Genomic DNA, 288,358 nt, shown 5'->3' with positions numbered 1-288,358 from the left:
CGTTGAGGTGTATAAGATTAAGCAAGGCATGGACGGAGTAGATAGGAAGCGGCTATTCCCCTTAGTTGAAAGGTCAATAACAAGGGGGTATTATTTTAAGGTGAAGGGAAGGAGATTCAGAGGGTATTTGAGGCATTTGCTTTTTTTACCCAGCCTGTGATGGGGGTCTGGATTGCATTGCCCAGGAGGCCAATCGAGTCGGAAAACCTGATAATCTTTGCACTGTACTCAGATGGGCACTTGAAGTGTCTTAATCATCAGGGCTCTGGGCCAAGCGCTGGAAAGGGAGACTGGTGATGTCAGGTCAGCACAGACTAGATGGACCGAACAGCCTCTTCTGTGCTGTATGGCTCTGTGACTCTATGGTGTGGTTATTTTACAGGAACAGGAGAGGCCAAGGGCAGATGTTTTGCAATATGGAAATAGCTGTAAACAACAGTGTGACTGCAGACAAGACAGTACAGACAGTTAAAGATGACTGGCTGTAATGTTTTTAAATCAGATAGTGAAACAAGAAATGGCAAAGTTATTGTGTTAATCAGAAATAACATAATGACAATCATAAGAACTAACATAGGAAGGGAAAGAAAGGTAGGATTCGATATTGAAGAATGGGAAGAATGTAATATAAACACTGGCATAGATTTGTTGAGCTGAAAAGTCTGTTTCTGTGCTGTAAATTCTCCATAATCTCCTCTCTTTCATCTGGAGGTAATATGTAATTCTATCTAATGGGCATCTTAAAGTGATAGCAATTTCCTTCCATCTCCTGGCAATTGTTTCGTGAGTTAAGATCTGTGTGCAATGCATTGTGATATTTAACTTTAGTGAAAATCCTGAGATGTTTTTCATTCTGGGCTGCATACATTTGCATTACACTGACAAGCGTTGACTGCATTCTTTACAGGCTGTTTGTTCCTACATTGGTTCAATCCCCTCACTCTCAAAATTAGTGACTGCCTTGAAACCTCTGATTTATTAATGGTTATGCTACATTGGCGGGACAGCTTGAACCCCAGAGTAAACCTGCTTGGAGTAATTCCTATTATGAGCTTTGCCTAACAAAAGTGCCCAAAGTCAACCTGTCCTGGCAGGCTATCTCCTGTATGTGACACATTACTGCTTAGTTTGAATTTGAAATGTATCACCCAGGTATCAGTTAATGCACAGAGAATGCGTGACACGTACTGGAGCACGAAAACTGTCCAATTATCTAAAACCATGTCTGATGGACCCAGACAGTTGGCAGACCTCACTGATAGATCATTTATCTGAACTGACAATGTAATAAAGGAGTTTAGATCAGCAATGTCCTGCCTATAATAATGATGGACAGGGGAGCCATCTCTGTTACAGCTGTTAGGTCAACTGAAGGTCTGAGAAGCTAAATACACCACAGATGGTGAATAAATGTGAACACCCAGCTGAATTAATTGTCAGACTGCTACATGCCTGCTAATTGCTTCAAAGATGGTCATTACTTGTAGCTTGTATTGGTTTTTGTTTTGTTGTAACTGTCTCTGAATGCTTGTTGATCTGTCTGTCTCATCATTGTTGGACATTGGTAGAAGCCCACATGTGATTGGGTTTAAAGTGGGAAGTTTGCGTGCGGCGTATTGCTGGGTCGAGTGGTCAGATATTGTTATTGAGGTGAACCACGATGACTGGGAACTCATCCTCCTTCCCAGCTGGTGAAACATAGATCCTTCTCCCACTTATTCTGGCACTGGAGATTTCTTAACCACACTTTGTCCGGCACCTCCCCATAACCTCGTTGCCATGGGCAACCCTAGTAGGAGCAAGAAGCTCCCAATGATATTAACAAAGGGATCATCAGAATGCACAAGTCTGACCATTGCATCTCGGTGAACATCAATGTGTCTATTCGCAACCACCCCCTCACCCCCCTGCCCATGTACCCATCCATCTATCCATGTATCAGCCATCAAGACACTTGTCTATTTATCCATCCACACTCACATAACCATTTATGCACCCATCCATCTACCCAGCCCCATACTCACTCATCTAACAACTGATTTCTGCACACACTCATCCATTAATCTGCCTGTCCATGAACTCGTTCTTTGACAGACATTCAAGAACATATTTTTTACTTTATTTATTCAGGTATCGCTGGTTAAACCAATATTTATTGCCCATCCATAATTGCCCAGTGTCGATGTATACTTTGTTTCACAAATCCAGACAGCATAAGTTTTCTGTACAACAGCAGTCAGTAACTTTATTATCGAACAGCCGGCGAGAGATTCAAAGCTTCCCTAAAGTAGCCAAGTATCTACTTGTAGTAACTCTTCTTCACGAATCTCTGCCTTACACACAGAGACAGTATATTTTATAGGAATTAGACAAAGGCATATCAGTCACATGGGCGATTGTCATTACATTGTAATTACATAAGTAGGTAATTATGGATTTACAAAGCATGATGAATGTTGATGTCCTGTGATAACGTGTGAATGGATTACAGAAACTGATTATTGTATTGTTCATGATTATGTGTTGATGGGAAGTGATTAAGGAAGAAGGGTTCTTCCTTCAGTAAATGGGGGACTCACATACCTATGTTAATATGGAGGGGAAGTAAGACAATGGGAGCAGGAGGCATTTTAACAGGGTTGTGGCCAGGGCTATCAGCCTTGTCTGGGAGGGACAATTTTTTTTATTTCAAAAATATACTTTATTCATAAAATAATTTGATGGTCTGTACAGTTGGTCATGCCATACATATGTAAACATGTACATACAGAGATCAGAATTTATCATTTTTATAGAGGTCTGTACATTTTTTTGATCATATGCCCATATAATTAGCTGAGGCGTCAGCAGAGCCCAAATGACGACATGGGCCCCCTGTTCTTCGTTAGGCAGGCAGACTTTACACAAGTGGTCTTTCCCCACCGCGCCTTGGCGGCAGCCTCCCCAAATTTCAGCGTGTCCCTCAACACGTAGTCCTGGACCATGGAATGTGCCAGTCTGCAACACTCAGTCGGGGTCAACTCCTTCAGCTGGAAGATCAGCAGGTTTCGGACCACCCAGAGAGCGTCCTTCACCGAGTTGATGATCCTCCAGGCACAGTTGATGTTCGTCTCGGTGTGCGTCCCGGGGAACAGACCGTAAAGCACGGAGTCCCGCGTCACGGCGCTGCTCGGGACGAACCTCGACAAACACCACTGCATTCCTCTCCAGACTTCCTCTGCATAGGCACATTCCAGAAGGAGGTGTGTGACAGTCTCGTCCCCCCCGCAGCTGCTTCGAGGGCAGCATACGGTGCGGCTGAGAGTCCGGGCGTGCATAAAGGATCTCACAGGCAGAGCCCTTCTCACCACCAGCCAAGCCATGTCTTGGTGCTTGTTGGAAAGTTCTGGCGATGAGGCATTCTGCCAAATGGCTTTGACAGTCTGCTCAGGGAACCGCTCGATAGGATCCGCCCTCTCCTTTTCCCGAAGGGTCTCAAGGACACTACGTGCTGACCACTTCCTAATGGACTTGTGGTCAAAGGTGTTTTCCTTCATAAATTTCTCCATGAAGGACAGGTGATACGGAACGGTCCAACTACACAGAGCGTTCCGCGGCAGCGAGGCCAGGCCCATCCTTCGCAACACCGGGGACAGGTAGAACCTCAGTACGTAGTGACACTTGGTGTTTGCGTACCGGGGATCCACGCACAGCTTGATGCAGCCACACACAAAGGTGGCCATCAGGGTGAGGGTGGCATTGGGTGTATTTTTTCCCCCGTTGCCCAGATCTTTATACAGTGAGTCCCTTCGGACCCGGTCCATCTTTGACCTCCATATAAACTGGAAGATGGCCCGGGTGACTGCAGCGGCACAGGTTCTGGGAATAGGCCAGACCTGTGCAACGTATAATAGCAATGACAGTGCCTCACACCTGATGACCAGGTTTTTTCCCACGATGGAGAGCGACTGTAGCTTCCATCTGCCCAGTTTCTGCCTCACTTTGCTGATACACTCCTCCCAAGACTTGGCGCACGCCCCAGCCCCTCCGAACCAAATACCCAGCACCTTCAGGTGGTCGGTCCTGACGGTGAAGGGGATCGAGGATTGGTCGGCCCAGTTCCCGAAGAGCATGGCCTCACTCTTGCCTCGGTTTACCTTGGCTCCCGAGGCCCGTTCGAATTGGTCACAAATGCACATGAGTCTGCGCACGGACAGCGGATCTGAGCAGAAAACAGCGACGTCATCCATGTACAGGGAGGCCTTAACCTGCAGGCCCCCGCTGCCAGGAATAGTCACCCCTCTCAGGCTCGCATCCTTCCTGATGGACTCGGCAAATGGCTCTATGCAGCACACAAACAAGGCAGGAGAGAGGGGGCAGCCCTGCCTGACTCCAGATCTGACTGGGAAGCTATCTGATTCCCACCCGTTGATTGAGACTGCACTGACAATGTTGGTGTAGAGCAGTCTGATCCAATTGCAGATTCCCTCCCCAAAGCCCATTTTGGAGAGAACATCTCTCATATACCTGTGTGATATCCTGTCAAAGGCTTTCTCCTGGTCCAGGCTGATCAGGCAGGTGTCCAACCCTCTGTCCTGCACATAGGCGATCGTATCCCTGAGGAGTGCGAGACTCTCAGCGATCTTCCTGCCCGGTACAGCACAGGTTTGGTCAGGGTGAATCACCGACCCAGGGCGGAAGGACAAATACTTCTGTCTACGGGGGGGGGGGGGGGGGGAATCCACATGTGTGGCTTCAATAGGTTCTATTTCAAAGATACAGTCAGCCTCCCCACTACTGAGGTTTTCTGTCTGTATTGTAAGAGTATAGGCCTTCAGTTGAGACTGCAGTGAATCCTTTGGCAGGGGAATGTTTAACATTTGAGTACCCAAAGTGTCCTGAAAGAGAAGCAAAATATAGAACTGGCCCCTCTGTGGCAATTTAACTTCCTCACCAGAAGACAGTTAAGAGCCAATCACTGGGCTTTGGGTCTGAACCAGACCAGACCAGGTCTGCAGTTTCATTCACTAAAGACATTAGATCAACAATGCTTACATGGTGAACATTGGGCTAGCTTTATTTTTTAATAACCGAGAAATCAGTGAAGTGGTCACCACAGTTGGGGATGTCATAAAAACCTATAAAATTCTAAGAGGATTAGACAGGGTAATTCCAGAGTATCTTGGCATTTTGGATCCAAAATTGGCGTAGTGACAGAAGACAGAGGATGGTGATAGAAGGCTGTTTGCGTGACCAGAGACTGGTGACCAGCAGTGTATCACAGAGATCAGTGCTGGTTCCCTTATGGTTTGAGATATATATAAATGATATAGATGAGAATGTAGAGGGGAATGATAAGTAAGCTTGTGGATAATGCAAAGATTGATTTGATTGGGTGATTGACTGTGAAGAAGAAGGTCTTAGCTTAAGGAAAGATATGTTGTGGAGGTGCTGGTGTTGGACTGGGGTGGACAAGGTCAGCAGTCACACAATGCCAAGTTATAGTTTATTCAAAATTGCGAGCTTTTGAGGCACTGCTCCTTCGTCAGGTGAACTGAAAGTCTATATGGTTTGGTCAGATGGGAAGATCAGTGGCAGATGAAAATTAATCCTGAAAAGTGTGAGGTGATGCACTTTGGAAAGAAGACATAAGGGATGCTTATTTACATTAGACATGGCATAGATTATAAGAGCAGAGAAGTTATGCTGGAGTTCTATAGGACTTTGGTGAGGCTGGAATACTGTGTGCAGTTCTGGTCACTGCATTATAGATAGGATGTGACTGCACTGGAGGAGGTGCAGAGGGGGTTCACATGGATGTTGCTTGGGATGGAGAATTTTAACCATGAAAAGAGGCTGGATAGGCTCTTTCTTTAGAGCAGACAAGTTTGAGAGGGAACCTAATTAAGGTAATGAGGGGCATGGACAGAATGGATAAGAAGCAGTTGTTTCCCTTAGTTGAAGGGTCAACAGTAAGGTGACATAATGAAAGGGCAGGACATTTAGAGGGGACTTGAGAAAAGATGTTTTCACCTATGGGGTGAAAATTCCTTGAAAAGCTAGAACTTTCTCAATGATTCAATTGTCTTTCAAAGAATAGATTAAGGTATTTTTTTTTGTTGATTGGAACTGAAATAATCTGTTTGCTAGTTTCCACATGTGGCCCATTAGATAAGACATAGGTCTATTAGAACATAGAACATAGAACATAGAAGAATACAGCGCAGTACAGGCCCTTGGGCCCTCGATGTTGCGCCGATCCAAGCCCACCTAAACTACACTAACCCACTATCCTCCATATACCTATCCAATGCCCTCTTAAATGCCCATAAAGAGGGAGAGTCCACCACTGTTACTGGCAGGGCATTCCATGAACTAACGACTCGCTGAGTGAAGAACCTACCCCTAACATCAGTCCTATATCTACCCCCCCTTAATTTAAAGCTATGCCCCCTTGTAATACCCGACTCAATACGCGGGAAAAGGTTCATACTGTCGACCCTATCTAACCCCCTAATCATCTTGTACACCTCAATCAAGTCACCCCTAAACCTTCTTTTCTCTAGTGAAAACAGCCCCAAGTGCCTCAGTCTTTCCTCATACGATTTTCCTTCCATACCAGGCAACATCCTGGTAAACCTCCTCTGCACCCGTTCCAATGCCTCCACATCCTTCCTATAGTATGGCGACCAAAACTGCACACAATATTCCAGATGCGGCCGTACCAGAGTCTTATACAACTGCAACATGACCTCAGGACTCCGGAACTCAATTCCTCTACCAATAAAAGCCAGTACGCCATATGCCTTCCTCACCGCACTATTTACCTGGGTGGCAACTTTCAGAGATCTGTGTACATGGACACCAAGATCCCTCTGCTCATCCACACTACCAAGTATCCGACCATTAGCCCAGTACCCCATCTTTTTGTTATTCTTCCCAAAGTGAATCACCTCGCACTTAGCTACATTGAATTCCATCTGCCACCTTTCTGCCCAGCTCTGCAGCTTCTCTATATCCTGCTGTAACCTGCCACATGCTTCCTCACTGTCAACAACTCCTCCGACTTTCGTATCATCCGCAAACTTGCTCACCCAACCTTCTAACCCCTCTTCCAGGTCATTTATAAAAATGACAAACAGCAATGGTCCCAAAACAGATCCTTGTGGAACACCGCTAGTGACGGCACTCCATGAAGAAACTTTGCCATCAACTACTACCCTCTGTCTTCTTCCATCCAGCCAATTCCTAATCCAAACCTCCAACTCACCCTCAATGCCATATCTCCGTATTTTCTGCAGTAGCCTACCATGGGGAACCTTATCAAACGCCTTACTAAAATCCATATATACCACATCTACCGCTTTCCCCTCATCAACCTCCTTCGTCACCTTTTCAAAGAATTCAATAAGGTTTGTGAGGCACGACTTGCCCTTCACAAAACCATGCTGACTATCCTTGATCACCTTATTCCTATCTAGATGTGCATAAATCCTATCCCTTATAATTCTCTCTAAGACTTTGCCCACAACAGAAGTGAGACTCACCGGCCTATAGTTACTAGGGCTATCCCTACTCCCCTTTTTGAACAAGGGAACCACATTTGCTATCCTCCAGTCTTCTGGGACTACTCCTGTAGACAAAGAGGACATAAAAATCAAGGCCAATGGCTCTGCAATCTCCTCCCTTGCTTCCCAGAGAATCCTAGGATAAATGCCATCAGGCCCAGGGGACTTATCTATTTTCACCTTTTCCAGGATTTCCAACACCTCTTCTCTACATACCTCAAAGCCATCCATTCTACTTATTTGTGCCTCAATATTCTCATCGACAACAATGCCCTGTTCCTGAGTGAATACTGAAGAAAAGTATTCATTCAGTGTCTCCCCAATCTCTTCCGCCTCCACACGCAACTTCCCCCTACTATCCTTGACTGGACCTATTCCTACCCTAGTCATTCTTTTATTCCTAACATACCTATAGAAAGCCTTAGGGTTTTCCCTAATCCTATCTACTAAGGACCTTTCATGTCCCCTCCTTGCTGCTTTTAGCTCTCTCTTCAGGTCCTTCCTGGCTACCCTATAACTCTCAATCGCCCCAATTGAACCTTCACGTCTCATCTTGAGATAGGCCGCCCTCTTCCATTTAACAAGGGATTCCAATTCCTTATTAAACCACGGCTCCCTCGCACGACCCTTTCCTTCCTGCCTGACAGGTACATAATTATCAAGGACACTCAATAGTTGCTCCTTGAACAAGTTCCACATATTGTGGGATATGTTCTCACTTCTCATATACTCCAAGGGATATGATGATATATTGCATGTAGAATAAATTAAAAATAAAATTGTGTTCCATGGACCATTGGGAAGACAAGGGATCCTGACAGAGATTTTGAGCAGGAAGGATTTGGAAGGAGATAGGCCAAATGCTGGCAAATGGGACTAGATTAATTTATAATATCTGGTTAGCATGGACGAGTTGGACTGAAGGGTCTGTTTCTGTGTTTTATGACTCTATGATTTTATAACTATGAGGCTATGAGTAATGGTGCCAATTTCCAGTGAAATATGGTATTTCCTGTTGCCATCTAATGATAGATCTCTAATAATGAGATTTTAAGACTGACGGACAATAGAACATAGAACAATACAGCACAGAACAGGCCCTTCGGCCCTCGATGTTGCTCCGACCTGTGGACTATTCTCAGCTCGTCCCCCTACACTATCCCATGAGCTTATCTAAGGATTGTTTAAATCTCCCTAATGTGGCTGAGTTGACTACCTTAACAGGTAGGGCATTCCTCGCCCTTACCACTCTCTGCGTAAAGAGTGCTAATGAATGCTTTTCATGCCTCACAGTTGTTGCTCCTGAAGTAGGATTCTTTACTGAAGAACTCAGATTCCATTTTCTCCTGTTGTAACCTGAGAGAGATGTAAAAGGTGAGACTTTGAGAAATAGTAAAGAAATTACACAGAGTGTATTTAAAATTCACTCGCTGTGAAAAGGAAGCCTGTGACTTGTTTACAGATAAAGAAGTGGTAAGGCCTAAGATGATAAGAACATCATGGGCAGAGCACTTAGACAATGCTTAATTCTTGTAGCTCCTTCAGACAACTCTGCACTCCTTCTCTCTACCTTCTTATGCAAACTGATTTTGTAGGGTTTGATGTAACTGAATCGGCCATTTCAGAGGGCAATTAACATAGAAAGATAGAAGTAGGCCATTCAGCCCCTTGAGACTGCCCTGTCATTCCAGATCATGGCTGATCATTAACTTCAATGCCAGGGAAGGAGATAAGACCTTAAAAATTGGAACAGGAGGAGACCATTCAGCCCCTTGACAGAGCTCCATCATTCATAAGGGCCATGGCTGATCTCACATTCCTCACATCTAATTTCCTGTGTTTTCCCTGAAACCCTTGATTCCACAACTGGTCAAGGGTGGTTAGGGATGGGCAATAAATTCTGGCCTAGTCTGCATCATATGGCTGAATAAGAAAAAAGGATTTTCAACTTTTTGAAAGCTTTCCAATGTGGAATGGGCCCAATTTGGGAATGAGAAAGTGTTAGGCTACAGTGGGCACCGTACAGACATGGTACATGAAATAAGGCGACTGCGGGAGGTTAGCATGAGACACCTTTCCATGGCTCATGGAGAGGAACCTGACTTGGGACAACTGACACTAAGCCACGTTGTGGTAAAATTCAGTCCCAGTTACAAAACCAGAGATTGCTGAACAAGCTCAGCAGACCTGGCAGCATATGAGACGAGAAATGAGAGTTAACATTTTGGGTCCAATGACCCTTCCTCAGAACGGCCTAGACTTTCAGCCCTAGACATTTGTCAATCTTTTTCTTGAACTCACCTAATGAGTGAGCTCCCACAACCCTCTGGCACAGAGAATTCAATTAAGAATCAACCAATTTGCTTTTACATGTGTATTTTGCTCTGACACCAGCAGATGATACTGTGACAGGCCTTTCCCAGTTTCATGCAGAAGGAAACCATTGCGGGTGATATTGGTTTTGCAACAGAAATGCAAAATTACGGTTAAAGTGTTACTGTTGCTGTGTGAGCATTAGCAGCTAGTTTTTGAACTTTTATAATTAGAATAGCTAAACTTGAGAAATTGCTAAGTTTACAAAAACTGAAGGGAAGATATTACTTGACGTGCAGTGTGTTATCACAATTTATTTTGTGATGATTGCAAGCAAGAAACTGTCTTCAATCTTACCCTGCCATTCCTTCTGATTTTCGGTAGAGATTGCTTTCTGGTATTTATTTATCTAATTGGCAGCATTTATCCTGATTTAATTCTTTGAGATAAAATCAGGAAAAAAAAAGCAGCTGTACTTCTGTTTGAGGACAGACTAATTAATATTACTTACTGCAGTGGCCAAGGATTACACGGTTTCTTTAATCTTCACTATCCATTTCCTTGTACAATAGCAACACTGGGATGTGTTTACGTTCAAACTTGGCGCGTGTTTCTATCCATAATTGGGAATTGTTCATTTTGAACAAACTGTGAACTAATACTTGGAGCCAGGCAAATCCTAATGAATTCAGGCCAAATGTCAAAGCACTGTTAGATTTACGGGAAGTACTTTCACAACTTTCAACAGAATAGTTGAATTGTTTTCAAGCCCTTTCAGTTAGTTAAGATATGTTGTAAAAACGACCACAGAAAAGCTTGTGTTTTGATTTATTTTGTGGGACTTCTCTCTCTTTCCACTGCTGTACTTTGGTTGAACTCAGTAAGTTGAGCAATGATGATCCCCTACTCGTCTCCAACAATTCCTGAGAATCATTCACTGTTATTAAAAGTATTTGATTATAAGCTAATGATTTCAACACACGGTTGGACTGACATATGGTAAATCCTGCTGTATAGCAGCAATAAAACCAATTCAGATATAATACATTAATAGCACTTTATCATACTCATTCTTGGTTTTATGTTGCCACAGAGTGTCCCGAGGGAATGAAGTGCCTAATCTAATAGTTTCAATTTAAGTAACCAGCTTTACAGCTTACAAAACCATTGACCTTTCTTGAAAGATGTATGCGTCAATGAGGAAAGCCTGGAGCTGCGTTACAATAGCTTCCTCCAATAGTCAAATCATCTGCTAACATGCGAGCAACACATTGCACGTCAAGTTCCCCTCCAAGCCACTCACCATCCTGATTTGGAAATATATCGCCGTTAGTATCGCTTGGTCAAAATCTTGCTAATAACATTGTGAGTATGCCGACAACAGATGATCTGCAGAGGTTCAAGAAGACACATTCCTCCCACTTTCTCAAAGCTGGTTAAAGTGGGCAGTAAATGCTGCTCCAGCCAGCGACACCCACAGAGAGTCATAGTGTCATAGAAATGTGCAGCATGGAAACAGACTCTTCAGTTCATCCCGTCCATGCTGACCAGATATCCCAACCCAATCTAGTCCCACCTGCCAGCACCAGCCCATATCCCTCCAAACCCTTCCTATTCATATACCCATCCAGATGCCTTTTAAATGTTGCAATTGTACCAGCCTCCACCACATCCTCTGGCAGCTCATTCCATACACGTACCACCCTCTGTGTGAAAAAGTTGCCCCTTATGTCTCTTTTATATCTTTCCCCTCTCACCCTAAACCTATGCCCTCTAGTTCTGGACTCCCCGACCCCAGGGAAAAGACTTTGCCTATTTACCCTATCCATGCCCCTCATAATTGTGTAAACCTCTATAAGGTCACTCCTCAGCCTCTGACGCTCCAGGGAAAACAGCCCCCGCCTGTTCAGCCTCTCCCTATAGCTCAAATCCTCCAACCCTGACAACGTCCTTGTAAATATTTTCTGAACCCTTTTAAGTGTCACAACACCTTTGCGATAGGAAGGAGACCAGAATTGTATGCAATATTCCAACAGTGGCCTAACCAATGTCCTGTACAGCCGCAGCATGACCTCCCAACTCCTGCACTCAATGCTCTGACCAATAAAGGAAAGCATACCAAATGTCTTCTTTGCTATCTTATCTACCTATGACTCCACTTTCAAGGAGCTATGAGCCTGCACCCCAAGATCTCTTTGTTCAGCAACACTCCTCGGACCTTACCATTAAGTGTATAAGTCCTGCTAAGATTTGCTTTCCCAAAATGCAGCAGATGAAAGAATGAATAAAAAGTAATTAAGAGCAAACGTAGGCTTTTAGCCCTTTGAGATTGTTTTGCTATTTAATAAGATCACTGCTGCTTTGTCTGTGTTCTGAATTCAAATTCCTATATACCCTTCGCCATTCATGTTTGATTCCATTGCCCAGCTTAAATCAGTCAACCAAGATGAAGATACTGCGAATGCTGTAGATCGATATGAAAACAGAGGGTGCTAGAGAAACTCAGCAGGTCTGGCAGTATCTGTGGAGAGCAAAACAGAGTTAATGTTTCAAGTTCGATATAGCTCTTCTTCAGAAGTGAAGAATTAATCTTAAAAATATTCAGTGACCCCACGACTCCACCATCTTCAGACATTCCAAAGTCGCACAAATCTCTGAGAGAAAATAAGGTTTTCCCATCTCTTTCAATACACATTGTTTTGGCCATGGGTTAGAAGGACAAATGGCTCTGCAATTGTCAGACCACAACCACACACATCTGCTACAAGAAATGCTTCAATTTTAAAATTCTCTTCCTTGTTTTCAAATTCTTTCCTAACTTAACCCCTCTCTGTCTGTGTAACAGAGGTTTACTAGATTGCTAACTGGGATGAGTGGGTTGTCTTATGAAGATTGGTGGGACAGGCTAAGCTTATGTTCACAGGAGGTTAGCGGAGTGAGAGGTGACTGGATAAGTTCCTGAACTTTCTTGACAAATTGGATGCAGAAAGGCCATTACATCTTGAAGCTGTGTACAGAACTAGGGACACGGTCTTAAATTTGGGGGTTTCCCTTTCGGACAGAGACAAGGGGTAAGTTTTTCTTTCAGAGGGTCACATGATTTCAAAAGGTGATGGAGGCAGATCATTGGATACTGTTAAGGCGGTGGTAGATAGATCCTTGTTAGGTAAAGAAATCACAGATTATCAAGGGTAGCGGGAAATGTGGAATTCTAAACACAAAAGGACCATGAATGCATTGATTGACAATGTGGGCGGGGTGAATGTTCTACTCTGCCCCTATTTTGTATTTTTGTTTATGCATATTTGTATAAGCATCCAAGATATCTACACTCCTCCAATGATAGCTGCTTGGGCATCCCCAATTTATTCACTCCGCCACTGATGGTCATCCCTTCAGCTGCCTGGGCCTCAAGTAAAGAATTCCCTCCTAAACCTTGTGATCTTCTTTCAGATGCTCCTTCAAGTATAACTCACATCAACATTTTATGCCATATATCTCAATACCTCCTTAGTGTAGCAAATTGAGGCTTACATTTATCTGAGTGTACATGAGCAAACTACAGAAGGTTGTGTGCACAGCCTGGACCATCACGGAAGCCAACCTGCCATCCATGGACTCCAACTACACTTCTTGTTGCCATGGAAAGGCTGCCAACATCATCAAAGACCCCTCCCCCCCCCCCCCAGTAATGCTCACCTACAACCTCTTCCATCTGGCAGAAGATGCAAAAGCTTGAACTCCCTGAGCCGCTGTCTGGTCCAGTCTGTGAGATGTTAGTCGTGTATACATTTCCATTTCTGATGAAGGATTTCAGCCCCATCTTTTTCTGTACATGATTGATCTGCCAAACATTTCCTCTGCTTCTAAATTGGTTAACTTCAATTACAATGCAGTTTAGATTAGATTACCTACAGTGCGGAAACAGGCCCTTCAGCCCAGCCATTCCACACTGACCCTCCAAAGAGTAACCCAATCAGACCCACCTATCACTAACCTCTGACTAACGCACCTATCACTATGGCCAATTCACCTGACCTCCACATCTTTGGACTGTGGGAGGAAACCAGAGCACCCAGAGAAAACCCACGCAGACACAGGGAGAATGTGCAAACTCCACACAGACAGTTGCCCGAGGCTGGAATCAGACCTGGGACCCTGGTGCTGTGATGCAGCGGTGCTGTGAGGCAGCAGTGCTAACCACTGAGCCACTGTGCTGCCAATGCCGTTATGGCTTTATTGTTGGTTCTCATTTGCAACATTATTTTTACATTATTTATACATCCACGTGCAAATTCAGGTTACGGAGATGGGTAAGAGCATTGTTATGACTGAAAATTTAAAAGTATGGGAACAACTGAAAGCAGGTTTTAAAGGGACAAACTACTAACATTTAGGGAGCATTAAAAGACATCTCCATATTCCTGAAGTGACAGGCCGACATGAATTGAAAAGGATCTGCTCATGTAGTGTCTCTTCCCTGCACATGTGAGAATGTAGGGAAACTGGAGAATTGTGTCCTGTTCTGGTCCCTGCACTTTAGCAAGGCATTAGAGAGAGTTTGCAGAGAAGATGTCCAGGTATTCAGCAGATCGTTTAGGGGAACAGGGGTTATTTTCCATAGAGAAGGTTGAGAGTAGATTTGATACCTGAGTTCAAATTCAGTAGATCTGACAGAGTAAATAGGGAGAAATGGTTCCTATTGGTATTCACATTGAGAACAAGAGAACAGTGAGTTAGGGTAAATGGCAAAAGAAGCAGTGATGACATTAGGAAAATCCTCTTTGTTCATTGAGCAGCTAGGATATGAATTGTGGAGCCTCAGAGTCTGGCAGAGACAGACGAATCATAGCTTTCACAAGGAAATGGGATAATTATCAGAAGAGAGGAATTTTGCAGGAGTTCGGGGAAAGGGCAGGCATGTGGGACTGGCTGAATTTATCTTCCATGGAGTCCACATGGACAGGAGTGAGCAACCGACCATCACCTGAATGCTAGCCATTCAGAGATTCTCTGGGCAGTTTGGAGTTAAATTGTTCAATTCGGTCACCCTTAGGCTTCATTGTTGAGCCCAACATTCACATTAAAACTGTGGGATATAAATGAATTAATGTTATTTCTGCAAGTATAAATTCTGATACAGAATAGGAATGAGAAAATACATATTCAGCAAAAAGAAAGGATATGTGAGCATGAGACATGAATACAGAACAATGGTGGATATATGGGCAAACAGGAAAGCATCTGTTTCCCCCTTACTCGGAGACACAGGAACAAACCCTAATTAGAGAGGTCAAAGTGGCCTCTGGATGGAAATAGATGCTGATAGAAGAAAAGATATGCCTAATCAATAATCTATAATAGACTGACGTCAAACACCCTTATGGGAGTCAGAGATAAGAGTTTGTCACGGACAAAACAGGATAAACAGAAGTTGTGGGATCAGTCTTAAGGAAATGAGTGACGTAAGCGAAGCAGGGAACAAACAATGGAATAAGGAAAAATATGGGGATTCAAACTGTATAAATTTCGAGAGTTTGTTGGATATAGTGTGCATTCTGTAATTACCATACCTGGTAATTAGACAAGGCATCCACCTATAGGTGTATAAATAAAAAAGAAGCTGTTATTCAGATATTTGTCTCGGACTGAAATTATTAAAGTGAGTGAGCTTTTGTTTCTCACAATTGGGGGCTCGTCCGGGATTTTCTTCCATCACCGGGGGGAGTGGCTGGCCTTGGACACTGGGAAGACGCGTCCCGTTCCCCATTGAGGAGCGGTCTCGTGTCCCGGTTTGGTCTGCTCCCTTGGGTGACTGGTGTGAATCCTATAAGAGAGACATCTGAATCAGACAGTGATACGAGCTCGATAGAAAATACGGTGACAAAAGGGGCCAGGCAACTCTGTGCACAGACCAAGGTAAGAAAATTGACTTTTAAGTATTGCCTTGGTGGCCGGGATTGAGTTTTAGTAGTTAATAAGGGACTAACGAAGGAACTCAATATGGCTTGCGCTTTGGGTTAGGAAAAAGCCTCCGGGGAAACAAAGTAAGGAAAAGGCAATGGAAATGGAGGCGGGGTCCCTTACAACATTCCTCCGGAAAGTCCTTTGGGCAGGATGTTGTGGAAATTGGCAAAATAATACTTGTACAAGGGAGAAAGATGATTAAATATTGTTGCTTTGTATGGACTAAGGACTCCATTCTTCGTCCCGCTGTCTTCTGGCCAAAGTACAGATCGGACGAAGACTGGGTTTGTGAATATCTGAGTTTATATGTCAATGTGCGAGAGAGAGAGAGAGAGAGAGAGAATGTAAAGAGCTGTACAGCTGGTAGGAAGTTTAACCCTTTGTGATTTGGTTTGAGTGAACATTTGTTTGTTGGTGATTGAATGTTTGTGTTTTATTCCCTGGAGCTTGAGTTCCAGGACTGTTTTGAATCTGATTTTGTTATGGAAACTTAACATGATTTCTTTTAAGGTTAAGGATTCTATTGTGATTATGAAAAAAAAAAAGGAATGATAACTCCTGTTCTTTTTACAGATCATGACTGCCTTACTATCAGTTTCTAACTAATCTCTTATCTTTACATAAAAGCGATTTATGGAGGACAGTTGAAGTTTCAGTTCAACATTAGATTGTAGTAAAAGCAAAATTCTATGGTTAATATTTGTGACCTTGGATTCAGCCATTGTTCATGCATTAGAAGTTGTTTTTTAAAAAAAACTTGAGTAGACAAATTCTTTTAAGGCAAGTTCTGATTATTTTACGACCTATAGTATTGTAATTGAGCAATGATTGGTCAGGACTATTTAAGAAAACTAATTCTGGATCTAAATTAAAGGACTAAAACTGGGTAATTACAGTGAATTGCAAAATTGGGAACTGTATGCATTTTGCATTTTAACTATTAAATACTGAAGAAATGAACGTAAATATATATAAATATATTTATAAGTTAGGAACAGGCTTTGAAGGTTAGTCAAGCAGTAATTGATGAATTGGTGTTTGAAGTTATGGGGAGCTAGAAATATTGCAATATTTCTTTAAAAAAAAAGAAAAAGGGGAAAAACGTAACGACTTATCCCCTTCGGGAGGTACCTATAGGGGACAAAGAGATTGGGTTTGTAAGTGCCCCCCTCACCAGTGGGGAGGTCAGAACATTTAAAAAGGAAATGGAGGTCCTGGTTGAGGATCCGGTGGGGTTGTCTGAACAAATTGTTCAATTTTTGGGGCCCAGTCTGTATACCTGGGCTGAATTAATGTCTATTTTGAATATATTATTTACTGGGGAGGAAAGGGGACTTGTACGAGGAACTGCCATGAAAATATGGGACAGGGAACACCCGATTGGAGATGGGGATGCTGGATAGGGAGAGATGAAGTTTCCCCTCAGAGACACCCAGTGGGAAAACCAAAACCCGGAGCATAGAGAAGAAATGAGGGAATTGAAAGACCTGATTCTAAAAGGAATAAGAGAGGCAGTTCCGAAGTCACAGAATTTGATTAAAGCCTTTGAAATTAGACAGGAGAAAGATGAGACTCCCTCAGCTTTCTTGCAAAGATTAAGGGACTCAATGCGGAAATACTCTGGAATGAACCCTGAGGACCCAGTGGCACAGGGTCTTTTGAAAGTACATTTTGTGACAAGAGCATGGCCAGACATACAGAGAAAGATACAGAAGATAGAAGGATGGAGTGAAAAACCATTAGATGAATTGTTGAGAGAGGCACAGAAAGTGTTTGTAAAGAGGGAGAGGACAAGGGGGAACATTTGATAGAGGGTTTGAGCGACGGGGGCAGAGATGGAAGTCGCTACAGGCAGGATGCTATTATTGCGGAAAGATAGGGCATTTTAAGCGGGAGTGTCCTGATCTACAAAGGGAAGAAAAGGCAATTCCGCTTATGAATTATGATGAAGAATAGGGGTGTCAGGGGTTCCTGCCCTCGGGGGCCCACCAGGAACCCTTGATAAACTTGAAGGTGGGACCCTGTAGGGAAGAGGTAGTCTTCCTAGTAGATACGGGGCAGCACGGTCATCGTTGAATTTTAAACCAAAGAAAGTAGAAATGTTTACACGGTCAATTACTGTTTCGGGGGTGAAAGGGGAAGGATTTACTGTTCCAGTATTTGAACCTATGATGATAGAAGGTCCTAAGGATAGGATCACAGGGGAACTGCTGTATATCCCTGATATAGGAAGTAACTTACTGGGGAGAGATTTAATTATCCTTATAGGACTGGAGATTGAAATTCAGGAAAAAGAATTAGTTGTACAACTGGCAATATTGACAGAGGATGCAGAGAGAGAGATAGACCCTATTGTATGGGCTAGAGAAGGGAATCGTGGAAAACTACAGATCCCTCCCCTTACAATAAATTTAAAACGGAAAGGGGACGTTGTCTGTGAGCGACAATATCCTATTTCAATAGAAGGTAAACGGGGACTGCAGCCAGTAATTGAGGGACTGATTAGAGATGGACTGTTGGAACCATGTATGTCTCCTTATAATACCCCAATTCTACCAGTACGGAAATCTGATGGAACTTATCGATTGGTGCAAGATTTGAGAACATTAAATCGGATAGTGCAGGTCAGGCACCCAGTAGTGCCAAACCCCTATATGTTATTAAGTAAGATCCCTCATGATCACAAATGGTTTAGTGTGATAGATTTAAAGGATGCCTTTTGGGCTTGTCCCTTGGCGGAGGAAAGATTTGGGACTATCCCCCTATGAAATCTTATTTGAATTACCTTATCTGGGAACACAGGGAGAATTGCCAATTCCCGAAACTAAAGATTTGTTTTTAAAGAAGTATATACTGGGCTTGTCCTCCTCTTTATCTTTCCTCAGAAAACAGGGTCTATTGGCAGAGACTCCGCCCCTTGAATTTGCTGTTCATCCCATCCGGCCAGGAGATTGGGTCTTAATAAAATCATGGACAGAGACTAAGCTGCAGCCAGACTGGGAAGGGCCGTACCAGGCTCTTTTGACTACCGAAACGGCAATAAGGACGGCGGAAAAAGGCTGGACTCATTATACTCGGATCAAAGGGCCAGTGGACCCTCCAGTTGAGGAAGAAGTCTGGACAGCCGAATCAACGCAAGACCCGCTGAAACTCAGACTAAAGAGACTTTGAGTAATTGACTATACAGTGGCGACGCGAGCGCGGGATTATTTCTGTAAGATTGTATATTAAGCCTTTTTGTGTTCTAGCATAATGATCAGAATACTGGGAATGCTTAGAGTTATGATGCTAGCCCTCTTGGTATTAGGATTTTGTCACATATCATTTTCATATGTATTATTAATGGTTCCTGAGTCTGATAATCCACAAGTAATAGACACTGATATATGTAGCTTAGTAAATTGTGGGAATGTAGCTAATCAGAGACAATACCGCAACTCAGAGATACATCTTAAGTCCTATGGGGATGGCCTTGGGGATGGTACCTGGTATAATGGTCTTGTCACAATACACCGGGCCCCCTTTCGACCAGCACCGATTGTCCCGATAAAAAGTGTAACCCCATATATTTAACGATAAGAAAAACCACATGGCACGGAGCGGTTTTGGGAGGTGGCACTTATGAGGTACAATTAAATGAAACATTTGGGATTGAAATGAAAGCAAATAGGAAGGAGTTTGTGGGCTGTTGTTTTCGAATTAGCATAGGACAGGGAAAAATGGGTAGAATTACTGGGTAATGAGATACAACCTTTCACCCCTCCCAATGATCCTACAGTAGTAAAAATTATAGAGGTAAAGGATTTGAAACAGACCATCGAGATAGAGACTGCGTACGGGGATGCAAATGCCTGGGTTGAATGGGTAAAGTATACTGTAAAAAGTCTGAACAAAAGCAATTGCTATGCATGTGCCTCCGGTAGGTCAGTGGCCCAGGTGGTTCCCTTTCCGCTTGGGTGGAAGCGAGACAGGAAGGGCATGAAATGTATGATAGCCCTGTATCAGGATGAGACTGCATGGAATGATAGGAATTGTACCTCCCTATCTCTGATGTTCCCTCCCTTGGAGGAGAAAGATGCAAAAGTTCCCCCCACATTTTCCGCCGTAGTTGGAAATCACACGTCATGTGTGCACAAGCGAGGTACGAGTCGGTCGAGAGATTTGGGGGAGCTGAAATTATGTACAGAGATTAAGAATGTTACCGAAACGGAGAAGGGAGGGAACTACTCAGCATTAAAGGTTCCCCGAGCGGATCTGTGGTGGTACTGTGGAGGAAAAATATTGAGACCCACACTACCTCCGGATTGGAAAGGGATATGCGCAATTGTACAATTGGCAATTCCATTTACCCAGGCATTTGAGAAGGAAAAGATAGTAGGGAAAAAGGGAAGGGGTAAGAGATTACTGTTAGATAATTCTTTTGATGACGGGATTTATCTCAATTCGGTAGGAGTCCCTGGGGGGGGGGGGTACCTGATGAATTCAAGGCTCATAACCAGATTGCAGCAGGCTTTGAGTCAGCTCTCTTTTGGTGGGCAACAATTAATAAAAATGTAGACTGGATAAATTACATTTTTTTTATAATCAACAGCGATTTATAAATTATACAACAGAGGCGGTTAAAGGAATATCAGAACAGCTTGATGCGACAAGTAGGATGGCATGGGAAAACACAATAGCCCTTGATATGATTTTAGCAGAGAAAGGGGGTGGTGGTTTTTATCCTTACTTCCCTGATAATAGTAGTCGGGGTATTGGTGGCCATTGGCTGTTGTGTCATACCCTGTATACGAGGGCTCACCCAGAGGCTGATTGAAACAGCCTTGATGAAACGAATGCCCCTGAGGGGAATCAGACAGAGCAACTTTATCAACTAAATAATAAGGAGATGAGTGAGACTAAGTTGGATGAAATCTCTGAAATGATGCTTGCGAATTTTGGGAACAATGTTTAAAAAAAAAAAGAGACAAAAATGCAGAAGATAACAGATAGTAATGAAAAGAAAAAGGGGAAATTGTGGGATATAAATGAATTAATGTTATTTCTGCAAGTATAAATTCTGATACAGAATAGGAATGAGAAAATACATATTCAGCAAAAAGAAAGGATATGTGAGCATGAGACATGAATACAGAACAATGGTGGATATATGGGCAAACAGGAAAGCATCTGTTTCCCCCTTACTCGGAGACACAGGAACAAACCCTAATTAGAGAGGTCAAAGTGGCCTCTGGATGGAAATAGATGCTGATAGAAGAAAAGATATGCCTAATCAATAATCTATAATAGACTGACGTCAAACACCCTTATGGGAGTCAGAGATAAGAGTTTGTCACGGACAAAACAGGATAAACAGAAGTTGTGGGATCAGTCTTAAGGAAATGAGTGACGTAAGCGAAGCAGGGAACAAACAATGGAATAAGGAAAAATATGGGGATTCAAACTGTATAAATTTCGAGAGTTTGTTGGATATAGTGTGCATTCTGTAATTACCATACCTGGTAATTAGACAAGGCATCCACCTATAGGTGTATAAATAAAAAAGAAGCTGTTATTCAGATATTTGTCTCGGACTGAAATTATTAAAGTGAGTGAGCTTTTGTTTCTCACAAAACAAACGTCAAGATGACTGCATTCTTTATAGAGCAGTCGGAAATAATTCAGAGCTATATTAATTTGCAAAAAAGATTTGCATTTATGCAGTGTCTTTCACAGATTCAGTAATGCCCGAAAGCACTTTACAGCAAATGAAGCAGTTTTAAGAATAATTGTTGTTGCAATACAAGGAATTTATAAATGTTGAGTTCATTTTAGTGAATGTCCCCCCTCTGTGCTCTCTCTCCCTCTATAATTGCATGATTCTAACTTCATGCTCTTGGCACGAGGCAAGGTTGCAAGCAGGTCTAATAGAGAACAGATCAGCAACACTGTCAATCAGCCAGCCACGGCTTCCTCCAAATGTCAGGCAAAACACAGTCAGGAAGGACACGACCCATTGACAGTGAGGCGAGTGACTGCCAGAGCACCGGCTTAATCAAATTCACGGGCTCCCTGGATACTCCCGAATGATAACAGAATTCCGGAGCCATCAGAAGCAGAAAATGCTGGAAATGGATTGTGGCATTAGAAACAAATAAAAGTGAACTTCCCTCATATTGATTCAGGCATTGCAGCTGTCAGATAGTCAGCCTGAAGGAAAGGAATTAGGTGACTGAGGAAGTCTGAAGTCAGGATTTCTTTGACCTGCTGGATTTCCCCTCCCTTCTTACTGCCTTTCCTTATCAGAGGGATGGATAATTTTCCAGCCTGAAGTTGCGACGAATATTTCCAAATATTTTATTTTTACTCTTTCCTGGGATGTGGGTATTGCTTGTAAGGCCATCATTTATTGTCCTTCTTCATTTGGCCATTCCTGAAGAAGGGCTCACGCCCGAAACATCCATTCTCCTGCTCCTTGGATGCTGCCTGACCTGCTGCGCTTTTCCAGCAACACATTTTCAGCTCTTCTTAATTTGCCCTTGCAAGGGGTGAGCTGCCTTCTTGAACCACTGCAGTCCTTGTCCTGATGGGAAAGCCACAGGGATATTAGGGAGAGAACGCCAGGTATTGTTTCGGTGACACTGAAGGCACGGTGAGAAATGCCCGACTGAGGTTGGTGAGTGGAACTTGCAGGTGGGCAGTGTTTGCAGGTCTCTTGTCCTACTGCTGAGAGAGGTTGTGGGGTTTTGAAGATGCTTTCAAAGGAACCTCGGTGAGTTAATGCAGTGCATCTTAAGTACTGTACACACTGATGCCACTGTGTGTCAGTGGTGTGGTGGGGGTGTGTGTGTGAATATTTAAGGTGATGGATGGGGTACCAATCAAATGCGCTACCTCGTCCTGGATGGTGTCAAGCGTCATGTGTGTTGTTGAAGCTGCAAATGGGGAGTGTTCCATCACACTCCTGACTTGTGCCCTTTAGGAGGATTGGAGGTGAGTTCCTTCTCATTGAATTCCCAGCCTCTGACCTGCTTTTATTGCATTGATATTTATCTGGCTGTTCAAGTTTAGTTTCCGGTTAATAGTAACCCCCCCCAATGACATGAAATCAATTCTGATTTAAACACTCTGATGATCTCAGTGGAGGCCAATAAGCTAAAAGAACTGAAATTATTCATGATGCCAATGAGAAACACTAAATGACAGAATTTGAATTTTATATGTTTTACTTCAATAACCAAAGCAACATCAACATAGATTAAACATACATTAGCCGGAAAATTGCACTCAATAAAATGTGTAAATTATATATTAAATTGGTAATAAAGCATAGGAGCTTCTGTGAAGATATGAACAAGGAACAGGAGTAGTGTGCTCAGTTCCTGAGACCTGCTCTCCTTTTCAATTAAAATCACTGCTGATCTGATTGCCTCACATTGCTTCTGACTACAATCATCTTTCTTCACCTCCTTGCTTTTCAAGAATCTATCTACTAAAAATATTCAGAGTGCCTTCTTCCAACACCTTTAGAAGAAAAGAATCCCAAAGACTCACATGCACTTGGACAACTTTCCAGAGACATGTCCAGATGTGAGGCTCACTTGAACCCCTGGGAGTCCTTGTGTCCATTTTTCCTGCTGCTTTTTTTTTGCGATAAGGCGTCCATCCTTCAATTAGCTTTAGAAACATTGCACCATAGAAAAAGGAGCAAAGTATACTATTTGTCTCTTTGAACCTACTCTGACATTCGATATGATCATGGCCGATCACTTTCTTGATCCCACTATTTCCTCCTACCCTTTGGTCCCTTCAGCCTTAAGAAACGTGTCTGACTTCTTCCTGAAAACACCCTCAATGACTTCCTGTGGCAGAAAATTCCACAGGCTCACCACTCTCTGGATGAAGAAAATTCTCTTCTGCTCAATCCTTAGCAGCCTGCTCCATTTCCTTAAACAATGACCTGAGACTGGTTCTGGACTCCCTGATCAATGAAAACATCCTTCTTGCATTTTCTGTGTCTAGTTCTGCTGGAGTTTTATAGATTTCACTGCAAATCACCTCTCATGGTTTTGGAATCTAGTGAATATAGTTCTAACCAATCTAGTCTGTCTTTATATGTTAGTCCTGCCATCCTGTTTACCCAAGTAGATGGAATAACAGGAAATCAATGACATCCAGTGGCTAACGTCAGAGGGCACAGCCTGGGATTGTAGGCCGAACTCGGACAAGACAGAAAGCTGACCTGGGCAGAATCGTGTGCCCTCCTTGTCGAGGCAGTCCAGAGAATATTAAAGAGGCTGACCCCAGGAATGGAAAGACTATGTTATGAGGATAGGTTGAGAAGATGGAGGTTTATACATTGGCATTTTGAAGAATGAGAGGTGACTTTAAATTGGGGATTTGGCAGGCTTGATGTAAAAAGGTTGATTTCCCCTTGTGGGAAAGTTTAGGACCAACTGTTTCAAATGGGGAAACCTCTTATTCTAAGATCAAAGTGGAGATGACCAATAATTTATTTTCTCAGAGGTAGAATTCTTTACCTCAGCTGTTGAGGCTTAGTTATTAAGTATATTCAAGGATGAGGTAGTCGGCATTTTAATTGTTAGGGCAGGAAAGGTTGTGAGAAAGGACAGGAAAATGGAGTTGAAGATGATCAGATTAGCCATCACCTTATTGAATGGCGGACCAGACTCAATGGGCTGAATGGCCCACGTCTGCTCTTATGTTAAACATTCACTCCCCCCCACCCCCATCCCCCCACCACCACCGCCAGTGCACCACAGCTGCACCATGTCCCAATTGTGAGATTGACTGCAGTAACTCTAAGAGACCTTGATCAGTTTGGTTAATGGTTTGAAGAGTGGCAAATGGAGTTTAATTTGGATAAATGCAAGATATTGCATTTTAGTAAAATAAACGAAGACAAGACTTATATGATTAAAAGTAGGACCTTGGACAGTGTTGTAGAACAGAGAGACCTTGGGGTTCTGGTACATAATTCCTTGATATTTGCATTACATATCGATAAGGTGGTTAAGGTGGCATTTAGCATGCTTGCTCAGACCATTGCTCAGACCATTGAGTATAGGAATTGGGATGCCATGTTGAAGATGTACAGGATGTTGGTGAGGCCTCTTCTGGAATACTGTATCCAGTTCTGGTCACCCTCTAATAGGAAAGATATTATTAAGCAGGAGAGAGTTCAGAAGAGATTTACCAGGGTGTTGCCAGGAATGAAGAGTTTGAATTAGAAAGAGAGGCTGGATTGGCTGGGACTTTTTCACTGGAGCTTAGGAGGTTGAGCGGTGATCTTATAGAGGTTTTAGAAATAATCTCAGTGTGGAAGCAGGATATTCAGTCCACACTAACCCTCCGAAGAGCATGCCACCCAGATCCATTCCCCTACAATCTCACATTTCCCATGGCTAATCTAACCAGCCTGCATGCTATGGGCAATTTAGCATGGCCAATCCACCTAAACTGCAGTTCTTAGGACTGCAGGAGGAAACATGAACACCCAGAGAAAATCCACACAGAGACACAGGAAGAATGTTCAAACTCCACACAGACATCACCAGAGGGTGGAATCAAATGCAGATCCCTAGCACTGTGAGGCAGTAGTGCTAACCATTGAGCCACCATGCCACCTGATGAAGGTCTTTTCCCTCGGCTGCAAGACTCGGGGACTAATTTAAGGTGCGAAGAGAAAGGTTTTAAAAAGATATGAGGAGCAATGTTTTTACACAGAGAGTGGTTCATGGGTAAAATGAACTTCCAGAGGACATTGTGGATGTCAGTACAGTAACAGCATTTAAAAGGCATTTAGATTAGTTCATGAATAAGAAATGTTTGGAGGGATATAGGCCAAGTGCAAGCAAGTGGGACTAGTTTAGTTTGGGATGTCTGGCTAGTATGGACTGTTTAGACCGAAGGGTCTGTTTCCATTCTGTATGACCCTATGACTACAACTCTAGAAGGAACACTACAAACTGCAAGTTGCCCTCCAGTGCTGAGACTTAGAAAGTGGAGTGAATTACAGCCAATGCTGGAATCTGTACTGGAAATAAAACATGCTGGAAATCAGTGGGCTCCGACAGAGTCATCGAGACTTGAAATATCTCCATGTATGCTGCCTGACCCGCTGTGATCTCTAGCATTTTTTTGTTGACTTAGAAAAACTTCGCTCCTTCACTTTCACTGGGTCAAAATGAAGGTGTCCCTGTGTCAATGAAATAAAGACTGCTGATGCTGGAGATCTGAAACAGAACACCTCTGATGAAGAGTCACTGGACTCGAAATGTTAACTATGCTTTCTTCCCAAAGATGCTGCCAGACCTGCCGAGTTTTGCCAGTGATTTCTGTTTGTGTCGCCGAATCATTTGGATGGTGGTTCTTCACCAGTACCTCCTGAGGACAAATCAGGGATGAGCTACAAATGTTGACATTAGTGGCACTCATGTCACATGAGAAAATGATCACAAAAAAAGAAGCTGCAGTCTGTAGTGAGCTGACAAGGGTGATCCTGAGTTGGCTTTGTTCAGTTCTTCTTGACCTCTCCGCCTCCATCCTACTCCGACCTATCACCCTCACCTTGACCTCTTTCCACCTATCACATTTCCAACGCCCCTCCTCCAAGTCCCTCCTCCCTACCTTTTATCTTCTCCTGCTGAACACTCTCTGCTCATTCCTGAAGAAGGGCCTGTGCCCGAAACGTCGAATCTCCTGTTCCCTGGATGCTGCCTGACCTGCTGTGCTGTTCCAGCAATAAAGTTTCAACTTTGTTCAGTTCATCACACCTGAGTAAATCTCTCCTTCACAAATTGACAGCTCTTGAAGATGCGGACATTTTCTGGGATTTAGTTGCAATCTGCCAGTGCAACTGATCATCAATCAGACCCCTACATTTGCAAACAAGTACTTAGTGTTCTTTGTCGTAGAAAATGCGTCAGTCCACTTATTGGTGTCACTCAGCAAGCCCATGGATGACTGTTTTGTTTTATGTCTGACATAATGTCGCCAGAAAGCTAATCAGCTCCTCCACGTACCCAGGGGCAATTTCTCGTCCTGCTTTTCACTTCATTACAGTCTGTGTCATTTGCTTAATGCTTGTCACCTTCCTGCCTGAGAATTCTGTTTGACGAGTGAAACCTACGTCATCTTCCTGCCACTGCATGATGTCATCGCCTCGATCTTAGTAATTGGTTGCTGCTCCTGCTTGTGATTCCTCCTGCCGGTGGGGGTGGGCTGTCACACAAGGCGATAGCCTAGTGGTATTATCACTGGACTGTTAATCCAGAGAGGTAAAAACAATGACTGCAAATGCTGGAAACCAGAGTCTAGATTAGAGTGGTGCTGGAAAAGCACAGCAGTTCAGGCAGCATCCGAGGAGCAGGAAAATCAACGTTTTGGGCAAAAGCCCTTCATCAGGAATCAGGATCCAGGTGATGTTCTGGGGACCTGGGCTCAAATCCTACCACAGCAGATGGTGGAATTTGAATACCAAAGAAAAAAATCTGGAATTAAGAATCTAATGATGACCGTGAATCCAATGTTGATTACCGGAGAAAAACCTATCTCATTCACTAATGCCCTTTAGGAAAGGAACGTGTCATCCTTGGAGGTCATGAGAGCTGCAGATGCTGGAGAGTCGGAGTAGAGCTGGGCAAAGCTCAGCCGGTCAAGTAGCATCAGAGGAGAAGGGGGTGGGGGGGGATGCGGGTTGACATTTCAGGTTGGAACCTTTAGTCAGAACTGGGGAAGGGGAAGGGGCTGTAAAGAAGATAGCTGGAGGCGGTGGGGGAAAGGTGGGTGGGATAGCAATAGGTGGAAGCAGGTAGGAGGTGGCTGTGATTGGGAGCAGTGGAATGGATAGGTGGGAAGGAAGATAGACAGGTAGGGTCAGGCTAAGGGGATGGAGTGGAGAGGGAGGGCTGGGTCTGAGACGCTGGGGAGGGGGGGATGGTTGGGAGAATTGGAAGCTGGTGAATTCTATGTTCAGGCTGTAAGCTCCTGAGGGAGAAGATAAAGGTGTTCTTCCTCAAGTTTGCATGTGGCCTTGTGTTTAGATTTAGATTAGATTCCCCACAGTGTGGAAACAGGCCCTTCGTCCCAACCAGTCCACACTGACCCTCCGAAGAGTAACCCACCCAGACCTATTTCCCTCTGAATGATGCACCTATCGCTATGGGCAATTTAGCATGGCCAATTCACCTGACCTGCACATCTTTGTGACTGTGGGAGGAAACTGGAGCACCTGGAGGAAACCCACGCAAACATGGGGAGAATGTGCAAACTCCACACAGTCCGAGGCTGGAATTGAACCTGAGACCCTTGTTGATAGTGGAGAAGGCCCAGGATGTCCATATCATCAGGCGAATGGGAGTGGGAGTTGAAATGGCTGGCAACCTGAAGGTGGAATCCTTACCTGGTCTGGCCTAGAAGTGACTCCTGACCCACAGCAATGTGGTTGACTCTTAACTGCCCACAGACCAATTAGGGATGGACAATAAATACTGGCTTAGCCAGTGATGCCCACATCCTATGCTGAATAAATGGTAAGTCATGCTCATCTACCACCAAGATGGTGGTGGAGTAACAATACAAATGGAGCTCATCTGCTTTTCCCTTTCATTTCAACTTTCTCTGCTTGTTTTATTACTCCAACTGTCTTGAGGAGAACTCTGATGGCAGGATTTGTTCCCGGTAATCATGGAAGGCAGTGGGTTTGGGCCCAGTGTCCAATGCAATGCAGGACTGGGCAGCTCCAGTTCGGTCTCATGGCAGTGGCATTGTGGATAAGATGGCACTGAAGAATGGTAACATGGTTCTGTGATGGGGCAGTGAGGGGTCGTGAGGCTGGCCAAATGCTTTGTGCTAAATTTAATTAAACCCACTCCAGGCTGATAGCTAAGCACATGAGAAGGCCGGCAAGGCTGAACTTTTAACTGCATTTATTTTTTTTTCCACCTTCATACTCCATCTCGGGTTCGGTGTTTTGAGATGGGTCTGGAGAGCGGTGAAATTATAAACCACTTTTTATCGTAGTTTGTAACAAATACATGTGACAATCAATAAATACAACATCTTTATACATCTGCTGTAGCCCATCTGTGATATCCACTGCAGCTTTTCTGGTCAAATGGAAAAAAAGTTGACATTTCCTTTTCTGGATGTCATATTTTAGAGTTCCCTTCACTCTTACAACTTCAACCACCTCTTCATTTGTCTTAAAATCTAGAATTTTTAACATTTTTCGAAGCCGTATATTTTCTGATTGTCAGGGTTTTGGGGCAGAAGGAAAGTGGATGGAATGTAACGTTTTATAAATTATCCCTTGTTCCAAATGTTAGGGCACAGCAGTGAACCCCTCTGCTAATTAAACCAAACACCCAGAAAAGCTCACCTCGCCTCATAATCTGTTAAAGTATGAGAACTCAAAAATTCCACCATATGAAGAAAAAATATTAAGTTGTTCTTTAACTCTAAAAGTGAACATTAAACAATAACTATTTACAACTCTAAGCCCTCCTTTCTCTTAAAGGTTTGTTATCTGCCTCCAACTCTATCACAATCTACCGTTCCAATAACCACCCGTATTAAAATTACATCAACGTAATCTTCAAACACAGACAGTGGCAGTCATCTCCGGTGTCCTCCTCCCTTGGCTGTTGATCTCCCTGGGTCGGTCTTCGGTCTTTTGCTGCCAAGCTGTTGCATATGAAGAAGGTACCTTTAATAGAGAGTGTTTTGGTCACAGTTACTCTGTCAATGGCAGTTGGTCCCTCTCTCTGGCTAACTCTCAAAATGCCTACTTCTTTATAGCCCAAATATCGAATCATCTTATTGGTTCTTTTTAGATTACTTACAGTGTGGAAATAGGCCCTTTGGCCCAACAAGTCCGCACCAACCCTCTGACGAGCAACCTACCCATTCTCCTACATTTACCCTTTCACCTGACACTATGGGCAATTTAACATGGACAATTCACCCAACCTGCACATCTTTGGACTGTGGGAGGAAACCGGAGCACCTGGAGGCAGGAATTGAAACCGGGTCTCTGGTGCTGTGAGGCAGCAGTGCTAACCACTGTGCCACCGTGCCACCCACTTGGCAAAACGGTAAAATTGAAATTTGATTGGGTTTTAGTATCTTGGGGCATCATTTAAATTGATTGGTTAAATTTAAACTGTTGTGAAAACATAGCAACCAAAACACAAGTATTTGTTTCACAGCCAAATGTTACATTTTTTTCAATTTTCTAGTACGCTCTGAGACTGCTAGTCAGTCACATGACAGGCGCCTGCAAGCTCTCAGTGCAAAACAGTCTTCAATCTCTCTTAAAAGGTACACGACACACCTTCAACTTCATAACACAAGCTTGAGTTTTGTTTTTACAAAATTTCACAAAATTCCTCTGGCCATTGAAATAATTCCGCAAAGTTTGGTATCCTGTCACCAAATCAACCCTTTTGTCTACACATGGAGTGTCCTTGACACTGATCCAGCTCCCTCAGAGCCAGCTCTCAGAATGAACAGAACCTCTGACAGCCCTGTTATACCTGTCTGCCAGGGGTCCCTGATTGGACCAGATTAGTAGCCCAATCAGCGAACTCACTCTCTGAGGTCTACCTGGCTGACCGCATTACAATCACTACAGTGGGATTAAAGTTACAAATTACACAACACCAGGTTATAGTCCAACAGGTTTAATTGGAAGCACAATTAAACCTGTTGGACTATACAGGTTTATACGGAGTGTTGCTCCTTCATCAGGTGATAGCCTGGTGTTGTGTGATTTTTAACTTTGTACACCCCAGTCCAACACCAGCATCTCCAAATCATGACTACAGTGGGAATGTTTGGGAAGCTGCTTCAAGCAAGGTAGAATGAGGATGGTGGAAAGTTGCCGATCCCAAGAGAATAACCGAACATTATGCTGTAGTGTCTAGTCCATTGATCAACTGAAAACTTCTGTATCAAACCTGTCATCTTCCACTTTCATTTGCCCTAAGTAGGCAAATGTATCTATCATCTTTCCGGTGTTTCAATCTGCACTCCAGTTTTTTCAAGTGTACTCCTCTATCTCCCATTGTTTCTGTCTTTTTGGCATATGTACACGATCCATGTTCTGAATGTAAATTCATTCATCAATCTAAGATATAAAGCAAGTCTCACTGATGATGACCATGAAAGTCTCACCAATTGTTAGAAAACTCCCTGGATCTATGACTCTAATACCCTATCTGTTTCATTAATGTCCTTCAGGGAAGGAAATCTGCCATCTTTACCTGGTCTGGCCTACATGTGACTCCATATTGGTGACTCTTAGCTGACCTGAAATGGCCAAGCGAGACACTCAGTTCAAGAGCAATTAGGAATAGGCAACATATGTTCATGTTGTTGGTGATAATCAGCTCCCATGGAAAAATAACAAAAAAACAACTTCTGTTTTACTTGAGAGATGTTACTTGTTTTAGCTTCTGTGTGAACTGGCCGAGGGTTCACGGCACACAGTTCCTGCCAAACTGTTAAATGTAAATTTTTAATGTTTCACACGGGCATTTCCCAACAAAATTCAACTGATCCTGTCTGCATTTCACTTCCAGTATCTTTACCTTTGACAAACTCAGATTAGAAAAATAAACCCAAGTAAGAATTGTGGAAGTGTTGTAAAGGAATGATATAGCCAATATTTGTACAGTCAGCCCCCATGTGATGTGCGTACTGATCTTAAATGGGGCATAAATACTGACCAGAGTTCTGCCCTTCTTCAAAATAATTACAGGGAGCCTTTTGCATCCATTGGAGAGGGCACCCTCCCTCCTTCATTGAGCATCTCCTCCATGAGTTAGCTCATTAAACAAAGTGTTGTGTTGGAAATCATAGGCCTCCCCGGCCCACACCACCCCCGCCATGATGCTGCTGTTTCCAACAGTACAGTAAGAACTCTCAATGGAATGCCAACCCAGCCATTTCTGGGAGGTTCCATGAGTTTCTGACCTTGGGATGGATGTGCTGCCAACTGAGTCTCACCAGGCACTGAGAGTTAGAGCCATAGAGTCATACAGCATGGAAACAGACCCTTAGGCCCAACTAGTCCATGCCAACCATAATGCCAAACTAAACTAGTCCCACCTGCCTGGCCCATATCCCTCCAAACCTTTCTCATTCAAGAACTTATCCAAATGTCTTTTAAATGTTGTAACTGTATCTGTACCCATCACTTTCTCTGGCAGTTCATTCCACACATGAACCATTCTCCATGTAAAAACAAAGTGTCCTGCATAACCTTTTAAAATCTTTCATCTTAAAAATATGCTCCCTATTTTTGAACTCCTCCACCCTAGGGAAAAGACCTTATTTACCAACGTAGTATACAAAATCCCATGCAAGGACTGCACAAAACACTACATAGGACAAACAGGAAGACAGCTAACGATCCGTATCCATGAATACCAACTAGCCACGAAATGACATGACCAGCTATCCTTAGTAGCCACACATGCAGATGACAAGCAACATGAGTTTGACTGGGACAACACTACTATTATAGGACAAGCCAAATGGAACAGCCAGGGAATTCCTAGAGGCATGGCACTCATCCACAGATTCTATCAACAAACACATCGACCTGGACCCAATATACCGGCCACTGCAGCGGACAGCTGGAACTGACAACTGGAAGCGGCAGGTACAAATCACTATAAATGCCGGAGGAAACATCACAGAAGCGCTTCACAGGAGGCTCCCAAGCACTGCGGATGTCACCTAGACAGGGGACGAAACGTCTGCAACACAAATTCCCAGCTCGGCGAACACAACCACAGCAACGAGCACCACAGCTACACATCTTCTCACAAACTTTGATCACCTTATTTATGCCCTCATAATTTTACAAACCACAATAAAGGTCACCCCTTTCTTTCACTGGAGCGTAAGAGAGTAAGTCACAGACTTTCCAATCTATTTTGATATCTGTGTTATGGACTAAGCCAGACCACTCAAAACATTCTTAATCAGGCAAACCCAGACCATAATTGTACAATTTATGTTGGTAAATTACCGAGAGTAACATAGCTAGGTTGACTAACAGATTTTAAAGCAGACATTTATTCACAAAATTACACAAGGAAATGGAAAGAACAGGATAAAGAATCCCAACAGAACTCAGTCTATCCAAACTAGACTTAATTATGCTCTTCTGATATGCACAGCAGTCCCGATAAACAGACAGTAAAATGGAACCAGGTTGAAGTTAGAAGGGCAGAGGAGAGAGAGAGATCGAGAGCTAGTTTCCACACAGCTGAACACCTAACCAGTTCTGGGCTGAACTGCTCAGCTGGAGAACTGACCACTCCCCTTTCATTCTACAGGTCACTCCTAAAACATGGCCACTTCGGCCTGAAGTCTCATCTGTTCACAAATAAACAAAAATGCCTCTCAGTGTTCTTTCATCTCTGTACCAAACCAGTCTAATCGGAACCAGGAGCTGTTTATAACCCCTCTGACAAAAAAACCAAGGACACAGTATCCTTCAGAAAAAGGATAGCTTTTAGAGAAAAAAAAAAGGACCAGCTTTGTGACAATCTGAAACCTTCCATTCCAGGCAACATCATGGTAAATCTTTCCTCAACTCTCTTCAGTTTAATAGGACCCTACTGTGTCATTCAATATGATCATGGCTGATCTTCCCAACAAATACCCCATTCCTGAATTATAGTATGGAATGACAAACATTTCAATTCGTGGAATGAAGCAGACAGCATCTTGCTTCACTAAATTAAAGTGAGCCAAGTTTATTTACACCAGTGCATGCTCTTTCTCTCCAATATTCAAATAGAGATGACAATTCTTGTACATGCTATGCAAAAGGAATTTATGAGGAAGTCTGTGCTGGACTGTGCACCTAGACCAGTGCAGACACATTTGGTAACACTCCAGGAAAAGCTACTTTAGACAAAGACTTCCAGCAATAGGAGCAAAGTACCATGGAAGCTGCAGATCCAAAAATAAAAACAGAACACAATGGAGAAATTTAGCATCTGTGGAGAAAAGAATATGGTTAAAGTCCTGCTTCAAAATAATATTGGACATGAAATGTTAACTGTTTCCCGTCCAGGTGGTGGGGAGCCTCTGGAATTCTCTGCCACAGAAAGCATGGAATGTTTTAACAAGGAGTTAGATATATTTCTTAGGGCTAGAGGCAGCAAAATGTATGGGGAGAAAATGGCCAGAGGTGTGATGATGCTCAGGCTTTAAGTAGTATGTTTCTTTCCTGGTTTCTTTTAGAGAAAGACGGGGGGGGGGGGGGGGGGGGGGGAGCAGGTTAGGAGCAATCTTCGAGAAGATCAACAATTTGAAAGGTCTTGGTGTTTGTTTTTAAAGTTGGAACAATAGAAGCAGCCTGAGTGGGTGTGATCAAGCTCTCTCAGACCAGGATTTCTAGCTTTGCACTCTTTAGCTTTGAGCTTCAGCAGCAATTGCTGTTGGAGTCTCAAGAGGGCTGACAGCTACAGTAAGTGTCTCCTGACTGTCATTGAATTTTTGCTTGATTTTCATTCTCTCCCTGCTGCTGGTTTGCAGGTGAGGTAAATCTGTTTCTGACTTTGCCTTTTAGCCAAGGGCTGTGTTTATGGGATATTTATGGGTGTTCCTGGGATGTTACTACATTGAAACAGTTGATTTAGAATAGTTACTGGATCTATTATTCTGTTAAGTTATTGAGAGTTCTTTCCTTTGTTGCTTTTCAACGATAGTGTTTAAATAAATTATGATTTGTTTGATCGATTGAATTGCATTTGGATCAGACATGTTACATTTGCCTTTAAACAAGAAAATGTTAGGGTCTAGACTACCTTAAAATCTTTTGAGGACATCTGTTCTGGTCCATAACAGAGGATACTGAGTTGGATGGTCAGCAGTGATCATATTAAATGGAGGAACAGGCTTAAAGGGCTGAATGGCCTTCACCTCCTATTTTCTAAGTTTCTACGTTTAACTGCCCAGAAAGAGTGTGATCATTATTTTGGGGATTACAAATAAAATGAAGATATTCACAAGTCAGGGACGTTGAAAATTGTGAAGAGACCTTGGAGGGCACACTAACTGATGCCTGAAGGCAGCAGGCCCAGTAGATAAGGTGGTTAAGAAGGCTCACAATGGAAACATTCTGTTATTTGCTGAACTGCAGAGTAAAACAGTGGGAAGATTATGCTGGAAATGTACAAATTGCTTTTAGACCCCTGTGAAAGTATAACATGTGGTTATGTTCTCCCCATTACAGGCAGCATTTGACCGTACTCAGAGGAGATTTACAAAGTTGTTGCCTGGACTCAGATGTGAGGACTGCATAGGCTGGGTTTAATTTTATATTGGAACAGACACACTGAGCAGAGATTTGACTGAGGGGAGGAAGGAGCTATTTCTGTTAGCAGAGAGACCAATTATCCTTTCCATACCTAAGTTCCGAACAATGTAATCTGAGTCATGCTGAATATTTTATTCTGGATCAGCGAGACTTGATTCTTTAGATGTGAACATTGGGAAACAGGAGCAGAAACGGGTCATTAGACTCCTCAAATCTACTCTGCTGTTCAACTGGCTCATGGCTGATTTTCACCTCAGTACCATTTTTCCTGTGTCTAAGCTGATGTTTAAAACGCCCAGCAGGTGTCATTTCACCCACTAAACTCTGGTTAGAAGCTTACAACCTCCATAGGTTTTTTCCAGTTTGCCTGTGCCTGAGGTGCCCGGGTCTGGCTGCTGTGAGACATGTGGAACGTCTCGGTCACGCTGGAGAAAGTGAGGACTGCAGATGCTGGCAGAGTCGTGAGTGTGGTGCTGGAAAAGCGCAGCAGGTCAGGCAGCATCTGAGGAGCAGGAAAATCAACGTTTCGGGTCATGAAGGGCTCTTGCCCGAAATGTCGATTCTGCTGCCCCTTGAATGCTGCCTGACCTGCCGTGTTTGCACTACATGGACCTCAGGTCACAGTCCTCCATCCACAACACTGTACAACATCTGTGATTTATAAATATCAACTGACTACAGATATTTACGATCATTTATTTGAACAATGCAAGGAGAGCTTTACCTTTGTTATTTGACCAAAGCAACATCCTCTTGAATCTTTTCTGCACCCTTTCAAATTTAACATCTTTCCTGTCGTGGGGAGACCAGAATTAGAATCTAAACCACAAAGTTCACTCCATACAAAATTGAACCAGCCTTCCAATTCTAATTGGGAAGTATCATTTAACGCTTACTGTCTAAAAACCTAAACTTTTCTTAACCATCCTCAGGGAAGTCATTCTTCTTAACCTTATACCCACCATCAAAGCCAATGGAGATCAGCTTATCCAAGTATAAGCACAAACCTGACTTAACCCATTCAATTACCATAGAGCTACACACTCATTGCTGTCTTCCCAGTCAAAGTCAGGGTCCATTGATCTCTTAAGCTGCTATTAGTGCAACTGTAACAATATGAAAAGGCTTGTTTTACACTGTAGGCATGTCATCTCCTTGATGGACTAATCATTTCTGTCAGAGTTTCCAGACAGCCAATCTGTGTTGTCATGGGAATGTAGCTGCTTTTAATTGCTGTCCTGTTGATAATGCTGTTCTTTGAATATAATTTAATGACTTCAATTTTAATTGTACTATTTCTTTAATCCCATTGTTCTACAATTAAACTCACCCATAAAACAGACAGGCAAAACAGACTCTGAACTCAATATCAAGGTGAAGCAATGTGTATAATTGTTTTTGTGATTACTGGTTACCTGCATCCTAACAGTACACCCATCAGTCCTTGTGAAGTTATTTAACTAACCATTTCTTCAGTTCACAGATTGATAGACTGGTGTGGCACTGACGAAGGTAATTCAGCTAATCAAGCCTGCCTCTCGCCTTGGAAAAAGTCCAACTAATTCTACTCTTGTCTTTTTGAATTCAATAAAAAAAATCTGCAATTATGAATCTCAGGGTAACCTGCACAAGAGTAGGAGGGTCAGAGGCGTACAGCATGAAAACAGGCACTTCAGCCCAACTCGCCCATGACACTCAGTTTTAAACAAGTCCCATTTGCAATGTCCTTTGGGAAGGAAATCAGCCATCCTTAGCTGGCCTGGACTATACCTAACTCCAAATCAACAACAATGTGATTGTCCCTTCACTGCCCTCTGGACAATTGGGGATGGGCAATACATTTTGGAGTTGTTGTGGGTATTTTCACTGAGCAGGGATGTTGGTTTGCAGATGTTTCGCCCCCTTTCTAAGTGAAACGTCTGCAAACCAACTTCCCAGCTCGGCTGATGTACCCACAACAACTGCAACCAACACCCAAGCTACCAACCTTAAGCAAACTTTGAATAAATGTTGGCCTAGCCAGTGATACCCAGATTCTGTGATTGAATATAAATTCTCACCTTGTCTAGCAGTTTCTTCCATTTTAATCAGATACGGCACAGGAAGGAGCATGGTTAGCTTAGTTGGCTGGACAGCTGGTTTCTGGTTCAAAGTGAGACCAACAGCATGAACTGAATTCCTGCATCAGCTGTGGTTACCATGAAGGTCCCACCTTCTCAACCTAGTCCCTTGCCTGAGATATGGTAACCCTCAGGTTAAAGTTACCACCAGTCATCACTCCCTCTAGTAAGAGAGCAGTCTGTGGTCCGCTCAGATTATGGTGACTTTTACAGTAAGCCCGCATTTAACATTGATCCACTTAACATTGTTTCATAAAGTGAAACCCTGACCATGTGACCATTCAACTTGAGTGAAGTCTGACACAAAGCTTGTGATTTCAAATAAATCTGTTGGACTATAATCTGGTGTCATGTGACTCCTGTACTTGTCCACCCCAGTCCAACACCGGCATCGCCACATCCTTATAAAAAAAAGGAATCAAACAGCCAGAGTTAGCGCGGGCTTCGGAGAGAAGGAGGTGGCTCGGGAAATAACAATGGGAAGCCAGGAAATGACAGAGGAGTTGAATAAATCCATTGCCTCAATCTTCACAGTAGAAGACAGAAATCGCAATCCAAACTTAATAAATAGTCAAGGGGCAAAAGGAGGAGAGGAAATACAGCCAATAACTATCACTACAGAAAAGGTACGAGGGAAACGAATGAAATTAAAAGTTCATGAATCCCCTGACATCTATCCCCATGCATCCTCGGATATTAAAGGAAGTAGCTACAGAAATAGTGGACGGACTGGTAGAAATCTTCCAGGAATTCTTGGATTCTGGAAATTCTAGAGGATTAGAAAAATGCCAATGTAATACCACTCTTGAAAAAGGGAAGACAACAAAAAAAAGGTTTCTATAGGCCAGTTACGTAACATCTATTCTTGGGAAAATGTTAGGGTCTATTCCAAAGGGTGCAGGAGCAGTGAATTTAGAAATACAATCAAGGGAGTCAGAACTGTTTCATGAAGGGAAAATCATGCCTGACAAATATATTGGAATTCTTTGAAGTGGTAACTAGCAGGGCAGATAAAAGAGGAAATTGTGGGTATAATATATTTGGATTTTCAGCAAGTGTTGGATGTAATATATTAGCATGGATAGAGGTTTGTCTAACTGATATAAAGATAGAGAGTTGTGAAAAGTAGGACATTTTCAGGTTGATAACCTGTAACTAGTGGAGTGCTGGGGAGTGGGGTTGGGGGGGCAATTATTTACAATAATATTTATGATTTACACTCAAACACTCAGATGTACAGCACAGAAACGGATCCTTCAGTCCAAGCGTACCCTGCCAACAGATATCTGAAATTAAGCTGGCCCCATTTGCTAGCATTTGTCCAATATCCCTCCAAACCTTTCCTATTTATATACTCATCCAGATTCCTGTTCAATGTTGTATTATATCAGCTTCCACCTCTTCCTCTGGCAGTTCATTCCATAAATGTATCACCCTCCATAGTGAAAAAGTTGCCCTTATGTCACTTTTAAATCTTTCCCCTCTCACCTTAAATATATGCCCTCTAGTTTTGGTCTCTCCTAACCTGAGAAAAAAAGACCTTGACTATTCACCTTATTCATGCCTCTCATGATTTTATAAACCTCTATAAGGTCATCCCTCAGCCTCCAATGCTCCAGGGAAAACAGCCCCAGCCTATTCAGCCTCTCCTATAGGTCAACCCCTCCAAACCTGGCAATATCCTTGTAAATATTCTCTAAACTCCTTCAAGTTTCACAACATCCTTCCTATGGCAGGGCGACAAGAATTGAACTCAGTAATCCAAAAGTGGCCTAACCAATGTCCTGTACAGCTGCAACAGACCTTCCAACTCCGACAATCAATGCACTGACCAATAAAGGCAAGCATATCAAACGCCTTCACTACCCTGTCTACCTGCAACTCCACTTTCAAGGAGCTATGAACCTGCACTCCAAGATCTCTTTGTTAGGTAACATTCCCCAGGAATTTACTATTAAGTGCATAAGCCTACCCTGATTTGCCTTTCCAAAATGCATTACATTACATTTATCTAAATTAAACTAGATCTGCCACTCCTCAGCCCATTGGCTCACCTGATCAAGATCCAGTTGTATTCTGAGTAACCCTTAATGAGGTTAGTGTACAACTACAGCACCAATTTTAGCGTCATCTGCAAACTTACTAAACATAGTTCCTATGTTCACACCCTTTACATAAATGACAAAAAGCAGTAAAGCCAGCACCGATCATTGTAGCTCACCACTGGTCACATTTGGATGGGGAAAATTAATTTACTGTAGCTAAGGTTGTGGATGACACAAAATAGGTTGGAAAGCAAGTGGAGATGATGACACAAAAAGTCTAAAGAGGACCGTAGACTATAGGTTAAGCAAACGGGCAAAAAAACTTGTGGATGGAATATAATGTGAGAAAATAGAAGATTTTGCATTTTGGCAAGAAGAATAAAGGAACTGAATATTATTGAAGTGGAGAAACATTGCAGAAAGCTACAGCTCAGAGAGATTTAGGACTCTTGTGCATAAATCACAAATAAGCTAGCATACAAGTGCATTCAGTGCGAGGGAAGGCAAATGGAATATTAGCCTTTATTTCAAAGGGAATGTAGAATAAAAATGGGGAAGTTTTGTGAAAACTAGGAAAGCCACTTGCCAGACCACAGCTGGAGTACACTCGAGACAGGAAGCGTATAAGGTTCTTAGGAGACTTGACAGGCTAAGGGAAAGATTGTTTCCTCTTTTGGGAGAGCCTAGGAACAGAAGGCATCATCTCAGACTAAGGGGTTGCCCAGTTAAGATAAAGATATGGACTTTTTTTTCCGCTCAGAATCTGTGGAGTTCTTTACTCCAGAAGGCTGGGTCATTAAGTCATAGAAATATACAGCATGGAAACGTACTCTTCGGTCCAACTCATCCATGCCGACCAGATATCGTGTATATTCAAGCAGAGGCAGATTTATAATCAGCAAGGGAATCAAAGGTTATAAAGAAAAGGCAGGAAAGTAGAGTTGAAGATTATCAAATCAGCTATGATTTCATTGAACGGCAGAGCAGACTAAATGAGCTGAATTCTGGATTAGTGGTGCTGGAAGAGCACAACAGTTCAGGCAGCATCCAAGGAGCTTCGGAATCGACGTTTCGGGCAAAAGCCCTTCATTAGGAATAAAGGCAGTGAGCCTGAAGCATGGAGAGATAAGCTAGAGGAGGGTGGGGGTGGGGAGAAAGTAGCATAGAGTACAATGGGTGAGTGGGGGAGGGGATGAAGGTGATAGGTCAGGGAGGAGAGGGTGGAGTGGATCAGTGGATCGCTGGAAAAGGAGATAGGCAGGTAGGACAAGTCCGGACAAGTCAATGGGACAGTGCTGAGCTGCACATTGATGCCCTGGGGTTGAAGTGTTTCAGGCATCAATGTGGACTTCAACAGTTTCCTCATTTCCCCTTCCCCCACCTCACCCTGGTTTCAAACTTCCAGCTCAGCACTGTCCCCATGACTTGTCCGGACTTGTCCTACCTGCCTATCTCCTTTTCCACCTATCCACTCCACCCTCTCCTCCCTGACCTATCACCTTCATCCCCTCCCCCACTCACCCATTGTACTCTATGCTACTTTCTCCCCACCCCACCCTCCTCTAGTTTATCTCTCCACGCTCCAGGCTCACTGCCTTTATTCCTGATGAAGGGCTTTTGCCCGAAACGTCGATTTCGAAGCTCCTTGGATGCTGCCTGAACTGCTGTGCTCTTCCAGCACCACTAATCCAGAATCTGGTTTCCAGCATCTGCAGTCATTGTTTTTACCTAAATGAGCTGAATTGTCTATTTCTGCTTCTGTGGTCTTACCATATAGTCTCATGTCCATAATGTTGGTGATTCTGATCATTTCACAGCTTTTCTTCCGCTGCAACCTAATTCATCACTTTATCACTGTTTCAACTGTCTGCGTTCTTCCATTGTCAGCTGTCTCTCAACTTCAACTCACTCTAATCTCTGATGCATGCAGATGTGACTGAATCTTATCCTTTCACGCATCCTGCTCGCCCAATCTCTGTTCTTGATGACTGGCTTTATCTCCCTGTTGTTCAATGTTTGAAATGCAAAATTTCCATTCTTGCGTATATTTCTCTGTGATATTTCTCCTGCTTCTTGTTCTGATGCTATAAGTCCTATTCATATTCCAAACACGATGATTAGTTTATACTGCTCCCATTGATATCCCTCCTTAACAGTGGAATGCCACACTTTAGGTTTTTCATAACCTCTTGACCTCACCACTGTCTTCGCCTGTTTAAAATCTATCACTCTGACCAAATTGCTATTATGCACTGCCTTGGTTCAGTATCCAATATCTTCTTTACACTTCAATAATGCAGCTGCAGTATTTTATTATGTTTAAACCTTCTATGTATGAGTGCAAGATGCTGACTTTCTTACTTTCCTTGCCTGGCAGCTTCAATATGCTGTTTTAAACATCCCTCAGACATATACGCCAGGGGCTAAAATATTAGAGGTCCAGCAACATTCATCTTCATCTGATAGACAAAGGATTCAAGGGCATTGAGGACCAGATAAGGAAATGGATAGGAGACTATAACTGGAACAACCATGATCTTATCAAATGGCAGAGCAAACTTGAGAGCTCACTGCTTCTCCTGTGTCCTACATTCCAATGTTCAGATCAATAACTATTTCCTGTTCGATTATCTTACAGCTGCTTCTATCTGTTGAACAGAGGATCTAGAGACCCTCATGAAAAAGAGAGCCCTAATAATCTCTTGCTACTCTTTGACTTTTTAACCTGACTTTTATTCTCTGTATCAGCAAAGTAATATCCACTCAGTACAATGGACAGTTTCATAATAGTTGTTTGATTTCCTAGAAAGAGAAACAGCAATATGAGAAAGACTGTTGTTGGAGAACTAGGTGAAATGCCAGAACACTCTGTAAGTTTCACAATAAGGACATTTCTCGACTTTGCTTGGTAGCTGAACAAAAGTAACGTGCAGCTTTGACACTTCACTTTATCCAGTGAATACATCCTTGAGAAAGAAATTAAGTCTCTGTTATGTTTAATCCTTCTGTGGATAACACTGATAACTTCTGGGGCATAAAATGCCCATTTACTCACATCTGATATATGCCACCTCAGCTGTAAGAGTAATACATGCACTCCAAATCCAGCCGATCGAAATGACAGCTATTCCTCCTTCACTGGTGATGATTGTCACTCATCTACTCCAGCTAAAGTAGATGGATCATCTATGGATATAAGAGCAAGCCAATCAGTGCCTTGAACTATGCAGTTAGACCATGACTCAAAAAGTACTTCAACTCCCTTGACATTTGGAACCCTGGTTCCAAATGCTTTATTACTCAGATTGGGTGATCGCTTCACAGAACACCTATGTTCTGCTCACTAAAAAGACCCGGAGCTTCCAATTGCCTGCCACTTTAACACCACCCTGTTCCACGGTCCGCATCTGTCTCAGGCTTGCTGCAGTGCTCCAGTGAAGCTCAGTGCAAACTGGATGAACAACATCTCATTTTCCGCTTGGGGATCATGCAGTCTTCAGGACTCAATATTGAGATCAGTAACTTTAGGGCTTGTGCTGTCCCATGTCCTTAACCCAACTCCCACACATCAGGCCTTGTTATCATACACAACTCATTGTTCGCTACTAATAGTCTCCATTAACAGCTGTTCACCTTCTTGGTCAGATCATTGTCCACTCCTTTGTCCAACTGCTGTTCCTCTCTTTGGGCTCTATCCCCACCTATTGTTTACTCCATACCCCCTCCCCACACATCCTCTGCATATAAACCAACATTTTCCTAGCTACCATCAGTTCTGAGGAAGGGTCACTAGATCCAAAACGTTAACTCTGATTTTCTCTCCACAGATGTTGCCTCATCTGCTGAGCTTTTCCAACAATTTTGTTTTTGCTTTATTAATCTTACCTAACAATTTATCTGAGTTTTGAAATTTCTAATCACCCCCATGGTCCAATCCTCCTTTCACTCCTCATCCTCCCCCAGCCTGCACCCTAATCTCACCAGTGTCATAAGGACAGGGGGGGTTTCAGATTTCTTTGCATGAAGTATTGCCTTTAAGTGACCATTAAGTAGTTCCCCTGCTGCTGGTTATCTGTTTGCACACTGTATTGTGTTACTGCATCAACCTTGAAGTTATGTAAAAGAGAAAAAGGCTTCTTCAGTAGAAGCCAGCACTTTGCATAACCATTGGATTCATGAGGCCAGGTTATGTATGAAATGACAGGAGTGAATTGCAATCAATCACCCCAGGGTGTACTCGGCAAATAGATAATCTCAAAACCACTCAGAGATACACAGCATTTCAAATTTCATTCCTGCTCAATGCTATTGACTTCAGAGATTCCCTGCAAGTTCATGAGGGGTTCAAAACCCCAATTTAAATTCTTATAAGTTATTTTTCTTGATGTATGTAGCAAGTGCCTCAGTTCATATCAATCAAAAGTTGGAAACTATATGGGTCAGAGACGAGAGGGAACCGATTCCCTGATGTGGGACCAAGACAGCTCCCATCAGATGAATCATTGACAGAAGTCACTGCTCATGGGAGTGGTGAAAGTGCAGATAGATCTTGGAACAACACAGCACAGAACAGGCCCTTCGGCCCTCAATGTTGTGCTAACCTGTGAACTATTCTCAGTTCATCCCATCATCATCCATGTGCTTATCCAAGGATTGTTTAAATCTCCCTAATGTGGCTGAGTTAACTACATTGGCAAGTAGGGTATTCCTCGCCCTTACCACTCTCTGAGTAAAGAACCTGACTGACATCTGTCCTAAATGTATCAACCCTCAATTTGTAGTTATGCCTCCTCATACAAACTGAGGTCATCATCCTAGGAAACAGACTCTCACTGTCTACCCTATCTGATCATCTTGTATGTCTCTATCAAATGCCCTCTTAGCCTTCTTATTTCCAATGCAAGTCTCTCAGCCTTTCCTCATAAGACCTTCCGTCCAGATGAGGTAACATTCTGGTAAATCTCCTCTGCATCTTTTCCAATGCTTCCACATCCTTCCCAAAATATGATGACCAGAACTGTACATAATATTCCAAGTGCAGCCACACTAGTGTTTTGTATAGTTGCAGCATAATATTGCAGCTCCGGAACTAAATCCCTCTACGAATGAAATCTAACACACCGTATGCCTTCTTAACAGCACTATCAACTTGGGTGGCAACTTTCAGAGGCCTATGTACATGGACACCAAGATCCCTCTGCACATCCACACTACCAAGAATCTTTCCATTGACCCAGTGCTCTGCCCTCCTGTTATTCTTCCCAAAGTGAATCACCTCACAGTTAGCTGCATTGAACTCCATTTGCCACCTCTCAGCCCAATTCTGCAGTTTATCCAAGTCCCCCTGAAACCTGTAACATTCTTCCAAACTGTACATTACTCCACTGACTTTAATGTCATCTACAAATTTACTAATCCATTCACCTATGCCTGCATCTAAGTCATTTATAAAAATGACAAACAGTAATGATCCCAAAACAGATCCTTGTGGCACACCACTAGTAACTGGACTCCAGGTTGAATATTTTCCATCAACCACCACTCGCTGCCTTCTTTCAGAAAGCTGGTTTCTAATCCAAACTGCGAAATCACCCTCAATCCCATGCTCTGCATTTTCTCCATCAGCCTACCATGTGGAACCTTATCAAAGGCTTTACTGAAGTCCATGTATACCACGTCAACTGCCCCACCCTCATCTACATGCTTGGTCACCTTCTCAAAAAACTCAATTAGGTTTGTGAGACATGACCTGCCCTTGACGAAACCATGTTGACTATCTGAAATCAAATTGTTGCTTGCTAGATGATTCTAAATTTTCTCTTATAATCTTTTCCAAAACCTTTCCTACAACAGAAGTAAGGCTCACTGGTCTATAATTTCCTGGGTCATCTCTATTGCCCTTCTTGAAAAGGGCACATCATTTGCAATCCTCCAGTCCTCTGGTACTAAACCTGTAGACAATGAAGACTCAAATAATCAAAGCCAAAGACTCTGCTATCTCCTCCCTAGTTTCCCAGAGAATCTTCGGATAAATCCCATCCGGCCCAGGGGGCTTGTCTACTTTCACTCCCAGAATTGATAATACCTCTTCGTAACTAACCTCGATCCTTTCTAGTCTAATATCTTGTATCGCATTCTTGTCCTCTACAATATTTTCCTTTTCCTGAGTGAAAACCAATGAGAAATATTCATTTAGCATCTCTCCAATCTCCACAGGGTCCACACTCAACTTCTCATTCTGTATTTGACTGGCCCTATTCTTCACATACCTATAGAAAGCTTTAGAGTTCTCCTTTATTCTACTTGCTAAAGACTGCTTGTGTCCTCTCTTTGCTCTTAACTCTCTCTTTAAATCCTTCCTGGCTGATTGGTAACTCTCCATCGCCTCATCTGAACCATCTTGTCTTATTAACACATAAGCCTCCTTCTTCCACTTAACAAGAGACGCAATTTCTGTTGTAAACCACGGTTTCCTTACCTTATAACTTCCTCCCTGCCTGATAGGGACATACCTATCAAGGTCATGTGAAAACTATTCCAATAATCAATGATTTTGAAAATAAATTGGATGGGCATTTAAGAGAAATGATATTGCAGGGAATTAGAGAGGGGACAAGGGAATGAAATAGATTGGATTCTTACAGAAGCCTTACCAGGCATGACAGTGTGAATATAGACACAATGTTTGCCCTGTCTGGTGATTCTCAAAAGTGGACACGTAATCTCAGGATAAGCAACAGGTTATTTAAGACTGAAATGAGGAGGAACTTCTGTATTTAGATGTCAGAAAATCTTTCAACTTCTCTACCCTGAAGCTCAATCAGAGAATATTTAAGATGGATATTGATAGCATTCTGGAGATTACTGACATTAAGGAATATTGAGGTAATGCTGGAAAATGGCATTGAGATGATCCGGCCATCATCTAGAATGGTAGACAGTCTCCATGGGCTGAATGGCCACTTTCTGAGCCTTAATGACTATGTCGATCTGCTGATGTGTTTCCTGAGCTCAGATCTGCTGGGTAGAATTTAGAAAAGGGAACTTGGATATGTTTCTGAGTGTGACGGCATTTAGAAGTTAAGTGGGGACATTGACAGTGTGACATTGTTTCCAAGACACCTTATTTGATGGCCCTTCATAGTCAGGATAGAATGTGCCAACACCTTGACTGAAACGGACCCATTCGAGGCTCTTTCTGAAATCCACCTGTTGACCCTTGTTGATGGCTGCCATTTAGAACATAGAACATAACAGCGCAGTACAGGCCCTTAGCCCTTGATGTTGTGCCTAACTGTGGAACCAATCTGAAGCCTATCTGCCCTACATAATTCCAATCTCACCCACATTTTTATCCAATGATCATTTAAATGCCCTTAAAGTTGGCAGGTCTACTATTGTTGAAGGCAATTCATTCCACATCCTTACTACCCTGAGTAAAGAAACTATCTCTGACATCTGTCCTATATCTATTACCGCTCAATTTAAAGCTATGTTCCCTCATGCTAACCATCACCATCCGAAGAAAAGGGCTCTCACTGTCCAACTTATCTAACCCTCTGATTATCTCATAGGTCTTAATTAAGTCACCTCTCAACCTTCTTCTCTCTAACAAAAACAGCCTCAAGTCCCTCAGCCTTTCCTCATAAGACCTTCCTTCCATACCAGGCAACATCCTAGTAAATCTCCTCTGAGTCCTTTCCAAAGCTTCCATATCCTTCTTATAATGCGGTGACCAGAACTGTACACAATACTCCAAATGCGGCTGCACCAGAGTTTTGTACAACCACAGCATGGCCTCGGGTTTCCAAAACTGAATCCCTCTACCAATAAAGGCTAACACACCGTATGCTTTCTTAACAACTCAATCAACCTGGGTGGCAACTTTCAGGGATCATGGATGCTTGGTTGCCATGAAGGAATGGGAAGACTTTTAACAATTCTGGCAAGGTGAGACCAGAACAGTGATCCAGCCGCCAAGTGGAACTTGAGATCCCAGTGATGGTCCTCCTAAAATTGACTGGCAAAAGAAATTACATTCATACTTCAGCTTGGTGTCTTTTGCTGAGCTCGCCCCTCACAAGTCAAACATGGAGTTGGTTCTCACTAGGTAGTGTTCATTTAGCTTTCACACCAACAGAGAGGCTAGAGAGTGACCTATTGCTTTGCCTCCTGTACTGTGAAACAAGACAAAGATAGAAATGTGGATATGACGGAAGGGGTTTCACATATCCCGCTTGGAACAGGGAAGGCTAAAAGAAGATTTGATGGTTCATTCAAAAATCACAAAGGGTTTAGACAGAGAAATAAAGTATAATATTTGCAAAGATCTTGAATTTAAGGTGATGGATTTAAGGTGACTAGATAGGCTGGTGTTATTTTCCTTACAGCAGAGGGTGCTGAGGGAGAGTCTGATTCAGGTGCCAAGGGGCTTTGGGAGGGAGAGTGGTAGGAAGAGGTGCTTCCCTTTAGTAAAGGGGTCAATAACCAGGAGGCACAGTTTTAAGCTAAGGAGAAGGAGGTTTAGAGGGGATTTGAGGAATATCTTTTTCATTCAGAGGATGGTAGGCATCTGGCTGAGTGAAAGAGGCAGGACCGGTCAAGACATTTAAAAAGTATTTAGGTGAACACTTCAAATGCCAGATTACACACAGCTCCAGAAAATGTCTGAAAAAGGGATTGGAATAGATGGGCAAGTATACAATGGGCCAAAGAGTCTCAATCTGTACTGTAAAAACCTTATGACTCTAAAATAGAGACATGAAGAGCAGTGTTAGCATTTGGAATGCAACTCCCTGACCAACCGATTCAATAGTACATATCAAATGGGACCTGGAAAAGTACTTGAAGGGAAAAGAATTGCAGTGTTGTAGAGCAAGAATAGAAGGATGGACTGATGGGCTTAGTCTTTGAAAGAGCCAGCATAGACACTCAGTGTTAACAATTCTGATTCCCTTCTTTAAACTGGAAATGTTGCATTCTGTATTCCCCACTCACTTTGCGCTGTCACACAATTCCCTGTGGATATGAAAATGCACAGTGCACTGCCCTGACTGGGATGAGCTTCCATTCTGCTACTGCATTGCTGATTATCGTGAATCCACTTCTCCCCAGTATCCTGGCAACGGGGTTCTTATTGCCGAGGTCTGAGCTCATTCTGTGCCGTTCCTTTGAGGGCTCAACACTTAAGCAGACAAGACAAGAGCTCTGAGCACCTTCTCCTCCTGCTCATTTCTCCTTGCTGTCATTTACTATTGATCTGTACCAGCCCTAAACACAGAGGTTCAAAGTTAAAAGAAAATCCCATTTACGAGTGCTGTGGTTTATTCAGCTTGATAGGCATTAAAACGGAGATGTATTGATTGGAAAAATAACAGTGAACCAGCAATTCTTTTTCAACTTTAACTTAGTTGGAAACAAATACCACTGAACATAGCTCCTCGGATATCAATGTCAAGATTTTGTACTTTAAATTATCATCTTATCAGTCAGGACTGTGACAAACTATCAAACTTAGACTCTCTTTTCATTAAGTTTAGTTTGTAAATTGGTTAACCATTGAGAAACAGGAAAGAACCAAAAGAAATGCCAAAGAATATTTTATTTATGTAAGTGCCCTCTTTACACGTATTGTCTGTCTTCAGCTGAGTCAGCTCAATAAAAAGCAGATGAAGTCCAGGCATTTTGCAAAGACTTAAACCATTATATAAAGAAACTCTCCAGAATTATAGAATATTCAGTGGACCATTCTGCCCATCCACCCTGTGCTGGGTCTTTGAAAGGGTATTCATCCTTATCTTTCCAGAAAGATCTTCAAATATTTGTTCCCTTGAAATTACATTTGATTCTTTTTTGCTGGTTGTGATTGAATGTGTTTCTAACATTCTTTATCACAACAACCCATCTTGTGAACAGTATTTTTGTCATCCTGTTCTTGGTCAAATCAGTGTTGCCTGGTGACCGAATTGCCTATGGACTGACAAGTTCTTAGCTACTCACTCTACAAAAACCTTTAATGATTAATCAGTTGCTTGAGATTAGTTTAAAGTTGACTGAGATTCTGGGCTTTGTGATGGTTTGATGAAGGGCTGAAGGTTTTCAATGTAGCTGATGTGTTGTGGCGGTCCACCATGGCCTGGGATGAATGTTGTCACATGGTAAGGGAAAGTGCCTTTATCGTCTCTCTGCTACCTCATACCCAGGGACCAGCACTCACTCACTCTACCACTGCATATGCATCTCACCAAGGTTCAGAGATTACACCTCTTAGTGCTAAGTGCAGGGTTATGGGGAAAAGGCCGGAACCTCACTAAGTAACATGCTCAGAGACCTAGTACAGACACAATGGGCTGAATGGTCTCTTTCAGCACCGTAACAATTCTGGGTGATTCTCTGATTATGTAATTATTGGCTACCAATAACACCTACTTTTAGGCCATAAGACCCTAAGAAATAGGAGCAGAATTAGGTCATTTGGCCAATTGGGTCTGCTCTACTATTCAAGCAGACCATGGCTGATCTGAAAACTTTTGACTTTACTTTCCTGTATTTCCGCATAATCCTGGATTCCTTTACCAATTAAAAATCTGTCCATCTTGGCTTTGAATATACTTAATGACCTCGCTTCTACAGCTCTCTTCGGTAGAGAATTCTTCAGATTCACAGAAGAAATTCTTCCTTACCTAAGTCTTAACTGGGTGACCTGTTATCCTGAGATTATTCCTCTGGTCCCAGATTCTGCCAGAAGGGGAGAACAATCTTTCTACCCTGTCAAGTCCTATAACAAGCAATTTCAGGAAGGTCACCTCTCTTAGTTGGTGTGAGCCTACAGAGGATAAAATCACTGGTTCCTTCTGGGGAGATGGGATGGGTAACATTGTTAGCTCATGCCTCACTCTCATACTGCGGGTGAAAGCTTGTCTCTACACAATGGTGTGAAGCTTAAGGCACTTAACTGTGCGATAGGACTTCGATCAGGAGGTGGTTAATTGTAAAATCACAAGAAACCAGGTTGCTTTTCTCTGGAGGAAAGAAGGCTGAAGCATGACTTAACAGAGCTCTGAAGCGCAATAAAACACTGGACAGCCACATACATCAATGAATATATAAAATGGAAATCGACATAGCATTACTGGATTCATGATGTCCTCACGCCAAGATGCAGGAAGTGGTGAACAGGCCATTCCCAGTAAATGCCAAAACATTCTAGTTAATCATAGAATCCCTACAGTATGGAAACAGGCCCTTCAGCCCAACAAGGTCACACTGACCCTCTGAAGATTAAGCCACCCAGACCCACTCCACTATTCGTCTACACTTTACCCCTAACTAATACACCTGATCTACACATCCCTGAACACTATGGGCAATTTAGCGTGGCCAATTCACCTGACCTGCACACTTTTGGACTTTGGGAGGAAACCGGAGCACCCGGAGGAAACCCATGCAGACTTGGGGAGAATATACAAACTCCACACAGTCGCCCAAGGCTGAAATCGAACCCAGGTGCCTGGCAGTGGGAGGCAACAATGCGAACCACTGAGCCACCATAAGATGGGAGTCTCTTCTTTCTGAACTACGGGGAGACTCAACAGTTGCAAAATGTTCTGAGGGCCTGCCCTCCACTGTAGTGAGCTCAGTTCTGAATTAAGTAGGTGAACATTAGAGGTAAAAACAATGACTGCAGATGCTGGAAACCAGATTCTGGATCAGTGGTGCTGGGAGAGCACAGCAATTCAGGCAGCATCCGACGAGCAGCACAGAGTCATGGAGTTGTACAGCATGGAAACAGACTTTTCGGCCTAACTTGTCCATGCTGACCTAATATCCTAAATTAATCTACTCCCATTTGTCAGCCTTTGGCCCATATCCCTCTAAACCCTTCCTATTCATATACCCACCCAGATGTCTTTTAAATGTTGTAATTGTACCAACTTCCACTGCGTCCTCTGGCAGCTCATTCCATACATGCACCATACTCTACATGAAAGAATTGCCCCTTCGGTCCCTTTTAAATCTTTCCCCTCTCACCGTAAACCTATGCCTTCCAGTTTTGGACTCCCTGACCTGAGGAAAAGACCTTGGCTTTTCACACTATCCATGCCCCTCATGATTTTATGAACTTCTGTACAGTCACCCTCAACCTCCGATGCTCCAGGGAACAGCCCCAGCCTATTTAGCCTCTCCCTATACCTTCAACCCTCCAACCCTGGCAATATCCTTGACAGTTTTTTCTGAACCATTTCAAGTTTCACAACATCCTTTAGTAGACGGTTAACAGAGGACACCTTCAGGTTCTCTTGATGTATTAATGAGATAACTCCGAATGAACATGCTCAGTAGCTAAGCTTGGAGTACAAGGTCGGTGGAGTTGTGGATAGTGACGAAGGATGTTGTAGGTTACAGAGAGACATAGATAAGCTGCAGAGCTGGGCTGAGAGGTGGAAAATGGAGTTTAATGCGGACAAGTGTGAGATGATTCACTTTGGTCGGAGTAACCAGAATGCAAAGTACTGGGCTAATGGTAAGATTCTTGGTAGTGTAGATGAGCAGAGAGATCTCGGTGTCTAGGTACACAGATCCTTGAAAGTTGCCACCCAGGTTGACAGAGTTGTTAAGAAGGCATACAGTGTTTTAGCTTTTATTAATAGAGGGATCAAGTTCTGGAACCATGAGGTTATGCTGCAGCTGTACAAAACTCTGGTGCGGCCGCACTTGGAGTATTGTGTACAGTTCTGGTCACCGTATTATAAGAAGGATGTGGAAGATTTGGACAGGGTGCAGAGGAGATTTATGAGGATGTGGCCTGGTATGGAGGGAAGGTCTAACAAGGAAAGGCTGAGGGACCTTGAGGCTGTTTTTGTTAGAGAGAAGAAGGTTGAGAGGTGACTTACTACAGACGTATAAGATAATCAGAGGGTTAGATATGGTGGACAGGGAGAGCGTTTTTTCAAGTATGGGGACGGCAAGTACGAGGGGGCATAGCTTTAAATTGATAAATATAGGTCAGATGTCAGAGGTAGTTTCTTTACTCAGAGTAGTAAGGGTATGGAATGCTTTGCCTGCAACGGTAGTAGATTCGCCAACTTTAAGTACACTTAAGTCATCATTGGACAAGCATTTGGACGTACATGGAATAGTGTAGGTTAGATGAGCTTCAGATTGGTATGGCAGGTCGAGGGCTGAAGGGCCTGTACTGCACTGTAATGTTCTATGTACAGATAACTCTATCAGCTCTCAGTCTTGTGATGGGTAAGGAGTATAGTATGTTGGGCTAACGGAGGTGGACCTGACAGGATTTAAAAGGGCAATACTAGCCTACTAGGTAAATGTCTTCCTATGTTGCTGCTGGAGAAATGGGGCAGGACCAGAAGTGACCCTTTGCTTCCTGGGGAGTTTTGGTGACTTGAACAGGCCATTCAAATGAGGCTTCGATCAGAGTCCTTCCTCCAGCTGCTGCCTTGTATCCCTCCCACCCCATCCTGATTTTTCAAGTCTCAAAGCTTTATAGGAGCCTTGGGTTTCCAATAGGAAGGATGGAAAATATTGTACATCTGGGCTAACCTTTTAATTTAAGCATCCTGCAATGATGGTCAGGTGTTCGCACAAAATATAATTCTCATAATGTACTCTGCTTATAGCATTCATTAAAAATTAATTTGGTAAAAATTAAGCTATTGATTTACTGCAGTAACAGAAGATTAGTTTAATGTTGGACTATATTTGGTTTTGTTCCAATGCAGCTATTAGTCTGATTACTTGGGTGCTAATTAGTCGGTTGTGCTGGGATTTAGAAAGTTTATACTTTGCTCTCTTTAATGGGACTTAGTCCCAGTAATCAGAATATAATGGAGCCTGGTGTCACCTTCATCAAATATGAATGGTAATGGGACTCACGCACAGGCCCATTAGTTGCCAGAAGAAATCTCTTTTCTCCCTGGTATTGCTCGTCATCTCAAGGTTATCTTTATGATTTGGTCGAAATGCAATAAAGTGTTATACAAGCGTTTCTCTGAGCATGGAGACTTGTGAAAGAAACCACCACGTTCGTTACCAGATAGCCCACGGATTGAAATGGATAAAGTACGTTCACAGACTCACATTGATCAGGAGGAAACCATTCGGCCCACCCTTTGTGCACTGGGTCTGTGAAACAGTGAATCAAGGGGAAGGGATGGCCTAGTGGCATTGTCACTGGACCGTTAATCTAGAGAGCCAGGTAATGTCTTGGGGACCCAGGTCTGAATCCTGCCATGCAGATGGTGGAATTTCAATTCGATGGAAAAAATTGGGGTTAACAGTCTAATGGGCTGACCACAAATCCATTGTCAATTGCTTAGGGGAAAAGAAAACCCACCTGCCCTTTAGGGAAGGAAACTGCCATCTTGCTCTGGTCTGGTCTACATGTGACTCCAGACTCACAACAATGAGGTTGACTCTTATCTGGCCTCTGGACAATGAGGGATGGGTAACAAAAACCGACCCAACCAGCAATATCCTCATTTTTTTGCATTCATTCACAGGATGAAGACATTGCTGGCTAGGCCAGCATTTATTGCCCGAGGGTTGTTGAGAGTCAACCCATATTGCTGAGGGTCTGGAGTCATTTGTTGGCCACACTAGGTAGGGAGGCAGTTTCCTTCCCTGAAGGATATTAGTGAACCAGATGAATGTTTCCAACAATCAATTCATGGTCATCGTTAGTCACTTAATTCCAAATTTTTTTAAACTGAAGTCAAATTTCATCATCTGCCATGGCAGGATTTGAACCCAGCTCCCCAGAACATTACCTGAGTCTCTGAATTAAAAGTCCAGCAATAATACCCACTCGACAATCACCTTCTCCATTCTGTGTACGAATAAAAAAATGAATCACTTACCATGCCCTCGCTTTTTACCTGCAGCTCTGTCATCCTTTCCTTTTAACGTACGTAGCCACTTCCCTTTTCAAAGGTTAATTTTCAGATTTCTAGTATCTGCTGTTTTTTGATTTTATTTAACATCAGTTGCTTCAGCACATCGGAGCAGGAGCTCAAATGAATGTTTTTCTTATCTCATCTCCATGTATCTATTTTGTATCCATAACACTTCATCAATTTAAAATAGAATCAATCAGCTCAGCTCACTGGACAGCTGGTTTTTAACACCAATAGTATGGGTTCATTTCCTGTATTAGGAGAGGGACTGTGATGGACTCTTTTTCCTGACCTGTCCCTTAGATTAGATTAGATTTCCTACAATATGGAAACAGGCCCTTCAGCCCACTAACCCTCTGAAGAGTAACCCAGCCAGACCCATTCCCCTACCCTATATTTACCCTGACTAATGCACCTAACACTATGGGCAATTTAGCATGGCCAATTCACCTGACCAGGACATATTTTGGATTGTGGAAGGAAACTCACACAGACACAGGAATGTGCAAACTCCACACAGACAGTCACCCAAGGCAGGAATCAAACCCAGTTCCTTGGCACTGTGAGACAGCAGTGCTAACCACTGAGCTGCCCAGAAATTCAGGCTCCCCTGGAATTTGAACCCAGGATCTCTTGCAAGTTGGCGTAGTAGAAAATGCTAAACGAGAATCATACTACTAGACCAACGAGCCACAGGCCAGGGTGCCTAACAGTTAGATTTGGTGGCCCTCAGATTAAACCACCCATCGGTAAATCCACTCCACTGAGAGGGCTATGATAACTTTACCTCACATCACAGACAGACAGACAGACAGACATGTTGCTGAAGCTTTCCAACTTGCACTCATCAGGATCAATGCAAGAATACTAAATTTCAAACATGGATGATATTTTATACAACAGAAGAAGGGCTGCTGATTGATTGACAAGTTGGCTGTGATTGGCTGAGACATTAATGAGGAGAGAGCAATGGGAAACTATTAGCTGCCCAAATTCTTTGCCCATGACTGAGTAGCACAAGACTCCAATATATTGCCTGTGTTCACAGAGATCTCTGTTAAAAATTAGACAGACGTATGTTCATGTAACACCTTGTACAAGCTCAGGACATCCCATAATAATTTGCAGCTAACAAAATACTTCTGAAGCAGTCATGTGAAAAAAGAACAGCAGCCAATTTGTGCCCAATAAAATCCCTCAAACAGCAATATCGTAATAATTAGTTAGTCTGTTTGAGGGAGAAATATTGGCAATGGAATGCTCTAATATTGTACAAAAATGAACTCTGTATGCTCTATATATAAGTAACTAAATACTGCTTGCAGTACCCAATAATGCTCAGTTTGAAAGCGTGATTATCAAAATATGCAAAAATCCGATAGCTCCCGTTTTAAAGAACCGCTTTGTAGATTATTCACTGCAAGTTGTTGTCAGTTAATTCTACAAGAAGAATTTCCAGAACTCTTATTGTTACGCAAGTGTTTGTAGGATTGAACTAATTATCTTCAGGGTGGTTGTACATCATGTTTAGGCTGAACAATACCGCAGTGTGTTCATATCTGCTGACACTGCAGACTGGCGAATATTTTCCAACAGTGCATTGACACTTAACTTGACAGGAAGAGAAAGTGGAAACAGCACTTCTGTAGCATGTGGGATTCTGGTAAAACAGGGAGCCAAAATTCTGTTGTAACTTCACAAAAATCAGGAGGATGTGAGAGAAGCAACTCAGTCAGTATCTGAGAGAGGAAGATAGATCTCCAGTTGAAGCATGCACCGATGTTTCTTGTTTCAAGTGTTGACTGATTCATTTTATATTTTGCATGGTCTGTGGATTGCTTTCAGTTCATATCCCCAGCATCCGTCTTGATTTGTTCTTGTCACTTTTGGAGTCTTTTTTCTGCTGCCTTGGGTTGTCAAGCCTCCATGATTTTTTTTCTGAAATCCCTCAGCAATTCACAGGGTCAGATTTTAAAGAAACTGGAGTAATAGGGATCCACAGCACAGCTCATCAAGCCTACACCAGTCAGAAATTGCCACCGAACTATTCTGATCTCATTTTCCTAAATTTAGCCCATAAACATCAGAGACCTTGGCATCACAGGTGTACATCTAAATATTCCTTCGAGGTTATGAGGGGTTCTGCTTCTTCCACCCTTACAGGCAGTGAATTCCAAATTCTCACTACACCCTGGTTGAGAAAGATGTTCCCCGCACCTCCTCTCAGCCCCCTGTCCCTTAACTATAACCTCGGTCAATGCTCCCTCCCTCAATGGGAAAGGTTTCTTCCTTTCTATTGGTTTTAATACCCCTGATAATTTTATACATCTCAATCATGTCCATCTCAATCTCCTCTGCTCCAAGGAAAATGACCCCAGTTGGTCCAACCACTCTTCATAAATAAAATTCTCCAGCCCAGGCCACATCCTGGTAAATATTGTCTGCCCCCTCTTCAGTGCTATCATACATCTTATATAATCTGGATTCCAGAACTGCAAACAATATTCTTTAAAAAGTTCTCAGATAACCTCCCTGCTCTAAAACTTTATACCTCAACTAATACGGACAAATGTACCATCTGCCTTCTTTGCCACTTTATACAACACTCCTGACATCTTAAGGGGAATGGAGGACATGAACACCAAGGCCCTCTGATCCTTGGAACTTTCCAGACTCCAACCTTTCATCCTGTATTCCTTTATCTTGTTTGCCCTGCCCAAGTTATATTTATCTGGATTGAATTCCATTTGTCACTGATCAGCACATCTGACCAGTCTGTCATATCCTCCTGCAATCTAAGGCTATCCTCCCCAATGTTTACCACCCCACCAATTTCTGTATTGTCTGCGAATTTATTGAACAAAATTCAAGTCTACATCATTTATATAAACCACAAACAGTTAAGCCCCCATACTGACATCTGTGGAGAGGGGGGCACTGGATACAGACCCCCAGTTGGAACAATGCATCTCAAACATCACCCTCTGCTTCTAGCCATCAGCCAACTATGGAACTAATTTACCAAATTTCTTTGGATCCCATGGACTCTTACCTTTCCTATCAGTCTCCCATGTGGGACCTAGTGAAAAGCCTTGCTGAAGCCATCAAAAGTATTGGCCTCATCTACACACAAAATGGTGCTTTCTATCTTTAATGTCCTTTGAATATATTTGTTTATTCATGACATGAAAAGAAATTGATGATGAGGAGAAAAATGTTGGGCGAACAATGCTGAGCATAATGACGGTGGTGGACTGGTTGGTAATGGGAGCTCATGGTGTGAAATCCCTAGAAATTTTTCCAGGCAGCATTGATAATCCTAGTACTCTATAAGATCTGGATATACAGGACATAACTCTCAGCAATTGTGATATAATTTGAATATCGTGTCTCATGCTAACACACATTTCCTGAATCTTCTGAAAGGTGGTCAGATTTAGCACAGCAGTCTGAGCTAGTTGGACATTTGTTGTCAAACTTACGACAGAACAATATTAGAAAATTTAACCTTGGACCCATTAAAGGGATTAACAAAATGCCCTGATTGACCCATTTACTGGATTAAGCAACCCTTTTTCCTTAATTGTCTTCATTGCTGAAATCACTCTGACAGGTTCATTGGACTTTGTTGGTTGTAAATTGTGTATTGACCTACCTCCTTCAGCGGAATTGTCCAAATTGGCCTCTCACATCCGAGATTTCGCTCTAAATTTTTTCCTCCTGTGTTAGTAACTACTTTCCTGCCAGGAGATTTGACTACCACCATCCTGAGAATATTATTCCAAATAAATAATCCTGTGCTGCGATTCCAATAATGACTCATTGTTTAGATAGCTTCAGTTTGGTTCATGTCAAAAGCCAAAGGAGAGGAGGAGCATTTGACCCAACATCACTGTCTGTTCTCTGTAAGGATTATCCCTTTGGCTTCACTATGCTGTTCCTTCCCAAAGCCCTGATATACATCTCCCCATTAAGAATTTATTTAATTTCCTCTTGAAGTTTGCTACTGAATCCACTTCTATTTCCTTTTCAGACAATGCATTCCAGGTTATGACAATAAGCCAAATTACACATCTCATCAATGGCTTGTTTCCCAATTACCTTCTACCTGTGTCCTTTGGTTACCCACCCTTCTGCCATTGGAAACAGTTTTCTTTCCTTTAACGAGCTAGATGAGAACATGAAAGCAAGTAAAGTATCATTGAGTCATACAATGTGTGCAGGACAGAAGGAGGCCATTTGGCCCATAAAGCGAAAGTTGAAGCATTCGCAGCAATCTGCAGCCAGAGTTTTGATTAGATTAGACTCCCATACAGTGTGGAAACAGGCCCTTCAGCCCAACAAGTTCACACCAACCCTCTGAAGAGTAACCCACACCCCTCTGACTAATGCACCTAACACTATTCAGCATGGCCAATTCACCTGACCTGCATATCTTTTGGATTGTGGGAGGAAACCCACACAGACACATGGAGAATGTGCAAACTCCTCACAGACAGTCACCCAATGCTGGAATCGAACCCTGGACCCTGGTGCTGTGAAGTAGCAGTGCTAACCACTGAGCCTCCATGCCATCCCTGCATTCTGAGCAGATGATTTATCTCAACCTCCTCTGGAGGTCCCCACCATGACAGACCTTAGCAATCTTTGATTCACCCTTCATAATATCAAACCACAGCTATGGGCACTAAATACTGCAAAAGGTATGGGCACATAAACAGCGATGTGACAGTGACCAGAGAATCTGATTTACCACACATTGTGGAACTTGAACACCACCACCTCCAAGCCACTCACCATCTCGACTTGGAAATACATCATTGTTCTTTTTGGTGTTGCTGGGTCAAGATTCTGGATGCCCCTCCCTAAGGGCATTGTGGGTCTACCTACAGCATATGGACTGCAGTGGTTCAAGAAGGCAGCTCACCCGCCACTTTCTCAAGGGGCAACTAGGGTACTAGACCAGCCAGTGACACACATCCCATGAATGGAAAAAGAAGATTAATTTTAGGGTAAAATTTTGCTGTTGCAAGTAGCCTCCTTACTCTTGTCTGAAATAGTGCCATGGGATCTTCTACCTAAAGCAGACCGATGTAGTTGAGGTTTAAGTAAGAGTTGGTTGAACATCTCATATGAAAGTACCACATTGTCTCAATTCTCCATTAGAATGCTGTCATTGATTTCTATGCTCAAGCCTTGGAATGGCTTTTTTAAAAAGTCATAATTATAGAGTCACACAGGCCAGAAACAGACTGTTTTGTCCAACACATCTGCACCAACCAGACCTTGTCTCATTTGCCAGCATTTGGCCCATATCCCTCCAAATCCTTCCTATTCATATACCCATCCAGATGCCTTTTAAATGTTGTAATTGTACTAGCCTCACCACTTCCTCTGGCAGTTCATTCCATGCATACACCACCCTCTTCATGAAATAGGACCCTCAGGTCCTTTTTAAATCTCTCCCCTCTCATCTTAAAACTATATCTTCTAGTTTTGGGCTCCTCTGCCCTAGGAAAAAGATCGTGTGTATTTACACTATCCATAAAATCCTCATGATTTTATAAACCTCTATAAGGTCACCTCTCAGCCTCTGATGCTCCAGCCTTTCCCTATAGCTCAAACCCTCCAACCCTGGCAGCATACTTGTAAGTCTTTTCTGCACCCTCTCAAGTTTAACAAAATCCTTCTTATAGAAGAGCGACCAGAATTGTATGCAGTATTCTAAAAGTGGCTTAACCAATGTCCTATACAGCCTCAACATGGCGTCCCAATTCCAATATGCAAAATTCTGACCAATGAAGGCAAGCATACCAAATGTCTTCTTTACCATCTTGTCTACCTGTGACTCCACTTTCAAGGAACTATGCACCTGTGCCTATCGGTCTCTTTGGTCTTATGCTCCAGAAGCAGAAAAACTGAATCCAAGCTATTCCAGTTCAGCTACAGCTGACCCAAAAGTGTGGAAAATTGCCCAGCTATGTCCTGCATGCAAAAAAAAACAGGTCAAATCCAACCTGGCTACTTACCACCCCATCAGTCTCCTCTCAAGAGATGGAAGTGGCCATTAATACCGTGATCAAGAAGCAACCAGGTTACTGATGCTCAGTTTGAGTTTTGTCAAGGCCACTCAACTCCTGACTCCATTGCAGCTCCTTTACAGCAAATCCTAAACCCATGACCACCAGTGCCTAGAAGGGGATGAGGAGCATCACCCAGCAAGTACTGTGGGATAGTCACTCTTCCCAATATTGTCATGGACAGATCTATTTGTTACAGGTAAATTTGTGAGGGTCAAGTAAATTAGTTCTTGTCAGTTTCCTTGTTTCAATGCCATGAGACTTTACAATCTCCTAGGGTTTCTGGATAGCTCCCTTCTCATTGCATATAACTGTGCCACCACCTACATACAGTCTGTGCTGTTGGTTGGACAGTGAAGATAATAGTGGTGATTGAAACATTGACTGTAAAGCATGAAACCATGAATATGACTATGTCAGGCTGCTTCCTGCCTAGTTTGTGAGACCGCTCTTCCAATTTTAGTGGAACTCCAGGTTAATAAGGAAGACTTTGCCATGTTGGATTGATGCAGGGTGTCTTGTCAAGTGCCTAGCTCAATGCTGAATGTCTTTCCAGTAGCAGGCTGCACTAAGTAAATTACTTGTGGAAGCATTTAAAAGTCAATCACATTGCTTGGAGTTGTATATTGGCAGCACAGCGTACAGATGGCACATTTCCTCCCTGAAGGATATTGGTGAACCAAAATAGTTTTTTTATAGCAATCAGCAACACTGGTAGCTGGCAGTGACTGTAGTGGGATGACGCAGGGATCAGTGCTTGGCCCCAGCTATTTAGGATATATACATGACTGGGTGAGGGAACCAATGCAGCAAATCCAAGTTTGTTGACAATACAAGATTAGGTGGGATTGTGAGTTGTAAGGAGGATCCAAGGTGCTTTAGACAAGCTGAGCAAATAGATAAACACAAGGCCAGTGCAGTACGGTGTGGATAAACACACTTCAGTGGGAAAAACAGAGAAGCAGAGTATTATTTAAATGGTGATATATTGGGATGTGTGGATGTACAAAAGGATCTGGGTATTCCCGTATACCAATCAATGGAAGTAAATAGACAGATGCAGCAAGCCATTAGGAAGCCAAATGGTGTGTTGATCTTCATTGCAAGAGGACTGGAGTTCAGGTGTAGAGATCTCGTACTGCAGTTAGTAATGCCCTGAGTAAGACTGCACTTGGAGTGTTTTGTGCAGTTTTGCTTGCCATTGAAGGAGGTTCGATGGGCTGACACTGGTGAATGCCCTAACTTCTACATGTCTATGATGGTCACAATTACTGATATGAAGGACGTGGAAGCATTGGGAAGGGTGCAGAGATTTACTAGGATGTTGCCTGGTTTGGAGGGAAGGCCTTATCAGGAAAGTCTGAAGGATTTGAGGCTGTTTTTGTTCAAGAGAAGGAAGTTGAGAGGTGACTTAATGGAAAAATACAAGATGATCAGAGGATTAGATAGGGTGGACAGTGAAAGCCTTTTACCTCGGATGGTGAAGGCTGGAACAAGTGGAAATAGCTTTAAACTGAGGGGTGATACATATAAGACAATGTCAGAGGTAGGTTCTTACTCAGAGAGTAGTAGGGTGTGGAATGCACTGCCCGCAATAATAGTAGACTAGCCAACTTTGAGGGCATTTAAATGGTCATTGGATAAGCATATGAATGATAATAGAATAGGGTAGGTTAGATGGGCTTAAGATTGGTTTCACAGGTCAGCACAACATCGAGGGCCAAAGGGCCTGTACGGTGTTCTACGTTCTAAATTGCTGATTTATTCATCAATTGAATTTAAACTCTACTCTGAGGCAAGGTTGGACCTTACATCTCAGATATTGCACCTTTGCGTTACTAACCCCAGAAATGTTCTCATGATGCCACCATTCCCATGCTTTGCTCAGTTGGCCAAATGATTGGGTTGTGATGCCAACAATATGGGTTCCCATCACCGGCTGAGGTGACTATGAAGGCCTCTCCTTCTCAACCTCTCCCCTTGCCTGAGGCATGGTGACCCGCAGGTCTGTCTTCATGACAGAGCAGCTCTACACTCTGGTAAAATGACAGTGGCTCCCATATAATCTGACAGTTGATATTTTGTGACAAAGATATCTTTTCTTGCAGTGATTTGGAATTTGATCAAGATTCTCATTCTCTGCTCCAAATGGAGCATGAGTGTGGCCAAGCGCTCAGAGCTGCCAGAGACAGCATTGATTTCTGTTGAAAGTGAGTCCATTATAAACACTCCTGATAAAATCAGTGTGGGCTCAGTAATTAGCCATCACTGGAGAAAACTTTAAGCATGCCATGCAGCAACCTATCACTTTATTAACAGGAGCGAAATTGGAAGAATGAAATGCTTGTGGCTCAGTTCCAAACAGAATTAGCAACAATAACAGCATCTGGTCATATATTTTGACAATTCATAAACAAAAAGACGGAAAGACATGCAGTTTTATTACAATTTGGATGTCTCAATGTTCTTTAGAGCCAAGGAATTATAATCAAAGTCTAGACACTGTTGAGATGTGGGAAAGACTGCAAGTCCAACAAACAGCAATGTGACAACATCCATAAACTCTAATTTTCTTCATGATGTCAAACTTCAACACTATCATCTGCAATTCCCACCCACATCACTCACCATCCTGTCTTGAAAATATGTCGCCATTCCTTCAACGTCGCTGGGTCAGAATCCAGGAATTCGCTCCCTAAGGGCATTGTGGGTCTACCTATAGCACATGGACGGCAGCAGTTCAAGAAGGCAGCTCACCACCACCTTCTCAAGGGGTAATTAGTGTCGGCCATTAAATGCTGGTCCAGCCAGCAACGCCCAGGTCCCATGAGTGAATTAAAATGGTTGATGCCAGACCTGCTGAGTTTCTCCAGCAATCTTTGTGCTTGTTTCAGATTTAGCTGAATGATGCGGCATTTAGCGTTTTTGAGAAGATATGATGATGGGGTAAAAATTGGTTAGGGCACTGAAGATAACTCCCTTTTATCTTCCTGCAGTATTTTCATAGGATCTTATACAATCCCTCAAGCAGACAGGTGAGGTTTGAGTTACAATAAGGGCCAGTTTAATGACTCATCTGTAAAGGCCACATTCTCTAAGGAGACTAGTGGAGCTCCAACACTGGACAGGCTTGTCTCTGTCAACTATTCTAAATCTATGGTGTTTGGTTAGCAGCCCTTCTGCCCATCTCTGCAGCTCAGAACCCCGAACTGAGCCAAATCCGGGTCAAGATGCTACCACATCTAATCCACAGCTGATAATCCGAGCTCATGGTCGAGAGTGTGGTGCTGGAAAATCACAGCCGGTCAGGCAGCATCCGAAGAGCAGGACAATTGGCGTTTTGGGCACAAGCCCTTCATCAGGCATGAGGCTTGTGGGTTGGGGGGGCTGAGAGATAAATGGGACAGGATGTGGCTGAGGGGAAGGTAGCTGAGAGTGCAATGGGTGGATGAAGGTGGGGGTAATGGTGACTGGAATAAAGTAGAGGGAGGGGAAATGAGGAAATGATGAAATTCACATTAATCCAAGGCGGAAGATGAGGCGTTCTTCCTCCAGTGTGGTTAGGGTTTGGCGATGGAGGAGGCCCAGGATCTTCATGTCCTTGGTGGAGTGAGAAGGGGAGTTGAAGTGTTCAGCCACTGAGCGGTGGGGTTGGTTGATGTGGGTGTCCCAGAGATGTTCTCTGAAATGATCTGCAATTTGGCGTCCTGTCTCCCCAGTGTAGAGAATACCACATCGGGTGCAACGGATACAGTAGATGACAGTTGTGGAAGTACAGGTGAATTTCTGTCGGATGTAAAGGGATCCTTTGGGGTCTTGGATAGGGGTGACAGGGGATGTCTATGCGTAGATTTTGCATTTCCTGCGATGGCAGGGGAATGTGCCGGGAGTGGGGTGTGGGCTGGTGGGGGGGCATGGATCTGACAAGGGAGTTGCAGAGGGAATGGTCCCTCCAAGATGCTGCTAGGGTTGGGGAGGGAAACATATTCCTCGTGGTGGGGTCTGTTTTACAGGTGGCGGAAGTGGCGGAGGATGATGCGATGGACACGGAGGTTGGTGGGGTGGAAGGTGAGGACCAGGGGGCTCTGTCCTTGTTGCGTTGGGAAGAGTGGCTTTCAAGGGTAGAGGTGTGGGAAGTGGAGGAGATGTGCTAGACGGCATCGTCGACCACGTGGGAGGGGAAATTGCAGTCTTTGAAGAAGGAGGCCATCTGGGATTTTCTATGGTGAAACTGGTCATCCTGGGAACAGATACAGCAGAGGCGGAGGAATTGGGAATACGGGATGGCATTTTTACAGGAGGCAGGGTGGGAAGAGGTATAGTCCAGGTAGCTGTGAGAGTCAGTGGGTTTGTAGTAGATGTCTGTGGTTAGTCAGTTGCCAGAGTTGGAAATGGAGAGGTCCAGGAAGGGGAGGGGGTATCTGAGATGGTCCAGGAGAATTTGAGGTTGGGGTGGAAGGTGTTAGGGAGCTTGATGAACTGTTCAACCTCCTCATGGTAGCATTGATATAGTAGAGGAACAGGTGGGGAATGGTGCCAGTGTAACTGTGGAAGATGGACTGTTCCATGTACCCGATGAAAAAGCAGGCATAGATGGGGCCCATGCGGGTGCCCATGGCTACCCTTTTGGTCTGGAGGAAGTGGGAGAATTGAAAGGAGAAGTTGTTAAGGTTAAGAACCTGTTCAGCCAGACTTATGCCAGAAAAGTTGAATCTCCTGCTCCTCGGATGCTGTCTGATCTGCTGTGCTTTTCCAGCACCACAGTCTCGACTCTGATCTCCAGCGTGTACAGTCCTCAATTTCTCCTAGTTGATTTCAATCCCACCTTGTGGCCTGACTCACTGGAGAATTAGAAGGAATCAAAGAAGAAAAGATTTCTTCAGCAGCATTTCAAAGTGCTGGAAATTTCCTCCAAAAGTTCAATTCTCTACCTCTCTCTCTCTCTCTCTCTCTCCTTCTTTCTATCTCCCCTTCCCTAAGACACTTACCTCAGTCAACGATTTCATTCCAAGTCAGGATGGTGCCCATGGATTGGAGGTGGAGGGGGATCTTGATGTTGGTGGTGCTCCCATGCATCTGTTGCTCTTGTCCTTCGATTTGGTAGAAGCTGTGGGTTTGGATGGTGCTGTCAAAGGAACGTTAATAAGTTGCTGCAGTGCACTGTCCTTAGACGAAATGCACCACTGTCACTGTGTGCTGGCAGGGAAGTAAGGTTATAGGTGGTGGATGGGTTGTTGATCAAGAAGAGCTGCTTTGTCCTTAAGCTTCTGGGGTGTTGATGGAGCTGCACCCATCCAGACAAGTGGGAAGTATTCCATCACACTCCTGACTTATAGATGGTGGGACAGGCTTTGGGGCGTGACCGAGAGTCATGGAGTCATACAATACAGAAACAGACCCTTTGATCCAACTTGTCCGTACCCACCAGGCTGCCCAAGCTAAACTAGTCCCATTTGCCTGTATTTGGCCCATAACCCTCTCAACCTTTCCTGTTCATGTACCTGTCCAAATGTTTTTTAAATGTTATAACTGTATCCAGCAGCAGCTCAAGAAGGCAGCTCACAACCACCTCCCCAAGGGCAACTACGCTTGAGGAATAAATGCTGGCCCAGTCAGTGAATAAAACAAAACCTATACCATTTCCTCTGGCAGCTCATTCCATACATGCACCACCCTCTGTGTGAAAAGGTTGCCCCTCAGATCTTTTTCACATCTTTCCTCTCTCACCTTAAAAATATGCCCTCTCGTTTTGAACTCCCCTACCCAACTGAAAAGACCTTGGCTATTCACCTTATCTATGCCTGTCATGATTTTATAAACCTGTATAGGTTCATCCCTCAGAGCTGAAAATGTGTTGCTGGAAAAGGGCAGCAGGTCAGGCAGCATCCAAGGAGCAGGAGAATCGACGTTTCGGGCATGAGCCCTTCTTCAGGAATGAGGAAAGTGTGTCCAGCAGGCTAAGATAAAAGGTAGGGAGGAGGGACTTGGGGGAGGGGCGTTGGAAATGCGATAGGTGGAAGGAGGTCAAGGTGAGGGTGATAGGCCGGGGTGGGGTGGGGCAGAGAGGCCAGGAAGGCGGTGCTGAGTTCGAGGGATTTTACTGAGACAAGGTGGGGGGAGGGGAAATGAGGAAACTGGAGAAATCTGAGTTCATCCCTTGTGGTTGGAGGGTTCCTAGGCGGAAGATGAAGCGCTCTTCCTCCAGCCGTCGTGTTGCTGTGGTCTGGCGATGGAGGAGTCCAAGGACCTGCATCTCCTTGGTGGAGTGGGAGGGGGAGTTGAAGTGTTGAGCCACAGGGTTGGTTAGTTCGGGTGTCCAAGAGGTGTTCTCTGAAACGTTCCGCAAGTAGGTGGCCTGTCTCCCCAATATAGAGGAGGCCACATCGAGTGCAGTGGATGCAGTAAATGATGTGTGTGGAGGTGCAGGTGAATTTGTGGTGGATATGGAAGGATCCCTTGGGGCCTTGGAGGGAAGTAAAGGGGGAGGTGTGGGCACAAGTTTTGCATTTCTTGCGGTTGCAGGGGAAGGTGCCGGGAGTGAAGGTTGGGTTGGTGGGGGGTGTGGACCTGACGAGGGAGTCACGGAGGGAGTGGTCTTTTCGGAACGCTGATAGGGGAGGGGAGGGAAATATATCCCTGGTGGTGGGGTCCGTTTGGAGGTGGCGGAAATGACGACGGATGATACGATGTATATGGAGGTTGGTGGGGTGGTAGGTGAGGACCAGTGGGGTTCTGTCCTGGTGATGGTTGGAGGGGCGGGGCTCAAGGGCGGAGGAGCGGGAAATGGAGGAGATGTGGTGGAGAGCATCGTCGATCACGTCTGGGGGGAAATTGCGGTCTTTGAAGAAGGAGGCCATCTGGGTTGTTCGGTATTGGAACTGGTCCTCCTGGGAGCAGATGCAGCAGAGATGAAGGAATTGGGAATATGGGATGGCATTTTTACAGGGGGCAGGGTGGGAGGAGGTGTAGTCTAGGTAGCTGTGGGAGTCGGTCGGTTTATAGTAAATGTCCGCGTTGATTTGGTCGCCCGAGATAGAAATGGAGAGGTCGAGGAAGTGGAGGGAGGAGTCTGAGATGGTCCAGGTAAATTTGAGGTCGGGGTGGAAGGTGTTGGTAAAGTGGATGAACTGTTCAACTTCCTTGTGGGAGCACGAGGCAGCACCGATACAGCCATCGATGTAGCGGAGGAAAAGGTGGGGGGTGGTGCCAGTGTAGCTGCGGAAGATGGACTGTTCCACATATCCTACAAAGAGGCAGGCATAGCCAGGGCCCAAAGGCTACTCCTTTGGTATGGAGGAAGTGGGAGGATTGGAAAGAGAAGACCAGTTCAGTCAGTCGAAGGAGGGTGTCAGTGGAAGGATACTGGTTGGTACGGCGGGAAAGGAAGAAGCGGAGGGCTTTGAGTCCTTCGTGATGGGGGATGGAGGTGTACAGGGACTGGATGTCCATGGTGAAGATAAGGCGTTGGGGACCGGGGAAGCGAAAATCATGGAGGAGGTGGAGGGCGTGGGTGGTGTCCCGAACGTAGGTGGGGAGTTCTTGGACTAAGGGGGACAGGACCGTGTCGAGGTATGCAGAGATGAGTTCGATGGGGCAGGAGCAGGCTGAGACAATGGGTCGGCCGGGGCAGTCAGGTTTGTGGATTTTGGGCAGGAGGTAGAAGCGGGCGGTGCGGGGTTGTGGGACTATGAGGTTGGATGCGGTGGATGGGAGATCCCCTGAGGTGATGAGGTTATGGATGGTCTGAGAGATGATGGTTTGGTGGTGGGAGGTGGGGTCATGGTCAAGGGGACAGTAGGAGGAGGTGTCCGCGAGCTGGCGTTTAGCCTCAGCGGTGTAAAGATCGGTGCGGCAAACTACCACCGCGCCTCCCATGTCTGCCAGTTTGATAGTGAGGTTGGGTTTGGAACGGAGGGAGTGGAGGGCTGCACGTTCCGAGGGTGAGAGGTTGGAGTGGGTGAGAGGGGTGGAGAGGTTGAGGCGGTTAATGTCACGGCGACAGTTGGCTATGAAGAGATCGAGGGCAGGTAAGAGGCCAGCACGGGGTGTCCAGGTGGATGGGGTGTGTTGGAGGCGGGAGAAGGGGTCGTCAGAGGGTGGGCGAGAGTCTTGGTTGAAGAAGCAGGCGCGGAGGCGAAGGCGGCGGAAGAATTGTTCGATGTCTTGCCGCGGATTGAACTCGTTAATCCGGGAGCGTAGGGGAATGAAGGTGAGGCTTCTGCCGAGGACTGATCTTTCATCCTCAGAGAGGGGTAGTTCTGGAGGGATGGTGAAAACACGGCAGGGCTGGGAGCCAGGACCTGGTGTGGGGCTAGAGCTGGGAGTGGGGGCGGTGTTAGGCGTGGGGGCAGGAATCGGGGCAGGGATGGAGATCGGGGCAGGGGCGGGGTTAGGCGTGGGGGCGGGGTTAGGCGTCATGACGGAGATCGGCGTGCGGGCGGAGACACATGCGGCGTGGTCATTGTGCAAGTGAGTGATTTCACTGTGGACGGAAGTGGCTGTGGCGACGGCAGAAACGGTGTAGTTCCCGGTGGCCGTGGACCCCGTGGAGGCCGCGAATCTGTCAGCGATGGTCTTCCTGGCGATCGTGGAAGCGGTTGTCTGGGCGGCGATTGCGGAGGCTGCAAGGTCGTTGGGGTGGAAGTGACGTCATGGTTCGCAGTGGCGGTTGCTGCAGCGGCCGCATGGTTAATGGCGCCCGAGTGATTTGGGAGGCCGATGGAAGATTCTCGAACAGTTGAGGAACCCAGAGTGTGGGGGTAAGTACGTGAAAGTTTTTGGTACTTACTGTCTTTAATTTCCGATATGGCCAGGAAGAACTGTTTGTTTAGAGTATGGATTCTTCTGTGGATGAAGAACAGTCGAGGTCCTTTGCAGGTCTGTGAGAGTGTTGTCCTGAGCTGGGGTAGGGCTAATTGTATGGAATATAGATAGTGGCGCATGGCTGCAAGCGTGGAGCGAAGGATCCAGAGGGAGGTCTGTTGCTGGAGGCTTCGGATTTGTTGTAGGTACTGGTTGTCCTGGTTGGGTCCAAATTTTGTTGGTCTGAACGTAGTCAGGAGTCCATGCGGGGTCAGTCAGCTGAGGAAGGAGATGTGGCTGTGGTAGCGAGTCATCCCTCAGTCTCCTACGCTCCAGGGAAAAACATCCTATCCAGCCTCTCCTTATATCTCAAACCATCCAGTCCCAGTAAAATCCTTGTCAATTCTTTCTGCATCTTTTCCAGTTTAATAATGTCCTTCCTATCGCAGAACTGTGCACAGTAATTTAAAGTCCTGTACTACCTCAACATGTGGTCCCAACTCCTATAGCCAATGGTCTGAGCCATGAAGGTCTTTGATGCTTAAAAATCAATCAGGATCAGGTTAAACGTTATTAATTGCCATGGCAGTTAGGTCACAAAATCCTCAGGTAAGTTTAAGCAGTTCCTTTTTGAAGGAGCCTCCTGTTTGATGTCACATGGAACTCTGGGCCCACTAGACTCATTTGAGCTGGTATTATTCTGTTGGGGAATGGGCTGAAGCTCTCCAACTTCATGTGGAATTATCAAAACAACACAATCAGACAAAATTACTCTCTTTTTCTTCATTGCATAATGTCCACTTTTGGAAGGGCTTTGATACAACAAAAGGGTGAGAAACTGTTTCCACAGGCAAAAGTGATGATAACCAGATAAGTTAGACATAAAATATCAAAAAAAATCCAAAAGTGAGATTGAGAGATTATTGTTCTTTCACTTTATTTTAACACTCACATGGGATGTAGACGCTGCTAGGTATTACCTATCCTTAGTTGCCCCTTGAGAAGGTGGTGGTGAGCTGCCTTCATAAATCACTGTAGTCCGCCTGCTGTAGGTTGACCCAACTTTGCCCTTAGGGATGGAGTTCCCAGATTTTGACCCAGCAACACTGAAGGAATGGCGATATATTTCCAAGTCAGGATGGTGAGAGACTTGGAGGGCTATTTGCAGGTGATGGTGTTCCCACATATCTGCTGCCCTTTTCCTTCTAGATGGAAGTGGTCGTGATTGTGGGTTTGGAATGTGCTGTCAAAGGATCTTTGGCGAGTTGCTGCAGTGCATCTTGTAGATAGTACACACTGATGCTACTGAGCATCGGTGGTGGAGGGAGTGGATGTTTGTGGATGTGGTGCTAGTCAAGTGTGTTCTGATCTGGAATGGAGAAAAAAGATGGAAAATTATAGGTCAATTAGCCTAACCTCGGTTGTAGGTAAAATTCTAGACTCAATCGTCAAGAATGAAATTTCTAAATTCTTGGAAGTTCAGAGTTAGAATTAGTGCAGATTGGAACAAATCAGTGTGGATTTAGTAAGGGGAGGCCGTGCCTGACAAACCTGTTAGAATTCTTTGAAGAGGTAACAAGTAAGTTAGACCAGGGAAACCCAGTGGATGTCATCTATCTACACTTCCAAAAGGCCTTTGATAAGGTGAGTCACAGGAAGCTGCTGAGTTAGGTGAGGGCCTAGGGTGTTCGAGGTGGGCTACTGGCATGGATTGAGAATTGGCTGTCTGACAGAAGGCAGAGAGTTGGGGTAAAAGGTTCTTTTTTGGAATGGCAGCTGGTGACAAGTGGGGTCCTGCAGGGTTCAGTGCTGGCATCACTTTATATCTTAAAGATCTGGATGAAGGGACTGGGGGCATTCTGGAGAAGTTTGGTGATGGTATGAAGCTGGGTGGACAGGCAGGTAGTTCTGAGGAGATGGTGGCGTGGGGGGGGGGGGGGGTTGGGGGCTGAAGAAAGATTTAGACAGTTTAGGAGAGTGGTCCAGGAAATGGCTGATGAAATTCAAGTGAGCAAGTATGAGGTCTTGCACTTTCATGGAGGGCTCGTCTAGGATTCTCTAAAGGTTGATTTGCAGGTTGAGTCCATGATTAAGAAAGCAAATGTAATGTTGTCACTTATCTCAAGAGAGTTGGAATATAAAAGCAGCGATGTGCTTCTGAGACTTTATAAAGCTCTAGTTAGACCACATCTAGAATACTGTGTCCAATGTTTGGGCCCCACACCTCAGGAAGGACATACTGACACTGGAGCGTGTCCAGCGGAGATTCACACAGATGATCCCTGGAATGGTAGGCCTAACATATGATGATCTGCTGAGGATCCTGTGATTGTATTCATTAGAGTTTAGAAGGTTGAGGGGAGATCTAATAGAAGCTTACAAGAAAGGGTGGATGCGGGGAATTTGTTTCCATTAGGCAGGAGATTAGGACCCGTGGGCATAGCCTTAAAATTAGAGGGGGTCAATTTAGAACGGAAGTGAGGAGACATTTGTTCAGCCAGACAGAGATGGGCCTGTGGAATTCATTGCCACGGAGCACAGTGGAGGCCTGGATGTTGGGTGTCTTCAAGGCTGAGATTGATAAATTCTTGACCTCACAAGGAACTAAGGGCTATGGGGAGAGTGCGAGTTAAGTGGAATTGACACACACATCAGTCATGATTAAAAGGCAGAGTGGACTCGAAGGGCCGAATGGCCTTGCTTCCACTCCTATGTCTTATGATCTTATGGTCTTAAGATACCTGGCTCAACGAGAACCTGGATTTTGTGGTGTACATTAGATACATTTAGGACGCGCTCAGACATAACATACTGTGCAAAGGTTTTGCCCCGAGGAGTTGACATTGGAACAGCAAATGGGTACTGAAGGCTGAAAAGGGGACAGCAGCAATTATTTTCCTAACAGTCCAACCATAAGACCAAGAGAACACACTGAATAGGAGAAGGCCATTTGGTCCTTCAAGCCTCTCTCAGCAACCAATAAGATCCTGGCTGAATAAAAACTGAAAGAACAGTGGATGCTGTAAATCAGAAACAAAACCAGAAGTTTGTTGGAAAAGCTCAGCAGATCTGGCCACATTTGTGGCAAGAAATGATGGCAAGAGTTAATGTTTTGGGTTGAGTGACCCTTCCTCAGTTCTGACCAAAATATTAACTCCAAGATCCTGGCTAATTTGTCCACATTTTGAATTCCATTTTCCCATCTACCCTCAATAATCTTTCATTTCTTTGCCTGACACAAATCTATCTTCTTCCAACATAAAAATACTCATTGACTCCACCCCAGCACCTTCTGATGCAGAGTGCTCCACACGCCCCTCTGAAAAAGAAAAAAAAATTCTCTTCATCTCTGTCCAAAAAGGGTGATTTCTAACTTCCCTATTTCTGGACTCATCCACAAAATGAAACACAATTTCTACACCCACCTACTCAAGACCATGCAGGATCTTGTATACTTTAATCAAGTCACCCCTCTCTTCTGATTGAAAACAACCCAATTTGTCCAATCTTTCCTCATAAGACAACTCACTCGTTCCAGTTATCGGTCTCGTCAACCTCCTCTGAACCATCTCCAATGAATTTTACATCCTTTGTTAAATAAGGAGATTGAAACTGCACTCAGTATTCAAGAGATCATCTCACTAATGCCTTTTATAGCTGAAGCATAACTGCCTTCCTTTCACGTTCAAATCCTCTTGTAATAAAAAAAACATTCCATTAATCTTCTTAATTACTTGTCATACTGCATCCTAATGTTATATAATGCATGCACTAGAATATCTTATTCTTCCTGCTAAAGCGAACAACTTCACATTTTCCTACCTTATATTCCATCTGCCAGATTTTTGTCCACTCACTCAGCATATCTAGGACAGTCCGCGAGCTCCTTATCTCCTCTTCACAGCATACTTACCTACTTCTTGTCATTTAAACATTTAGCTGCACTCCCCTCATTTAACTCACAGATATCCCACAGAACTGACAAACACCAGTCACACAGAGTGCTGCCTTATTGTCAATGTCATAGACTCATCAATCACCATGTCTGGTTTTGTCTAGATAACAACCAGAGGCTGCATGGTCTACAGTAGGAAAGAGAGGGTCTGGGGTCCTCAACGTTGAATCTGTACCCCATGAGGTGTCATAGCATCAGTTCAATGATAGGCAACAAGCTCTCTGTTGCTCACAACCTTCTAACCCCTTCCTTTCCTCCAAATTGACACCACTTGGAATAAGGACTGAGGGTAACAGAATGTTCTCTGGGTCGGACATCTATTCTAAGACTGACAACCGCCATGTGCATTCACTGAAGAAGCAAATCTCTCAGACAAAAGAAGGTTGGTGATAAAATCATACAATGTAGGATTTGCAGTGGGCCATTCAGCCCATTGAGTCCCCTCCACCATTCAATGAGCTCATAGCTGATCTGATGCTCCTCAATTCCATTTTCCTGTCTTTCCTTTTCAACTTTTGATTAAAAATCTATCTTTATGTTTTAGTTGCTCATGGAATGTGGCCAGTCCAGTATTTATTGCTCATTCTTAATTGCCCATGCTAAGAGGCAACCACATTGCTGTGGGACTGGAGTCATCTGTAGGCCAGACCAGTAAGGATTCCTTCCCAAAAGGATATTAGTGAACCAAATGGGATTTTCCTGACATTGACAATGGTTTCATGGTTGTTATTAGATTCTTAACTCTAGATTATTATTGAATTCAAACACCACCATAAACTGTGAAACAGGGTCACCAGAACTTTATCTAGATTACTGGATTAATCATCCATCATAATACCACTAGATCACTTAGCCTTGAATAAACTTAATGACCCAACCTCAACAGCCTTCTGCAGTAAAGAATTCCAAAGTTCACCATTTTCAGGAGAAGAAATTCTTCCTTATCTCTGTCTTCAATAGGTGAGCTTTAACCTGAGATTATTCCCACTGTTCCTACAAGGAGAAACTGCCTCCCCACATCTCCCTTGTCCAGTGCCTAAGCATTCTGTATTTTTCAATACGATCTCCTCTCATTCTGCTAAATTCCAATGAGTACAGGCTCAACCTGCTCAACCTCTCCTTATAAGACAGTTTCTCCATCCCTGGTTTCCACCTAGTGAACTTTTTCTGGATTGCCTCCAATGTCAATATATCTTTCCTTAAATAAGGAAACTGTTCACAGTTTTCCAGCTGTAGTCTGACTTGTTCCCTGTATAGCTTTGAGAAGACTTCTCTGCTTTCCTAGTCCATCCTCTTCGAAATAAAGGCCAACATTCCATTTGCCTTCCCTCTTGGATGTTAGCTTTTTATGACTTTGTGCGGACTTCCAAATCCCTCTGTTCTGTAGCTTTCTGCAGTATTTCTGTACTTGAATAACATTCAGTTCCTCTACTCTTTATGCAAAATGCATATCTTCACATTGTATCACATTGTATTCCATCTGCTAAGATGTTTTTTCCCCACTCACTTAAACTGTCTAGTTCCCTCTGGAAGAGGAGACTGGCACCTTATTGAAGCCTGTGGATTGGAGTGATTGAACAATGTCCTTCCACTCCTCTGTGTCTGCCTATATTTGCTGGTCAGGATGGAAGAAGTGGTCACCCTCCTAGCCAATCCTTGTCTTGCCTACTGCTCTTCTCTGTCTTTGGGATCTATCCCCACCTATTGTATATTCCTTCCGCCCCTTCCCCCATCCTATCTTTTGCATAGAAACCAATATTTTCCTCACCGCCATCAGTTCGGAGGAAGGGTCACCGAACCCAAAACACTAACTCTGATTTCTCTCCACCGATGCTGCCAGACCTGTCGAGCTTTTCCAGTAATTTCTATTTTTGTCTTTGTTTAAGAAGGGGTAGTGGTTAAATTAAAGAGTTATAAATTAATAACTTACATTTTGCTTTCCTGTAGTTAGAACTGATTTATTTGTTATAAACATCCGTTTCTTGTTAAGTACCGAAGACTTTGCAAGAGACCTTGGAGTGCAGGTTTGTAATTCCTGGAAAGTAAAGTTCCTGGAAGACAGGGTGGTGAAGAAGGGCATTTGGTATACTTGCCCTTATTGGTCAATGCATTGAGTATAGGAGTTGGGAGGTTATGTTGCAGGATTTTGATTAGGCTACTTTTGAAAGACTGTGTTCAATTCTGGTTTCCCTGCAGTAGGGAAGATGTTGTGAAAGTTGAAAGGGTTCAGAAAAGACTTACAAAGATGTTGCCAGGGTTGGAGGAGTTGACCTATAGGGAGAGGCTGAATGGACTGGGGCGATTTTCCCTGGAGTGTTGGAAGCTGAGGGGTGATCTTAAAGAAGTTCATAAAATCATGAGACGCATGGATAGGATGAATAGCCAAGGTCTTTTCCGCACGATAAGGGAGTTCAAAACTAGAAGGTATAGGTTTAAGGTGAGAGGGGAAAGATTTAAAAAGGACCTAAGGTGCAACCTTTTCATACGTGTATGGAATGAGCTGCCAGAGGAAGTGGTGGAGGCTGGTACAATTATGACAGTTAAAAGTTATCCAGATGGTATCTGAATAGAATAAATTTAGAGGGACATGGGCCAAATGCTGACAAATGGGACCACATTAATTTAGGATATTTGGTTGGCATGGATGAGTTGAACTGAAGGGTCTGTTTCCATTCTGTACAGCTCTATGACTATGATTATGAATTCTGTTAGCCTGAGGTTTTCAGGAAGGTACACTGGCAAGTTTGAGTGACTAGATTAAACCGTTAGCATTCTTTTTGAAATTGGGAGGAGCAGAGCTTGAATAGCAGTGGGCTGTGACCTTGGAAAGATGATGGCTGAGGGGAGATTTGACACATAGATTCATACAGCACTGAAACAGACCCTTTGGTCCAACCAGTCCATGCCGAACATCATTCCAAACTAATCTAGTCCCACCTGCCTGTTCCTGGCTCATATCCCTCCAAACCGTTCCCATTCATGTACTTATCCAAATGTCTTTTAACCATTGTAATTGTACCCACATCCATCACTTTCTCAGGAAGTCCATTCCACAAACTATCCTCTGTGTAAAAAAAAGCCTCATTTTTAAAAATAATCTTTCTCCTCTCACCTTAAAAATTTGCCCTTAGTCTTGAAATTTCCCATCTGAGGGAAAAGACACATTTCCACAATGATGAGGGGGCTGGACAGAGTGCTTATGCTCATAAAAGGGTGGGGAACCAGAGGACGATGTTTTAAAGTGTTTTGCGAAGGAAACAAAGGTGAGGTGAGGAGAAAGCTTCTCACACAGGGAAGTGTCCCATGTGGGGAATGCACTGCCCAGAAATGAGGTGGAGTCAGGTTCAACTGAAATATTCATGAGAATGCATGGTTATTTAGATAGAACCAACATGCATTGGCATTGAGTCAAAATGCTCACATAGCTGCTGCAAGGATGATAGATTCATGACCTTCTCCTGCACTCCAGTAATTCTGTAAATTGGTAATGTCTGGCATTCCTGATAACCAGAGAAAAAGGCAATTTTGCAGAGATATGGTAAATAATATGGGAGATAGTCATGGATGAAATATGAAATAGATTAGGTTCCCTACAGTGTGGAAACAGGCCCTTCGGCCTAACAAGTCCACACCGACCTGCCACCCACCCAGACTCATTCCCCTACATTTACCCCTTCACCTAACACTACGGGCAATTCACCTAACCTGCACATTTTTGGATTGTGGGAGGAAATCGGAGCAAACCCATGCAGACACGGGGAAAATGTGCAAACTCCACACAGAGTCACCTGAGGTGGGGATTGTACGCGGGTCTCTGACGCTGTGAGGCAGTAGTGCTAACCACTGTGCCACCGTGCCACCCAAATAGAGAGGCCTGTATCCCATCACCAAGTCCCCCTTTAGTTACACATGGAGAGATCTTGACACTGATCCAGCTCCCTTTGAACCAGCTTTCAGAGTGAGCAGAACGTCTGACCTTCTTGTTTATATCTATCAGCCAGAGCTCCCTGATTAACAGCCCCAATCAGAGAATTCATATTCCATGAGGTCCACCTGGCTGACCTCATTACAATCACTGCAATGGGAATGTTCGGAAAGCTGTTTCAAACAAGGTCGAGTGAGGATGCTGGGAAATTGCTGCTCCCAAGAGAAAGAATGAACATTATTTGTAGGGTTTAGACCACAGACCAGCTGGGTTTGAAAGCACTCATGAAGAAAAATGGGGTGACATTACAGACGGAAGTGGGGAAAGGGAAATAAATGTCCCTTTGTGCAACTCAGCATTACAAAGAACAACATAACAATCTCAAAAATAAAGAAGAAATCCAATTTTGTGGTATTTGTCAAGAAAGAAAAATTAAACTGTTGCAACAATGTATAAGCTTTTCCAATAAAGGTACCTGGAAGCAAAAATCAATAAATATTGAAAGGCAGCATTATGCGGCAGAAACAGTTTTATAGCACAGTGCAATAACAGTGGCACCTAAATCCATGAAAATACAATTTGAAAGGATACTTTGACAAATTACTTATAAATTGCTTTGGCCAAATGCTCATCAGTATTCATCAGTATTCACTGTCAGGACAGGAGACAGCGGAAGGCAGCCATGTTGGTTGAAGCTTGAGTGCTCTGTCAAACATCACAACGGGAACTGAGAATTGATTCTGTGGATTAATATTGAACAAAGATTGCTGCAGGATGAAAGACAGTCAACAGCTTTGACAGCAACCCCTCAATCACAAACTCTGACAAGATTTGAAAGGTGACTATTGCTACAAAGCAGAGGCTGATCTCTGAAGTACCTTGCCCTATAATCTGTAGCACGAGTGTGAAAAGTGGTGTAACCTACTTTTCAGCAACTTCTAGTCATCAAATAAAATAAGTCCCTGACACTTGGTTTAAAATAAACAAGTAATATCAGTGAACAAATTAACTAAACTATTAACAAACTGAATAATTCCCTTCTAACTACTAAGATTCCAATGGTGTGCTGTTCCAATAAATATAAGGCCTCCTCATATAATAAAAAAAGTCTCTCAAAATTACATCTGTCTTCCGGAATGTTCTTCTCAATTGATTCTTCTATCAAGAATGCTTTCTTCATTGCATTTTCTGTCATTAGATGGCGCTTTCTCTAATACATAGATGACTGTGAGAGTCAGTCTATCTCTCTTGAGCTGAGGGCATAAGTTCAGATGGATGGCAGCTTGTTCTGTGTTCTTTGTACAACTGCCCCCTTCTTTTATACCTGTGATGACCCCTATCAATATTTCTTAGAGTAGGATTGGTCCTATGTTGTCAAAACCAGCAGATTTAAATTGGGTGGCACAGTGGCACAATGGTTAGCACTGCTGCCTCACAGTGCCAGAGACCCGGGTTCAATTCCCACCTTAAGCGACTAGCTATCTGTGTGGAGTTAGCACATTCTCCCTGTGTCTGTGTGGGTTTCCTCCAGGTTAGGTGAATTGGCCATGCTAAATTGCCCATAGTGTTGGGTAAATGTAGGGGAATGGGTCTGGGTTGGTGTGGACTTGTTGGGCTGAAGGGTCTGTTTCCACACTGTAAGTAATCTTATCTTAGTGCCTGGTTCAAATTAATTGGCTAAATTCAAAAGCCTGCTATCTTGGTTAAAAAAAAACTTCTGCTTGGTTAGCGAGTTTTGAGGATATTTGGAGCTCAGGTTGAAGTTCTGGTTCTAGGTTTGCTCAGTGAGAACTTCTGCTTGACCTGCTAACTGTATGGCCTTTTGATATAAATGTTTCAGTCTGAGTGCTGTCTGTATACCTGCAAACATTCAAACTGCTGCTCACAGACAGACATTTAAATATTTAAGCATCAAAACAAAAAAAATCCACCATCTTTTAAAGGGACCGTGCAATGCATTCCCCCTTCCACCCCCACCGCATTTTAGAATTGTTACAAACACCAACTTCGCAACACTACCAACTGACAGCTTCTGTGCCTGGCTACCATTTTCGTGCTAGTTGGTAGTGAGACACACGTACAGCGAGAGACCGGATTGAAATCAGAATCCCACTGTGTCGTTAAACACAATTGTGCAATTTAGGGCTGTGGGAACAGACAATTTGATCCCTCCAGCCCTTTCCACAACTTGACCAAATAATGGTTGCTCTGATTATGAATGCAACTCTATTTTCCTATGTACCTGGCCTCTCCATACAGATTGACTCCCTGTTCAATCAATGTGGGAGTCTGGACTAAATTTCACAAGAACCACCAGGAGCTTCCCAAAGTTTGGGAAATGTGGCCATGAAAGCAAGGAGCTGTTGCCTCCAGAGGTATTTTGCATCATGTCTTGTGGGTCAAGGAGTACCAGATGTGTTTTCCGCCCTCACCAGTCTCTGCTCCCAGCCTCCTCAAATTCATCAAACAAGTCTTCAGTGTCCATTCTGCTGTTTATGGCTTCTCTCTCTCTTTATAACCTTCCATGGGAAGTAGGCATTATTGGTATAGCCTGTACCTATTACCAATCCCAAATTGCACCAGGACAGTTAACAGTCAACCACTGTGGGCTGTGAGTCACATGACTGGGTAAATATGGCAGGTTTCCTTACCTAAAAGGACACTAGTGAACCAGATGGGTTCTCATTGACTCCCGATAGTGTAGGAGAAAGTGAGATCTGCAGATGCTGGAGATCAGAGCTGGAAATGTGTTGCTGGAAAAGCGCAGCAGGTCAGGCAGCATCCAGGGAACAGGAGAATCGACGTTTCGGGCATAAGCCCTTCTTCAGGATTCCTGAAGAAGGGCTTATGCCCGAAACGTCGATTCTCCTGTTCCCTGGATGCTGCCTGACCTGCTGCGCTTTTCCAGCAACACATTTCCAGCTCCCGATAGTGTTGGAACAGACCATTTGACCCAACAGGTCCACACCGACACTCCAAATAGCATCCCACCCAGACCCATTCTCCTACTCTATTATTCTATATTTCCCCTGACTAATGCACCCAGCCTACCCATCCCAGAACACTATGGGCAATTTAGCATGGCCAATTCACCTAACCTGCATATCTTTGGACAATGGGAGGAAATTGGAGCACCCGGAGGAAACTCACACAGACACAAGGAGAATGTGCAAACCCCACACAGACAGTCACTCGAGGGTGAAATTGAACCTGGGATCCTGGCGTTGTGCTAACCACCGAGTCACCGTGCCAGTCACAGTTGATAATAGTCACACTCTCACTATCAGGCGAGCTTTCTCTAGCCTAGAGTTTTATTGAGTTAACATTTCACCATCTGCCATGGAGGGATTTGAATCCATGTCCTCAGAGCATTAGCCTGGGGTTTTTGATTACTAGCTTAGAGACATTGCCACCACCACTTTCTCCCTATCCTCCCCCAACTCCCCACCCTATCTATTTTTCAGTCTCCGTTGTATCCCTCACACCCCCCCTCCCCTAATCTGCTGGTTTCCCTCCAAGCTGACCCTCCTCCAATTTGGCCAGAGGCCTGACGAGACATGGAAGAGGAGGAACCTCCATCACGTCTTAATCATTAAATCTCTCCAGATCTCCACAACCCTGATCATATCAGGTTTCCATCCTCCTGCACTCAATGACTGAGGATGAGGAGAAACATCTTCCTCCAAACTGCAGTGAATCTTTGGAAATCTCTCCCACCGGAATGCTGTAGTTGCTCCAATGTTGAAGGCTGAGGCAGGCTTTCGATCTCTTAGTATGAAAAGGTATGGGAATTGGTGGGGAAGGTAGCTTGCAGAATACAATTAGATCAGTCATGGGCTTGTGGAATGGCGGAGCTGTGGTATAGTCAACTCCTGTTAACTGGAGAACTATGAAAGAGCAATAGGGGCAACACGGTGGCTCAGTGGTTAGTACTGCTGCCTCACAGCACCAGGGACCTTGGTATGATTCTAAACACTGGCAACTGTCTGTGTGGAGTTTGTATGTTCTCCCCATGTCTGCGTGGGTTTCCTTCCACAGTCCGAAGTGCAGGTTAGGTGCATTGGCCATGCTCAATTATCCCATAGAGTCCAGAGGTGAGCAGCCCAGGTGGATGAGCCATGGGAAATGCAGCATTATAGGATAGGGCGTGGGTCTGAGTGGGATGCTCTTTGGTGGGGCATTGTGGACAAGATGGCCAAATGGCCTGTTTCCACACTGTAGGGATTCTATGAATCATACTAAAGAAAATTGCAGAGACAGTGAGAGGATAAAAGTGCAGAGACAGTGACGGGACAAAAGGGGTAAGCTCAAGGGCAAGATGATTTCAAGGTACAAAGCAGAAAAGATGCGACATAACAACAGAAAATATTGGAAATATTCAGCATAAGAGCAGCGGTTGTGCAGAGAGAGACAAATAATGGGATAGATTTATGTTATCCCTACCAATCTGAAAGCCAATTGCCCCTGCTGTTGTAGTATCCAGGTCCAGCAATTCATTGGATCAGAGTGTTTTCTCACCTCCCCATCAGGGAGGTCTCTCTCCCCAGTTGCTACGCAACCCATTATATATTTCCTACATTTTTGGTTTCTCCTTTTTCAGATTCCCATCATCTGCATTTTCATTCCTTCCTTTGGGAAACGAAGCTTTGACCCAGAGGAGGGGGTTGAGGTTTTACACAAAATGCAAGAGAATGGCAGAGAGTGGCTGGGCTGGGCTTGGTACTGTCGCCTAAGGGTCTCAGAAATGCAAGCTGCTAATGTTGCGAATGTTGCTCACTCTTGCAGCAATTGTCAGGTTTGCTTTAAGATGGTTTTGAGTGATTACGAAATGATGACAAGTTTAACAAAGCATTAAAGCAGTAATTTAGCTGAATTTTAAGAAGAGAGGAAATATAATTTAATATTAGACAAGCTGCAAATGCCAAATCATTAGGGGTGGATTTATAACTCGGGCTCGGTCTTAAATTATACCAGATAACACCCAGCAAAATGACTGAATGTTTTTGTCTATATCCTCCAGAATGTATGAATTAAAATGAGCGTGTATACCAGGCTGATGTATGGGGAGACATCAGCAATGATAAATGATGAGAACCTTATTTGGATTGGAGAATGTGTTCAGCAGCAAATGTCAGCATTCTTTCTGCTAATGATTCAGATGTCTCTTGTACCTCATCACTGTCCTGCACCAACTAGGTTTATAACCCTGGCCAGATCATCAGTCTACTATTGAGATCTTTGATCCATTAATCTGCCCTCGACAGTCGTAAATGTCTGAGAGGTAAAAGAATAATTTATGCGGTGTTCAAGGGTAGTCTCAATCAGAGCTAGCTGTTGCTCAGTGAGTCACACTCTTGTCCCAAAGGCTGTGGGTTTTAAACCTTGCCTCAGACATTCCAATGCAACATCAAAACTGACTTGCCCTGCCTCATAGTCATAGAGTCGTACAACACGGAAAAAGACACATCTGTCCAACTAGTCCAAGTTGACCATAGTCCCAAATGAAACTAGTGAGGAATCCTGCATTATTATAGCTGTTGAAGTGATGCTAAATGGAGATTGTTCTATTCGACCATAAGAACATAAGGAACAGAAATAGGCCATTCGGCCCCTTGAGCCTGCTCTATTATTCGATAGTATCATGACTGATCTGACATTCTGCATGTATCCTTTCCTGCATTCTTCTCCTAACTCTCGACTTCCCCAACTGATCAAGAATCTATCTGTCTCAGCCTTGAACATACACTAGAGCTCTGCCCCACTGCTGTCTGTGGCAAGGCATCCAAATTCTCTGAGAGGAGTAGTTCCTCCTCATCTTAGTCTTACATTGACACCCCTTTATTCTGAGACTATGCCCCCAGACCTTCCCATCAGGGGAAACATCATCTCAGTATTTACCCTGTCAAGTCCCTGAAGATCCGATACGTTTCAATGAGGTCACCTCTCATCCTTCTAAGTCTTGAAGAGTAGTGTCCCACCCTGTTTGATCCTTGTGCATAAGACAATCCCGCCATACCAGGAGTCATCCTGATGAACCTTCTCTGAACCTCCAATGAAATGATATATTTCCCTAAATAAGAGAACCAAAACTGCTCACAATACTCCAGATGTGGTCTGACCAGCACCTTACACAGTTGCAGCAAGACTTCCCTACGCTTATACTCCAACACAATTAAAATAACCCAATTCCATTAGCCTAACTGTGCTAGTATTCTATGTTGAGTACATGTAACAGACACCAAGAGGAAGAAGAAGATAGATCTCCCTTCATATCTTGAGATTGTTTATTCATTACTCATTCACAGGATTATAGTATCATTGGCAAGGCCAATCAGACATCAAAAATATTTGTTGACCATCCCTTACCGTTACCCAACTGAGTGGCTTACTTGGAAATTGTAGAAAGCAAAGTCTGGAGGCCTGTGACCAGTGGTGTGTCACAAGGATCGGTGTTGGGTCCAGTACTTCTTGTCATTTATATAAATGATTTTGCTGTATACATAGGAGATATAGTTAGTAAGTTTGCAGATGACACCAAAATTGGAGGTGTAGTGGACAGTGAAGAAGGTTACCTCAGATTACAACAGAATCTTGATCAGATGGGCCAATGGGCTGAGAAGTGGCAGATGGAGTTTAACTTAGATAAATGCGAGGTGCTGCATTTTGGAAAAGCAAATCAAACCAGGACTTATACACTAAATGGTAAGGTCCTAGGGAGTGCTGCTGAACAAAGAGACCTTGGAATGAAGGTTTATAGCTCCTTGAAAGTGGAGTCACAGGTTGATAGGATAGTGAAGAAGGGCATTTGGTATGCTATCCTTTATTGGTCAGAGCATTGTGTTTAGGAATTGGGAGGTCATGCTGTGACTGTACAGGACATTGGTTAGGCTACTGTTGGAATATTGTGTGCAATTCTGGTCTCCTTCCTATCGGAAAGATGTTGTGAAACTTGAAAGGGTTCAGAAAAGATTTACAAGGATGTTGCCAGGGTTGGAGGATTTGAGCTATAGGGAGAGGCTGAACAGGCTGGAGCATTGGCAGCTGAGGGTGACCTTGTAGAGGTTTAAAAAATCATGAAGGGCATTAATAGGATAAATAAACAAGGTCTTTTCCCTGGGGTGGGTGAGTCTAGAACCAAAGGGCATAGATGTAAGGTGAGAGGGGAAAGATAAAAAAGGGTCCTAAGGGGCAACTTTTTCACACAGAGGGTGGTACATGTATGGAATGAGCTGCCAGAGGAAGTGGTGGAGGCTGGTACAATTACAACATTTAAAAGGCATTTGGATGGGTATATGAATAGGAAGGGTTTAGAGGGATATGGGCCAAGTGCTTGCAAATGGGACTAGATTAGGTTAGGATATCTAGTTGGCATGGACAAGTTGGACCAATAGTCTGTTTCCACACTGTATATCTCTATGATTCTATGATTCTAAAGTTGAAAATTGTGGCACTAGAACATTCGAGGAGCAGGAAAATCGACATTTCGGCAGAAGCCCTTCATAAGGAACCTGCTGTCCTCACCTTCTCTTAATATTAGAAAGCAGTTTATAATCAACCACATTGCTGGTAGTTGTAAGTTCAATGGAGGCTAGACCAGGTCAGGATGGCAGATTTTGTTCAAGAACGTTTGTGTTACCAGATAGGTGTTTACAACAATTGATATTGTGTGGATTGTCACTATTAAACAAATTGTTAATTCCAGATTTCTGAATTAAAATTTCACCACCTATAATGGAGAGATTTGAACCCATGTCCTGAGAGTTTTAGCTTGCTTCTTTCCATTGTTACTTTACAATACCATCTCCCTCAAACAACAGCCAAACAAAGTGTGTTCATAATATGGCCGAACAAGGTCAGCATCCAATTGTAAAATCTTTCCAACATGAGCAAGTTGTGAGATTCCTGCTCAACCCTGTGTTGGGAAAAATGTTGGAACCTCACCCATCAGCATCCACACCTTTAGGCTTTACCACGTGTGTAAAAAGGGCATGTAACCATGGCAACCTGGACTCCTTGAGTGAATTGAATCACACCATCAACACCGATCAGCATCAAAAAAGAGTTACTGGTCATTACATTGTTGCTGTTTGATGTACAAATTTAAATTGTCCAGTTAAATCACACATTTTGTCACACACACACATACACAGAATATGTATTTGCAGACACATTCTATCTTGTCCAAAAAGCACACAATCTGTAGGCAGGCAATCCATGTGACATTTTATCAATTCCAACTTTGGAAATATAACCAACCTGACTCAAGTCTGGGATATAGGCAGACTCTAATCTCATACCTTTACTGCATTGCCTGAGCTGAGATATCACTTTTTTTATACAGATAAATCCTTTAGTTATTTCGGCACTGTGATTTAGTCATAGAGTCATAGAGATGTACAGCATGGAAACAGACCCTTCGGTCCAACTTGTCCATGCTGACCAGATATCCCAACCCAATCTAGTCCCACCTTCCAGCACCCAGCCCATATCCCTCTAAATATTTCCTATTCATATACCTATTCAGATGCCTTTTAAGTGTTACAATTGTATTAGCCTCCACCACTTCCTCTGGCAGCTTATTCCATACACGTACCACCCTTTGTGTGGAAATGTTGCCTCTGAGGTCTCTTTTATATCTTTCCCCTCTTACCCTAAACCTATGCCCTCTAGCTCTGGACTCCCCCACACCAGGAAAAAAACCTTGTCTATTAAACATTTCCATGCATCTCATGATTTAATAAATCTCTATAAGGTCACCCCTCAGCCTTCGATGTACCAGGGTAAACAGCCCCAGCCTATTCAACCTGGCCCTATAGATCAAATCCTCCAACCCTGGCAACATCCTTGTAAATCTTTTCTGAACCCTTTCAAGTTTCACAACATACTTCCTATAGGAAGGAGACCAGAATTGTATGCAATATTCCAAAAGTGGCCTAACCAATGTCCTGTACAGCCATAAGATGACCTCCCAACTCCTGTACTCAATAAAGGATAGCATACCAAACGCCGCCTTCACTATCCTATCTACCTGCGACTCTACTTTCAAGGAGCTATGAACCTGCACTCCAAGGTCTCTTTGTTCAGCAACACTCCCTAGGACCTTACCATTAAGTGTATAAGTCCTGCTAAGATTTGCGTTCCCACAATGCAACACCTCGCATTTATCTAAATTATACTCCATCTGCCACTTCTCAGCCCATTGGCCCATCTGTTCAAGATCCTGTTGTAATCTGAGGTAACCTTCTTGGCTGCCTACTACACCTCCAATTTTGGTGTCATTTTAGTGTTAGCAAGCAAACTTACTAATTATACCTCCTGTGTTCACATCCAAATCATTTACGTAAATATGAAAAAGTAGTAGACTCAGCACCGATCCTTCTGGCACTCCACTAGTCACAGTCTCCAGTCTTAAAAACAATCCTCCACCACCACCCTCTGTCTTCTACCTTTGAGCCAGTTTTGTATCCAAATGGCTAGTTCTCCCTGGATTCCATGAGATTTGACCTTGCTAACCAGTCTCCCATGGAAAACCTTGTTGAACACCTTACTGAAATCCAGATAGATCTTGTCCACTGCTTTGCCCTCATCAATCTTTGTTACTTCTTCAAAAAACTCAATCAAGCTCGTGAGACATGATTTCCCATGCACAAAACCATGTTGACTATCCCTTACCAGTCCTTGCCTTTCCAAATATGTGTAATCCTGTCCCTTAGAATTCCCTCCAACAACTTGCTCACTACCAATGTCAAACTCACCAGTCTATAGTTCCATGGCCTGTCTTTACCACCTTTCTTAAATAGTGGCACCACGTTTGCCAACCTCCAGTCTTCTGGCAACACAGGGAGGTAGTCACTCCTCAGGTAAAGAAGAAGGTGGATGGGTTACAGTTAGGGGACAGAAAGGGAATTGGCAAGCAGTGCAGGCATCCCCTGTGGCCGTTCACTTCAACAACAAGTATATCATTTTGGATACTGTTGGGGGAGGATGACTTACCAGGGATAAGCAATGGGGCACAGGTCTCTGGCACAGAATCTGTCACTATTGCTCGGAAGGGAAGGGGAATGTGAAGCAGAGCATTAGTCATTGGGGACTCCATAGTTAGGGGGACAAACAGGAGAGTCTGTGGGAACTGGAGAGACTCACAGTTGGTGGGTTGCCTCCCAGGTGTCAAGGTTCGTGACGTCTCTGATCATGCTTTCAGGATCATTAAGGGGGAAAGCCCCAAGTCGTGGTCCACATATGCACCAATGACACAGGTAGGAAGAGAAATGGGGATTTACGACAGAAATTCAGAGAGCTAGGATGGAAGTTAGAGCTAGAACAAACAGAGTTGTTATCTCTGGTGTGTTGCCTGTGCCACTTGCAAGCAAGGTGAGGAATAGGGAGAGAGAGGGGTTGAACACATGGCTACAGGGATGGTGCAGGAGGGAGGGTTTTGGATTCCTGGATAACTGGGGCTGTTTCTGGGAGAAGTGGGGCCTCTACCAATAGGACAGTCTTCATCTGAGCCAGAGGGGGACAAATACCCTGGGGGGAAATTGCTAATACTCTTCAGGTGGATTGAAACTAATTCAGCAGGGGGATGGGAATGCAAATTGTAGTTCAAGTATACAGGAGGTTGAGATTAGTGAGGTCATAACTAAGATTTCAAGGTCACAAAAAGGCACTGGCAGGTAAGAAGTTGGTTTGAAGTGTGTCTGCTTCAACACCAGGAGCATCTAGAATAAGGTGGGTGAGCTTGCAGCATGGGTTGGTACCTGGGACTTTGATGTTGCGGCCATTTCGGAGACATGGATAGAGCAGGGACAGGAATGGTTGTTGCAGGTTCCGGGATTTAGAATGTTCAGTAAGAACAGGGAAGGTGGTAAAAGAGGGGGAGGTGTAGCATTGTTAGTCAAGGACAGTATTACGGTGGCAGAAAGAATGTTTGAGGACTCCTCTACTGAGGTAGTATGGGCTGAGGTTAGAAATAGGAAAGGAGAGGTCACCCTGTTGGGAGTTTTCTATAGGCTTCCAAATAGTTCCAGAGATGTAGAGCAAAGGACAGCTAAGATAATTCTGAATAGGAGCGAGAGTGAAGAGGGGCTTATGCCCGAAACGTCAATTCTCCTGCTCCTTGGATGCTGCCTGACCTGCTGCACTTTTCTAGCAACACATTTTTCAGCTCTGATCTCCAGCATCTGCAATCCTCACTTTCTCATAGGAGCAAGAGTAACAGGTTAGTTGTTATGGGGGACTTTAACTTTCCAAATATTGACTGGGAATACTATAGTTCAAGTACTTTAGATGGGTCAAGTTTTGATCAATGTGTGCAGGAGGGTTTCCTGACATAGTATGTCGACAGACCAGCAAGGGGCGAGGCCACATTAGATTTGGTATTGGGTAATGAACCTGACCGGGAGTCAGACTTGGAGTTAGGTGATAGTGACCACAATTCGGTTATGTTTACTTTAGTGATGAAAAGGGATAGGTACATACCGCAGGGCAAGTGTTATAGCTGGGGGAAAGGCAATTATGATGTGATTAGGTAAGATTTAGGATGCATAGGATGGGGAAGGAAACTGCAGGAGATGGACACAATTGAAATGTGGAGCTTATTCAAGAACCAGCTACTGCGGGTCCTTGATAAGTGTGTACCAGTCAAGCAGGGAAGAAGTTGTTGAGTGCGGGAGCTGTGGTTTACTAAGGAAGTTGAATCTCTTGTCAAGAGGAAGAAGGCGGCTTATATTAGGATGAGATATGATGGCTCAATTAGGGCACTGGAGAGTTACAACTTAGCCAGGAAAAACCTAAAGAGAGAGCTAAGAACAGCAAGGCGGGATACAAGAAGGTGTTGGCGGAGAGGATCAAGGAAAACCTTAAAGCTTTCTATAGGTATATCAGGAATAAAATAATGGCTAAAGTAAGATTAGGGCCAATCAAGGATAGAAGTGGGAAGTTGTGTGTAGAATCAGAGGAGATAGGGGAAGTGCGAAATGAATACTTTTCGTCAATATTCACACTAGAAAAAGACAATGTAACGGAGATGAATATTGAGACACAGGCTATTAAACTGGATGGGATTGAAGTTCACAAGGAGGAGATGCTAGCAATTCTGGAAAGTGTAAAAAATAGACAAGTCCCCTGGGCCAGATGGGATTTATCCTAGCATTCTCTGGGAAGCCAGGGAGGGGATTGCTGAGCCTTTGGCTTTGATCTTTATGATGTCATTGTCGACAAGAATAGCGCCGGAAGACCGGAGGATAGCAAATGTTGTTCCTTTGTTTAAGAAAGGGGGTCGGGATAATCCTAGTAATTATAGGCCAGTGAGCCTTACTTTGGTTGTGGGTTATAAGAGATAGGATTTATAATCATCTGGAAAGGAATAAGATGATTAGGGATAGTCAACATGGTTTTGTGAAGGGTAGGTCGTACCTCACAAACCCTTATTGAGTTCTTTGAGAAAGTGACCAAACTTGAGGGTGGTATATATGGATTTCAGAAAGGCATTTGATAAGGGTCCCCACGGTAGACTAATTGACAAAATATGGAGGCATGGGTTTAGATTAGATTACTTACAGTGTAGAAACAGGCACTTCGGCCCAACAAGTCCACACCGACCCTCTGAAGAGCAATGCATCCAGACCCATTACATTTACCCCTTCACCTAACACTACGGGCAATTTAGCATGGCCAATTTACCTAACCTGCACATCTTTGGATTGTGGGAGGAAACCCACGCAGACACAGGGAGAATGTGCAAACTCCACACAGACTGTTGCCTGAGGTGGGAATTGAACGCGGGTCTCTAGGGCTGTGAGACAGCAGTGCTAACCACTGTGCTACCGTGCCGCCCACAGATTGAGGGTGATTTAGTGGTTTGGATCAGAAATTGGCTAGCTACAAGAAGACAGAGGGTGGTCGTTGATGGGAAATATTCATCCTGGAGTTCAGTTACTAGTGGGGAATCACAAGGATCTGTTTTGGGTCCTAGAAGGATGGATTATTAAATTTACAGTTGACACTAAGGTTGGTAGAGTTGTGGATAGTGACGAAGGATGGTGTGCGTTACAGAGGGACATAGATAAGCTGCAGAGCTGGTCTGAGAGGTGGCAAATGGAGTTTAATGCAGAAAAGTGTGAGGTGATTCACTTTGGAAGGAGTAACAGGAATGCAGAGTACTGGGCTAATGGTAAGAATCTTGGTAGTGTAGATGAGCAGACAGATCTCGGTGTCCAGGTACATAGATCCTTGAAAGTTGCCACTCTGGTTGATGGCATTTAAGAATGTATATGGTGTATTAGCCTTTATTGGTAGAGGGATTGAGTTTCAGAACCATGAGGTCATGGTGCAGCTGTAACAAAACTCTGGTGCAGCCGCACTTGGAGTATTGTGTACAGTTCTGGTCACCATATTATAGGAAGGAAGTGGAAACTTCGGAAAGGGTTCAGATGAGATTTACCAAGATGTTGCCTGGTATGGAGGGAAGGTCTTATGAGGGAAGGCTGAGGGATTGGAGGCTGTTTTCATTAGAGAGAAGAAGGTTGAGAGGTGACTTAATTGAGAGAAATAAGATAATCAGAGGGTGAGATAGGTTGGACAGTGAGAGCCTTTTTCCTCGGATGGAGATGGCTAGCATGAGCTTTAAATTGAGGGGTGATAGATATAGGACAGATATCAGAGATAGTTTCATTACTCAGAGAGTAGTAGGGGCGTGGAATGCACTTCCTGAAACAGTAGTAGACTCGTCAACTTTAAGGGCATTTAAATGGTCATTGGATAGGTATATGGACAAGAACAGAATAGTGTAGATTGGATGGGTTTCAGGTTGATTTCACAGGTTGGGGCAACATCGAGGGCCGAAGGGCCTGTACTACCCTGTAATGTTCTATGTTCTATGTTCTCACCTGTGACTATCGATGATACAAACATCTCAGCAAAGGGCCCAGCAATTACTTCCCTGGCTTCCTACAGAGTTCTAGAGTAAACCTGATCAGGCCCTAGGGATTTATTCATCTGTATGCATTTCAAACATCCAGGACTTCCTCCTCTGCAATATAAACATTTTTCAAGATGTCACCATCTATTTCCCCACATTCTATATCTTCCATGTCCTTCTCCACAGTAAATACTGATGCAAAATACTTGTTTAGTATCTCCCCCATTTTCTGTGGTTCCACACAAAGGCCACCTTGCTGATCTTTAAGGGTCCCTATTCTCTCCCTATTTCCCCCTTTGTCCTTAGTGTATTTGTAAAACCCTTTGGATTCCCCTTAACCCTATTTGCCAAAGCTATTTCATGTCCCTATTTTGCCTTCCTGATTTCCCTCTTAAGTATACTCCTACTGCCTTTGTACTCTTCTAAGGATTCACTCGATCTATCCTGTCTATACCTGGCATATGCTTCCTCCTTTTTCTTAACCAAACCCTCAATTTCATTAGTCATCCAACATTCCCTATACCTACCAGCCTTTCCTTTCACCCTGACAGGAATATATTGTCTCTGGCCTCTCGTTATCTCATTTCTGAAGTCTTCCTATTTTCCAGCCCTCAATCAGCTTTTGAAAGTTCTTGCCTAATAGCGTCAAAATTAGCCTTCTTCCAATTTAGAACTTCAAGTTTTAGATCTGGTCTATCCTTTTCCATCATTATTTTAAAACTAAGAGAATTATGGTCACTGGCCCCAAAGTGCTCCCCCACTGACACCTCAGTCACCTGCCCTGCCTTATTTCCCAAGAGTAGGTCACGTTTTGCACCTTCTCTAATAGGTACATCCATATGCTGAATCAGAAATTTTTCTTGTACACACTTAACAAATTCCTCTCCATCTAAACCCTTAACACAATGGCAGTCCCAGTCTATGTATGGAAAGTTAAAAATACCTACCATAACCACCCTATTATTCTTACATGTAACTGAAATCTCCTTACAAATTTGTTTCTCAATTTCCCGCTAACTATTAGGGGGCCTATAATATAATCCCAATAAGTTGACCATTTCTTTCTTATTTCTCAGTTCCACCAAATAACTTCTCTGGATATATATTTGGGAATACCGTAACAAAGTACAGCTGTAATCCTTTATCAAAAACGTCACTCTCCCTCCTCTCTTGCCCCCCTTTCTATCCTTCCTGTAGCATTTGTATCCTGGAATATTGAGCTGCCAGTCCTGTCCATCCCTGAGCTATGTTTCTGAAATTGCTATGATATCCCAGTTCCATGTTCCTAACCATGCCCTGACCTCATCTGCTTTTCCTGTTAGGCCCCTTGCATTGAAATAAATGCAGTTTAATTTATCAGTCCTACTTTGTTCTCTGATTTGTCCCTGCCTGCCCTGACTGTTTGATTCGCTTCTTTTCCCAACCCTACCTGTCTTAGATTGATCTCTTTCCTCACTATCTCACTAGGATTCCCCCTCCACCCCACCACCACTACCTTACTAGATTAAATCCTCCCGAGCAGCTCTAGCAAATCTCTCTGCCAGTATATTAATCCCCATCCAATTTAGGTGCAATCTGTCCTTCTAGTACAGGTCACTTCGACCCCAAAAGAGATTCCAATCATCCAAAAATGTGAATCCTTCTCCCATACACCAGCTCCTCAGCCACACATTCATCTGCTCTAACCTTCTGTTCTTCCTCTCACTAGCTTGTACAACTGGGAATAATCCAGATATTACTACCCTCGAGGACCTCCTTTTTAAATCCCTGCCTAAACTCCTATAGTCTCCCTTCAGAATCTCATCTTTTTCCCTTCCTGTGTCGTTGGTTCCAATGTGTACAATGACCTCCTGTTGGTTCCTCTCCCCTTTGAGAACATTCTGCACCCTCTCTGAGACATCCTTGATCCTGGCACCAGAGAGGCAACACACCATTCGGATTTTTCACTGCTGGCCGCAGAAACATCTGTCTGTGCCTCTGATTAGAGAGTCCCCTAACACAATTGATTGCTTGGGACCCGACCTACCCCACATTACATTAGAGCCTGTCTCAGTAACAGAAACCTTGCTGTTTGTGCTACATTCTCCTGAGAATCCATCACCCTCTACATTTTCCAAAACAGCATACTTATTTGTAATGGGGATAGACACAGAAGACTCCTGAACTACCTACTTACCTTTCCTGCAATTAACCCATCAATGTGACTGTATCTGTGACTTTTCTACATTCGTATAACTGCCATCCATCATACCCCCTTACTCTTGTAAATTCCTCACTGCCTCTAACTGTCGCTCCAACCAATCCATTCAATCTGATAGGATTCGCAACCAATGGCATTTGTTGCAGATTTAATCTTCAGTAACAAGTAAAATCTCCCTAAACTCCCACATCTGACAAGAAGAACATATCACTCGACTCAGGGCTATTTTTGCTTCTTCCAATCTACAGACCCAGAAAATAACACCGTCTTATCCTTATACAAAATACTGCTCCAGGCTAACTTAATACTTATGACTTCAGAGACATATCTTCATAAAACATCAAATCAATAAAGAACCCACTCTATTCAGTATTGTAGATTTACAGCAAGGCTACACTTCAAACTATTCACTTATCTATTTCTGTGTTGTGACTTTGCCCAAACAGGTTCCTCCAAGATTAGTTGTGAATTTCACTGTTTGTTAATTTTCCCAGATGCACTCCGATGTCCACTCCGAGGTACATGAATTCAAACAGCAAAGGCGGTAACTGTGCAGGTTCACTGCTGTGTCAGTTAGCGGTGTGGGTTTCTTTCTCTCTCTATCTCTCTCTCTCTCCTGCACTGACCGTGTGCTGCCTTTGTCTGTCCTTCTCCCGCCATTGTTGGAAGAAGTTTTCGGGTTTATGTATTAATCAATTGAAACCCTCAACTCCATTTTAAGTGATTAAAGACTTAACACGGCAATCTAGGTTTGTTCAATACATCGCATCAGTTGTATGACACCTTGATCTTTTACTATAAATTCGATGTCCTATGATCCTGCCCCATTAGCTACCTGATGAAGGAGTGGTGTTCCGAAAGCTTGTACTTTCAAATAAACCTGTTGGACCATAACCTGGTGTTGTGTGACTTTTAACTTTGTCCACCCCAGCCCAACACTGGCATCTCCACATCTTGGCTTTGGCAACTGTAAGCGGAAACCACAAGGACTTTACCTTGATGATGTAAATGGACCAGCAATCTCAGTTTTACCAGCATGTGTTGTGGTAATTCGCAAAATCACCAAGATACCATTCACAACAGAAGAGGCCAAGAACGTACACACTGAGCTGATCCAGTATTTACAGCAATTGTACTCAGACAGATTAGATACCAAAGTATTGCACTTCAGAGAAGATACACTTCTGTCAGTTGACCCTGCCAGAAAGCACAGTATTCACAGTGGGAGAAGATTATGTGTAAACTGGATGGTAATGGGATTATCCACTGTGTATATCAGTGCTCAGACAATTCTATTGTGTGTGTGCTCTCAAGAAAAGTAGCAGAGTGAGGGGAGGTTTGGATCCAAGACATCTCAATCTTTCTTTCTCGAGCCACCCACACAAGAGTTTCCAACAATGGAAGAAATTAATCTTAAAATTGAAGGAGCTAACATAAAATGCCAGGGAAGAGCTAACCATGGAGCATGTGCAGATAAGTGTGATTAGTGTAATTTGGTGTTGGTTGGTCAGCATTGACATGGTCGACTGAAAGGACTGTAGCCTCTACGACTCTCTTTCTATGACTTTAATTCGTTTTCCAAGTTGAATAACAAGCATGAATTGGTCAGTTCACTCGACAAAGGAACTTAAAGAAATCACTCCTATCAGAACACCAGGAGGTGCCCCCAATGCACCACATCTCGCTCCCCAACCGACATACCCCACTCATTCCCTTCCTGTCAGTTACTCATGTATAAGTTTGAAAACAGGCTGCGCACACCTGCTTGGTTGCCAGGTCAACCACATAGAGTCATAGAGTCATAGAGATGTACAGCACCGAGACAGACGCTTCGGTCCAACTTGTCTATCCCAACCCAATCTAGTCCCACCTGCCAGCACCCGGTCCCTATCCCTCCAAACCCTTCCTATTCATATACCCATCCAGATGCCTCTTAAATGTTATAATTGCACCAGCCTCCACCACTTCCTCTGGCAACTCACACCACCCTCTGCGTGAAAAAGTTGCCCCTTAGCTCTTTTTTATATCTTTTGCCTCTCACCCTAAAACCTATGGCCTCTAGTTCTGGATTCCCCACCTCAGGGATGAGACTTTGTCTATTTATCCTATCTATGCCCCTCATGATTTTATAAACCTCTATAAGGTCACCCCTCAGCCTCCGACGCTCCAGGGAAAACAGCCCCAGCCTGTTCAGCCTCTTCCTATGGCTCAAATCCTCCAATCCTGGCAACATCCTTGTAAATTTTTTCTGAACCCTTTCCAGTTTCACAACAGCTAGCATGGGCGATGTATTATCATGGTCAATTGTTAAAATTGCATTCAGTGGATGTGGTTTCAATAACTTAACCCACCCTTAACAGACTCAATTAACCCTTTGTTATTTATTTACAAATGGTGGGTGGGCTATCGATTTTGGTTCCGTTCACCTTCCAGATGGTAGGGGTGAGTGTAAAAGTGTTGGACTGGGCACCCTGCCCACACCCAAGTCCCTACTGAAAATAAACCCAATGGGGGCAAGATTATATTCGGCCATACTTTTCAGTCTCTCAGTCTGTCACAATTTATTGCAGCAACATATGGACTGAGAGAATTTTGGAAGGTTTCCTGGAGGTGTATATTGCCAATGACATTATGCTGATGGACAAAGCCAATAAGAAACACACTCAAAATTTGCAATAACTGATGACGACAGCTCATCCAGAAGGACTCAGCTTAGCAGCAAGAAGGTGAATAGCGGAAAGATGGCTCTGACTATTCAGGTTACAGCATCTGTTCTGGGGCCACAACAAAGTTGAAGATGAAAAACACACACCTACTCCCCATTCCACCAGCTAAGGGGTTTCTGATTTTTCAAACTTCCTTGCTTGACACTGACCAAACATTTCGAACAAAAACTCATCGCTGAGAGGACTTTTTAGAGAAGTTGTCCCAACACATGCCCTCGACATGTGTTTCAAACAATCAAACAAGCATTGTCCGCAGAAATCTGTATCCTATAGCTCTATGACCCAAGGAAGAGGACAACTCTGGATCTCAGGAAGGGCCAGAAGTGCACATTGTGTAAGATGGCAAACAATTACACTTGGATCCAAAATCTATTACGAGAAAGTGAGGACTGCAGATGCTGGAGATCAGAATCTGTGCTGGAAAAGCACAGCTGGTCAGGCAGCATCCGAGGAGCAGGAGAATCGACATTTCAGGCATAAACCCTTTATCAGGATGAAGAGCTTATGCCCAAAACATCAATTCTCCTGCTCCTCAGGTACTGCCTGACTGGCTGTGCTTTTCCAGCGCCACACTCTTTGACTCCAAAAGTCTATTGCAAACACAATCCAGTTATTCCATCATAGAGTATGAAACACTTGGTCTTGTAGTCAATATTTCATACGTAATTGTTCAGCAAACAGTTCATGTGAAACTGGTCACAAACCATTGGAAATGATTTGGTACAAACCACTGACAAGTGCCCCATCCAAACTACAGTGACCTCTCGTGAAAGTTCAGTTCCACAGTTTCAACACCTGCTACAAACCAGGGATTAGTCTGGAATGGTCAGCTCGGATCAGCCAAATAAATGACTGACTCTAAAGAAGAATGACAATAAGGTGTTATAACAGAAGTAGACCCTTCAGCCCATCAGGTCTGCTTCACCATTCGATGACATCATGGTTGATTCGATAGTCCTCATTTTCACAAGATGTGGGGGATCTGCTCAAGGTCAATCAGATGAAATGTTGGACAATGACAAATGCAATCAACTCGAGAAAGAAACAACCAATATGCACAGCTGAGGAACTATGAAAAGTTATCACAGAAGGGGAAGGTTCATTAATGTGAATTCAGGAAAGGAAGTCTACCATCCTTACCTGGTCTGGCCTGTATGTGACTCCAGATGTACAGCAATGTGGTTGACTCTTAACTGCCCTTTGGGAAATTAGGGACAGGCAATAAATGCTGCCTAGCCAGTTATGACCACATCCATAAATGAATTTTTAAAAACTTGCTAATTTGCAGAGGGAGAAAGAAAGGAAAATAAATGTGCATTAATATTTGAAAATGAATACGCTGGTCCTCCATTTTAAACTCTATAAGGTGAGATGGACATCTCATTCATACGTTTTACTGTTTTGCGTCCTGTGTCATTATGAAAATAAAAACACTGTTGGCTGACTGTTAGACCACACTGAGGCTTTCGGGTCCCTTGTTGACTGATGTCAGTGATACAAAGCCCCTGGTGAAAATTTTGCTCAGCTCTCTGTTTGCCTTCAGCCGTCTGAAGCACTAATTATTCCTTTCACATGACATCAAGCTCCTCCCACCATGTGCCTTCTGTACAGTTCTGTGTTGCTCACATATTAAACCAAATTTTGCTCATGAAGTCAGCTGAGCTTTCTCATTTTCTGTAATGCCAGAATTAAAAAATCCCTCACTGTAGAATGAGTATTGAGATGTGTTTGAATTGCATTCTGCTGATCGCTGTTGGACATTATAACAAGCCTCTGTGCCCAGGGTGCTGCATATAACTGATTTGTGATGACATTTTCACTCAACTAGAAATGAGTTCCATGCTTTTACATCATTTTGTCAGGAATAACAATTGGCAGCTCATGGTGAGGAAACATCGGGATATGTTTCTACATGAATTTGGATTCACATTGCATTGAGAACAGGAAAAAGCGGAACATCATTGACCTATTGTGTCCGAACATTCTTTCTTAACATGAGTATGATTTCTGACTATCTATGGGCTAGCCACGTACTTAGCTCTCCAGTAATGCTTGACAACATCCTCATTAATCATTACCGATGGAAAACTGAACTCTCCTGAAGCTAGTGAGTAGCTGCTCTTCTTACACTTGTCTGAAAGACGCATGACTCACAAAATGGCAGAGAGTTGACAGTTGTTTACTTGACTGGAACACTTACTTTCTCCTTTCTTTCCCAGGATGTGGTTGGGCCAACACTTGTTGCCCATCTCTAATTGCTCTTGAGCTCATTGGCTTGCTGGGCCATTTCAGAAGGAAGTTAGGAGACAACACAGTGCTGTGGTTCTGGAGTCAGGTATAAGTTAGGCCAGATAAGGATGGTATCTTTGTCTGCTTGAATGGTATTGAGTAAAATTGATGATGGTCTCATTGCTTCCATGACTGAGACTAGTTTTCAATTCCAGATTTTTAATAATTTGAATTGAAACTCAACCAGCTGCAGTAGTGAGATTTTAACCATTGTCACCGCAACATGAAGCTGGACCATGGTTAACTAGTCCAGTGATGTCACCATTTTCCCAGCTGGCCTCAACGAGAATGTGACCAAGAAATTGCAGTTAATATCATATTTCTGCCTATGTATGCTAATACAAGCAGCAGTATTAACCGGAGAGCAGATTTGCAATTGTACGTTACTGCTCCTAGGGGTCTTGCCCATTTACTGTCTGCTTCCCTCCTGTATTCAATCTTCCAAAATGCATCACCTCATACTTGTCTGGAATAAATTCCATCTGCCATTTCTTCAGCTTATCTGTATCCTCTGCAATCCTCCTCACTACTCAGAGCTCCCCACAGTCTTTGTGTTGTCTGCAAATGTACTAATCAGATCATCTACATTCCCCTCAAAATCTTTTATATATATTACAAACAACAGGGTGTCCCAGTACTGATCGCTGGTCGCAAATCTCTAGTCAGAAAGTCACCTTCCACCGCTATTCTCTGTCTTCTATGTCTTCTTCTGTATCCATCTTGCCAGTTAAAAAGCAGATCCCATGTGACATCACCTTCTCTATCAGCATGTCATGCAGAACTTTGTCAAAAACCTTGCTAAAGTCCATGTAGGTAACATCTACAGGTCCACTCTCATCAATCATCTTTGTCACTTCCTCAAAAAACTCAATCAAGTTTGTGGGTCACAACTTCCTCCTGCACAAAGACAAAGTACCTATCACTACTAAGTCCTTATTTTTCAAATATGAGTAAATCTTGTCCCTAAGAGTCTTCTCCATTAATTTCACTATCACTGACGTAAGGCTCAGTGACCTGTAATTTTCTGAATTGTCTCTGTTCCTGTTCTGAAACAAAGGAAGAGCATTGGCTACTCTCCAGGACTCTGACCTTTCCTGTAACTAAAGATGAGACAAAGATTTCGTAAAAGGTCTCAACAATTTCCTCACCTGTCTCCCTTAGCATTCTGGGATAGATCCCATCAGGTCCTGGAGGCTGGTCTACCTGAAGGCTTTTCAAAACTCCCAATTCCTCCTTTTTTATATCAGCACACTGTAGAATATCAACACACACCCCTCTAGACTCACCTTCCTCCATGTTCTTCTCCTGTGTGAACCCCGATACAGAGTTCTTGCTAAGAACCTCACCCACTTCCTCCCCCATAAATTCCCTCCTTTGTCCTTGAGTGGACCTACCCTTTCCCTCGTGACTCTCTCACTCTTTATATGTGTATAAAATGTCTTGAGATTTTCCTAAATCCTGATGGCCAAGGATGTGTCATGACTCTTTATAGACCTCCTAAATCCTTCTTTAAGTTCTTTGAGGGTTTTGCTGGTCTGTCTTCAGTTTCCTAAACCCTATGTATGCCTTCTTTCTCTTTTTGACTAAGTTCACTATTTCTCTTATCACCAAGATTCTCAAACCCTGCCATCCTTATCATTAATTTTCACAGGAACATGCCAGTCCTGAACCATATTCAACTGGCCTTTAAAAGATTCCCACATGACAGAAATGGATTCTTGAGGGGGGCGGCCAATAGGAGCAGACCAAGAGGAGCGGACCAATTAATGCTGGCCCAGTCAGCACTGCCCACATCCCATGAATGCTCATATCTTAAGGAAAATGCAATGAGTTGTTATGATCTTGAATGCACTGCCTGAAAAGGTTATGCAAATAGATTCTGTTGCATAAGGCAATAAGTAATTTAAAAGGTTAACTATCATGATGAAATAAGCCATCAGGACCCTGGGAGGAGCTAACTAGTTCTTTGCATGTTTCTGTATGTATGAGACAGTTTTCTAAGTGCTGGCATCAATTCTGATTATACAGTCCTAGAGTCATAGAGTCATAAAGCACGGAAACAGATCCTTCGGTCCAACCAGTCCATATCGACCATAATCCCAAGCTAACCTGGTCCCACCTGCCTGCTCTTGTCCTATATCCTTCCAAACCTTTCCTATTCATGTACCTATCCAAATGTCTTTTGAATGTTTAATTGTACCCATTACCACCACTTTCTCAGGAAGTTCATTCCACACGCGAACCCTCTGTCTAAAAAATTTTTAAAATTTTTCTCCTTTCACCTTAAAAATGTACCTCTAGTCTTAAAACCCCCCATCCTAGGGAAAAGACAACTACCATTATCTCTGTCTCTATCCCTCATGATTTTATAAACTTCCATAATGTCACCCCTCAACCTCCTACGCTCCAGTGAAAAAGGTCCCAGCCTATCCAGCCTTTCTTTATAACTCAAACCTTACATACCCAGCAACATCCTGGTAATTCTCTTCTGAAGTAGAGCATGTGGTGCTGGAAAAGCACAGCAGGTCAGGCAGCATCCAAGGAGCAGGAGAATCGATGTTTCAGACATGAGCCCTTCATCAGGAATCTCTTCTGAACTCACGCCAGCTTAATACTATTCTTCCTAGATTATCATGTAATTCAAATATTACATAAATACATACTTAATATCACAGTAAACCTTTTCAGTGCATGAAAGTTCCCTCTCTTCTGCCAAAGATCTTGTGTGGGTGTTTTTTCCCACTTGTAATTAATAATGTCGACCAATAAGGAGGATTATTGGCAGTGAATATATCCAAAGCATCACAAATGTTTCTGAGAAACTCAACAAGAGTTTATAGGCTGCAGAACAAGGGGCAGATATCATGATACATCCCAAATTTATTCATAATTCTCTAAGAAAACTGGGATAAATATTTACAAAGCAAATAATTGCAATGCTATGGCAAGGAGTGAGACAAATCACACTGCTCATTCAAAGAACTGGCAGTAACAGGATGAGCTGAATGATTGTACGATCTTATGCAATGAAACAGAAACCTTCAATCGCATTTCCTACAAACATAATGGGACTTGTGCCTCTCTGTTTAGGGATGACATTACAAAATGCCCTTTATCGTGCAACCTGCACATCCTCCAATCTCGTTCCTTATTATTTAATTTCCTGTGTGTTCTCTCAAATTAAATTGTAAAGCTCCATAAATATTAAAGCACAGGATTACAAAGTATTTGCCTCATTATGTAAGGGCAGTCTCCTGCCAGTCTGCTGTTTCTTGCTAAATTCTGTCAGCCTGGTGCAATGCCACTCAAATTGTTTCTTTGACAGTACTGACTGCACCAAATGTATTCTTAGTCTCGATCGGCTGGAAGCTGTGTTTGCTGATCTCCCACACTGCTCCTGCTATTTTCCATTTTTATTCACATTCTGAGCATCCTACATCTATCTGGAACTCAGGAGGGGCCAGTGGTGTAGTGAAGTCTCCTTTAGAGCTGGAAATTAAAGAGCAAAACTCTCTTTGACCAGCCTCAATGCAGCTACAAATGAGGCTCCTTAAACAGCATCGATCATATCGATCACCACTGACATTCAGAAGGACAGGGCACCAGATACATGTGGACACATTTCCTGAAAGTTTCCCTTCCAAGCCACTCACTATCCTGATGCAGAACCACATCTGCAGAAGTTCTGAGGATTGGACTTGAAACGTTAACACTGATTCTCTCTCCACAGATGCTGCCAGATCTGCTGAGATTCCCTAGCATTTTCGGTTTTTATTCATTGTACCTTCACTGCCACAGAGTCAAAATCCTGGAACTTCCTTTCTTACTGCGTTTTGGGTGTCCCTACAGTACATGGGCAGCAGTGGTTCAAGAAGGTAGCTCACGACCACCTTCTCAAGGGCAACTAGGGATGGGTATAAATAAGAGTAGGCCAAATCTTCTTAGCTTTTCCTTATAAGTCAAAAATATCTTTGAAATTGGTGTGGAAACAGTGTTAATGCTTCAGTTCCAGTGACCCTTCTTCAAAACACAAGGTTCAATTCTGAAGAAGGGTCACTGGACCCAAAATGTTAATTCTGTTCTTTCTTCACAGATCATCATAGAATCCCCACAGTGTGGAAACAGGCCCTTCAGCCCAACGAGCCCACACCAACCGTCCGAATAGCAACCCACCCAGACCACTCCCCCATATTATCCAATATTTACCCCTGACTAATGTACCTAACCGACACATCCCTGAATGATACAGGCAATTCAACATGGCCAATCCACCTAACCTGCATATCGTTGGACTGTGGGAGGAAACCGGAGCACCCGGAGAAAACCCATGCAGACACATGGAGAATGTGCAAACCTACTGCCAGACCTGCTGAGCTTTTCTAGCAATTTTGTTTCTGATTTTCAACATTTGCAGCTGTATTGGTTTTATTGTTTACATCTTTGAAATTAACTTTTATTTGGCAAATGATAGACATAAGGCAGGAATATAGTTTAGCATTTTACATTCAAATTGCTTAATTTTAATTTGGTTTTATCATAAGAACATTAACACTATACATAAAAATGTTATGACAATTTCGCTTCATTTATTTTCTTAAATTTCATAAAAGCAAATTCAGTGATTCTGATTCTAGCTAAAAGTGCCATAGTAATCAGATCATTATTTAAAGCCATCAAGTTTGAATCTATTGTAGGGGGGTTTTGGTTTTAAATTTGCACAATTCAAAATCATGAAAATCTTGGTCATGTTGTTACACTTTTGTGCACTCTTGTGATAAAAGATATATTGTGATGAAAAATATCATGTATTTTTTTAAAACCAGTGATTTGTTGCTTTTATTAATTCAGAGTTTACAATGCCATCCATGCAAATTCATAATTAGGTTAAATCAGACACAGAACACTTACTAACTAAATGGCTGCAATGTACCAGACACAACTGGGAATGCATTGGGAATGACTGTTACATTGCCAGAGGAATACAATAGAGCAATGGAACAATTAGCCTTTAGTTTGCAAAATGTATCACAAGTCTCTTTAAGGCTTAGATGTAGAATATTGGAACATCAAGTGCTTTTAAACATTCCAACAACAGCTGATGAAAATTTCATGGTTGCCTTTATTGAGGCGAGCTTTCATTCCCAGAATTATCACCTCAACTTCAATTCTATCATCTGCTGGAAAAATATTTTAAAAATGCTTTTTTAATCACTTGTGGAAGGTGGGCGTGGCTGGCCGGCCAGCATTTATTGCCCATTCCCCAGTTGCTCTTGAGAGCTGACTTCTTGAACTACTGCAGTTCCATGTGCTGCAGGTAGACCTCCAATGCCCTTAGGGAGGGATTTCCAGGATTTTGAACTAACGACGATGAAGAAATGGTGATATATTTCCAAGTCAGGATCGTGAGTGGCTTGGAGTGGGTGATGTTCCCATGCATCTGCCACCCTTGTCCTTCTAGATCAGACCTGGGCATTTTATGGCCCGCAGGCCATGTCCGGCCCGCATGAGGTCAATCTAAATTAGAACATAAATGAAAAAGTATTTACGCCATGCACGCAATACAACTGTGTTGCTTTAGTTTTGAAAAGGATGCTTTTTTTATTTACGTATGGACGCACATGCGTGTGTATATGCGTGCGTGCGTGAACAGCTAAAAGTGATGCTTGGTAGCTAGCCCTCAAAATGTCAGCTCACACCAAGACAAGTTATGTCATATCCCACAAAATCACCAGAAACAGTAAACCGTTTTCTGATTGAGAGTTTATTAAGGAGTGCTTGTTGGACTCTGCAGAACTAATATGCCCGGAGAAAAAGGAGGCATTTGAGAATGTGCCCTCCCCCGATGCACGGTAACGAGAAGGATTGGGGACATTGCAAGAAATCTGGAGCTTCAGCTGCAGCACAGAGCGGTCAACTTTGACTTTTTTTCCTTGGCTTTGGATGAGAGCTGCAACGTGGGTGACACAGCCCAGCTACTCATCTCTGTGCGTGGGATAACTACGGACTTTAAAATCACGGAGGAGCTAGCAGCCATGCAGTCAATGAAAGGAACAACAACTGGTAATGATTTGTTCACGGAGGTAAATGCATGTTTGGACACTTTGGGACTAAAATGAGACAAGCTGGCAGGTGTGATAACGGATGGTTGTCCAAATCTAACGAGAAAAAATATTGGACTCTTAAAGAGAATGCAGGATAAAGTGACAGAAATTGACCCTGAACAGAAATTGGTATTTTGGCATTGTATTATACATCAGCAAGTGTTGTGTAAGTCAGTGTTAAAAATTAACCATGTGGTTGATGTTGTAACTAAAATAGTTAACTTTATCAGGGCAAGAGCTTTGAATCACAGGCAGTTTGTTGCACTTTTGGAGGAAAATGAGACTGAACATTGTGACATAGGCTACCACACAGCTGTTAGGTGGCTCAGCCTGGGCAAAATGATGAAAAGTGTATGGGACCTGAGAGAAGAGATTCAAGATTTCTGTGTGAAGAAAGGGAATAGCATTCCATAGCTTTCAGATGCAGACTGGATTGCAGACCTTGGTTTTGCTGTTGATGTGACTGCACTTATGAATGAACTAAATGTGAAACTGCAGTGCAAGGGCCTTTTTGTGCATGAAATGTACAACTTGGTGAAGGCTTTTATGAGAAAGTTGCAGCTTCTCTCAAGCCAAATGGAGGACAACATTCTCACCCACTTGCCAACACTGAAGGAAGCCGCACCTTCAGCTGATCACCTCCACAGGTACTCATCTATGTCAGAAGCTCTGCATGGTGAATCTTCAAGGCGATTTCAAGACTTCAAGATGGTTGAGAATGAAATGCACATGATTTTTTCCCCATTTACATGCAAAGTGGAGAATGCACCTAGTGATGTTCAGCTTGAACTCATTGAGCTGCAGTCTGACACACTTCTGGCAGAGTACTTTAGGTCAGTCTCACTGCTTGATTTTTACTCTTCCCTCAAAGAGGAGAACTTTCCACACGTGAGGAGGCATGCTCAGAAGATTCTAGTCCTCTTTGGATCTACCTATGTATGCGAACAGACATTCTCAGTGATGAAGTTCAACAAATCCAAATACCAATCCTCTATCACTGATGATCACCTCTCAACTGTCCTTTGCATATCCACCTCAGACATTCAACCAGATTTCAGTGCATTGTTCAAGCCCAAAACAGACTGGAGTTTTCTCACTAAACAAGTAAAATGAACTGAAAACATCAAAAACACTTATTGCTTTTTGTATAGAGTTGTTTGTTATTTGTAATACTGAACAAGAATGAAACAACTTTTCATTATTGGTTTGTGAGATTAACATGTTAAAAATAAAATGAAATACTGAAATTATTGTTTGTCCTGTTTATTTCTTCTATATTTGACCTACTCCACAATTTCATATCTTTATTGTAACAGAATATCCTTATTCTTTTGATTATAAGTTTCAGTGCAAAACTATATAATTTATTACCTTTTAAAATGGGAGAAAATTAATACTGAGCAGAATTATGTTCAACTTATTGTTGGTTTGGCCCTCCAACACAACTCAGATTTCTCATGTGGCCCCTTGGAAGAATTAATTGCCCACCCCTGTTCTAGATGGAAGTGGGCGTGGGTTTAGACGATGCTGTCTGAGGATCTTTGGTGAATTTTTGCAGCGCATCCTGTAGATAGTACACACTGCTGCTACTGACCGTCAGTGGTGGAGGGTGTGGATGCTTGTGGATGTGGTGCCAATCAAGTGGGCTGCTTTCTCCAAGATGGTGTCAAGCTTTTTGAGCGTTTCGGGGCTGCACTCATCCTGGCAAGTGATGAGTATTCCAACACACACCTGGCTGGTACCTTGTAGATGGTGGACAGACTTTGGGGAGTCAGGAGGTGACTACCTGCTGCACTATTCCTAGCCTCTGACCTGCTCTTGTACTTACTGTATTTATGTGGTGAGTCCAGTTGAGTTTCTAATCAATGGTGACCCCAAGGATCTTAGTAGTGGGAAATTAGTGATGATAATACCATTGAATGTCAAGGGATAGTTATTGGATTGTGTCTTATTAGAGATGATCATTGCTTGGCATTTGTGGGGCGTGAATTTGCTTTAAAGTTCGTTCATGGGATGTGAGGTGGCCATGGTATAGTGGTAATGTCAACTGGGCTAGTAATCCAGCACCTCAGGCTGCTGTACAAGTCCAATCTTGTTTACTCATGTAATTTAGGGAAGGAGAGTTTTCTACATGTATCTCGAGATCCAGAGCAATTTGGTTAACTCTTCCGGCCCTTTGAATTTGCCTCGAAAACCAGGTGGAAGGATGCACAATCTGTCTGTGAACCCCCTACTCCACTAGTCACACTGTATGTTCAAAATAAGTGTGTAACTTCGTTGCTGATATAATTCAAAATGTCTTCAATAAAGGTGTAAAGCTTATGAACACACACTTTGAAATATTACCGTGTACATATGTACCCTTTTAAATAACCGAGAATACTTACAAACACAACACACCACACGTATATGCACACATATGGAGTCAGCTATTACAAGGGGGCATAGCTTTAAATTAAGGGGTGGTAGGTATAGGACAGATGTTAGGGGTAGATTCTTTACTCAGCAAGTCGTGAGTTCATGGAATGCCCTGCCAGTAGCAGTGGTAGACTCTCCCTCTTTATGGGCATTTAAACGGGCATTATATAGGCATATGGAGGATAGTGGGCTAGTGTAGGTTAGGTGGGCTTGGATCGGCGCAACATCGAGGGCCTGTACTGCTCTGTATTTTTCTATGTTCTATGTTCTATAAAACGCAACACGCGGAAACAAAACCATTAAAGAAGAAAATGAATTTGTTCTGCAATGGTTCAGGGGTTGTCGAGTGGAAGTCTTGCACAGTCAGGGCAGCATGGTGGCTCTCTGGTGAACACTGCCACCTCACAGTGCCACAGACCCGGGTTTGATTCTCGCGCCTCGAACGACTGTCTGTGTGGAGTTTGCACATTCTCCCTGGGTCTGCGTGGGATTCCTCCAGGTGCTCTGGTTTCCTCCCACATCCAAAAATGTGCAGGTTAGATGAATTGGCCATGCTAAATTGCCCATCGTGTTCAGGGATGTGTAGGTGAGGTGCATTAGTCAGGGGTAAATGTAGAGTAATAGGGTAGGAGAATGGGTCTGGGTGGGAAACTGTTTGGAGGGTCGATGTGGACTTGTTGGACCAAATGACCTGTTTCCACATTGTAGGGATTCTATTTTATGATTGACATATCTGGAGTGAGACACAGCCCGAGTGAGGATATAGTTCGGGGAATTTGAAGACAGTGTGGAAATTTGGTGCAGAGGGGAAGAGGTACATTGAGCTTGCTTTGTAGGCTTATAGTTTGTAAAGTATTCATTGACAGGATAAACTGAAACCCAGGATCAGGAGCCAAGCATAAAAGGCAGAATGACATCAGAGGAAAACCATAAATTCATTAGTTGGTAATAGCTGTTAATTTGACCATCTATTATAGATTACTTTCAGATTGAAGGTAACTAGGCAAAATATTTACAGGTTACAAACTTAAAGAAGAGTCGGAATTTAAAAAAAAATTAAACCAAGAGCTAAGTAACAAAATGGAGGGGCAGCATCAAGAGATGTGTTGTACTTTCATGACTGGAAACCCCCTTGTGGTTCAAAGTGAGCACATCTGGAGCAAGTGCTGATTGCTTAATGAGCTCTGGCCCAGAATTGATGAGCTGGAGTCTGAACTTCAAACACTGCGATATATCAGGCAGAAGAGGAGTTACCTGGACACTGTGTTTCAGGAGGCAGTCATCCCCCTTTTGAATAATTGCCTTGAATTCAGTCAGTGGTCAGTGACAGGAGGATGTGACTTTCAGTGAGGAAGGTGGAGGGGTCCAGGAGATCATGCTGAAGGAGCCTCAGCCCTTGAGCTTGTCTAACAGGTTTGAGATTGTTGCTCCCCATGTGAACGAGAGCAGGGACTGTAGAGAGGATGAGCAAGCTTCCCATAGCACCAAGGTGCGGGGAGCCATTCAAGAGGGGGTGGAGAAAAGACAAATGTTGTGGTAAATTGAGAATGTTACAGTCAGGGGAATGGACACCGTTCTCTGTGGCCAGGTTCGAGAGTTCCGAAGGCTGTATTGTCTGCCTGGTGCTGGGTTCAGGATCTCTCATCTGGGCTACAGAGGAACTTGGAGTGGGAAGGGAAAGGTCTAGTGGTTGTGGTCCATGTGGATACCAATGACACAGGTGGCAAGAGGAAAGAGGTTCTGCTGAGGGAGGATGAGCAGCTCGGGGCGAAATTATAAAGCAGAATCGACTGATGATAATCTCCAGATTACTACCTGAGCCACAAGTTAATTGCACAGGGTCAACAAGATTAAAGAGGTAAATACGTGGCTCAAAGGTTGGTGCGGGGGGAAACAGATTCAAATTGATGAGACATTGGCACCAGAACAGGGGAAGCAGGGAGCTGTTCCAATGGGACGGGTTCCATCTGAATCATATTTGGACCAGAATCCTGGTGAATCACATAACTAGGGCTGTGACTAGGGCTTTAAATTAAATAGTGAAGAGGGAGGGGATCAGATACATGGAAAATTATGGAAAAGATTAAGTGGGGGAGGGGGGGGGGGGGTGGTGCGAGAGGGCTGTGCCATGTTTATTAAATTTTCCAGAACAATTCATAGCTGAAAATGTGGTGCTGGAAAAGCACAGCAGGTCAGGCAGCATCCAAGGAACAGGAGAATCCACGTTTTGGGCATGAGCCCTTCAGCTGAGAAACTAATCAGCCATGATTGAATGGCAGAGCAGACCTGATGGACTGAATAGCCTAATTTCTTATGGTCTGATGGTATTTAGTTCCCAACCTTGGTCCCCTTGCAACCAAATCTCTGAGATACTTACAACATTCTACCTGTCAACTTCAATCTGTATTACAAGTTCATTTACTCATGTTTTGTATCCTGTGGCCATTTAAAGACAACATCCTTGATCCTGTGTTGACTGCCCCCTTCTTATAGTCTTCCCCACATGTGCTCTGCCTGGAGTTAGATTCCTAACCCCTTCCAAATTCTCTGTGCTATGAATTGTTCTGGGAGAAAGTGAGGACTGCAGATGCTGGAGATCAGAGCTGAAAATGTGTTGCTGGAAAACCACAGCAGGTCAGGCAGCATCCACGGAGCAGGAGAATCGACGTTTCGGGCATGAGCCCTTCTTCAGTTTCTCAACCCCATTCCCTTTGCCCCATAACCCTTGACCCCTCTTAACAATCAATAATCTATCTATCTCAGTCTTAAATATACTCAGTGACCTGGCCTCCACAACCTTCTGTGACAATGAATTCCATAGATTCACCATTCTCTGACTGAACATGTTTCTCCTCGGATCCGTTCTGAAAGATCTTCCCTTTACTTTAAGGATGAGCCCTCGGGTCCTAGTCTCTGCTGCTGGTGGAAACATCTTCCCAATGTCCAATCTATCCAGGTCTTTCAATATTCTGTCTGTTTCAATTAGTTCCCCCCTCATCCTTCTAAACTCCATTGAGTAGAGATCCAGAGTCCTCAAGCTTTCATTCCTGGGATCATCCTCGTGAACCTTCTCTGACCTGCTCCAGGGCCAATATATCCTTCCTGAGGTATGGGGCCCAAAATTGCTCACAATATTCTAAATGTGGTCTGACCAGAGCCTTATAAAGCCTCAGAAGTACATCCCTGCTTTTATGTTCTCGTCCTCTTGAAATAAATAGCAACATTCTATTTGCCTTCTGAACTACCTACTCAACCTGCAAGCTAACCTTAAGAAAATCCTCGACTAAGATTTCCAAGTCCCGTTGCACTTCAGACTTCTGAATTTTCTCCCCATTTAGAAAATAGGCTATGCCTCTATTCTTCCTACCAAAGTGCATGACCTCACACGTTCCCACATTGAATTCCAACTTCCACTTCCTTGCTCACTCTCCTAACCTATCGAAATCCTTCCAAATAACCAAGAATACACATCCCATTGTCTTGACAGAGGGGCAGAGGGTGAACAATTGTCTTCTAAGAGCAATAAATAAAATTAAAATCAATAACAAGCTCTGTGATACAGAGTGGGAAGATGTAGATTCTGTGTAGGTAGAGTTGAGGAACCGCAAATAAGACCATGAAGGGAGTTATGTACAGGCTTCCTCGCAGTAGTCAGGATGTGGGGAAGAAAATAAATTAAGAGGTAGGAAAGACGTACATGAAAGGCACAATTACATTAATTATGGGGTGCTTACATTTGCAGGTGGACATGGAAAATTAGGTTGGTAGCGGATCCCAAGAAAAGGAATTTGTGGAATGTCTACAAAATGATTTTTTTGGAGCAGTTTGTGGTAGAGCCCACAAGGGAACAGGCAATTCTGGATTTGGTGATGTGTAATGAGGCAAACTTGAAACAGAAGGTGAAGGTTTCCCTGGGACACAGTGACCATACTATGATAGGATTCACCCAGCAGTTTGAGAGGGAGGAGCTTAAATCAGATGTAACTGTCTCGGAATTGAGTAAAGGTAACTACAAAGACATGAGGGAGGAGCTGGCTAGAGCTGATTGGAAGGGGAGCCTAGCAGGAAAGATGGTGGAGCAGAAATGGCAGGAAATTCTGAGCGTAATTTGGAAGGCACAGCAGAAAATCACCCCAAGGAAGAAAAACCATATGAAGGGGAGAACAAAGCAACTATGGTTGAAAAGGGAAGTTGGGAACAGCATAAAAGCAAAATGAAAGAGTGCAATGTGGTGAAGATTAAAGAGGAGCCAGAGAATTAAGAAGTCTTTAAAGACCAGCAGAAGATAAATAAATAAGGGGATGAAGATGAAATATGAGGGTAGGCTTGCTAGTATTATAACTTGCTAGAAGATTGTGAATGCATTTTTAAACATTTAAAAGGTAAGAGAGAGGCAAGAGTAGACCTTGGATTGTTGGAAAAGTGGCAATGGGGAACAAAAAAATGGAGGAGGAACTGAACAGGTACTTTGCATCAGTTTTCACAGTGGAAGACTCCAACGTACACTAGAACTTCAAGAGAGTCAGGGGACAGAGGTGAGTGTAGTGGCCATCGCCAAGGAGACGTTGCTGGGAAAATTGAAAGGTCTGAAGGTGGATAAATATGCTGGACCAAATGGACTACATTCCAAAGTTCTGGAGGAGTTAGCTGGAGGTGTTGGAGGTGATCATTCAGGAATCCCTGAAGACAGGGGTCCCAGAGGACAGGAGAATGATCAATGTAACACCCTTGTTTAAGAAGGGCAGGAGGCAGAAGACAAAAACATATATGTTGATTAGCCTGACCTCAGTCGTTGCCAAAATTTTAGAGTTGATTATTAAGGATGAGACTGTGGAGTATTTGGAAATGGGCTTAGTCAGTCAGTTTTGTCAAGGGGAGGTCATACCTGCTGAATCTGTTTGAAATCTTTGAGGAAGCGTTGAACAAGTTAGACAAAGGAGAGCTAGAAGGCCTTCGGCATAGTGCCTCACAAGAAGCTGCTAAATAAGATAGGAAGCCATAGTGTTAGGGGCAAGGTACTGGTACAGATGGAGGATTGGCTGACTGGCAGAGGGCATAGAGTGGGATAAAGGGGTCTCTTTTTCAAGATGACAGCTGGTGACTATTCACATTATACATTAACAATCTGGATAAAGGAACTGAGGATGTTGCTACATTTGCAGTTGACACAAAGATAGGTGGAGGTGGAGGTAGTATTGAGGATGCAGGAAGTGGCAAAAACGATTTGGACAGGCTAGGAGAGTGGGCAAAGAAGTGGCAGATAGAACCGAATGTGGGAAAGTGAGAATTATGCACTTTGTTAGGAAGAATAGAGGCCAAGATTGTTTATAAATGGGTAAAGACTGGAAATCTGAAGCACAAAGGAACTTGGGGAGTCTCAGTTCAGGATTCTCTTAAGGTTAACATGCAGGTTCAGTTGGCAGTTAGGAAGGCAAATGCAATGTTTGCATTTATTTCAAGTGGGTTAGAATACAAGAGCAGAGATGTACTGCTGAGACTGCATAAAGCTCTGGTCAGACTGCATTTGGAATATTGTGAGTGGTTTTAGGTCCCCTATCTAAGGTAGGGTGATCCAGAGAAGGTTTACAAGAATGATCCCAGGGATGAAAGACTTGTCATATGAGGAGCGGTCGAGGACTCTGGGTTTAAACTTGATGGTGGGGGGGGGAGCGGATCTCATTGAAACTTATAGAATACTGAGAGGCCTGGATAGAGTGGATGTGGAGAAGATATTTCAACCAGTAAGAGAGACTAGGACCCAGGGGCACAGTCTGAGAGTGAAGGAGCGACCCTTTAGAATTGGGATGAGGAGAAATTTCTTCAGCCAGAAGGTGGTGAATGTATGGAACTCATTGCCGCAGAGAGCTATGGAGACCAGGTCAGTGAGTGTACTTAAGACAGAGATAGGCTAGCTCTTGATCGGTAAGGGGATTAAGGGTTATGGGGAGAATGGGGTTGAGAAACATTTCAGCCATGATCGCATGGCGAAGCAGACTCGATGGCTTACTCCTATATCTCATGGTCATGTGCTCTTCCAGAAACTTCTCTGGAGAATAGCTACATCAATTTCTCAGCTCTGAAGCTGGATTCTCAGAAAGCATTTCAGACCAGGCAAAATCAAATAAATTCTGTTAGCAGGCTACACACTGAGGAAGCTGCAAACAATATCTAATTGCCACAACTCCTGACAGCAATAAGCTCAGACATTTAGACTCCATTAATTATTTATTCCTTGAATACAGGAGTCCCTGTTTGCCCAGCAATATCTTTTTTTTGTCTGCACCTGGAATTTTGTTTTAGTTGTGATTGAGCATTTGAGGGTTTTGAAGGGCTTAAATTGCATTAGTAAAATAGACATTCTTTGCTCACGGTTTTTTTTTAAATTGTGTGTTCCAAAAAATAGTGTTATGTTTCTGTTAATGACGAAACCTGGTATGAGTTACTTTTGAGCAGCATGTCAATTCAGAAACTTAATCATCTTGGTGATTTCATTGGGATTTCGTGCATTTATTCATTTTGTGACTATTTGTGAAGCAGTGGGGCACATTTATTAAAGCACGCTTCACAGTTCAGTCCAGTACAAAGTAGTTTTTTTATAAATTGTAGAGTTGAGATCCCTACACAGATCCCTGTAGCACTCCACTCATTTATCTTGTCAATCTGAGAGAGGTCATTTCTGTATTATGTATGCAATCAGCCAATCTCTTAGCTATGTCAATATTCTACCATGTACACCATTAGCTTTTATTTTGCACAGTAACTCTTGATGTGGTACTTTATCACCTTCTGGAAATCTGTACAGTACATCCATCCATTCCCATTTATACACAGAAATTTATCTTTACAAAGATCTCCAATAGAGATCGTCATAGAGATATACAGTGCGGAAACAGACCCTTTGGTCCAACTCATCCACATGATTTCACTTTCACAAAATCATGTTGACTCTGCCCGATGACCTTAAACTTATCTAAATGCCCTGCTATAACTGCTTTAATAATAGCTTCCAACATTTTGCCTATGATAGATGTTAACATAATGGTTTGTAGCTACATACTTTCTGTCTCTATCCCCTTTTGAATGAAGGAGGTTTATTCACACTCTTCCAATCTAAAGGTCCTCAAATCAAGGGAGTTGTGTAGACTTAGAATCAATGCATCGACTATCTTACTAGCCACTTCTTTTGAAATGCTGTAGTGGGTTCAACGAGGACTTGAGCATTTGTTGTTACATTTCATGAATCACTTCATCGTGCAACAGTGTAACGGCAAAATTGAAAACTTTCATGTTTCTTTTCAACTTTTCAGAAGCCCAAATTATAGCTTCCACACTGTTAGACAAAACATTGAGTAGGAAATAATTTATTGAACAGTCAAATGTATTTACTACTGTGCAAAGTGATTGTAAATCCGCCCAGCATAGAAATGCTTATATTCTCATTTCCTGCACCTCAACACAACTGCAATGAGGAGTGGTTACATTAGACAATGAGGGCTTTCATCCATTGAATGTCTTCTGTAATTACCCTATTATCTAATTAGTGCTTCTGCATTGGGCTTTCAATGTGGAAAGTCAAGCTTATACGAAAATCTCCGAGTCAGTGGAAGGTACCTGGAGACACCACCCTTTGCACCGTCCTCTTCAAACCAACACTGTCCTCGGCTACTCCCACTTGTACCTGCCTGCTGACAAAGGCTGTCTTCTTCCTTGTGCTGAAACCATCTCACTGACCCCCATCTCCTCAAATTCTCCAGCAGGGTCTTCCTGAGGAAGGGTGAGAGAGGGGGGTGGGGAGTGTGAGCCCAGCTCTCCTCCACAGTCAGAAGTCCAAATGAGTGGGATCCAAACTGGTACCTTTTGAATTAGAATTAATGGATGCCCTATCCCTATTCCATACCCCTCCTAGAGAGGGTGGGAGTAACTAGTATACCCTTTCAAGAGCTGGCTGTTCAGCTCAGGTACAGATTCCCCAACCTCTAAATGGATGTCCCATTGTGGCAGGGAGGAAAGGTCAAAAGATTCACCTCTACTCATAAGGAGTCAATGGTGCAAATCAGAATTCAAGCTATTGCCTGGAATCAGAGAGCATCTCCTCTCCTGGAGATCAGATAACCCCAGAAAGTGGAACCTGTGGAATCCGGGATCATGTCTCATAGTGTAAACATTAGAGGCGGACCTTTCAGTAGTGAAATTAGGAGAGATAGTTGCTAAAAGGGGAGGAGTTTGGAGTTCTCATTTGCAAATAGCAATTGTTACTGAATCATGAGGAGCAGACAGTACATCTCACACTCTGAGTCTGTCAGCCTTAGAGTCATACAAGTCTACATTAACACACAAAAGACCCTTCGGCCCATTTGAGTCTACCCCGATAAAAAACAGCCGCCTAACTATTCTAATTCCATCTTCCAGCCCATAGACTTGGAATGGCGAGAGAGCATTTAAATACTTCTTAAATCTTATGAGGGTTTCCACCTCGAATGCTCCTGAACAGCATTCCTCAGATCAATGTACCACATCGCATCCACATTCATTCCTCTACACAGGGTGTCTCCGATTCTTACCCCATCTGCCAACTCTCACACTCTGCCTTGTCCTGCTGTCCTCTCACACACATGCCCCGCAGTAACCCTGCACATTCCTACCCCTCCTGTCGATCAAACAAGTGAAGCTGCAGGATTGGGATTGCAAATTGTAAATTTTAAAACGGAAATTTATTTTGCTTTTAATTATTAAAATTTTAGAACAAAATTTGGGTGGATATTTTGCTAATCGTAAGTTCTTCAGGGTTATAGAAACATGGAAAATAGGCCTTTCAGCGCATCAAGTCTTCTCCACCATTCAAGATGATCATCCACCGCAGGAATAAAAGAATGACTAGGGTAGGAATAGGTCCAGTCAAGGATAATAGTGGGAAGTTGCGTGTGGAGGCTGAAGAGATTGGGGAGACACTGAATGAATACTTTTCGTCAGTATTCACTCAGGAACAGGACATTGTTGTTGATGTGAATACTGAGTCACAATTAAGTAGAATGGATGGCTTTGAGGTATGTAGAGAAGAGGTGTTGAAAATTCTGGAAAGGGTGAAAATAGATAAGTCCCCTGGGCCTGATGGCATTTATCCTAGGATTCTCTGGGAAGCAAGGGAGGAGATTGCAGAGCCATTGGCCTTGATTTTTATGTCCTTGTTGTCTACAGGAGTAGTGCCAGAAGATTGGAGGCTAGCAAATGTGGTTCCCTTGTTCAAGAAGGGGAGTAGGGATAACCCTAGTAACTATAGGCCGGTGAGTCTCACTTCTGTTGTGGGCAAAATCTTAGAGAGAATTGTAAGGGATAGGATTTATGAATATCTGGATAGGAATAATGTGATCAAGGATAGTCAGCATGGTTTTGTGAAGGGCAGGTCGTGCCTCACAAACCTTATTGAATTCTTTGAGAAGGTGACTAAGGAGGTGGACGAGGGGAAAGCGGTAGATGTGGTGTATATGGATTTTAGTAAGACGTTTGATAAGGTTCCCCATGGTAGACTACTGCAAAAAATACGGAGGTATGGCATTGAGGGTGAGTTGGAGGTTTGGATTAAGAGTTGGCTGGCTGGAAGAAGACAGAGGGTAGTAGTAGATGGCAAAGGTTCATCTTGGAGTTCCGTCACTAGCGGTGTTCCGCAAGGATCTGTTTTGGGACCATTGCTATTGGTCATTTTTATAAATGACCTGGAGGAGGGGTTAGAAGGTTGGGTGAGCAAGTTTGCGGATGATACGAAAGTCGGAGGAGTTGTAGACAGTGAGGAAGGATGTGGCAGGTTACAGCGGGATATAGATAAGCTGCAGAACTGGGCAGAAAGGTGGCAAATGGAGTTCAATGTAGGTAAGTGTGAGGTGATTCACTTTGGTAAGAGTAACAAAACGATGGGGTACTGGGCTAATGATCGGATACTTGGTAGTGTGGATGAGCAGAGGGATCTTGGTGTCCATGTACACAGATCTTTGAAAGTTGCCACCCAGGTAAATAGTGCGGTGAAGAAGGCATATGGCGTACTGGCTTTTATTGGTAGAGGAATTGAGTTCCGGAGTCCTGAGGTCATGTTGCAGTTGTATAAGACTCTGGTGCAGCCACATTTGGAGTATTGTGTGCAGTTTTGGTCGCCATACTATAGGAAGGATGGGGAGGCACTGGAACGGGTGCAGAGGAGGTTTACCAGGATGTTGCCTGGTATGGTAGGAAGATCGTATGAGGAAAGGCTGAGGCACTTGGGGCTGTTTTCATTGGAGAAAAGAAGGTTTAGGGGTGACTTGATAGAGGTGTACAAGATGATTAGGGGTTTAGATAGGGTCGACAGTGAGAATCGTTTTCCACATATGGAGTCAGCTATTACAAGGGGGCATAGCTTTAAATTAAGGGGGGGTAGGTATAGGACAGATGTTAGGGGTAGGTTCTTTACTCAGCGAGTCGTGAGTTCATGGAATGCCCTGCCAGTAGCAGTGGTGGACTCTCCCTCATTATGGGCATTTAAGCGGGCATTGGATAGGCATTTGGAGGATAGTGGGCTAGTGTAGGTTAGGTGGGCTTGGATCGGTGCAACATCGAGGGCCGAAGGGCCTGTACTGCGCTGTATTCTTCTATGTTCTATGTTCTATGTTCTATGTTCTATAACTTCCTGTTGCCACTTTCTTCCCCAAACCCTTTGGTGCCATAATCCCTCAGAACTATATCTAATACCTACTTGAAAATATTCATTGCTTTGGTCTCGACTGCTTTCTGTGGCAGAGAATTCCATCGGCTCCCCACTCACTGGGTGGAGATGCTTCTCCTCATCTCATCTCAGTCCTGAATGATCTATAGGGTGAAGGTGAAGACACTATCGCTGTAGGCCACAGATCAACTTTAATCTCATTGGATGGCAAATCAGGCTCAAGGGGCTGTTTCCTGATATGTGGAGCCTGAAGGCTGGCTTGGCCTGGGTCTTTCCATGTAGATTCAATGCATTTCTGCAGAAGACGTACATTAATGTTAAGCTAAAGTTTTGAGGTGAGTGTTTACTGCAGTATGGAGATGTGTCTAGGTTCTGCTGCCTCCCTCAGGCTCAAACTCTTTCCTCAGATTTATGTTGACTGTCATATGAATGAAATATTTTGGGGTGGTTCATCGAATAAAAATGGATTAAAAATTGGCCTTGTTAAATTTACCGCTTTGTCTCCTGGCAAAACAAGACCTAAAAGATGTTCCATTATACTGAGGATTGATTGCTTTAACTCTGACATCAATTCGAATGCTGAACTTTGCAGATCCAGGATTGTACTTGTGGTAATTAGCTCGCCCTGATTTTCTCTTTCTCTGATAAAAGCAGCAATATGTATGAACACGCTGGTGCAGGCATCTTGCCACTGGGCTGGTAATCAGACCAAACAGAGCTTCAAATCTCACCATAGCAATGTTGATTTCTCAAAATAAAATAAAAGCCAGGCAACTTTTTCATGCAGAGGGTGGTACGTGTAAGGAATGAGCTGCCAGAGGATGTGGTGGAGGCTGGTACCATTGCAACATTTAAGAGGCATTTGGATGGGTAAATGACTAGGAAGGGTTTGGAGGGATATAGGTCGGGTGCTGGCAGGTGGGACTAGATTGGGTTGGGATATCTGGTCGGCATGGACGGGTTAGACTGAAGGGTCTGTTTCCATGCTGTATATCTCTATGACTCTATGACTCTGTTCGCTGCCAGAGTACCATGAAAGGACCAACAATAGCTAAAATGCTTCTTTTGTAAAGGGTAGCAGTAATGTTCTGGGGGGGGTCAGGTGTTCAAACCCCACTTGGCAGCTAGTGGGATAAACATAGTAATGACAAAATGTGTAAATTAACACCACCATCATGTCTGCTGGGCGTGTCCTGTCCTACTGGGAGGACAGACCCAGCTGAGGTGGTGGCACATTCTTATAAAGTTGGGAATGAATTGCCTGAGGAGTTTTCAACATTGTCTCCAGGTGTCAAGGCATCAGGCCAAATATGGGCATGGAAGCTTCCTGTTGATTATCACCTACAGCATCTTCCGTGCTCCCCAGTCCACCTCAGCTGAGGGAGCAGTATTCCCTCATGTTGAACACCAGTTAGAGGAGACACTGGGGGTGGTAAGGATACAGAATGTACTCTGAGTATGGAATGTCCAGTACCACTACTGACCCAGCTGACTGAGTCCTAAAGGAGATAGCTACTTGATTATAGTGAGGGAACCAACAAGAGGGAAAACTCCACTTGACCTCCTACTCAGCAATCCACCTGTCACAGGTGCTCCTGCCCACAATAGTGTCAGTAGGAGTGATCACCGCACAGTCCTCATGGAGACAAAGTTTTGTTTTCACATCATGTTGTGTAGAAGATCAAGAGCAGCAGGTATGGGGTTCACAACCATCTGACAGTTCCCCTGCAAGCCACACACTGTCCTGACTTAGAAATATATTACCGTTCCTTCACTTTCGCTGATCAAAACGCCTAGACCTCCCTTGCTAACAGCATAGTGGGTGTCCTTACTAATGCAAAGACTGCATTAGTTCAAGAATACACCTCAATGCCAACTTTTGCAGGGCAGTTAAGGATCTGCAATAAATGTTGGCTTAGCTAACAATACCCACATCCTATGACTGATATAAAAATGAAGAGAAATTGCGATGACCATGAATCTATCATCAATTATTGTTAAAACCCATCTGGTTCACTCATGCCAACTAAGGAAGGAAATCAGCCATCCTTGCCTGGTCTGGCCTACATGTGACTCTAGGGTCATGTAAGTGCTATGCCACCTGGTCTAGCAATAATGTTATTAAGGTAGCACTTCTATGATCCTGGGGAGCATGGATTCCAATCCCACCATGAGTACTTAGCAAAATTGAAATGCAATTAATTGACCTTGCATTTAATGCTAGTGAAGTGATGAATTTTTGTAAGTATGTTTACTAATGTCACAGAATTATTGCAGCGCTGAATGAGGCTATTCAGCTTTATGTGCCTGCACTGATTCTATCCCAATCTCCTGCTTTTCTCCCTCTACTCCTGGAAACTTGGCACTGTCAGCTCACCCTTGTAGCTGGGCAGGAGTCCGCCTTGGTGCCTGCGTCTACACCATTCCGATTTTAATTTCCCTGCTTCCCATTGATTTTATGTGCTTTCCTAACATTGATGTGGATTTTAAACTTTATTGATGCAATAAACTCAATGAGGTAGAGCTGAGGATGCAAGCTCTAAGATGACAGAAGCAAAGACTATTCATGCTGCTTTCTGTCTAACTACTGTTTCAGAAACACAAAATCACTGACAATGTGGAACTGGTGCATGCTGAAATTATTCAATCATTTTGATCTTAAGATGAAAAGACATGGGAGCAGATGCAGCCCATTAAGTCTGCTGTGCCATTCAATGAGATCGTGGTCGATCTGATAATCCTCAGCTTTGCTTTTCCTCAAATTGATGCCATGAAGATAGAGGGTTGGTTTGCTGAGTGGTTGGCTTGTCATGCAGAGAGATGTTATAAGCGTGGGTTCAATTCCCACACTGGCTGAGATTCCTACAAGTGACTTCTCTACCCTCATGTGAAATGTGGTGACCCTCAAGTTCAGCATCTCCACCCCCATCGTATCTGTTTCGAATGAGAGAGCTGTGCTCTGTTCCTCTGGGACTATGGCAGCACTACTCTATAAAGACGCACAAAATTAAGAGTGAATTGAAGGCATGACAATCAAATAATGCGGTATGATCTTCTAAAAATAAAATAATCTTGACATTAAAACAAGGTAAGACTAAGCATGTAAAATTAAGTGAGCTTTTCAATAACACTAAGTATTCTTAAGCTTTATGAGAGACTCCCAAAATACATAACATTAACGTAAAATACATAAACGTGCTGAAATACAGAATTGCACAACCTGCAGTGTCTGAAACATGACTTCTTATTCAGATTTTGGTCTGATCTGATACATAGCTGTTTATCTCCTGTATTCACAAGCAGGTAGGCAATTCAGCCCCACCAGGAGAAAGTGAGGACAGCAGATGCTGAAGATCAGAGTTGAGAGTATGATGCTGGAAAAGCACAGCAGGTCAGGCAGCATCCGAGGGGCAGGAGAAACAACGTTTCCTACAAGAGCCATTCATCAGGAATGAGGCTTGTGGGTCGGGGCTGAGAGATAAATGGGAGGGGGTGGGGTTTGGGGGAAGGTAGCTGGGAAATGATAGGTGGATGAAGGTGAGGGAGAAGGTGATAGGTTGGAGGGGGGAGTGACAGACGGGTCCTTAGTCCAGGCAGTGTTTGGAGGATACTGTGTGGATACAGAAAACAAAGAATTAGCCACAAGCGCAAATATCCTCTCAATACAAACGGGGCACTGAGAATAAGGTTGGTCTCAAACAACAACACGGTTCCTCTCACAGCATTCAGCCTTGCTGGCAAATGGCTTGCTTTCAGTTCATGATCCAATCTGTTTAATCCAACATAAGCACAGACACTGTCGCTCATGCAGAGAGAGCTGGAACTCCCTCCTGATTTCCCACTGTCTGCTCTGACATCATTCTCAAGTAGCTGGCTGCTGAGCTGCTTGAAGTGGAGTTGGGGGATGGTGGGTGGCAATGGGCCAGTAAAAAGACCTTCCTCACCTCTGCCATGTGATGGTCAACCCAGCATGTGGCCCTCCTGCCTGACGCCCAGGCTGTGCTACTGAACAAGGAGACAGGACAACCCACCAGTACAACTACAGGGACAGGATAGGTCAAATCTAAAAACACACTGCTGATGAAAAAAAAATCACAAACTTACTCAGAGCCAAACCTTGCACTTCACCCCAAAACAATTCTCCATCAAATCCTCTTCCCCTCTTAGGTGGCCATTCACTCTCGGGTTAGCCCCTGCAGACCTGCCTAATGCACACCTACACGGGCCACATGCTGAACTATTCCACTCTCCCTACTCTAACACAATCCTGAATCTGGGGATTACACCTGTAATAGCAACCTCGAATCCCGCCCAGGCTCTCCTCCCTCCATCCCTGCACCCAGGCTCTCCTCCCCCTCTATGGCTACCTTCCTTCCATTACCCCACCCTCTATGACTCCCGTTCCCTCCCTTCCTGTCTCCTGGACCCCAGATTTCTGCTCCAAATCCTATCCCTATGATTCCTGTTCCTACAGTGGTTACAGCACAGAAACAGCCCCTTTGGTCCAACCAGTCCAAGCTGAACAAATCCCAAACTAAACTAGTCCCAACTGCCTGCGCCTGACTCATATTTCTCCAAACCTTTCCTGTTCATGTACCTATCCAAATGTTTTTTGGATGTTGTAACTGTACCTGCATCCACTACTTCCTCAGGAAGTTCATACCACACACAAACCATCCTCTGTGTAAAACGATTTGTCTCTCATGTATTTTTTTTAATCTTTCTCTTCTCACCTTAAAAACATGCCCTCTAGTCTTGAAATCCCCCATCCCGGAGAAAAGACAAGTCCCATTAACTCTATCTAAACCCTTCATTATTTTATAAACTTCTATAATGTCACCTGTTAGCTTCCTATGTTTCAGCGAAAAAAAATTCCAGCCTTCTTTATACCTCAAACCTTCCATACCCAGCAACGTCCTGGTAAATCTCATCTGAACCCTATCCAGCTCAATAATACCTTTCTATAACTGGATGACCAGAACTGAACATAATATTCCATAAGAAGACCTAGAGAATAGATTATAAGAACTTGCTGGAATCTCTTTGTCTCCAAAGGTCTGTCAGCCAATGTCTTGAATATTTCCAAATTCTAATGATCCATAGCTCTCTGGAGTTGAGAATTTTGAGCCCATGTGACTCTAGTAATGTGATTGACTCCTGAGTGCCCTCTGAAATGGCTGAGTAAGAGACATTCAATTGTGGCAATGAGTCACAAATGCTGGCTTCGGTAACATCCACCAAATGCTATGGAAATGGAAGTCAGGTTTTGAGTATAATTTTGTCTTTTCTGGCCCCATCTCCTTTCCTTGAGCTCAGAAACGCCAATTAGTACCCTCTGGATTGTGGACAAATGTCTGGGGGACTTGGGATCGGTTAGGTTCCCTGAGCAGTGTCCAGCGCTGGTCAACAGACAGACCATCCCTTGTGCAAAAGCAGCCAATCAGGCAATGTAGAATGGAGCCACTGACCCATTGTGACTTCAATCTATCCAACTGGCCCCACTTCTTCAAGATTGATAAAAGCCCAAGAGGGACTGCACAAAGTTAAAAATCACACAACATCAGGTTGTAGTCCAACAGGTTTAATTGGAAGCACACTAGCTTTCGGAGCTTTCATCAGGTGAAGGAGCGACGCTCCGAAAGCCAGTGTTCTTCCAATTAAACCCGTTGGACTATAACCTGATGTTGAAAAATGTGTTGCTGGAAAAGCACAGCAGGTCAGGCAGCATCCAAGGAGCAGGAGAATCGACGTTTCGGGCTGACCTTCAATAACATGCTTATGCCTGAAATGTCGATTCTCCTGTTCCTTGGATGCTGCCTGACCTGCTGCGCTTTTCCAGCAACACATTTTTCAGCTCTGATCTCCAGCATCTGCAGTCCTCACTTTCTCCTTTTATAACCTGATGTTGTGTGATTTTTAACTTTGTACACCCCAGTCCAACATCGGCATCTCCAAATCAAGAGGGACTGAATCAACTTCAATAAGAGTGAAATTAAACGGGTGTGCCAGTTCGGTGAATGTGTGAAAACCCATGACGGATTTCAGCCTAGCAGTGAATACCAGAATTCACTTCTTTCCAACGAAATTGTCCCAACAATAAATTAATGAGAGACTGGTGTGCTGCGAGGGAAGGCTGACCTTCAATAACATCAGCAAATATTGCTAATGCCTTTGTAAATTCAGTGTGCGTCAGTTTTCTCGAGGGGGGAGGTGCATCTGTCACTCACTCAATGCAATATATTTCCTAATCAATGCAAAGTTGCAGAAATCTCATTTGACTAGCTCAAAGAAGCATATGCCATGGAAAGCGACTGTGGTGTTCACTGTGTGCTGCTGCTGCAATGGCTGGGGACTTGAGGTCCTCACTGAGGTGAATAATTACTCAAACTAACATCCGGTTCTCGAAACACCCACATCTCCCAGTCACGACACATTGCTGTCTCTTCCAGTGATTACTTTGAGGTTTAATCTTTAGTTTTAGGTAGAGCATACAAACTAGGAGCAGGAGCAACTCCTTGAGACTGCTCCACCATTCAATGCAATCATGACTGGTCTTATCTTGATCTCAGTGTGAAAGGGCAAAGCTAGTAAACAAAGTCCTGGGGATGCTGGATGACGAGAGAAATTGAAGCATTGGTCAAGAGAAAGAAGGAGGCTTATGGCAGGGAGAGACAGCTGGGATCAAGTGAATCTCTCAAGGGGTACAAGGGCAGTAGAGAGAAATGAGGAGGGGAAAACGGGGTCATGAGATAGCTTTGGCAAATAGACGTCTATACAATCATGAGAGACATAGATAAAGCAGATAGTTGACAGCTTTTCCCATTGTATGGGGAGTCTAAAAATGGATGGAAAAGTTTAAGGTGACAGGGGAGAGATACAAAAGAGTCCAGAGGTGCACATTTTTTCTTACATGGTGTAGTGAGTGTCAGGAACAGGTTGCCAGAGGCAAGTTGTCTAACTTTCCTAACTTCTTGGAGAAAGTGAGGACTGCAGATGCTGGAGATCAGAGCTGAAAATGTGTTGCTGGACTTGCTGCGCTTTTCCAGCAACACATTTTCAGCTCTTTCCACTTCTTATCAGCTTGAATGTGTGATGGTCTCCATTTCCTCATTAAGACATCATTTGTTAAGTAATAACACACAGGAATGCATTCACTTTTTATCTTTGTAAATACCTTTTGATATAACTGTTTTAACTCCTCATCTTTCTGCTGTAATTCAATTAGCTTAGTAGAGCTAAAGATACTGGCAGGTAAAAACAATGACTGCAGATGCTGGAAACCAGATTTTGGATTAGTGGTGCTGGAAGAGCCAGCAGTTCAGGCAGCATCCAAGGAGCAGCAAAATCAACGTTTTGGGCAAAAGCCCTTCATCAGGAATAAAGGCAGAGAGCCTGAAGCGAGGACAGATAAACTAGAGGAGGGTGGGGTGGGGAGAAAGTAGCATTGAGTACAATAGGTGATTGGGGGAGGGGATGAAGGTGATAGGTCAGGGAGGAGGGTGGAGTGGATAGGTGGAAAAGAAGATAGGCAGGTAGGACAAGTCCGGACAAGTCTTGGGGACAGTACTGAGCTGGAAGTTTGGAACTAGGGTGAGGTGAGGGAATGGAAAATGAGGAAATTGTTGAGTTCACATTGATGCCCTGGGGTTGAAGTGTTCCGAGGCGGAAGATGAGGCGTTCTTCCTCCAGGCGTCTGGTGGTGAGGGAGCGGCGGTGAAGGAGGCCCAGGACCTCCATGTCCTCAGCAGAGTGGGAGGGGGAGTTGAAATGTTGGACTACAGGGCGGTTTGGTTGATTGGTGCGGGTGTCCCAGAGATGTTCCCTAAAGCGCTCTGCTAGGAAGCGTCCAGTCTCCCCAATGTAGAGGAGACCGCATCGGGAGCAACGGATGCAATAAATGATATTAGTGGATGTGCAGGTAAAACTTTGATGGATGTGGAAGGTTCCTTTAGGGCCTTGGATGGAGGTGAGGGAGGAGGTGTGGGCGCAGGTTTTGCAGTTCCTGCGGTGGCAGGGGAAGGTGCCAGGATGGGAGGGTGGGTTGTAGGGGGGCGTGGACCTGACCAGGTAGTCACGGAGGGAACGGTCTTTGCGGAAGGCACGCCCCCACAGATCCCATTGTCACCATTCCCGGCCCCCAGAACCCTGAGGGGAACACCACCCCTGCTCATGAATCCACCCCCATTGCCCCCACCACCACACCCACTCCAGTTACTGACTCCACCCCCACTCCCAGCTCCATACACACACCAGATCCCAGCTCCCAGCCCTGCTGAGTTTTCCCCATCCCTCCAGATCTTCCCCTCACTGAGGACGAACGATCAGTCCTCAGCAAAGGACTCACCTTCATCCCCCTCCGTCCACGATCAGTGAATTTAATACACGCCTCCGTCTCCGAGCTTACTTTCACAATCAGGACTCCCACCCAGCTTCCGAGGACCCCTTCGCCCACCTCCAACACACTGCATCCACCTGGACACCCCGCGCTGGCCTATTACTTGCCCTCGACCTCTTCATTCCCAACTGCCGCCGTGACATTAACCGCCTCAACCTGTCGACCCCCCTCCCCCACTCCAACCTCTCACTCTCACAATGCGCAGCCCTCTAATCCCTCTGCTCCAATCCCAACCTCACCATCAAACCAGCAGATAAAGGGGGCGCAGTGATATTCTGGCGCACTGACCTCTACACCGCTGAAGCCAAACGCCAACTCGAGGACACCTCTTCCTACCGCTCCCTCGACCATGACCTCACTCCCCATCAGCAAACCATCATCTCCTAGACCATACAGAACCTCATCACCTCAGGAGATCTCCCACCCACAGCTTCCAACCTCATAGTCCGGGAACCCCACACTGCCCGGTTCTACCTCCTTCCCAAGATCCACAAGCCTGACCACCCTGGCCGACCCATTGTCTCAGCATGCTCCTGCCCCACTGAACTCATCTCTACCTACCTCGACACTGTCCTATCCCCCCTAGTCTAGGAACTCCCCACATACGTTTGAGACACCATCCACGCCCTCCACCTCCTCCAAGACTTCCGTTTCCGCGGCCCCCAACGCCTCATCTTCACCATGGATATCCAATCCCTCTACACCTCCATCCGCCATGACCAGGGCCTCCAAGCCCTCCGTTTTTTCCTCTCCAGACGTCCCCAACAGTACCCTTCCACCGACACTCTCATTCGTTTGGCCGAACTGGTCCTCACCCTGAACAATTTCTCCTTTGGCCCCAGCTTTGCCTGTCTCTTTGTTGGCTATGTAGAACAGTCGATCTTCTGTAATTACACCAGCACCACTCCCCACCTCTTCCTCCGCTATATTGATGACTGTATTGGCGCCACCTCGTGCTCCCGCAAGGAGGTTTAGCAATTCATTAACTTCACCAACACATTCCACCCTGACCTTAAATTTACCTGGACCATCTCTGACACCTCCCTCCCCTTCCTGGACCTCTCCATTTCCATTAATGACGACCGACTTGACACTGAAATTTTTTACAAACCCACCGACTCCTACAGCTACGTGGATTACACCTCTTCCCACCCTATCTCTTGCAAAAATGCCATCCCGTATTCCCAATTCCTCCACCTCCGCCGTATCTGCTCCCAGGAGGACCAGTTCCACCACAGAACACACCAGATGGCCTCCTCCTTGAGAGTCCGCAATTAGATGAGGGACAGGAATGGCTGTTGGAGGTTCCTGGTTACAGGTGTTTCAGTAAGATTAGGGAGGGTGGGAAAAAAGGAGGGGGGGTGGCATTGCTAATTAGAAATGGTATAACGGCTGCAGAAAGGAAGTTTGAGGGGGATCTGACTCTGGAGGTAGTATGGGCTGAAGTCAGAAATAGGAAAGGTGCAGTCACCTTGTTGGGTGTTTACTATAGGCCCCCCAATAGCAGCAGAGATGTGGAGAAACAGATTGGGAAACAGATTTTGGAAAGGTGCAGAAGCCACAGGGTCGTAGTCATGGGCGACTTCAACTTCCCAAATATTGATTGGAAGCTCTTTAGATCAAGTAGATTGGATGGGGCGGTGTTTGTGCAGTGTGTCCAGGAAGCTTTTCTAATGCAGTATGTAGATTGTCCGACCAGAGGGGAGGCCATATTGGATTTGGTACTCGGTAATGAACCGGGACAAGTGGTGGGCTTGTTAGTGGGTGAACATTTTGGTGACGGTGACCACAATTCTGTGACTTTCACCTTGGTTATGGAGAGAGATAGGTGCGCACAACAAGGTAGATTTTATAATTGGGGGAAGGGAAATTACGATGCTGTAAGGCAGGATTTGAGGAGCATACGTTGGGAGCATAGGCTGTCAGGGAAGGATGTGGTAGAAATGTGGAACTTTTTCAAAGAGCAGATACGACGTGTCCATGATATGTATGTACCTATCAGGCAGGAAAGAAATGGTCGTGTGAGGGAGCCTTGGTTGACGAGAGAGGTTGAATGTCTGGTAAAGAGGAAGAAGGAGGCTTACATAAGGTTGAGGAAACAGGATTCAGACAGAGCAGTGGAGGGATACAGGATAGCCAGAAGGGACCTGAAGAAAGGGATTAGGAGAGCTAAGAGAGGGCATGAAAAATCATTGGCGGATAGGATCAAGGATAACCCCAAGGCATTTTATGCGTATGTGAGAAACCTGAGAATGACGAGAACGAGGGTAGGTCCGATCAAGGACAGTAGTGGGAGACTGTGTATTGAGTCGGAAGAGATAGGAGAGGTCTTGAACAAGTACTTCTCTTCAGTATTCACGAACGAGAGGGACCGTATTGTAGAAGAGGAGAGTGTGAAATGGACTGGTAAGCTAGAAGAGATACCTGTTAGGAAGGAAGATGTGTTGGACATTTTGAACAACTTGAGGATAGACAAGTCCCCCGGGCCTGACGGATATATCCTAGGATTATGTGGGAAGCAAGAGAGGAAATTGCAGTACCGTTGGCAATGATCTTCTCGTCTTCACTGGCAACGGGGGTGGTACCAGGGGACTGGAGAGTAGCGAATGTTGTGCCCCTGTTCAAAAAAGGGAATGGGGATAACCCCGGGAATTACAGGCCTGTTAGTCTTACTTCTGTGGTAGGCAAAGTAATGGAAAGGGTACTGAGGGATAGGATTTATGAGTATCTGGAAAGACACTGCTTGATTAGGGACAGCCAGCACGGATTTGTGAAGGGTAGGTCTTGCCTTACAAGTCTTATTGAATTCTTCGAGGAGGTGACCAAGCATGTGGATGAGGGTAGAGCAGTGGATGTAGTGTACATGGATTTTAGTAAGGCATTTGATAAGGTTCCCCATGGTAGGCTTATGCGGAAAGTCAGGAGGCATGGGATAGAGGGAAATTTGGCCAATTGGATAGAAAACTGGCTAACCGGTCGAAGGCAGAGAGTGGTGGTAGATGGTAAATATTCAGCCTGGAGCCCAGTTACAAGTGGAGTTCCGCAGGGATCAGTTCTGGGTCCTCTGCTGTTTGTAATTTTTATTAATGACTTAGATGAGGGAGTCGAAGGGTGGGTCAGTAAATTTGCAGATGATACGAAGATAGGTGGAGTTGTGGACAGTGAGGAGGGCTGTTGTCGGCTGCAGAGGGACTTAGATATGATGCAGAGCTGGGCTGAGAAGTGGCAGATGGAGTTCAACCCTGCCAAGTGTGAGGTTGTCCATTTTGGAAGAACAAATAAGAATGCGGAATACAGGGTTAATGGTAGGGTTCTTAGTCAGGTGGAGGAACAGAGGGATCTTGGGGTCTATGTACATAGATCTTTGAAGGTTGCCACTCAGGTGGATAGAGTTTGTAAGAAGGCCTATGGAGTATTATCGTTCATTAGCAGAGGGATTGAATTCAAGAGTCGTGAAGTGATGTTGCAGCTGTACAGGACTTTGGTTAGGCCACAGTTGGAGTACTGTGTGCAGTTCTGGTCGCCTCACTTTAGGAAAGATGTGGAAGCTTTGGAGAGGGTGCAGAGAAGATTTACCAGGATGTTGCCTGGAATGGAGAGGAAGTCATACGAGGATAGGTTGAGAGTTCTCGGCCTTTTCTCGTTGGAACGGCGAAGGATGAGGGGTGACTTGATAGAGGTTTATAAGATGATCAGAGGAATAGATAGAGTAGACAGTCAGAAACTTTTTCCCAGGGTACAACAGAGGGGACATAAATTTAAGGTGAAGGGTGGAAGGTATAGGGGAGATGTCAGGGGTGGGTTCTTTACCCAGAGAGTGGTGGGGGCATGGAATGCGCTGCCCGTGGGAGTGGTAGAGTCGGAATCATTGGCGACCTTTAAGCGGCATTTGGATAGGTACATGGATGGGTACTTAATCTAGGTTAGAAGTTCGGCACAACATCGTGGGCCAAAGGGCCTGTTCTGTGCTGTATTGTTCTATGTTCTATGTTCTATGTTCCCTTCCCTCGTGGTTAAAGATGCCCTCCAACGCATTTTATCCACATCCCGCACCTCTGACCTCAGACCCCACCCCTCAAACCGTAATAAGGACAGAACGCCCCTGGTCCTCACCTTCCACCCTACCAACCTTCGCATAAACCAAATCATCTGCCAACATTTCCGCCACCTCTAAATGGACCCCACCACCAGTGATATATTTCCCTCCCCACCCCTTTCCGCCTTCCGCAAGACCGTTCCCTCCGTGACTACCTGGTCAGGTCCATGCCCCCCCTACAACCCGCCCTCCCATCCTGGCACCTTCCCCTGCCACCGCAGGAACTGCAAAACCTGTGCCCACACCTCCTCCCTCACCTCCATCCAAGGTCCTAAATGAGCCTTCCACATCCATCAAAGTTTTACCTGCACATCCACTAATATCACTTATTGCATCCATTGCTCCCGATGCGGTCTTCTCTACATTGGGGAGACTGGACGCCTCCTAGCAGAGCGCTTTAGGGAACATCTTCAGGACACCCGCACCAATCAACCACACTGCCCTGTGGCCCAACATTTCAACTCCCCCTCCCACTCTGCTGAGGACATGGAGGTCCTGGGCCTCCTTTACCGCCGCTCCCTCACCACCAGACGCCCGAAGGAAGAACGCCTCATCTTCCGTCTCGGAACACTTCAACCCCAGGGCATCAATGTGGACTTCAACAGCTTCCTCATTTCCCCTTCCCCCACCTCACCCTAGTTCCAAACTTCCAGCTCAGCACTGTCCCCTTGACCTGTCCGGACTTGTCCGACCTGCCTAGCTCCTTTTCCACCTATCCATTCCACCCTCCTCCCTGACCTATCACCTTTATCCCCTCCCCCACTCACCTATTGTACTCTATGCTACTCCCCACCCCCACCCTCCTCTAGCTTATCTCTCCATGCTTCAGGCTCTCTGCCTTTATTCCTGATGAAGGGCTTTTGCCCGAAACATCGATTTTGCTGCTCCTCGGATGCTGCCTGAACTGCTGTGCTCTTCCAGCACCACTAATTCAAAATAAAGGTACTGGCATGTTTACCTATTGGCTCCTTCTCTGTTCCACTTATCTAATCAAAGTAAGTTTCTGCATAAAGCTTAGTCAGTTTCCTTATCTGTGCCTTTTGATCTCTCCTGCGTCACCTTGTGCCTCTGTGATCTTGTGATCACACGATCAGGGAAAATTCCTGGATAAACATTCTCCATATCTTCAGTTGCCTGTGTCACCACTGGCTTTTTAACTAGAGTAAGCAGCACATCTACCGGTGAATCAGCTATATCATTTGAAAGGACAAATTGTGTTCCTGGAGCTGAGAGTTTGTCCAATACTCCTACCACAAATTCTCCACTCTTCTCTGGACTCTTTAGCCTCAATTTACATAATTTTTGTCTCACCATGAATTTCTGTTACCGGTATATTCTCTGGCAGTAGTCTCTCAGGAGTGCATATCTCCTCACCCTTCAGCGTTACAGACTAAGAGGATCCTGTGTCTCTTCATATTTTATTAGATTAGATTAGATTACTTACAGTGTGGAAACAGGCCCTTCGGCCCAACAAGTCCACCAACCTGCCGAAGACCCACCCACACCCATTCCCCTACATTTACCCCTGCACCTAACACTACGGGCAATTTAGCATGGCCAATTCACTTAACCTGCACATTTTTGGACTGTGGGAGGAAACCGGAGCACCCGGAGGAAACCCACGCAGACACGGGGAGAATGTGCAAACTCCACACAGTCAGTCGCCTGAGGCGGGAATTGAACCCGGGTCTCTGACACTGTGAGGCAGCAGTGCTAACCTACTGCTCCTGGCCGATGTGAATAAATTTTACCCTTGCATGTATATGTTTTAAGGCGAAAGTGAGGACTGCAGATGCTGGAGATCAGAGTCAAGATTAGAGTGGTGCTGGAAAAGCACAGCAGGTCAGGCAGCATCCGAGAAGCAGGAAAATTGACCTTTTGGGCAAACGCCCTTTATCAGGAAAGCAGATCTGGCACTTTCTCCTTAATCAAGCTCTGATCATCTTGTACACTCTGAGGCAATTGTCTAACTTCCCTTGTGCTTTTTGTTTCTAGTCCAACAAAACTTCCAGGCTTGTCTGATTTTCCCACATCTGGCTTTCTCCTAGCCCACCAACACTGTGATTTTGTGTGGCCCACTTTATTACAATGAAAACACCAGAGCTTTTTAACTTCATTGTCCCCCTCAAGGGTTTCTTTTTTACCCTATGGTAAGTTATGTTTATGATGTCATTGAGATCTACCTTTCCCTTTCCATGTGAAGATTTTTCTTTGCCCCAATTTCTATCCCTCATGGATTGAAATTGATTCTGGAAACCAAATTGAGTTTTATGGATCAGCTGATAACCATCAGCCAGTTCAGCTGCTAACCTTGCTGTTTTAACTCTCTGCTCTTCCACATGATTTCACACTAATTCCTCACTGAGTCCACCCACAGCCTTTACCTCCAGCTTTTTAATCTGACTTTCCTTTTTAAGTGTCAGTTTTTGAAGTTCAAAAGTTCTTTTTCTTTCTCTGCTGTCTTTCTCCCTCTCTTCTTCTGCTCTCTCTTTTTCCCTCTCTTCTGCTTTTAATCATAACTCAAACTGCTTCATTTCTGCTGCCATTTCTTTATCTCTCACCTTTAACTCAAGCTGCTTCATTTGTCATTGAATTCTTGCCATCTCTGTAGATTCTGATGGTTTCTCCAGCAAGTTTAAATGCTGAACTACTGCTGTAATTATCTCTCCTTTCCTGACAGAAGCAGGCAGTTCCAATTCCAGCTTCTCTGCTAATTCTTGCAACTTGGTCTTATTCACTTTTTGCAAACCTTCCAAAGTCACCGCATCCATATCCAGAAAATGTTTGGCGACTGAAAGAGCCATTATTATCCCGAGCTTTGTCCACCCAACCAAACCAACACCCGAAATAAAGACACTAGCACCTACCACTCACTGTTTAAAATCCTGCAAAGAGCCCCGAACTGACTGCAATATTCACTGTGTACTGCTGCTGCAATGGCTGGGGACTTAAGGTCATCACTGACGCAAATAATTGCTCAAACTGACATCCAATTCTCAAAACGCCCACATGTCTGGAAAGGCAAGGACTGATTAGGGATAGTCAACATGGCTTTGTATGTAGGAAATTGTGTCTCACTGACTTGACTGATTTTTTTTGAAGAGGTGACAAAAAAGGCAGAGCAGTAGATATTGTCTATATGGACTTCAGCAAAGCATTCAACAAGGTTTTACATGGTAGACTAGTTGGTAAGGTCAGATCACCTGGGATCCAGGGGGAGAAAGCAATTTGGATGCATAATTGGCTCGAAGGTAGGAGACAGAGGGTGGAAATGGAAGGTTGCTTTTCAGACTGGAGGCCTGTGACCAGTGGTGTGCCATAATGATTGGTGCAGGGTTCCCTGCATTTCTTCACTTATATAAATGATTCAATGTGAATATAAGAGGAATGGTTAGTACGTTTGTAGCTGACACTAAAATAACAGATGTAGTGGGCAGTGAAGAAGATTATCTCAGAGTACAAAGGGACTGTGATCAGATGGGCTAATGGACCGCACAGTGGCAGATGGAGTTTAATTCAGATAAATGTGAGATGTTGCATTTTGGTAAGGCAAACCAGGACAGAACATATTGTCTAGCTATCACCATTGTTAACAGCTAACCTGTGAATGCAACCTTTTTAAAAAAAGGTTTTGTGATTTACACATGAAAGAAGTGAAACTATCATGGTATTCTAACAGATGAAAGGCTTAACAGACAATCAATTTTTCAATGTATAATTTCAGTTACATCACACTGTAAATGTTTGCTATAAATTCTGTGTGTTAGGATTGAGCCCTCCACTACCACCTGATGAAGGAGCGACGCTCCGAAAGCTAGTGCTTCCAATTAAACCTGTTGGACTATAACCTGGTGTTGTGTGATTTTTTAACTCAGGACAGAACTTATACACTTAATGGTAGGGCCCATGGGGAGTGTTACCAAGTAACAAGACATAGAGGTGCAGGTTCAAAGTTCCTTAAAAGTGGAGTCACAAGTAGATAGGGTAGTGATGAAGGCATTTGGCACACTTCCCTTCATTGGTCCCTATACTGAGATAGGACGTCAAGTTGTGGCTGTACAGGACATAAGTGGGACCGCTTTTAGAATACTTCAAATAATTCCGGTCTCCCTGTTATAGGCAGGATGCTGTGAAGCCTGAAGGGTGCAGAAAAGCTTAACAATGATATTACTGGGACTGGAGGATTTGAGGTGTAAGGAGAGGCTGAATAGGCTGGGGTTAACTTTCCTGGAGCATTGGAGGCTCAGAGGTAACCTAATAGAGGTTTATAAAATCATGGGCAGCACAGTTAGGGGGAATAGCCAAAGATCTTCTTCCTAGAGTGGGCAAGTTCAAAAATACAGGGCATAGACTTAAAGTGAGAGGAGAAAGGTTTAGAAGGGGTATCTTTTTCACGCGGAGGGTGGTGTGTGTATGGAATGCCAGAGGGGTATTGGAGGCTGCTACAATTACAACATTTAGTTCACCTCTTGATGTGTACTTGAATAGCAAGGTTTTAAAGGGATATGGGCCAAATATTGCCAAATGGAACTAGTTCTGATTGGCTGTCCGAATGGCATGGAAGAGTTTCCATACTCTATAACTCTAATTCTACTTATCGGCATGTTCCCCATAACATTTTAACCCATTATTGATTAAAAATCTGTCTTCACTATATTCAGTGTCTCACCACACTCTGGGGTGAATTCCAAGGATTCATGACCCTTTGAGAGCAACAATTCTTCCTCATCTCTTAATCTTTGCCAAAACTCTGACTTTTCTTTCTAAATTGCCCACAAGAGTAACATGCTGTCAATTCTTGAAGCATCTTATTTACATCAATTAGATTTCCTCTCATTCTTCTGAACTCGTGCGAGTATAGACCTAAACTGTTCAATCTCTCCTCATAAGACAAGCCTTTCATTTCTAGAATTAATCCAGTGAACATTCTAAAGAGTGTTTCACCTTCAAGCATGTGGAGTATTCCTTCAGTTTAATGCCAGAAAGTCCGGTAAGGAATGCCTCTGGCCTTGCACTTAATTCTCACTCTCACCAAATGCCTGTTTCTCGGAAGACAGTCTTGCCCTGCCTCAGAAAGATATTGCCTTTCCTGACTGGAGCAAATCCCAAAGATGGCTTTTGGACAGATAGTTAATCCAAGTCCTCCTGCTTTTTTTTAAAAGAGGAGATGGGGAGTTATCTACAGTGTCCTGACCAACATTTATCCCTTCGTCGACATCAGTTAAAGTGAGATTATCTACTCATTGTCACGGTGCTATCTTGTGATGAGTGATTAAGTCCCACATACAGAGCTTAGTGTGCAAAATCAAAGCAGATAGGATTGGGTGGATGGTGGGGTAATATACTTCCAAGTATTGAGAATTAGTCAGTAGGAAGGAAACAGTGGGTCTTTTTTAAGGTGATATGGTAGTGGGATACCACAACGATCAGAGCTAGGGCCCCAGCTATTCACAACACATTTTAACAATTTGGATGAGTGAATTAAATGTAATATTTTAAAGTTTGCTGAGGACGCTAAACGAAGGGGGACTTTGAGTGGTGAAGAGGCTGCAGGGTGATTAAAACCAATTGTGTGAAGAAGCAAATACATGACAGGAGCAGCATTATGTGGATAAGTGCAAAGTTATCCAATTCAAAATGGTAGAGTATTACATAAATAATGATATGTTTGGAAATATTATTGTACTGCATATTGAACCTGAATCACTTTGTACATCGGTCAGTGAAAGCAAACATCCAGGTAACAGTCAGCAGTTAGGAAGGAAAATGGTAATTTGACCTTCATTCCAGGATTTGGCTACATCAGCACTAGGTCTTACTATAGTTATAGAGCCTTGGCAAGTCTGTATCTGGAGTTTAAGACTGCATTTTCCAAACCCACCACAATTACCATCCAGAAGGACAAGGGCAACAGATACATAGGAACAATGTCACCTACAAGTTCTCCAGTTTGTGTAAGTAGCTGTTTCATTTCTTTACCGCATCATACTTTAGCACATCATATGAAAGTGCCCCTTTGTTTTATAGATGGAGCATTTATTCATAACAGCTAGGCACTGTTTGAGACTGAGTTTTCCTTACCGCACAGCACTGTCAGTGACAGTTACCATCCATCCTACATTTCTGCATCAGCTTCTAACATGTATCTTTAAGATATTTGCATCTTAGGAATTGAATGGGTTCTGTTAATCTCCTGTGACAAAGTTTGTCCTCTCCTCTTTGCATTTATCTGTGTTTCTCCCAGACGTTTGCTTCACTCACCAATTAAATGTTTTTTTTTACTCTGACATCAATTATGTCTCCAATGAATTCTGACTGTAAATCTCCAATAGTCACATCTTTCCATTCATCTGTAGCGATCACTGTGCAAACTCGCTCTGAATTCTCCTGGATGCTGAACACCTCTATTAGGTCTCACTCTTTGAAGAATTTTAGACAGGGAACAGCAGGCCAAAGAAATTTTGTTTAATGACAAACCAGCCAAGGGACAACCTGTATAGGATTTCACTAGATTTCTAGACCCATGGCAGAATCCAAACAGGAAACAGGACCCGTTGAGATTATTCTGTTGATAAGAGACTGATCTATGAGCTACAATCATTTCTAAAATATACAACATAAGTAGAAGAGAAGAAAGAACATTATGTGGGAGAATGGGCAAATCACAGATCCTGCAGGATTGTAAATGAACACATTCCTGCCAAAAGTCGATGATGTTGATGATGGTGCATGTTAGAAGACTGGCTACGCCAACCTCACTTCAGGTACAGGTCCTGGAAAAATTACACCAAGGACATTTAGGGATTAGATTAGATTAGATTAGATTACTTTACAGTGTGGAAACAGGCCCTTCGGCCCAACAAGTCCACACCGACCCGCCGAAGCGCAAACCACCCATACCCCTACATTTACCCCTTACCTAACACTACGGACAATTTAGCATGGCCAATTCACCTGGCCTGCACATTTTTGGACTGTGGGAGGAAACCGGAGCACCCGGAGGAAACCCACGCAGACACGGGGAGAATGTGCAAACTCCACACAGTCAGTCGCCTGAGGCGGGAATTGAACCCGGGTCTCTGGCGCTGTGAGGCAGCAGTGCTAACCACTGTGCCACCGTGCCGCCCATAAGTGTAAGGCCAAAGCTTGGTCATGGATAGGGAATCTTCAAAGGCATTGAAGCTTTTCTAATCCATTGATGGTCTTCTACTCCATTGTTAAACCAGTGACTATATTCGACTGGCAGATGTGGTTTCCACTGTTATCAACACTGTGGAATGCTTATTTTGCAGATATCAGTAAGGTTTATCAGAAAACATGAGGAATCAGGTAGTCAATGAACAGTATTCCACACTTGAGTTAATAAATAATTCTTCAACTGATGTTACTGACAGTGCAATATGGCCTGGTGAACAAATAGTTGTGATAGTTTGGAGTCTGATCTGAGATGCTGAGTTAATTCAGATTTAATTTTAACAGAGAATATAATTTCCGTGTCTCACAAGAATTATCCTCAGTACCTATGACAGAAATCATGTCAAGTGCGAAGCAGCCCTCAAATAGAGTCATATCAGACTCAAAACATTAGCTCTGCTTTCTTGGCATATGCTCCCAGATTTGTTGAGTTTTTCCAGGATTCTCATTGTTACTTTCAGAATTCCAGTATCTGAAGCATTTTACAGTTTATTCTCAAATAGTATCAATGAGTAGGCGAGAACCTGTTTGTTTATTCATTCATGAGGTGGGAATATTGCTGACTCGGCTGACATTTATTGCTAATCCATAATTTTCCTTAAACTGAGTGGATTGCTCAGCCATTTCAGAGGGAAATTAAGAGTCAATTGAATGGCCATCCATTCTGGAGTCACATTAGGTACGAATGGCTGGTTTCATAGAATCCCTACAGTGTGGAAACAGGCCATTTGGCTCATCAGGTCCACACTGTCCCTTCAAAGAACATCCTACCTAGACCCACCACCCCCACCCTATCCCTGTAACATTGCATTTTGAAGATTAGTCCACCTAACCTGTACATCTCTGAACACGTTAGGCAATTTAGCATGGCCAATATAGCAAATATGCACATCTTTGGACTGTGGGAAGAAATTGGAGCACCTGGAGGAAACCCACACTGACACTGCAAGAATGTGCAAACTCCACACAGACAGTTGCCCGAGGGTGGAACTCAAGTCCCTGGCAGTGTGAGGAGGCAGTGCTAACCACTGAGTCACTGTGCCACCCCCTCTCCATAAAGGACACTAATGAACTAAATGAGTTTTTGTGACAATCTACAGTGGCTTCATTGTCATTACTAAGCTAACCTTTTATTCCAGTCTTTGTCATTATTGAGCCCAAATTTCACAAAGCGATGCAAACCCACACCTCCAGAACATTTGCCTGGACTCTGGGTTACTGGTCAAGTGACATTGCAATAGCACCATCGCCTTCCTTGAATTCATTTTATTTCATTAATTTAGTTTTATGGAATATCGAGTTCTGTAATGTAGAAAATGCAGCAACCTATTTACACACAGAAAAGTCATGGAAAGATGACCAGTTGGTGACCTTCAGTCTTAGTCAATGACAATTTGATGCATAATCCCATATTAATGAATGGAAATTGACCTGAAACATTACATCTGTGCAGTTCATTATCTGAAGTACTGGGACCTGCACAGCAGACATCAGGTTGCACTGTAATACAATCATCTCCACTGAACCTACGGAAATACAAACTTCTATAGCCTGATATGCAAGGGACAAATTGCTGTTCGATGAAGGGGTACTGCTGTGCTGCATGTTCCTGAGGAAGTGAAGAGAGAAATATTGAAATGTCATAATACTGACTGAAGCAGGTGGGGGGCGGGGGGAGCTACATAACACAGAGGTACTTAATAAAAGTGAAAATGCAAAAACAAAACGCTGCAAATGGTTCAGTTCAGAAGGAGAAACAGGAGTTAATATTTGAGACCAACAACCTTCCAGCCAAGTCAGTGAGTAAAAGGAAGCTGAGGTTTTAGAGGGTTTGTAATTAATAATTGATCGTGGTTGGGATTGGTGCTGTGCTCATGCTCCTGCAACTGTGATAGATGAGGAAACACACAAGGGCGATGTGTCATTGGCAGGCACCACAATTGCTACATCATTTGTAAATACCCAGAGAACGATGAAAATAAGAAACACTTCTGCATTCCATTACTGTGTAATGAGAAATGGTGCTTTAAAATGGAATTTAAGATGTGAATTATAATGCACACACAATTTTCGAACCAAGTAAGTGCTTTGCAATTAGTGCTCAATTGCAAACATCCTCTAATAACATCAAGATTACATTGGCTATCCATCTATATTTATTATTTTATGTTTAATGATTATACTTCAATTATACATTTCTTATCCATCACGGATTATTATAGCATCATAATTACTCAGAGTGAATTTCTCATCAGATTTCGTCTTCTATGTGACTCTGATTGGAATTTCTCCCAACCGAACACAAGTTTCTTTCGATTTATTGATGTCCATGAATACTTGTAATTATCTTTGAGATGAAAATTGGCCATTAGCGAGGAAGGAAGCTGTAGATGGCAAGAAGACTGCAATGGACTAGTCAGGTGGCCAAAGAAGTTGAAAGTAGAATTCAGGACTGGAGACATGTGAGATGATGCATTTCTGGAGATTAAACCCTGCGAAAGGAGCAGACCGTGACCCTAAATGTACCACTGTGGACCGCATGCTGATAGATTCCTGAAAATACAAGGTCAGGTAGATAAGGCAGTTAAAGACGTTCGATAGCTCTTTTATCAGCCAAGGCAATATAAAAACAGGGAAGGTTGTGCTAATTTGGTCTCATCTCGAGCTCCATGTACAGTGTTGTCACCCCATTCTAGGAAGGATGTGATCACACTCGAGGGGGTGCAGATTATCAGGATGTTGCCAGAAAGGGAGAATCCTATCATGAGGAATGAGTAGATAGGTCAGGGATGTTGACTTCAAAACAGAGGACACCAAAAGCTGATTTGCTCGAGAGTTAGGTTTGATGGCTGATTTGTTACACCAACAGCATGGGTTCAATTCCCATCACCAACTGAGGTTACTGTGATGGACTCTCCTTCTCAACCTCTCCCCTCACCTGAGGCACAATGACCCTCAGGTTAAACCACCACAAGTTGGCTCTCTCTAATAATGGTGTGGGACTATGGTAACTGTACCTTTATAAACTCATGAGAAACCCAGATAGTGTGGATGTAGTTTCATTAGCAGTGAAGACAATAACTTGGAGCATAAATTTAAATTATTTGCAGGATGAGAGGGGATTTAAGTAGTAATATTTTCACCCAGATAGTGGTGGTGGGTGGTCCATAACTCATTGTGGTAGAGACAGAAAACCCCATTGCAGTTAAACAATGCTTACACAAGCATTTAAAATGCTTTAACTTCCAGGGCTACAGAACAAGAGCTGGAAAGTGGTATATAACTGGATCACTCCTTTTTGACTGACACAGATGCAATGGGCCAAGTGGCCTCCTTTTGTGCCATCAGTAATCTCTTTCTACTTACAATACAATAGAATAATATTGAACAGATAGAGGCCATTTGGCCCATTGTGTCTTCATCAGAAGGTTGTAAAGAGTGATCCAAAAGTCCTTATCCTCCATCTATTCTGATGGTAGTAGTCGTTTCTTAGTACAGAACTTGGGAATTAATGCAAAAAAAATGCATTTTATCAAAGCTTTTTGTCTTGCATCCATCAGGATAAAAGACTGGAGGTTGGCTAACATGGTGCCACTGTTTAAGAAGGTTGGTAAGGACAAGCCAGGGAACTATAGATCAATGCGTCTGACGTTGGTGGTGGGCACGTTGTTGAAGGGAATCCTGAGGGACAGGATGTACATGTATTTGGAAAGGCAAGGACTGATTAGAGATAGTCAACATGGCTTTGTGCGTGGGAAATCATGTCTCACAAACTTGATTGAGTTTTTTGAAGAAGTAACAAAGAGGATTGATGACGGCTGAGCGGTGGACGTGATCTACATGGACTTCAGTAAGGTGTTCAACAAGGTTCCCCATGGGAGATTGGTTAGCAAGGTTAGATCTCATGGAATACCATGAGAGTTAGCCATTTGGATACAGAACTGGCTCAAAGGTAGAAGACAGAGGGTGGTGGTGGAGGGTTGTTTTTCAGACTGGAGGCCTGTGACCAGTGGAGAACCATAAGGATTAGTGCTGGGTCCGTAACATTTTGTCATTTGTATAAATGACTTGAATGTGAACATAGGAGGTATGGTGAGTAAGTTTGCAAATGACATCAAAATTGGAGGTGTAGAGAACAGCGAAGAAGGTTACCTCAGATTAAAATGGGATCTTGATCAAATGGGCCAATTGCTGAGAAGTGGCAGATGGTGTTTAATTCAGATAAATGTGAGGTGCTGCATTTTGGGAAAGCAAATCTTAGCAGGACTTATACACTTAATGGTCAGGTCCTAGGGAGTGTTGCTGAACAAGAGACCTTGGAGATTCATAGCTCCTTGAAAGTGGAGTCGCAGGTAGATAGGATAGTGAAGAAGGTGTTTGGTATGATTTCCTTTATTGGTCAGAGTATTGAGTACAGGAGTTGGGAGGTCATGTTGCGGCTGTACAGGACATTGGTTAGGCCACTGTTGGAATATTACGTGCAGTTCTGGTCTCCTTCCTATGGAAAGATGTTGTGAAACTTGAAAGGGTTCAAAAGGATTTACAAGGTTGTTGCCAGGGTTGGAGGATCTGAGCTACAGGGAGATAGACTGGGGCTGTTTTCCCTGGAGCATCAGAGGCTGAGGGGTGGCCTTACAGGGGTTTACAAAATTATGAGGGACATGGATAGGATAAATAGACAAAGTCTTTTACCTGGTGTGGGGGAGTCCAGAACTAGAGGGCATAGGTTTAGTGTGAGAGGGGAAAGATATAAAAGAGCCCTAAGGGGCAACTTTTTCACACAGAAGGTTGTGTGTATATGGAATGAGCTGCCAGAGGATGCGGTGGAGGCTGGTGCAATTGCAACATTTAAGAGACGTTTGGATGGGTAAATGACTAGGAAGGGTTTGGAGGGATATGGGCTGGGTGTTGGCAGGTGGGACTAGATTGGGTTGGGATAGCTGATTGACATGGACAGGTTGGACCAAAGGGTCTGTTTCCATGCTGTACATCTCTTTGACTCAATGACTCTAACACCAAAATATTTGAAAGCATACCAATACCATAAGATTGGGTGGGAGTGATGAAGCAAAAATTCTTCAAGGGAATTTGGGGCAGCTGAATGGGAAGGGAAGTGTTTCATGTAGAAAAATTGGAGGTCAGCCACTTGGTTGTAGAAATGGAGGTGCAGGATTTTTTTGAATGGTGAGAGATGGAAAATGCTGCTGACCGAAGGGCCCTGGACATCCTCGTTCATTCATCACTGAAAGTTAGCACCTAGGTGCAGCAGACAATGAGGAAGGCAAATGGTATAATGCCCTTATTGCAAGAGGACATGAGTACAGGAGGTAAGTGGTCTTGCTTCTATGTGTATATCACTTTGGTGAGCATGTGGTTGGAGTCCTGCGTGTGGGAGTCTGGTCCCCTTGCTGAAGGAAGGCTAGACTTGTCAGAGAGAGAGTATGCAGCTGGTATTCACCAGACTGATTCCTGGGGACTGTCCTGTGAGGGCAGGTTAAAGAGGTTAGACCTTTATACTCTCAAGTTTTGAAGAATAACAGATATCTCATTGAAGTCCTCACTGGGTGACATAGAGTTGATGTAGGAAGGGTGTTTCCCCTGCTTGGCTGGTCAATGCTGTTGAGGTAGATGATGTAGAATGGTGGAGCAGGCTGGAGGCCCTGAATGACCTTTTCCTGTCCCTATGCTCCCATTGTTGTAATATTCCAGTCACCCCATGTACTGGAGAGGCCTTACCTGAGGCTTTGACATTCTCCCTCAAACATCATTCCTATAATTCGAGACAATACTCAGGTTGAACCAGAACTTTATAAACATTTGACAACAAGCATTTCTTTATTAACTAAGTACTCCTGTAGTGTTTATTTTTAGTAATCTTTTTGCCAAAAGCAACTTCCTCTAGCCCAGCTGTTAGTTAAGATGTTTCTGGACCTGCTAATGCTGTCGGATAATATGGCAAAGGTCTGTGGGTTCCAGCACTGAGCAAACATTCAAAGGCATAGCTTTTTAGTGACTGTGGTTGGGATATTTTTAATCAAGCTGTCCTGATGTGCTGTGACAGACATACATCGATGACAGACATACCTCTAGAGCAGTACGGGATCTGAATTTGGACATACTGGCCCAGTGACACTCCCACTGTGCCACAAAGTCCCGTGAACATGGTCTGCAAGCCTGAATTATTCTAAATTAGGCTTTTACTATCGTAGTGTATCCCTGCCAGGCTCCCAATCTCATCTGTGCAAAAAGTGACCTGTGGTGGGGGAAGAGTAGGCAGCAGAGTGGAGTTGTGAATCTGTACAGATATGGTTTAGTGAATAGGAGATGAATCTCTATGATAATGAGTTCTTACTGTCACCTCGATGATTGCGTGTGAGAGCTGCTATCAGAAAGTTAGAACTAGTGCAGCTCAGTGCACTTAACTGGTGTTTATATTGCGAAAAAACATTGTCTTAAAAATAATCCTTGAACATAGAACATCGTCAGAAGTCACATGGCAGTAAATTGAGGAATGTGTAGGTTAGATTGATCTTAGCTTAAAGTAAATGCTTGGCACAACATCGTGGGCCGAAAGGCCTGTACTGTGCTGTACTGCCCTATATTCTGTGTTCTATGACACCAGGTTATAGTCCAATAGGTTTACTTGAAATCATGAGCTTTTGGAGCACTGCTCCTTCATCAGGTGGAATGACAAGAAGCCCACAGGCACAGAATTTATTGGCAAAGAGATCAAAATATTCTATAATTGGTGTGAGTGAAGTGTTGACAGGATGAATAAAGTCTCTTTGAGGAGAGAGTGCTCCAAAAACTTCTGATTCAAACAAATCTGTTGGGCTATAACCTGGTATCATGTGACCTCTGACCTTGTCGATCCCACTCCAACACCAGCACCTCCATATCATAGAACATAAAAGAGTGCAGCACTGGAGCAAGCCCTTTGGCTCATCATGTTGGTGCCTACCATGATGCCAATCTGCCTGCACATAGTCTCTACCCCTCCATTCTCTGCCCCTTCTTGTGTCTGTCTAAATGCTTCTTCAGCATTGCTCTCATATCTGCTTCTACCACCTCCGCTGGCAGTGCATTCCAGGCACTTATCATCCACTGTGTTAAAAATAACTTGCCTCGCGCATCTCCTTTAATCGTTTCCCCTCTCACTTCAAACCTATGTCCCTCAGTATTTGTCATTTCCACCATGGGAAAAAGACTCTGACTATCCACCCTACCCATATCGCTCATTGTTTTATATGCTTAGGTCATCCCCTCAGCCTCCAACACTCTCTACTGAAAATAATCCAAGTTTGTCCATCCTCTCCTTATAACTAATACACTCCAATCCTGATTCGGAGATGCCGGTGTTGGACTGGGGTGTACAAAGTTAAAAATCACACAACACCAGGTTATAGTCCAACAGGTTTAATTGGAAGCACACTAGACAATCACCTGATGAAGGAGCGTCGCTCCGAAAGCTAGTGTGCTTCCAATTAAACCTGTTGGACTATAACCTGGTGTTGTGTGATTTTTAACTTTGTACACTCCAATCCAGTAGGTATCCTAGTAAACCACTGTTGCACCCTCTCCAAAACTTCCCCATGCTTCCTATTGTCTGGTGACCAGAACTACACACAATAGGGGGTGGCACGGTGGCACAGTGGTTAGCACTGCTGCCTCACAGCGTCAGAGACCCGGGTTCAATTCCCACTTCAGGCGACTGACTGTGTGGAGTTTGCACGTTCTCCCCGTGTCTGCGTGGGTTTCCTCCGGGTGCTCCAGTTTCCTCCCACAGTTCAAAAATGTGCACGTTAGGTGAATTGGCCATGCTAAATTGCCTGTAGTATTAGGGGCAGGGGAATGGGTCTGGGTGGGTTGTGCTTCGGAGGATCGGAGTGGACTTGTTGAGCCGAAGGGCCTGTTTCCACACTCTAAGTAATCTAATACTCCAAGTGTGGCTTAGCTAAAGTCTTGTACAGCTGCAACCTAACTTGGCAACATTTATATTCAATGCCCCATCTGATGAAGGCCAGCACCACGTATGCCTTCTTTACCATCTTGCCATTTTCGGTGACATATGGACTTGCCCCCTAAGATCCTTCTGACTATCAATGCTCCTCAGGGTCCTGCCATTTGTTGTCTATACTGAAGTCTGGTCTGAACTTGTACAAAGAATAGAAAAAAACCCATAGCAGGGAGGGGCTATTTTCAGCTTTCACCCACATTTGATGCCATTTCAAGTTGAGCTGGGGTGTGGCAGTGAAAATCACAATGTGGAACCGAGATAGACACATCCATGAACAGAACCTGTGGTGAGAGGTCTTCAACCTGAATCTCTAACTCTGTTTCTCTCTCCACAGCTGCTACCAGTCCTGCTGAGCTTTTCCAGTACCTTCTGTTCTTATTTCTTTCGGGTGCACGTCGCATTTATTCCTTCCGTGTCACGAGTTTGATGGAATAGAAATAGGAGAAATAATTGAGAGAAATGACGGACATTTTTCATTTATCATGGTTCCTGTGAGGGAATCCAGAATTCTTGAATGACCTCGAAGTAAAGAAATTGCCTCTTTTGTAGCTTTAACATGACTCAGAAACAAGGCAAATTGAACGCGAATTGACAGGAAAACGATGCTTCAAACAAAAAAAAAGCAAATTTTACTTCAAAATGTCAGTACAACAAAGTCTCATCATATGCCACCACAAACAATCTCCATACAAGTGGAGCTACCTTAGGTGGGTCTTTTCTCACTCGCGGGAGCTCAAGAATTCTATCTGACAACAGCTTTCACCTCTGGACTTCACACGTATGCTTGTAATTGGTGAGGCAACAATTCTGTCCTCAGGTAACATGTATGATGGTATATCGCGAGAGATTTCTTTTCAACGAAACAACTTATGACAGCCCGGTTTGGCAATTTGCATGACAACACCCCCAGCTTTTTAATGTCTCCAAGCTCCAGGCACATTGGCAAAAAAGGGCAAGCATGGTAGGAGCCAGACAGAAATATCATCTGAGACCTGACAATCATCTGGCAATTGTACTGAAGATCTCTGCTCATTTCTTGCCACACCCTTAGTTGAGATTATAGATTAGAGTGGTGCTGGAAAATGTCCCTCCATTCCTGATGCAGGGCTTTTGCCCGAAATGTCGATTTTCCTGCTCCTCGGATGCTGCCTGACCTGCTGTGCTTTTCCAGCACCACTCTAATCTAAACTCTGGTTTCCAGCATCTGCAGTCTTCACTTTTGCCTACATCCTTATTCGAGCTGTTCCAGTACAGCTAAGACATAGGCATCTTCCTGCCAATGTGGAGAATTATCCAGGTCGACCCTGTACGCAAAAAAGCTATGCAGATCCAACCCGACCAATTATTGCCCTATCAGTCTGCTCTCAATCAAGCAGCATTTACAGAGGAACAACCATAGTTTGGGTTCCACCATGGCCACTTAGCTCCTGACCGTACAATATTCTTAATCCAAAAACAGATAGAAGAATAGAACTCAAGATAAGAAGGAAAGTGACTGCCTTTGACATCTGGGCAACACGTGACTGAATGGGTGACATTAATGAGCCCTAGAAAAACTGGAGTCAACAGGAATTAAGGAAAACCTCTCCATAGTTTGGAGTCATACCAGGCACATAGGAAGATGGTTGTAATGGTGGTTGTTGGTTAACTCAGTTCCAAGACATCTCTGCAGGAGTTCCTCAGGATAGCGTATCAGTCCCAACCATCTTCAACTCTTCAGAAGGGATGTCATGGTCCTGGAGAGGAGGTACAGATGAGATATAATAGAAAACTGAGAGGGAAAGTGGAATTCATGGATGTGTGGACTGGGAGTTGGGTCTCTTGACAGCTGAGAGTATTCAGAGGATATTTCACAGGTGAGTCTGAAATAATGAAGAGTTTTGTTGGAATAGACCAGGAAAAGAGTTTCCAATGGCCCAAAGATTGGTAATCTGAGGACCAACCTTCAAATAATTGTGAAAAGGACAAAAGCAAATTGAGGAGCAATATTAAGAGTCGTTGGATAGCTCATTTGAAGAGCAAATATAAATTTGATGGGCTGAAGGGTCTCCTTCTATTCTGCATCACTGTATACTTCTAGGAATGAACTGTTAAAAGCAAAAATACCTTGGTTTAAGGTTGCAGGTTCAGTGATACAGCTCTAAAGGAGCAAAAACAGAAATTGCTGGAAAAGCTCAGAAGATCTGGCAGCATCTGTGGGGAGAAATCAGAGTTAATGCTTCAGGTCCAGTGACCCTTCTGGAGAACACCTTCCGAAGAAGGGTCACTGGGCCCGATCCTCCTGAGTTCTCCCAGCCATTTCTGTTTTTGTTTCTGTATTCCAACATCTGCAATTCTTTCCTTTTTTTATTTTATTATTCAACACTGAAGGAGATCTATCAATCTATCACACCTATCCTGGCTCTTCATGAGAGCTAGCCAATGTTTTGTCCTATTCATTTACAGGACGTAGGTGTTCCTGGTTGGGGCCAGCATTTATTGCCCATCCCTAATTGTTCAGAGGCTAGTTCAGAGTCAGTCAACCATACCACACTCCCACTAACTTTCATTGTCCATGCAGGCCAACCGCCAGAGTTCCTCCCTCTGATAGTTTCTGTCGAACCTGTTTCAATATCAGGGACAAGACAGTGTCATATCAACTCTGCATTACAACAACAAAAAAAATCTCCGCTCCCCTCTGGTTCTTTTGCCAATTATTTTAAGTCTGTGCCATCAGATTAATGAACCTCCTGACAATTTATTTATTCTAGCAAAAGCTCTCAGAATTTTGAATGATTGTGATGTGCGCCTGTGTGTGCAAAAAGCTCCAGTCAATGTGGTTTGAGACTAGCATGCAAACAAGAGAAATATTTTGTGAGATTTTAACAGCTGAGTGGGTCTCTACGAAGAATGTAAGCTTTGTTCTGATCATGTAATCTATAAAGTTCCTGGCAGTTTATTAGATCAGTAACAAGAGCCAAAGAGTACTTTCTCTTCTGGTTTGGCAATGACATGTTACCCACAACATTTGAACCTAATCTTAAGTGCTTTTGAAAATAGTAGCTCAAGTGTGGCTATTTCTTTTCCAAAGGTTTCCAACTGAGAAAAGTGACATTAACAGCTATCAAAGCTGCAAACTAATCTAAAATGGTTAAATCCAGTTCCATAGAAAAGGAAACCTTTGATTGCCCCTTCTGTATTCACACTTTCTCCGTTCCACTTCTCATAAGCTTTGGATGTTCTGGAGGCTGTGTTAGCTTGAGAACATAAAATAGTACAGCACAGGAACTGGCCCATCAGCCCATGATATTGTGCCGAACATGATGCTAAATGGGCAGCACTGTGGCCTAATGATTAGCACTGCTGCCTCACAGCGCCAGGCACCCGCATTCAATTCCAACCTCGGGGGACAGTCTGTGTAGAGTTTGCATATTCTCCCCGTATCTATGTGGGTTCCCTCCAGGTGCTCTGGTTTCCTCCTACTGCCCAAGGACGTGCAGATTACATGAATTGGCCATGCTAAATTGCCCGATAGTGTTCGGGGGTGTGTAGGCTAGGTGCATTAGTCAGGGGAAATGTGGGACAACAGGGTAGGGGTATGGGTGGGTTACTCTTTGGGGGGTCGGTGTGGATTTGTTGGGGCAAGTGGCCTGTTTTCACACTGTAGGGATTTTAAAAAAAATTAAACTAATCCCTTTTGCCTGCCCCGGTCCATACCCTCCATTCCTTGCTTATTTATGGGCTTATCTAGATGCCTCTTAAATGCTTCTCTACCACTAACCACGCATTCCACACTCCTACCACTCTTTGTATAAAAAGAAACACTTGCCCCTTACATCTCCTTCTAAACTTACTTTAAATACATGCCCTCTAGTACGGACATTTCACCTCTGAGGAGAAGACTCTGACTGCCAGCCCTATTTATGCCTCTTGTAATTTTATCGACTTCTATCAAGTCTCTCCTCAGCCTCCGCCATTCCAGCGAAAATAACCTGAGTTTGTCCAGCTTCTCCTTCGAACTCATACCCTCTAATCCAGGCAACATCCTCTTCTGCACCCTCTCCAAGTCAGGGAGGTCATCTGAGAATTAGGAATGGCTCTAATTTCACTAATCTGTGAACTCAATAAAACATCTTTCTGCTTGGAAGCCAAAGACAAAGTAATGGTGCATATTGACCCGAAATGATCGTTAATCAATGACTGGCAGAATTTCCATGGACCACTCTCCGTATTTATTCAGTCAATTATTCATCGCTCTGTCAGCAATTTTTCCGCAGGAAACTCTGTCTCCTCAATCAGCTGACTATTATATTCTGCACTGATCTGTGTACTTTTTCCTACATTTTGAGTCAGGAATTATACTTTGGTTCCACTTTTGCCTGAAAAGGCCTATTGGCCAGTTTTAGCTATCGCTGTTGCTGATCTATGTCCATTTTTCTCATGTGGTAATCCTTGGGGATTGGTGGTGTAAGGGTAGTGTCACTAAATTATTGTCCAAGCACAGCTCCAGCCAAACAACCTGAGGTCAAGAGTTTAAATCCCACTTGAGCAGTTGAAATAAATTTGGAAACTAGTCTGAGTAATGATGTACAGAGAGATCTGGGTGTTCAGGTCCATTGTACCCTGAAGGTGGCAATGCAGGTCAGTAGAGTGGTCAAGAAGGCGTACAGCATGCTTTCCTTCATCGGATGAGGTATTGAGTACAAGAGTTGGCAGGTCATGTTACAGTTGTATAAGACTTTGGTTCGGCCATATTTGGAATACTGCGTACAGTTCTGGTCGCCATATTGCCAGACAGATGTGGATACTTTGGAGAGGGTGCAGATGAGGTTCACCAGGATGTTGCCTGGTATGGAGGGCATTAGCTATGAAGAGAGGTTGAGTAGGTTAGGATTATTTTCATTAGAAAGACAGAGGTTGAGGGAGGACCTGATTGAAGTCTACAAGATCATGAGAGGTATAGACAGGATGGATAGCAAGAAGCTTTTTCCCAGAGTCGAGAACTCAGTTACTAGGGGTCACGAATTCAAGGTGAGAGGGGGAAAGTTTAGGGGAGATATATGTGGAAGGTTCTTTATGCAGAGGGTGGTGGGTGCTTGGAACATGTTGCCAATGGAGGTGGTAGAGGCAGGCATGATAGCATCATTTAAGATGTATCCAGACAAACACATGAATGGGTGGGGAGCAGAGGGATTCAGACCCTTAGAAAATAGATGACAGGTTTAGATAGAGGATCTGGATTGGTGCAGGCTTGGAGGGCCGAAGGGCCTGTTCCTGTGCTGTAATTTTCTTTGTTCTTTGTTCCTAGGGCTGTAGCAATTGTCAATCATTGTCATTAAATAACCATTCATTAATGTCCTTTAAAGAAGGAGATCTGCCCCATGTGTAACTCCAGGTCCACAATAATGCAGCTGCTGACACTTAACAGCTCACTGAGATGAAAATAGGAATTTCTGGAAAAGCTCAGCAGAGAAATCAGAGTCAGCATTTGAGTTAAATGAGAAATGGTCACTCAATCGGGCATGTTCACTCTGATTTCTCTCCACAGAGGCTGCCAGACCTGCTGAGCTTTTCCAGAAATTCCTATTTTGTGGAGAGAAATCAGAGTGAACATGCCCGATTGAGTGACCATTTCTCATTTAACTCAAATGCTGACTCTGATTTCTCTGCTGAGCTTTTCCAACAATTTCCATTTTTGTATTCGATATACAGCATCTGTAGTTCTTTCAGTTTTTATTTAGCCCTTTGAGATGACCTGAACAAGCCACTCAGTTCAAGGGCAATTAAAGATGGACAACAAATGCTGGCCTTGCCAGCAATGCCCACAAAAAAGGTAATTTAAAATAATTTTGATTGATATTTAAGGCTTTTCTAAATCGTCTTGTCTAAGGTGTAACAAAAGTACTTATGCACAAACCAACAACAATATAGGAACAAGATAAGAATTGAAACTGTTCCAACAATACATTAGACTGAAGCATGTCTTAGGACCATCTGCCATCTTTTAAATGAATTGTGTTTGCGTTGTGCAAGTGGTAGGAATTAACAAGGAAATTACTTGAGTAATTAGAAATAGACACGGAAAAAAAACTGCACTGTTGGATCAGTAGAAATAGATCTTTATTGTGTAACCTTGTAACTAAATATCATATGAAGCTTGTAAGTATCCTATGTCTCTTTAATGTAGATCATTTCTCTTGGATATGAGGCCCATGTGATTCACATTACAGTGGTCATGTTTTTTGAGGGAGAAACAGACTGTAGATAGCCATTAAAAAACAACAAAGTGCTGTGAATGCTGAGTATCTGACACAAAAACAGAAAATGCTGGAAAAACTCAGCAGGTCTGGCAACATCTTTGGAGGGAAAGCAACGTTCAAGTTTCACGTCCAGTGACCTTATTCAGAAGGCCTTTTAGTTCAGATTTTTGTTGAATTCAAGTTTCACCGTAGTGGGATTTGAACACTTGTTCTCAGAATTTAAGCCTTGGATGTTGGCAGTGCAGGCAACAAATGTTGTAAGAGACATGATCTGAAAGGTACTGATTGAAAAGGTGGGTGGAATTAGATTTAATAGACATGTCCAGAAAAGGGAATTTGATAACTGTTTGAATGGCACAAAGAACTGAAGGACAATGAGGGAGGGGCGGGGGACTGAGATGTAATATGAGAAAATGATGACGTAAAAGATTTATGTAAGATTGACATCAACAATCACTTGCTACTGAGACACTAAGAGAGGATGGATTAATGCGTCAGAGAGCTACTTTGCCTGGGATCAGGATTCGGAATCCTAGTCTGTAAATAAAAGAATTGATTGGAAATCCTGCATGTCAGACAAAATGTCACTCATAGAATCGCTACAGTATAGAAGGAGGCTATTTGGCCCATCACGTCTGTACCAAAAGTACATCCCATCCAGACCCAGACACCCCTCCTACCCTTGTACTTATCATAGTTAATCCAGTTAACCTGCACACCCTGAATACTATGGCCTCTCTTCCAACCTAGTTTACTGCATCAGCTGCTCCTGATGATCTCAATCACCTCCCATTTCAATTTCCCAACCACTCCCTTTCGGACATGACCATCCTTGGCCTCCTCCATTGCCAAAGCAAACCACACTACCTACTGGAGGAACAACACCTTATCTTCTGCCTGGGCACCCTACCTGGGACTCAACATTGAGTTCTCTAATTTCACATAACCTCCCTTCCCATCCCATCCCCCAGCTCCTATCACAGCCCCTCCCCCTCCCTTCAACTGCTCCCTGCCACCAACCAGGTTCATTCATCCCATTCACCAACCACCCATCTTCACCTATCCCCACTTCACCCCCTGCACTCCCCCCCCCCCCCATAATCTGAACTCCTCCCCCACCCAAAACGTTGACTTGTCCATCTCCTGATGCTGCCTGGCCTGCTGTGTTTTTCCAGCCTCCTGCCTGTCTAGTAAGGGGCAATTTAGCATGGCCAATCTACCTAACTTACACATCTTTATTCTGTTGGAAGGAAAACCAGAGCACCAGGTGGAAATCCATGCAGACACGGGGAGAACGTGCAAACTCCATGCAGTCAGTTCATTTCAGGAAAGATGAATGGTTCCACTCCCCATCCACTTTATAAAATCCATCAACTGGGATCAGCAATATCATTTCCAGCTGATCCACATCAAACTGTTGGCTGAAACTACCAAAGGATGAAGTCAAACCTTTCAAAGTGTTTTAAGATAAAAAGAAATGCATCAGCTATCATTGCTGCATCACCTTTACTGTAGTAGAACACTTCAAAGGCATTTCATAGGATTGTTTTCAGATAAGGGTTACATGAGGAGAGATGACGACAAGGGGAAGTAGTATTGTCACTGGGTTAGTAATCCGAAATCCCAGAGTGTTGTTCTGGGAACAAGGATCTGCAAAATAGTCAAATATGTAATCTATTAAGCCAGGTTTCATAGAGTCATAGAGATGTACAGCATGGAAACAGACCCTTCGGTCCCACTCGTCCTTCCCAACCAGATATCCGAAATTAATCTAGCCCCATTTGCCACCATTTGGCCCATATATCCATCCAGATGCCTTTTAAAAGCTGTAATTACAGTATACCAGCTCCTACAACTTCCTCTGACTGCTTATTTCATATACACACCATCCTCTGTGTGAAAACATTGCTTCTTAGGCCCCTTTTATATCTTTCTCCTCTTACCCTAAACCGATGCTCTCTACTTATAGACTCCCCTACTCTGGGAAAAAGATCGTGACCATTCACCCTATCCATGATCCTTATGATTTTATAAACCTCTATAAGGTCACCTCTCAGCCTCAGACGTTCCAGGGAAAACAGCCCCAGCCTGTTCAGCCTCTCCCTATAGCTCAAATCCTCCAATCCTGGCAACATCCTTGTAAATCTTTTCTGAACCCTTACAAGTTTCACAACATCTTTCCGATAGGAAGGAGACCAGAATTGCACGCAATATTCCAACAGTGGCCTAACCAATGTCCTGTACAGCCACAATATGACCTCCCAGCTCCTGTACTCAATGCTCTGACCAATAAAGCCACGGTGAACGAGATGCTTTCCTTACCAATCTGTCTGCCTGCAAGCTTACCTTCAAGGAACTTTGGGATTGAACCTGTTCAGGATTACCATCATTAGAATAGTCCTCATAACCAAGTTACATCATATCAAAGATCCAGGATTGCTTGCTGGGAGACATCAGGTTTAACTTAAAAGTAAGCACACATTTCTACTTTCTCTGCATACTGTTGATGCAAACACAAGAGGATTTCTTGTGGAGCAGTGGTAGTTCCCTTACCTCTGGGCCCGAAGTCCTAGGTTCAGGTGTATCCAAACAGATTGATTAAAGATATCTTAAAGCTAATGCCGTCACTGGAGAGCAATCCACCACTGTTGGTGAACATACACAGAACCTATCAGGATACCCAGTAAACTGTCCTCTATTTCTGGGAGCTACTATGATGATATTTCTTACTCTTTCCATGGAAAGGTAGCATAGTGATAGTGTCACTGGACCAGACATTCATTAAACCCCAAGCTAATGTTCTGGGAACATGGGTTCAAAAGTCCACTGTGGTAGGTGGTGAAATGTGAATTTGATAACAATCTAGAATTAAAAGACATCTATCTAATGATGGCAATGTGACTACTGTCAATTTTCGTGAAAACCCATCTGGTTCACTTTGGGGAGGGAGATCTGTCGTCCTTGGAGAAAGTGAGGACTGCAGACGCTGGAGATAAGAGCCAAAAAATGTGTTGCTGGAAAAGCACAGCAGGTCAGGCTGCATCCAGGGAACAGGAGAATCGATGTTTCGGGCATAAGCCTTCCTGAAGAAGGGTGTATGCCCGAAACGTCGATTCTCCTGCTCCTTGGATGCTGCCTGACCTGCTGTGCTTTTTCAGCAACACATTTTTCAGATCTGTCATCCTTACCCACTGTGGCCTACATGTGACTTCAGACCTACACCATTTTGTAACTGCCCTCTGGGCAACTGGGGAAAGGCAATAAATGCTGGCATTATTAATGACAACCACATCTCATGAATTTTGTTTTTACATTTACTATCTGTCTGAGACAACAAATTGCTGAACGAGATTCTTCATCTCAGTTGTTTCTTTACTATTATTTAAAATCTGCATCCTCTGGTCATCCGTCATCCTACTGGTAACCAACACTAACATACTCCAGATGGATAGAAAATATATAATTCTTGCTGCTTCAAAAGCTTGCCAACCCTTCGCTTGAGAAGTTACTGATGTTGAAAGATGCAGGATTTGTTTTGGGTTTTGATTTAAGTACCATGAACTTTTCACTCTTGAGCAAATGGAAATCACAACCTTGATGTTGTCGAACAGACATCTTTTTGTCAGCTGAGCAGAAACCGCCCATTGCTGTCTGCTGCTAAAGGACAACAACAGAAAAACATGAACAGAATGGGTAAAGGTCACAGCACTGGGCACTTCATCAACCACAAATATCAGAGGAAGCTGCATTCGTGATCATCAAAAGCTGGTCATGCAACATGATATGAAAGGGAACATTCTTGATGGTCATTTACAAGCTGCTCTCCAGAACAATGGTCTAATTAATCCTGTATGACATATTCCAGAGTTCTGAGAACTGCTTAAGAAGTAATCAATCATTAGTCAGCCTCTTTAACGAGTAGCCAATAACACATGCATCTCTGAGACAGAAAACTGTGGGTTTACTTATCATTTTGGAGATTTGGGGTGGGAAGAAATCTCTGCGGACCTATTTGGGTCCTGGGTGCAGGGCAAGTTCTGAACCTTAAACTCAACCAATTAAGATGGCACTCCAATTAGTCTATTTTAAAATTCATTCAATAGGCAAATAGAATTAACGAGAATCCAAAGGGTTTTTACAAATACATTAAAGACAAAAGGGTAATTAGGAAGAGAATAGGGCCCCTCAAAGATCAGCAAGGCGGCCTTTGTGTGAAGCCGCAGAAAATGGGGGAGATACTAAATGAGTATTTTGCATCAATATTTACTGTGGAAAAGGATATGGAAGATATAGACTGTAGAGAAATAAATGGTGACATCTTGTCCATATTACAGATGAGGAAGTGCTGGATGTCTTGAAACGCATAAAAGTGAATAAATCCCCTGGACCTGATCAGGTATATCCTAGAACTCTGTGGGAAGCTAGAGAAATGATTGCTGGGCCCCTTGCTGAGATATTTGCATCATCAATAGTTACAGGTGAAGTGCCGGAAGACTGAAGGTTGGCTAACGTGGTGCCACTGTTTAAGAAGGGTGGTAAGGACAAGCCAGGGAACTATAGACCAGTGAGCCTGACGTCGGTGGTGGGCACGTTGTTGGAGGGAATCCTGAGAGACAGGATATACATGTATTTGGAAAGGCAAGGACTGATTATGGATAGTCAACATGGCTTTGTGCATGGGAAATCATGTCTCACAAACTTGTTTGGGTGTTTTGAAGAAGTAACAAAGAGGATTGATGAGGGCAGAGCGGTAGATGTGATCTATATGGACCTCAGTAAGGCATTCGACAAGGTTCCCCATGGGAGACCGATTAGCAAAGTTAGATCTCATAGAATACAGAACTGGCTCAAAGGTAGAATACAGAGGGTGGTGGTGGAGGGTTGTTTTTCAGACTGGAGGCCTGTGACCAGTGGAGTACCACAAGGATCGGTGCTGGGTCCTCTACCTTTTGTCATTTACATAAATGATTTGGATATGAGCATAAGAGGTACAGTTAGTAAGTTTGCAAATGACACCAAAATTGGAGGTATAGTGGACAGTGAAGAAGATTATCTTAAATTACAACAGGATCTTGACCAGATGGGCCAATGAGCTGAGAAGTGGCAGATGGAGGTTAATTCAGATAAATGCGAGGTGCTGCATTTTGGGAAAGCAAATCTTAGCAGGACTTATATACTTAATGGTAAGGTCCAAGGGAGTGTTGCTGAACAAAGAGACCTTGGAGTGCAGGTTCATAGCTCCTTGAAAGTGAAGTCGCAGGTAGATAGGATAGTGAAGAAGGCGTTTGGTATGCTTTCCTTTATTGGTCAGAGTATAGACTACATGAGTTGGGAGGTCATGTTGTGGCTGTGCAGGACATTGGTTAGGCTACTTTTGGAATATTGTGTGCAATTCTCGTCTCCTTCCTATCGGAAAGATGTTGTGAAACTTGAAAGGGTTCAGAAAAGATTTACAAGGATGTTGCCAGGGTTGGAGGATTTGCACTATAAGGAGAGGCTGAACAGGCTGGGGCTGTTTTCCCTGGAGCGTCGGAGGTTGAGGGGTGACCTTATAGAGGTTTATAAAATTATGAGGGGCATGGATAGGGTGAATAGTCAACATCTTTTCCCTGGGGTCAGGGAGTCCAGAACTAGAGGGCATAGGTTTAGGGTGAGAGGGGAAAGATATAAAAGAGACCTAAGGGGCAGCATTTTCACATAGAGGGTGGTATGTGTATGGAATGAGCTGCCAGAGGATATGGTGGAGGCTGGTACAATTGCAGCATTTAAGAGGCATTTGGATGGGTATATGAATAGGAAGGGTTTGGAGGGATATGGGCCGGGCGCTGGCAGGTGGGACTAGATTGGGTTGGGATATCGGGTCGGCATGGACGGGTTGGACCGAAGGGTCTGTTTCCATGCTGTACATCTCTATGACTCTGTGAGTACTAACCCATGATAGGTCAAAGTCTGTGTCAAAATAATCTGTGATTCATAGGATCGCTAGCTAGGCCAGCATTTATTCCCCATTCCTAATTGCCCCAGGGGTAGTCAAGAATCAACTACATTGCTGTGGGTCTGGGTTCTCATGTATCCCAGATTGGATAAGGATGGCATATTTCCCTCTGTAATGGATCCTTGGTGAAATAACTCCACAGAGGCCGGTATCCCATCACCAAATCCCCCTTTATCTACACATGGAGAGTCCTTGACACTGATCCAGTTCTCTCAGAGTGAACAGAACCCCTGACAGTCTTGTTTGTATCTGTCAGCCAGGGCTACCTGATTGACCAGATTAACAGCCCCGATCAGGGAACTCATATTATTTAAGGTCCACCTGGCTGACCTCTTTACAATCACTACACTCTGAAACCAGAGTTGTTTTTGCTACAGCTGATGATAGATTCATACTCACCATTACTGACACGAGTTTCACAGACAAGATTATAACGGATTGAAAATAGATTCCACTGACTGCCAAGCAGGGATTTGAACCCACGTTCTCAAAGAATTAACCTTGCTTTCTGTATCACTAATGTAGTGACACTGCTATTATGTCAATGTCTCTCACCTCCCTAGAAGGACTCTCTGCTATCTCAGATGGATATGGTTCCATTTTAAAGAAGAGCCAGGTCTCAGATAATGTTTATCCCTCTGCCAATGGCACTGGAATAGATTCTCCAGGCAGTGTATCATTACTGTCAGAAGAATCTTTGGCTGCTGCATTTCTGACTTCACAACACTGCCCACACCTCAGAAGCAGTTCATCAGTTGCAAAGGGCTTTGAGATATCCTGAGATGGTTAAAGACACTACAGCAATACAGCTTGGTTCTTTTTGAGAATTCATGTGGCAATGGAAGTGGCTGTACTTTTTCAAAGAAATGTTGCTCCTAGCTGTGCACTGAGACCGACTGATGTAACTGTGGGGATAAAATTCACCGTGCCAGGAATCTCCGACTAGAATATAGCTCCAGCAAGAAACTGGAATGCTACATGTCTCAATGTGTGGGAGCTGGATAAGCACAAGAGGAGCAATTGATCGACTGTTCAGTTGAGGTTAAGAGGTGTAGGTTTAGACTCATGTACAGTTCAATGAGGAGAGATTGAGTAGTTTAAGCCCATACTCGCTGGAGTTTAGAAGTCTGAGAGGAGATTGAATTGATGTAAGGTGGTAAAGGAGACAAAGTAGAAAGGAGGCTTCCCGTTGTGGGGAAATCTGGTCATAGATTTAGGATAAGAGGTCGCAGATTTAAGACAGAGATGAGGAGTAAATATTGTCCAGGACAGAGTGACCAACACCCTGCCTCTTGACCAAAAAGGAGAAGGTTTTGGGTTAACTCAAAGGCATCTTTAGGAATTGATGCAGTCAGTAAAGGCAGTATCTTTCTGAGGCAGAGGAAGACTTCTCCCTAGCTATCTGAATTCGGCGAGAATGGGAATTGAATGCAAGGCTGGAAGCACTCCTTACTGGACTCTCTGGCATCATATTAAAGGAATGCTCCATATGCTTCAAGATGGAACACATTTTAGAGGATTCACTATATTAATTGCAGAGATAAAAGCCTTGTCTTATGAACAGACATTAAGAAATCTAGGCCTATACTCGTTCACGTTCATAAGAATGGCAGGAAATCTAATGGAGATACATAGGATGCAGGTTTTGCATCTTTTCTGATTGCAGGGGAAGGTACCTGGGGGTTGGGGTGGCATGAACCCCGAACACTATGGGACAGTTTAGCATGACCAATTCACCTAACCTGCACATCTTTGGACTGTGGGAGGAAACCAGAGCACCTGGAGGAAACCCACACAGACACAGGGAGAATGTGCAAACTCCACACAGACAGTCACCCGAGGCTGGAATCAAACCTGGGACCCTGGCACTGTGAGGCAGCAGTGCTAACCACTGAGCCACCATGCCACCCCAAATAAACTTGTTTATTTATTCACTGAGGAAAACGATACTCAATCCATGTTGTAACAGTCACAGCCAGGGATTGGTGTACTTTATAAAGCACCACCATCGCAAAAAATTCTATCATCATCATACTGAGGAATTTCCTCTCCATGAATGATGCTTAATTCAAAAATGATCTCTGTCACAGATAGTGGTGGAGGCCAACACATTGAATGGCTTTGAAAAGGATTTAAATATCGTTCTTGGGGCTAAAAAGGTCAAAGGGTATGGGGACAAAGCGGCAACAGAGGACTGAGTTGGATGATCAGCCGTGATTATATTGAATGGTGCAGCAAGCTTAAAGGGCTGAATGGCCTACTGCTGCACCTATTTCCATTGATTCCCTGTTCATTATTTTCACTTTTCTAACTACAATGAAGCACTTGCTCAGTCTTATGACTTGTTTTGCGATTAAAGACATAGCTATGCAAACCATTTCATGATCTTTTGACTGATCGACGCATCAAGATGTGATTCTTACAGAAGCTGGCGAGGCCACATGACCCTTAGAGCTTGCTGCCCATTCTTCACCATGTCGCAGCGGCAGACCCTCAGAAAGGAGGTGGACACTTGCCACAGAGAAGAAAGCAACAAGAACCTGGATGGGTTGAAAGGGGGAAGTCGGTACGGTTAACCTCAACCCTAACCCTCATCTTAGTGCTAGAGTTAGGGTTAGACCTTAACCTTGATCCTGACCTTAACCCTACCCCTTGCCGTGACCTTAACCATAACCCTGACCCTAAATCTAACTCTAACCCAAACACCGATGCTAGGTCTGACTCTAATACGAACACTTACATTAATCCTGGCCCTGATCCTAATCCTAACACTAAACCTGACCCTGATCCTAAACTAATCCTTAGCCTGACCCTGACCCTGACCCTGACCCTAACCCCAACCAGCAAAGACATGTTCACTGCAGTCACCCTTGGTTAAACCCCTTAAGAATTTTGCGCTTCAATGAAAACACCTCCATTCTCAGGAACAACTCAATCTTCTCACAGTGCAATCCCTCCATCCCAGCAACCTGTCCTGCATGCTCCCTTGGCCATTCCTGGGTCAGGAGATCAAAACAGTACAAAGCGCTCAAGGTGTAACTTCACCAATGCCCAAATAATTGTGAAAGGACCTTGTTATGTTTATAAGCGAATCTATTTGTATCTGAAGCGAGCTCAGCAGTGGGCCCCCTTGATTCTCCACAGTTAGAGTTCTGACAGATGCTGTACAGTCCTTTAATCTCAACAGATATGAAACCATTTTCCTTTGTTTGAAATGAGCTATCTGGGGCTTGATTTAATGTAGCCCATCACAGGAGATACTATACTGGCCAACATTGGGAGAGAGTCTCTCAGTGGTGGCAAAACGTCCTCCAAATTATGTCAGAGGGTGGAAGGGGCTAACAGGGATAGTGATGGCCAAATATCAATTAAAGGGAGGATAACATTACAAGGTGGTAAGGGAATGTAATCAAAATGGAGGACACTGTAAAACATTCACCGCATAAAGTGGAGCTGACTTATTTTTGATTATATTTATTATTTTTCCATTTCTGTTACTATTTACACCTATCATCAACACAATTTTTCATCTCAATCTCACCATTAGCACTCCCTATGTCTTTTGCTCTGTACACCGTCACCATCTGTTCTATTCTCTCCTCCCCCGCCTCTGTCTGTTGAAGGAACCTTTGGGACCTTGGGGATGCTGCACGCTGCTGTCACTGTGCAACAGTGGTGAAGGGAGTGAATGTTGGAGATGATGAATGTGGTGACAGTCAAGCGTTGTCCTGGACTGTCACAAGCTTCTTGGGTATTGTTGGAGCTGTGCTCATCAAGGCAAGTGGGGATTACAGCATTTCACCACACTCCTGACTTGGATTCAGGAAAGGGCATGTATGCAGGATTTGAATGCCGGCTGAGGGGTTGAGAGGGAACAATTGTGAATGAATGTGGGACTCAAGGTTGAGAGAGAAATTTTGCCAAGGACACTCCCTGCTGTTCATTGAATGACACCATGAGATTATTCACAATTGCTGGTAAATCAATTAAAATTCTGCTCCCAGTCAGGATTGATTCTGACATAAGTTCTATTTTAATTGACATTTCATATTATAGGCAGTGAGAGCAATGATTGTTACCATAAAATGATTAAATCCTATCAGCATTAAAAATTAATGAAACCCTTTGTGTGTTTTCCTTCATTTTGTTCTGTAATTACAAGCATTGCATATTTATTTTTCATTTTCAATTCACTCCAATGCTTATAAAATAGTTCACATTGAAAATTCAGCAATTGGAACGATGTTCTTTTTAAAAAATCATTCACAGCATAAGGGCATTGCTGGCTAGGCCAGCATTTATTAACCATTCCTAATTGCCCAGAGGGCAGTTAAGAGTCAACCACTGCGCTGTTGTTCTGGAGTCACATGTAGGTCAGACCAGGTAAGGATGGCAGTTTCCTTCCCTAAATGACATCCATGAACGAGATGGGATTTTTTGACAATGGATTCAATGACCGCCATCTACTACAGTGGGAATTGAATCCAGGTCCCCAGAACACGATCTGGATCTCTGAATTAATAGTCCAGAAAAAAAACCCCCACTAGGCCATCACTTCCCCCTTTATAATTCAATTGGAATGCAAATATTACTTTTCTTGAAACCTCCAATACGTCAATAACCCAGAATTCCTTTTGAAAATTAGCATCTTATTAAATAAATTGAAGGGAATTTTTAGATTTTCCGTGAAATATGTGGAAGAAACTTCTTTTGTAATTTTACATCGACACTGACAAAGTGAAATATTTTTAAAAATTCCTTTGGAATCAAAGATAAATCAAAGCACACCTTCTTAGAGATTATTCAATGTCCAGTGACATTCTGTAGGGATGATATATTACAATATCCTATGACATTCTGTGGGGATGATGCATTACATGGTGATCAGAGGGATTATAATGAGAGATTAATCTTAGTCGCAGCAAAGAATCATGCCCACCTACCACCATGATCTAAGAATACACCAGATCTTTCATGTGTGATCTATTACTCGATGCAGTAGGTAATTGGGTAATGGCATTTGTTTCCTTTAATACTTTATTGTATTATTACTTGTCTTTGTCTCCAAGGTGATTTGACTTTCAAAGAAAATAACATTATACATTTAAATAAAGATTTCATCTGTATTCTCTCAGTCCTGGTAACATTAAATCTTTAATGCATTTCTTCCAGTACTTCAGTGTTTCCTTTGGTAGTATGGAATCTATTTAGCACACAATATTCCAAGTATTTTCTTCATTCACACGATGGGGGTATTGCTGGCTGGGCCAGCATTTATTGTCCACCGCATTTAAGAGTTACGGTGGGTCTGGAGTCACGGGTAAGGATGGCAGTTTCCTTTCCGAAAGGTGAACCAGATGGGTTTCTCAAACAACTGGTAACGGATGTGTGGCTATTGCTTTCAATTCCAGATTTTAAAAAAAAAGACTTCAAATTCCACCATCTGCCATGGTTGGATTCAGACCCAGGTCTCCAGAATTAACAGTCGTATGACAATACCACGAGGCCATCACCTTCTCAAGGGAGTCATCTATCCACACTTATGGGCAAGGTACTGCAATGTTTTGCCATTGCCTTCCATGGGATGGCTATCCAGAAGACTCTCCCACTTTTACTCTCCCACACTCCCAGACTTAGTATCCTGCAAACTATCTTATGCTAAAAATATGTTGCTGGAAAAGCGCAGCAGGTCAGGCAGCATCCAAGGAACAGGAGAATCGACGTTTTGGGCATAAGCCCTTCTTCAGGAATGAGGAAAGTGTGTCCAGCAGGCTAAGATAAAAGATAGGGAGGAGGGACTTGGGGGCGGGGAATTGGAATTGCTATAGGTGGAGGGAGGTCAAGGTGAGGGTGATAGGCCGGAGTGGGGTGGGGGCGGAGAGGTCAGGAAGAAGATTGCAGGTTAGGAAGGCGGTGCAGAGTTCGAGGGATTTGACTGAAACAAGGTGGGGGGAGGGGAAATGAGGAAACTGTAGAAATCTGAGTTCATCCCTTGTGGTTGGAGGGTTCCCAGGCAGAACATGAGGCGCTCTTCCTCCAACCGTTGTGTTGCCATGGTCTGGCGATGGAGGAGTCCAAGGACTTGCATGTCCTTGGTGGAGTGGGAGGGGGAGTTAAAGGGTTGGGCTACGGGGTGGTTGGGTTGGTTGGTCCGGGTGTCCCAGAGGTGTTCTCTGAAACGTTCCGCAAGTAGGCGGCCTGTCTCCCCAATATAGAGGAGGCCACATCGGGTGCAGTATATCCAATAGATGATGTGTGTGGAGGTGCAGGTGAATTTGTGGCGGATATGGAAGTGTCCCTTGGGGCCTTGGAGGGAAGTAGGGGGGGGGGGGAGGTGTGGGCGCAAGTTTTGCATTTCTTGTGGTTACAGGGGAAGGTGCCGGGAGTGGAGGTTGGGGTGTGGACCTGACGAGGGAGTCACGGAGGGAGTGGTCTTTTCGGAATGCTGATAGGGAAGGGGAGGGAAATATATCCCTGGTGATGGGGTCCGTTTGGAGGTGGCGGAAATGACAGTGGATGATATGTTGCACATGGAGGTTGGTGGGGTGGTAGGTGAGGACCAGTGGGGTTCTGTCCTGGTGGCGGTTGGAGGGGCGGGGCTCAAGGGCGGAGGAGCGGGAAGTGGAAGAGATGCGGTGGAGGGCATCGTTGACTACGTCTGGCGGGAAATTGCAGTCCTTGAAGAAGGAGGCCATCTGGGTTGTACGGTTTTGGAACTGGTCCTCCTGGGAGCAGATGCGGCGGAGACGAAGGAATTGGGAATATGGGATGGCGTTTTTACAGGGGGCAGGGTGGGAGGAGGTGTAGTCTAAGTAGCTGTGGGAGTCAGTCGGTTTATAGTAAATGTCCGTGTCGATTCGGTCACCTGAGATAGAAATCGAAAGGTCTAGGAAGGGGAGGGAGGAGTCAGACGGTCCAGGTGAATTTGAGGTCGGGGTGGAAGATGTTGGTAAAGTGGATGAACAGTTCAACCTCCTCGTGGGAGCACGAGGCAGCGCCGATACAGTCATTGATGTAGTGGAGGAAAAGATGGAGGGTGGTGCCAGTGTAGTTGCAGAAGATGGACTGTTCCACATATCCTATGAAGAGGCAGGCATAGCTGGGGCCCATGCAGGTGCCCATGGCTACTCCTTTGGTTTGGAGGAAGTGGGAGGATTGGAAAGAGAAGTTGTTCAGGGTGAGGACCAGTTCAGTCAGTCGAAGGAGGGTGTCGGTGGAAGGTTACTGGTTGGTACGGCGGGAAAGGAAGAAGCGGAGGGCTTTCAGTCCTTCGTGATGGGGGATGGAGGTGTACAGGGACTAGATGTCCATGGTGAAGATAAGGCGTTGGGGACTGGGGAAGCGAAAATCATGGAGGAGGTGGAGGGCGTGGGTGGTGTCCCGAACGTAGGTGGGGAGTTCTTGGACTAAGGGGGACAGGACCGTGTCGAGGTATGCAAAGATGAGTTCGGTGGGGCAGGAGCAGGCGGAGACAATGGGTCGGCCGGGGCAGTCAGGTTTGTGGATTTTGGGCAGGAGGTAGAAACGGGTGGTGCGGGGTTGTGGGACTATGAGGTTGGAGGCGGTGGATGGGAGATCCCCTGAGGTGATGAGGTTATGGATGGTCTGGGAGATGATGGTTTGGTGGTGGGAAGTGGGGTCATGGTCAAGGGGGCAGTAGGAGGAGGTGTCCGCGAGCTGGTGTTTAGCCTCAGCGGTGTAAAGGTCGGTGCGCCAAACTACTACCGCGCCTCCCTTATCTTGTGGGCATGTTATGAATGGACCTTCCAGAACCTACAAGTCTTGGTTTGGAACTTGAACCTGGAACATCTGGATATTACCCACTCCACCACAAGTTCTCTGCAGAATATGCTATTCCTCAGGAAATGAGCCACATTATCTTTTTATGGCTTGTGGTAATTCACATATCTTTACACCCAGATATCTACTCCCTTGCCCTCCAATTCCTCCCTGACATTGCAATGGATTTCTTAAAGGGAAATTGGAATGTTCAAATGCCTACAAGCTTCAGTACATTGTGGTTAGTCCTCAGCATTTTCTGGAGACTGTACGTTGACATATTGGGACTACATCTCACAGTATTTTAGAGATGGTGGCCTGAGTCCATGCCCTGGGGCTGATCATTGACTAGAAACTGACTGGACTAGCCACGTAAATACTGCAGGGGTACGTCAGAGGCTCAGAATCCTACAGTGAGTAACTCAACTCCAGAATCCCTCAACCTCATCCAACATCTACTCGGCACAAGCCCAAAGTGTGATGGAATACTCCCCACTTGCCTGGATGGATGCAGCTCCAACAACACACAAGAAGCCATCCAGGATAAAACAGACCACATGATTGATGCCTTGTCCATAAGCATTCACTCCCTCCACCACTAATGCTCAGTAGCAGCAGTGTGTACTAGCTACAAGATGCACTGCAAAAATTCACCAAGGCTCCCCAGACAGTACATTCCAAACTTTTGACCACTTCCATCTAAAAAGACAAGGGCAACAGAAACATGTGAACCAGATATCAGCAGATACCATCACCTGTAAGTTCCTCTCCAAGTCACTGATCATCCGGATTTGGAAATATATTGCTGTCCTTTCTCTCCTGGGTCAAAATCCTGAAATTTCCTCACAGGTGGCATTGTGGGTCAACCTAAAGTACATGGATTGCAAAGGTTCAAGAAGGCAACTCCCCACCACCTCTCAAGGGCAACTAGGGTCAGGATGTGCCACCCACATCCCATGAGTGAATACAGATAAAATGGCAATATGACTGGATTTGCAATCCAGAGCCTGAGGCTAATGACCTGGGAAAATGGGTTCAAATCCCACCATGGCCAGCGAGGGGAATTTGATAATAAATATAGAACAATAGTACCTTTTCACAGGAACAGTGTCATGAAAATAGCATTGAATGTTGCTGGAAAAACCCATTTGATTCGTAAATGTCCTTCAGGGAAATGCATCTGCCATCCTTAGCTGGTTTGGACTACACATGACGCTAGGCTCACAGCAATTCACTCTTAGCTGCCTTCTGAAATGAGCCTAGCAATACCTCAGTTGCACATGAAAACTGAAAGGACTCTGAGTGCGGGACATCAGAAACAAAAACAGAAATTGCTGGAAAAGTTCAGCAGGTCTGGCAGCATCTGTGGAGAGAAATCAGCGTTAATATTTCGGGTCCAGTGACCCTTCCTTAATGTTCATGACTGCTGTAGAGATCTGTTCAAAAAGTGTGCTTCATCACCACCTTTGCAAATACAAATAAGGATTGGCACCAAATGTGTACCTTGCCAGTGCTGCCCACCCCACATCTTGTAAAAGAACAACAATAAGCAGAATTTTCAGCAACTGTTTAAAAGCTTTCTGTCATGATTCCCACATATCACAAACAGGCTGGTTGGAGTAGATAGACAGAAACAGTTCCTATTGTTAAACCGTGCAAGAACAAGAGGGCATTGGTTAAAGTGATATGCAAATGAAGAAAGAGTGACACCTCATTCACTACCTTCAGTATTCAACCTTTCTGTTCAACACTGCACTACATCGGTGCATAGATTAGAGTGGTGCTGGAAAAGCACAGCAGGTCAGACAGCATCAGTGGAGCAGGAAAATCGACATTTCGGGCAAAAGCCCTTCATCAGGAACCAGTGTGTACCATCTACATGATGGAATTCAGCAACTCACCAAGCCATCTCTGGCACTGCCTCCCATATCTGTGCCATCTATCACCTCGGGCAGCAGATATATAGGAGCACCAAGTCAGACTCCATCCTGACTCAGAACTATATTAGAGTTCAGAAGGTTGACGAGAGATCTAAAAGAAACTTACAAGATAATGCAGGGCTTAGAGAGGGGGACGCTGGGAAGTTGTTTCCGTTAGATGGGGAGACTAGGACCCATGGGCACAGCCTTGGAATGAGAAGGGGTTAATTTAAAATGGAAATGAGGAGACATTTCTTCAGCCAGAGAGCGGTGGGCCTGTGGAATTCATTGCCATGGAGCACAGTGTCTCCGAAGCAGGGATTGATAAATTCTTGATCTTTCAAGGTATTAATGGCCATGAGGAGAGTGCAGGTAAGTGGAGTTGAAATGCCCAGTCATGATTAAATGGTGGAGTGCACTCAATGCCTTACTTCCACTCCTATGTCTTATGGTCTTACATTGTTGTTCTTTCATTGTAGACGAGGCAAAAAAAAAAACTTGGAACTTCCTTTCCGAAAACACGATGGGAGTGTATGTGCATCAGTTGGACTGGGGTAATTTAGGAAAGCAGCATACATCACCTTCTCAAGGGCAATTAGGGACAGGGACAAATAATGCTCGATAATGCTTGCATTACATGAAATAACATTCCACAAATATATATTAGGAAGGGCAATGTGTATTTGCTGGCACAATGTCATTATACTATTATCACTTTTATGTACTTTTGATGTAGTATGATTAATTTGTGGTTGGGAATGTAGAGATGAATAGTAAAAAATTAGATGCGAAGAACAAGTGAGGAAACTTTTATAGCTCACAGACCGGAGTCATATAGTGTGGTGTTTCAATAAAGACCTGACCATATTCAGTAACTGTTTCTTGTGTATACTCTGATGTTTAAATTAATGAGGTGTATTTTAACAGGAAAGCAGTCCAAAATGTCTAAAGTCGGCCACTGTTCATATATAAAGTCATATTTAACATTATAATCATAGTTTGAGAGATCAGATGGGAATAGACTATTGCCTCAGGCAAGATATATATGCTATTGATAGGACAAGATAATGGGCCAAATGGTCTTCAGGCTGGTTAACTCTGAGTCGACTTATGGATAGATGCATCTTCTGGGTAACTTTGATTATCCGAACATCAATTATCCGAACTTCGATTATCTGAACAAGATCTCAAGGCCTGATGCTTGGGTAAACTGTATTATCCAAGCATTCGATTATCAGAACATCTGATTATCTGAACAAAATACTCCCCGCCCGTGTCGTTCGGATAATCGAGGTTATCCTGTATATACGTATGGTTATATTTATCCAATGGTGATATATCTATATAATTGTGGTGTTATGTCAGGTCCATGACATTCAGAAGGGTGGTTGAATCTTCTGATTATGTCTTTATTAAAGGCAAGGCTAATTCTACATCCAATGTAGACACAACCGTGTTAGGAAAATGTTCAGTTGATTACCTCTGTCTTTTCTCTTCATAGTTGCCATTTCAGCTCCTCAAATCTGAGCTGTGCTTGCTTACACCACCTGACCGAAGGAGAAGGTTTCTTTAAAAAAATGAAATTGGATTTTAATTTTCAAACAGCCTGGCATTATCTGGCTGGAGACAGACAGCGATTTTCAGAAGCTGCACAAAATCCTGCTGAAAGCACCAGCATGTTTGAGCTTGTTCAATAAAAAGATAAAAGATACCCTCCATGTCTCTTCTAATTAAAAGATGAAAATAAACTTGATTATCCATCTCTGCATGACCAACTTCATTCAGTCTGACATCTCAGATGAGAAATGTGGCACTACGCTATTCCGAATTAGAGGACTATAGTGGTGAATTGATATAACCTTGGTGGAGAGGCTGATATATTATATTGCATTTCTGAATTTAATATTTCCAACTCACTGAGATAAAGTGGGATTCCATTCTAAGAACATAAGAGTCATGCTGTATAATTCATAGGATCATTTTGCTAAACTGGAAATGATGCTATTCCTTTGGGACTAAAGTGCTTTTACCCCAGAATACCAATCGGTTTCAAAAGTGACCTCTGATTGTGATGCCTTAAGAGCAAAATCAGTGCAATAAAAGTAAATGCAGCCTGATGTTCTCCAACGAGTTTTACTTTTGAATTAGTGAATGATTGACAGAGATACAAGAATAAGTGCAACGATTGTCAGGTGAAAGAAATTCAAATGGAAATATTCAGTCCAATTTGACAAGGCTTCTTCGACAGCACAACACAATGATGCAAAAAAAAAAGGGTGAGATGGTGACAGCATGGTCAAATCATCACTGTTTTACCAGACCAGAGGTCTGCTGTCTCAGAGACAGTTGGTGGTGGTTTAACCTGAGGGTCACCACAACTCAGATAAGGGTTAAAGTTAAGATGAAGAGTCCTTCATACTAACTGCAGTCAGTCAATTGAATCCATACTATTGGCATTATACTGTATCACAAACCAGCCAGCTAAGCTAACTGAACCCAGTGCTATAGCTATGTGGAGGGTAAGGTTCTGAAGACTTGTCTCTCAATTCCACTACTGCAGCTAATGGAATTTAATTTATTTTCATTCATTCATGGGATCTAAGTGGCACAGGCTGGACCAGCATTTATTACCTATCCCTAATTGCCCAGAGGGCTGTAAAGAGCCAACTGCATTGCTGTGGGTCTGGAGTCAGATGTAGGCCAAACAAGATAAATCAGCAGATTCACAGATCAATACAGTGCAGAAAAGGCCCTTTGGGCCATTATGTCGGTACAGACTCAAATGACCTCTAAAAGTGCGCTAATCCCGATTTCCTATAGATTCACTGATTCTGTTCGCCGAGCTGGAAGTTTTTGTTGCAAACGTTTCGTCCCCTGTCTAGGTGACACCCTCAGTGCTTGGGAGCCTCCTGTGAAGCACTTCTGTGGTGTTTCCTTTGGCATTTATAGTGGCCTGTCCCTGCCGCTTCCGGTTGTCAGTTTCAGCTGTCCGCTGTAGTGGCCGGTATATTGGGTCAAGGTCTATGTGTTTTGTTGATGGAGTTTGTGGATGAGTGCCAAGCTTCTAGGAATTCCTGGCTGTTCTTTGTTTCGTTTGCCCTATAATGGTAGTGTTGTCCCAGTCAAATTCATGTTGCTTGTCGTCTGCGTGTGTGGCTACTAGGGATAGCTGGTCGTGTTGTTTCGTGGCTAGTTGATGTTCGTGGATGCGGATCGTTAGCTGTCTTCCTGTTTGTCCTATATAGTGTTTTGTGCAGTCCTTGCATGGGATTTTGTACACTATATTAGTTTTGCTCATGCTGGGTATCGGGTCTTTCATTTTGGTGAGTTATTGTCTGAGAGTGGCTGTTGGTTTGTGTGCTGTTATAAGTCCTAGTGGTCGCAGTAGTCTGGCTACAAATCTTCTCACAAACTTTGAAGATTCACTGATTTGTACAGATTTCCTTCCTTAAAAGGTCATTAGAGGACTAGGTGAGTTTTCACAAAAAATAACAATAGTTACTTAATTGCCATTGGCGAGCTTTTTGAATTTTAAACTTTTTTTGTTGAATTCAAACCTCACCATCTGCTGTGGTTGGAATCAAACCCTTGTTGCGAAAACATTAACCTGGGGCTTTAGTCCAATGGCATTACCACTACACCAAAAATAAATAAATCAGCACTCAATGATAATTCATTAATATAGGTAAATAATGAATAAATCTGAACTGAAAGCAGAGGTGGAGCCTGCCTTTACTGTGTGGGATCATACTCACCAGTGAGAGACATACTCTGTCTCTTCTCAGGAAGACACACTGAATCATAAGCCAATCAGACAGTGGTGAGGACCACAGCAGGTTTTCCCCAGGGTTATGGAGGGCCCAGCACACAGGTTAGTAACAGTAGTGAGTGTTGGGGAGGGGGTTGCGGAGGTTGGGAGTTGGAACTTGATTGGTGGGTGGTGTGGGGTCAGGGAGACAAAGCATTCAGAAACAAGGGCAAGGGATAGATCTTGTAGTCTTAAGAGTTCTTTGTACTTGAGACAGGCGAGGTATGAACACCAGTGTAATTTTGTTAACATTGGCTTCCTACAAACTGTACATACAAACATGTAGAGCATGGTAAAACCAAATGAACTGTGGATGTTGTAAATCAGAGTCAAAATTGGAGAGTGCTGGAAAAGCTCATGTCTGGCAGTATCTGTGGAGAGAAATCCGAGTTAATGTTTCCGGTTGAGTGATCCGAGTGAGCGTGGTGGTTCTTTCTTCCATCAGAGCAGGTCTGTGTGATTTAACATCATCATCTAATAGCCCCTTAAGCACTTACACAGTAGCTATTACAACTTTGGAAAAAATATCTGGACGAACACTTCAAATATCATATTCAAGGAATGTGTTCTCTCCTTTTCACTTTTCAAGTCAGCATGGATTTAGTAAGGGGAGGTCATGCCTGACAAACCTGTTAGCATTCTTTGAAGAGGGAACGAGTAGATTAGACCAGGGACACCCAGTGGATGTTGTCTATCTAGACTTCCAAAAGACCATTGATAAGGTGCCTCACGGGAGGCTGATGAGTAAAGTGAGGGCCCACGGTGTTTGAGGTGAGCTACTGGCATGGAGTGAGGATTGGCTGTCTGACTGAAGGCAGAGAGTTGGGATAAAAAGGTTATTTTCCGGAATAGCAGCTAGTGACAAGTGGTGTCCCGCAGGGTTCAGTGCTGGGACCGCAGCTGTTCACTAAATATATTAATGATCTGGACGAAGGGACTGGGGGCGTTCTGGTGAAGTTCGATGATACAAAGTTAGGTGGACAGGCACGTGGTACTGAGAAGGTGGGGAGGCTGTAGAAAGATTTACTGCATCCGCTGCACCCGATGTGGCCTCCTCTGTAATGGGGAGACAGGCCGCCTACTTGCGGAACGTTTCAGAGAACACCTTTGGGACACCCGGACCAACCAACCCAACCACCCTGTGGCTCAACACTTCAACACCCCCTCCCACTCCACCAAGGACTTGCAGGTCCTTGGACTCCTCCATCGCCAGACCATAGCAACATGACGGCTGAAGGAAGAGCGCCTCATCTTCCGCTTAGGAACCCTCCAACCACAAGGGATGAACTCAGATTTCTCCAGTTTCCTAATTTCCCCTCCCCCCACCTTGTCTCAGTCCCAACCCTCGAACTCAGCACCACCTTCCTAACCTGCAACCTTCTTCCTGACCTCTCCGCCCCCCACCCCCACTTCGGCCTATAACCCTCACCTTAATCTCCTTCCACCTATCGCATTTCCAAAGCCCCTCCCCCATGTCCCGCCTCCCTACCTTTTATCTTAGCCTGCTTGGTACACTCTCCTCATTCCTGAAGAAGGGCTCATACCCGAAACGTCGTTTCTCCTGGTCCTTGGATGCTGCCTGACCTGCTGCGCTTTTCCAGCAACACATTTTCAGCTCTGATCTCCAGCATCTGCAGTCCTCACTTTCTCCTTGTAGAAAGATTTGGACAGTTTAGGGAGAGTGGTCCAGGAAATGGCTGATGAAATTCAACGTGAGCAAGTGCGAGGTCTTGCACATTGGAAAAAAGAATACAGGCATGGACTACTTTCTAAATGCTGAGAAAATTCATAAAGCCAAAGTACAAAGGGATCTGGGAATGCTAGTCCAGGATTCTCTAAAGGTTGATTTGCAGGTTGAGTCCATGGTTAAGAAAGCAAATGTAATGTTGTCATTTATCTCAAGAGAGTTGGAATATAAAAGCAGTGATGTGCTTCTGAGACTTTATTAAGCTCTAGTTAGGCCTCACTTAGACTCCTGTGTCCAATTTTGAGGCCCAACCTCAGGAAGGACATACTGACACTGGAGTGTGTCCGGTGGAGATTCACATGGATGATCCATGAAATAGTAGGCCTAACATATGATGAATGTCTGACGATCCTGGTATTGTATTCATTGGAGTTTAGAAGGTTGAGGGGAGATCTAATAGAAACTTACAAGATAATGCATGGCTGAGAAAGGGTAGATGCTGGGAATTTGTTTCCGTTAGGCAGGGAGACTAGGACCTGTGGGCACAGCCTTAGAATTGGGGGCAGGTCAATTTAGAATGGAAATGAGGAGACATTTCTTCAGCCAGAGTGTGGTGGGCCTGTGGAATTCATTGCCACTGAGCGCAGTGGACGCTGTGACGTTAAATGTCTTCAAGGAAGAGATTGATAAATTCTTGATCTCACAGGGAATTAAGGGATACAGGGAGAGTGTGGGTAAGTGGAGTTGAAATACCCACCAGCCACGATTAAATGGCAGAGTGGACTCGATGGGCCGAATGGCCTTACTTCCACTCCTATGTCTTATGGTCTAATGTGGGACAAGTGCAGGAATTGGGTTTAACGCACTTTTAGTGAGATTCATGTTCGTGCAGACTGATGCCGATGGGCCTTTTCTGCTCTGAATAAATCAATGAATCTATTACTGGAATACTCACCCATTCAATCCTCCCTTTCACACCTTCACCTTTCCCACAAACTGTCAGTTTTGTGAACTAGTTCTCACTTCTTTCACTATTTCCATTTTGTTTTAATTCCGTTAGGATTACTCACTTCCTGATCTCATTACAGCCTTGGTTCAGGCATGGATAAAAGAGCTGAATTCCAGGGTTGAGGTGAGGGGGACAGCTCTTGACATCAAGGCTACATTTGACAGAGGGTGACGTTCCTAGCAAAACTGGAATCAATGGGAATTGGGGGAATACTCTCAGCTGGTCGGAGTCATACCTGGCACATAGGAAGATAGGCACATAGTTGTTGGAAGAAAATATTCTCGGCTCCAGGGCATCGCTGCAGGAGGTCCTCAGGGTAGTGTCCTATAGGCCCAACCATCTTAGCTGCTTTATCAATGACCTTCCCTCTATCACAAAGTCAGAAGTGGGGAAGTTCACTGAGGATTGCAGAGTGTTCAACACCATTTGTAACCCCTCAGATACTGAAGCAGCTGGGTCCAAATGCAGCAAGATCTGGACAATACTCAGGCTTGAGCTGACTCTGGCAGCATGCAATTCCAACAACACTCAAGAAGATGACCTCATCCAGAACAAAGCAATCCCTATAATTGGCACAACATGCAACATCTTCAACTTTTACTCCATCCAACACCGATGCATAGCTACAGCAGTGTGTACTATCTACGAAATTCACTACAGCCATCACCAAGAATCCTTTGGCAGGACTTTCCTGACTCATGTCTTCTCCAAACCCACAACTACTTCCACCCAAAAGGACAATGGCAGCAGATACAGGGGAACGGCGCCACCTGCAAGTTCCCCTCCAAGCCCCTCACCATCCTAACTTGGAAATATATTGCCGTTCCTTCACTGTCGCTGGGTCAAAATCATGAAATTCCTTCGCTAAAGATTCTTGCATTGCAAAGACTGTAGCAGTTCATGAAGGCAACTCAACACCACCTTCTCCAGGGTAATTAGGAATGGATGATAAATGCTGACCCAGCCAGTGACATCTCACACCCCACGAGCAAATAATAAAAAAAATCCTAAAATCCCTTACTGTATTCCAAAAAATTCATCTGTCTCTCTCAACACAGCTCCTCAGCACCTATTGATGTAGGTCCATTTATTTGTTTCAATCTACACTGCAGTTGATTGACTGAAGTGTGCATTCCTTATCAATCTCAAATGCAATTACACTATGGTTGGCAATATACAAAAAAAAATCACAACACTCTGTGTATTGGTGCCACGTGTGTGGAATTAATTGCACAGCTTTGCAACTAGCCAGGATATAGTATTCAATTCACCTTAATTTGTTATAGCTAATTCCGAATACTCTTTCCCAGAATAAAAGCCTTTGCAGGAACTCATCAGCCTCATCACGGAGTTTAATTTAATCTCTCCAAATTTCCAGTTATTGTTTTAATTCAATTATTTGCCACTTGGGTGGTATTGCTTAATACCTGTGCTAATCTGCTTTGCAAAATCTTCCTTGATAATTCAAATCACTAAACTGCAAATGCTATAATTAAAAGCAGTTTTCTAGTCAAAATGGATAATGTGAAACAATTCCGCCATCGATGCCTACCTCCAGCTTACTTCATGAGGAAATTTTGCTGAACTTGTCCTTTCACTAGTGAGTAGCTTAGCAATTCCAATGGTGTTTCCCTTTCTGATTTATTTTTTCCCCTTCAAACCGATGACTACATTCAATTCTGGTCGTCCTGCTATCGGAAAGATGTTGTGAAACTTGAAAGGGTTCAGAAAAGATTTACAAGCATGTTGCCAGAGTTGGAGGTTTTGAGCTGCAGGGAGAGGTTGAATAGGCTGGGGCTGTTTTCCCTTGGAGCATCGGAGGCTGAGGGGTGAAATATAGAGGTTTATAAAATCATCAGCGGCATGGATAATGGGAATGATCAAGTCTTTTCCCTGGAGTAGGGGGGTCCAAAACTAGAGGGCAAAGGTTTCAGGTGATAGGGGAAAGATTTAAGAGGGATCTAAGGGGCAACATTTTAATGCCCCTTAGGGTGGCGTGTGTATGGAATAAGCTGCCAGAGGAAGTGGTGGAGGCTGGTACAATTACATCATTTAAAAAGCATCTAGATGGGTACATGAATAGGAAGAGTTTGGAGGGGTAAGGGGCAAGTGCTGGCAAATGGGACTAGACTACGTTAGGATATCTGGTCAACATGGACAAGTTGGACCTAAGGGTCTGTGCCTGTGCTGTACATTTCCAGAACTCTATGACTATCAGTTAATAACAGAATGCTAATTCTTAACATCTTTTTATTTATTGACCAACATTTTCTTGTATTGGGGCATGTTGTGGAGCAACAGATATTACAAACTCACCTACCAGTTTAAGCATTTTAACCTTGTAACTTGTTAACTTGCCAACAGGATACCTGGGACAGTGGTGAATGAGAAGACCTCATTCTCTGTATCCCCTGAATTGATGAGATACAAAGATTGAGAAAGAAATAAATGAAATGGTGGAGAATGGGACAGGGTGAGTTTGAGAAACAGAATGGGCAGAAAGACGGAATCGAGCGAGAAAAGGGCCAAGTGGAACAGTCGGTCCAAAATTTAAAATTTGCATTGTTTAAAAATTGTAAGAAGAATTGCTGATCCCAGGAATGGGATGCAACATTGTTTACTTTGTTCACTTACTTGGCAAGATGGCATCGTGTCAACAATTATTGAACTCACTGCTATCCCTAACATTCTGCAGTGAGTTTAATTCAAGTTTAATGCGAAAATTTAACAAATATTTTGAAAATGTAACTGGTAAATTTAGGTGGCTTTGAAATGAGGCTAATTGCAAAATGTCGTAGTTCAGTCAGCAACTTGTGGAGATTCACAGCTCAAAGGCTGTTTCTTTGCTACCACAAATCACTGGACAACTGACATATTGACAACAATTCAACGAAACTACCTGTTACTCTCGCAACAATTCTGGGCTGTTAAATTCTGTCTGTTGTTATAAGGGAGCGATTAGCTCCTTGATAATAGGGAATATAGATATTGCTGAAAAGAATGCAATATATTAACAACTTTTTTTTATTTTTCACTCATCAGGACAAATGCAAGAATGCCAAATTTCAAATAATGATGTGGCAGTCAATCCATGTAATATTTTATAAATTCCTACTTTGGAAATAGAACCAGTCTGACTCAAGATTGAGATACAGAGACTCTAACCTCACACCTTTAATACATTGTCTGAGCTGAGATATCACTTTTTTTTTTAAAACATAAAACCTTAAGTCATCTTGAGAATGTGACTTAAAACTTATCGGATTTACATATTAATGAACGGAAACGTGTAAACCCATTCTAAAAGATGAAAGACTTAACAATCTAGGTTTGTTCAATATACCATTTCAGCTGCCTGACACTATAATCTTTTGCTATAAATTCTGTGTATTATGATCCTGCTCCACAGCTACCTGATGAAGGAGCAGCGTTTTGAATGCTAGTACTTCCAAATAAACCTGTTAGACTATAACCTGGTTTGTTGTGTAATTTTTAATTTCATATTGGGGATCATCTTATTGAAGTTGCTCTGAACTGTCTCCAATGAAATTATTTCTTGTTTTTTTTTTTAAAATAAGGGTATCAAAGCTGCTCATGGTATTCCCAATGAGGTCTCCTCAGCACCTTGAACAGTAGCAGTGAGACTCCCCTCCTCTTATACTCCAACCCCCCCCCCCTCTTGAAATAAGGGCCAACAATCCATTAGCCTTCCTGATTACCCAGTGCACATATGTACTAGCTTTCTGTGTTTCGTGCACAAGTCCCTTTATGTTGCAACTTTCTGCAGTTTTTCTCCAGTTAAATAATATTCTGCTCTTTTGTTCTCCCTTCCAAAATTAACAATTTCACATTTTCCTACATTTTACTCCATTTACCAACTTTTTGCTCATTTACTTAACCTATCAATATCTTCCTGCGAATTGTTTGTTTCCTCTCACAACCTGCCTTTCCAATTAGTTTTGCATGGTCTGTGAACGTGGCTACAGTACATTTGCTTCCTCGCCCCAAGTTATGAATATAGACTGTGAATGTCTGTAGCCCCAGCACTCATCCCTGTGGAATCCCACTGGACATATGTCACTCATCTGAAAATGAACGAATTATCGCCTTTTGCTATTTCTTGCTTTAGCCAATTCTTAATGCATGCCAAAGTACAACCTCCAACATTATAGGATATTGTCTTCTGGCTTAGCTTTTTGAGAGTCCCTTGTCGAATGCCTTCTGGAAGTCTAAAGTAACCGGCAGGAGTCTGGAAGAACACAGCAAGCCAGGCAGCATCAGAAGATGGAGAAGTCAAAGTTTTGGGCCTGAAACGTTGACTTCTGATGCTGCCTGACTTGTTATGTCCTTCCAGCCTCCTGCCGGTCTACTTTAGAAAAACTGCAGATGCTGGAATCCGTCTCTTCTGGAAGTCCAAGTCACATCTACTGTCTCTGGTACGTCCACTCTGGTTGAGACTTCTTCAAAAATTCAAATAAGTTGGTCAGCCACGATTTTCTTTTCATGAACCCATGCTGCCTCTGCTTGTTTTGATTATGACAGGTTCAGTGAGTAGGCAAAAATTTGGCAGATTGAGTAAAATGTGGGGGAATATGTGGTTATGCACTTAGGCAGGATGAACAAAGGAGCTGAATATTATGATAATCGAGAAAGACTGTAGAAAGCTGCAGAGCAGTGGCTCTTGGGAGGTCTCATCCATGAATCACAAAAAGCGAGCATCCAAGCTCATTGGGTAATAAGGAAAGCAAATGGAATACTGGCCTTTATTTTAAATTGAATGGATCATTAAAGAAGGAAGGCTTTGCTAAACCGATACAAGACACGAGTCAGACTACGTCTTGAATACGTGAACAGTTTTGTGCCACTTATCTAAGTGACATTGGAAGCATTGGAGGTTCACTTGGTTGATGCCAGGTATGGAGGGACTGTCTCATGAGGAGAGGTTGAATATGTATGCATTATAATACAGAAGAATGAGAGTTGTCCTCATTGACAATACAAGAGTCTGAGGGCACTTGACAAGGTAGGTGTGGAAAATTTGTTTTTCCCTTAATAGGACACTTTATGAAGACAGGGCATAATGTCAGACTAAAGGGTCATTTACAGCAGAGATGAAGAGGAATTTCTTCTCAGATGATGGTGAATCTGTAGAATTGTTTCCAGCAGAGGGCTGTAGAGGCTGAGTCATTAAGTATATTCAAGGTGGAGATCGACAGATTTTTAAACTGTTAAGAATTCATGGATTACGGGGAAAAGGCCAGAATGTGGAGTTGAGGATTATCAAATCAGCCATGATCTTATTGAATAGCAGCGAAGACTCAATAGGCTGAGTGGCCTATTTCTACTGACATTTTATGGTCTTATATGACATCACTGCAAGAAGGATTCACTATGTTCTTAAGGCTCCAGTACAAAAAGATGACGCTGTCAATTTAAAGACAGCCAGTGAGGGCTGCTTTCTCCCTGCTGCTGACCAGAAAGGTCCATGCATCTCGTGAGGCTGTTGGTGCACTACTGTTCTCTTAGGGCAAGCCAAGCCAGTGGCTATAATGCCGGACAAGTGATCCCATTAGCATGTAATCTCAAACCCTGCTACTCTACTTTAAGAAGTTCAAACACGTTTGAAGCAGTCTGGAAGAGAGGAGAAAAAAATAAAGCTGTTGGATGTTCATTAAAATCTCTACTTGCTTTCTCATATCCTTTAAGGGGAAAGATCTGTCTTTTTTTACTTGGTCTGATCTGTATGTGACCGGAGTCCCATATCAGCTGCAGTAAATTCTTAGCAAGACTCGACAAACCATTACTTAAAACTCACAGAGAGGCTACATCACTGCCATCTCAAGGCAGCTACTACCAAGCAATAAATGCCAACTGGGTTGTTGACATTTTAGAAACATTCTAGTTATCTGTTGTTCTGCAGAAAATGCATGCATTTGCCATTTCAGACGATGCTTTACTTATTTGCATGCCCAGAGAGCTGTTAATAAGGAAAAAAAAAAGACCTTGCTGTTCACTTGGTAGCACGACACAGAGAGACTACATTTCCTCTCTCAATGGGATAGAGACTCATCTCTGGAAAAAGCCAAAGGTATAATCATCATTCTCATTATCACCAACATATTCAGGCCAAATATTATCCACAATGGATCTCATAAGAAATTTATATTGTAAAACCTCTTCAGACTGAATAGCCACCACTGTAGACTAATATATTTACATATCCATCCTTGAGCAATGAGTTATTGTGCACATCATGCCTTTGACCTGGTGTGTGACAAAAGCACAAACCATTTCAGAAGTCAATGTTATAAACATTTTCATGACACTTAAACTATTTGTTTTAACAAATCCATGTGAGTGTTTATGCCCATAAGTTCATAAGACATTGGAGCAGAATTGGGTCATTCAGTCCATCGAGTCTGCTCTGCCATTCAATCATGGCCGATATGTTTCACAATCCCATTCTCCTCCCTTCTCCCATAAGCATGTGAGCCTTTGGCCATCTCTCGTCATTTAAACCCAGCCTTTTTCCTTTCTGTCCAACTCTGCCTGGCTCACTGACCTACTTCCTGGTCAAGCAATAAATTGATTTTGAAATTCCCAGCTGTCAAATCCGTCCAAGTCCATGTACCCTCTCTATCTCTGTAATCTCTATCCCAACAATCCTTCAAGTTAACTCTTCAGCTTCCATTTTAACCAATGGTGGTCATGCCTTCAACTGCTGAGGACTCAAGATCGAGTCCTGTCTCTATCCACCTTTCCTCCTTTTTGACATTCCTTAAAAACTCCCTCTTTGATCAAGCTTTCTGTTCCAAATTCTACATACATGAAGTAACTTGGGAGAATTATGATGCTAAAGGCATTCATGTTCATGAGCAATTGACTGCGTCACTGTGATATTCCTCAAAACCTCCTTTTGATAAATCATTGTGAGTGATGTCGCGAGGAAATTGCAGAGGTTGGTGTTCCACATATCTGTTGCCCTTGTCCTTCTAGATGAAAGTGGCCACGTGTTTGGAAGGTGCTACCCAAGGAGCTTTCGTATGTATTTTCATGCTGCATTTTGGGAAAGCAAACCTCAGCAGGACTTATCATTAAATGTATAAGTTCCTAGGGAGCTTTGCTGAACAAAGAGACCTTGGAGTGCACTTTCATAGCTCCTTGAAAGTAGTGTCGCAGGTAGATAGGATAGTGAAGATGGCATTTGGTATGCTTTCCTTCATTGGTCAGAGTATTGAGTACAGGAGGTCATGTTGCAACTGTACAGGACATTGGTTAGGCCACTGTTGGATTATTGCGTGCAATTCTGGTCTCTTTGCTATTGGAAAGATGTTGTGAAACTTGAAAGGGTTCAGAAAAGATTTACAAATGTGTTGCCAAGGTTGGAGGATTTGAGCTAGAGGAAGATGCTGAATAGGTCAGGCTTGTTTTCCCTGGACCGTTGGAGGCAGAGGGGTGACCTTATAGAGGTTTACAAAATCATGACAGGCATGAATAGGATAAACATATTCCGTGGGGTGGGGAAGTCCCGAACTAGAGGACATAGGTTTAGGGTGAAAAGGGAAAGATATAAAAGAAACCTAAAGGGCACCTTTTTCACGCAGAGATTGGTACGTGTATGGAATGAGGTGCCAGATGAAGTGGTGGAGGCTGGTACAATTGCAGCATTTAAAAGGCATCTGGACAGGTATATGAAGAGGAAAGGTTTGGAGGGATATGGGCCGGGTGCTGGCAGGTGGGACTAGATTGGGTTGGGATATCTGGTCAGCATGGATGGGTTGGACCGAAGGGTCTATTTCCGTGCTCTACATCTCTCTGCTATGCTCTGCTGGTCTGAGTGATGGAGGTGGTGGGAGGGAATAGAGAATCATTTAGTCCACTGAGTTTACACCGATCCTCTGAAGAGCATTCAGAGGCAACGAGAGGGTTTGGTAACTGAACGGACCCAATCCGTCTAACTTGCACATCTGTGGACTATGGGAGGGAACTGGAGCATCGGGAAGAAATCTAAACAAACACAGGGAGAATGTGCAAACTCCACACAGTCACCCAAGGGTGGATTTGAACCCAGGTCCCTGCTTTTGTGAGGCAGCAATGCTAACCACTGAGCCACTGGACTGCCCCATGTCTGTAGAAATTATCACTGTATTTATGCATTTCTAAAACCTGCTCACTGGTTTTAGTGACTTGTATATGTTTCTCCCTCTGCTCCTGCATCCCATTTGTACACTTACAAGTTGAACATAACAGGCCACTATTGCCTTGACTCCATTGGCACTCCCTTGTGAAATCCATCCTACCAAAGCAACATAAATTCATTTTGCACTGAAGGTACCAGTCCAAGCCCTTTCCTCATGTCCAGCAGGTATCTCCTAGGCAAGTTAATGTTTGAATGCCCCTCTATGGATATAACTGGTGCAACAAATTTCGAAGAGCAGTAATTTTATGATTTCTCATGAGTGCAGATGATGAATGTGCTGTTGGATTAAGTTCCTTGTTACCGTGAGCACTGATATTACACCTAGTGCAGGATCGAGGCCAACATGTACACTAGCTTTTGAAGTAATGAATCAAAGTCACGTGTATCGATTTGGTTATTTATTTCCTTTCTTTTTCCCCCCTTTTTTGTTCTTACCCATAAGTGCTACCACACACGACCTCCCCAACACCAAAATCCCCGTGACTTTTTTTTTTTGCGTTTGTTATCTTTTAACTATCACCAGCAATCCCCTGCGTAGCCAATGAAATAACAGCAAGCAAAGCCCTTAAATGAGCAATACACACCACCAGAAGTGAGGGGGGTGGGGGGCAGGGAAAGAGGGACTCACATTTATTTATTTCTCGCTTATACTTCAAAGTGCTACACAACCTTCCCACCACCACAATCACCATAGCCTATCCTTTCTCATTAAACAAAATGACTAGCCACCATCCACTCAGTTATTGTTATTAACGTTAGCATAAGCCTCACCTGTTTGCAAAAATCAGTTGACAAAGGGAAATATTAAAATAAATCAAGTGGGCATATAAAGACACGAAACAACACCAACGTGTTGTTGTACTGAAGCCACTGATCAAATGGGGTTAAATCCAGACCAGGGTCCTCAACCTGCATCAAGGTCTGTGAGCAATCCCCATCCAGAACATTCTCTACGTAGCTCTCTACATGACTTACTAACACCGAGACTGCTTGCTAATTCCACACAACCGACTGCAATCGTATCCTTTATGTCAGCTCAAGCAACAGACAGCGCAGTGCCTGCCAAATCCCCCTCTTCTGAACAAACTTAAAGAAACAGATGGAGTGTCTTTGGTAGCTTTCCTTTGCTGAGCTGTACAGAGTAAGGTTTTATTCTGAGACTTATATCCTTTGATATTAGATGCTCCCATTTTCTATACCTTGCTCCGTGAAGCCAGACAAATTAATTCCTCAGATTTGGGGGTGGCACAGTGGCTCAGGGGTTAGCACTGCTGCCTCACAGCCCCAGTGACCTGGATCGGATTCCATCCTTGAGGGATGGTCTGTGTCGAGTTTGCACATTCTCCCCATAGCTGCATGGGCTTCCTCTGGGTGCTCCTGTGTCCTCCCACAATCCAATGACGTGCAGGTCAGGCCTATAAGCTAAGATTGGCTGATGAGTAGGTATATTTATTTACCCACTACTTGAAAAGTGCTCGAATGATGTAGGAAGCAGATTTTTTAAGAAAGAAAAGCTAGAAAGAGAGAGTGCATACCAAACTCAGTCATAACTTGATGAGTGAGATCCCTTTCCTCTTTGTTGTGGTTTATGTAGTAGCCCACTGAGTCTAAAGGTTGTAGGTTCAAAGCCCACAGCTGAGATGTCAGCACAAAATGTGGACTGACATTTAAATAGAACAAAAATGCTGGAGATCTGAAACAAATAAAAACAGAAACTGATGAAACTCAGCAAATCAGACAACATCTGTGTTGAAGGAAAAAAAACAGTCCTAGGAAGGACAGATTGACCTTGGAGAGAGTACAACAGGTCCACAGAGTTTAAGTTACACAGATTTCCCATTCAGCCTATTTGTCTAGAATTTAGAAGGTTCATGAAATAACCCCAGAGGTCAGTAGCCGTCTTCAAGTTCCCCTTTACTTCCACATGGAGAGTCCTTGACCCTGATCCAGCTCCCTCAGAGCTGAAAATGTGTTGCTGGAAAAGCGCAGCAGGTCAGGCAGCATCCAGGGAACAGGAGAATCGACATTTCGGGCATAAGCCCTTCTTCCCTCAGAGCCAGCTCTGAACAGAACCCCTGACATGCCTGTTTTTTTTTGCTTTTGATGATTTTTTTTGTAATTGTTTAATAAAAAAAAGAGTTTACAGAAAAACAGTTAACATTTACAGCTGTATACAACAGCAATTTTACAAAAGGAAGAGGAGCAGCAAAGCCAGGTCTCAAACCCTAACGTTCAACCAGTTTACAGGGAGAGGAGGACAAACCTCAAATCCCAGTTTCAAATATGAAAAGACAATGACATTTGTACATGAGACAATCCTGTTACATAGGAAAGTACATACAATACAGACCGAGCAAGCCCCCAACCCTCTCACCTTCCAACCACTAAGGCAGCCTGCTCCTATGCACCTTCCAGCCCATGCCCCTTCCAGTGCTCAGTCTGCCCTGACACGTTTTGACCACCTCTAGGACAGCCCACCCCAGTACCCACCCAATGTGACAGTGCTGAGGAAGGCTACCTGCCTTCTGGCTCTCAGTCAGCCCCTACATACCATTAGGCTCTCACCCACCCCGAAGTGCGCGTCCATGGGAGGACGCTAGGACACAAGCCTTCCGGATCTCAGCCCGCCCCTACTTGCCTTCTGGCTCTCGGCTGCTGACACCATCCGACCTCCTCTAGGTCAGCCAGTCCCGATCACCCCTTCTCAGGACGACAGCACTCAATGGCCTACCCACCATCTGACTCTCTGGGCGGCTGGCATCAGGGTGTCCTACCCAACCTCCAGCTTTTAGGACAGTCTACCAACCTTCAGGTTCACAGGATGGCCTACCCACCCTCCGGCTCTTGGAGTGACAGGTTTCAGGACAACCCATGAGCCCCCCAGCTCACAGTAAGGCCTGTCAGACCCAGGGACACACAAGACAGTACAGGTGATAACTCCAACAAACAGCATGATACAGTTAATTACTGAAAAAGTCCTTTCTGGTACACAGTCCAAATCTAGTGTTCTTCAAAATGGACTCTACATTTTGAAGACTGAGTCCACTCCAGTATACAATGTACATTGTCAGAAATAGAGTCTGTTCCAAACTGCAGAGTCTGTTGCTAAAAGAAAGTCCACAACCAAGGGCAGAGTCCACTCCTGAAGGCAGCAAATGCACAGCAGACAGTGTTCAGTCTCCATGGAGTCCTGGCCCAGCCTTGGAAAACCAGGCCCACTCTCAGGAACAGTACATTGTACAGGTGCAGGTGCAGGTGCAGTTAACTCACAGGGGTTTGATCCACTCCTGAAGGAAAAGGTCTTCTCCCAAACTCCAGGATAAAGCAAGTGCTCACCTCCCAGCACACACACAGGTGTTCTATCTTCAGAGGCCCAGTCCCAGGGCTAGGCCTGCCCACAGGAACAGCTCCTCTGGTAAAAAAGTATGTCTTCCACAAAGGCTCAGTCCAAACACCAAAAACAGTGAAGACACATACAAAACAAAGGAAACTAGAGTCCAAGGGCTAAGCCCTACCACAAAATTAACATTGTCCTTTATTTTTCCTCTCTTTTTGAGAAAAGAGAGAAGAGTAACACAGGCTGTAACCAGTCAGTTAAACAACAACCCCCTAATGAGAATGGAGTTACACCTGAAACACATTATATGCATCAGGAGTTTAACAAAATCAGTCCTCACTTAAAGGAATGCCAGTTAACAAACTGGCTAAATAATTCAGCCAGTTCAGGAATCAGGTTTCCCACCTCCAAAAAAAGGGGCAGAAACTAACAGTAACATACTGTCTGTAACACCAGCCAGCACAGTCAATCCCCTAAACTGAGAAGACCTCTGAATCTCCTGTTTTTTTTTCCCCCTGTTTATTTTTTAAATTATTAATCAATTACAAAACAGTCTACAAAAAACAGTTAACATTTACAGCTGTATACAAAAGCAATTTTACGAGGGAGAGGAGCAGCAAAGCCAGGTCCCAAACCCTACCATTCAACAAGTTTACAGGGAGATGAGGACAAATCTCAAATCCCAGTTCCACATATGACAAGACAGTGACAATGACATTTGTACATAATAGACCAATCCAGTTACATAGAAAAATGCATACAATACAGACCCAGCAAGCCCCTGTCCCTCCCACCTTCTGACCACTCTAAGGCAGCCCACCCCTACACACCTTCTGGCTCTCAGTCCACCCTGACACCTTTCAACCGCCTCTCGGCCAGCCCTCCCTGGTACCAACCAGGGGTGACAGCACTGAGGATGGCTACCGCCTTCTGGCTCTCTGTGCCTCTACGTACCATTGGGCCCTCACCCACCCAGATGTGCCATCCAGCCAGTGGGCTATCCTGGCACACCTTCCGGCCACCTCTAGGACAGCCCACAAGCCTTCCGGACCTCAGCCTACCTCATGCACCTTCTGGTGCTCGGCTGCTGTGAACACCCCAAACAAAAAAAAAGGGGCAGAAACTAACAGTAAAATACTGACTAATACCAGCCAGCACAGAGTCAGTCCCTGGTTCAGGGAGATTCTCATCTCCTGGTTTTTTCCTTCTTTTTAACAAGGGGGAAAAAAGACAAAGAAACTCTCCTTCTCTTTAACAGCAGGAACACACTGACTGCAGGCTGGCCAGCACAGAGTCAGTTCCCTAAACTGAGAAGACTGCTGAATCTCCTGTTTATCCTGTCTATAATAAAATATTATAGAAATTACAAAACAGTTTACAAAAAACATTTACAGCTGTACACAAGAGACAGCAATTTTACAAGGGAGAGGAGCAGCAAAGCTAGGCCCCAAACCCTACCGTTCAACCATTTTACAGGGAGATGAGGACAAACCTCAAATCTACATATGACAAGACAGTGACAATGACATTTGTACATAAGAAAACTAATCCAGTTACATAAACAGTGCAGACAATAAAGACCTAGCAAGCCTCCGTCCCTCCCACCTTCCAGCCACTAAGGCAGCCTGCCCCTACCCACCTACCAGCTCTCAGTCCACCCCATGCTCCTTCCAGTTCTTAGTCCGCCCTGACACCTTTCGACCACCTCGAGGACAGCCCGCCCTGGTACCCGCCCAGGGTGACAGCAGTCAGGACGGCCTACCCACCTTCCGGCTTCACTAACCACCCTCAGCACCTTTCGATCACCTCTGGGGCAGCCCGTACCGATACCTGCCCGGGGTGACAGCACGGAGGACGGCTACCCACCTTCTAGCTCTCCGTCTGCGCTCACCCCCCCCGATGTGCCTCCAGCCAGTGGGCTATCCTAGCACACCTTCCGGCCACCTCTAGGACAGCCCGTCCCCTTCCCTGGGACGACAGCGTGCAGGATAGCCCACGAGCCTTCTGGATTCTCAGCCCACCTCTACACGCCTTCTGGCTCTCGGCTGCCCTGACAGCTTTCGACCACCTCTAGGACAGCCCGTTCCGATTACTCCTTCCCGGGAAGGCAGCGTGCAGAATAGCCTACCCACCATCTGGTTCTCAGGGCGACTGGCATCAGGGTGGCCTACCCACCTTATGGCTTTCAGGACAGCCTACCAACCTTCAGGTTCACAGGATGGCCTACCCACCCTCCGGCTCTCGGGATGACAGCTTTCAGGACGAGCCATGAGCCTCCCAGCTCATGGTAAGGCCTACCAGACCCAGGGACACACAAGACAGTGCAGGTGATAGACCCAGGAAACACCACAATACAGTTAATTACCAAAAAAACAGAGTCCTTTTTGGTACACAGTCAAAATCTATGCAGTCTTCAACATATAGAATCCATTTCCAGGAAAAGTCCACTCCAGTATACAATGTGCAATGTCAGAAATAGAGTCTGCTCCAAACTGCAGAGTCTGTTGCTAAAAGCAGAGTCCACAACCAAGGGCAGAGTCCACTCCTGAAGGCAGCAAATGCACACCCCATTGGTGTTCAGTCACCATGAAGTCCTGGCCCAGTCTTGGAAAACCAGGCCCACTCACAGCAACATAGTACAGGTGCAGTTAACTCACAGGGGTTTGGTCCACTCCTGAAGGAAAGGTCTGCTGCCAAACTCCAGGATACAGCAACTGCTCACCTCCCAGCACACACACAGGTGTTCAATCTTCAGAGTCCCAGGGCTAGGCTCCCCACAGGAGCAGCTCCTCTGTTAAAATGTATGTCTTCCACAAGGGCTCAGTCAAAACACCAATAAAAAAAGTGAAGACACATACAAAAAACACAAAGGAAACTAGAGTCCAAGGGCTAAGCCCTACCACAAAATTAACATTGTCCTTTACTCGTAAAAAGAGAGAAGAGTAACACACAGGCTGTAACCAACTAGTGAAACAACAATCCCCTAATGTGAACTGAGTTACACCTGAAACACATTACGTGCATCAGGAGTTTAACAATCAGTCCTCACTAAGAGGAATGCCAGTTAACAAACTGGCTAAATAATTCAGCCTGTTCAGTAATCAGGTTTCCCCCCTCCAAAAAAAAGCAGAAACCAACAGTAACATACTGACTGTAGTACCAGCTAAAAACAATGACTGCAGATGCTGGAAACCAGATTTCTGGATCAGTGGTGCTGGAAGAGCACAGCAGTTCAGGCAGCATCCGAGGAGCTTCACTGTAGTACCAGCCAGCACAGAGTCAGTCCCCAAACCAGGGAGATTCTCATCTCCTGGTTATATTTTTTTTCTTTTTATCAAGGGTGGGGAGAAAGACAAAGAAACTCTCCTCCTCTTTAACAGCAGAAACACACTGACTGCAGGCTGGCCAGCACCGAGTCAGTTCCTTAAACTGAGAAGACTGCTGAATCTCCTGTTTATTTTTTTTTTCCCCTGCTTATTTTTTTCCTTTTTTATATTAACCCCCACACTACCACCTAAGTGCGGTAGTGCTTATTTTTTCCCCAGCACCCATGGTGTGTGTGCACAGGTGTGAGACACAGTGAAAGACACAAAGTGCACGAATCTTTATTCAAATTCCACCACCAGGAAGATAGGAAAACACCCGGGTGGCCAGTGACAAACACTGCCCTTCACATCAAAGGGCAGTGCTGTGTGATCAAAACAGTGAGGGGGAGGGTAGGGACTAAATCAAAATACAGTTGGAGGGAGAAATAATGCACTCCACTCCCTGCGGCGCCCACCTCTCCCTGAACAACTCCAGGGTGTTGGTGGACACCGCGTGCTCCTTCTCCAAGGACACCCAGTCCCTAACGTAACCGCGGAAGAGGGGCAGGCAGTCGGGGTAAACTGTTTTTAAAGGTAAACTGTTTTTTCTTTTTCTTTATTTTTCTTTTATTTTTTGGACTGTGGGAGGAAACCGGAGCACCCGGAGGAAACCCACGCAGACACGGGGAGAACGTGCAAACTCCACACATTCAGTCGCCTGAGGCGGGAAATGAACCCGGGTCTCAGGCACTGTGAGGCAGCAGTGCTAACCATTGTGCCACCGTGCCGCCCTAACACTCCTGTTTATTTTTGTTTATTTTTTTTTTTGTGAATCTCCTGTTTATTTTTTTTCTTTTTTTCTTTAATTTAACCCCCTCACTACCACCTAAGTGCGGTAGTGCTTATTTTATCCCCAGCACCCATGGTGTGTGTGTGCAGGTGTGAGACACAGTGAAAGACACAAAGTGCATGAATCTTTATTCAATTTCCACCACCAGGAAGATAGGAAAACACCCGGGTGGCCAGTGACAAGCACTGCCCTTCACATCAAAGGGCAGTGCTGTGTGATCAAAACAGTGAAGGGGAGGGTAGGGACTAAATCAAAATAGAGTTGGAGGGAGAAATGATGCACTCCACTCCCTGCGGCGCCCACCTCTCCCTGAACAACTCCAGGGTGTTGGTGGACACCGCATGCTCCTTCTCCAAGGACACCCGGGCTCTAATATAACCGCGGAAGAGGGGCAGGCAGTCGGGGTAAACTGTTTCTAAAGGTAAACTGTTTTTTAAGGTAAACTGTTTTTAAAGGTAAACTGTTTCCACTGGTTGGAGTTTCTAGAACGAGGGGCCATAGACTAAAATGAGAGCCAGACCATTCAGGAGAGATGTTAGGAAGCACTTTTACACACAAAGGGTGGTTGAAATTTGGAACTCTCTTTCACAAAAGGCAGTTGATGCTGGATCAGTGTTTAGTTTTAAATCTAAGATAAATTATTGTCAAGAAAAGGAATGAATGGTGGCTCAGACATAAATTAATTCTTCAGATTTAGGAGTGGCTCAGTGGTTAGCACTTCTCCCTCACATCACCAAGGGCCTGCGTTCAATTCCAGCCTCGGGCGACTGTCTGTGTGGAGTTTGCACATTCTCCCAGTGTATGTGTGGGTTTCCTCTGGCTGGTCCGGTTTCCTCCCACAGTCCAAAGATGTGCAGGTTAGGTGGATTGGCTGTGCTAAATTGCTCATAGTGTCCAAGGATGTGCAGGCTAGGTGGGTTAGCCATGGGAAATGCAGGGATAGGATAAGAAGGTGGGTCTGAATGCAATGCTCTTCAGAGGGTTGGTGTGGACTTCCTGAGCTGAATGGCTTTCTTCCACACTGCAGGGATTGTATGACATGGGCCAAGGTAGGTATGTGGAACCATAACACTGCAGGTTTTTTTTACAACAGCCTAAGGGAACAGTTGGAACCTTGGTTTAATATTGCATCCAGAACATAACCCCTCTGACAGTACTGCATTGTAATGCCACTCAGGGCTGTGTGCTCAGCTGTCTGAAGTAGATCTTGAACCAACCACCAAAAAATGAAAGAGTCACCATATGGAATATTGCCTTCCTCTTCCAGCTCAAATTTCCAAGTGCGCAGAGCTGGCCCAAATAAATTCTTGGAATCAGAAACTCGACAGAAACCATGTCAAGAAGAGCCCCAGTGTGTAATCTGTCTGCCATTGAGAACCACACCCCGCTGCCCCCTCTCCCTCAAGTCTTTATATAAGCAAGACAATGTAACTGAGGCCTTTCCAAAACATGCTGTAATTGTTCAAAGCCTATTTCATTCCAAAGGGTCGCGCACCCTTGTCGAGCACCACACTGTGTGGGCACGGAATACCAGTGTGAGAGAGGGCACAGGTATTTACTGAATCAGAGGCACATATGGTGCTGGCACGAGTGAAGAAAGAGCAAAGCTGTCCTGTTTGGCACAGCAGCACAAAGCAGGAGATGAGGTCCAGGACACCATAAGCGGGCATAGCACCCTCTGTCAATGATGTGTCATGTCAGAATTCCTGGTTCCAAATGTGTGAAAAGTTTATAAATCTGAGAAAAGTACAGCCACACATTTTTATTTTGAACCAGGCAGATGGACTGAGTATGCAAATCCTTCCATCTAGATTACAGTGTCGTATATGATATAGACAGGATGGTCAGGTGAACTGAACAGTGGCAAATGGAATGAAATCCTGAACAGTGTGTGGAGATGCATTCTGAAAGGACATACAAGGCAATGGAGTACATGTCGGATGATAGGACCCCAGAAAATACAGAAGATCAGAGGGACCTTGATTGCGTGTTTACAGAATCTCAGGGCTGGTTAGATCAGTTGGCTGGCTGGTTGGTTTGCATAGGACAGTGGTGCCAATGGTGTGGGTTTAATTCCTATGCCAGCTCTCTGGTGAGATGTAAGACCTTCAGTACATTTGAAGAATGTACCAGGATGTTGCCTGGTCTGGAGGGAAGGTTATGAGAAAAGGCTGAGAGACTTGGGTCTGTTCTCATTGGAAAGAAGAAGGCTAAAGGGGGATTTGATAGAGACATAACAGGTGATCAGAAGATTAGGTAGGGTAGACAGCGAGAGACTTTTTTCTAGGATGATGATGTCAGCTTTTACGAAGGAGCATAGCTACAAATTGAGGGATGATTGATTTAAGACAGATGTCAGAGGCAGGTTCTTTACTCAGAGAGTGGTAAGGGCGTGGAATACCCTACCTGCTAATATAATTAACTCAGCCACATTAAGGAGATTTAAACAATCCTTGGATAAGCACATGGATGATGATGGGATAGTGTAGGGGGATGAGCTGAGAATATTCACAGGTCAGCGCAAAATCGAGGGCCAAAGGGCCTGTTCTGTGCTGTATTGTTCTATGTTCTATGTTCTATATAGTAGAGGCTGCTTTGACAGGCTGGAGATATTATTGGAGCAAGGCAATAGTCAGGGAACATCTCAGCCCAAAGAAGATCAGGGATAGTGAACAGGACCAGTTTAACATTAATAGATACAGCAGAGACCCTATTTCAGGAAGATTAAGTTTTGTCTTCTAATGAAGAGAAAAATGATTTAATGAGGTCAGGGCTCACAGAGAAATCATTTCCTCCAACATGCTTTTGGCTTTAGCAAGTTATTCTTACCTGATAACATAAAAAACTAGATGTGGATAAAAGGACTATTGAAAGATCCAACCGATGTTATTACAGTTCACTGACACTTACAGAGAGCATCCAGGCTCTGAGACCTTTACACTCTCAGCTCACACACAGTGCTGATATCGTGCATGTGCCCCCGAAGGTATACCGACATGCTGACCATGAGGTAGCACGGTTAGCATGCTAACAACATGCGGACCTAATATATATGTTGGCACTGGGCTATTGAGGGATGATGTCAGAAAATGTTTCATCTTCAAAGTGTTGTGGAGATTTACAATTCGCAAAATCCACAAAACGTTGCCCACAGTAAGTTAAGTTCAAGTTTTAGAGCTGAGATTGCTTGATTTCACCTGTAGCTGATTTGAGTGATTTGTGGATCAATTTCAAGGGGCTGAATGGCCTCCTCGTGTTCCAGATTACTGACTCCGGACCTACCTGGATCATGGTCACTCAAGCAAAACCATCTAGGGGGCTACCAGAGGCTTGTATGCTCCTGCTGTCCAGCCAGCAGCCAACACCTCACTTTTGGTGCCATTGCAGAGCACCAGGGGAAGCATAAAATTAAAGCAGAGGAGACACGATCTCAGAGTAAATAACATTAAACATGGGTGACCATTGTTCCAATTTTCCTTAGAGAGCTCCTTGCTGCCCTGGCAGGCTGAAGCATGACTCCACGATTCTACATATTGTACAGAGAGTCAAATTGCAAAAAGTACACTAGTCACTGCATTCCTTGTAACCTGATCCAGCCTTACAGATATCATCGATCCTCTGATTCTGCCTTCTTAGTTTCAGTTCCTCTGCCATCACTAGTCATGCCTTCAGCCACCTGGACCCTACCTTCCTAACAGTTTTGTTAAACTTCTCTACCTCGCTACCTCTCTCTCTCCCTCAGCCTCCTTAAAATATACCCCTTTGACAAAACTTTGATCATCTGTGAGACTATCTAATAACATTTGACAAATTTTGTTTGTCATGGTGGGACATTTGATACCATTCGGACAGCTGTAGGATTCCACCTGAGGCCTTAGAATTTGACAAACAGAAATGCTATTCATGACTGTGGTGGATCTGTCACTGATGGGGGCTTGGACACTGAAGCCCGGCAGCTTTGTCTCTTCACAGGAGTTATTAAATATTAACAGTCAGTTCCTCCATGATATTAGGAGAAAGTGAGCACTACAGATGCTGGAGGTCAGAGTCAAAACGTGTGGTGCTGGGAAGGGGCAGCAGATCAGGAAGCATCTGAAGAGCAGGAGAATCAACATTTCGGGCATAAGCTCTTCATCAGGATTGTGGGGGCGTGCCCAAGCGAGCTGAGAGATAAATGGGAGGGGGTGGGTCTCAGCCCTCTTGGGGAACCCCTCTCCCCACATTCCTGATGAAGAGCTTATGCTCGAAACATCGATTCTCCTGCTCCTCGGATGCTTCCTGACCGACTGCGCTTTTCCAGCACCAAACATTTAGACTCCTCCATGATATTGGCAGCTGTGATTAAGCAGTCTGAGCAGAAGCATTGACATTCCTACCATGTTCTGATCCAAACAGGGAATTGTGCTAAACAAAGAAAAGTCAATGAATACATTTGAGCAAAAAAGGAAAACTGGTTAAAATTACTTTGGCACCCAATTTCTTGAACATTTTAAAAGAATATCTTTGGAATTCTCTACTCGAGAGGAACTATGGAGGATTGGTGTTTCAGTATGTTCAAGTCTCAGATTGATAGATTTTCACACATTAAAAGAAAACGAAGAGGTGTGGAGAAGGTGCAGAATTATCATGCTAAGACCATAAGACCATAAGACATAGGAGTGGAAGTAAGGCCATTCGGCCCATCGAGTCCACTCCGCCATTCAATCATGGCTGATGCGCATTTCAGCTCCACTTACCAGCGTTCTCCCCGTAGCCCTTAATTCCTCTAGACAACAAGAATCTATCAATCTCGGCCTTGAAGACATTTAGCGTCCCGGCTTCCACTGCACTCCGTGGCAATGAATTCCACAGGCCCACCACTCTCTGGCTGAAGAAATGTCTCCGCATTTCTGTTCTGAAATGACCCCCTCTAATTCTAAGGCTGTGTCCACGGGTCCTAGTCTCCTCGTTTAACGGAAACAATTTCCTAGCATCCACCTTTTCCAAGCCATGTATTATTTTGTACGTCTCTATTAAGTCTCCCCTTAATCTTCTAAACTCCAACGAATACAATCCCAGTATCCTCAGCCATTCCTCATATGTTAGACCTGTATAAGGTAAAGTAGAAGATCTGCTTTAACCTGGTTGAATGACTGAATGGGCTCAAATGGGTAAGTGGCATCCTACCACCCTTATTTCTCATGTTTCCAGTCAGAACCTCAGTCCTGTTGGACTGATAGACGCATAGAGAGTGAGGATATAGACAATCATCCCATTGAATGTTGGGATAGGCTCAAGGGGATGAATGGAGTGAACATAAAGTTGCATCACGACAAATGCCATGTTAAGTTGCCCATAGTGATAGGTGCAATGGTGGGGAGTGGGTCTAGGTGGGTTGCTCTTCAGAGGGTCGGTGTGGACTTGTTGGGCCGAAAGGCCTGTTTCGGCACTGTAGGGAATCTAATCTAAATAAACTGAGATGCAAAGACACCAATTAATGATGATTGGAAATGAACCAAAGGCAGCATGAGAAAAATTGATTAGAGGCAATGAGTCAGCAGATACCTGGAAGGAAGGAAGGGCCTTTGTAGGATATGGAGATCGCTAACTAAATCAACAATTATTGCCCATTGCTCTTTGTCTAAAGGGTAGTTAAGCATCAACTGCATTGTTGTGGGTCTGGAATCACAGGTAGCCAGGCAAAGTAAGGATGGTAGATTCCAGCTATTAAAATAGGTTGCTATGACAATAAACAGTGGTTCCACAGTCTAGCCTTTTAGTAATTAGGTTTCAATTTCACCATTTGCCATGGATGAAGTTGAACTCGTGAGCTCAGAACATTTACCTGGGGTTCTGGATTACGAAACTAAAGACATTGCCATTGCAGCAGTGCTGCCCTTTGCAGTGCGACGACGGCATACTCAATTGCTGCTTTCAAAAGGAAATTGGAAGAGAAAAATAAATGGGGCTGCAGGGCAAGGACAAGGGAATGGGTCTCGATGAACTGCAGAGGGTCAATACAGGCACTCTGGGCCAAATGGCCTCTTCTTCGTTGTAATGATTCTGTGATTCCAACTGCCTTACTCATTCTCTGACTGCACAGGTATGGGCAGCTAGGTTTAATATTATCTTTCAAATGAATTCTCCAAAGGGAGTTCAAAACTGCTGTAGGGCTACAGGGGAGGAAGTGGGGAATGGGACTAACAAGGTGGCTCCTTCCAAGAGTTGGCACAAACACATCAGGCTCAATGGTTCCTTTTGTGCTTCGAAGTCTATCATTTATTTATAAGAAGGTGTGCAGCAACTGTGAATGTATTCCTGTGCACTTAGAAAAAAATGTACACTGCAGTACGGCCTGAGTACATCTCACTGCAAAGGGATTGTTCCTGTCTCAATTTATTTTGATAGCAAAGCAAATGGAAACCACTCACCACAAAGTGCTTGGTTTTTCCTGTAGGTCAGAATGTTAAAGTGTTTGCTAACATGTGCTGATGAGTTAGATTCTCAGATCTGTCACTGGTTCTAGTTATTACTGGGTTTCAATTATTTTTATTTGTTTATAGAATGTATATATCACTGGCTAGGGCAGCATTTATTGCCTGTCCCTCTGTTATATTTATTCATTCAGGTGATTGATGTGGCTGTGTCTGCTTAGGCGATTATTTTTTGTCCATCTTCATGTTAATTACCCTTGAGAAGGTAGGGGTGAGCTGCCTTCCTGAAACAAAGCTAAAATCACACAACACCAGGTTATAGTACAACTGGTTTAATGGGAAGCACTAGCTTTCGGAGTGTTCCTCCTTCATCAGGTGGCTGTGGAGTATATACTCCCATTAAAACTGTTGGCCTATAAACTTGCGCATCTTTGGATTATGGGAGGAAACCGGAGCACCTGGAGGTAACCCATGCACACAGAGGGAAAAAGGGCTGGCATACTAGCATGTTAGCACTGCTACCTCCCAGCACCAGGAACCTGGGTTTGATTCCAACCTTGAGCAGATGTGGCCAATGGGCTGAGGAGTGGTAGAGAGAGATTAATTTCGATAAATGCGAGATGTTGCATTTTGGGAAAACAATGGTAAGGTCCGAGGGAGTGTTGCTGAACAAAGTGATCTTGGAGTGCATGTTCATTGCTCCCTGAAAGTGGAGTCACAGGTAGATAGGATAATGAAGAAGGCATTTGATATGCTTTCTCTTATTGGTCAGAGTATTGAGTACACGAGTTGGGAGGTCATGTTGCGGCTGTACAGGACATTGGTTAGGCCACTGTTGGAATATTGCGTGCAATTCTGGTCTCCTTCCTATCGGAAAGATGTTGTGAAACTTGAAAGGGTTCAGAAAAGATGTTGCCAAGATTGGAGGATTTGAGCTATAGGGAGAGGGCTGAATAGACTGGGGCTGTTTCCCTGGAGTGTCAGAGGCTGACAGGTGACCTCATAGAGGTTTATAAAATCATGAGGGGCATGAATTGTCTGAATAGACAAAGTCTTTTCCCTGGGATGGTGGAGTCCACAACTAGAGAACATAGGTTTGGGGTGAGAGGGGAAAAATATAAATGGCACGAAGGGGCAACTGTTTCATACAGTGGGTGGTGCCAGAGCTGCCAGAGGAAGTGGTGGAGGCTGGCACAATTGCAATATTTAAAAGGCATCTGGAAGGGTATGTGAATTGGAAGGATTTGGAGGGATATGGGCCAAGTGCTGGCAAATGGGACAAGATTAGGTTGGGATATCTGATCGGCATGGCTGGGTTGGACCAGAGGGTCTGTTTCCGTGCTGTACTATGCAGGCGATCTCTATGCCTCTGTGGCTCTATGACTGTCTGTGTGGAGTTTGCACATTCTCCCTGTGAGGCAGCAGTGCTAACCACTCAGCCACTGTGCCGTCCTGTTTTCCTTGTGTCTGCGTGGGTTTCCTCTGGGTGCTCCAGTTTCCTCCCACAGTCCAAAGATGTGCAGGTTAGGTGAATTGGCCACACTAAATTGCCCTGTAGTGTTCAGGGATGTGTGGGTTAGGTGCATCAGTCAGGGGAAATGGAAATTAATATGGTAGGGGAATGGGTCTGGGTGGGATATTCTTGGGATGGTTGGTGTGGACCTGTTGGGCCAAATGGCCTGTTTCTACACTGTAGGGATTCTATGAATGTGCAAACTCTACACAGACAGTCACCCAAGTGTGGAATCAAACCCAGGTCCCTGGTGCAGTGAGGGCAGCAGTGCTAACCACTGAGCCACCGTGCCAGCCTTGTGGTGTACTTACACCCACAGTGGTTAAGGAGGCAGCTCCAACGACACTGAAGGAATGGTGATATATTTCCGAGCCAGGTGATGCGTGGTTTGTGGGGGGGCTTGCAGGTGGCGGTGCCCCCAGCTACTTGTTCCTTTTGTCCTTCCAGGTGTTCGAGGTCACAGGTTTGGAAGGTACTGTCGGAAGAGTCTGGGTGAATTTCTGCTGTGCTTCTTGTGGACTGCTGATAGTGAATGGAGCGAACATAAAGTTGCATCACGACGAATGCATTATTGGCTATTCTTCATTCTAGCATTCAGTCTTGAGAGAGGTACAAAATCTATTCACTCCCAGAAAGTATTCCATCTTTTACCAGTCCTTCTTGTTGAATTTTAGAGACATATCTGATTTATTTTGTCCAACAAATACATTAGAAAATTGACCTAGTGAACCTGCTTATGTTATCTCCTGATAAAACATCAGCTTATGGGAGCAGAAGTAGGGAATTCAGCCCCTCGAGCCTGCTCTGCTGTTTGATATCATGACCCTACTCTCAGTTAACCATCTCCTGTGCCACTAACTCTCAGCACTTACAGTGAAAATGTACGCCCGTGCTACAACCCAATGATGGTTGTGACTAGGAGTCATCATCTCTTGATAAGGGCTCGGGGGGTCATTTAGGAATGCGATGAGGAGGAATCTTTCCACTCAATGGGGTTGAGAATCTTTGGAATTCCCGCCCCTAGAGAGGTCAGTAGTCATTATTTATTCAGTAAGAGGAACTCCCCAAAGCCAGGTTTGATATTTATCTTTTTTTTATAAAACCTTAAGTTATCTTGGCAATGTGACTTAAAAGAAGTTTTGGGATTTACATATTAATGAAATGAAACTTGCAACCTATTCGAAAAGATGAAAGACTTAACAGCAATCTAGGTTTGTTCAATACCTGTATATAATTTCAGTTGCATGACACAGTGAATCTTCTGCTATAAATTCTGCTTCTTATGGTTCTGTTCCACAGCTACCTGATGAAGGAACAGCGCTCCGAAAGCTAGTACTTCCAAATAAACCTGTTGGACTATAACTTGGTGTTGTGTGATTTTTAACTTTGTCCACCCCAGTCCAACATCAGCGCCTCCACATCATGATATCTTCCCAGAAGACCATTCCAGTTACCTGGTGATATGTGCCATCTCTATGATTGTTTGAGGTAGTTTTCTGCCGCCAATCCTCTTTTGTCTTGGTGATTTCTTTTGGGTATATCTACTGATTAATGGGAGAGGGGATACCACCGTACAGGATTGACACTGTTCTTAGATAACAAGAAGATTCATTGCAAGATAGTAACGCATATACACTAGGATCTTTGGAGGCTCTTACAGCGACATCTACCCACTCCAAAAGCTAGAATAGAAATTATTATTGCTCACCATAGACTGCATATAACAAAAGCAGTATGAAGGGGAGCCAAAGTAACATACATATTAAACCCCATTAGAATCAATGGCTTACTGAAAGCCAAGCAATAGCCTCTTCATTTGCTCAATTATAGAATCATTGAGCCATACAGCATGGAAATAAACCCTTAGTCCAAATAGTCCATAATCCCAAATTAAACTAGTCCCACCTGCCTGTTCCTGGCCCAAATCCATCCAAACCTTTCCTATTCATTTACTTATCTAAGTGGCTTTTAAACATTGTAATTGAGCCCACATTTACCACTCCCTCAGGAAGTTCATCCAACGTGCGAAAAATTTGCCCCCATGTCTTTTTTTAAATCTCTCTCCTCTCACCTTAAGACTATGCCCCCTGAGATTTGAAATCCACCATCTGATGGAAAAGACACCTACCACTAATCCTATTGATACCCCTCCTGATTTTATAAACCATTATCAAGTCACCTCTCAACCTTTTACACTCCAGTAAGAAAAAGTCCCAGCCTAACCAGCCTTTCGTTATAGCTCAAACCCTTCCATACCCAGCAACATCCCAGTAAATTTCTTTGGAACCCTCTCTAAATAATAATATTCTTCTTATAACAGGGTGATCAGAAATTCAAGGCAGAGATCCATAAATGTCTAGATGCTGAATAAATGAGGGAACATGGGAAAATGGCAGGAAAAAGGGAATTGATAGGAATTGACCAGCAGGGATTTTACTGAATGTTGGACCAGATAACATCCTCCACTTTCACTTCAGATGTTCTTGTACACAGTGTAAGCTGGTCACTTAGGAGGAGAAAGTGAGGACTGCAGATGCTGGAGATCACAGCTGAAAATGTGCTGCTGGAAAAGTGCAGCAGGTCAGGCAGCATCCAAGGAGCAGGAGAATCGACGTTTCAGGCATGAGCCCTTCTTCAGGAAAGGCTTCCTGAAGAAGGGCTCATGCCCGAAACGTCGATTCTCCTGCTCCTTGGATGCTGCCTGACCTGCTGCGCTTTTCCAGCAACACAATTTCAAGCTGGTCACTTAGCAAAGGTCAGCGGTGGAAAGTAACACTGACGATATGTACAACCTGATTATAATAAGCACCTCAGGAACTGTTCACTGCTGCATTGAAAAGGCAATCTTCTCAGTTTGAGGTGACTTCAAAATAACTCAATGTAATTGGAACGGAATATGTGAAAGCACCTAGCAAGTCAGGTTACGAAACTACAAGATGAATTTACATAGCTGTTGTCATTGTCTTGATAAAAACTTTGCAGTAATAGTAAATATCAATTTTGCATGGCTGAAATATTGAGGGGAGCAAAGCCTCTTGTACAAAAGCAGCAGAATCCAGCTGAGGATGAAAAGCTGAGCTCTTTATTTGAAGGGGAGTCACGTGCTAATTATATTTCTTTCTTTGAATGATTGAGTCAGTGCCCTATTGGCCTTCCATCAGACTTGCACCGCAGAGTTAACAGAATCTTTGACCCTCACAATGTACAGAAAGCTGAATGCCAATTGTTATTAAAGATGAATAAAGAGGCACTGTTTACTCAAATGTTTCTTTGTTGTACTGTAGTTTTTTCCCAAAACGCACTACATCCAGAATTGCAGCATGGACCTCAGAGCAAAATCTGCGCTGTGATGCAACAGCTATTTCTGCACATACTTGCACTAAATTCCTCATCTTTATTTTCTACTTCAACAATGTAAACCCACATATTTTAGCCCATTTAATTCCAAAATGCATCACGATCTTCCCACAAGCTTATCTTATATCTGTAAGGGACAACTCCAGCTTAGAAAATGTGTAGTTTTTTTTATTGGTTTATATGAAGGTATTTAAGTTTTTGAGGGAATTCCAGAGTTTAAGGTCCTGGTAGCTGAAAGCACATCACCTGGAGTGCAGCAATTAATGTCAGGGATGTGCAAGAGGCTAGATTTGAAGGAGAGCAGAGAGATTGGAGGGTGGGTGCGTTTAAGGGTATTACAGAGGTAGGTGGTGCAAGGCCACAGAGGGATTTCCAACAATCACGAGGATCTTAAAAAGGAAGTTTTCTGCCAGACTGGGAGTGATTTTAGGATCAGTGGAAACAAGGCTGATCACAAACAGGATTTGGGGATGAGATAGGATAGGAAGAGCAGGGAGTTTGCTGAGCTCAAGTTTACACAGCAAGATTGAAGTCAGCCAAGAGGGCAATGGAATAAATGTCCATAACGTCAGAGTGAGACATTGGTGCAGCACATTGGGATATTAAAGCAGGTCACCATGACATGTTTGAGTGCAGCTGGATCCTGAGTTATTTAGCTCAGCTGAGCTGGTGCAGAAAATACACACTTGACGCATTGGGGAGCAATGAGCTTTGTAACAATGTAACACTAATAACACGTGTTCAATTCCTATGGTAGCTGAGGTGACCACTTAACCTCTTCCGCTCGCCTGAGGTGTAGTAACCCTCAGGTTAAGCCATCACCAGTCACCTGTCTCTCGAATGGGAAAGCAGGCCTGTGGCCTGGTAAGGCTGTGTTGACAGCACTTATTTGGATAGAAATCGCCTGCAAGGGTTTGGGGAGAAAGCAGGAAATTGGCGCTCATTTCAAAAGCCAGTACAGGTATGATGGGCCAAATGGCCTCCTTCTGCTCTGTAACTGTCGTGTGATTGTGTGACTTGCCTTAAAGTTTGGTTTTGCAGCAATACTGCTGATGATTTTCATAATCTCAGATAGTTGGACGTGGCAATTCTTAATCTGGTAGTAGAGAACGCTTTATTAGAGGACTATTGAGGTTAAACATTCTTCAATTTATTAAGTAAATGGGACATGCAATAGTGTTTAGACAGCTTTAAACTATAGCGTGTTGGATTTTCCAGCTATGGGACTTCTCACATCATTCAATCTTTCTCTCACTCTTTGTCTAGATTGCACTGTCACTTACTGGAAAAGCAATTGCTGAAAATGAGCAGATAATAAGGCAGTGATACCATATTTCTCTCATGCTAATCTAAGAGGAAATTTGAAGAGAATGTTTCTCACTCATACTGCCTGGGTCACAACCTCTAAAAAGTGCAGCAATGAGCACTTGTAATGCCATAACATTCATGGTTCTGGGCTGGTGCTAGAAAGTGGAACTAACGTTGATTTTGTGTAATGTTTGGCGATGCATCCTTGTTGAATCAGTATGATTGTATCATCCTATGATTCTGTAAAAGACAGTCAAGGCCTCAGGAAGAGACAGATGGATGACAGAGACGATGAGCCGAATTAGATCAAATCAGAAAGAAATCTATAAAAGGAGGCAGAAAGAGACGCGAATAAAAGAAAGGGGAGAAAGAAAAGCAGGAAAAGTAAGAAAGTTGATTTTGGTTTTAAAGTTCAAATTTAAGTATCAATAATCACTAGTGATAATTTCTAACATGTACAAATGCAAAGCCACAATTTCTCTGTGCCCTTTCTGGGTTGGAAAGTTTGAGTGGCATTTCAGAACCATGAATTTCATCATTGAAAAGGTCTTTGCACCATTGAGTATTAGCCCTACCTTCCTGTGGCGAGTTTAATGAGTACGAATTGCCCAAATATAGCAACCTGCTGAATCTCACCTGCAATAGGGTTAGAGTTAAGGTTGATCATTGAGGGTGGGCTGCCATTTTTGTCAGAATACAAGTGGGGTTTGATGACACAGTTGGTAAAATGCTACCTCGATGTCAAGGACTATCAACCCGATCATCCCTGTTAGACTTCAATATTTTTGCTCATGTTTGGACTAATGTTATTGCAGAGTAAATGCTTCTTGAAGTCACTGTTTGCAATGGAACCTCCAACAGCAGGAGGCGGTAGTGAGGGATGCCAATTGGAGGAGATAAATATATTCTTCCTGGGAAAAAAAGAGTATCCTTAAAATAAGGAGGTCTCATGCGTAATTAAAAGTAGACTCCTCAATTCAATGTAAAAACAGTGGCTTCAATCCATGTAAAAACTATAAATAATTCTTTGTTTAGTCTTGATTTCCCTTCACGGTTGCCATGACCTGATGCCCGTAGAGGAAGAAATCCCTGCTTCATGATCTTTGAGCCATCTGTGTATTCAAATCGTATATTACATTTCAATGACACTTTCTATCACTTTAATAAATATTTAGAAGAGATTGATGGATTTGTGATTGGCTGGTTTGGATTGATCTTTCGTTTTGTGTACATCTGGGCACTTAATAAAAGCAGGAGACAGTGAGGACCACAGATGCTGGAGATCTGCTGTGCGTTTCCAGCACCACGCTCATTAATAAAGGCAGTTCACCTCAGTTCAGAAGAAGAGTCAAAGTAGACAGAAACACAGAACATAGAACACACAACAGTACAGCACATTACAGGCCCTTTGGCCCTCGGGTGTTGTGTGCCGACCTTTTATCCTACTCTAAGATCAGACTAACCTACATACCCTTCATTTTACTATCATCCAGGTATCTATCCAAGAGTCGCTTAAATGTCCCTAATGTATCTGTCTCTACTACCACTGCTGGCAGTGTATTCTATGCACCCACCACTCTCTGTGTAAAGCTTCAGTCCTGATGAAGGGCTTTTGACTGAAACATTGATTTTTCTTATCCTCAGATGCTGCCTGACCGGCTGTGCTTTTCCAGCACCAATCTAATTTCCAGCATCTGCAATCCTCACCTTTGCCTCTCTGTGTAAGGCATTAGCTTTGTTTCTCTCTCCACAGATTCTGCTAGACACATCTGAGCAATTATCCATATTGATGGGTAATACCAATGCTGTTGAGCGTATGGTGCTGGAAAAGCACAGCAGGTCAGGCAGCATCCGAGGAGCAGGAAAATCAATGTTTCGGGCAAAAGCCCTTCATCAGGAATGAGGCTGGGAGCCTCATGGTTGGAGAGATAAATGAGAGGGGGTGGGGCTGGAAGTGCAATAGGTGGATGGAGGTAGGCGTAAAGGTGATAGGGGAGGATGGAGTGAGAAGGAAGATGGACAGGTAGGACAGGTCACGAGGGAGGTGCTGAGCTGGAAGGTTGGAACTGGGATAAGGTGAGGGGGGAGGGGAAATAGGCAAACTGGTGAAATCCACATCGATGCCCTGGGGTTGGAGGGTCTTGAGGCGGAAGATGAGGCGTTCTTCCTCCAGGCGTCAGGTGGTGAGGGAGTGGTGATGGAGGAGGGCCAGGGCGTGCATGTTCTTGACAGAGTGGGAGGGGGAGTTGAAGTGTTCAGCCATGGGGCGGTGGGGTTGGTTGGTTGGGGTGTCCTGGAGATGTTTTCTGAAGCATTCTGCTCGTAGGCGTCCTGTCTCCCCAATGTAGAGGAGATTGCATTGGGAACAACGGATACAGTAAGTGACATCTGTGGAAGTGCAGGTGAAACTTTGATGGATGTGGAAGGCTTCTTTGGGGCCATGGAAGGAGGTGAGGGGGGAAGTGTAGGCGCAGGTTTTGCAATTCCTGCGGTGTCGAGGAAGGTGCTGGGATGGGATAGCTACCTTTTCCCTAGCCTCACCCCCCCTCCCATTTATCTCTTAGCTCCACCCCCTCCATGACTGGCCCACAAGCCTCATTCCCAATGAAAGTCTTTAGCCTGAAACGTCGATTTTCCTGGTCCTCAGATGCTGCCTGACCTGCTGTGCTTTTTCATACTCTCGACTCTAATAGCCAGCATCTGCAGTCCTCACTTTCTCCTTAAACCAATGCTGTAGCTTTACTTGGACAGTTTGACGAGGGGTACAGCTGGTTCTGGAGAATAAGTCTTCAATACTGTAGTCAGCGTGCTGTTACAGTCCATAGCATTTGAGTCATGGAGTGAATCGAATTAGCTAAAGACTTGCATCTGGGGACCTCAGAAGGTGGCTGGGATGTTTCAGTCACTTGAGACTTCCATCTATGGATGTTCACAAATGCCTTTAAAAAATGTCATTGACAATGGTGTGCTAGGTTCCAACCTAGGATGGGAATATTTATGAAGCTTCTTCCTCCAGTGAGTCTCTTACAGAGTCCCAAGCAAGATAATCGAGACATGTTACCAACCTTGGCATTACCACGTCAGTCTCCTTATGGAAATGCTACTCACATTGCTTTTTAAATCCAAATGAGCCCTACTCTGTAGATAGCTACATGGGGAACAACTATCAGGAACATTGGTAGTTGGAGGATAAACAATTGTTAAAAAAAAGGTGAGATGAGCAGCAATATTTGACGCAGTGATTTATGAATGAGCATGCATTACCTGAAATGGTTATGGAAGCAGATTCAGTTGTAGCTGTCAAATGGAATTGGATGCCTTCTTAAAGGAAAGAAAATTTGCCAGGCTAAGGTTAAAAAGGAAGGCAGTGGGATGCACTGGATGAGTCCTATTGAGGGGCTATTAGAGGACTAATGAGCAGAAAGGTCTCCTCTTATGCCGTGTCACTCAATGGTCTTTGTGATTCTGAAGCAAATTGTTGACTGCACCCACTTTAACTGGTGCATTGACCCTTGCCTGCCCATTAACAGTGCAAATTGATAGCTTTTGTCCATTTCATACAGATGCCCATCATGTCCGGGGATGTGCAGGCAAGGTTGGTTAGCCATGGGAAATGGAGGGTTACAGGGATAGGGTAGGAGACTGGGTCTGGGTGAGATGATCTTCGGGAGGCCGGATGGCTTGCTTCCCACACTGTCGGGATCGTATGATTTATATCCCATAACTGGATTGGTAGAAATGAATGCTTTCTTTAATGCAAGTGATAACTATGAAGACTCAGTATCTAACACATTAAAAAACTGATTGTAAAGCAGAGAAGGTGATGACTAAAAATTCTGAACTGAAGTGATATGATAATCCAGACTAGTTAAATGTTTCCACTTGCAGGTGAGTCTAAAACAGGGGACCATCAAAATGAAGTGTAAAATCCAATCTAATTCCATGCAAGGCTGGGATTAGTTCCTGCGCATTGTGAAGATTCATATCAAGATGTCTGTAATACTAGTCACAAATCCCTCTGGCTTCCTCACACAACTTAATCACATAGATCACAGCTGCACTCCATGATAGATTGTGGACTGTCGCATGAGAAATCAGTAAAAATGTAATTGCTTGTTCACTGTTGTTTTTGTGATGCATTCAAACTCTGGGTTGATATTGGATTTTTACTGCAGTGCTATTAGAACTGTTTGAAATGGAGACTGATGATATTCCATCCTTCGACAACAGTACCCTGAAAACCGGTTTCAGAATCCTGCTTTCCTTTGATAGCATGGATATAGTTTTTGTTCAATTCAATGTCCCATCCTAATGACTTTATATCATGCCCTTCTCCGTTTAATTAGATTCCAATATCGTTGAAGCTGATAGCACAAGTGTTATAGAGTATACAGAATGTACCAGACATCGTTTATTCATTCACAGGATGAGGGCCAGGCCAATATTTATTGCTCATCCCTCATTACCCAGAGGGCTGTTAAGAGTCAACCATGTTGCTGTGGGACTGGAGTCACATGTAGGCCAGGACAACAATTTCCTTCATTAGTGAACTAAATGTTTTTTTTCCTGCCAATCAATTCATAGTCATCATTAGACTCTTAATTCCAGATCCTTATTGAATTCAAATTCCACCATCTGCCATTGTGGCACTTGAACCTGAGTCCCCAGAGCATTACCTGCGTGTCCAGATTAACACTCCAGTGATATTACCATTAGGCCTCCTACTTGGTGGAAGTAGGAAGAGTTCTTCGGCTTATTAGGCTATTGGGGCTAAACTAGATTTGCATCTTGTCCACCACCTTTTGCACAACCTTCCTTCAGCACCCAATGTACAGTAGCAGCAATGTGCACTATTTACAAGGTGCACTGCAGCAACTCTCCAAAGCTCCAAGACAGCACCTTCTAACTCATGTTCACTACTATCTAGAAAGGCAAAGGCAACAGATACATGGAAACACTGCTATCTGCAAGTTTCCCTCCAATCCTGGGTTGGTAATATGCCACCATTCCTTCAATGTTACTGGATCAAAATTCTGGAATTCCCTCCCTAAAGGGATTAGAGAACAACTGACAGCACAGAAAATAGCTCAATTTTTCCAGGGCAGTCGAAGATGAGCACAACACTGTCTTAGTCGAGAGTGGTGCTGGAAAATCACAGCAGGTCAGGCATATCCGAGGAGCAAAATAATTGACGTTTCAGGTATAAGCCCTTCAACAGGACTGAGGCTTGTGGGCCAAGGGGACTGAGAGATAAATGGGAGTGAGATGGAGCTGAGGAAAGATAGCTGAGAGTGCGATAGGTAGATGAAGGTGGGGGTGAAGGTGATAGGTTGGAGAGGAGGGTGGAGTGGTTAGGTGGGAAGGAAGATGGGCAGGTAGGAGAGGTCAAGAGGGCAGTGCCAAGTTGGAAAGTTGAATCTGGGATAAGGTTGGGGGATGGAAAATGAGGAAACTGGTGAAATCCACATTGATCGCGTGTGGGGGAGGCCGATGGTCTTGGGGGTAGTGGGAGGGCGAGTTAAAGTGTTCAGCCATGGGGCAGCGGGGTTGCTTGGTGTGTACATCCCAGAGATGTTCTCTGAAGCGTTCTGCAAGTAGGCTTCCTGCCTCCCCAATATATAGGAGACCACATTGGGAGCATCAGATACAGTAAATGACATATGTGGAAGTGCTGCTGAAACAACACAAAACCATTGCATTGCTCTCTCGAATTCTACCAACAGCATGACAGTGGATGATTTAGACAGTTGCCTCATTGCTGTCTTGTGGGAGAGATATATGGACTATATGGATTATCCATGGGAAATGTGAGGTTGCAGGGCGGTTTGGGTGGGATGCCCTTTGGAGGTTTGGTGCAGACTCAATGAGCTGAATGACTTCTTACTGTTGGGATTCGATGAAAAACACTCCACAGAGGTTTTCAATCTAGCTAAAGTTCTTGCCTGTTGAGACAAGAAGCTATTGAACAGTTAAACCTGGCAGCTTGCAAAGTCTGAAGGTAGAAAGCAGTTTAATTTAATTTGAGGCTGTCAGTGCTGTGTGGAACTGTCTTATTGACAAGTCTAGGTGCCAGCTCATCTGAAATGTTTTCATCACTCCTCATTTTATAGTCACATTGACAATGTTTAAGGGCATTATTAGTGTTACAGTATTAATGTGAAGAGGGAAAAGGAGAGAGAGGCTGGAACAAGCCATGACCTGAACTAATAAAACATGACAAGACAGCTCACATGACAACCAATTACCAAGGGCCAGGAAAGCTACAGTTCTGCAATTGGTCCCAGCAGTGGGCTTCAGACCCGTGGAGGACCATCATCCTGCTCTGTGATGGATGGTCAGTTGGCCCTGACTTACCAATGTCCAACTCATAATTGCTCCTACTTACAAATTCAGGGGTGTATTGACATTAATTTTAAAGATCCAACATGCAAATGTTTCCATTTACTTACAAACAGCTTGTGACAATGCTGCTCATTCAACAAGGTTATGCTGTCCTTGGCTTTTTTCTCCAGAGAGGTCGCAAAAGCAGGAATTCTGCAATCTCTGAGTTTACCTACATGAGAATGCTTTCAAGTTTTAAAAAAAAGAGGGACAATGAAAGGGGAGTAACCAGTTCTCCCAGCTCAGCTTTCACCTTGTTTGGTTTGGTTTGGGTTTCTGCCTGTTCACTGACAGCAGTCACTCAGTTTGAGGCTGGTGGTCCAAGAAACAACTCCATGGAAGAAGGTGTTTCATGCTGAGTCCCTCTGCCATCTCTCTCTCTTTCTCCTGTAAGACGCTGTGTTTGATTTTACCCTTTTTGCCAAGGGGTATTTATGGGGATTGTTGCAGGAATTTGGAACAGCGTCATTAAGTTGGTATAGTCTGTTGGGTTCAGAGAGGGTCAAGTTATTCAGTATTCTGTTCTCTTTTGTTTCCGTTTCATTCTGTAATATTCCAAATTCATTCTGTTTTGTTTAAAACTAAGTGGTTGGGCCAGCTGCATCACCCCAGGAATATTAATCCGACACCTGCTTGAAACAACTATAAAGGTTAGGGTTCAGTCTACTCTCTTGATGTTTTGAGGCGGTCTGGCCTGGTCCATAACAGGCTGCATTGAGTTCCAACACGTGTACAAATCAGCCGACGAATATATTCACGAATAGAGCGTGTTTGTACCCAGGGATTGCCTATAGTGATAACTGCTCGGACAGCACGCACGTATTTAATTAGAATAGAACTGTAACATTGATCATTTGATACAATCCCTACGGTGCAGAAAGAGACCATTCAGCCAGTCTAACATACTATTAAATTCCACTAGGAGAAACTGAGGACTGCAGATGCTGGAGATCAGAGTCAAGAAGTGTGGTGCTGGAAAAGCACAGCTGACTAGGCAGCATCCAAGGAGCAGGAGAGTTGACATTTTGAGCATAAGCTCTTCATCCTGCTATGCTGAAAATGTCAACTCTCCTGCTCCCTGATCAGCTGTGCTTTTCCACTACCCTTTTTGACTATTAGATTCCACTTCTCCATAGCTGCCTGGGTGAGATTTGAACCCATGCTCTACACAGCATTCACCCAGGCCGCTATATTTTTTTTTTTTCAAAAATATACTTTATTCATATATATTTAATCTATACAATTGGACTTGTCATCATTCCGTAAACATTCCATTTCTTTACGTATCGAAACAGGGTAATCATTCATATTCACAGGTTAGTGCGATTACATTGAGCTCAGACGCCAGCGGAGCCCAAATGACTGCGTGGGCCCCCTGTTCTTCATTAGGCTGGCAGATGTTAGACGGTGGTCTTTCCCCACCGCGCCTTGGCGGCAGCTGCCCCAAGCTTCAGCGCGTCCCTCAACACGTAGTCCTGGACCATGGAATGTGCCAGTCTGCAACACTCAGTCGGGGTCAACTCCTTCAGTTGGAAGATCAACAGGTTTCGGACCACCCAGAGAGCGTCCTTCACCGAGTTGATGATCCTCCAGGCGCAGTTGATGTTCGTCTCGGTGTGCGTCCCGGGGAACAGGCCGTAGAGCACGGAGTCCCGCGTCACGGCGCTGCTCGGGACGAACCTCGACAGACACCACTGCATTCCTCTCCAGACTTCCTCTGCATAGGCACATTCCAGAAGGAGGTGTGTGACAGTCTCGTCCCCCCCGCAGCCGCTTCGAGGGCAGCGTGCGGTGCGGCAGAGAGTCCGGGCGTGCATAAATGATCTCACAGGCAGGGCCCTTCTCACCACCAGCCAAGCCATGTCGCTATAATTACTAGTCATTGTACCACCCTGTCTGCAAGTTGAGCTGCAGAAATGAGTCTATGTGTCACTCAGCTATATGTATCCAGCAACATCGCCTTTAACCAATTAAAAAGTGAAATCGAAGTCGAACTTGACAAGCAATATCTTAATGTGACGCAAAGCTCCTCTGAATTCAGGAGAAATAGCGGGGGCTTCAAGTTACTCCTGGTACAGCCTCACTTTCACTCTGATGGTGAGAACTCCCCTGATGTTCAGCTCAACATCCAATTACAGAATAGTTACCACACAGAAGGAAGCCATTGGGTCCATTCCAGCTGCACGAGCTGTCTGCACTAATCTCCAGTCATTCCCTTGTTACCCATTGTTTTGATTTAAATTATCATCTAATTCCCTCTTGAATTCCGCCGTTGAACTTGCCTCGGCTACACTTCCAACCAGTGTCTTCCAAAACCCAACAACTTGCTGTATCTTTATCTCACCTCTCACTCTTGCTTCTTTTGCAAGTCACTAAAATTTTGCCCTGTGGATCCTGATCCTTTTGCAAATAGAAACAATTTCTCCCAGTCTGCTTTGGCTGGGTGCCTCATGATGTTGAAAACTTCAATTAGATCTCTTCCTAGCCTTCTCTTCTCCAAAGACAATAATTCCAACTTATCGAATCTTCCTTCATGACTGAAGTATCTTATCCCTGGAAGTATTCTCATCAACCTCTTCTGAACTCTCTGCAGTAATTGCATTCTGATAGTATTCAGAATTGCACACAGTATTCAAGGTGAGGCCTAGCCAGTGTCTTTTACAAGTTCATCATAGCCTCCGTGCCCTTGTACTCTATACCTTTATTTCTGAGCCTCAAAGGTTGTACATGGTGTTAATAGTTCTCTGCCACAGTGTATCAGGACAAACATGAAGATCTTGCCTGCCAGCATCTGAAAGGGTCTATATATTCAGAAAGGAAAGAAGTATCCATATTATTCTTTTGAGTAAGTGTATTTAGCACTGAACAAGCTATAGAATGCTTCACAATATTATTTAATAATTTAATACTTTGATTGCCTCCCTCAATGGTTTGTACCTTTAGGTTGATTCAATGCAGATATTGGGGTTTAAAGATACAGTGTTAACGTGATTAAAGGTACCCATGCTCCTGAACTTAAATCAAAATTCTTGCAGCTGTCTCATGTTTAAGATCAGATTGTGACAATTTAAAATAGCCTTTAAGAGGTTATTTTGTCCTGGTTTTTTTGAAGAGAGATTGTAAGGCAAAGGTGTAAAGCAGTCTACCAGAGCCAATAGAGTAAACAGCTTGGGAGGCCTTGGGTTTTGTTGAACAGTTTGATTTCATCTGGCCAGCACTCGCAGATTAGGATTTCTGGGTTTCAGTCTTTTCAGTAACATCAAAAGCTGTTTGGGGTAAGTTAGAAGCTTCAGTGAGTGTCTCCTGGCTGCCACTCTCTCTGAATTTTCTCTTGATGATTTTTTCATCCTGGATTGGAGAACTGCATGTGCGAATCTGTGTCTGAATTTGCCTTTTTGTCAAGGGGTGTGTTTATGGGATGTTGCTATATTGGAACAGTTAATTAGTACAATTGGTTCTGTGATAACATGCACTTCTTCAACGTGGATTGGCTTTAACACGATTGAAGAATTTAGACCATTATTTGTATAACATGAACTTCCTTTACCTGTATTGGCTATAATGCAATTCCAGTCCCAATGGTTTCAATGGTACTGCTATTACAAAATTTTCTTATAACGTGGGCTCACAAGGGAATGGAGCTATTATGTTATATCAGCACAAACTGTAATATTTACTGTAACTATTATTCTGTTAAGTTTCTGAATAGAGTTAAATTGCTCCAAGTTCTTCTTTATTTTGTTTGTATTTTAACTGTAATATTTTCATAATTTGAGTTTTTGCTTAACATTGAGGTATTTGATCAGTCGCAATTCATCTGGAACAAGGCACTTCACATTTGCCTTTAACAACAGAAAATGTTAGGGTCGAGGCTACCTTCATAAAATACTTTGAGGAGGTCTGGTCTGGTCCATAACAAGATATACCCTCTCTATACCTGTCTTTCACTTCCTAGCTCTGTCTCTCTTCCTCTAAGACATCGCTTAAAACTTACTTTTTCTGTCCAATTTCTCTTCTTGTCGTTTGTTGTCAAATTTTGTTATATAACAGTCTCCTGAAGAACCTCCAGATACTTTTTTAGGCCAAAGTTGCGATATAAATGCATATTGTTATTGTCAATAGTTGCTCCTTGAACAAGCTCCACATATCAATTGTGCCCATGCCTTGAAGCCTACTTTTCCAAGTCACGCATCCTAGGTCGTGCCTCACTGCATCATAGTTTCCCTGCCCCCAGCTATAACTCTTGCCCTGCAGTGCACACTTATCCCTCTCCATCACGAGAGTAAAAGTCACCAAATTGTGGTCACTGTCCCCAAAGTGCTCACCTACCTCCAATTCTAACACCTGGCCTGGTTCATCACCCAGAACCAAATCCAGTATGGCCTCACCTCTTGTTGGCCATATTTATAAGGTGAGAGGAAAAAAAATTTGAAAAGACATGAGGGGCAATTTTACATGAAGAGTGATGCATATGTGGAATGGACACCTACTGTTCACTTTATCTATACCACTCATGATTTTGTAAACCTCTATAAGGTCAACCACTGACATTACAGTGAAAAATGTTCCAGTCCATGGAGGCTTTCTCCTAACTCAAACCCTCCATTCCCAGCAATTTTCTGGTAAATCTTTACAGAGCCCTGTATAAATTTACTGGAACCCATTGCTGTTCGAACAAGCGTCACTTAGAGTCATAGAGTTAGAGAGATGTACAGCATGGAAACAGACCCTTTGGTCCAACCCATCCATGCTGACCAGATATCCCAACCTAATCTAGTCCCACCTGCCAGCACCCGGCCCATATCCCTCCAAACCCTTCCTATTTATATACCCATCCAAATGCCTCTTAAATGTTGCAATTGTACCAGCCTCCACCACTTCCTCTGGCAGCTCATTCCATACACGTACCACCCTCTGCATGAAAAAGTTGCCCCTTACGACTCTTTTATATCTTTCCCCTCTCACCCTAAACCTATGCCCTCTAGTTCTGGACTCCCTGACCCCAGGGAAAAGACTTTGTCTATTTATCCTATCCATGCCCCTCATAATTTTGTAAACCTCTATAAGGTCACCCCTCAGCCTCTGATGCTCTAGGGAAAACAGCCCTAGCCTGTTCAGCCTCTCCCTGTAGCTCAGATCCTCCAACCCTGGCAACATCTTTGTAAATCTTTTCTGAACCCTTTCAAGTTTCACAACATCTTTCCAATAGGAAGGAGACCAGAATTGCATGCAATATTCCAACAGTGACCTAACCAATGTCCTGTACAGCCATAACATAACCTCCCAACTCCTGTACTCAGCACTCTGACCAATAAAGAAAAGCATACCAAACGCCTTCTTCACTATCCTATCTACCTGCGACTCCACTTTCAAGGAGCTATGAACCTGCACTCCAAGGTCTCTTTGTTCAGCAACACACCCTAGGACCTTACCATTAAGTGTATAAGTCCTGCTAAGATTTGCTTTCCCAAAATGCAGCATCTCACATTTATCTGAATTAAACTCCATCTGCCACTTCTCAGCCCATTGACCCATCTGGTCCAGATCCTGTTGTAATCTGAGGTAATCCTCTTCGCTGTTCACTATATCTCCAATTTTGGTGTCATCTGCAAACTTACTAACTGTACCTCTTATGCTCATATCCAAATCATTTATGTAAATGACAAAAAGTAGAGGGCCCAGCACCGATCCTTGTTGCACTCCACTGGTCACAGGCCTCCAGTCTGAAAAACAACCCTCCATCACCACCCTCTGTCTTCTACCTTTGAGCCAGTTCTGTATCCAAATGGCTAGTTATCCCTGTATTCCATAAGATCTAACCTTGCTAATCAGTCTCCAATGGGGAATCTTGTTGAACGCCTTACTGAAGTCGATATAGATCACATCTACTGCTCTGCCTTCATCCATCATCTTTGTTACTTCTTCAAAAAACTCAATCAAGTTTGTGAGACATGATTTCACATACACAAAGCCATGTTGACTATCCCTAATCAGTCCTTGCATTTCCAAATACTTGTACATCCTGTCCCTCAGGATTCCCTCCAACAACTTGCCCACCACTGAGGTCAGGCTCACCGGTCTATAGTTCCCTGGCTTGTCCTTACCATCCTTCTTAAGCAATGGCATCACGTTTGCCAACTCCAGTCTTCCGGCACCTCACCTGTGACTATCCATGAAACAAATATCTCAGCAAGAGACCCAGCAATCACGTCTCTAGCTTCCCACAGAGTTCTCGGGTACACCTGATCAGGTCTTGGGGATCTATCCACCTTTAACTGTTTCAAGACATCCAACACTTCCTCCTCTGTAATCTGGTCATTTTGCAAGATGTCACCATCTATTTCCCAACAGTCTATATCTTCCATTTCCTTTTCCACAGTAAATACTGATGCAAAATATTCATTTAGTATCTCCCCTCGTTTTCTGTGGCTCCACACAAAGGCCGCCTTGCTGATATTTGAGGGGCCCTATTCTCTCCCTAGTTACCCTTTTGTCCTTAATATATTTGTAAAAACCCTTTGAATTCTCCTTAATTCTATTTCCCAAAACTATCTCATGTCCCCGTTTTGCCCTCCTGATTTCCCTCTTCAGTATACTCCTACTTTCTTAATACTCTTCTCAGGATTCACTCGATCTATCCTGTCTGTACCTGACATATGCTTCCTTCTTTTTCTTAACCAAACCCTCAATTTCTTCAGTCATCCAGCATTCCCTATACCTACCAGCCTTACCTTTCACCCTGACAGGAATATACTTTCTCTGCATTCTTGTTATCTCATTTCTGAAGGCTTCCCATTTTCCAGCCGTCCCTTTACCTTCGAACATCTGTCTCCAATCAGCTTTCAAAAGTTCTTGCCTAATATCATCAAAATTGGCCTTTCTCCAATTTAGAACTTCAACTTTTAGATCTGGTCTATCCTTTTCCATCACTATTTTAAAATGAATAGAATGATGGTTGCTGGCCCCAAAGTGCTCCCCCACTGACACCTCAGACACCTGCCCTGCCTTATTTCCCAAGAGTAGGTCAAGTTTTGCAACTTCTCTAGTAGGTACATCCACATACTGAATCAGAAAATTGTCTTGTACACACTTAAGAAATTCCTCTCCATCTAAACCTTTAACACTATGGCATTCTGAAGGCTATTCTCCTTAAACATGTTCTCATTATCATTGGAGATTTTGCTGAAAGTATTTCCATTGTAGGAAACCATTTTCCGTTTCAACTGCTGCTCTAAAACCTCAATTTCTTTCAGATCTAAGGGCCGAATGTCAGGAATCTGGTAAGAATAGGATGAAAGTAAAGACACGAAATGCTGAAGATACTCAGAAGCTATGTAAAGAGAAACAGACCACATGAAGGAGCCTGGGATTTGCCGGGGGAAGGACGTGGAGATTTATTTTCAGAAAAGTAGCGGCTTTCCTCAGACTGTTGACAATTTTACCTCCATTTGTCCATTACGGAGATTTTGAGACTATTTGGATGTTGAGTGGTCACAGTTTGACACTCGACAGAAAACAGAAAAATACAGGCTAGTTAGCTGATTTGGATTGATTTATTTATTGATTTATTGATAAATTCTTGATGTCACAAGGAATTGAGGGTTACAGGGAGAATGCGGGTAAGTGGAGTTGAAATGCCCATCAGCCATGATTGAATGGTGGAGTGGACTCGATGGGCCGAATGGCCTTACTTCCACTCCTATGTCTTATGGTCTTATGGTCTAAGGCAAACTGAAAGATGTGGTGTACTTTGGATTTCTCTAAGTCACCACATGAAAGGTTCATAGGATTGCTACAGTGTGGAAGTAGGCCACTCAGCCCACACTGACCCTCCCACCCAGACTCACCCCACCTACCCTTTAACCTGCATTCCCCATGGGGAATCCACCGACCCTGCACACCTTTGGACCACAGGAGGAAAACAACACACACACACATATGGAGAAACTCCATACAGTCACTTGAAGCTGGAATTGAACTGGGTCTCTGGTGTTGTGAGACAGCACTGAGCCACTGTGCCACCCTGCACATAATAGAAGATCATGATATTAGATTACTTCCACGGTGGAAACAGGCCCTTTGGCCCAACAAGTCCACACCGACCCTCCAAAGAGCAACCCACCCAGACCCATTCTCCTACATTTACCCCTTCACCTAACACTACAGGCAATTTAGAATGGCCAATTCACCTAACCTGCACATCTTTGGACTGTGGGAGGAAACCCACGCAGACACAGGGGGAATGTCAAACTCCACACAGACAGTCACCTGAGGTGGGAATTGAACGCAGGTCTCTGGCGCTGTGAGGCAGCAGTGCTAACCACTGTGCCACCGTGCTGCCCAATCTGGGTGTAATCTGGGGTAATCTATCAGCATGGATTGAGGATTGGTTAACAAACAAAGGAGAGTCAGAATTAATGGGTCTTTTTTAATTTGGAAAGAAGAAACCAGCAGAGTGACACAGGGGCTGTGGCCTCAATTATATACATCAATATTAAAGACGTGCAGGATGGAACAGAATGTAATGTACTCAAATTGGCTGAAGAAACAACAAAACATGCTATGATAAGGACAGGAGACATCTGCACGGGGATTATAGATAAGTTGAGTAAGTGGGCAAAACCTTAGTAGATAGAGGAAATCGTGAGTTTATGGACTTTGGTAGGAAGCATCAAAAGGCAGACTTATTTAAGTAGAGAGACTACAAGGGGAACTGGGTGTTCTTGTACATGGAATACAAAGTGTTCTTATAGATCTTATCGAATGGCGAAGCAGGCTTGAGGGGCTGAATGGCCTCCTTCATCTCTTTATCAAGGATTGCGAAGGTGAGGATAGTAAGGGTGAGGTCAGAGGTTGTGTGTGGGATATTGGGAAGAGATGAAAGGACATGGATGTCATAATAACAACTGTTTACATTTAGCAGCACATTTAACAGAGCACAGCATCTTCATGGTGTAAAGTGCCCTGAGGTAACCATTATTTTGACCTTTCTGTTTTGACATCAAACTGTGAAATACTGCAGCATTAAGGGGTTATTTTGTCCTATTTATTTGAAGAGATGTTTTAAGGCAGAGGTGCAAAGTCTACCAGAACAACGGGAGTTAACAGCTTGTGAGGCATTGTGTTTTTTTTAAAAGAGATTGGAACAATAGAAGCAACCTGAAGGGGTGGGGTGTTGCTCCCACAGAATCAGGATCTTTTGTTTAACTTTCAGCAGAAGCTGCTGGTGTTGTGAAAAGCTACCACATCTCTCTTTGTTACAGCTGAAAGCTGGAGCTGTCTCTCTCTCGCTCTCAGAATTGTTTTTGATGTTCTTTCCTTCTGGACTAGAGAACTGTGTGTGAGACAGCCTGTTTTCTGAATTTGCTTGTTGCTAAGGTGTATGTTTATGGGCTGTTACTATATTGAAATAGTTACTGTATTTATTAATCTGTTAAGTTTTCCGATAGAGTTAAGTTATTCCAATTACTTCCTTCTTTTATTGTATTTTAACTGTAGTGGATGGATAAAGTGTGTTTTGCTTTAAATTCAGTAGTTTGACTAATCAAGTTGCATCTGGAACACAACAGCTGACATTTATCGTTAAAATAAGAAAAAGTTAGGGTCGAGATGATCTTCTGGATAGTTTGAGGGGGCTTGATCTGGCCCATAATAAAACCACAAAGGGAGAAATCAATAAACGATGATCTGATCATAGGAGAAAAGAGGGATGAAGAGGAAAGGTACTTTGGGAGGGAGTTTTTGAGCTCAGAGCCCCAGCAGCTCAGAGCCCCAGCAGTGGTCATCATTGGATGGGCACTGAAAATCCACAGTGGAGCAGAGGGTGGTGGGAGATTGGATTTCAGCCAGGGAATGTAGAGGGAGTCAGGCAGATGGGAATACTGGTAGAGAGAGAGGATTCGGAAATTGAAAGAACAGACGTTTGGCAGATCCATCCTTCAGCTCAAATCCCAACACCTTTTGGACATTTTAGCTGAAAGCTGTTGTTCCTAACTCTTGGGACACATGGACTCATTACCGACCAGGACCAACTGACAACAGTGTCATAGAGATCTTTCACCCATCGAGTCTGTGACAACCTATCTACACTAATCCCACTTTCCAGGACTAGATCCAAAGCCTTGAATGTTATAACATTTCAAGTGCTGATCCAAATACTTTTTAACGGGTAGGAAGTTACTCTCCTTAACTGTCCTGCACCTCCCCAGCCCAGGCAAAGCTTTCCAGATTGTTGTCACCCTCCAGCTGTCAAGGTGTTTCCTCAAATGTCTTAACCCTTTTTTGTTACACCCAAATTTAATTCTTCTCTTAAAGTAGGGATAATAACACTGAACCACAAGAGGGCCCTTCTGGGTCTGCTTTCTTTGTAATCAATTTTACCAAGCAACCTATTCCAAGATGTTATTACACACCTCTGGAGCAGATGGGATTTGAACCTAGGCCTCTCAGTCCAGGGGCATGGATGCTACCCAGGTTTATCTAGCTTCTCTTCATAGCTGAACTTCTCCATCCCAGGCAACATCCTGGTGAATCTCCTCTGCGGCCCCTCCAGTGCAAACACACCCATCCCATAGTGAGGTGACCAGAACTGCACACTGTACTCCAAGTGTGGCCTAACCAAACCACTGTACAGTTCCAACATGAACTTCCTGCCCTTATAACCCAATAATGGTAAAAAATCCCTTAGGCCAAAGATAGGGTGACTTCACCTGACGAAGGAGCAGTGCTCCGAAAGCTTGTGATTTCAAATAAACCTGTTGGATGATAACCTGGTGTCATGTGACGTCTGAACTTGGCCAAAGAAAAGACAACTCTCTTGAGAAAACGGTGAAAGGGGCCAGAGGCAGAAATAAAAGACAAGTGTAGGGTAGGTGGCATTTCTGCACATGTGGAATGATCACATCTAGAACTGATAGCTGAGTAGAGTAAGACAGTTGATAAAGTTGGTTGCTTTGATTGTAGTGTGGTTGGAAAAATGGACATCCTTTTTGCACTTTGTAACAATAACAAGAGATTACTCAGATGGATTAAAACCTGAGAAAAACCAAATGAACTTTTTTCATTCTGTTCCTAATGACTCTGCACTCTTTTAGATATTTACCTCACAAAGACTATTGCAAAATGACTTTGAAAGTTGAATCAAATTGGAATTAACTTTCATCATAGCACACGCTTTGATTAAATCCAATCACATCCCGTCACTCAGTAAGATAACAGCAAAAGACAGGCTCCGAAAGTGAAAAATGACTTTCTCAGCTCTTAATCACTCATTAACCCCTGAAAACCATCACATTCCTTTATACTCTGAAACCCAATGGGAAAACATTGATTGCCTTGGCCTCAGTGTGATCTCTGAAAGAAAGATCGCCTGTAAACCTCTTTGGTGTAAGAAATAACAGTTCAGCTTTGGTAGTTCTTAATCAAGCCAAGAATTAAACATTTGCATGTGAAATGTTGCATGCAATTGAATTGCACGTGCCATTGACTTTGTGATAACATTTTGCCATGGGAGATTTATCTCCAGTTCATATCCCATAGCAAATAAGGAGAACCCTCAAACAATGAAAACTTCCCCACTTTTACTGTGCCCATTGTACAATACAACAAAAATAAAAATTGCTTAGTCTGGGAAGCAGGATAGAATTCACATTTTCAGGACACAATACATAGTTATGGCCTGTGATGCATTGTTAATGCATGTGTATTCTAACGTTACATGCATTTTACATGAAAGTGCGCTGAGTTTCTGAATATTCAAAATGAACAACCATGTACATTTCTATAGCACCTTGTAATCAAGTATAAACACTCCAAGGCATTTCTAGCACAAATGTATACATGAAAACATAGAAAATAAGTGCAGGTGTAGGCCATTCGGCCCTTCGAGCCTGCACCATCATTCAATATGATCATGGTTGATCATGCAATTTTCTCATCCCATTCCAGCCCTCTCTCCATACCCCTTCATCCCTTTAGCTGCAAAGGCCACATCCAGCTCCCTCTTGATTATATCTAATGAATTGGCCCCAACAGCTTCCTATGGGAGAGAATTCCACAGGCTCACTACTCTCTGAGTGAAGACATTCTTCCTCATCCTGAATGGCTCATCCCTTATTCTTAGACTGTGACCCCTAGTTCTGGACTTCCCCAATATTTGGAAAATTCTATCCGCATCTAGCCTGTCTAGTCCCATCAGGTTTTTATGTGTTTCTATGAGATCCCCCCACTTCTTCTAAATTCCAATGAGTACAAACCCAGTCAATCCAGTCTTTCTTCATATATCAGTCCTGCCATCCTGGGAATCAGTCTGGTGAACCTGTGCTGGATACCCTCAGTAGTAAGAATGTCCTTCCTCAGACTAGGAGACTAAAACTGCACACAATACTCAAGGTATAGCCTCACCAAGAATCATCAAGCTGCACAGCACTGAAACAGACCCTTCGGTCCAACTGGGCTGAATGAGTTGGAACTTTTCTGTGGTTCTATTATCAGAGGCTTGACACCAAGTCTCATTAGTTGAGATGCTGACTGACTTGCTGTGCTTTTCCAGTGCCACATTCTCGACTCTGATCTCCAGCATCTGCAGTCCTCACTTTCACAAAGTCTCATTAGGAGTCATTCAGATATGCAATCAAAATATGGGTCAAAGAAACAGTTCAAAGGCTGAAAAGAGAGAAGGGAGTGATTAAGGCAGGCATTCCAAAACTTTGGAACTTGGCAGATGGAGATAATGACAGAAAGAAGAAAATTGGGGATGTGCAAGAGGCCCTAATGGAAAAGAATTGAGGGTTATACGTAAGTACAGAGATAGGGAGCAATGTAAACAGGGAAGGAATCCGAAACAAGGTTACATCTTTCAAAATCAAGACATTACTAGATAAGTTTAAGAATAAATGGACAGCTATAACTCTGAATCACAATGGATTACTGTTAGTTGATACTGATGTGACTGCAGTTAATTTTGTTGCGTGTTTTGTTACTGCAAAACCATGATGGTTTTTATTCTCTCTTTCACATTCCAGCATGCTTTAATAAATATCCCTGAATATTAATCACAGCTGTCACCAACAGCTACAGCACTGAGATGATAGTAACGTTGCTGAAATATCTGTATATAGAAATCCAAGCAGTTCCTGTCTTACTTTATGTGTGCATATTCTCCACCTCAATTATTCCTTTACCCAAATTGCAATTCAACATTGGGAGCAGTTATTACCATCGTTAACTTTGCCACATTAAGGTGGGGAAGGAAGCTTTACTGTAATCTCACTTTGCTCACTTCCATTGTTCTCCCTCCAGTCACCTTGCCCTAGTTTCAGAAATAAAACTGGAATGCATGACTAGGTAGTGCCAATCAGGTTATGCGAGTCACAATCCTAACCCGATTCACAATAAAATGAGAAGAAAGGTTTTCATTTATATAGCACCTTGCACAATCACCTTTCCTGTAATGTTTGAAGTCATTCTTGCTATTTAGGAAATGCATCAGCCAATTTGAAGACAGCTGCCACAAGCCCATAGGTCAGATCTTGTCCTTCACTTATTGTGACACTTAAATTTTGACACTGATGATGTCAGCAGGCTGTGACTTTGGGCCTATTTGTCAGGCTCAGTCTCACCTTTAGCAGCCTGACATCTATTATGATATTTGCTGTTTGAAGGCTCTGGAATTGAGTTAGTTTTCCTTATATTTCTAACTCTTGCCCTTTGGCCCACTCAGCAAAGTTGGACAATGGTCTCAAAAGGAAGCATTCTATCTGGATGCGATACAACGTGGTAACAGCAAATGCTCTTCCTAAGACAGTAAGAAATTACAGAGAGTCGCGAACACAGCCCAGTCCATCACACAAACCATCCTTCCATCCATTGACTCCATCTATACTTCCCACTGCCTCAGGAAAGCAACCGATGTAATCAAAGTCCATTCCCACTCGCAGTTATACTCTCTTCCGTCAGGGAGAAGATATAAAAGTTTGTATGAGTAGGTTCGAGAACAGCTTCTTCCCTGCTGTTATCAGACTTTTGAATGGACCTCTCAAATATTAATTCTAATCTCGCTGTCTGCACCTTCTCTGTGGCTATAACACTGTATTCTGAACTCTGTTCTGCTACCCTGATATACTTTGTATGGTATGAACTGCCTATAGAGTGCACAAAACACCACTTTCGCTGTAGCTCATGTAACATGCAACAACAATATATCAATCAAGATGCAGTGCCAATCACTGGGGTCACCAAGTCCTCCTATCTATGGCAATTTTGATTTAGAGATGCCAGTGTTGGACTACGGTGTACAAAATTAAAAATCACACAACACCAGGCTATAGTCCAACAGGTTTGATTGGAAGCACTAGCTTCAACAGGTGGTAGTGATCCTTCATCAGGCACTACCACCTGGTGTTGTGTGATTTTTAACTATGGTAATTATGAGAAACTATCTACTTCACAATGCAATAGGATAAAGCACTAACAAGAAGAGGAGAACTTTCTTCTCTTGGAGACCAGTGAGTTTGTGGAATTCGTTATTGCCAAAGGTTGACGAAGCTGGGTGGTTTAAGTATATTTAAAGCTGAGATAGATAGATTTTTAATCAGCGAGTAAATCAAAGGTTATCGACAAGATAGGAAAGTGGACTTGTGGATTTTCGGATTAGCCATGATCTCACTGAATTGTGGAGCAGACTCGATGGGCTGGATGCCGACTTCTGCTCCCATATCTTATGTTCTCACGAGGCTCTTGCCTGGCGTAGGATGCAGTTTGCTGAAATGCATGAGAATAAGTTGCCATCTAACGAGGTATTCTCCACAGCAATGCTGCGACCAACCAGAGTCCACTTGCCAATCAATCAATGCGGTCTTCTCACATCACATAAAGTGCCATTTTCCCTCATTTTGTTACTCCTCTGAATTGTTCTAATCAGTGCAGGATGAGAAACTTTAGTAAAATGTGAATCAGAACAAGAAATTGCTAGAAAAGCTCAGCAGGTCTGACAGCATCTGTGGACAGGAAGCAGAGCTAATGTTTCAGGTCCAAACTGTTCGTGGGCGGCACGGTGGCACAGTGGTTAGCACTGGTGCCTCACGGCGCCAGAGACCCGGGTTCAATTCCTGCCTCAGGTGACTGACTGTGTGGAGTTTGCACGTTCTCCCCGTGTCTGCGTGGGTTTCCTCCGGGTGCTCCGGCTTCCTCCCACAGTCCAAAGATGTGCGGGTCAGATGAATTGGCCATGCTAAATTGCCCACAGTGTTAGGTAAGGGGTAAATGTAGGGGTATGGGTGGGTTGCGCTTCGGCGGGTCGGTGTGGACTTGTTGGGCCGAAGGGCCTGTTTCCACACTTAAGTAATCTAATGATTGAGGGTCACTGGAGCCTGAAACGTTAACTCTGCTTTCTCTTCACAGATGCTGTCAGCCCTTCTGAGTTTTTCCAGCAATTTCTGGTTTTCTTTCTGATTGCCAGCATCCGTAGTTCTTTCGGTTTTTTTTGTTCAGTAAAATGTGTCCTTTCTCAACCACACTCGCTGCCCTATCAATGTTGTACTTACAACGACATTGTTTAATTAGGTATAATTCCCCTCCAAGCATCACAGTTCCCCTCCAAGCACTTCACCATCCTGACTTGGAAATGCATCCCCATTCCTTCAGTGTCGGTGGATCAAAATCCTGGAATTCTCTCCCTGATTGCATCATTTGTGTCTCGACAGTGCATGGACAATTGCAGTTCAAGAAAGCAGCTCTCCACCACCAATAAATGCAGGCCCAGCCAGAGAGCCAACACCCATGATTCACTTTGAAACTAAATATCAGAGAGAACATTTTGAATCAAAAAAATGTTATAAACCAATCGGAACATTTTTTCCACTTCTGCATCCCAGCCCGGAGACAGGGTCACAAAGTGTGGTGAGGAGATTCTCTAGATGTGGTCCCAGAAAACGTTTTGTGTGGAGACTGCAAAAGTTGATGTTGCAGGTAAAACAGAGAATGTTGAGGAGAGATGATCAGAATAGTACGGATACGGAGATGTTGGTGAGGCAGGAGAGTCAATAAGCAGAGGTGGTCCATCATTGGCAAATCATTCCAGTTGGTGTATGAGGCAAGACTCCATTCTCTGCGGATCGATTTTTTTCCCTTTATTCATTCACGGGATGAGGGTGTCGCTGACCAGGCAGCATTTATTAGGCGAAAGTGAGGGCTGCACATGCTGGAGATCAGAATCGAGATTAGAGTGGTGCTGGGACTCCTGATGAAGGGCTTTTGACCGAAACATCAATTCTCCTGCTCCTCGGATGCTGCCTGACCCTGCTGTGCTTTTTCAGCACCACTCTAATCTTGAGGCAACATTTATTGCCCATCCCTATTTACCAAGAAGGCAGTTAAATGTCAACTACATCGCTGTGGGTCTGGAGTCACATGTAGGCCAGACCAGGTAAAGATGGCAGTTTCCTTCACAGAAGGGTATTAGTGAACTAGATTTTTTTTTCCAAAAAAACGACAATGGATTTGTGGTCATCTTAAATTCTTGATTGCAAATTTTTATTGAATTCAAATTACACCATCTGCCCTGGTAGGATTTGAGCCCAGGTCCCCAGAACATTACTGGATTAACAGTCCAGAGATAATACCACTAGGTCATTGCCTGCTTCAGAATAGTCTCAGTTGGCTGGCCGGCTGGTTTGTAACACAGACTGATGCTAATTGTTTGAGTTATAGCAGCTGAGATCACCACGAAGGCTTTACCCTCTCAACCACATCCCTCGTGTGAAGAGTGGTGACCCTCAGGTTAAACACCTCTCTCTCCAGAGAGAAGAACCCTATATTCCTCATGGCAACTTTCACTCTGTGAACTGGAATGTCCTCCCTGAATTGATGAGGGAAGAAACTTCAATAGGAAGCACCGAGACATACAACACAGGAGCAGCAATAGGCCGTTCAGCACTTGTTATTATTCATTCCAAGGAGGGTATCACTGGCTAGACCAGCATTTATTGCCCATCCCTAATTGCCCAGAAGGTAGTGAGGAGGCAACCACATTGCTGTGGGTCTGGAGTCACATGTAGGTCAGACAAGGTAGGGACGACAGTTTCCTTCGCTAAAGGACATTAATGAACAAGGTGGGTTTTTCCCAACAATGGATTCATGGTCAGCATTAGACTCTTACTTCTGGAGTTCATTGAATTCAAAGTACACCATCTGCCATGGCAGGATTTGAACTGAGGTCTCCAGAATATTACCTGGGCCACTGGATTAACAGACTCGTGAGAACGCCACTAGACCATCACCTCCCCCTCAGCCTTTCAGCCTGCTCTGCCTTTCAATATGGTCATGGTTGATCCTCACATTCTCCTCACAATCTTTGATCCTTTAGCCCTGAGAACTATATCTATTCCCCTTCTTGAAATGAAAATCAATGTTTTGGCCTCAACGGCTTTCTGAGGCAGAGAATTCCACAGCCTCTCCATACTCTCTGGGTGAAGAAATTTCTCCTCATCTCAGTCCTAAATGTGTTAACTCTTGTCCTCAGACTGCGGTCCCTGGTTCTGGTCATCATGAACACTGCATTTATCTTGTCTAGTTCTGTTCAAATTTTATAGGTTTCTATGAGATTCCCTGAATCTTCTAAATCCAGTGAATACAGCCCAAACTGAACTAGTGTCTTCCTTGCCATCCTGTGAATCAGGACATAAAACACTTATCCTTAAAATAAAAGGTATGGATTGTGGATCAATTCGAAATGTTTGACAAAATAAGCCAACATAACATGAAGAAAGATGTTTTCATGCAGCGAGTGGTTAAATTCCAGAATGAAGGTGTGGTGGAGGTACCTTCAATTGAGATGTCCAAAATAAAGTTAGATGGTTATATGAGAAAGCAAGAATGAGGCAGGCTACAGGCAGAGGGCAGCAGAATGACACAAAGCAAAGTGCTCATATGGAGAGCTAGTATAGATAGGATGGGCCAAATGGCTTTCTCTTGCACTGGAATGATTCAGTGATTCTGTGAATGGGACACAAAGCGAAGTCCTCGTTGGAGAGCTATTACAGATATGATGGGCCAAATGGCTTCCTTCTGCACTGGAATGATTTTGCGAATGGGGTAGTTCCTTGAAGGGGTTGAATGGCCTGCATCAGAGCTGTGTGATTCCACGATTCTCTCTTGAGAGCTTTGATTTGACGTGACTCAATGAGTAAATTTATCAAGTGCAATAAAGACACATAAACCACAGTATTTTTTTCTGCACGCCTTGAACAGCTTGCGACACAGATGGCTGAAGTAAATTGGAGCATGACTCAGTGGGACAATAACAGTAGGGACAGAGATTATGTGTGAATTATATCATGCTAAGGAGAGGCTTAGCTGTTGCTTTCAAACTCAAAAAGAACCACAAAATGGAATAACTTGATGAATGATAATTGTCTGCATTAACAAGCAGGAAATCTGGGGGGGGAACTTGAAGATGATATTTTCATGTTAAACAGTAAAGCAGACGCAAGACACATTGAACAACATTCTCTGCCAGAGAGAAGTCATTTCAATCCTTGGATCATAGTGTGAGTTGTTAACCAGTCTCACAGAAACAGGCAGCTCGCTTCCACTGCTGTTGGGCAGTGGTCCTGAGAGGTAAACATGTTGCCGTATTTGTTTCATTCACTTGTGGGACCTGGGTGTCGCTGGCTGGGACAGAATTTATTGCCCGTCCCCAGTTGCCCCTTGAGAAAGTGGTGGGGAGCTGCCTTCTTGAATCGTTGCAGTCCACCTGCTATGGGTAGACCCACAAAGCCATTATGGAGGGAATTCCAGGATTTTGACCCCATGACAGTGAAGGAACGGTGCTGTATTTCCAAATCGGGGTGGTGAGCGGCTTGGAGGCCATGGAGGCACTAGTCCATCGGGGGTCCCATGGGAATTCAAGGGCATTCTCATGTATCTGCTGTCCTTGTCCTTCTAGATGGAAATGGTCAGGGGTTTGGAAGCTGCTATCTTAGGACCTTTGGTGAATTAATATATAAAACATAGAACGTAGAACAGTACAGCACAATACAGACCCAAATGTTGAGCATTTGTCTTAAGCTAAGATCAACCTAACCTACACACTTCTCAATTTCCTGCCGTCCATGTGCTTGTCCAGCAGCTTGAATCTCCCTAATGTCTCTGATTCTACTACCATCACTGGCAATGCGTTCCATGCACCTACCTAAAGAACATACCTCTGACATCTCCCTTGTACCTTCCTTATATCACCTTAAAAGTATGACCCCTTACGATATGGTGACAAATTTACAGTTGCTCCATGTGCTTACACAGTAAACACACAGCCAACGGATAAGCAGCCTTGTTTTGATCTCCACATTACAGAAGCCTGAACACACACACCAGTAGTTTCAGAGACAGCTTCTTCCTGGCCATTGTTAGACTATTGAATGGACCCTTTAGCCTCAAACAATGCAGATTTTCTCTTCTATGCCCTGTGCAATGTTGCTGAACCTCTCCAGCTAAATCTTTAGTACTGTATATCCTTGCTTACTATGATCTGCCTGTACTGCTCATAAAGAAAGCTTTTCTCTGTACTTCAGTACAAGTGACAATCAATCAATAAAGTCCATGGAGGTACTAGTCCATCAGGGGTCCCATAGGAGTAAGTAAAGGGCAGTCTTTTGTACCAGTCCAGTCATGGCCAGGCATCCAGGTGGGCTTTATTGTGTCTGAAGTCTGGAGAGTGGGTCACCTTCAATCCCATGGCTCCATAGTGGCCAGCTTTGGTGGGGGTGGGGGAGGTGGGGGTGGCGGTGGTTAGGGCTAACACAGTCAGGGAGATGGATGGGCAGCAGTCAGGGGTCTGGGCATGCCTCACTTGGTGGTGGCTGGGGGGTTGCAGGCTGCCTGGAGAGGTCAGTAAAGGAATGGTCGGGGGTGGAGAAGGGGAAGATGACACTTGGTCAGGTCAGTCTAAAGAAAGGAAAGGGCAAAGGGGAAGGTGAAGGGGAGGGACTGGGGGCCAGGGGTGCAGGACTGAACTGTCGGGTTCACTTTGTCACAGGGGCATCTGGGCACTGGGGAAAAGGGAGAGGGCAGTAGTGAAAGGTGTGGCAGGATCTGCCAAAGGGGTTTACAGTAAGGCATGGCTGGGAAGAAGACCTCTTTTTATTATTTACTCATGTGATGTTGGGCAGATGTGGCTAGGCCAGCATTTCTTGCCCATTCTTAATTGCCCAGAGGGCAGTTGAGAGTCAACCACATTGCTGTGGGTCTGGAGTCACTTGTAGGTCAGACCAGGTGAGGATGGCAGTTTTCTTTCCTAAAGGACATTAGTGAACCAGATGGGTTTTTTCCAAAAATTGACAATGCGTTAGTGATATTATTAGTTAATTCCAGATTTTTTTATTGAATTCAATTTGGAATTTTAACCCAGGTTCCCAGATCATTAGCTGAGTTTCTGAATTAGTAATATAGCAACAATACCACTAAGCCTTACTCCCTCCCGATAGGAAGGCCTGGGAGGTGTGGGGGGGGGGGGGGGGGGGAATGTGGGACCCTCCGTAGTCGGGAATGGTTTGATTTTGACAGGGGTCAGTGAATGACCACCCAGCAAGGTCATCTCATATGCCAGGGGCTGGATTGCAAAGGGGCAGGACATGTGTAATCAGCATTAAAAATTCATGGTGGAGTGAGAGAAAACTCTTTCTCACGCAGAGAGCGACTTGTACTCTGGAATGCACTGCATTAATATGTGATGGAGGCGGCTTCCACTGAGGCATTCAAGAGGCAATTGGATTATGATCTGAAAAGGACCAATTTGCAGGATCATGGGAAGATGGAGTTGCTCATGCGGAGAGCCAGTGCAGGCAATGATGGGTGCAACAGCTTCCTGCTGTGCCGTTGCTGGTCTCTGATTCTATCCTGGAAGCCACTGAACAGTGATACTTGGACCTGTGTGGGATAGTGAAAGGGCTGTCATGCTCAGGAATGTGGTGGTGAGAGATGAAGCTACACTGGATTGATACTAAGGAGGAATCAGCTCATGACAACAGGGCCCTCAGTCAGGAGTGTTGGAGAAACGTTTTGGCACTGAGCCTCAGCTATTGTTGGATAATCGAGTACAGTGTTGTTCAGGGAGCTTGGTCAATAGGGTACACTTTAATGAGGAAATGACAAAGGGATTGTGGGGAAGAAACCAGAGAATGGACACATTGGGTTGACTCACCTTGTAGACCTCAAGAGAGAAGATCAGCACATGACTACTTTTTCACGGCTTACCCTTCGAATAAGGCAGAGGTTCAGAAAGGAAATGGCCTTGATCGCTGTTGGCCCAGCTTCTGGTGTCAGAACTGAACTGCCCAAGAGAATAGGAGGTCAGTCAAGTCAGAGGGCTGGAGGAGAGTATTCAAGTGCTTTAATCTTGTTAGAGCACTCTCTAAGGGAAGTCTTCAGCATGGTGACAAGGACTGATGCCCGAGAGCTGATCAGAAACAGGATGAAGGATTTCGAGGTTCTCTCTCTCTGAAAGGTGATGCCCAGTAATTGCAGTGCACTGTTGCAATGGGGTACATTCCTCTCTCGTGTGTTGTTGGTGAAAGAAATGATCAGTTAACTCAGAAGGAGAGCCTCCAATCAAGTGGGACTGTTTTATCCTGGATGGCTTTCAACTTTTTGACTATTGTCAGAGCTGTACCCACCCAGGGCAGTAGGGAATATTCCATCACATTCATGAGTTGTATCTGATGGAAGGGCCAGGAGGCGCACTTGCCAGAAAGTGTTACCTGCCAGAAAATTCCCAGGCCCTGACTTTATTCTTTCCATGGGATGTTGCTGTTGATCTGCTCAACTTGCATTTATTGTCCATCTTGTAACCCAGTCTAGTTAAACCTCCCGCTCAGTATTTATGGTAGGACACTCAGTGACAGCAATGCTATTGAACCTAGAGGGGAAATCATAGATTCCCTACAGTGTTGAAGAAGGCCTGTCAGGCAGGGAGGAAAGGGTCGTGCGAGGGAGCCGTGGTTTAATAAGGAATTGGAATCCCTTGTTAAATGTAAGAGGGCGGCCTATCTTAAGATGAGACGTGAAGGTTCAATTGGGGCGATTGAGAGTTATAGGGTAGCCAGGAAGGACCTGAAGAGAGAGCTAAGAGCAGCAAGGAGGGGACATGAAAGGTCCTTAGTCGGTAGGATTAGGGAAAACCCTAAGGCTTTCTATAGGTATGTTAGGAATAAAAGAATGACTAGGGTAGGAATAGGTCCAGTCAAGGATAGTAGTGGGAAGTTGCGTGTGGAGGCGGAAGAGATTGGGGAGACACTGAATGAATACTTTTCTTCAGTATTTACTCAGGAACAGGGCATTGTCGTTGATGCGAATACTGAGTCACAAATAAGTAGAATGGATGGCTTTGAGGTATGTAGAGAAGAGGTGTTGGAAATCCTGGAAAAGGTGAAAATAGATAAGTCCCCTGGGCCTGATGGCATTTATCCTAGGATTCTCTGGGAAGCAAGGGAGGAGATTGCAGAGCCATTGGCCTTGATTTTTATGTCCTCTTTGTCTACAGGAGTAGTGCCAGAAGACTGGAGGATAGCAAATGTGGTTCCCTTGTTCAAAAAGGGGAGTAGGGATAACCCTAGTAACTATAGGCCGGTGAGTCTCACTTCTGTTGTGGGCAAAGTCTTAGAGAGAATTGTAAGGGATAGGATTTATGCACATCTGGATAGGAATAATGTGATCAAGGATAGTCAGCATGGTTTTGTGAAGGGCAGGTCGTGCCTCACAAACCTTATTGAATTCTTTGAAAAGGTGACGAAGGTGGTTGATGAGGGGAAAGCGGTAGATGTGGTATATATGGATTTTAGTAAGGCGTTTGATAAGGTTCCCCATGGTAGGCTACTGCAGAAAATACGGAGATATGGCATTGAGGGTGAGTTGGAGGTTTGGATTAGGAATTGGCTGGATGGAAGAAGACAGAGGGTAGTAGTTGATGGCAAAGTTTCTTCATGGAGTGCCGTCACTAGCGGTGTTCCGCAAGGATCTGTTTTGGGACCATTGCTGTTTGTCATTTTTATAAATGACCTGGAAGAGGGGTTAGAAGGTTGGGTGAGCAAGTTTGCGGATGATACGAAAGTCGGAGGAGTTGTTGACAGTGAGGAAGGATGTGGCAGGTTACAGCAGGATATAGAGAAGCTGCAGAGCTGGGCAGAAAGGTGGCAAATGGAGTTCAATGTAGCTAAGTGTGAGGTGATTCACTTTGGGAAGAATAACAAAAAGATGGGGTACTGGGTTAATGGTCGGATACTTGGTAGTGTGGATGAGCAGAGGGATCTTGGTGTCCATGTACACAGATCTCTGAAAGTTGCCACCCAGGTAAATAGTGCGGTGAGGAAGGCATATGGCGTACTGGCTTTTATTGGTAGAGGAATTGAGTTCCGGAGTCCTGAGGTCATGATGCAGTTGTATAAGACTCTGGTGCGGCCGCATCTGGAATATTGTGTGCAGTTTTGGTCGCCATACTATAGGAAGGACGTGGAGGCACTGGAACGGGTGCAGAGGAGGTTTACCAGGATGTTGCCTGGTATGGAAGGAAGATCGTATGAGGAAAGACTGAGACACTTGGGGCTGTTTTCATTAGAGAAAAGAAGGTTTAGGGGTGACTTGATTGAGGTGTACAAGATGATTAGGGGGTTAGATAGGGTTGACAGTGTGAACCTTTTCCCGCGTATTGAGTCGGGTATTACAAGGGGGCATAGCTTTAAATTAAGGGGGGGTAGATATAGGACTGAAGTTAGGGGTAGGTTCTTCACTCAGCGAGTCGTAAGTTCATGGAATGCCCTGCCAGTAGCAGTGGTGGACTCTCCCTCTTTATGGGCATTTAAGTGGGCATTGGATAGGTATATGGAGGATAGTGGGTTAGTATAGGTTAGGTGGGCTTGGATCGGCGCAACATCGAGGGCCAAAGGGCCTGTACTGCGCTGTATTCTTCTATGTTCTATGTTCTATGTTTTAAGGCCATTTAGCCCATTAAGTTGAATTGAATCGAGTTAGCTTTATTGTCACGTGGCCTCATGAAAAGTTCACGAGCCTCCACTTTGGCGCCGTCTTAGGTACGAAGGTACCTATGCATGGAATCTTATTGCAAGGCAAAAAAATAAAGAAAATAACATTAAAAAGTTCAACATTACAGTCCTTCTTATTAAAAAATAGGAAAGCAAAGAGCATCCCACCCTTTCCCAACAATACCCATGGCCATTCTACATAACTTGCAGTTGAGACTTCAGGAGCACCCAGAAGGAGCCCATGCAGACACCCACCTGAGATGAGAATTGAATCAAGATCCCCACACTTATTAGACAGCAGTGCTAACCACTGTACCACACAATGCTAGGCAGGGGTTTTATTCTCACTTCTTTGAGGTGTTGATTGCCAGGCTGGTGTGTGGTACCAATATTGCTTATTTCTCAGCCACTTGCTGTGATGTAATGGTTACATCAGTGAGCCAGCCATTCAGAACTCTAGGTGAACAATGTAGAGGAGGTTTTCAAATCCCATGAATGCTGGTGGGGAAATTTCAATTCCACAGCAATATGGAATATACTGACTGGTCTGCTGTGCTTTGCCAGCACCACACTTTTCAAATATGGAATAGTAGCTCACTTAGTGATAACTGGCCTTTTCAAAATCATTAACCCATTATGACACTTCCTTTAGGGAAGGAAATCTGCCATCCTTACGTGGTCTGGCTGACATGTGACTCCAGCAATATGGTTCACTCTTAACTACCCCCTGGGCAATAAATACTGTCCAAGCCTGTAATACCCACATCCCATGATAGGACAGCCAAAAACCGAATGTTTCTTGGTCTTGCTGCATGTCAGTTGATAGACAAAGGTTCTCATAATAAATGTAACATGGAATGAATGAAAGACAATTGCCCTGACAAAAAAAAAACATTTTTCGATGGTGCATACTCCATTCACTGGCTCCATGCAATTAGAGATCGTCAATTTATAAGTTATTCTTTTAATTTTTTCACTTGTTGAAACAGAACGCAGTGAAGTTGAACCTTAGTGCTGTGTTGTCTTTGGAAAAATAAAGTGTTGCAAGATCTGGAAAGAGCTAAACAAAGCATAAAATATTCAAAATTTTATCAAGTGTCAACGGGATTATTTTGTGGTCCATAGTCATTTAGAAGAAGCATATATATCAGCAGATGTTAGAGAATAACTTGTTTGGATGGTTAATTCAATGCTTATCTGCAAGTTGCGATTTATTCACATAGAGTCATAGAGCCATAGAGATGTACAGCACAGAAACAGACACTTTGGTCCAACCTGTCCATGCCGACCAGATATCCCAACCCAATTTACTCCCATCTCCCAGCACCCGGCCCATCTCCCTCCAAATCCTTCCTATTCATATACCCATCCAGATGGCTTTTAAAAATTGCAATTGTACCAGCCTCCACCACTTCCTCATGCAGCTCATTCCATACACGAACTACCCTCTGTGTGAAAAAGTTTCCCCATAGGTCCCTTTTATATCTTTTCCCTTTCACCCTAAACCTATGCCCTCTAGTTTGAGACTGTCCCACCCAGGGAAGAGACTTTGTTCCTTTATCCTATCCATACCCCTCATAATTCTGGGAAACTCTATAAGGTCACCCCTCAGCCTCTGACACTCCAGGGAAAACAGTCCCAGCCTATTCAACCTCTCCCTATAGCTCAAATCCTCCAACCCTTGCAACATCTTTGTAAATCTTTTCTGAACCCTTTCAAGTTTCACAACATCCTTCTGATAGGAAGGAGACCAGAATTGCATGCAATATTCCAAAAGTGGCCTAACCAATGTCCTGTACAGCTGCAACATGACCTCCCAACTCCGGTACTCAATACTCTGACCAATACAGGAAAGCATACCAAATGCCTTCTTCACTATCCTATGTACCTACGACTCCACTTTCAAGGAGCTATGAATCTGCACTCCAAGGTCTCTTTGTTCAGCAACACTCACTAGGACCTTACCATTAAGTGTATAAGCCCTGCTAAGATTTGCTTTCTCAAAATGCAGCACCTCACATTTATCTAAATTAAACTCAATCGGCCACTTCTCAGCCCATTGGCCCATCTGATCAAGATCCCATTGTAATCTGAGGTAACCTTCTTTGCTGTCCACCACATCTCCAATTCTGGTGCCATCAGCAAACTATATCTCTTATGCTCACATCCAAATCATTTATGTAAATGATAAAAAGTAGTGGACTCAGCACTCCACTGGTCACAGGCCTCCAGTCTGTAAAACAACCCTCCACCATCATCCTCTGTCTTCTACCTTTGAGCAAGTTCTATATCAAAATGGCCAGTTCTCCCTGTCTTCCATGAGATCTAACCTTGCTAACCCAGTCTCCCATGGAGAACTTTGTCAAACACCTTACTGAAATCCATATAGATCATATCACATCACCCTCATCAATCCTCTTTGTTACTTCAAAAAAACTCAATCAAGTTTGTCAGACATGATTTCCCATGTACAAAGCCATGTAGACTATTCCTAATCAGTCCTTGCCATTCCAAATACATGTATATCCTGTCCCTCAGGATTCCCTCCAACAACTTATCCATCACTGGTCTATAGTTCCCTGGCTTGTCCTTACCACCTTTCTTAAATAATGGCACCATGCCAATCAACCTCCAGCCTTCTAGCACCTCACTTGTATCGATGATACAAATATCTCAGCAAGGGGCCCAGCAATCACTTCCCTAGCTTCCCATCGAGTTCTAGAGCACACCTGATCCGGTCCTGGGAATTTATCCACTTTTATGTGTTTCAAGACATCCAACACTTTCTCCTCTGTAATATGGACATTTTTCAAGATGTCACCATCTATTTTCCCCCATTTTATATCTTCCATGTCCTTTTCCATAGTAAACACCTATGCAAAATACTCCTTTAGTATCTCCCCTATCTCCTGCGCCTCCACACAAAAGCCACCTTGCTGATCTTTGAGGGGCCCTATTCTCTTCCCTAGTTCCCCTTTTGTCCTTAATGTATTTGTAAAAACCTTTTGGATTCTCCTTAACTCCTCTTCTCTCTACAAAGATCTCAGTGAGTCTCTCTCTCTCACTGCAACCCCCAGGTCATCTTCTCTGCCCTGAAGCTCTTCAACCATGTCCTGAAACAGACTCGACTTCACCAGTTTCTTCATTTCCCCTCCCTCCAGTTACAACCTTCCAGCTCAGCACCATCGTCATGACCTGTCTTCCCTGCCTATCTTCCTTCCCCCCAACTGCTCCACCCTTCTCTCCAACCTATCACATTTATCCCCACTTCCATCTACCTATTGCACTCTGAGCTACCTTCTCCCTAGCCCCATCCCCTCTCATTTATCTCTCCACCCTGGAGGCTCCCAGCTTCATTCCTGATGACGGGTTCCTGCCTGAAACATCGATTTTCCTGCTCCTCGGATGCTGCCTGACCTGCTGTGTTTTTCCAGCACCACTCTAATCTTGACTCTGATCTCTAGCATCTGCAGTCCTCACTTTCGCCTTTTGAAAGTTCTTGCCTAATACTGCCAAATTTAGCCTTCCTCCAATTTAGAACTTCAACTTTTAGGTCTAGTCTATCCTTTTCCATCACTATTTTAAAATTAACAGAATTATCTGTTTGTCTATTGGCCAATCCTAAACCATTATCAATTTAATGTTAGTTTCATCACTTAATCTGGGGATCTCCATATTAAGGTAACTGTGTTCACATATTAAAATAGAAGAGATGATTGTAGCTGTATTCTAGTTGCCCCTGGAAAGGCACGCTCAATGAAGGTGAATGTGAGAGAATTAGCCAAGGACATTGAAGGGGTGTCACAGCGATACACATTTCGGAGGGAAATGCCCTGGAAGGCCTCAACATTGACCACATGTGGTTCCATGGCATTAGGTCATAGAAGGGTGAGGAAACCTCCTGCTGATTACCCTTTATAGCTCCCCCTCAGCTGGTGGGTTATTGTTGAACAACACATGGAGGAAGCAATGAGGGTGGCACAGACACAGAATGTACCCAGGATGGGTGAAGTCAACGTCCATTCCCAGGAGTAGCTCGGCAGTACCAGGATTGACAGCTCTGTTTGAGTCCTAAAGGGCTGAACTATTAGACTGGGTCTTTGGCAGGAGGTGAAAACATACTTGACATCATCGTCGTAAATCTCTCTGTCGGAGATGCATAGATCCGCCACCATATTGGCAAGAATGAGCACTTTAAAATCCTTGTGGAGATGAAGTACCAATTGCACTTTGAGAACACCCTCTGTTATAGAACTCTGTTGAGAACTCTCTGTCATGGCGACAGGACTATAAGATATAGGACCACAATTAGGCCATTCAGCGAATCAGCTCAGCTCCATCATTCAATCATGGCTAACACATTTTCAACCCCGTTCTCCTGCCTTCTCCCATAACCCTTGATTGCCTCACTGATCAAGAACCTATCGATCTCTGTCTTAAATACAGTCAATGACTTGGCCTCCAAAGCCCTCTCTGGCAATGAGTTCTACAGATTAACCACCCTCTGGCTGAAGAAATTCCTCTTCATCTCAAATCTAAAGAAAAGGCTGTGCCCTCGGGTAGTCTCTCCTATCGGTGGAAACATCTTCTCCAGACCCACTCTATCAAGGCCTCTTGGTATTCTGTAAGTTTCAGTGAGATCCCCTCTCATCCTTCTCAACTCCAGCGAGCGCAGACCCAGAATCCTCAACCAGTCTCACATTACAAGCACATGACATACTAAATGAAATTGACTTTGAAAAGATCTAGCAACTCAAGACTGAGTATCCATGAGGTGTTTGAGACATCAACAGCAGTAAGGAATGGGAAAATTTTAAAAGCCAATGAAAGCAGACCAGTAATATCCATGAGACAGATTGTGGCAGTGAGTTATCCCAGAAGGTCCCACAAGAGATAATAAATTCAACCCCTGGAATCCGTCTCTAAACATGTCTACCTCCATTGCTTCTTGAATACCTTATTTAAGATCTACCTATGTGACCAGAGTTTGACTTGCCATTCTATCATCTTGTCATGTGGCTCTGAAATGATAGATTCGGATTGATAACACAACTGTGAAGTGGCGAACACTGTTTCAGTATTTTAAAGCGGCTATATGAATGCAAATTGTTGGCGATTGAGATCCAGACTCCACAACCACACAGTGTGACCCAAAGATAGGTCAGAAAGTAGGTAATGAAGGGGACTTAAATTGTCTACATAGGGATATAGATAGGTTAACTGAGTGGCAAAGATCTGGCAAATGGGGTACAATGTGGGAAAGTGTGAAATTACCCATTGTAGCAAAAAGAATACAAAAGAAGCATATTATCATAACAGTGAGAAGTTACAGAACTCTGAGATACAGAGGGATTTGAGTGTGCTAGTGCATCAATCGCAGAAGGTTAGAGTGCACATACAACAAGTAATCAGGAAAGCTAGCAAAGTGTTATGCTTTATTGTTGGGGGAATTAAATGCAAGAGGAGGGAGATTATGCTTCAGATATTGGTGAGAGTATATCTGGGGCACTGGTCATCGTACTGGAACTGTTACAGGAGACGTTAATGCATTGTGAACAGTTCAGAGCAGGCTTGCTAGACTAAAGGGTTGGTTAGCCCAGTTGGGTGGACAGCTGATTTGTAATTCTGGATTAGTGGTGCTGGAAGAGCACAGCAGTTCAGACCTCAGATTCAACTACTGCCAGTTCTCTCTCTAATATAATTGTAACTTTGCCTTTCTTAAACTAGACTGTGGAACATGTGGATTGCCTTATGGCCAAAGGCTAGACAGGCCAGGCCTGTATCTTCTGGAGTTTAGAAGAGTCAGAGGTAATTTAATTGAAATAAATAAGATCTTGAGGAGACTTGACCGGGTGGATGTTGAAAGAATGTTTCCCCTTGTGGGAGATGAGAGAACTAGGGGTCATAGGTTAAAAATAAGGGGGTACCTGTTTACAACAGAGATAAGGAAATAAAGTTCTCTCAGGCGGTTATGTGCCTTTGGAATTCCCTTCTTTAAAAGGCAGTAGATGCAGAATCTTTAAATATTTTCAGGCAGAGGGAGATAGATTCTCGATCACCAAGGGGATGAGAAATTATTGGAAACGTAGAGTTGATGTCTTGTTCCCTAATCGTTTATTTGCACAGTTGTGTCCGTTTTATCTAATATTGAATATGCTTTTCCTTGGCGCTGATTGGGAGATCAGGAATACCAACCCTGTGCCATTTTCTGAATTTGGGATTCAGAAAAAGAAGATAAAATAAAGAGTCATAGAGTCATACAATATGGAAACAGACCCTTCAGTCCAACTAGTTCACGCCAACTAAATATCCCAAACTAAACTAGTCCCACTTGCTTGCATTTGGACCATATCCCTCTAAAGCTTTCCTATTCAGGTACCTATCCAAATGTCGTTTGAATGTTGTAAATGTACCTACATCTACTAGTTCTTCTGGTGGTTTATTCCACATATGAACCCACTGTCTGCGTGAACACATTACTCCTCAGGTCCCCTTGAAACTTCCTCCTCTCACCTTAAAAATATATCCTCTAATTTTGAACTTGCTCACCCAAGCAAAAAGACCTTTGTTATTCACTTTATCTATGTTCTTCATGATTTTATAAACCTCTACAAAGGTCACCTGTCAACTCCCGTGAAAAAGGTCCCAACCTATCCAGCCTCTCCCTTTAACTCAAACCCTGCAGTCCCATAAACATTCTGGTAAATGTTTTCTGAACGCTCTCCAATCTAATAATATTCTTCCTGTAGCAGGGCGACCAGAAAAGCACACAGTACTCCAAAAGTGTCCTCACCAACGTCCTGTACAACCTCAACATGATGTCCCAACTCAGATAGGCAACACTCTGAGCAGTGAAGCCAAGCATGCTAACTGTCTTCTTAACTGCCTTGTCTACGTGCACTACAACTTTCAGAGAACTGTGTACCTGAACCTTTAGGTCTCTTTGTTTAACAATACTATCCAGGGCTCCACCATTAGCTGCGAAAGCTCTGCCCTTGTTTGTTTTACCAAAATGCAATACCTCACATTTACTCAAATTAAACTCTATCACTCTTCAGCCTATTAGCCAAATTGATCAAATTCCCTTTGTAATCTTAGATAACCTTCTTCACTGTCCAATTTTGGTGTCATCCGCAAACTTGCTAACACTGCCTCCTAAATTCTCAGCCAAATTGTTTATGTAAATGACAAATAAAAGTGGACCCAGCATCGCGGTCTGCAGAACACCACTGGTCACAGGGTCTCCAGTCCCAAAAACATCCCTCCACCACACCCTCTGTCTCCTACTGTCAAGCCAATATTGTATCCCAACTGGCAAGCTCTCCTTGAAACCCATGTGATCTAACTTTACTAATTAGTCTTCCACGTGGACTCTTGTCGAAGGCTTTACTAAAGTCAATGTAAACAATGCCTATTGCTCTGCCCTCATTAACCTTTTTGGTTACTTCCATGAAAAACTCAATCAAGTTAGTGAGCTATGATTTCCCACGCACAACGTCATGCTGACTATCCCTAATCAGCCTTGCCTCTCCGAATTCATGTAAATCCTGTCCCTCAGAACCCCCTCCAACAAATTACCCAGCACTGACATCAGACTTATCGGTCTCTAATTTCAGGCTTTTCCTTCTGGCATTTATTAAATAAAGACACAACATTAGCAACCCTCCAGTCCTCCAGCACCTCACCCATGGCTGCAGATGATACACATATTTCTGCTAGGCGCTCTGCAATTTCTTCCTTAACTTCCCACAAAGTCCTGGGATATATTTGATGAAATCCTGGAGACTTACCCGCCTTTACGGTTGTTAAGACCTCCAGCACCACCTCTCCTGTGATGTGAATTACTTTCAACATTTCCCTGAGTTGCCTGTCCTCTATGTCTTTCTCCACAGTAAATACTGATGCAAAACATTCATTTAGCTCTCTCTTGTCTCCTGTGGTTCCACACACAGACGACCTTGTTGACCTTTATGGGGTCAATAGACAATAGGTGCAGGAGTAGGTCATTTGGCCCTTCGAGCCAGCACCACCATTCATTATGATCATAACTGATCATCCACAATCAGAATCCTGTTCCTGCCTTATCCCCTAACCCTTGGGTCCTATTCTCTCCCTAATCTTGATGGCTGTGTGAGAGGGCAGGTATATACACTTACATTGAATTTGCACCATTCAAATCAAAATGTCCGTGTTGGTGTTTATACTCCACAAGAATGCAGTGCCAATTACCGTTCCCCCTCCAACATTGCTGCTGTACATGTATATTCAATGTATTGCACATTTACATATTTTTATACAAGCTTGAGTACACGTAGTATTGAGTATGAATCAGGGCTGTTTCTCATTGTGTATGTTTGGATTGATCTAGCCTGGAGGAGCATCATTTTCAATCAATTGCCTGGATAACTACTTCAGTTCACTCTCCCCTCCCTGCTCTCTGTTTTCTGTTTGATTGCTGTCCATCCAGCCTCCTGCCTCACGACTCCCTGCAGCTCCTCTGATTTTCGTTGTGAGTTTGCTATTATTGAAGGCTTTTTGAAAAAGTGCCGGACGAGAATAGAGTGATGCATCTATTGTGCTGTGAAAGGAATGTAGGTTCTGAGCTCTGAGGAGGTGAGGTTTGATGATAGATATAGAATGTACATCAGATAAGGCTGAATGCGAAACTATCGGATATGATGAATAAACACAGGAGACGGCTGAACCTGGGGGATCCCTTTCAACAAAGAGAGAACATCAAAGGATGAGTCACTAACTAGATCAGCTAGACAGGGCATGACAGCATTTTGAATAAAGCTTCAGCATAGGAGCATGAAGCAGTAATTTGATGGCAATAATTATGGTATCAGACTTTGTGGAAGGCTTCAGAAATGTTTAAGTCTTCACAAATGCCAGGAATATAGTCACTATGACTCTATGACAAGCTTCCAGACATTTGTAACAACAACAACACCCGTCTCTGAGATGATATTAAAAGTCACATTGAGCAGAAAGATGGTTCTCACTTTTTGGAAAATGGATAATTTAAAACATTTCGCTCAATGCCAGGATTAACTGTTCCTCAGCCACGTTCAACTCTGAGTGGAATGGATCACATCAAGACTGGATTCAAATCTCATTTCGGGAAAGGTGAAGGAAAAATTGAGGCTGATCAGTCCTCAGCGAGTGATGCATTATTGGAGGTGTTAACTTTTATGGAAAGTGAGTCCATGCCTACTCTGTCAGGTTGATGTCATAGAGTCTTACAGCACGGAAACAGACCCTTCGGTCCAACCAGTCCATGCTGACCATAATCCCAAACCAGACCCCCTCCTGCTCCTGGCCCATATCCATTCTTTGTTCAAGTACTTATCCAAATGTCCAGTGAATTTTGGAAAATTACCGCCAGGTCACACATCAGCCTCTGATGCTCCAGGGAAAACAGCCCCAGTCTATTCAGCCTCTCCCGATAGCTCAAGCCCTCCTCACCTGGCAACATCCTTGTAAATCTTTTCTGAATGATTTCAAATTTGACAACATCCTATCTTTCAATACCTCAGCATTTATTCCACTAGGAACGATTGATCAGGTCTGTGTTAGAATCAGTCAAAAGAACTTTTCCTCGAAAGACTGTGTCACCAGCAGAACCTCAGATTGCCTACTGAGTCTAAATTGGTTGAATCTTCCGAGGACTATTCTGTCAAACAACATTCCAGGACTATGCAGGAACACCCACAATAAGTTGACTTGGGGAACACAGGGGACACATATGTAATGTTTTTGGCCATTGATTTTAATGATTGGAAAATTCTGGGCTACAATCTTTGGTTTTCAAAAGTTCCCCTTTGTGATGGAGACCTAGTAGATGAAATCACTCCATATTTTTCTGTTCCATTTATGAAATTTGAGCTGATGCTCTGGCCCTTCAAATTTGATCTTTCCCTAGTTGCTCTTTGCTCTTTTTGTACCTGTATAATCCCTTTGGATTAACCTATCTACCAAGGCTACCTCATGTCCTATTTTTGCCCTCTGGTTTCTCTCTTAAGAATGCCCCTACATCCCTTATACCCTTCAAAAGATTCACTTGATCCCAGTTGTTTGTAGTTGATGTATGCCTCCTTCTTATTCTTGACAAGAGCCTCAATATCTTTATTCAGCCATTGTTCCCTACTCTGACCAGCCTTACCCTTCACTCTAACAGGAACATAATGTCTCTGAACTCTCATTATCTCACTTTTGAAACCTCCCACTTGCCTGTTGTCCCTTTATCTGCGAATAGTCTGCTCCAATTGACTTTCAAAAAATTCCTGTCTAATGTTGTTAAGATTTGCCTTACTCCAGTTAAGAACTTTAGCTTTTGTACAAGGGCTATCCTTTTCCATAACTATTTTACAACTAATTGAATTATGATCACGGGTCCCTCAGGGTGTACTATCTACAAGATGCATTGCAGAAATTCACCAAAGATCCTTAGATACCACCTTCCAAACCCACAACAACTCCAAACCAGAAGGACAAGGGCAGCAGGTACACGGGAACACCACCACTAGCAAGTTCCCCTCCAAGCCACTCACCAACCTGACTTGGAAATATACCACCATTCCTTCACTGTCATTAGTCAAAATCCCTACTGGCATTGTGGGCCAACCCACAGCAAGAGGACTGCAGCAATTCAGTCACTTGCCCTGCCTTATTTCCAAAGAGAAGGGCATGTTTTACTCCTTCACTTGTAGCTACATTTCCACATTAATAAAGAAAATTTTCTTGAGCACATTTAACAAATTCCTCACCACTGAAACCTTTAACACTATGGCAGTCCCAGTCTGTGTTTGGAAAGTTAAAATTCCCTACTATTGCAACCCTATTATTCCTACAGAAATCTGAGATTTTTTTTAATCATTTGTGTGATTTGGGCATCTCTGGCTGGGCCAGCATTGAGCATCGCTGGCTGGGCCAGCATTAATAGCCCATCCCTATTTGCCCTTGGGAAGGTGGTGGGGAGCTACCTTCTTGAATTGCTGCAGTCCTCTTGCTGTGGGTTGGCCCACAATGCCAGTAGGGATTTTGACCAATGACAGTGAAGGAATGGCGGTATATTTCCAAGTCAGGTTGGTGAGTGGCTTGGAGGGGAACTTGCTGGTGGTGGTGTTCCCGTGTACCTGCTGCCCTTGTCCTTCTGGTTTGGAGTTGTTGTGGGTTTGGAAGGTGCTATCTAAGGATCTTTGGTGAATTTCTGCAATGCATCTTGTAGATAGTACACCCTGCTGCTACTGAGTGTGGCTGGTGGAGGGATTGAGCGTTTGTAGATGTGGTGCCAATCAAGCAGGTTGCTTTGTCCTGAATGGTGTCAAGCTTTGCATATGTCTTTACATACTTGTTCCTTAGGTTGCAATCTCCTAATTATGAGACAGCCATATGTCAGTTACAATCAGTTATTGTCCCTGTGCAATGCTTGGGTGGGATTATACTTTGTGATTGAACAAGTGTATGAACAAGAGTGGCCGAATTGGCCCTTCAAGCTGGCTCCCACTTTCACTGAGATCATGGCTGATCTGATTTTAGTTTCAATTCTACATTCCTGCGTATCTCTAATAATCTTTCATCCCCTTGGTAACAAAGAATCTATCAACCTTGGTGGAAAAAACATTTAAATATTCTGTCTTTTGAGGAAGGGAATTCTGAAGACTTACTGAGAGAAAAAAATGTTTCCTCTTGTTATGACATGGTGGTGAACCCCTCTGTTAATAAAACCAAACACCCAGAAAGCCCCACCTCACCTTGCAATCTGTTAAAATATGAGTGACAGAGAACTCCCAAAATCCACTATTTAAAGAAAACAATATCAATTTATTCTTTAACTCTAAAAGCAAACATTAAACAACAACTATCAAAACTCGAAGCCCCCCTTTCACTTAACTGCTAATTACTTGCCTCTAACGCCATAAGAATATACTGTTCCAATAAAATACTTATTAAAATTACATCAACTTAATTTCAAAATCATACAGCGGCTGTTGTTTTCAGCATCTGTCTTCTTCTGGCTGAAGATCCCCCTGACTCATCTTCTTTCTTTCACTGTGAATATGTTTCATATGAAAAGGTACCTTTGATTGAGAGTGTTTCCTAATTTCTGTGCTCTCGATGGCAGTTGTTTTGTCTGATTTTCAAAATGCTTGCCTTTTTTATATCCCTAACATCAGACCGTCTCATTGGTTTGATGTTGGCCAAACAATAAATTCAAACTCGTTTGGGTTTTAGTTTCCTGGAGCATAATTTAAACTGATTGGTTAAACTTGAATTGTTGTCAAAACAGCAAACAGTTCAGGTATCTATTTCACAGCCAAATGTTACATATTTTCAATTTTCCAGTACACTCTGAGATTGCTCTGTAAGCTCTCAATGCAAAACAGCATTCACTCTCTCTTAAAGGTACTGAACATGCCTTCAACTTCATAACACTCATCTTTGTCATAAATGGGTGGATCCTTATTCTTAAAGCTCGTTCTAGCTTCTCCCACAAGAGGAAACGTGCTTTTCCCATCCACCAGATCAAGCTACCTCAGAATCTTCTGTGTTTTAATTACATCACCTCTGACTCTCTGAAACCCCACAGGCTGATAAAGAGCATTACTCAACTGCCTGAACTTTTTTGTTATCTTTAGACTTGTGTTCGAGTTGCAGATTCTCATGTTTGAGAACACCACATGTCAGTTCGCCTATTCAAGGGACAGAATTTAGTGAATTAGATTGCTAGAAGCTATTCAACCAGGATGGAGAATGGCAGATAGAGACCAGGTAGTCTCCAAGGTTAACTATCTCTTTTTACTCTAGGAATACATACTCTGTCTTTTTAAAAAAAAATCACTCATGGGATGTGGGTGTTACTGGCTGGGCCAACATTTATTGCCCATTCTTAATTGCATTTAAGGAAGTGATGGTAAGCTGCCTTCATACACAATACCAGTAGGGAGGCAGTTCTAGAATTTTGACCCAGGCTTGGAGGGGAACATGCAGGGGATGGTGTTCCCATGTATCTACTGCCCTTGTCCTTCCAGATGTTGGTGGTTGTGAATTTGGAAGGTGTTGTCTAAGGACTTCTAGTGAATTTCTGCACTGCGCCTTGTAAATGGAATGTACTGCTGCTAAGGTTCATCAATGGTAGAGGCAGTGGATATTTGTGGATGTGGTGTCAATCAAGAGGACTGCTTTGTCCTGGATGGTATTAAGCTTCTTGAGTATTGTTGGAGCTGCACTCATCCAGGCAAGTGGGGAGTGTTCCATCATACTCCTGAAATGTGAATAAAGAGTTATGTCACAGCAATGTCAGGTCACATAGCGCTGAGCCTGGGTCTGTAGGGTTCCAGTAAATGCCCTGTCTTTCCATCACTATTATTAGATTACTTACAGTGTGGAAACAGGCCCTTCGGCCCAACAAGTCCACAGGACCCTCTGAAGAGCAACCCACCCAGACACATTCCCCTACATTTACACCTTCACCTAATACCACAGTCAATTTAGCATGGCCAATTCACCTGACCTGCACATTTTTGGAATGTGGGAGGAAACTGGAGGAAACCCACGCAGACACGGGAAGAACGTGCAAACTCCACACAGACAGTTGCCTGAGACGGGAATTGAACCCAGGTCTCTGGCGCTGTGAAGCAGCAGTGCTAACCACTGAGACACTGTGTCGCCTATGGTGTCAAACAACTTCAGACTGTATCATAGTGCTGATGCAGGGCAAAGCTGTATCAGATGCTTTGCAGTCTAAAGAAGACCCGACATTGTAAAATGTTCATTAAATAGGCTGAATGTTGCAAGTAAAACAAAGTTCCTGTCTGACTGGACAATGGATGCTTCTGCTGCTAAATGTCTGTCTCTGACCGATTTCAGATTCACCTGTGCGTGTGTCAGCAAAACTGCAACCAGAGCATTGCTCCTTATCTTGTTGTGCAGGTAAAGATCCACTGCCTGGATCTTTTTCTTGGGTGAATTGTAGACCCATAAAACAATTTCTCGTAGATATCACAATGAAAGCAAGAAAACACATTCAAGTTGAATACAAGGACAAATGCATCTACTCTTTCAAATTAGTAGTCATAGAGTCATACAGCACGGAAACAGACCCTTTGGTCCAATTAGTCCATGCCGGGCATATTCCCAAACTAAACTAGTCCCACCTGCCTGCATTAGGCCCATATCTCTCCAAACATTTCTTATTCATTAACTTATCCAAATGTTGTTTAAATGTTGTAACTGTATCTGCATCCAGAACTTCCTCTGGCAGTTCATTTCACATATGAACCAATCTCTGTAAAATAGTTGCCCCTCATAGCTTTTTTTAAACCTTTCTCTTCTCACCTTAAAAATATGCCCCCTAGATTTGGAACTCCCCTTGTTTTACGATTTTTTTTCATGTTTCAGCCATGGTTAGAGTCTCGATTTATCCAACCATCATCCATAAAATGTCAAGGTGCAGGATGTGTCACTATATGATCAGAATGCCCAATGTAGTCTACCATGTATCTCTCATTGGAAGGGGGAGAGAGAGATCATTGTTACTCTGTATGCCATTCCTAATCAGCAGAGCTCTTTGTTAAACAGGGCTGCCAATGAGTTTTACTCACCAGCTGCAGCAGAGATTCAAGTTGGCTCATTTCGTTCTGAGGAGAAAGTGAGGACTGCAGATGTTGGAGATTAGAGTCAACAGCGTGGTGCTGGAAAAGCACAGCAGGTCAGGCAGCATCCGACGAGCAGGAAAATCAACATTTCGGGCAAAAGCCCTTCATTGGGAATGTTCTGAGCCATTCCTCATTCACGGGCCACCTCCCCCAGGACTATGGCAGGATATTGCAGAGCTTTTGTTTCTCTTTGAAGAAAGGCTGGAACTAACAAGAGCAAGATGTGGGCGGCACGGTGGCACAGTGGTTAGCACTGCTGCCTCACAGCGCCAGAGACCCGGGTTCAATTCCCGCCTCAGGCGACTGACTGTGTGGAGTTTGCACGTTCTCCCCGTGTCTGCGTGGGTTTCCTCCGGGTGCTCCGGTTTCCTCCCACAGTCCAAAGATGTGCAGGGTCAGGTGAATTGGCCATACTAAATTGCCCGTAGTGTTAGATAAGGGGTAAATGTAGGGGTATGGGTGGGTTTCGCTTCGGCGGGTCGGTGTGGACTTGTTGGGCCGAAGGGCCTGTTTCCACACTGTAATCTAATCTAAGATGTGCCAAACCTGATGCTGATTAACTACAAAATGATACCTGCAGCTTATCTTGATCTTCCCAGGAGATGGTGAAAGAGAACCGTACAGCTACAGGAAGAAGAGACCTTGGATATTGCTGTGACCTTTGCCTGTGCCTATAAAGATGAAGTTAAAGGTCACACTACACCAGGTTATAGTCCAACAGGTTTATTGAGAAGTGCTAACTTGTGGAGCGTTGCTCCTTAATCAGGTAGCTACCAGGACTATAGTTTGATGTTCTGTGCTTTTTAACTTTGTCCATCCCAGTCCAACACCAGCACTTCCACACCATGGCTGTAAAGATGAAGCCTCTGCTGTATTTTATGAGAACTCACATCCTTTTGTTGAAAAAGGAATAGAAGAGATATATTTGTTTGCTTATCCCCCTAAGCCCACTGATGATACAGCAACAACAATTCCAAGCTGCTATCCAGGAAAAGGAGACTCTTAGCTCCAAACTGGGTCCAGTGCTATTGAGCATTGAGCGATGATTAGTCTATATAGAAAAACCACAAAGTCTACAACTGAGGCTCAGCAGCAAGCCAGAGAGTCACTCAGGTCATCACTGGGTAAGGAGATGGAGATCCATAATACAGAACTTCAGAAGCTGAGGAACACTTTGAAAAGCTTGTTTGAGCACATTAATACCATCAAGGATAGAACATATCTGACTATGTCACTGAATAGACTCTCTACAATACTCCCAACTTGAACTACTGCCATCCTTGGCTATAAGTGATTTGACCCATGGGGCTGTTACGGAGGAAATTTGCAGGATTTTGGCCCAGTGATACCAAAGGTACAGCACTATTTTTCCAAGTTAGGATGCTGAGTGGAGGGGCATTTACAAGTGATGTGTTCCAAAGCATCATTGCCCTTCCAGGGGGTACAGACACGAGTTTGGAAGGTGCTTTCAAATGAAGGTGCTTGGTGAGCTGTTGCAGAGCAGCTTAACGATTGTATACACTGTGAAAGGGGTGGTTGAGGTTGTGGATGTTGGAGCTGGTCAATGGGATGCCTAAGTGTCGTGCATAGTGTCGAGTGGATAGTTTCTTGAGTACTGTTGGAGCTGCAGTCATCTAGGCAGGTGGGAATATTCCATTACACTTCTGACATGTATCTTTCAGATGATGGAGTTCTCCAATTTCAAATAATCTCCCTCCCATCCCCCGACTCACTTCCCAGCCTCTCCCTCTCCATTCTACTGCTCCCTGCCACCAACCGGATTAATCCTCCCATTGACTAACTAGGCCTTACCCTCTACCTTTGTTCACCTTTCCCCACTTCGCCACCCCGACCCCGCAACCCCCTCTATCTGCAGCTCCTCCCACACCCACCCCTAGTCTTGAAGAAGGGTTACACCCAAAATGTTGACTTCTCCACCTCCTGATGCTGCCTGGCTAGCTGTGTTCTTCCAGCCTCCGGCCTATCCTTACCTGGTTTGGTCTACATGTGACTCTATTGGCACAAATAAGGGAAAAGGAAAAGGTTGGATCCAGGTCAGGCGAGACAAACTAACTACGAAGCAGACTTGGGGATAACCTGACAACAGGATAATAGTTACATCTCAGATCAAGGCAGCTATGTTCTGAAATATACAGAGCGTAGGGATGAGACAGTGAACAGGAAATTAAAAACTTAAATAGGAGGTCCAAAAAGATTATTGCTAATTGGGGGGAGGGAATCTGTGACGAATACGATCAAGCAGCTGAGACAGGAAGTGAGACCAGAGCACTGCTACCTGATACCCAATGGCATAAATAATTCCTGGGCTTTTGTTAAAACAGCAGTCAGTGGTGATTGGACTTCCACTGGGACCTTGGGGTGGCTCTTCCAAGAATCAATCTGAAATATTTAAAAATCACAACAGAAAACTCAAAATCACACAACACCAGGTTATAGTCCAACAGTTTAATTGGAAGCACTAGCTTTCAGAGCCCTGCTCCTTCATCAGGTGGTTGTGTGCGCTCTGAAAGCTAGTGCTTCCAATTAAACCTATTGGACTATAACCCAGTGTTGTGTGCTTTTTAACTTTGTACACCCCAGTCCATCGCCATAACAGAAAACTTACTATTCCCCACTACTCCAACAGCTAAATTGAGATTGGAGGATAAAATTAGTGAAACAGGTTTGCTAGTTCGCCATTAATCTTAAAGATCAGTAGGTTCTGTGACTGAAGATTAATTCACTGGGTTTTGGTGTCATTTGAATAATATACACTAGTTGTGGTTCTAGCCACCAATAAATCCAACAAAATAACATAAGGCCCTTGGGGATGATTTAACATTCGCACAACCCACTCATTAGCCTACAACTGTGATAGAATGACAATGGTTATAACAATGAGATGGTGATGACAATATATGTCACATCATCAGGCAAGAGTACACACTCAGACTATGTTGGAGTGAGAGAAGATAAAATGAGAATTTGACTCAAAGAGGTTGTTCAGTGGACAGGAGAAAATAGGTGCTTTAAGTGAGGTTTTACACAAAATGTTAAGCTTGCTGAGCGGAGAATACAGTAATGGAAAGGTGGGGATTTTCCTTAGTGAATAGCTGTTGTTAGGAACTGAGTCTTGAAGTTAGGAAATTTTGAAAACAATATCTTTCTTTTAAAACAAGCCAGCACAAGAAACATATGTTTCTTCAGTCAATAGTACAAAAGTAAGACTGAGGTATGGCAGGCCAGATAAGCCAAGTGGAAATTCCATCATACAAGCACATGTGCACTGACTGAAGAGTTCAAACAGAAACTGAAGTCACTGTTCAAGTTTCACAGCATCTTTCCAATAGGAAGGAGACCAGAATTGCAAGCAATATTCCAAAAGTAGCCTAACCAATATCCTGTACAGCCGCAACATGACCTCTCAACTCATATACTCATTAATCTGACCAATAAAGGAAAGCATACCAAATGCCTTCTTCACTATCCTATCTACCTGCGACTCCACTTTCAAGGACCTATGAACCTGCACTCCAAGGTCTCTTTGTTCAGCAACACTCCCTGGGACCTTACCATTAAGTGTGTAAGTCCTGCTATGATTTGCTTTCCCAAAATGCAGTACCTCACATTTATCTAAATTAAACTCCATCTGCCACTCCTCAGCCCATTGGCCCATCTGGTCAAGATCCCGTTGTATTCTGAGGTGACCATCTTCGCTGTCCACGATACGTCCAATTCTGGTGTTATCTGTAAACCTACTAACTGTACCTCTTATGATCACATCCAAGTCAAAGAGAACCAGGATGCCTGTCCCAAGAATTGGATTATCCATTCTGGATATTAGTGAGGTGAAGATTCCACAGAGGAGTGCAGGAAATTCCAAGCCCCCACGACTAGCCCAACCACACAGGAGGGAAAGAAAATCATTGGAAAATCACTGGAAAAGATTTTCAATAGGTGAGGGGACAGAAACAGGAGTCTCTGTGACTGTAGCACCCATGAATCCCTCTCTGGTACCAGGGTCATGAATATCACAGAGTGGTTTCAGGGCTTCCTTTGGTGTGAAGGTGAAGAGCCTTCATTTGTACCAATAATGGTTTGTAGGAAAGTGGATATCGTCCTGCAATCAGAATTTAGGGAGCTCGACAGGATCTCGAAAGTAATTATCCCTGGATTGTTCTGATTGCCATGTGCAAGTGAGTGGAGAAACGAAAGGATTTGACACATGAATGCGTGGCTGGAAAGATAGCACCGGAGCGAGGGTTTTACATTCCTGGGAGATGGCACCTGTATAAGCCAGGTAGGTCACACCTTAACAGAGCTGGGTTTGAGTTCCTTTCTGGATGATTTGCTAGTGCCATTGGAGAGGATTATTCCTAATTCAGCAGGTTGTGTGAACCTGGAGAACGTATTAGATTGTACTACCAATACACGCAAAACACTGGGGGCTCAGGTAGCGCTCAAATAAAGAATAATAAGTTTTTAGGTGGAGTTGGCGAAAGGATGGAGGAACTGGAATCGAAATGAAGTTCCAGAGCACATGGAGTTCCAGAGCACATGAAGTTCCAGAGCATGGAGTATTGTCAATAAGGTTAGGGAGTTAGATAGTGCCAATAAGGTTAGGGAATTAATTATTTCCTATGAAATTATGATATTGTGATGATAACCAAGACTTGGTTCAAGGAAGGATGTTTAATATTCCCAGCCATAAGGAGTTCAGAAAAGACAGAAGGGGACAAAGGAGGATGGGTGGCAGTCTTAATTTGGGAGGACCATGTGGAGTTGAGGTTTTGAGGTCAGAGCCAATTTGACAGAATAAGAAACTAACTGTCTCCACTTCTGTTGCTTGGTGTAATCCATAGACCACACAACTTATAGGAAAGGTGTAAGGGAACAAATCTGCAAGGAAATTTCAGAGAGGTGTAACATCACTAAGTAACTATAATGTGGGACTTTAATTACCCGGACATATACTGCGATAAAGGTAGCATAGAGAGCAATGAGGAGCAAGTGTTCCCAACATATGGCTCTGACCTCCATAATTATGAAGTGCTTCCAGAGGTTAGTCATGGCTCACATTAACCCTAGCGTTCTTACTTGCCTCAATCCCCTGCAATTTGCCTACTGACGCAACAACTCCACAGCAGACACCATTTCCCTCACTGTATACGCATCCCTAGACCACCTGAGTAATAATGATACCTATGTCAGGTTGCTAATTATTGATCACTGCTCCACCTTCAATACTATAATCCCGACCAAACTAATCTCCAAACTCTGAGATGGAGGTCTCCACTCCACCCTCTGCAACAAGATCCTCAGCTTCCTGACCAATAGACCGCAATCAGTGAAGAGAGACAACAGCGCCTTGTCCACGATGACCCTCAATGCTGGCACTGCGCAAGGCTGTGTACTCAGCCCCCTACTGGACTCCCTGTACATGGGTTACTGCGTAGCCAAATTTTGTCCAAACTCCATCTCCTAGTTCACTGATGATACCAGCCTTGTCGGCTGGATATCAGAAAATGATGAGACAGATTACAGGACAGAGATAGAGGGTTTGGTGTCAAGGTGCAATGATAACAATCTCTCCTTCAATGTCAGCAAAACTTAACAGCTGATCATTGCCTTCAGCAATAAAGGAGGAGGACACATCTTAACTGAGCTGAGTTGGAGAGGGTTGAGAGAATCAAGTTCCAAGGAGTGACGTTCACCGACAATCTGTCCTGGACCATCCACATTGATGCGATGGTCAAGAAGGCACAACAACGCCTCAGGAAGCGATGGAAAGTCAGCATATCCATAAGGACCCTCACCAACTTTTATAGATGCACTGTGGAAAGTATTCTGTCTGGATGTGTCACAGCTTGGTACGGCAACTACTCTGCCCAGGACCATGAGAAACTACAGTGAGTTGTGAACACAGCCCAGACCATCACGCAAGCCAACCTTCCATTCATGGACTCCATCCACACTTCTTGTTGCTGCAGAAATGCTGCCAACACCATCAAAGACCTCTCCCACACCGGTTATAGTCTCTCCCAACCTCTTCCATCAGGCAGAAGATACAAAAGCTTAAACACACACGTCAACAGATTCCCTGCTATTATTAGATTGCTGAATGGACCACTCCAATTTCAAATCTAATGTTGACCTTGCTCTTTAGCACCTTCCTTGCAGCCCTAACATTGTACTCCTTGCTCTGTCTAAACATTCTATGATCTGTATGTCCTTGTTTGCTATGACTTGCCCCTACTGCACGCAAAACAAAACTTTTCACTGGTACATGTGACAGCAATAAATCAAATCAAAAATATGTTGAGGAGAATGTTTTCTAGCAGTATGTGTTCAGTGCAACAAGAAAGGATACACAGACAGACCTGGCTCTTGAGAATTAGGTAAGCCAAGAAGAGTGATTGTCATTTAGGAAATAGTGATCAGTATATTGTAAGGTTTAGGATGATGGATGACAAGGAAAATGACAATACAGAATAAAAGTAACTATCTGGAGGAGAGCTGACCTCAGTGGGGCAGATACAGAGCTGGACTCATAGACTAGAACTGAAGATTAATGGGAGAAACAATGGGCTACCTTCAAAGAAGAGACGTTTAGCAACTGTTGAGACATACCATATATACTCAAATAAAAGTCAATCTCATGTAAAAGTCAATTCCCTAACTTTTGGCCAAAACAATCTGGAATTTTCAATATATCTCGTGTAAAAGTTGACCCTTCACAGATAACAGATCAGCATTTGTGAGTCACTGTATTATACTACACATAAATGTTACAATGAAGAAATAACGTTTTTTTGTGCTATTATGTGTTTTGATGTAAAATTCACACCAATTTGGTGCGCATGTTTATGATTCATCAGGTCAAAGTCAGGTGACAAGCTCCCTTCGTGTGCAGCTCAGCTGAGCTCAGTGCCCCTGTAGCAGTCCTGGAGTACAGTCATATATCTAGTTGAGGTTTTGAAATTTCTTCATCATTTGTGTAAAAATGCCCTCCAGATAAAACAAAAAATATACAGCAGTGCTTAAGCTGAAAGTTATTGAAGTTGTAGAGAAGACAAATAATTGTGCGGCAGTAACAGAATGTTGTGTTTTGGAGAAACTTGTGACAATCTGGAGGAAGATATCAAGCCAACTTCAGACAATGCCAAAAGGAAAATGTGCCAACAGAGTGGCCACAATTGGAGAAAAAAAGTTACTGAGTGGTTACTTGAAAATTGTCAAAGTGCAAAACGTGTTGGTCGCGAAGCTATCCGAATCCATGCACAAAATGAATCAAGGAAGGATGGATTTTCAGATTTTGAGGTAAGTGATGGATGGTGCATGAGGTTTATGAAAAGGCATGGCATTGTACTTTGGCAGAGAACTAAGATTGGACAAACACTGCCTGCTGAACGAGAAGATAAGGTATTACAGATTCACCAGTTTATAAGCAGAAATTGGCAGAAGGAAGACTACAAGTTATCATGCATTGGAAACATGGACGAAATGCCTGTTACTCTTGACATTCCAATTTGAAGCTATATTATATTTCTACTTCAATTTTTGTATGTATAAATAAAAGCTTACTGATTCATTTTTGTTTCTATTATCTTTCCAGTAATTACCATAATTCATTTTTTAAAAATATGTTTAAAGATCAATTGGGCTTCTGCTAATGATATGGTATTTTGGACTGTAGAGTGAATTTCAGTCACTCAAAAGTTGTACCCATGTAATAGTCAACCCCATAAATTTAACCTTAAAAAGTAGCCTAAAAAATTTGATTTTTACATGTACATATATGGTATTCTCACAAAAGTAAGAGGAATGGCAAACAAACCTCGAGGTGGCTGGATGGGTAGAGAGTGCAGTTACTAAAGAATACAGCAGCCTGGCCTATATTAAGAGGGACACAGAGTACAGGGACACTCCCTGGGCCTCAGCTCGGGTATTGTGTCCAGTTTTGGGAACCACATTACAGGAAGGATGAGAGTGCGATGGAGAAAATGCGAAAGAAATGTATGAGAATGGTTCCAATAGTCAGAAACTTCAGTTTATAAAAGATAGATTAGTGAATCTCAGACTGTTTTATTGGGAGAGCAGTAGGATAAGAGAAGATTTGATAAAAGTTTTCAGAATCACGAGGATGCAGGACAAGTGTAGATAAAGATAAACTGTTCCATCTAATGAAAAGATAGAGAAGGAGATGACACAGAGATCAGGTAATTTGCAAGCCAAGCAGATGTGACATGGGAGAAAGCTTTGTCGCACAGTGTGTTGTTCGAGTCTGGAATGCACTGCCTGCAAATGTGGTGGAAGTTACTTTATCTGAGATATTCAGGAAGCATGAGGTGTTTGTTTAAATCAATATAATATTTAAGGTTATGTGGAAAACATGGGAAAATGGTACAAAGTCCAAATGCTCATTTGGAGCTCCTGTACTGACATGGTCTCACTTACACTGTCACCATTGTCTGATTCTATGAAGCAATTCAAAATAAACGATGTGATTGTCGGTGTTAATGTGAGGTATACTTACAGAGAACAGGATAGAGCACGTTAGTGCAAAGAAAGAATTTAGTAGAAACTTACCAGAATCATCAACAATCAATCGTATGTTAGGGAAATTATTACAAGCCATAAACTACATGGAAGGATGGTCATGGTAATTTCAGAGAGGAACAGATGAGACAGGGATCCTTACACAGATAGTCAGTATCACCGAGGGGAGACACTGAGACAGGGCAGCATGGTGCCTCAGTGGTTAGCACCGCTGCCTCACAATGGCAGGATCCGTGTTTGATTCCAGCCTCCAGTGACTGCCTGTGTAGAGTTTGAACATTCTCCCTGTGTCTTGTGTGGGTTCTCTCTGGGTCTAAGGATGTGCATAGCCATGGGAAATGCAGGGCTACAGGGATAGGGCAGGGGTCTGGGTCTGGATGGGATGCTCTTTGGAGGGAGAGTGTGGACTCGATGGGCCAAATATAGAGATTCTATGGACAGCCAGCAGCACGTAGAGGAGCAGATGAGAGAAAGCTGTGCCAGAAACTAAAAGGAGCAGACAAAAGGAAATACTGAGATGGGCAGTCAGTGACACCTAGATGAGCAGATCAGAAGCAAACTCTATAATAGATCATGAACTAGCTTTGGACGATTGGCTGAAATAAGGACTCCCTTGATATGTACTGCCTTAACAGGCATTACTTAGAGGAGCAAGCAGGAGGAAGACCCCGTGATTCCTTCCTAGATAACCAAAGTCTCACTCTCTCTGCAGGTTATCCTTGAGGTAGCTGTGGAGTAGATGAGACTATTGTCCATCTCCATGTGGACGGTTGGCTAGGAGAGACAGTTGTTTCTGGGAAGGTTCTGAGCAGTTTGCACTATGAGACAAATATGAACGTCACCTAGAAAAACTGTCAACTCTATGAGAAAATCTTTCTTTTCTGCCCAACTGCTGTCTTACATGGCAAGGACTTGACCTCACCCAAAAGTGTTTCAGACTCAGCATTCTAAGGTCAAGACTGTACTGAGGGCCACAGTAAAGCTGATGGAAGTGACTGTGGAAGTGCCATGGGGAATAGGTCAGTGCCTCAGACCATTCAGCCACAGTAAACAAAGTGCTTTGCAAACTAGGATCACCTTCACACTGTGTTTTGCACGAGGAAGATATGTTGCGAAGCAAAGGAATTGAAAATGTATTGAGGTATCTCAGAGTGAAACATGCTGCATCAAAAACGTTATATCTATGGTACTTGCTGTTCATTCCAATTTGAAATATTTTGCCCTCAGGCTGTATACCTGATGTAGAATGTACTGTGTAAACATTAATCAAACTGAGTGGACCTAATTATCTTGGGACACGTTGAACGTTCTTGCAAATCCCTGTAACATTCAAGTCAAAATATTTTTCTTACACTGTTATTGACAATATAAAGTATAATGTACATTTTAGCGAAAAAAAAAACACCAAGAGAAGAACACAAAGACAGGCAGTCAGCGAGATTGAGAGGAGTGGGAGAGAGGGTACACTGAGACAGGCAGTCAACATTATTTAGAAGACCGGGTCATAAAAGAAACCTGAGATAGGCAATCTATCCCAAAAAGCAGGACAGACCAACCCAGCCAAATTCTGCCGCATCAGTCTATTCTCGATCATCAGTAAAGTGTTGGAAGGTGTCATCAATAGTGCTATCAAGCAGCACCTGCTCAGTGATACCTGGTTTGGGTTCCATCAGGGCCACTCAGCTCCTGACCTCATTACAGCCTTGGGTCAAACATGGGCAAAAGAGCTGAATTCCAGAGGGGACGGGGGAGTGACAGCCCTTGACATCAAGTCTTCACTAGATTGAGTGTTGTATAGAGGACCCCTAGCAAAGCTGGAATCAATGGATACTGTCTACTGGTTTGAAACATACCTGACACACAGGAAGATGGTTGTGATTGTTGGAGGTCAGCTCCAGGACATCTCTGCAAGAGTTCCTCAGGGTAGTTTCCTAGGCCCAACCATCTTCAGCTGCTTCAACAATGACTTTCCCTCCATCGTAAAGTCAGAAGTGTAGATGTTCACCAATGATTGCACAATATTCAGCAACATTTGTGACTCCTCAGATACTGAAGCAGTCCATGTTCAAAGGCAACAAGACCCAGACAATATCCAGGCTTGGGCTGACAAATGGCAACTAACATACATGCCACACAAATACCAGGCAATGACCATCACCAATAAGAAACAATTTAACCACTGCCCCATGACATTCAATGTTTTACCGTCACTGAATCCTGCTCTATCAACATCCTGGGGTTTACCATTGACCAGAAACTCACTGGACTCAACATTTAAACTCAGTGGCTACAAGAGCAGGTTAGAGTTGAGGAATACTGCAGTGTGTAACTCACCTCCTGACTCTCCAAAGCCTGTCCACCATCTACAAGGTACAAGTCAGAAGTGTGGTGGGATACTCCCCATTTGCCTGGATGGGTGCAACTCCAACAACACTCAAGAAGCTCAACACCGTCTGGGACATAGCAGCCCACTTAAGTGGCACCACATCTACAAACATCCACTCCCTCCACCACCTACGCTCAGTAATACCAGTATATACTATCTACAAGATGCACTACAGAGATTCACCAAAAATCCTTAGACAGCACCTTCCAAACTCACAACTACTTCCATCTTGAAGGACAAGGGCAGCAGATACATTGGAACACCACCCGCTGCAAGTTCCCCTCCAAGCTACTCACCATCCTGACTTGGATATGTCGCTGGGTCAAAATCCTAGAACTCCCTCTGTGTTGTGGGTCAACCTACGGCACATAGACTGCAATAGTTCAAGAAGGCAGCTCATCACCATCTTCTCAAGGGCAACTGGTGATAGGCAATAAATGCTGACCCAACCAGCAATATCCACATCCAACGAGTGATCAAAACAAAAGGTCAGCAACAGAACTAGATAGATTGAGTTATTGGTGAGTAATTTTACTTTCCGTGGGCAAAAGAATTGTGCTGTCACTCAAACTGCCTGGCCTAAAAAGCATGCATATTGTGAATGAAATGCATTGTGGCACTTCTGAGTAAAACATGTTGTTGAGGGGAAAATCTATTTCTCTTACTGCAATTTTCAATTTGAAATGTCTTACCGTCAGACTATGTACATAACATACTGTTTATTTTGTACCTATTAGGACTACTACAATTGTACCGAGTGGGACAAACTGTTAGGACAAGCTGAAATTTCTTGTAAATTCTGTGATATTCCAGTCAAATGTTGTTTTTTTTTTATTAACAAACATTGCAAACAAAGTGTATTTTTAAAAACTCTCCTTTCCTATCTCCAATTGAATATAAGTTGTAATTGAGCTTAAAAAAAATGGAAGGACAGCGCGGCTGTGTGGAACATCCCTCATGTATCACGTGGGGAGACATGAGTGTTTCATGGGGCCAAGAATGATCACATGGTGCAGGTAGAGCCTCCAGCTGAAATAAATATGTTCTACAGGCTTTGGATATTGCAAGGTGGTCAGAGTTACTGTGATGTAGCCTGACCAGGAGGGTGTATGGGTCTTACATTTCACAAAGTGGTCACACTGCAGATTACACTCAGGTAGGTAGAGGTGGAATGGTGATCACAAGGGAGTCTGGGCAAAACTTTATAATGGTAGCATCTCTCCGTAACTTTCCTGTAGATTTGTTCCTCTAAATCCTTCTCACTATTCAGCAGCATATTGACTACAGGCCGCCTACTTGCGGAGCGTTTCAGAGAACACCTCTGGGACACCCGGACCAACCAACCCAACCAACCCAACCACCCTGTGGCTCAACACTTCAACTCCCCCTCCCACTCCACCAAGGATATGCAGGTCTTTGGACTCCTCCATCGCCAGACCACAACAACACGACGGTTGGAGGAAGAGCGCCTCATCTTCCGCCTAGGAACCCTCCAACCACAAGGGATGAACTCGGATTTCACCAGTTTCCTCATTTCCCCTCCCCCCACCTTGTCTCAGTCAAATCCATCAAACTCAGCACCGCCTTCCTAACCTGCAATCTTCTTCCTGACCTCTCCGCCCCCACTCCAGTCTGACCTATCACCCTCACCTTGACCTCTTTCCACCTATCGCATTTCCGATGCCCCTCCCCCAAGTCCCTCCTCCCTATCTTTTATCTTTGCCTGCTGGACACACTTTCCTCATTCCTGAAGAAGGGCTTATGCCTGAAACATCGATTCTCCTGTTCCCTGGATGCTGCCTGACCTGCTGCGCTTTTCCAGCAACACATTTTCAGCATATAGACTACACCAAGCAATGTAATTGGACCCTTTAGTTCGAGCTAAATTGATTGCGTCCTTGACCCCTCTGGATTATCTGTTTTCTCCAGTACAGCAGTGCCCTCGTGCTCTCCTTAACCAATGCTGCCGCCCCTCCTCCTTTCCTTTCCTATCTTTCCTGGACACCTTCTAAACAGAAACACTGAACTCCCAGTCCTGCCCTTCCTTCAGCCAGGCTTCTGTTTCCACCACTTTGATCTGAACTTGAACCACCATTTTATTTACTGCATTCTATGCGTTTACATCCATGTATCATCATTCCAGTTCAGAATTCGTCATTCTCTCCATTACTTCGACTTAAGTTTCTTCTCTCTGCTAGTGGTTTCCGTCTCGCTGACTATTTTGTGAAAACTGGAGCTCTTCTCTAATGTTCTCCCTTTGTTCCCAGATGTCTCCCAAATATCTTAAAGCTTTTCTGATAGCGCAAGCAAAGCTCCTACGAGAATCTCAGTGCCAGCTTTGTTTAGATGCAAATCGTCCGGCTTGTCAAGATGCCAACTTCCCCAGAGACAGTCCCAGGCTGCCCTCCTGCACCCTCTTCCCACCTATACTTCCATCTGCATTTTCTTTCTATTTCTCAAGACATTTGTACATGGCACTGGGAACCATCGGGAGATTACAGCTTTAGAAGGGGTGGTGTGGTGGCTCAGTGGGTAGCACTACTGTCTCATAGTGCCAGGGAGCTGGGTTCAATCCCAGCCTTGGTGAACTGTCTGTGTGGAGTTTGCACATTCTCCCTGTATCTGCATGGGCTTCCTCCCCACAGTCCAATGATGTGCAGGTTAGGTGAATTGGCTGTGCTAAATTGCCCATAGTCTTCAGGGGTAAATATAGGGTAGGGGGAATGAGTCTGGGTGGGTTACTGTTCAGAAGGTCAGTATGGACTGCTGGGACCACACTGTAGGGATTCTAAGACTTTTCTGTCTAGCTTTTTGAAGTTCTGATTGCAGGACCTTATCCCCACTCCTACCCAAGTCATTGGTCCCCATGTGGATCATTGTCTTCTGATGTTAGTCCACTCACATCTGCATGTTCTGCGACCACTCTCTGACATCTTTAACTCTGACACCAGAAGCAAAAACAGAAAATGTTGGAAACGCTCACCAGGCCTGGCAGCATCTGTGGTGAGAAATCAGAGTTAGCGTTTAAGTGGAGTGACCCTTCCTCAGAACTCAACCTGAAATGTGAACATTGTTCTCTCCACAGATGCTGCCAGGCCTGCTGAGCTTTTCCAGCAATTTCTGTTTTTGTTTCCACAGGTCGTTCAGTTTTTAATCGGTAAAATATCATTCTGGAGTAAGGTTGACGGCTACAGAAACCCTTGTCTGTTTCCCCTGAATGAAACCCTGATCACCGTAGCTGCTCCAGACTTCTTCCTTGTCTCCTTTACAGCTATATGTCATAGAGATGTGCAACACAGAAACAGATCCATTGGTCCAACTCGCCCATGCTGACCAGATACCCTAAATAAATCTACGCCTATATTCCTCTATGCCCTTCCTATTCATATACCCATCCAGATGTATTTTAAATGTTGTAATTGTATCAGCCTTCACCACTTTCCCTGGCAGCTTTGTGCTATGAATGTAGTTCTGACTGCACTTCCCTCAGGACTCAGCACCCTCACCACTTCCCGAAATAGGACATTAATTTGTGAGCATGCCATTTGCTCACAGATAGGAGTCAGAGAGGAGGAACACAATTAACTACTGAGATGTAAAAGATGAGCCTCTCTATATAAAAGAGACTGGGGCCTCAGGGTTTTACTGTAAACTTGGAAGTGTAAGGGTTGGCATAACCAAGTCTGTAAATTGCCTTAGATTAGGAAACATTGAATGTTGAGTAAACAGGAGCAGGAAATAATTAAGATTGCATGAGCTTGATTCAGATGGCAAAAAAAAATCTCCTTCCATCAAAACAAAATCTTTCTTCAAAACAACCTTGAAGTGAAGAATCTGGATTTCATCTAAAAGATACGCTCACAGCTCTTGGAAACTGGCCTGAAAGGCTACTTTAAACATCTGGACAACAGCTTCTGAGCAGACGCATTTATCTCCTAATTTGGACTTTTGGTGCTTTAATGTCTGCGGACATCTGACACTGTTCCAAGTGAGAATGCTTCATGTTACAACTGAGCCTGGGTTTGCTCCCAGATTCATGACACAGTCCGGAGGAGACTGGATAATTCTTGAAGTCCATTCTCACACGCTGTACCGCAGTCCGGTCAGACCAGAGTCCCAGCCCCAGGCCCATAGCCTTATTTCCCTGATATAATATATCAAAAAGCTGGAGAAACCCAGCCGGCCTGGCAGCGTTTGCGACGAGATGAGCAAAGTTAATAGTTTGATTTCGATATGACTTTTCATCCTATTTCCTCCTAAAATTATTCATCGTCTCCATTGTAGGTAGATTATGGCAGTCACTGTGTAACACTCTCCACCCACAAGAAGTTGTCACTTAGGTGTAACTAAGCTGTCAGTTTATTTTCATGATTGTGTGCTTCCAATTAAACCTGTTCGACGATAACCTGGTGTTGTGTGATTTTTAAGTTTATTTTCAAACAGAGGTAGACAAGATAGATGAAGGAAGGAATTTGCTGATGGCAGCGGAGTCGAGAACCAGGGATCGCAGTCTAAGGATACAGGGTAAACCACTGTGGACTGACAGGAGGAGAAATCTCTTCACCCAGTGATGACACTGTGGAATTATAAAAGAATTCATTTTGTGGGATGTGGGCATCGCTGGCTGCCCAGCATTTATTGCACCTCCTTAGTTACCTTTGAGAAGGTGGTGGTGAGCTGCCTTCTTGAGCTGCAGTCCACGGCTATAGGTTGACCCACAATACCATGAGGGATGGAATTCCAGGATTTTGACCCAGTGGCAGTGAAGGAATGCCAGGACGGTGAGTGGCTTGGAGAGGAGTTTGAAGTTGGCGGTGTTCCCATATATCCGCTGCCCTTGTCCTTTGAGATAGAAGTGGTTGTGGGTTTGGAAGGTGTTTTCTGAGGATCTTTGGTGAATTTCTGCAGTGCATCTTGTAGACAGTATGGGGAGTATTCCATCACACTCCTGACTTGTGCCTTGTAGATGGTAGATCGGCTTTGGGGAGTCAGGAGGTGAGTTACTCACCGCAGTATTCCTAGCCTCTGACTTGCTGTTGTAGCCACTGAGTTTATGTGCTATGTCTAGTTGAGTTTCTCATCAATGATGTTGATAATGAGGGATTCAGTGATGGTAACACCATTGAATATCAAGGGGTGGTGGTTAGATTATCTCTTATTGGTGATGGTCAAAGCCTGGCATTTGTGTGGCATGAATGTTACTTGCCACTTGTCAGTCCAAGCCTGGATATTGTCCAGATCTTGTTGCATTAAACATGGACTGCTTCAGTGTCTGAGGAGTCATGAATGGTGCTGAGCATTGTGCAATCATCAGTGAACATCTCCACTAATTATTGATTTAGTTAAGGCTACCAAGTGATATTCCACTCATGGACTTCCAATACGGTTTTGGATGTTCCGTCAAAGCTGGCTTTTAGCATAGCAACTTCCGCCTTGGGACAGACACCTCAGCATAAGGTCCACTCCAATGCATTTCTGAGTGGCAGGATTTGCATTTCTAAAGCATATTTTGTGGTTTTCTTGATTGAAATGTTTCCTGGATTGTTTGAGTTTCGTTAATTCTTCCTTTTCACAATATTGGTTGAGTGATAGGAAATGGAATAATGACTAATGGATATTTTTCAGGCTGGAGGAAGGCTAGTCGTGGAGCTCCCCGGGAATCAGTATTGGGACCTTCATTTTCATGATATACACTAATCATCTGGATTTTGGAGTGCAGGGATCGATTTAAGAGCTTGTGAATGACACAAAGCCTAAGGAATTGTAAACTATGAGGACAGTGTGGAACACCAAAAGGACATTGACAAGTTGTGGGAGTGGGCAGAGAAGGTGGGGCGGCATGATGGCTCAGTGGTTAGCAACTGCTGCCTCACAACAGTAGAGACCAGGGTTCAATTTCTCCCTCAGGCAACTGTCTGTGTGGAGTTTGCACATTCTCCCTGTGTCTGCGTGGGTTTCCTCCGGGTGCTCCGGTTTCCTCCCACAATCCAAAGATGTGCATGTCAGGTGAATTGGCCGTGCTAAATTGCCCACAGTCTTAGGTGCACTAGTCAGGGGTGAGTGTAGGGGAATGGGTCTGGCTGGGTTGCTCTTCGGAGGGTCGGTGTGGACTTGTTGGGCTGAAGGGCCTGTTTCCACACTGTAGGGAATCTAATCTAATCAAATGGCATGTGGGGATCAATCTTCGAGAGAAAGTATTCTCAGTCTGTGCAGCTCGAGGATAGAAGGAACTGCCTGAAAATAAGGTGCAGTTGGGGTACTCAAGAGGATGATTACTTGGATGGAATAAGGTGCAAAGGAATAGAAAAATGAGGATAGTAATTATAAGTGATGACTCTTCTTTGAAGAGCTGGTGCAGACACAATTTGCTTGAATGATCTCTTGCTTTGCCTTAAATCTTCTGTGGTTCCATGACCTCTTTTTTTAACCCAATATTTTTATTTATGTGATTGTTAAATCTGACAGCTAAGTAGGAAATTAAAGCTAAAGTTGCCTCATTAGAGAGGAAGGTGACTGGTGCTGGTTTAACCTGAGGGTCACCATGCCTCAGGTGAGGAGAGAGGTAGAGAAGGAAGGATCTGCTTGGTAACCCCAGCCGAATTGCACCCATGCTAGTGGCATCCCTGGGCATTACAAACCACCCTCCAGCCAACTGAGCTAAATGCCCCCTATTTCTTGACAGGTTGAACAAAATAATTCAATTTGCTGCACAAGTTAAGCCACAGGTTTATGAGAATGTCAGCTTGCTTCATTCTGAAGTGCCCATACATTGCAAAACTATGGTATCACTGAATGCGATAGTACAGAGAGATGTGCAGATCATGCCTTTGCCAACTCTTTGAAAGATTTACCCAATTATTTCTGCACCCCTGCCCTTTCCCAATTATCTGCAAATTTATCCCCTTCAAACATTAATCCAATTCGCTTTTGAAAACAATATTTTTGAATCTCCTTCCACTTTAAGGAAGAGTGTTGCAGATCATAATAACTCACTGCATCAATGAAATAGGTAACTCATTTCCCTTCTCTGATTCTCTTTACAATTAGCTTAATTTTACACTTCCCAGTTCCTAACACCTTCCTACTAATTATCTGTATCATAACACTTTGCAACTTTGAAATCATTTTTTTCATTATTACTTCAATCTGCCACCACCAAGGCTAAAATAATTGATAACCAGACCAATTTGAAATTTGATCCCCTCGGTACTTGTGATGGCAAAGAGATTCATTCCAGACGTTTGAAATAGTAATTTATGCACTATGATGGGAATAAATCTGCCTGGATTATACCTTTTAGCCATGAAATTACGTAGTAAAATAAATTGGTATGATTTAAGCCGATATGACAATTGAGACTTTTCCATTTGTACATCAGGACGTGGCCACAGGCACCTGCCATAGCAGTTCTGCAAGTGGATTTTATCATTGACAAAGCTGTTTAGTGCGTATTTGGAATTATTTTGACCATATTTTCTTCATAATCTTGGTTCTGAAGTATGCAACTGACCCTAAGCCTCAACACTGCTTTAAGGGAGAGAGTTTTAACATTTGCTCCTCCTTCACATGAGGGAGTGCTTTTTGGTGTTTCCATTGGCCTGGATCATTCTGTAGGTCATCTGAGTATGCTTTGTGCAAGGAACTATCAAACCGCTGTCTACCTGATACCCAGATACTCATTGCTTTGGGTCAACTCAATTCATTAACGTTAAAAATCACATGACACCAGGTTATAGTCCAATAGGTTTAACTGGAAGATCACTAGCTTAGGCTGCTCCTACACACAATAAGGGAGCTTCAATCATGTTCCAGTGAACCATACAAGCAGTTAGAGCTACCAAACTTGCTGGCAACAATGCCGGTTACTGTGCTGACAAGTCAGTATGGAAATCTCTGATTTTAAAGCACTATAGCTAAAGTAACGTGTAGAGCAATTAATTTTCACAGGGACCTGTGAGTGTGCTACAGGTCTGTATTTGTAGCACTGCAAGGCAAGTCACACACAGGTTTACATGAGGCAGAGCCAAATAATTATTAAGAAAGATTTTCACAGGAATGTGGACCTGGAAGAGGAAAGAGAGAGAGAGGTAGATGTTTCGAATTTTTCAAATTTCAACCTACATCATGTTGGCACTTGTAATACTTTCTACATAAACAGTGCAGAATGTTTTGACATATCTCTGGAGAGGATAGGAATTGAACTCAGGCTTCCTGGCTCAGAGGACTATCACTGCACAACAGGAACCTTTGAAACCTCAATCTGTACTGAAGTACTTCCTGCAGACTGGTGGATAGCAAGTGGATATCTAATATTCAAAAAGAACGGTACAAAAGGGATTAACTGTAGACATGTGCTTGGCTAATATTATGAAGGGAAAATTCTAAATGGAGCTGTAAATTAATACGAAAAGAGCGCAGGATACAATTAGCATGGCTTTAAAATGCTAGCTCATCTCGATCTTAAAAATCCTTCAAGGAGCTAATTAGGTAAGTGAACAAGGATGAGTCAGTGGATGCAATTTAGTTGGATTCTTCAAAATGTGTGATCAACATTATTCCTCGTGACATGAATAGAGAATTGGCTCAGCCATTGAAGGTTGACTGTTTTTGCAAATAGAAAAGACTCTTTGATACGGCTGATGATAGTCCACAGAGATTTGTTCTAGGTTCCTGATTGTTCAGGAGATTGTAAATGGTACTGGTAAGTGATTATTTGTCTGAAAGACTTTGACAAAGAGTATGGATGATTTACAATATGACAGGTGGATTGGATTTTTTATTAAATTGATCTTTCATGTGATGTGTATATTACTGACTAAGTTGCATTTATTACCTACCCCTAACTACTTTCAATCTGAGTGCCCTCCTACGCCATTTCAGAGGGCCCAGCATTTACCCTTCCAGACACTGACAGCTTTACAGTCATCTTTTTAACAGTCAGTATTTTTTTTTAAATTCATATTGAATGATGGCTTCATTGGTCTGGCCAGGCCAGCATTTATTGCTCGTCCCTGATTGGAATTAGAATTAGCTTTGTTGTCATCACATGTACGCAAATAAGTAGTGAAAGGTTTACACGTCTAGATTAGAGTGATGCTGGAAAAGCACAGCAGGTCAGGCAGCATCTGAGGAGCAGGAAGATCGATGTTTCCGGCAGGAATGAGGCTGGAAGCCTCGGGGGTGGAGAGATAAATGGGAAGGGGTGGGGCTGGGGAGAAGGTAGCTGAGAGTGCAATAGGTGGTGGACTTCACCAGTTTCCTTATTTCCCCTCCCCCCACCTTACCCCAGTTCCAAACTTCCAGCTCAGCACCGTCCTCATGACCTGTCCTACCTGTCAATCTTTCTTCTCATCTATCCGCTCCACCCTCCTCTCCGACCTATCACTTTTACCCCTTCTCCCATCCACCTATTATAATGCATCACCAATTCCTAGAGTTGAAGTGTGGGGAATTTCAGAAAGGAAGAGGCAGACACATACAGAACATGGAAAGGTCCTATTTTTTCACCAATTCCTTACCTCAGTGCTCAGCCTGACGTTTCAATGTGGGAAGTAAGGTCACTGTACCCCTACACTGTCATTCAACAGAGAGAGACAATCGGTGGTGTCTTAACCTGAGGATCACGATGTCTCTGGGAAAGGTTGGAAGGAGGAACTTTCATTGTAATCTCTGCTGGTATGGAAATTGAACCCACGTAGTTAACATCACTCCATCTTGACAAACCATGGTCAACCAACTGAGCTAAATCAGCCCAATGCTGAATATCATAAGAAAGACAACTTTGCATTTTTATATGGCTTTTCACAACTTCAAGTCATCCCAAAGAAGTGCACCAAGCAACCATTAAAGTACTTCTGAAGTGTAGGCACCATTATGATGTCAGGAACGTACCACGCAAGTTTGCACAAAGCAACAGCACGCAAATAATGATGATCAAATAATCTGTTTTATTGATTTTGGTTGGCAATATTGAATTTGGTTAGTTCCCAGGCTGTTGGGAGAACTTCTTTGATCTTTTCCAAAACTGGCCTCATGGTTGATTGTGAAGAGGAAAGCTGTAGACTGCAGGGAGGTATTCACGAATTGGTCTGATGGGGCGAAAGGTAGCAAATGGGATTCAATCTGGAGAGGTGAGAGGGTGATGTGATCGAGGAACTTAAACAAGATGAAGGAATACACAAGAAGTGGGAGGTACTGACATCTGCTGAAGAAGTGGCGGACCTTAGCAGGTCTCGGAAGGGAACAGGACAGGTTAGTAAAGTGAGAAAGAAGGCAAATGGACTTGTTTCCTTTATTAGCCTTGGTACAAGATTTAAGTGGAGGGAGGTTATACTGGACCTGTATAAATTATTAGTTAGACCACAATCTGAGCACTGTGTGCAGTTCTGGTCACCTCAGAAATTTGTGACTGCACTAGAGAGGGGTGGGGGGGGGGGGGGGGCGGTGGGGGCAGAGGAGATTTCCCGGGATGTTGGAAACATGCAGTTCCCCAGAAAGATTAGCCAGAGTGAGGATATTCTCCTCGCAACTGAGGAGAGTCATGCATCATGGAAACAGTCCAATTGTCTATGCCAACCGTGATTCATGAACTAAACAATTCCCTCTAATCCTTTCCTATTCATGAACTTAACCACATCCACCACTTCTTCTGGTGGTTCATTCCACATACGCACCACTGTCTGTGCAAAAAAAGTTGCTCCTCATGTCCTTTTTAAATCTCTCTCCTCTCATCTTAGAGAAGGCTGAGTTACTTAAAGATCGAAGTTTAAAAGTAATTAGTAGAAGTATTAGCAAGAAGATGAAGAGGCATGTTTTCACCCAGTGGGTGGTCAGGGTCTGCAACCCACTGCCCAAAAAGATAGTTGATGCAAATCATTTTTGAAACTTTATTGCTGGAACAGCACAGCAGGTCAGGCAGCATCCAGGGAACAGGAGATTCGACGTTTCGGGCACAGGCCCTTCTTCAGAAAAGGGCCTGAGAAGGGCCTGTGCCCGAAACGTCGAATCTCCTGTTCCCTGGATGCTGCCTGACCTGCTGTGCTGTTCCAGCAATAAAGTTTCAACTTGTTCCAGTTATAGTCTCCTATCCATTTCCTTATCTGGTCCTCAATGCCCTTGAATCCTTTGTCTATCAGATGAAGATGAATGTTGCTGGACCTCTAATATTTTAGCCCCTGGCGTATATGTCTGAGGGATGTTTAAAACAACATATTGAAGCTGCCAGGCAAGGAAAGTAAGAAAGTCAGCATCTTGCACTCATACATAGAAGGTTTAAACATAATAAAATACTGCAGCTGCATTATTGAAGTGTAAAGAAGATATTGGATACTGAACCAAGGCAGTGCATAATAGCAATTTGGTCAGAGTGATAGATTTTAAACAGGCGAAGACAGTGGTGAGGTCAAGAGGTTATGAAAAACCTAAAGTGAGGCATTCCACTGTTAAGGAGGGATATCAATGGGAGCAGTATAAACTAATCATCGTGTTTGGAATATGAATAGGACTTATAGCATCAGAACAAGAAGCAGGAGAAATATCACAGAGATATAAACGCAAGAATGGAAATTTTGCATTTCAAACATTGAACAACAGGGAGATAAAGCCAGTCATCAAGAACAGAGATTGGGCGAGCAGGATGCGTGAAAGGATAAGATTCAGTCACATCTGCATGCATCAGAGATTAGAGTGAGTTGAAGTTGAGAGACAGCTGACAATGGAAGAACGCAGACAGTTGAAACGGTGATAAAGTGATGAATTAGGTTGCAGCGGAAGAAAAGCTGTGAAATGATCAGAATCACCAACATTATGGACATGAGACTATATGGTAAGACCACAGAAGCAGAAATAGACAATTCAGCTCATTTAGGTAAAAACAATGACTGCAGATGCTGGAAACCAGATTCTGGATTACTGCTGCTGGAAGAGCACAGTAGTTCAGGCAGCATCCAAGGAGCTTCGAAATCGACGTTTCGGGCAAAAGCCCTTCATCAGGAATAAAGGCAGTGAGCCTGGAGCGTGGAGAGATAAGCTAGAGGAGGGTGGGGTGGGGAGAAAGTAGCATAGAGTACAATGGGTGAGTGGGGGAGGGGATGAAGGTGATAGGTCAGGGAGGAGAGGGTGGAGTGGATAGGTGGAAAAGGAGATAGGCAGGTAGGACAAGTCCGGACAAGTCATGGCGACAGTGCTGAGCTGCAAGTTTAGAACTAGGGTGAGGTGGGGGAAGGGGAAATGAGGAAACTGTTGAAGTCCACATTGATGCCTGAAACACTTCAACCCCAGGGCATCAATGTGCAGCTCAGCATTGTCCCATTGACTTGTCCGGACTTGTCCCACCTGCCTATCTCCTTTTCCACCGATCCACTCCACCCTCTCCTCCCTGACCTATCACCTTCATCCCCTCCCCCACTCACCCATTGTACTCTATGCTACTTTCTCCCCACCCCCACCCTCCTCTAGCTTATCTCTCCATGCTTCAGGCTCACTGCCTTTATTCCTAATGAAGGGCTTTTGCCCGAAACGTCGATTCCGAAGCTCCTTGGATGCTGCCTGAACTGTTGTGCTCTTCCAGCACCACTAATCCAGAATTCAGCTCATTTAGTCTGCTCTGCCGTTCAATGAAATCATAGCTGATTTGATAATCTTCAACTCCACTTTCCTGCCTTTTCTTTATAACCTTTGATTCCCTTGCTGATTATAAATCTGCCTCTGCTTGAATATACACGATATCTGGTCGGCATGGATGAGTTGGACCGAAGAGTACGTTTCCATGCTGTATATTTCTATGACTTAATGACCCAGCCTTCTGGAGTAAAGAACTCCACAGATTCACTAACTTCTGAGCGGAAAATAAAGTCCATATCTTTATCTTAACTGGGCAACCCCTTAGTCTGAGATGGTGCCTTCTGTTCTTAGGCTCTCCCAAAAGAGGAAACAATCTTTCCCTTAGCCTGTCAAGTCTCCTAAGAACCTTATACGCTTCCTGTCTCGAGTGTACTCCAGCTGTGGTCTGGCAAGTGGCTTTCCTAGTTTTCACAAAACTTCCCCATTTTTATTCTACATTCCCTTTGAAATAAAGGCCAATATTCCATTTGCCTTCCCTCGCACTGAATGCGCTTGTATGCTAGCTTATTTGTGATTTATGCAGAAGAGTCCTAAATCTCTCTGAGCTGTAGCTTTCTGCAATGTTTCTCCACTTCAATAATATTCAGTTCCTTTATTCTTCTTGCCAAAATGCAAAATCTTCTATTTTCTCACATTATATTCCATCCACAAGTTTTTTTGCCCGTTTGCTTAACCTATAGTCTACGGTCCTCTTTAGACTTTTTGTGTCATCATCTCCACTTGCTTTCCAACCTATTTTGTGTCATCCACAACCTTAGCTACAGTAAATTAATTTTCCCCATCCAAATGTGACCAGTGGTGAGCTACAATGATCGGTGCTGGCTTTACTGCTTTTTGTCATTTATGTAAAGGGTGTGAACATAGGAACTATGTTTAGTAAGTTTGCAGATGACACTAAAATTGGTGCTGTAGTGTACACTAACCTCATTAAGGGTTACTCAGAGTACAACTGGATCTTGATCAGGTGAGCCAATGGGCTGAGGAGTGGCAGATCTAGTTTAATTTAGATAAATGTAATGTAATGCATTTTGGAAAGGCAAATCAGGGTAGGCTTATGCACTTAATAGTAAATTCCTGGGGAATGTTACCTAACAAAGAGATCTTGGAGTACAGGTTCATAGCTCCTTGAAAGTGGAGTTGCAGGTAGACAGGGTAGTGAAGGCGTTTGATATGCTTGCCTTTATTGGTCAGTGCATTGATTGTCGGAGTTGGAAGGTCTGTTGCAGCTGTACAGGACATTGGTTAGGCCACTTTTGGATTACTGAGTTCAATTCTTGTCGCCCTGCCATAGGAAGGATGTTGTGAAACTTGAAGGAGTTTAGAGAATATTTACAAGGATATTGCCGGGTTTGGAGGGGTTGACCTATAGGATAGGCTGAATAGGCTGGGGCTGTTTTCCCTGGAGCATTGGAGGCTGAGGGATGACCTTATAGGGGTTTATAAAATCATGAGAGGCATGGATAAGGTGAATAGTCAAGGTCTTTTTTTCTCAGGTTCGGAGAGACCAAAACTAGAGGGCATATATTTAAGGTGAGAGGGGAAAGATTTAAAAGTGACATAAGGGCAACTTTTTCACTATGGAGGGCGATACATTTATGGAATGAACTGCCAGAGGAAGAGGTGGAAGCTGATATAATACAACATTGAACAGGAATCTGGATGGGTATATAAATAGGAAAGGTTTGGAGGGATATTGGACAAATGCTAGCAAATGGGGCCAGCTTAATTTCAGATATCTGTTGGCAGGGTACGCTTGGACTGAAGGATCCGTTTCTGTGCTGTACATCTGAGTGTTTGAGTGTAAATCATAAATATTATTGTAAATAATTACCCCCCAACCCCACTCCCCAGCACTCCACTAGTTACAGGTTATCAACCTGAAAATGTCCTACTTTTCACAACTCTCTATCTTTATATCAGTTAGACAAACCTCTATCCATGCTAATATATTACATCCAACACTTGCTGAAAATCCAAATATATTATACCCACAATTTCCTCTTTTATCTGCCCTGCTAGTTACCACCTCAAAGAATTCCAATATATCTGTCAGGCATGATTTTCCCTTCATGAAACAGTTCTGACTCTCTTGATTGTATTTCTAAATTCACTGCTCCTGCACCCTTTGGAATAGACCCTAACATTTTCCCAAGAATAGATGTTACGTAACTGGCCTATAGTAACCTTTTCTTTGTTGTCTTCCCTTTTTCAAGAGTAGTATTACATTGGCATTTTTCTAATCCTCTAGAATTTCCAGAATCCAAGAATTCCTGGAAGATTTCTACCAGTCCGTCCAGTATTTCTGTAGCTACTTCCTTTAATATCCGAGGATGCATGGGGATAGATGTCAGGGGATTCATGAACTTTTAGTTTCATTCGTTTCCCTCGTACCTTTTCTGTAGTGATAGTTATTGGCTGTATTTCCTCTCCTCCTTTTGCCCCTTGACTATTTATTAAGTTTGGATTGCGATTTCTGTCTTCTACTGTGAAGATTGAGGCAATGGATTTATTCAACTCCTCTGTCATTTCCTGGTTTCCCATTGTTATTTCCCGAGCCACCTCCTTCTCTCCGAAGCCCGCGCTAACTCTGGCTGTTTGATTCCTTTTTTTTATAAGGATGTGGCGATGCCGGTGTTGGACTGGGGTGGACAAGTACAGGAGTCACATGACACCAGATTATAGTCCAACAGATTTATTTGAAATCACAAGCTTTGTGTCAGACTTCACTCAAGTTGAATGGTCACATGGTCAGGGTTTCACTTTATGAAACAATGTTAAGTGGATCAATGTTAAATGCGGGCTTACTGTAAAAGTCACCATAATCTGAGCGGACCACAGACTGCTCTCTTACTAGAGGGAGTGATGACTGGTGGTAACTTTAACCTGAGGGTTACCATATCTCAGGCAAGGGACTAGGTTGAGAAGGTGGGACCTTCATGGTAACCACAGCTGATGCAGGAATTCAGTTCATGCTGTTGGTCTCACTTTGAACCAGAAACCAGCTGTCCAGCCAACTAAGCTAACCATGCTCCTTCCTGTGCCGTATCTGATTAAAATGGAAGAAACTGCTAGACAAGGTGAGAATTTATATTCAATCACAGAATCTGGGTATCACTGGCTAGGCCAACATTTATTCAAAGTTTGCTTAAGGTTGGTAGCTTGGGTGTTGGTTGCAGTTGTTGTGGGTACATCAGCCGAGCTGGGAAGTTGGTTTGCAGACGTTTACTTAGAAAGGGGGCGAAACATCTGCAAACCAACATCCCTGCTCAGTGAAAATACCCACAACAACTCCAAAATGTATTGCCCCTCCCCAATTGTCCAGAGGGCAGTGAAGGGACAATCACATTGTTGTTGATTTGGAGTTAGGTATAGTCCAGGCCAGCTAAGGATGGCTGATTTCCTTCCCAAAGGACATTGCAAATGGGACTTGTTTAAAACTGAGTGTCATGGGCGAGTTGGGCTGAAGGGCCTGTTTTCATGCTGTACGCCTCTGACCCTCCTACTCTTGTGCAGATTACCCTGAGATTCGTAATTGCAGATTTTTTTTATTGAATTCAAAAAGACAAGAGTAGAATTAGTTGGACTTTTTCCAAGGCGAGAGGCAGGCTTGATTAGCTGAATTACCTTCGTCAGTGCCACACCAGTCTATCAATCTGTGAACTGAAGAAATGGTTAGTTAAATAACTTCACAAGGACTGATGGGTGTACTGTTAGGATGCAGGTAACCAGTAATCACAAAAACAATTATACACATTGCTTCACCTTGATATTGAGTTCAGAGTCTGTTTTGCCTGTCTGTTTTATGGGTGAGTTTAATTGTAGAACAATGGGATTAAAGAAATAGTACAATTAAAATTGAAGTCATTAAATTATATTCAAAGAACAGCATTATCAACAGGACAGCAATTAAAAGCAGCTACATTCCCATGACAACACAGATTGGCTGTCTGGAAACTCTGACAGATATGATTAGTCCATCAAGGAGATGACATGCCTGCAGTGTAAAACAAGCCTTTTCATATTGTTACAGTTGCACTAATAGCAGCTTAAGAGATCAATGGACCCTGACTTTGACTGGGAAGACAGCAATGAGTGTGTAGCTCTATGGTAATTGAATGGGTTAAGTCAGGTTTGTGCTTATACTTGGATAAGCTGATCTCCATTGGCTTTGATGGTGGGTATAAGGTTAAGAAGAATGACTTCCCTGAGGATGGTTAAGAAAAGTTTAGGTTTTTAGACAGTAAGAGTTAAATGATACTTCCCAATTAGAATTGGAAGGCCGGTTCAATTTTGTATGGAGTGAACTTTGTGGTTTAGATTCTAATTCTGGTCTCCCCACGACAGGAAAGATGTTAAATTTGAAAGGGTGCAGAAAAGATTCAAGAGGATGTTGCTTTGGTCAAATAACAAAGGTAAAGCTCTCCTTGCATTGTTCAAATAAATGATCGTAAATATCTGTAGTCAGTTGATATTTATAAATCACAGATGTTGTACAGTGTTGTGGATGGAGGACTGTGACCTGAGGTCCATGTAGTGCAAACACGGCAGGTCAGGCAGCATTCAAGGGGCAGCAGAGTCGACATTTCGGGCAAGAGCCCTTCATGACCCGAAACGTTGATTTTCCTGCTCCTCGGATGCTGCCTGACCTGCTGCGCTTTTCCAGCACCACACTCACGACTCTGCCAGCATCTGCAGTCCTCACTTTCTCCAGCGTGACAGAGACATTCCACATGTCTCACAGCAGCCAGACCCGGGCACCTCAGGCACAGGCAAACTGGAAAAAACCTATGGAGGTTGTAAGCTTCTAACCAGAGTTTAGTGGGTGAAATGACACCTGCTGGGCGTTTTAAACATCAGCTTAGACACAGGAAAAATGGTACTGAGGTGAAAATCAGCCAATAACCTATCTATCTCTGTCTTACATACACTCAATGACTTGGCCTCCACAGCCTTCTGCAGCAATGAGTTCCACAGATTCACCACCCTCTGGCTGAAGAAATTTCTCTTCATCTCAGTTCTAAAGGTTGTCCCTTCCCCCCTGAGGCTGTGCCCCTGGATCCTAGACTCTCATACTAGTGGAAACACCTTCTCCATGCACACTCTGTCCAGGCCTGTCAGTGTTCTGTAAGATTCAATCAGATACCCCTCTCATCCTTCCATCTCCATCTATAACCAAACCAGATTTCCTGTACCATTCCTCGTATGTCAATCTGTTCTTCCTCGAGATCATTCTTGGAAACCTGCTCTGGATCCCCTCCAGTCCAGCACCTCCTCCCTTAGATACGGGACCCCAACTACTCACGATATTCCAAATGCGGTCTGACCAGAGCCGTATATAGCCACGGACATGCATTTCTCCTTGTATTCTAACCCTTTCAAAATGAATGCCAACGTTACATTTGCCTTCCTAACCATCAACTGAACCTGCATGTCAACCTTTAGAGAATTCTGAATTAGGGATCCCAAATCCTTTTGAACTTCAGAGTTCCAAAATCTTTCCCCATTTTGAAAATACTCCACACTTCTAGTCTTCCTACCAAAGTGCATAACCTCACACTTTCCCACTTTGTATTCCATCTGCTACATCTTTGCCCACTCTCTTAGCCTGTCTAAGTCCTTCTGCAGTCTCCCTCAATACTATCTGTCCATCCACTTATCTTTCTGTCATCTGCAAACTTAGCAACAGTGCCCTCAGTTCCCTTTATCCAGGTTGTTAATATGTAATGTGAATATTAATGGTCTCTAAACTGACTCCTGGTCTCAACTCTGCTAGCCTCCAACTGTCAGCCTGAAAAAGACCCCTTTATCCCACTCTCTGTCTTCTGCCTTCTGCCAGTCAGCCAATCCTCTATCCATCCTGGTATCTTGCCCCAGCACCATGGGTTCTTATCTTATTTAACACCTTCCTGTGTGATACCTTGTCAAAGGCCATTTGGAAATCCAATAGATCACATTCTCTGCTTCTCCTTTGTCTAACTAGTCTAACTTTGTCTAAATGTTGTCAGGTATGACCTCCCCTTGATGATGAAGCCTTGCTGACTCAATCCAATTTTACCATGCACTTCCAAGTGCTTGGCAATCTCATCTTTAACAATAGACTCTAAATCCTATCAATGACCGAGGTTAGGCTAACCAGCCTGTAATTTCCTGTCTTCTGCCTCCTTCCTTTCTTAAACAGGGTTTTTAAGCCATTTTACTATTCTCTACAGCAAAACATGGACAATATCCAGACTTTGGCTGAAAAGTAGTAAGTAACATTTGTGCCACACAAAATCCAGTCAATGATCATCTAAATCTAATCCCTGTCCTTGACATTCAATGGTGTTATCATCACTGAATCCCCCACTATCAACATCCTGGAGGTTACCATTGATAAACTGGACTAGCCAGATAAATATGGTTGTGACAAGAGCAGGTCAGAAGCTTGGAATACTATATTGAGTAACTCCCCTCCTGACTCCACTAAGCTTCATCCACACCCTTCACCACTGCCACTCAGTAGCAGCAGTGTGTACTACTTACAAGATAACACTTTATTAGGCAGGAGGTGACAGTACCATCAGAGAGCAGTTGAGCACATGGTATTTTTTTTCAAAAGCAGGATCTCAGACATGGGTATGGTTAAGGTTTACTGGATGGGAGTGATCCCTATGCTACTATTTGTTTCAGTCTTGGACAACCTACAGAAAGCACATGCATGCTTGCCTTCATTACTCAGATCTATGGGTATAGGAGCATTAAGTTGAGGTTGTACAGGGCATTGGTGAAACTTCCTCTAGAGTACTGTGTCCAGTTCTGGTCACCCTGTTATAGGAAGGATACCTACTGCAGAGGGTTCAGAGGAGATTTACCAGAATGTTGCTGGGAATAGAGGGTTTGAGTTAATAATGAAAGGTTGGATAAACTGGGACTGTTTCACTGGAGTGTTGAGGAATGTTCCTATGAAGGTTTATAAAATCGTGAGGGGTATAGATAAAGCGAATGGCTGGATTTCATTCCCCGGGGGGGAGGGGATTTCAAAACTAGCAGGAATATTTTTTAAGGTGAGAGGAAAGAGCTTTAAAGAAAACATGAGGGGTAACTTTTTCACACAGAGAGTTGTTCATGTTTCCAATGAACTTCCAAAGGAAGTGATGGATTTACAACATTTGAAAGACATTTGGCTAAGTCCATGAATAAGAAATGTTTGGAGGGATATGGTTCAAGCGCAGTCAGGTGGGACTAGTTTAGTTTGGGATTATGGTTGGCACAGACTGGTTTATGCGCTGTATGACTCTATGACTTGATGATTCTATGATGCCTCACAAGATCCTCCAAATCCAGTGCCAAGAGAGTGGTCCACCAGGAGTGTTCTGTCCCAAGCCAAAACACCCAGCATTAAGCAGCTCATCACTGCTGGACGGAATGTAAGTGTGTGGCTGACACCGGACCCCTGAAGCGATTGTTGTGTTCAGAACTCAGTCACCACAGGAATGAATGATCCAGCAGATTTTGATGTGAGAGTGAAGCACCTGTAACTAATGCAAACAGTCATTTCAGTTCTCCCTTGTGACTTTCTCCAGCAAACCTGCTCAATGATTCATTGCAGACTTCTGAGCGTACCCTCCTGCCAACCAACGACAGCAGACTGTTTACATCGACAGATCAGCCGAGTGGATGAATAATTAAATACTCTTTCACCCATTGTCGATGCTCAGTAACCCTCAAGGCAACACTGAGTAATTTTCTCCATGTAAAACTGCACAAAAACACATCTTTACACGGGAAGCAGAGCTGCAGGATTCTTTTGAATCTTAACATTTTCTCCATGTTTGTAGTGTTATGGCCAGGCCCCAAATAAAGTTCGCTAAAACCACAATTAAATGGGCACCAGTTTAAGACTAAGATGAACATGAACTTTCTCAATCAGAGGGCTTTCAGTCTTTGGAGTTCCTTGCCACAGAGAGCTGTGGGGAAGAGACCTTGTGCATATTATAGCCTGTTGGACTATAATCTGGTGTCAGGTGACTTCTGAACTTGTCCACTCAAGTCCAACACCAGCACCTCCACATCGTGAATCTACCATGATAAGGTCCAAACCCATGTCCCGAGCACACCAGCTCTGTATTATCCAGTGATCACTATGTCACCAACTGGCTGGAAAAAAGAAAAGGGAATTGTTCCTTATCCTGGTAAAATCAAAACTACATTGTTTTCAGAAATCATTCAGTTTTGTGACTTGAATTTTACGATTCCCATACTTGCTTTCAACTATCTCCCTCTGTAAAGTTCTCCTGACCCACGAATCCCACGAATTTACCTTATTCTGGCTCCTACCCCATCCCTCATTTTCATTGCTTTACCCTTAGTAGCTGCTGTTTGTGACTGATGTTCTTCTAAATGCTTTGGCAGGATGTGAGACTGGCTTGCTTGATTGCTCAATCCTGAATTGTCCTTGAGAAGGTGATGGTGAGCTGCCTTCTTTAACCACGATACTCTCTGGTAACTGTCCCAAGGTTTAGATCCAGTTTGGATTCCAACCAAATCAGTAGAGAATAAATGGATGCCTTATGAGAAAATATTGGATAATTTGAATTTGCTTCCACTGGGGATTAGAAAAATGGGAGATGATTTTTTGATTGAAGTGTAAGATCCTGAATGATTTTGATACGATGAATGTGGAAAGATTGGTTATTTTCATGGCTTAAAACTGGAGGACACTTTGAAAATTAAGGATCACCTTTCAGGAGAGAGATGATGGATTTTTTTTCCCTTCAGTTTGTTGTGTGCCTTTGGCATGGCTTCAGGATGGTGGAGGAGAAAGTGAGGATTGCAGATGCTGGAGATCAGAGCTGAAAATGTGTTGCTGGAAAAGCGCAGCAGGTCAGACAGCATCCAAGGAGCAGGAGAATCGACGTTTCGGGCAGAAGCCATTCTTCAGAAATGAGGAAAGTGTGTCCAGCAGGCTAAGATAAAAGGTAGGGAGGATGGACTTGGGGGAGAGGCTTTGGAAATGCGATAGGTGGAGGGAGGTCAAGGTGAGGGTGATAGGCCGGAGTGGGGTGGGGGCAGAGAGGTCAGGAAAATGATTGCAGGTTAGGAAGATGGTGCTGAATTCGAGGGATTTGACTGAGACAAGGTGGGGGGAGGGGAAATGAGGAAACTGGAGAAATCTGAGTTCATCCCTTGTGGTTGGAGGGCGGTGCTGAGTTCGAGGAATTTGACTGAGACAAGGTGGGGGGAGCCTCCAACTAAGGATTACCCATCCTTAATTGCCCAGAAAACAGTTAAAGAGTCAACCACATTTGCTGTGGATCTGGAGTCACATGTAGGCCATGACTAGATACTTATTGAATTCAAAGTCCATCATCTGGCAAGGCAGGACAGGAGCCCTGCTACCCAAGATGTGAGCCCAGCAATAATACCACTAGCCCAACATCTTCCCATTTTTTAACGTCAAGGTCAATAGGTTCTTGTTAGGCAGGGAAGTCAAGGATTATCAGGAATAGATCGGACTGTGAAATTTAGCAGCACTCTCAGGTCAGTCACAATCTTATTTAAAGTCAGAACAGGCTTGATGGACAAATCACCTACTTCAGCTAATTTAGTATGTTAAACTCAGAAATTCCCAATCCCAATCTCACGGTCTCACTCTCCCTCTCACACTTTCTTTCTCCTCTACACTTCTTCTTAAGACCTACATCCTTGTCCAAGGTTGCCTGCTCTCCTATTACCTCATGACCAATCCTGCTTGTGCCATTGGGCATCTTTATCATTGATTCATCCGTGGGACCTGTACATTGCTGAATGGTCTAGCATTTATTCACCCATAGGACCTGTACATTGCTGACTGGTCTAGCATGTATTCACCCTTGGGATCTGTACATTGCTGACTGGTATAGCAACTATGCACCCAGGGGGCCGGTACATTGATGACTGGTATAGCAACTATGCACCCGTGGGACCTGTACATTGCTGACTGGTCTGGCATATATTCACCCGTGGGACCTGTACATTGCTGACTGTTCCAGGATTTATTCACCCATGGGAGCTGTGCATTGCTGACAGGTGTGGCATTTATTCACCCGTGGGACCTGTACATTGTTGGCTGGTCTAGGATTTATTCACCCGTTGGACCGATGCATTGCTGACTGGTCTAGAAGTTATTCACCCGTGGGACCTGTGCATTGCTGACTGATCTAGCAATTATTCACCCGTGGGACCTGGTCATTGCTGACTGGTCTAGCATTTATTCACCCGTGGGACCTGGTCATTGCTGACTGGCCTTGCATTTATTCAACAGTGGGACCTGGACATTGATGACTGGTCTAGCAATTATTCACCCATGGGACCTGTGCATTGCTGACTGATCTAGCTTTTATTCACCCGTGGGACCTGTACATTGCTGACTGGTCTAGCAATTATTCACCCATGGGACCTGTACATTGCTGACTGGTCTAGCATTTATTCACCCGTGGGACCTGGACATTGATGACTGGTCTAGCAATTATTCACCAGTGGGACCTGTACATTGCTGACTGGTCTAGCATTTATTCACCCGTGGGACCTGTACATTGCTGACTGGTCTGGCATTTATTCACCCGTGGGACCTGGACATTGATGACTGGTCTAGCAATTATTCACCTGTAGGACCAGTCCATTGCTGACTGCTCTAGCACTTATTCACCCTTGGGACCTGTGCATTGCTGACTGGTCTTGCAATTATTCACCTGTGGGACCTGTACATTACGGACTGGTCCAGCATTTATGCACCCCTGGGACCTGTGCTTTGTTGGCTGGTCTGTCATTTATTCACCCGTGGGACCTGTCACTTTGCTGACTGGTCTTGCAATTATTCACCATGGAACCTGTGCATTGCTGACTGGTGGAACATTTATTCAACCGTGGGACCTGTACATTGCTGACTGGGTAAAAACAATGACGGCAGATGCTGGAAACCAGATTCTGGATCAGTTATTCACCCTTGGGACCTGTACATTGCTGACTGGTCTAGCAATTATTCACCCGTGGGACCTGTGCATTGCTGGCTGGTCTAGCATTTATTCAACAGTGGTACATGTACATTGCTGACTCGTTTAGCATTTATTTACCCACGGGACCTGTGTTTTCTTGGCTGGTCTGGCATTTATTCACCCGTGGGACCAGTGCATTGCTGACTGGTCAAGCATTAATTCACCCATGGGACCTGTACATTGCTGACTGGGTCAAGCATTTATTCACCCGTGGGACCTATACATTGTTGGCTGGTCTAGCACTTATTCACCCGTGGGACCTGGTCATTGCTGACTTGTTTAGCATTTATTTACCCATGGGACCTGTGCATTGCTGGCTGGTCTACCATTTATTCACCCATGGGACCTGTAAATTGCTGACTGGTCTAGCATTTATTCACCCGTGGGACCTGTACATTGCTGAAAGGTCTGGCATTTATTCACCTGTGGGACCTATACATTCTTGGCTGGTCGAGCACTTATTCACCCGTGGGATTTGTGAATTGCTGACTGGTCTGGCATTTATTCACCCGTGGGACCTGTACATTGCTGACTCATTTAGCATTTATTTACCCATGGGACCTGTGCTTTGTTGGCTGGTCTGGCATTTATTCACCCGTGTGACCTGTACATTGCTGACTGGTCTAGCATTTATTCAACCGTGCGACCTGTACTTTGCTGACTGGTCTAGCATTTATTCACCCGTGGGACCGGTACATTGCTGACTGGTCTAGCATTTATTCACCCGTGGGACCTGTACATTGCTGACTGGTCTAGCATTTATTCAACCATGCGACCTGTACATTGCTGACTGGTCTAGCATTTATTCACCCATGGGACCGGTACATTGCTGACTGGTCTAGCATTTATTCAACCGTGGGAGCTGTGCATTGCTGACTGGTCAAGCATTTATTCACCCATGGGACCTGGTCATTGCTGACTGGTCTAGCATTTATTCATGCGTGGGAGCTGTACATTGCTGACTGGTCTAGAATATATTCACCTGTGGGACCTGTACATTGCTGACTGGTCTAGCATTTATTCACTCATGCGACCTATACATTGTTGGTTGGTCTAGCATTTATTCACCCGTGGGACTGTACATTGCTAACTGATCAAGCATTTATTCACTCGTGTGACCTGTACCTTGCTGACTCGTCTAGCATTTATTCACCCGTGTGACCTGCACCTTGCTGACTGGTCTAGCATTTATTCACCCGTGTGACCTGTACCTTGCTGACTGGTCTAGCATTTATTCACCCGTGGGACCTGTACATTAATGACTCGTTTTGCATTTATTTACTCATGGGACCTGTGCATTGTTGGCTGGTCTAGCATTTATTCACCCATGCGAGCAGTGCATTGCTGACTGGTCAAGCATTTAATCACCCATGGGACCTATACATTATTGGCTGGTCTAGCACTTATTCACCCATGGAACCTGTGCATTGCTGACTGGTCTAGCACTTATTCACCCGTGTGACCTGTACATTGCTGACTGGTCTAGCATTTATTCACCCTTGGGACCTGGTCATTGCTGACTGGTCTAGCATTTATTCACCCGTGGGACCTGTACATTGCTGACTCGTTTAGCATTTATTTACACATGGGACCTGTGGTTTGTTGGCATGGTCTAGCATTTATTCACCCATGGAACCTGTGCATTGCTGACTGGTCTAGCACTTATTCACCCGTGTGACCTGTACATTGCTGACTGGTCTAGCATTTATTCACCCTTGGGACCTGGTCATTGCTGACTGGTCTAGCATTTATTCACCCGTGGGACCTGTACATTGCTGACTCGTTTAGCATTTATTTACACATGGGACCTGTGGTTTGTTGGCTGGTCTAGCATTTATTCACCCGTGGGACCTGTGCATTGCTGGCTGGTCTTGCACTTATTCACCCGTGGGACCTATAGAACATAGAACAATACAGCACAGAACAGGCCCTTCGGCCCACGATGTTGTGCCGAACTTCTAACCTAGATTAAGTACCCATCCATGTACCTATCCAAATGCCGCTTAAAGGTCGCCAATGATTCCGACTCCACCACTCCCACAGGCAGCGCATTCCATGCCCCCACCACTCTCTGGGTAAAGAACCCACCCCTGACATCTCCCCTATACCTTCCACCCTTCACCTTAAATTTATGTCCCCTTGTAACACTCTGTTGTACCTGGGGAAAAAGTTTCTGACTGTCTACTCTATCTATTCCTCTGATCATCTTATAAACCTCTATCAAGTCACCCCTCATCCTTCGCCGTTCCAACGAGAAAAGGCCGAGAACTCTCAACCTATCCTCGTACGACTTCCTCTCCATTCCAGGCAACATCCTGGTAAATCTTCTCTGCACCCTCTCCAAAGCTTCCACATCTTTCCTATAGTGAGGCGACCAGAACTGCACACAGTACTCCAACTGTGGCCTAACCAAAGTCCTGTACAGCTGCAACATCACTTCACGACTCTTGAATTCAATCCCTCTGCTAATGAACGATAATACTCCATAGGCCTTCTTACAAACTCTATCCACCTGAGTGGCAACCTTCAAAGATCTATGTACATAGACCCCAAGATCCCTCTGTTCCTCCACCTGACTAAGAACCCTACCATTAACCCTGTATTCCGCATTCTTATTTGTTCTTCCAAAATGGACAACCTCACACTTGGCAGGGTTGAACTCCATCTGCCACTCCTCAGCCCAGCTCTGCATCATATCTAAGTCCCTCTGCAGCCGACAACAGCCCTCCTCACTGTCCACAACTCCACCTATCTTCGTATCATCTGCAAATTTACTGACCCACCCTTCGACTCCCTCATCTAAGTCATTAATAAAAATTACAAACAGCAGAGGACCCAGAACTGATCCCTGCGGAACTCCACTTGTAACTGGGCTCCAGGCTGAGTATTTACCATCGACCACCACTCTCTGCCTTCGACCGGTTAGCCAGTTTTCTATCCAATTGGCCAAATTTCCCTCTATCCCATGCCTCCTGACTTTCCGCATAAGCCTACCATGGGGAACCTTATCAAATGCCTTACTGAAATCCATGTACACTACATCCACTGCTCTTCCCTCATCCACATGCTTGGTCACCTCCTCGAAGAATTCAATAAGACTTGTAAGGCAAGACCTACCCTTCACAAATCCGTGCTGGCTGTCCCTAATCAAGCAGTGTCTTTCCAGATACTCATAAATCCTATCCCTCAGTACCCTTTCCATTACTTTGCCTACCACAGAAGTAAGACTAACAGGCCTGTAATTCCCGGGGTTATCCCTATTCCCTTTTTTGAACAGGGGCACAACATTCGCTACTCTCCAGTCCCCTGGTACCACCCCCTTTGCCAGTGAAGACGAGAAGATCATTGCCAACGGTACTGCAATTTCCTCTCTTGCTTCCCACATAATCCTAGGATATATCCCGTCAGGCCCGGGGGACTTGTCTATCCTCAAGTTGTTCAAAATGTCCAACACATCTTCCTTTCTAACAGGTATCTCTTCTAGCTTACCAGTCCATTTCACACTCTCCTCTTCTACAATACGGTCCCTCTCGTTCGTAAATACTGAAGAGAAGTACTTGTTCAAGACCTCTCCTATCTCTTCCGACTCAATACACAGTCTCCCACTACTGTCCTTGATCGCACCTACCCTCGTTCTCGTCATTCTCTGGTTTCTCACATACGCATAAAATGCCTTGGGGTTATCCTTGATCCTATCCGCCAACGATTTTTCATGCCCTCTCTTAGCTCTCCTAATCCCTTTCTTCAGGTCCCTTCTGGCTATCCTGTATCCCTCCACTGCTCTGTCTGAATCCTGTTTCCTCAACCTTATGTAAGCCTCCTTCTTCCTCTTTACCAGACATTCAACCTCTCTCGTCAACCAAGGCTCCCTCACACGACCATTTCTTTCCTGCCTGATAGGTACATACATATCATGGACACGTCGTATCTGCTCTTTGAAAAAGTTCCACATTTCCACCACATCCTTCCCTGACAGCCTATGCTCCCAACGTATGCTCCTCAAATCCTGCCTTACAGCATCGTAATTTCCCTTCCCCCAATTATAAAATCTACCTTGTTGTGCGCACCTATCTCTCTCCATAACCAAGGTGAAAGTCACAGAATTGTGGTCACCATCACCAAAATGTTCACCCACTAACAAGCCCACCACTTGTCCCGGTTCATTACCGAGTACCAAATCCAATATGGCCTCCCCTCTGGTTGGACAATCTACATACTGCGTTAGAAAAGCTTCCTGGACACACTGCACAAACACCGCCCCATCCAATCTACTTGATCTAAAGAGCTTCCAATCAATATTTGGGAAGTTGAAGTCGCCCATGACTACGACCCTGTGGCTTCTGCACCTTTCCAAAATCTGTTTCCCAATCTGTTTCTCCACATCTCTGCTGCTATTGGGGGGCCTATAGTAAACACCCAACAAGGTGACTGCACCTTTCCTATTTCTGACTTCAGCCCATACTACCTCCAGAGGCAGATCCCCCTCAAACTTCCTTTCTGCAGCCGTTATACCATTTCTAATTAGCAATGCCACCCCCCCTCCTTTTTTCCCACCCTCCCTAATCTTACTGAAACACCTGTAACCAGGAACCTCCAACAACCATTCCTGTCCCTCTTCTATCCACGTTTCCGTGATGGCCACAACATCGTAGTCCCAGGTACCGATCCACGCCTTAAGTTCACCCACCTTATTTCTGATACTCCTTGCGTTGATGTATACGCACTTGAGCCCATCTCTGTGTCCGCTAGTAGTCCCTGTCAGTGCTACCTTCTCCACAGCCCCCCTACAGTCTTGGGCATCCTGACAAACAGCTAACCTACTTGCTGGACTACAAGTCCGGATCCCATCCCCCTGCCAAATTAGTTTAAACCCCCCCGAAGAGTGCTAGCAAACCTACCCCCCAGGATATTGGTGCCCTTCTGGTTCAGGTGCAACCCGTCCTGTTTGTACAGGTCCCACCTTCCCCAGAATGCAGTCCAATTGTCCAAATATCTGAAGCCCTCCCTCCTACACCAGCCTTGCAGCCACGTGTTCAACTGCACTCTCTCCCTATTCTTTGCCTCACTGTCACGTGGCACCGGCAACAACCCAGAGATGACGACTCTGTCTGTCCTAGCTTTTAGCTTCCAGCCTAACTCCTTGAGCTCTTGAATGACCTCCCCACCCCTCTTCCTACCTATGTCGTTGGTGCCAATGTGCACCACGACTTCTGGCTGCACACCCTCCCCCTTAAGGATTCTGAAGACACGGTCTGAGACGTCTCGGACCCTAGCACCCGGGAGGCAACAAACCATCCGTGAGTCTCGCCCATGTCCACAGAACCGCCTGTCCGTCCCTCTAACTAGAGAGTCCCCTATAACTAGCGCTCTCCTCCTCTCCCCCTTTCCCTTCTGAGTCTCAGAACCACAGACCCCTTCACTGCAGCTTACACCTGCAACGCTGTCCCCCCCAACAGTTTCCAAAGCTGTATATTTATTTTTTAGGGGAACGACCACAGGGGAACCCTGCACTGCCTGCTTCTTCCCCTTCCCACCTCTAACTGTTACCCAGCTACCTCTGTTCTCCGGCGTAACTATGTCCCTGTAGCTTCTATCAATCACCCTCTCAGCCTCTCGAATAATCCTCAGTTCATCCAACTCCAGATCCAGTTCCCTAACTCGTTCGGTGAGGATCAGGATCTGACTGCATTCCCTGCAGACGAAGTCGGCAGGAGTATCGGTGGTCAATATACATTGTTGGCTGATTGATCTAGCATTTATTCAACAGTGGGACATGTACCTTACCGACTGGTCAAACGTTTATTTACCCATGGGAGCTGCACACTGCTGACTGTACTAGCATTTATTCACCCATGGGACCTGTACATTACTGACTGGTCTAGCATTTATTCACCCATGGAACCTGTACATTACTGACTGGTCTAGCATTTATTTACCCGTGGGACCTGTACATTGCTGATTGATCTAGCATTTATTCACCCATGGGACCTGTACATTACTGACTGGTCTAGCATTTAGTCACCCGTGGGGCCTGTACATTGCTGACTGGTCTAGCAATTATTCACTCGTGGGACCTGTGAATTGCTGACTGGTCTAGCATTTATTCACCCGTGGCATCTGTGCATTGTTGGCTGGTCTAGCATTTATTCACCCATGGAACCTGTGCATTGCTGACTGGTCTAGCACTTATTCACCCGTGTGACCTGTACATTGCTGACTGGTCTAGCATTTATTCACCCTTGGGACCTGGTCATTGCTGACTGGTCTAGCATTTATTCACCCGTGGGACCTGTGCATTGCTGACTGGTCTAGCATTAATTCGCCCTTGGGACCTGGATATTGCTTGCTGGTCTAGCATTTAATCAACTGTGGGACCTGTACATTGCTGACTGGTGTAGCAGTTATTCACCCATTGCACCTGTACATTGTTGGCTGGTCTCTCAATTAGTCACCTGTGGGACCTGTACATTTCTGATTGATCGAGCATTTATTCACCCGTGGGACCTGTACATTGCTGACTGGTCCAGCATTTATTCACCCGTGGGACCTGTGCATTGCTGACTGGTCTAGCATTTATTCACCCGTGGGACGTGTGCATTGCTGACTGGTCTAGCATTTATTCACCCGTGGGACCTGTACATTGCTGATTAGTCTCACATTTATTCATCCATGCGACATGTACATTGCTGAAAGGTCTAGCATTCATTCACCCTTGGGACTTGTCCATTGCTGACTGCTCTAGCATTTATTCACCCGTGGGACCTATACATTGCTGACTGGTCTGGCATTTATTCACCCTTGGTACCTGTACAGCGTTTGCTGGTCTTGCAATTATTCACCTGTGGGACCTGTACATTTCGGACTGGTCCAGCATTTATGCACCCCTGCGACCTGTACATTTTTGGCTGGCCTGTTATTTATTCACCCGTAGGA

Source organism: Chiloscyllium plagiosum, unplaced genomic scaffold (assembly GCF_037043375.1).
Source record: "Chiloscyllium plagiosum isolate Xiang-an unplaced genomic scaffold, Cpla_swu_hap1 HiC_scaffold_4, whole genome shotgun sequence".
NCBI classification, from domain to species: Eukaryota; Metazoa; Chordata; class Chondrichthyes; order Orectolobiformes; family Hemiscylliidae; genus Chiloscyllium; species Chiloscyllium plagiosum.
Note: the sequence above shows the minus strand (reverse complement) of the source record.